Genomic DNA, 288,358 nt, shown 5'->3' with positions numbered 1-288,358 from the left:
TAACTTGCATGACTATACAAACTGAAAAACAATATATTCCCTAGGTAAGAAAGTGGATAGAAAACAAAATGAAGAAAGACAAATAATGGAAGCCCTATACAGATTTCTGTGATGGTGGTGAAAGAAAGCTATCATTGTCACTTCCAGAATGAACTCAAGTGATAAAACAAACACAACACACACACACACACACACACACAAAACAACAACAACAACCAAACATATTTTTACTTTCATCATGAGATCAAGACATATTACACTGTATACTGCCATAACCATCCAAAAGGATTTCACTTCTCTTTCCTAGGCACTTGGGCGGGGGGGGGGGGGGGGGGGGGGGGGGGGGGGGGAGGAATGTTACATTCAGACTGCCCGTGATAGAGTACACCATTCACCATTTTCTTTATACACACATGGGATATGCAGAGAGCAAGTAGGTGAACAAGTTATATTCTCATGCATTGTATGGTACCCTCCTCATAAAAACTATTCCTACCCCACCCCCACCCCACCCATCCCACCCCACACTGCACTCTATTTCTCTGCCATCATGCGGCTCCCCTCCCCCATCAGGAAGTATCAAAAGTATCAAACTTATGAATTGATAACACCTGCACAAACAACCAAAGGAATGGGACAGTGGGTGCATTGAGAGGTGGGTGGTAGAAGTGGGTTTCTGTCACAGACTCCAGCATACTGACACAACTAGTAATTCAAGTTAATAAACTTGACTGCCTCACCGACCTGTGGTCACTCTTTTCATAATGTCCACTGTCCCGAGGCGATCATAACCTGTTACCAATGCCTGATGCACCATTACCGTTACTTCTCACGCAACATCCCATTGAACATGACTAACTGATGACTAATCTTGCATACAGTCCCAGTAAAAATTCTAAAAAGTTGGTCCGTTAATCCAATCAGAGAGATTTTCTTTCTTTTGTGAAATGTGGTTACAAAATTACAGAGTGTGCACCATCTGACTATAATCCCTGCCTGACTCCACAAAAAAAGAAAGAAAGAAAGAAAGAAAGAAAGAAACAAGCAAACAAACAAACCAACAACAATATCTCCTGTCATCTACACTATATGTTACATCCCATGAGAGCTGGTAATATAGTGGGTAGAAAAAAAAGAGAGGAAATATAGGAGACTCAATGTCCAAACCATGGACCTAACTACACATTCTAAAACAGGGGAGGATCCAGGAATTTCGTAAAGGGGGTCGCAAAGAATATTTCTGGTGCTACTTCCAGGTTCCAACTCAATCTTTTCTTATTTCTTTTGTTTTAACAAACAAATAAAGAGGGGGCGCGCGCCCAGTGCACCCTCCTCTGGATCTGCACTGTAGAACTTACAAGTGAAAACATTCAGAAATCAAATCCCAAGTCATCAGCATATTATGGTGCTATTTTGATAATAGGGCAGCAAAGTTACAATTACTCATAAACAGATACTAATTGCAACTTTCTCAGCACAAGGCTGAGTTATATAACCAATTACAAAATCCTTCATCCCTGCCATCCTTCTAACCAAAGAATTTCCTGTTTTTCTGGCTTTCTTTTTTTTCCATAATTGATACATGCACTCTGAATATGATTTGTCGAGTTTGTGAGGATATTGCTAAAATACCTCTTCACATAAAGTGGTCCTACAGTTTTATCAAAATAAATTCTTGTTTGACTGATTATGTAATTTAAGAGAGCATGATTCCAAATTCTAATCAGCAGTGCATATACCCACAAACAAACAGCTAATCAGATGTATATACCCTCAAATGGTAAATCAGATGCAATTAACCACGCAGGAATCAGTTTTTCTCACTGTATACATGTATTGTTGCCAAATCTCTTGCTGAGGAAGCAGCACTTTGATGAATGACTATAGGGGCACTGTTGTACACAAAACATTTGCAACTTGAATAAAAATGAATGGAAGAGGAGAAATTTGCTGACAGAAGTGGTGAACGATGTCATGCTCTTCTTTTGCCAGTGTGAGAGTTTTGGCCTGGTCTCTGGTGAATTGTTGGCCGATGGAATTGTGCGAAGGCGGCAAAGGACTCTGTCAGAAGTTAGAACCCCTGAAGCTACGACATGAAACAATGTCTCACAGCAGAGGGTTCCTTGTCCTCCGTGTCAGTGACCTCTTGTGAAATCAATTACAGCTCCCTTGTTTCTAGCGGGCGACTACAATGGGGTTTGTTCACACCTAATTTTCTAGTCTGCTGGCATGGCGGCATGGCAGTATCGCGGATTCATTCGCATCATGCTAGCGTCCAAGGCAAAGACAATGCACAGGAATTCTGAGGGGGTAACATCCGAGGGGCTAACATCCTACAATGTACATTTTAGCTGGCTGAATAATACAAGCAGTTGCTACAGGCATTGAGGTGTAAACACAATAAACTTTTCATGTGAGTTACAATATATGCTTCGCGTTCAGTCATGCTACTCTATGACTTCTATGTTTACAAATCCACAGGGCAAGCAAACGAAGCACCTTGTCTTAGGATATGGAGACCTTGCGACTGTCTGAAACATATGAAAGGAGAGGCAATAAGCTACCCAAGGAAGTATTGCTTGTGTGTGCAGTACTGCACAAACAGGCCTAAAAATGTACACGGCAAACTTTGAACTCAATCCATACCAAATTAAGGCAAGGCTGTCATCAAAGTTTTGTCCTGAGAGGGTTGTATTGTGATACTACGCATATGTGGTAAAAATGGTTGGTGGCAAAGACATTTCCCCTTTTGTGCAGACTAACTGGTATGTACTTATAAAACAATGAAACCACCCTTTAAAGGGATTACATGGTTTTGGTTAAGATGGGGCTTCAGGTTTTTCACTTTTTTTTTTGTGAGATGAGAAACTATCTATGAAATATGAAAGATTATACAATTCTAAAAAGGAATTCAAAATTGATTTGATGAAAATCAGTTTTGAAATGGCTGAAATATCCAAGAACAAAGTGGTCCTGATAAAAGTTGGGCCCAAACGACTTTGTTTTTGGATATCTCAGCGATTTCAAATCTGTATTTTCATCAAACCTAAACTGTGATTTTCTTTTAGAACTGCAGGTTCTTTCATATTTCAGGATTACTCCCTCATGGGATCTCACAAAAAAAAGTAAAAAAGAAAAGGAAGCCCCACCTCAACCAAAACTATACCATCCCTTTAACACTCCACTATTCAATGACCGCCGTCAGATGTGAGAGAAGTCTGTATGCCTAGTCTCAGTTAACATTTATATCTTAAAACAACTATTAATAACAGCTGAAGGAGACTGATGTAGTGCAACAAACAGCGTCTTGATGGTCAGCTGACGAACAGAAGTGTCTGGCGGCCTAATACGTTGTTCCATCTCTTTATAAGGGACATAAGAAGCAGTCTACAAACACTAAATCACTCTGGGTCTCTCCCTTTTTAGCAGTTCAGTTAGTTATGGCAGGAGATCAGCCAAAAAGAAAGAAAGAAATGAAAAACAAACGAACAGGAATGAAAAAAAATGAAGTTGATGGCATTTGAATGTTCATAACTTCCCCACAGGAGAGCATCAAATTGGTGCCTTGCATACCTTGAGATGGGCTTTGAAGTTGCATAATCTTGTCTGACCATGAGAATACACCCATATACCGGTAAATACTCAAGATAGACCTCCTTTTCATTGTTATTGTCTCTTTGATTCTTTTTGTTTCATTCGGGAGTACTAAGAACATTGTATAGAAGATTTGTAAAAGAAAACGAAGAGAGAAACGGGTAAACGTCAATGATCATTTTAGTGTGCAAGCCCCTGAAAGCCAGCAGTGTGTCTGCTATGTTTTCTCAGTTTAGGCCACACAAGATTCGAACCAATTAGTGTTTCCTTTTAGCAGTTCAACATTTCATCAAGTCTGCCAAAACAAACAGATCATGTACGATGTTTGGAATAAATCCACAAGACACCTACATGTATGTTTTCTGTTTCGTCCTTGTCTGTCACTATCAGCTGGCATTGAAAAGCATAGAGTCTTCTTTCAATGTCTCATCTCCCCCTCCCCCCCCCTCCCCCCCCCCCCCCCAAACCCCTTTTCCCACCCCTATACCCCTCACTGACCCAGATTTAATCAGCAGTGGTGTGATACGTTCACATCATTACCGGATAAACGGGGCCAGCAGCAACAAAGTCTATTTTCTCTCACAATAGAAAGTGGCCCAATTAGAGATGGGTCTCAAAGTTGGCCCTCTTTTAATATACCCCAGAGAGAGAAGAGAACCAGCTTTATTCTCCCTGTGTTGACAAAACTCGCTACATTTTCAGATTTGAGAGTGGACTATGGACAAGGCATTGGTTTGTTGTTGGCCACCTGTTTAGAGACATACAGTGCTATGGATGTCCCATATGTAGTTATATCAATTTCACCTAATATTTTCTTACTGACTCTTTCTTCGACAAATTGATATAATGTTTTGAAAAGACAGCAACATGTTTGCATAAGATTCAGGGTTCGAAATTGGCGATGGTCCGCTGGCCATTGGCCACCCAAAATCACGTCGGACTAGCTAAAAATCATAAAATTCTGAAGTTACTAGTCCGTCTGGCTAGCCAAAATATTGTTTCAGTGTCAAAATTGATTCTAAGTAGTCCGCCTGGCTAGTTAAAAAAAAAAAGTTAAGTGCGACCCCTGAGATTGCTCAAGCTCTGCCATGTTTTCTTAAATGATGGTATTAACACAATTCGATCCTTTCACATAAACAATTTACATGCAGTGTTTTACAATTTATTCTGGTATGGGAAAAAATTTCTTCCACTACAGATAATACAAGAACAATACAGAAAAAAAAAGATACATTCGGCTCATTGGTACTACTTATGTACCATCAGTAAGAAATGACTTATTTGTGGCTAATTATGAGCTTGAGAGAAAAAAAAAATAGAGAGAGACAAGAGAAGAACTCTGAGAGTGCAGATCTCCACCAAGCAGCTCATTTCCACCACTGATGTTGTTCTTCCATAGAGATCAGTGATTTTCAGTCATACATGCACGCTGAATTTTGCCCACTTTCCCAATAAAGAAGCCTTTTGTTTACGTCATCAGCTTCCAGTCGCGCGGCACGTCGCCTGAGCAGAGCACTCACTTTAGTGCATGTAGTGCAAACCTCAAATACGTGCAGCTTGAACTCCAAAGTTCCTTGACCCTTCCTGCCAAAATATCAAAAAATCCTTCATAAAATCCATAGAAATTCCCAGATCACTACAAAAATTCATCATCTGTTCCTTACGAGTGTCATTCTCAACCTTTCATCTCAAAGTTTCATCCAGATCTGTTCACAACTTTTTGAGTGCAAGAAGACAAACAAACTAACAAACAATTGCCAATGAAAACAAATCCTCCTTCCTTGGAGGAGGTAGTTAGATATAGAAAAAAAAAGTTATTAGAAATCATAAATGATAATATGCATAGAGTAAAACATTGACTGATGCAACTTCCTTTTATTGCCCCAACCCTGTGATTGCCAAAAGCTGATTTATCATGCAAAAGAGTATAAGCAAACCTGAGACATTGCTCCTGGTAAGATTAGAGATACTTTATTCACCATGTGATTGCTTTTTTTTTTTCTTCTTCTTTTTTAGTACATTCCAAGTGACAAGAAGCTTTGCAGGTTTCCTTCTTAAATCACCTCTCGATCAATTCTCATGACTAGGAAAAATGCACATTTTCATGAACAACTTCCTACTTTACAGACAAACTTTAATTTTGCACAGCACTCTGCTACGCAATCTCATTCTTGGAAAACTAACCCTATCTTTCTTTTCAATAGCAGCACATTTTAGGTTTGCCAATTACAAAACTGCACCTCACCTTTTCCCTAGAAAGTACAACATTACAAGAAACTAGATGAGAAATAATTAGTGCACGTGATTACCCCTCTCCCAACCCCAACCCTCCCCCCTTCCAAATTTTCCGGCATCATGGTGACATTGACACCAATGTCAAAGCAATCACGGCCCTACGCGGAGGCACCTGCTGCACCGCGGATCGAATGTCAAGCCAATACTCATAAAGCCCTTTCACGCAGCATAATCACGGGAAACACATGGGGCTTGCCTTAAATGTACCTTATCCAGTGTGGCATACAAAATAAATCTGGAAAAAACCCTGACTCTGTAACCTCTTTTCAGCCACTGCTATGAAATATGTTCGCATTGCTTGTCATCAAACCAGCACATACAAACTTCTATTCTGCCTTATAGATTTACCTGTAGGTTCCTTCACATTTTCATGTAATAGGCCTGTTTCGTTATGTATTCTAATGCATGCTTGTGCCACTCACATGCATTTTACATGTGCAGGAGTTACTCATTTTCAAGCACTTCTCAAGATTCATCTGTGCAGGTAGAATATTTAAACCTGTTCCTGGAGAGTTAGGAAAGCCTTGTGTAAATTTTTGAGTGCGCTCGCAGGAGGTTAAGAATATTTTTGTGAAGGAAGGATGCCTAAACTGTAGAAAATATCATGTAACTAGCTTTTTCAAATCACCATATTCCACCATTCTTTATAAGCCAAGGATACACTTTGAGCCATTCCATACTTTTAGATGAAGTGTACCTCATGCATGTCATCTGATCTCGGATATAGCCCACTGGTTACTCTGTACTTTCTGTATCAGTTGTTGGTGTAAAAATGCTGTACATATTTAAACATTTGTTACCTCCAGAATATTTTTGCTGTATAACAAATTAACCACTTCTGTAGCAAAGTTCCCCCAGGAATAGATGGGTTAAAGTGATTGCACCAGATGGGTGGGAGTTGTTTTCTATGCTTCTGAGGAGGTGCATTTTCATCGGGGCAATATCAAGCCATGTGGTTTATGGGATTCAGCGAGGGATTTGCCTCGAGCTGGGAAACACCTTGCCACACTGAGCATCCAACCATGCTGTACTTGAACTCTCAGCATGAATGGCGAGAAATCTTCGGGCGAAAAACATCATTTCTGATCGCGGCATCGAACATGAAGTCGTGAGCGAGCCATGCTAACAGCATGGTGTACAGTGAAGTCAATGTGTTGATCACCTGCAACTGACAGAGAAGTGTATGGAGAATTCTACAGGTGGCAATCAAGCACAGTTTGAAATCACTTCGTGCCAAACATACCAATTTCCCAGAGGGTGCCACTTTAATAATACAAAAATTTGTTTACAGTACATGTACTTTCTTATTTAGCACATGACCCAAATGGCTCCAGCACATCTTCACAGATATGCAACAGAAAAAAAAAAATACCCTATATCATGCAAAGGAAATTCAAAATATGTTTGTTTCATTTTTTCCAGAGGGGGTTCAGATTGGAATGAATGTGCTTTGTATGCTTGGAGTGCTGTCGGCACAGAAAAACCCATACGTGTTGTAGACACTTTTCAAAGTCCCTGGTACAGAAAGGGCTCCTGGCATCCTCATGAAATAGTCACAACTACAAGAGCTGCTTCATGGCTGATCGATGCTCCTGACCCAATGGAACACATTGCCCTGAAGTGTTGGTAATGTGAGAGTTTCTATATTGCAATAATTACTGAGCGATTCTGTCTTATGTTTAATACCTACATATCGTCGCTGGAGCGACAAGACCTCGTTTCTACGAAATGTCAAATGTTCAGGAGAGCCAAAAAACATGGTGGCCAAAGCACTGTGGTGAATGGGATAGCCTTTCCTTTGACATGCCGTGGTGGCTTCACTTTTGGAGTAAGACAGTTGGGATTTGGACAGGACATCACTTAACCCATTATTTGACCATTAATCCAAAAAGTCATTTTCACCAAATTTGCAGATACAAGGTCTTGTCACCCCAGCGACGATATATAAAAGAGTATGCATAGACAGCTGACAAGAGACATGAATACAGTATCTTAAAGCCGCATACTTCAGAAGATATCTGTACTGAAAATGTTTTTTTAACATCTATTCCATCTACAGTACACATCATTATCATTGATCAAAAGTTATAGGGAAAATCCAATCCAAAAATAAACAAACTCCACAAGAAAGAGGAGAAAAAAAATCCCTACAGAATGCTCCAAAAATGACAAAAATCGATTGAGAAATACGGAAGATACAATGTATGACATTTTGAAATTTCACATTTTGAGGGAAAACAGTTCTTGACCAGTTCTAATGAATACTTAAATATGATGTCATATGCCCTCACAACTTTACATGTCTGATATATACATATTATATGAAATTTGGAGAAATTATCATTTTCAGCTAATACACGTGTAGCCCAGATGGCTACTAGCACATAAGATAAAGAAAAGAATAGAAGAGGATAGAAAGTTAAAGAAAACAGAAGCATTACAGTTGTTTTCCAAGTCACCCAGGTGACGTCAATATGAATCAGTCTTTTCCCCTTCTTGGAGTTTTTGAAACTCTTTATTTTGCTTCCAGCTAGACTTCCTTTTTTGTTTTGTCAATTCTCCTCTCCCAAGAAAAGTTATTGGTCCTAGGAATTTATGAGTTTGGCATTGGCTATACTTTCTCCAGCTAGTGGTCAGTTCCCCGGCACTCTCCATCCCCAAAGCCCCAATCCAAATTATGGGAATGACGTGTTTTTGCCCTCTGATCCCTAAAACATGAATGACCCTCGCTGGTCTAGAAGGTCGTTCTCCAGCAGAACTTCTCCTTTATTTTGATGTACTTTAGTGCAGTAGGTCAGACAGGAATTCCAAAGACAAATTCAGGGACAACAACCCAGAAAAATGATGACGAACACGTTGGACGTCATAAGGACACTATCTTTCATTTGGTTTATTATTTTGTTATCCAAGAAACAATAAAGTCTTGACCAGTAGTTACAGAGAAGAAGGAGATAAAGAAACTAAAAGACAGTGGGCGAATTAATCAGAAATTGAGATGAATCAGAGAAAACGGAGTTCCACAGAAACGAATGGGAGGAGCTAATGGAACAACTGACCAATAAGAAATTAATTTCCAGTGAAGATCACACCCCAAAATAGGATTTAGCCAATGAAATACTTTTAGGGAAAGGATACCAATAGTAAATTTGTTATAAAAGACCAAGTTTGAGCAAGTAGGAGGAGTGAGGAGAGGAAGCATGGAGAGCATCATGGGAGCGGCTTCACACTATAGTGAAGCAAAGGCTGCAGAATACTTTGGAACTTTGAGGTACTTTGAATAGTTGGAGACCACAGAGATAGAGTCAGGAGATCCCCCTTTCCTTGTACATCATGCCCCCCCCCCCCCCATATTAATCAACTAAACTCTATCAACGCTGCGAATGTAACGAGGATCTTGGTTGAACTGCCCAAGAGTTAACGGGTTACGCGAGTAACTGGTGGACAACGACAAGTTGAGAAACTATACGCCACGACAAGACACAACTTTGGTTTACACCAATGTGGGGTGTAATGAACTCCAAATAGTCGACTGGTACGTGTCATCAGAGATGTTGAAGCGTCCTGTCAGGTTGCCTTAACGTGGACGGCAATGGTGACGAACTGTTTAAGGAAGCAGTGAAAGCAGACCGGTTAACAGACGCCCCAGCCCTTGGACGAGCTCGATCGACATGCAGGCGAGAACCTCACCCTGCGACCATGCCGACGTCGAGATAAGTGGCCACACCCATTAACATCATTATATCCCTACTAACAAAACCCCTCCCCTTCCCTTAAGAAGTGTTAAAGAAGTAAAGGTCTCCACAGGTGTAGAAGAGTTAAGCGATGTGATGTGTTCAATTGTATTGTAAGAAAAGAAATTTATTTGTAATCAAGTATCTATGTTTCAGACCTAAGAGAAGGCAGGTCGGTGAATAAATATGCTGTGAGCAGCATTGACGTTATCCCTGTAAATTTTATCCTTCTCCCGCATTTTATATTCACTGTTGTTGTGAAGCAATATTGATGCCTTTTCCGATTTTTGGATTTTTTTTTAATGATTGATGTCTATGTGATTAGCTAACCCCCGACCAGTACAGAGAGAAGCTAACAGACCAGACCAAAATTTATCCGCCTCTGTACAACATTGGTCGGCCCCTTGAGACGAAAAGGGGTGTGGGGGTTGCACACGTAAATGCTTTATTCCTATACCACAATACACCAGAGTTACCATCTGGTTTTTTGTTTTGTTTTTTTTATTTTGGGTGGTTTTAAGGCAAGTTTTATATTCATACAGCTGTAGTATGAGATTTTTGTTATTCTGTATGTGAAGTGAACAAGAAATTATAAGAGCATGACATCACATCAACCTGCTGATTTGAATATCCATGACGACTGGTCAAGAAGTGTTTCCTTTTTTAAATTGAAATTTCAAAATATCATAACATACTTGCTTATTTCTAATCCCATATTTAACATTTTTGCACTGCTTTGTCTGCAGGGATGTTTTTCTCTTTCATATGAAATTGATAAAATTTTGGAGTGGATTTCTCCTTTAATTCAAATTCTGTCCTCTTTGCACTTACAACAAATAGCGTCAAATGTATTTACAACGAATAGCATCAAAATATCTTCCATCACGTATGTTTGAACCAACTAGTGTAGGCCCTGAATCCACTCACATGGCACAAAATAGAAATGGATGAGGTTAGCATATTTGTTTAGATGAACTCTCTGTGTAAAGTTTGATTGGGTAAATGAAATGAAAAAAAAAAAGATGAAGAGTTGGCTGAAAAGCAGCACACAGAGTAAAAAGATACAAATTCTGCAAAATTACCACCATCTGCCAATCCATCCTGTTGTCACAAAAATTACAGTCAAGTTTGCTGGACTTGGCACAAGCACAAGTTTACAAACTGTAGCAAAGTCAGGATCCATCCCCCACGGAATCGACAAATCATACATTTTCTTCAGGCTTTCGACTATAACAGAAGAAAAAGAAGCCAGCATCTTTCCTTCCCTTTTTTTCCTCCTTTGTAGGAATCAAGATAAAACCCATGAATTTGCTATCAAGGGGTGAGGAGAAACTGTCTGACAAAAATGACGAATAAAGAGTTTGACTCATGTGTCATCTTTGAAATCTCGTGGCTTGTTGGACGCACAACCAACGCAAGGAAGAATGTTGATTGTCATCCAGCTTTACACTTTCAGACATATACATGATTGTACAGCCATGAAAAGAGGATGGTGATGTATTAGCCTCACATGGCACACTAAACTGGCCACAGAAGTCTATAAAAATGAAGACCCTATGCCACACAGTCAAAGAAAGGATTCATTCTCCTCAGATGTAGTGGCCCTCAAAAAACATTTTCACATGTTTTTAGTACGTGTACATGCATAATGAGAGAATTCACTGAAGAGCAGCATTCTGGCAGCCCACATCGTGATATGTGACTCGATGGGTGTGTCTACCAGTGCTTGTGGTGTACCCCTCAATCCTGCGGTACTAGACGTGACCGATGTGACCCGAATATTAAAGGAAATGTGTCAATAATGCGGCTGCAACAATCTGGAGGGACCCCCCCAAAAAAAAATAAAAAATAAAAAAAATAATAAAATAAAATATCTGAGCCTGTAGGGTTTGGACTAGAGGTCTAATCACGAAACCACAATTTTATAAGGGATGCAGACTTCACAGAATCGGAACAACAAAGTGTACACAGTATGATTAAAGCAGACATCCAGGCGTAACTCTGTATATCTCACAAACACTCTTGCAATCACTGACCTAATTCCCTTGCCTCTCGAACCCTGTCTTACGGCAAAGCCTGATGATGGAAGGATGGGCCATCCCTTTCCTCGCACCACTCGTACTTGATTATGGCTTGATATGATGTCAAATTTCAGCCTCTCACCTTACTGTATAACCTTTGACCTTCGAGCTCAAAGGCCACATAATCATATCAGTTAATTTGTGTGTATACACAGATGTTGAGATTAATGTGTCATGAGAACAAAAAGCAATTATGCAAGGACTCATGAGTCAAGCAAGGAATACCTAAGGAATTATGTTGGTACCACCATGTAGTACAAACAAAGATATACAACATTCTGTGATGTACTCTGTAAGGTGCTTTGCCTGTTCCTGGACAGCTCATGCTAAATCAATTTGCACTACAAGCAAGGATACCAGTAATGATTATAAATTATATCTTATTTTGTGTGACAAATGATGTTTCCTACACAGGATGTGCTATTAAGTGCTGTGAATAAATCACAGGTCTCATATATGCAAGATGTAAAATAGTATAATAAAAAATGTATGATAATCTTTGATATCCAATACATGACTTTTCACAGCCTCAACTAAACAAACTGTTGGGTGAATTTTGAAAGAAGTATCTCTCTTGGCTTTGGGAAGAAGTACAAACTTTCAGTTGTACTACAACAATGTGTAAAATGACAAATGATCTACATATGAATGTATGTTAGTGTTGTGATATGACTGCATCTCGATTGAGGACATCAACAGCAAAGAATCTGAAAACACGTGAGAATTTTCTGTGGACGGATTGCTGTAACCTTTAATAACAGCCTCAAAAGTAGTCTCATGGGATGAGGGCTGTAGTTGTGGATTGATTACTAAACATCATAAGATGAGTTGGGTAAAAAAAAAAATAATGTGTGCAAATAATGTTATCAAAACATTACAACAAGAAAACGAGGACATACACCCCAACCCTACTGGTAGTTGGGGTGGAGGCCCCTCGAGACGCATCTACCCACAATTGCTGGGTAATCCAGGAAATCTCCGAGCACTTGACTTTCAATAGAGGAAGTACCTAATAGACACACGGGAGGGTCTTTCAAACTGGAAGTAGGTCTTAGCAACCAAAGAAGACTTGGGGTGGAGCAAGTCTGTGTGAGCAGTAGCACAAGCCATTGGGATAGGCTGGACAATCACAGACTGACCATGTAAGCAGGCAAATTCATATGTTACAAAATATTGGATTTTTTTCCCCAACAAAGACAAGTATCATAAGCATGCAATAAATTGATGGATTTTATGCACAAATGGAGATGTTTGCTATGAAACCTAATCCATCCCAGTGATTTGGCACATGCAATGTACATGTATACTCCAGTTGGAGCTACGAAGATATATCAATGTTATGCCATATGACAATATTGTTATGTCAGTTGTCATTGTCTCGAAGAAAATGCCATGGATAATGTGGTGATGAAAGTCCTCATTTCCTGTTTTGCACATCACGGATACAAGAAGCCTTGCATATTGTGATTTAAACACACTGCACAACAGTGTAACCATGAGCGCATGAACTCTGAGATTTTCATCATGGGCATACTACACAATAGCATTTAAATCAAGAAATTATTGTACTGTATCAACTTCACACACACAAAGAAATAGGGGCATCAATGATACTGTAAAAGTGAATATTTTCATGCGGCTAATTTTTCGCGCTCAGTCACGTAAGAAAGGTTTCACATATTTTTAATTCCGTGGAATCAAGACATCAACTACTGGAACATATGGCAAGTAAGAATATTTTCTTTTGGTTCTGGTTGCACGAAATGCGTTAAAATTACCACTTTTACAGTATGATGTCATTTCATGACCACTGTATCAAAACTCTTCAGTGAAAACATAGCTCAACTACAGGACACAAACCAAACATTATTATTCATCTGCATTACCAGGCACCTACAAAAAATTACCTATCTACTCCTGGTTTATCACGTGGGAAAAAGTGGATATTAATCATTTTGTCTGAGAATGTAAAATGTCCGCAGGTATCAGCTAGAATTTGATATCAGGACCCAGTGTTTTAGTGTCTAAGCGTCTTTTCTGCTATACAATGCTGGTCATACCACATGAGTATGCAGTAGTAGTAGAGTGAGTCTGAACATGGTCTGACACTTTCTACATCTGATGTGAAACAAGTTCAAACAGTTCAATAACATCTGAAAGAAAAACAACAAACAATTATAGTGTTCAGATAACCTGGGAGTGACAAGTTATGTCGGTTTGGAAGACGTAAAAAAAAAAGAAGGCAAATAAAGAAGAAACTGTATTGCTCACGATGATTCAGACGTCATGGTCATCGCTTGCAAAATAACCTTACCTCTACCAAAAAAGTTTGATGCAATAAATTGTTTTCATCCTTAAAGTGTCATTCTGGATTCAAAGTTTGTCCTCATTCCTTCATGTAAATCACATAACTAATCATTTCTAGATGAATCAATAAAGAGGGCAAAATCACGAAATGACTGGAAATCAGACAGTGTGATTATCATTACTCAAATATCAAGCCATGCAATTATCGCTGCAAAACTATCAAAACTTAGGGGGAAACAACATTCACTATCCATGTAACATTACACTGGCTAAGTTTTTAAGAAATGGGAAATCACCTCAAAGGCAACTACACTTTTAGAAAAATATATCAGTCAAGTGAACAGAAAAAAAGGTAAGAAATAACCTTTGAAATGCACCATGTGAAAGATGAAATGGAAAAATGACTTGCTGAAGCAAAATGACCGATGGTCGTAGAAGTTTCCCTACCCAGCTACCATCATCTTTGACCTGTATCCACAATCTGATGAATGGCAGGTGCTTTCAAATCAATAGACTCTGGTTCATGCACATTGATATTTCAGTGATGTAACAGTGTATATGGTAGAAGTTTACATAGGAAACCAGACATCAAAAGGCCCAGGCATAACACTCCCCCCCCCCACCCCCCCCCCCCCTCCATCCAGCCCATCATGAAGGCACTTTGCCAGTGTCACTCACAGTCGGCGTGATGGGCAGTCCCATCCATGACTGTCACCACTGACCACTGATGACAAATCGCTGGGGAAATGACATAAGTGGGGCTAGGAGGGACAATGAAGGACTCGAGACGCTGGACAGGCTGCGCCAATCAACCCACGCATCCTATCTCTCACTGTACATTCCCCTTCTGCCTTTCATAATTGGAGATTGCATAAACCTCCTTTGAACAGGAAAACCTGATCACAGGAGAGGGATGCAAATAATAGGCCATGGCAGAGTCTCACAACAGTTTTCCACAGCATGGTTGGAAGGTCGTAGCTGCATGAGAACAGTGACCTGGATCTTTCGACAAAGTGACCACTCCTATCATTTCAACATGAGGCTCCTGTGACAGGGTATCAAATGATACACTGAGAGTACAAAGCTGGAAGGCGCACCTAAAGTGCTCACTAATCATGTAAAGTCATATTCATGCAAGCTTTTAAACATTTCAGATTTTAGAAAACTTTAAAGAGAAATAAACCTATTTTACTGCTATATGTACATGCTCCTTCCAATCCCTGAGCATCAGATAAGTGCTCTGTTCCTGACTCCGATATTTGATTCTGCCATCAATAAGAAAATTCACTGTTTTTGCTTTGATAAATGCATTTGAATTAAAACAATGCTCATTGCAATTTGTATTTCCTGAACACTCAAGTAGCAGGTGTCTCTTCAAATAGTATATAGTACAATCAGCAGAGAAGAGAAAATGTGACCGTGCATCACAAAACTAACGAAAAGTCACACACCCTGATGTGACGCGAGGACTCAAAATAGGTGAAACGGGTCAACCCAGTCAATCTTTATTTTTTCAGATTATCTTAAAACGCAATTCTTCTTCTACATCATTCCAAAGTTGGGATCATAGAATGAATGTGAAATTGTGTCATTTTTTTTTGGCAGTTGTTTTTAGATTTGTTTTTCTTTTTAGAACAGTGTGATTAGATGTTTTTAGAGGCCCTTTTTTATTTCTTACAAACCTGTTACATCCTCTTTCCTATCAACTCTTTTAACTTCTGTAAATATGATTCTACTGCATTGAAAGTTAGTAGTGATTAGCCTTGAATAGAATGTGTTGATAGAGCGAGCTTAATTGCAGCTTACTCTGATAATCCCTCCATCATTGTTGCTATGGAGTCATACATCCTGTTTTTTGTCCCATTCATTGCACAGACACAGCTTCTTATTAAGAATAGGTGCTTGAAGAGACCCTTTACTTTTAAAAGGTCTTCCCGAGTGTGTATTTTCTTGCCGTCACTGTATATAGTCTAGGGAAGTCCATTTGTATTGACTTTGAATAAATCAATTTAAAGGCATTCTTTATCATTGGGAGCAGTGATTCAAAAAATGTTAGAGTTATCACATTTGATGCATACAGGTCAGTTGTATCAGAAAACACCCTACCATTAAAAAAAAAATTGCAATACAGCCTGAAATATAAGGAGATATCACTATTTCAAACCACAACTGTAGATGATTTATTCTAAAAAAAAATTATCACAACTATTGTTCACGTTTTGTATATTTAACTACACACTTAACATTGTTATACTGTTTAACATTTTTACATTAGTTGTTTCTCTACCTCACTCACATTTTAGAATTATTTTGAAGCACCAAAGCTGGTTTTGTTTCATAGATCTGCAAATGGTAAATAATGCCTTTAAAGCTTAGAGTCTGCTCTTTCAGAATCTGCCCTTAACTAAAAATCCATGACCGGTGACTTTTGATGGTTTTGAGGTACAGGGTCACAGAATACAAAGCGTATGTCTTTCCAGAAAGAGCTATCAACCTCTACTGAACAAAAATCATCACAGTGCACAGTAGGGAACAAAAAATATCATACACAACTTTTGAAGGGGAAAAAAAAGTATGTTTCAAAACTGGGACAATTGCACAATCACGCATGCCATATGAAATGTCAGAGAACATATTTCTCATTTTTAAATATAAGAAACATGCATCCTTATTTTTTTTTAAAAGAGGAAACATGATAATTACCACAAAAATTATACTAGTTGCAAACTCTAAAGTGTGACCGAGGAATCTAATGCTGCTTGAAGTCAAAACCACACTGGTCTGAACTACAACTTCCTGTGTGAGGACTCACAGCTGATTCAATCCCGAACAGAAGTTTTGCGGCAGGGGTCACGTACGTCTTTCCACCAACCGTCACAAAACAAAGTCCCTCCCCGGCCACCGATTCAAACAGGCCTGCTCTATAAATACCAAGAGGGGGGCAGGCTGCTGTTTGCATGATCATCGATCCATGAGTCTAGGGCTTAAGGTGAAGGCCATTCATAATGCCAATTGTACAAGGTCTGCGGGAGGGGGGCAACTTTGACGCAATACCGATACACCATCACAACATCTGGCCTGTACTGGGAGACGTCTGTGCATGATCATGATAACTTTACAAGCGTTCTTCAATAGGATGAAGGAAGTAAAGGCTTACGATACCAACTTGATACATGGGGCAAACACCTTCCTTTTAGAAGTTGATCACTGCATGAGACTAGCAGGTTTCCACCATCTGGGTCACACATGCGGAACGTACAAGCTATTGTCAGTGGTTTTTTTTTAGGTGTTGGTGTTTTCTTTTTCTTCTTCTTCTTCTTATCATGCTTGGCTATAAACTAAAAAGCAACTGGAACAGAGCATTTGGAAAACTGTTTTCACTTGCATACTTGAGCAATGGCTCCACCAGCAGTATGGATTTGTATGATTTAAAGGACAAGCCCACCTTCACATACTGTAAAACATGATATATTCGCGGCATGAAATTTTCGCGAATTGGAACCGACAGCCTTTTTCATGGCATGAAATTTTCGCGAAGTGCCACTGGCGTTCAATGCATGTAGTGTAGACAAAAACTTTCGCGTGCATTTTAATTTCGCGAATTTTGGCACTCGCGAAATTCGCGAAATTAAAATGCACGCGAAAATTCCTCGTTTTACAGTACATGTGGATTGAGTGAATGCAGCAACATTTAGTAGAACACATCAGTGAAAGTTTGGGGAAAATCGGACAATCCGTTCAAAAGTTATGAATTTTCAAAGTATCTGCGTAGTCACTGCTGGATGAGAAGACTACTACAGTGTATGATGTCATATGCGTACAACCATATAAAGAAAATAAAAGGAGAATTTCACAAAACTTTACTTTTTGAATAAAGTGCACATTTCTTCGACTTGTTAGTGACATTAAAGGGTAATATTATTCCTCGTGCCTTCTGAAAGAGAGAAGTCAAGTGTTCTTTTGCTATGCGAGAAAAGTGAAAATACGTTGAATTTTCGTTATTGTTTCTTTATATCGTTGAACTCATGTGACATCACAAGCTGTAGTCTTTTCATCTAGCCTTGAGTGAGCAGAAACTTCAAAAATTTGTAACTTTTGAACGGATTGTCTGATTTTCCTCAAACTCTCAATGATGTGTTCTACTAATATTGCTGCATTCATTCAGCCCACATGTCTATGAAGGTGAATTTGTCCTTTAAAGAAATCCTTTCCATGAGTTAAAAAAAAAAAATGTAGTCTGGATAAAGACTAATCCTGAGCGAGTGTATGAAAGTTGCTGCCCGACACTGATATATTATTCCGTCCAAATCAAATGATACTGTGGTATGGAGAACAATAACCTTCCCATTCATGCGCAAAGGGGGAACGGCTACAATCCATGCACGTGAGTGGCAAGTGGTGTGTCATTCTGTTTTAATAGACTATCGCACATATGCATGTTGCATGGATCAAAGGAATCATACCGCCAGACAGAAGGGGTTGTTGGGGTAAGGTCAGGGTCATGTCCGGGTTGTGTCAGGAAAATGTCAGGGTACTTTGACATGTACGTATCCTAGCTGGGGCTAGGTAACTGGCTAAGGTGGAATTTGGAAGAAGGTAAAAGGGGAAATTTTCGCACATTTTTGTGCAACCAGAAACTAGCACAAAAATAAAAGCACAAGAATATTTTTGCTTGCCGTTTTCCATGTTCCAGTAGTTGATGTCTTGATTCTGCAGAATTAAAAACATACAAAACTCTCCTTGCCCGGCAGAGCGCGAAAAATTAGTCACGCGAAAATATCCACTTTTACAGTAGCACAACAACATCTGAGTAACATCCCAGCAACATTTCGCTGGGACTGTAGAAAGGGATTGCCTGGATGCTGTCGTGGTAATTCTGGGGTCTGTTAAAACAGGACTTGATTATACATTGTACTCTGGACTAGTCTAGAATTTCTTTATTGTTCACACTACTCTCTCTCTCCATTTTCAGTTTCACACTGCATCGGTCTTTTCATTACATGAAGAAAACTGTGTCTTCTATGATACTTCTGTCATGTTTGATCCAATCAGATGTTCTTTATCTTTAATGTCACTTTTCAAAAAATTCCACACTAAGAGTGGAGTAGATTGGCAATCCTGTCATTACACAGACATGTATTAAACCTCTACCAACTAAACCATCAGATCATCTTAAAGAGATTGCAGTTTTATCGCTCTCAAGAGGAGGGATACTGAACTCTAGATGCTACACAAACCAGAAGCGATGCCATGGCAACAGCTTTCAGCTAATACCTCACACTCCTTTCTTGTAAAATGTGTGCCTGATTTCTACAAGCCTTCACTGATGTGTGACCGTTGCACTGGTACACCTGCTGACACCAAGCTGCAGCATCTACAGCACATGCTTGTCTATTTGGTTTGATCACCCAGACATATATAGAGCGAGCTCATAACCGGTGGCACAGGTGTTGGGAGTTCTAGAGTTTGATTCTGGCATTATGGAGCATCCATTGAGAATTCATTCTCCTAGGAAGGGAAATGACATCAATGTGACAAGGAGCCCAGTTATGAGCTGAAACTGTATCTTTGCGATATATTCACTACTCTGTGTTCCAACAAATCAACCTACATGGACTGAATAATTGGACCTGTGTCATACATGCACCTGTGCCTTAAAGGAACTGTACAGTACTGGTTGAGGTGGGGATTCATGTTTTGAACATTCTTAAGTGAGATAATGAGAAACCTCTTATGAGATATGAAAGAGCATGTAATTTTAAGAAGGATTCAACGTTTATTTGATGAAAATTGGTTTTCAAATGGATGAGATATCCAAAAAAGTGATAATAATAAAAGGCGACAGGCCACAACTTTATTAGGATCTCTTTGTTTCACATTGTTTTTGGATCTCTCAGCCATTTCAAAACTGATTTTCATCAAATAAACTTTTGATACCCCTTAGAATTGCATGCTCTTTGACATCTCATAGAGTGGTTTCTGAATATCTCGCAAAACGTTAAAAGCTAAATCCTCACCTCGACCAGAACTGTACACACCCTTTAAACCAACAACTTGCCACGAACCAACAATTATATCTGTCTCATATTATCCACTTTGATGCTGCCCACAGTGAAGCTCCTCATATTTCAGTGAACTATAATTACGTAATGTGTTATACCCACACTTGCGCTTTGACAGAACAACGTGCAGTGACCCTATGATTGTGTCTGGATTATATCCACCTGCAGCTGTCCTTTGACGGAACAACCTGAAGTAAACCTATAAGTGTGTCTAGGTGGCACGGACACCTTACGCTTTGACAGTACATGTACATCCTGCAGTGAAACCACAGTTGAATCAGTATATCGGTATGCAATAAATACACCTGTCCTCAAAGAAAGCAATCTGCAATATGACTGTGCACAAAAGGGCAGAAGTTTTCTGTGGCAACCTGTAGCAAACTATTAGAAAAAACAACAACAAACAAACAGATGACAAAAAATCCCACTCTTTATATTCACATTGACATTCATTACAAGATTAGCATCAAAATTCATGCTTTATGTTTTTGAAGAAGATCAAGCACAATACTAGATATGCAAAATTTGATGACAAAATGTGGACATTAATTAACTTGTTTGCACAAAAACTTTAAAAAATCCTGGTGTTTTTGCTTTTGTTATTGCTTGTTTGCTTGTTGTTTTTTTTTCCAATAGGAAACAATTACCCCCCCCCCCCCCATATGTGCATGAAATCATTCTGGAGTCAAATAAACATCCATCAGGGAATTTGGCAGAATAGAAAACTGATCCATAAGCTTTGCTGATTCGGGACTGGATGGAAGATTGAAGTCATGGAAAAGCTTTGCATGTCTTCACAAAAGAGTAGAATCAGTTGCTATCACATCAGACAAGGTCATGATAATACCACTGCTCCACAACTCTTTTTTTCCTTTGTACATAGGAACTGCCTGTTTTGCAAATACAAGTTACAATGCTGTTATAGGCACCTGTCTTGGCAAGACCTCAAATTGATCTGCCAGTGTTGGATACTCAAATTTCATATGGAAAACCACGAGGAGAAAAAAATGAATAATCATTTAAAAATGCACTTTTACTTCATTCTTAGGATGAAAATATTTGATTTTAGTTTGTTTTTTGTTCTCACATCGGCAAGAACCACATTTTGCTTAAAGTACTGATACATGATATAACAGAGGAAAAAAAATGCACACACACACACACACACACACACACCCACCACATTTTAGTATCTCCTTGGCATTTTATGACGTTTCTCCTCTTAAGTATGATCAGCACTAAAATCTTATATTTGATTGACATTTTTGTCTTTCATATTTCTGTTGATTGAGCAAGTTTATGTGTCTACTACATGTCTAGAATTTTCAGTATCTTGGTATATTATTTGGAAATGAAAATGAATAAACTGTTCTGGACAAAAAATACATTATTCTTCAATTAATGGAAGGGAGAGAGATTTGAATTGTTTTCATTTTTTCTTTTACTTCTTGTTTATGTTTGGGGGTTGTCCTGTTTTATTTTGTTGATTTGTTTTGTTTTGTTATGTTCTAGGCTAGACTCTAAGGCCAAAATCCAAAAAGCTGGTTTAAATTTAAACCATGGTTTATGCAAAATTCTGCTGCATAAATACGCTTGACAGATTGCATACACCAACAGACATCCAGTAACAAACGCGCATTAATATGTGCATATTAAAAGGGTACGTTTGTATGCCTACATGTATGTCACGCTGTAATATCTGCTTATTTTAGTCCATGGTATAAATTTAAACCACCTTCGTGATACAACCCCACCTCTTGGTATACAGCAGGAGAGTTCACCCCTTCAGAAGTTGTGACCACACGGTTGAGGTTCCTAGCTAAATTTGCGATACTAAAACTCCCTCCCAAAAGGGATCCCCCACACTTTTCCTGGCTGTGAGAGAAATGTGCGTCTTAACCCCGCAAAATTGTCGCATCCCCAGGAGAGCCAAAAGACTTCCTTGTTTATCCTGTCACTTACTACCTTTCAGTCCTCATTTCACATCAACCACCAGAGCTCGGAAGACAGCCAAATAGCTGGCTACGAGTGACCTCGTGACCTGGATTGATACTACAGTTTGCAGTGTGTGATCCTCTGCAGACCGAACATCACACTGATGCACACTATAATACTGCAACCCATATATTCTTGTAAAATTGGAGAATTGGAAGAATTGGAAGAACAGGAAAATGGTTTATATAAAGCATGCAAAGAAAAACTTCTAAAGAATCACTAATTTCACTGTAAACACATATCTTCTAAAATTCTTTTTCTCCATTGAAAATTAATCACTTCGAATCCAACTCATCTACACTGTGCTGTTATTCTTCTGAATATGTGGTATCACACATCGTTCTTTTTTTCCTTTACATTTAGAATCTGTCTTTCTATCCATATTTCTTTTCTTTTTTTTTCTGGTATCAAAAACCATGGTGATATATTGGTACCATTCTCATTGGCAAAATAAATGTACCATGGTAATAAATACTGTGGTAATTCACGTGGTACCAATGTTTCTCATTCATGAAACACTATCATGGTATTTCTGCCCAAAAGTACTCCTCTCTGAGGTTAGCTCTGCACACGCACATATCTCCTATTAGAAAAAGACAGGAAGTGTGTCGGGTCAAATGAGAAATGCAGCACTGTACAGTCAGTGGCATTTTGCCACAAAATTCACACTCAATCTCACATTCCTATTTGGTATAAAGTCAGAATTACCACCCTGAATACCGTGATATCACGACATAAATTTTGCGGGGTATTTGCACCTTGTACAAGTGATGTACTTTCAATTACTGATTTCTGGGCATATACATGTGAATGCGACTATTGTCAAGAAGTGTCTTGATACCTAATGTCACCTCCAGGGTAAAGGACATGGAGTAGACTTATTAAAGGGGGATCTTTCCCACAAATGACCCATCACAAAGTGCTGCAGACAAAATGAAAATAAAACAACGTGTAAGTGCAGTTGCAGCTTGAAGGCCATTCAGCACTTATGGTAATGCTCTTGCCGTCTACACTGAAATTCACATGGATTTCCTGAAAATGGTTCTGAGACTGAAGAGCAGTCAAAACTCAGGATGTGCAAGCAGCAACATGAACATCTCAGACACGAATGTCTGCACACACACACACACACACAAAAAAAAAAAAAAAGAAGCTCCTCAACCATTTCTGTGTTCTTCATAGCAATGCATACGTAATCATGCTTCATACTGTGTAGTTAAGTTCGGTGCAGGGTTTGCTCATCTACACCTAGTAATTTAGATCATTTCACATTCGAGCTGCTTTGAGAAGGAGAAAGACCATATCTATGTGCTGAAACAAGCCCACATGTACAACAGTAGTCGCCACAGACACAAAAATAAACACACTTCAATATCTGAGCTAGGTTATGCGTACAAATGTTGGATAGATTCTGGTTTTGATGTGGATATTTAGTTTTGCACAAAATTGCATTCCCTGCCCTGGGAATGATTCCTGCTGAATAGAATAAAATGTAACCATATATACATTTGTCACTTCCATGTTTGACTACGGGTAATCGAAAAACGTAAAGAAAATTCAGAAGAAAACAAACAAACTGCTTTTGATTGAAGGAGAATGATAAAGCTGATAAAATATAATCATCAGTTACCTCCATGCACATCTGACAATCAGAGTTGAAGCTAAATTTTACTGCTGTTTGCAGGCTGTAGTAGAAAACTTGAAATCTATACTGCAAAGATAATAACATTGCATCTAATAGCAAGATTTGATCTTGTTGTTATACTGAAGATAAATAGTGTTCCCTATGGAATCCTTTCATGCAAGCTCCTCCAGTAGGACTACAAGTGTAAGCCTTAGGGTGTAGGCAAGGGGCCCATCCCTTACCTGACAGTGTGAAGACTCCGCCCCCAAGGTGAGCATCCTCCACTGTGCCTGATGTGGGCTGGCTGAGCTCGTCACTAGAGGGCGCTGTGTTAACTACCACCAAGGTCGTCTCAGCCTCGGCTCCACCGACCATGTCTGCACTGGATACATTCTGAAAACCATTAAAAAAAAAGAAACAACACTCCATCAAATGATAAAGTGACACCAGGATATAAAACAAAAAATGGCAAAAGAATGAGAGAAAGAAAAGAAAAAGTATTCTATTAATGAGTCCTCCACGATAACTTCTAGAGTGAATCATTAAATATCCAATTCTTCCCACTTAGCCTCACTTCCTGAATAACAAAAACACATGTTTTCTTTGGAAATAATGTAATTAGGCTGGGCTTTATGACAAGATGAACGGCGATTAGGCAGTCTCACGGAAGCCTCGTCTCGACTCTAGATTCAGAGGCTGACAATCATAGCTTTCAACAGCTCGGAGGTACAACACCCTTGTGCCAGCCAGTGGGTGTTATTCTCCGGAGGGTTTCATTCTAATCCAGCTTGCCACTAATGTAGAGCTTGATTTATCATAAAGCTTGCATTTCATAAAGGCAAGCTAGCAATGACTCCAGCCCATTCTTCCTCTCTGTATTATATCTAGGTGTAGCAAAAATAATTCAACATAGAAATGGCACTACTGTGTACCAGTAATACAAAATCAGATTTTGGCAAAAATGTGTCATAGAAAGCAAGATACTATAAAGTTAAGTATAAAAACAATGATGTCATGAGCCCAAGTATACCTGAGGTCAGCATTAAAAGAGCAAAGGGAAAATTAGCAATGTTTACTTGTCAGAGGCAATTGTACTGGTAGGCCTACGCTGAAAAAAAAATACATAGAGTCAACCTTGCTTAAGTCAACCTCGCATAAATCGAACAATCACCTAAGTCGAAGATATAAATTTCAAGTCCTCTTCTCTTTATATTCTATTGATTTTAATCCCTTATAAGTCAAATTTTCTCAAAGTCAAAGCTATTTCTTTAGTCCAAATAGATTTGATTTGGCAAGGTTGACTGTATATGCGCTGTAGATGAAATGCCACACAATGGGTAGATTTCAATTACAAGGGTGAAACACATCATTCAGAAACTTGAGGTACGAGATTCATTAAAATTGGACAGACATACAGTATGAAAGATAACAACTTCAAATAAATGTTTTAAGTTCTGACACATAGTGGTATCCATCAATCTTATTTGTATGTGATTGATATTGTGTTTGTGTCACTTAATCTTGAATTGCTATGTACACTGTACTACAATAAGATCCCATGCAGTGCTCAAAGTTGGTGTACTCTTCTAGAAATCGCTGCAACATAACATGCAGAATCTGTTTTCCTGTTGTACCGTTGTAAAGTGGAGCAAAGGGGACGTAGAAGAAGAAAGATATTACGGGTGAGTGGAAAGATTGAATTTGGCAATATTCCTGCAATAGTTCAACCTCTGTGATGATAGATCCCATTTCAGTCAATTACAGGCGGCTCCCGCTGCGACCGTTTGTTGCATTACAGTGTAATGATAATCTCACGTTGGTTGCTCTGATAACATGCTGGTAGTAGGGATGTTAATTACGGAATCCTCCACTGGCCACACGCAGTATTTCTAAATCTTTTTTGGAATATTTTCCCTATTTTCTCCAGCTAAACATTCTGTCACATCGCAGCTCCCCCCGACTCTGCCAGCATATCGAAAACATCCGGAGATACAAAATTGAAAGCACGCCTCGGGTTTCCCCCAGGGACCAGTGAGCCAGCCCCTCAAACTGAGTAAAGATGGATCTGGACAAAAAAAAAAAACACTTTTACAGAGCTTGCCAATCTTAGGCAGATCTTGTAATCCCTCAACCACAGATGTCACGACGTGGCACCTCAAATCTTGACGATTCCTTTCTGTAATCCCTGCGAAATTTACCGTACTGGGCAGAAAAGGGAGGCTGCAAGTCATTATCAATGAAATCTCATTCAACCACTACATACATGTATGTCATCACTTCTTACACTGAAAGGAAAATACAGCAAGGAATCACTGCACCACAGCCTAAACCACTCTGCATACATTCCAGAGAGTGGACAGCTCATGAGCTCCCCTACGTTTTTTCCTCCTCGTAGAAAACAACAAAAACAAACAAACAAAACAAACAGAATACAGCATAAAAACAAAGCAAAGGAATCCATGCAAAAACTTGACCATACAAATGCAGTCTACATATTTTGCATGGTTGAGAATATTAAAGTGTTTTGTGTTTATTTGATTTTTTTTTTTTTGAGGGGGGTGTTAGAAGGGTATTTTTTGTGTTTGTTTGATTTTTTGCTGGTTTGTTTGTTTGTTCGTTTGTTTTTTGTTTGTCTTTTTTATTTGCTTTGAATGTGCTAAAAACTGTATTTGTTCATATTCTGGTTTGCAAAGCCTCAACACACTTCTTTCATTCAATATACGCTGCACTGATTAAATTCACACTACTTCATCAACTTCATGAAATACTGCCAAGATTTTGACACCCACTGACAAATCAGCCAAGCCATGGCTCATTAACGACTAAATTCCATGCTGGCAGTAAGATTAAACTGATCTACTTTAAAAACTTTTCTCGTGTTCCAAGATTTGCACATTACATGTACATTATAGACCTACACTATACAGTAAGCCTACTTCTTCTCACTGTTGCTTCATCACCTGTTGCATATGGAGGGACTAAGACTTCAAACCACTCTTTTCATCTTTTGCTTTAAAAGTGCAAGTGAAAAGAAGACTTATATAACGCATATCCGGCGCTGCATCTCTTTCAGCAATTAATCATTTGAATAGTGCAAAGAATATCCAGCTGTCAAACTGCAGATAGCTCCTGAAACTTCTTGAAAGAAGAACCAAAACAAAACAACAACAATTGTGTGATTCTTCCCTCTTCGATGATGCAAGTAATGCATGCAGGTTTAATACTGCAGCACTATTCAACAGGTGGTTCTATTTTCTTTCAGTGTTACGGTTATGGATATGACTCCTCTCTCTATCTCTCTCTCTCATTCCAAAGGTCTCAAACTCCCCCAAACTACAGTATCTACAGATGGTACACTACATTGTACTTGGTACCATAATACAGCAGGAATCAAGATCTCTGTTCAAATTATTATCATTACTGGCAGTTAAGAGCCTACAAATCATGTATGAATTTTCTTTAATTTTCTGAAATTGTTACAAGGTTCATAGATAATTGCAAATGATGGTAACTCCCTGCAGTAAACGCACATCCACAAGGAAAGACAAAGGTCACACTTTGGGAGGGTAATGTGATATTTTCATCCATAGTAGATGAAGAGAGTCACTAGATCCTGTGTACTCTATACCTGCAAATGTGTGTGACCCGCTACAACAAAAGGATCCAAAAGTTGGGGGAGGACATTTTTCTGAAAATAACATGACATTATTCCCTTACTTAACTATTCCGTTTTAATTTTGTATATGACACCACTCATAAAAGTACTTTTGCGGAGATATTGATGATTTTATGAGACCATGTCGAGTGATCTAGGAAATCAATGTTTCGAGAAAACTGCCTTCAAAGTTTTCTTGTTGGCGCAATCGTGATCAAGTGGAGGTAAGACACTTTTCACCTCTTGACAATGAGTCTGCTCATAGGAACATCCGCGATGTTCATTCAAGCTTAGCGCCAGTGAACTACATAGGACCAATCAGTAACCAAGATGCCATGCACTCATCAATAAGATTGCTCCCTCGTTGCTAGGGGCAGAGTCTATTTGCGGCACGAAATCCAAATCTTTGGACACATTTCTGTTCCGTTGAAAGTCAGAAAATCATGGCCCAGAAAAAACGCCAATTTCTTGCCTTTCCTTTGATCATTTAGCTTCAAAATTTTGGCAGATGATACATAATACATTAGACATTAGATACATGCATCAAGCAATTACACAGCAGGGCAGGGATACAATCCCCTAACGCAAAAGTCCAGAGTTTCTGATATCCCCATGGCACGGAGCATCTTCCGCAGCTGCTGAGCATCAAGCAAACCTACATTAGCTGCAACTGGATGTGAATGTCTGACCTTCCACAACCAGTCCCAGGGCCATATGCCATTTCAAATCCTTCTCAACAAACATCAATTTCACCGCTATTTATCACTGAGAACTTGATACAATAAATTCACATCTCTTCATCACCATTTGTGAATCGTGACGGCATGAAATTTCTTGATAGTGATAAAAATGGAAAAAGAAAAATGATTGTAAAGTCTTGTTTATCCTGGCTAACCTTTTTAGTATTAGCACCACTCTACCAGAGGATCATTCTGAAATACAGAAAGCAGGCCCATAACTAGGAATGGGTTTAGAAAAAAGAAAAGAAAAAGAAAACATATCCACATATCCGACATATCCATAAATTATTTGCATACTGAAGCACATGGCTGAGGTGTCTGACTTCACCTTATTTCATTTCATTTCATTTATGAGGCTGTTAACAAATTAAAATCGTAATATACATCTACACACGAGACAAAATTTGAAAACCCATACAGAAAATAAAATTTTAGAAACCAATGAAATTTTTATCAAAGTTGCAGAATACAATTCAAATGACTCTAGGGTATGTCAAACTTACATTTGAAAATTAAGATGATGTGTGGGGGAACTCACAGAAAATCAAATGTTTATTGGGGTATGTTCTCAGATAAAAAAAAGTTGGCAAACACACACACACACATACACACAACAAATGTGCATGCATAAACCATAAATCACTTGTATCTATAGTATCAGCATTATTCTGGCGTCATCCAGTAACAAGTAAAACACCTTGGTAAAGAAGGAAATTGTAGTGAACACATTGGGCAGGATTTGAGCTTGACGCCTCTTGTTTAAAAATGGAATTTAATGCCTTGTTCACTGAGCTTGAGTGAAACTTTAACTAGACTGTCACTGCATGCAAAAGTAATTGTCTCATGATTTCCTTAAAGTTCCCTCCTCTCCCATCTGTGCCCCTTCTTTCTCTCAAAGCATTGTCCCTTCTCTGTCTCCACTGATGTCGTCACAATTGTCCCTAAAGCCCCATTTTAATGAGTCCTTGTTACCATGACAACGTCCAGTTAACCTTTTTTTTTTCAATGCCTGTTAAAAGAGTCCCCGCAAAATGTTGCTCAGATGCTGTCACAATAACTTTTGCTAAATTCTACCCTAGCCAGCTACATTGTGTAAGCTAGGGTAATTTCAGCGACATTACCCTTACATTACCCTGACATTTCCCAGGTAACCCTTCTGTAAGAATGCAACTGTGGTAATTGCACACAGAGAATGATTGACACTCCACACCTTGATCACATGCGTGGATTATAACCACTGGTCTCCATAATCAACTTATAGACTAGTAGACTTCAATTGGTATCAACTGGTACACAATGAGAATTAAACTGGTATCAACTGGTACCAGTAAGACTTCAACTGGCAGAAACCGTTATCAACTGGTACAGTGATACTATAACTGGTATCACAACTGGCCACTAGTAGACTTTTACTGGTTTCAACTGGTAAGCAGTGCAGCGTCAACTAATATAAACTTGTACCAGTATGATTAAACTCATATCAACTGGTACCAGTACGTCTTCAACTGGTATCAACTGGTTTCAATTAGAATTGCTTGTTTAGTTACTGGAAAGTTGGAGTTGCCTTCTGGTTTCAACTGGTACAAGTTGAAACCAGTTAAGACCAGTTTAAATGCTTCCTGGTTTCTCCTGGTTTCTACTGTTTTTTTGACCTGGGTATGTAGTTGAGATCAGTGTAACCATGTTTTGTGTACAGACACGCAGCGCTGGCCAGTGGCCGAGGTAGTCGCATCAGTTGACATACACATCCCCATCACAGAAACCTAGTGACTACTTGGAGAAGATTTTCGGTGCACGTCTCTTAAAACGATTCCCCTCGCTCTCCCCTGCGGCTTTATTGCCCAGGGCAAGAAATTTTGTTCTCCTGACGTTATCTTGACGTTGCTGCGGTAGGGTCTGTCAGATGATACTTTTCTCTCCCACTCTCTCTCCTCCCCCATCCACTCCTTGTCCCCTTTCTTTCTCTTCTGACATATACCCCTTCTGCATCTGTCTAGAAATCTAAATGTAACCGTATCTATTTCTGGAAGGCAAAGCTCTCATGTGCTTTGGTGCATTAACCTGCCCATTGCATTTTTCCATCTTTTGCCTCCTTTTTGGAACTGGGGGAAAGAAGGCAGAAAAAAAAATGGTGAACACTCTGCAATGTCTGCCTTGTCAAATTTAGAATGTGATGCTGCTTGAGTGTGGCATATACTTGGGTCACTTTCAAGTTTATCCTAACCGACTCCAGATTGCCCACAGGTGAATTCCCAATGAGCTCCGCCCCCATCTTTCTTTGGGGGTACATGAAAAGAACTCTTCTCACGCACATGCATACACACTCATAAATGCACACACACACACGCACACACACACACGTACACGCACACGCCCACACACAAGCACACTCACACATGCACGCACACTGCCACCTTCAGAAAAAAGGAAAAAAGAAGAAGAAAAAGAGGCTAAAGACAGGACTGCTGCCAACTATGTTCTGCAGCTGTAAGCATGTCTGAATGCCAAGGCGACTGATGGCGCATAAATAATAACTTCCTGCCAGCCAGCCCTTTTACACACTCTCCCAGCACCAACTGTACACGAGCCTTTCTGTCCTCAAAATGATGATGCCTGGCGCCTCCAAACCAGGGAGTGGATCACTTCCTCAATGGACACACCGTCCATCACCTGCACATCCTCCTGAGTGCAATCCTTCACTTCCTCATGGTAATTTACACCTTTTAGAACACTACTACCTGGTCACAGCTATTAACACGCAGCGATCCCAGTTTCCAGCAAACCTGCTGTAAGTTTCAGGATGCCATTTTTTTTTTTTACTGGTCAAAGTGTGGCTCGGCCTGCCATCTGATATGGCAACAAAAAAGAAAGAAAGAAAGAAAGAAAGAAAACATACTCAGATCCTTGAATCCCCTTTAGTTTCCTGTGTTCTTATTTCAGAATCTTCCACACTCTACTTTAAAAGGATCAAAACAAACATATAAGTCAATAATGTGAATTCACAGAGGAAAAGAGGATCAGATCTGAGAATGCTTGGATTAATATGATTTAATGAGGAGTATCATAGTATAAAATGTTGATGTGGGGGAAAAACAGTTGTACAAGTTGATAGAAAATCATGCTGTGATTAAATCAAAGTCTTTTGAAGGGGGAGAAAAAGAAAACATATTGGCAAGGTCTCTGACAGCAGCTATGGACTGGTCATATGGAGAACATGATCATTATAATGATACACAGAGGTTATGGTAAATGCAATGTGGCAATTGTGACTTGGGATACTCACCGAAGAATGTGGAAAACTAAACACCATCAAGGAACATAAGGCACTAGTTGGTCAGTATTTAAACATTTGCACTCAATCCACTGACAGAAAGACAGAAAAACATGCATACACATTGGTCTTGGAGAGAGTAGAAGTGACTAAACTTGAATTTCGCTGAAGAAAAGCAGGTGAGCAAATGTTTCACAGATATCGACTCTAGCCATAGGTCTACAACTGGATAACAACAAATCTTTCTCACTTTGTACAAAGCATTAAATAACAATTCTTATCTTGTTATTAAAGTATCAGCTGTGTCATGTACATTGTAGCTAACAGGTACAAATGTAAATCTCTTACTCTATGAAGAATGAAAATATTGCAAACAAAGGTTTGTGGGTTTTTTTTTGCTTTTGTTTTGTTGTTTGTTGTTGTTGTTGTTGTGTTTTTTTTTTTTTTTTAGATAGAGCAGGAGATTCTGTTAGAGACGTCAATATCATCTAATACAGGTTGCCATTCCTGGCACTCGATGTTACGCACACCAGAAGCGTGGGCAGTCACTTCACATGTGACACCTGTCAGTCACAACGGCATGAATGTGTTCACTAGACCGTGACAGCTAAATAGGGTACCAGCAGTGTGGGGAGAAAATTGGTCACATCCTGTATTTGGGCTGGGGGCAGCACGAAACAAGCGAGGGAGCCCCGGGGTTGGAGAGAGACCCTCTTCCGGAAACCCTGCCCACTCCCTTGGGAGGCATGACAGTGGTGCGTCGTCGTCGGAGATTCGGTCTTGAAATTGCCCAGCTGAATTCGTCCCCTCCCCCCATCCCCATCCAATACCCTGTGTTCCCGATCATCCTTAATCCTTTTTTTTTGGAAATGACAGATTTTGAAATATATATGTGGTAAACCTGAGACTCGGGGAAAAGAATAAGAAAATTGTTGCGGATTATGACTGACTGCTTGACGACATAGCAGTCTGGTTGCTGATTTTTTTGAAAACCAAAAGGACACCAAAACATCATTTCACCATTTACAGAAACAAATTTGTTTATAGCGTTATGGATATTCTGGCATCCTTCAAATGTTTATGCTTTCGCTTTGCAGTGCATGACACACTACACAATGAACTCTTATAAGCACCCTTCTACGTACTGCAAGTACCCCTCCATGCTAAGCATAATTAATTAGGTGTAGAGTGATAATATCTCTCACATCCTTTTCTTCAATCAAAGATGCTACATGGGGAAAAAAAAAAGATGAATACTGTAAAACCTGAAAAACTCACTGCATGAGACTTAAACGAATTGGGGACTGGCATTTGATGTATTGTGTATATAGACAAAAACATTCACATCCATTTTACTTTAATTCAAGAATCTTAGCTCCTCACGAAATTTGTGAAAGTTTCATACACACAAACATTTCTGGTTTTGAAATAAGATACATTGACAACTTTTAATGCTGCCATTTTATATGTATTATCCACATTCACTTGAAGTGAGTTAATGCCCTTCTTGCTCTGTGGCGATATTTCAAATCCATTGCTGCTCAGGGTAATACCATGAAGGTAATACCCCCTGATTACGGAGACTGACTGACTTCATATGGCAGGGGCAAGACATCTAGAGGGTGGCAATCCGTAGCATCCACTTATCTCTCATTCCGTCTGGGCTTGGGTTATGTGGCATCACTGGGGCACAAACCTTACCCCTTCAAGAAGACATTACCTCAACTTGAAACTTACAAAAGTTGAGGGTAATATAACTCCCCCTGCTTTCTGAAAGAGGTACATAAAGTCAAATGCTTGTTCATTATACTAGAAAAATTGAAAATATGCAGTATTCTCTGCATATTTTCTTACATACAAATTGTATAGATCTTTTCATCCAGAGATGGCAGCACCAAAACTTTAAACATTCACCTCATTTGAACAGATTTTCTAATTTTCCTACGACTTGGCAGATGTGTGTCCACAATTAAAATTCCTGCATTCTCTAATTTCACATGCTGTAAAAGTGGATATTTTCGCGCAACTAATTTTTCGCGGTTGGCCTTGTAAGAAGACTTTCGCGTGTTTTTAATTCCGTGGAATCAAGACATTAAGTACTGGAACATGTGGCATGCAAAGATATTTGTATGCTTTTATTTTCGCGCTTGCTTCTCGTTGCGCGAAATGCGCGAAAATTTCAACACCGCGAAAATTTCCACTTTTACAGTATTTGGATTTCTCAGTAATTCTCCTTTAAGAAATTTCACACACAGCATGTTTCTTCCCTGACCTATATACATCTTCTAGATTTGCATAAAAATGAATGGGGTGAAAGCGAGGACTGTCCTTCAGACTTAATTGTGACAGGATCCCTACTAGCCTTTGCCAAGGCCCTGTTGCTGTATAGTGGTCAGCAAGTGGGGGCAAACGAAGCAACCACAGCTGAGTGCGACAGTGTGAGGACCTTCGGCTGGGTTTGCTTCCCTTGCGTGTTATGGCCATCATACAGCAAGAGGCCTTGTCAAAGGCTAGTTCCCTACAGGCACAGGCCACGCACACCCTTCATATAGCACCACACATGCTCCAACCACCAACAGCGGTCAGGTGTAGACTAACTAAAATAATGCAGGTGCAAAGTAGGAACAATAAGTACCAGTCATCTCTCAGCTCATTTGTGAACACAGATCAAGGTAGTTAATGCAGGATGCAGCAGATTAGCCACACATGACGACTGAAATATGAATCCTTATGTACCAGTGAAAGCTTTGAGGTGCCTAGCTGATAAATTCTGTTAGGGGGATTCGATCATTCATCAGATCACCCTGCTCGAAAAAAAATATCACAAAAATATTATAAAATATTTTAAAATCACCCAAAAATATGTCTTTACGATATTTTTGTATTTAAAAATATACTGAAAATACAGGAAAAATACCTCAAAAATATATTTTTGAAAATATATTTTTTTCTTCTACGCAATACGAACACCGAGCAGAAGCGTCTAACAACTTAGTTTCTAGATCTAACTTCTAGAAGTTCTTCTTCTGCTGCTGCTGCTTCTTCTTCTTCTTCTTCCTCCTCCTCCTTTTCTTCTTCTTCCTCTTCTTGTTCTTCTTTTTCTCTGCGCCTCCTTCTAAGTTCTATGTTCTTGGTAGGGACCTAAATCTCTTTGCCTTCTACTTCTACTTTTACGTGAATACTCAGCAACGTCCAAAACTGGATATACAGGGTGTATTACGCTGAGGTGTAACTTCAGTGCATGTGAAGACGGTACTTACAATACTTTCTGACAATTTCATGTCCATGTCTCTCCTTTCCCCCTACCTACCATTGTAAAGACAGAAATACAAGTGCATTACATGAAATAAGTCATGGAAAAACTTGCAAAATCTCTGTAACAGAGATATCTTTTTTCTCCGTTAAGTACATGTCAAAGTCACCTCTATCATGGTCACAGCAAGCCATAGGTAGTATCCTTGGCTGCTGCAATGGTACAACCCACAATACATAGGCATGTTGCATGCAACAGTTGTTGAACGGTGACAGTCTGTTTGGGGGGGCTTGGATATAGTTAGTTCCATATATATCATCCTCTAGTAAAAATTAAAAAAAAAAATAACATCCCTGTCCATATGCACTCTATTCTGAACTCAGATCATTATTGTCGGGGATGATGGGTAGTCAGTTTGTGAGTGCTGTTGCCATTGGCAACCCCCAACAAACAAGTGTCAAAACTCCTTTGCCGTAATTCCTCGCAAACCTGTTGAGATTACAGGTGGTGGTCGACTGAGAAGCAAATTCTGGAGTGAGGTGAAGTCTTGCGCAAAGAGACAAGTCTATGTCAGATTAAACTTTCAGTCATGTGTTGCTCTGAAATGGAACATGAATATTTTAACAGTTGCTACTTCTGAATTTTCTTCGTCATAATTCTAAAAAGATAACAAAAGACTCACCCATTCTCCATGTCGTCGGGTGCCCGTGCATTGGCCGCTAACGCAATACAATTTGTATTGCGTTAGCGGCCAATGCACGGGCACCCGACGATGTGATCGAAGAATAGACAATGGTTTCCTAACAGCTGTTTGAACTTACCACCACACTTTCCAATTTACTAACTATACCCAGGGTGTGACAATTATAACAGCTGTCACATTGGTATGTAGTCTTTGGTATGTGTGTTTTGAAAAAAAGAAGAAGAAAAGAACATGATCAACAACACATTGATAAAATAAGACAGCTCTCTGGAAGTGACTATTTCCATTGATGTCAACTTCATAGTATACAATAGACAATATCTCATCTCCAGAGTATTTTCAGTGTAGATGGCAGCCGACAAGTAGAGTATGAATGTCACATTTTGACTGAAGCTATTAGCAAAAAAAAAAAAAAACAATTAAAAACAAGAGACCCGGGGGTCTTACGCTCACCTGAGTATCGCAAGTTCACCTTTCACGTAGTCACTAATCTAAATATTCACACCTCTACCAAAATTTGACCAGGCATTCTCAAGTAGAAGATGAAAATGTACAATAAGGGCCAAATTTTTTTAAGATTCCTTAATTTGGGGGGACTGCGGGCCCCCTGGGACCCCGTGGATAAGGCATGGTGCCCATTTCGATAAAATGAGATCCTAACCCCCTAGGGATGCTACCTGCCAAGTTTGGTAAAAATCCATCAAGATGAAAATGTACAATTTAGCCCCCCCCCCCCCCCTGCCCCCAAGAGGGGCACCCCTGGATGTGCTATGAACAAACTTGAAACTACAGTCATCAATGTACTAAACTCATAGTATTATCTTAGCTTTATCACTTCTGGTTCTAACGTCAATTACCATATGGTCGCCATTGCGGTAAGGTCGCCAGACATTCACATCGCATGTAACGCGTGCCGCGATCGGAGATGACCTTGGGCGACGGATTTTCATCACTCTCAAAATACATTCGTAATTCACCTTTTTCCTCCGTAAAAACTCAAATAATTGTAATCAAAATATATTTTACCATATGTAAGAGGTATTCAAACCATTTTTAATGCGAGGATGTTTTTGATTTAGAATGGATTTCAGGTTGCAGACTAAGGGAGGTTTTCAAACGCGGTGACGGACGATGCATCCTTCATTGAAGTGTGTGTATAAACACACACACTAATACTATGTGGTAGGGTATGGGCGGCGAACTAATTCAGTGCCGACATTAGTTCGCCCACCCGGAAGTGCATAGGAATTACACACAAGTGGCGACCATACCGTAATTGACGTTAGAGAAAATTTCAAAGATTCCTTAATTTTGGGAGGTTTGGGCCCCTTGAGGCCCTCTAGGTGGGACACGGTGCCCATTTGAACAAATGGAGATCCTAACCCACTAGGGATGCTACATGCCAAGTTTGGTGAAAATCGGTCATGGGGTTCTCAAGAAGAAGATTAACATGTACAATTTAGGCCCCATTAGGACCCCTCCTCTGGGTTCCATGGGGGGGGGGGGGCACCCCTGATTCCGCCACGAACAAACTTGAAACTACAGTCATCAATGAACTAACTCATGGTATTAACTAGGTTCTATCACTTCTGGTTCTAGGGATGAAGTTTTTAAAGATTCCTTAATTTTTTTTTTTTTTTTTTTTTTTTTTGGGGGGGGGGTGGTTTGGGCCCAATGCCCCCCTCCCCCCCCCACCCAGTGGGGCATGGTGCCCATTTTATAACAAATTGAGATCCTAACCCCAAGGGATGCTACCTGCTAAGTTTTGAAAAAAAATCAGTCATGGGGTTCTCAAGAAGAAGATTAACATACTAATTTAGGCCCCATTAGGACTGCATTTCTGAGCTGCTGCTGATTTCTGTTGTGTGTTCCTTAACATACAAACTGACTGCTCTTCTGAAAATGCTCTTCCATCGATTCAGTGAGTGGGACTAAAGGCCCACAAAGTTTAAAATTTCCTTCCCCAAATGAGGAGCAAAGAAGCAAATCCTTAGGTCAAGCCTTGATACTGCAAACTACATACAAGATGCGTGCTCTAAAGTCAAGCAAGGATTTTGACTGGATGTGTGGGTTTCCCATTGTAGAGATGATTTGGGCCAACTGACAGCATTAATGTCATATGCAGCATTTAGATTGAGAACAGCCATGTTGACACATGTCGTTTAAAAGAACTTCACAAGTTGGTCCTTCATTGTCTCTTACCCTCTCTTTTGTGATTTTAACTAATAGATGTTGCTAAAAAATCAGCAAACAAAGCCAATCAGCTGACAAAGAGGTTTTTAGATTTGCACGATAACGCCTATTATACGTCACTGCATTGCACACATGAGCCAAGTCCTGACAGCCCCCTCGTTGCCTCCCTGATCACAACTCCAGTGTACAGCAGAGCATGCCTAGAATTATGTATCCTAGCAAGAATCAGGACACCTTGTGTGTCATCTGCAATTATATATCTGTGAACATTTTCCTGTCACAAGCTGAAATCCAACCACTCTTTCATCACGCTAACTCAACAATTTGTTGTTGTTGTTGTTGTTGTTTCCTTTTCTTTTTGTTGTTCGAACAGCATCGGGTACCAGAATGTGTAGCATTTTAGTTTTTATTGTGTGGAATGAGTCATGCTTGCATGCAAAGCCTGATTGAAGTTGGGACCTGTTCAGCAGCTTTAAATGAAGATGCACTGATTTCATCAGACTTGCCAAGGGGTTGGCATCAAACTTCCCAAACATAACTGTATTGCACAATTCTGCCGAGAGTACATCCTACCTTACAAATTGTTTATGCCTATTGTTATTCACTGCTTCTCACCATTGCTTTTCAGCTCCAAATGTTGTACGGAATAAAACGACATTGAGATGATAATCCTCTGAGAGTATAACATGTAATTACCCAAAAAGAAAGACTATGTATAGAAACAGAAGCCCCCAACTCCCGCTCCTCCCCCCCCCCTAAATAAAAAGCAGAAGGAAAATCTTTATACCACATACTCCAGCATTTCTTACATTTGATTTGAAAAAATGGACAAACCAAATTGTTGCAGCAAATAGTGGCTTAACCCTAAAAGGGCCGGGCTTTTTTGGCTATGCTAAGACCGGGGGAGGGGGGCGGATTCCACCCCCCCCCCCCGAGATCTCGGCCATTGGGGGTGCAATCGCGATCAAATTTTGCATGCGTGAGACCCACGTCATAATCTACAAGATTGTGTCATAAGATTTTTTGAAACAATCAATTTCTAATTTTAATTAATTAATTATGCAAATTAAGCTCAAGATCCTATTTTAGCCTAATCAAAAGCATTGAGAGTCTAATTTTTGATCTGTAAATCTGTTTTAGCATATTCAACAATTGTAAATCACAAAAACTTCCAAAACTCATTTCAATTCTTATGTATTTTATTGTTTTCAGAATTTCTTATGTAGTTCTATGTTTTTCAACTTTTGTTTTTTCCTTCTTTGTTTATTGGAAATTGTCACTGACCACTTTTCTACCATAACTACTTGTAGCATAAAATTAATCAATGAAAGTGATTAATTGTAAAAATAATCAGGTTTTTATGACTTTCATGACAGAGCACTGTTTTCCATAGGAAATGTACACAAAATCACAAAATTGTGCCCATTTTGGGGCGACATTCCGTTACAAAAATGGGCGTGCCTTCTTGCGTTACAGAATTACAGCGCGAAACGTCGAGGGGGGGTGGATTCCGCCCCCCCCCCCGGCCCTTTTCGGGTTAAGACAAGATGGGAAAGAGTGCACCTTCAAGCACAACATCAATAATTACTTGGTTCAACGGGACTTCCCGTAGCACTTCTTTTGGCCTACTTTCAGACAAAACGCTAACCCAGTTTAGAGAACAAAGGAAGTGGTTATTCTCGGGATGCACAAATGATCGTGTATGTTACTAAACATTCTGCATTATTTATAGTTCCTGGTCGTTAATCACTTGCCAACTGCTGGGGGAATATTGACAGCACTCGGGCTGCTGGCTATGCATCTGTCATGGAGCTGGCTCGCCCAAGGGCTAGGCCACAGGCTGCTGGTTGTCAAAAGTGAAGGCAGACCACATGGGGTGTCCAAATCACGACAGTGTCACGAACATCTTTCATGCATGCTACCAAAATATCATGCAAATGTCAGCATCTCTACCCCCACCCCCCTTTTAATCTAATCTCCAACTCTCATTTGTGATATGACAGTGATCATCATCATGTGGTCTTCATCTAATGCTTTCTTCTCAACATATTTTAAACAAAAACAAAATGATATTTAAGTATGGATTAAACACATACAATTTTTTTTTTATTATTCTCTCTTTCTATTCCCAAATATACCTCCATATCTCACGGCGCAATCCTCTACTTCAAATCTGTTTCTATCCACCTGCATGGATTTCTGTCTCACTATGATCGCTTCACTGTCGCTCTTTATTAAAACACACAAATCAACATGAAACGCTATTACCAGCGTGCTATTTCTGCATCCGCACACTTGCCCTTGATTCACAGAGTACAATGTATACGGCGCATCCGTAACACGCAGCTCAAGTTTCAGTTTGTTACCCTCTAGAGACAAACTGAAGAAACTTAGAACCTCAACCTTCGCCCCTCTAGAGGGAGACAAACTGAAGAAAATTTAAACCTCAGCCTTCACCCCTCTACTTAATACTCTCTTGCATTTATTGTCCGCCTTGGACGACTTAACATTACAATGTCAAATTTCGGGGCTTGGGTGTTTGTTCCAAGTGCATCGTGTCACTGCCAGCAACCAGGGATAGCCTGGTGGTAGTGTCGCTGCCCAGAAAGTAGTAGATGACAGATTTGAGCCCCGTGGTTCTTTTTTACCGATATAATTGTTAAATTGCAGATCAGCAGTCCAATCTTACAAATTTCATTTGTTAGAGGGAGACAAACTGAAGAAGATTCAAACCTCAACCTTCAACCTTCTCCTTTTAAAATACTCTCTTGCAAAATAGATGTTGTCCATTGATATCTTAATGTTGCTGCAGTTCTTTATTTCTGTCAAGTTTTTTTCTTTATTCATTTGATTATTTCTTGCAGTTCTCAACAAAGCTGCAGTGTGGTATCCTAACAGAAAGCATGGCTTTGCTTTCATACCTGCCCTGAAAGAGGAAAGTGATACATGACTGCTGTCATCATGCATGTGTTCTTGAGAGTTGACACATTGTGGCTGCTTTCACACCTGACATGATCGGATGGAAATAATCCGCAGATACCGCAAAACTCCACTGAAGACCTTTGAGTCACACATCGTGAGCAGGAGTACCAACTGATACCAGTACCTCTTATTCCAGTCTCAACCCATCTTTAAAGATCGATATGTCTTTCCATATACCACTGGGATTAAAGGATGTCTATGCTGGCCTCAGATTTCTAGGTACCGGTAGCACTAGATCCTATCCAGTCAGCTAACCGCCGTACACACAATGTACAACAAGAATAAAATTGCAGACAGTCGAGTCGAACGTTGCACTCTTGTCTTTATTGAATTATCCTTCTTGCTGTGCATGCGCAAGCCCAAGTGCGTGTGCGCATGTATGTGATGAACGAACGGTAAAACTGCAAATGAAACAATGAATGATACACTGTATGAATATATCAAACATACATTTCTTTGGATCACAATAAATTGAATGTATATGGATATAATGCTCCATTAACACACAAAAAGGTTTGCTTCTTCTGAACAAACAATAGTACATTGTCTTGTACTGCATCATTATACATACACATTTTGCAAGTAGCCATGCATGTATTCACTACACATTATGAAATGACAGCTTCGGAATGTCATTATCCATCCACTGTTACACTATAGCAATGTTAATCATACACCTTGTGCACTGTTGCAATATCAACAAGAAAAATATTGTTTAAAGGCTGTAATATACATGTAAAGACCCTATACCAGACTTACAGACTTGTGATCTTCCAAGCCTAGAAGCTTAACCCCTCTGGACGCATTCCGATTGCGATCCTGTCCCAAGCTGTGAAATAATACAGTAAGTTGCAAAGGATTGTATGGAAAATGCAAATAACTTACAACACACATTATATACCTACATGTGTGGCACTACGCTTGCCTTCGTACATTTAAGAAAGGTAAATTATACTTTCCCTAAAGCCAGAGCTGCTTAAGATGCCTTAATAATGTACACTTCATATCACCTAAAAATATAAAAATATTTCAGCCTGTACGCTACCATACATCAAACCACATATTTATGAAAATGTAATACGTAAAGCACGTATGTCAAAGCACAAAAACACAAAAGACAGTCTTTTATTCATCCTGACGTCCAAGTGCATTATTTAGGCTGAAACTGTCCACACAGCAAAATTATCACTAATCTTCATCATTACTGATATCGAATCCAACCTCATATCTACTTTTAAATCTTCACCTGGAAGTCCTACTCAACAAACTGAGTTGCTCAACTGTATAAATCAAACTCTATCTTTACAGAAGTTGTGAATTAACTCTGAATGTATTACCACCATATAAATCAAATTCTGAATACTGCTCTACACATCATATCAGCTCATGGCCAAGTGATAACACAAAGAGCCAATGCGAATCTACGACGCTACAACTACAGTAACTCTACACGCAACGTACAATGCACAATGCGAAGCTGTCAATCCTACGCTATATCAATATGCACCGTACATAACCTACACTAGCGTCACTTACGCTAGACCGTTCATGATATCCGGACACACAAAAGGCATTTAAATTCTCTTTTATCAAGAACTGTGAACAACATAATAATCGTAAACTTACGCAGAACCATCAGATGCAAGACTTCCATCCGGGATTCTGTGATTATCGTGTGATAATCTTACACATTTTCTGCATTTTGGCTAGACTCACGAACGAGCAAACCGTCGGTTCGTGCGCCATCTTTCTAGCCCATTATGGAAGGCCGAAAATCACACTACTATATATTGCGCGCGCGCATACATTTAACACACAATCATCGCTATGTTTGATGCGCTAACACTAGCCTACGTATGAAAAGCCGAAATTGCAAAAACAAATTCAGCGCGAACAGCACAATGTCCCTGTAACTATAATGGTGAAGCAATAGTGTGACCACAGCCTGTCCTCACTCACACCCCCCCCCCCACATGTTTGGTTTCGGGATTATGACAAAAAGTGGCAAGTTTTGGGTGAAACCTGCGGATTGTTGTAGTGTGGCTCATACCTACACTCAACATGATACTGTGCATAGGAGTTTTACAGTCATCTGCACAAGTTCAAATCCACAGTACTTATCAATATCATACTTTGATATTGATGACTGAAACTAACACTTGACATTTCCTAACCCATGGTATGTCAATCACATGGCTATCACTACCGGTAACAGCTTTAACATTTGGAGGTAGTACTAGTCCAAAGATGGTTTATTGGTGTCTATTTCATATGTACCTTGAGACCATACTGCATGGCCCTTGTATGCATTTGATTTCTGACACTCATTGCAAGTGTTAGCCTAAGAATACAAAAATACCTAAAACAAGCAAAATAAAACAAAAATGGATCAGAATCTCTCAAATGATGTGCCTCAAATAAAAGTTTTTTTACGTAAGATTTGTTGGCTGAAAACAAAGCGAACGGTAAACTTACAGGTAAGATTTGCATTGTTTCTATCACTCTTGCTATCAAAGTTTTCTTCTTTTTTTTAAGTAATGCGAAGGGGACTTCACTGAACCACTTGTAGTGTTTCCCTGTGATGTGGATTCTTCCACTTGGGAATTATGTGACTGTACATAACAAGCAATATCTCACAAATTGATGAAGCATATTGGATAACAACAGTAGCAACAGTGAGAATTGTGCTGCTGCTTCAGTTTCCATGGCAACAAAGACCAAGCACACTTTCTGCTCTATATGAGTGTTGCTACAAACAGATGGTGATAAGAATTTGGTGCTAAGTGTGATCCATCCCTACCCTCTGTTAGTTGGCATCAACAATACACTGATTAGCCCTTGACATTATCACAGAGTCACGCAAAGAGCAGAGCGTGTGAGTTTACAGACATGTACAATCACTTACATGCAGCATTTAAAAAAAGAACAACACAAGGTAAGACAAGAAACAACCTCCCCTCCCCCCCCCCCCCATTTCATTTTGTTTTATTTTGTTTTGGGTTTTATTTTGTCTTGGGTTGTTGTTGTTTTTTTCCCCCTTTTGCTTGAATCAGTGTTGGCTGCAGACAGGGAATTGGGCCAATTCTACATGAGTTTAGCTTGCCGAATCATGGGATGGTACACATAAGAGGCACTTCATAATGCCACCAGGGGCGGGTGTCAATGTGAAAGCTGTAGTTCCATCTGCTGTTGCCCTTTTAAGGGTTAACAGATTATTAAAGCATTAAGACACTGACACGCACCTTTACTGTCTTATAGCCACATGTTTTGTAATCTCTTACTATTTTGGGGCATCCCTTAATTAAAAAGAACTGGAATTATCACTGAAGGTGATTAATACCCCCGCCCCTAGTGTTGCTTTATAGTATGTGATGTCATGATGGCAATGACGTTAATACCAAGTTTGTGCATTTGTCAAATTGGAAACAGAATAATCTTAGTTTTACTGTATAATTACAGAGTTGACACGGAGTATAAAACTTACAGCAAATGGAAACATGCTTTCCCCCAGCAGCACTACACTTAAAGACCATCATAGACACCAAATTTGACTTTCATAGCTTGAATAGTTTATTTTGATACAAAAATGAGTGGTTACCATGGCAACACATTTTCCTTAAACTTACACATTGGTATCTTGCAAAACTACACTTCTAGATCATTATACATACTAAATTTGACTTTAATTGCTTGAATGATGGAAAAGTGATTTGATCTGCAAGGTTTTGGTAAAATTGTGGCTACCATGGCAACGGTTTGTGTGACGAACGCAAAAATTATGCGTTCCACATCTATACCTCAGGGCCATAATGCCTACCAAATTTGGTTTCAATTGCTTGAAAACTGTGGAAGAAGTTCACTCCACAGGATTAAAAAAAAAAATGTGGTTACCATGGCAACGCATTGTCCGATACAAATACAAGGGACATTTTGCAAAACTACACTTAAAGAGCATCATACACACCGAATTTCACCTTCATAGATTAAATGGTTCAATTTGATACAAAAATGAGAGGTTGCCATGGCAACACATTTTTCTTATATTTAACACATTGGTGTCTTGCATAACTACACCTCCCGATCATCATACATACTAAATTTGACCTTAATTACTTGAATGATGTGGAAGTTATTTAATCTACAAGGTTTTGGTAAAATTATGGTTACCATGGCAACGCTTTGTCCGACAAACACAAAAATTATGTGTTCCACATCTATGCCTCAAGGCCATAATGCCTACCAAATTTGATTTCAATTGCTTCAAAACTGTGGAAGTTGTTCACTCCACAAGATTTTGAAGAAAACATGCGGTTACCATGGCAATGCTTTGTCAAGTACAAACACAAAGAGTGTCTTGCATAACTACACCTATAGATCATCATAGGTACCAATTTTGAAATTGATCGCTACTATGGAAGTTATTCAATCCACAAGGTTTTGGTAAAATTATGGTTACCATGGCAACACATTGTCCGACAAACACAAAAAAACACGTCATGCACATCTATACCTCAATATCATCATTTACCCCAAGTTTCATTTAAATTCCTTCAAAACTGTAGGAGGAGTTCGCGACGCAAGATTTTGCATTTGACCGACCGACCGACCGCCCGACCAACATCACGGTGATTCCTATATACCCCCTTCACACTACATTGTATGTGTGGCGGGGGTATGATAAAGCTTGAAAGGAACAACATACAATGCTTGGAAAAAACTTATAACATGCAACTTCTAATTCTCACTATTACTCTCATTACTGATGCAATTCAACAAAAATTTTAGATATTTTGGCATGTGTACGTACTCTAGAAAGTGAATAGGGCCTAAATGACTGAATGACAAAATGTGTAAAATGAATAATCAAATACAGCTGTAAATAAACAAATCAATAGTTTCAATAAAGGTCGATTTAATCAATAGACCTGTTTAAAGGAGCAAAATGCATATACATTACAACAGAATTGAGATATGATAAAAGATATAACATTAATAAAAAATGAAAATGAGATTCTTTCCAAACCCTGCTCACTGTTGACAGTGTATCTCTAGTTGACAAACTTTTGGGAAATTTTTGTTTCCAAAGTGCTATCTGTACACAGAAGAAGAAGAAAAAAAAAAGGCAAAGGGACACTTTAGTACTAAAACATGGTCATCATTAAAGGCACTATCCAAACAGATTTGATACTAAAACATGGTCATCATTAAAGGCACTATCCAAACAGATTTGATACTAAAACATGGTCATCATTAAAGGCACTATCCAAACAGATTTGATACTAAAACATGGTCATCATTAAAGGCACTATCCAAACAGAAACTACAAAAACCCCAGATGACATCTATTAAAGAGTCAACAAAAATTAGACTGGACTTGTGTGACATCAGAGGCACACATTCACATTGAACTTTGTGTCTGCTCACACATTGTTGTGTCCCCAAGAGACTGCTGGAATAAACAGGAGAATACAAAAACAAAAACAACGAGGCTGTCTGATTGAGGACAGTCAGTAGGAGTAGAGATGTGCACAAACAAGTCTAGTGAACTTCAAAGGGCATAATGTCAGTCAGTCGTAACAGGGAGGTCGTTGCAGTGTCCATCAATGCGCCACTGCTGCCATGCAATGGATTTTTACAAGAATCTCCATACATAATACCCAAATCCATGGTACCCAGTTCTATGCATGCGTGTAGACTTCACTCGCTACTGGCTTTATAGTGGACCATCGGACCAATATCAACACTTTGATGCGTTGAACGTCGGGTATCATCAGTTTTTCGGTACTTTTATAGCACACTGTTTGTTATGCCAACCTGCAAATAACTGAGATGATAGACGCTGTGTGTCACACGCACCAAGCAAGTCTGCATGTATTCAAATACATGTCCTCACCTTAAGCTGAGAAACAGACAGCAGTATATGCAAAGACTGTGTGCATTTTTGCTCTTTTTCTGACAATATCGTCAGTTGAGAATGATAGGGACGTTAAGTTGTCACAAAACCCATAGTGTTCAAGATGACTTAACGCCCTTCTCATTGTCAACAGACGATATGCAAACAGTGAATGGTCAGAAGTGTGAACGCAAGGTACAAGATTTTGCTAGAGGTGAAAAATGTGATGTCACATTCATCTGGGCATCGCCTTGTTGAAGAGAGTGTCTCATTGAACGTAAAATCTTGTTTCAGTGGACATTTATGGGCCATTTCTCGATACTTGTCTCATGAATACAACATCATGGACATTAACCAGTATTGTCAAAGACCTGAGTATATGTATGTTACAACTTCTCCTCAAGACGAGGCAAAAAGAAAGTGTGCAAGTCAGCAGACGAACCTAATCTAAGCTGATGCCAGTAATGAAGATGGTCAGTGATGCCATTGTGTGCAATCTATAACCCCTTGACAGGGCTTGGTTCTCTTTGGCATACCAGGTAAATGTGGGAGAGTGAGAGGAAAAAACTCTCACCTGTTGCGGCAGGACGGCATCTGTGCCAATCAGCTGCGCCTGGCGTCCTATGGGGTGCTCCTCCACGACGTTCACCTGTGACTGGCCAATCTCGGGTGTCATGTGATCAGTGGTGCCTTGCAGGTCATCACTGCTGTGCACATTGCTTGCTGTCTCCCCTGAAAGCTCTGTGTCTTGAAGGAAAAGAATACAAAATATCCACAGTCCAATTTCCTAGTGTGACAGAAGTCATGGATACATGTGTAGATACATTATTCTCTTTTGGGCCATGGACCTAATAACAAACTACTATGCATTCCCTTTACTTGTTTGAGTCAAAGCTTTTAGTTTATCTTTAAAAAAAAGTCATTGTTGTGTCTAGGCAAGCCCAAGATTTATGGGCACAGGGAACAAAGTATGTAGTAGAGAAATATGGTAAAATCTAACGATGAAATGGGTGCAATCATTTTAATACAGATATTGGTCCTAGTACTCCCATTGGCAATATAGTGTTTCTACAGTGTGTTCTTAGTTGCAGACAAACAACAAAACAAAGGATACATTTTGTAACTTTTTTTTTTTTTGCATATAGGAGAGCTCAATTTATCACTGTGGCATGAATAGAACACATTCTTCACATTTAAAAGTGTTCCATAAGTCTTAAAACCTTTACATGTGTCATCAGTTTAGACACATTCAAAACGCGATATAATATGAATGAAAGTTTACCATAACACAGAAAAAGCCTTCTCACTCACATTTTAAAACTCTCTTCTCATTATTTATTCATCTAAATTGTTTATCTGTATATATTATACATACATGGATGCATATTAATAACAGAAGGCACCAAATCATTTGCCTTGATCAATTATCAAAAGATGATTTTCATCCAAAAGAAATTGAGGGGATGCAGATGAAGGGATACATTACATATTTCTCCTTCTTTCCTCTCAATTAAGACATTAAAAGCCAAATGAAAAATTTCCCTCACATTTTTTTTTTATTACATATTACTTGTATACAGTGCATGCTGTGTTTCGAAAAACCAATCATGATTAAGCGGTCGTATAGTTTTGGTTGAGAGCTAACTTCAGGTTTCTATCATTTTTTGGTGAGATGATGAGAAACTTCTTATAAAATACGGAAGAGCATGTAATTCCAAGTAGAATTCAGCGTTTATTTGATGAAAATTGGTTTTGAAATGGTTGAGATATCCAAAAAGAGCAGTCCTAATAAAAGGTGGGACCCACCTTTTATTACGATCGCTTTGTTTTACTTTGTTTTTGGATGTTTCAGCCATTTCAAAACCGATTTCCACCAAATGAACTTTGAATTCCTTTTAGAATAGTATGCTCTGAGAAGAATTTACATCAGTCTATGCTCTGTACTATTTCATAAGTGGTTTCTTGGTATCTCGCAAAAAAGCTAAAAGCCCACAACTCATCTCCACCAATACAATACCATCTCTTTAAAGTCGTCACTTCGTATTTCAAAAGAAAATCATCAGATGACCAATGCCATACAATGAAGAGCAACGCATCTTTGGAGAAGCAAAATTTCAGTTGGAAGTACTGTATCCCTTAAAAGATTTAGTGGAACTCGTCACTTGTTCATAACAATGTCATGGCCATTGATAAGTTAGTCACTGTCACACGAGGAAAGTTGAATTAATGAACATTTCATCACTTCCGTGTACTATTGTTAAGTTGGAGGGTGATTCAGAGAACACTTGAAGGCCCACTTCATATTTCTCCCCCCAGCGCCTCAGAAAAAGGTTCTTGACAAACAAAAGTATCAGTAGCGTTTATGACCTCATAACTTACATGAAAATGTGTTGCTTCCTCTGTCACCTCTCATCCCTCCCCCACAATTCATATGAAATTTATTATAATGCCCCTCCCTCCCATAGCCTCTTATCCCCTCTACTCTCACTCCCCCACCCCATCCCATGCCCCTGCATACTACGGTAACTAAAACATCTTTTACTTTTCTTTTAGGGTGGGGATGGAAGTGTGAGGTTGTTGTTTTTGTTTATTTGTTTTTGGTTTCGCAAGCAATAGCAAAGGAGGAATATTTGAATGCAAACAAATAATTCTCTGTACAAAAATGGACTTCTGTATACCTTGTAACTGATGTTGAGAGTTTAATCTAAATCCCATAAATTCAAATCTTTCATGCTCCTAACTCGAACCCCCCCCCCCCCCCCCAAATGCAATCTCTTTACTTGGCAATTCTGCTTGTGAATGACTGAGAACCTGATCAGAATACTCTTGTAGTACCATTTGCATAGCAGTTGTCCCCCGCAAACTGACCTGGATCACTAATGGTCAGTGACAGGGTAGCATTCTCTGCCTGTTCCCTTGGTTCGCGTAAACAAATATTCAGTGCAGACAACCTCTTTCTCAGCAGCAAGCGATAACCCCCAGCAAACAAATGGTTGACAGTAGAGTCAAATATTTGAGACACTGACAGACCATATCTGTCAATAGTTACACAAGTAAATCCTACGGCTTTTGACTCTGACAGAAGATTTATTTTTGCCATCTTCTGATGTGAATGCAAATCTTGGTTTTCAAAGTTCTTGGAATATGCTCACTGGCTAGAATGAAAACATCTTTGATTGATTTAGAAAGAGTTGAAACACACAAACAAGTTGCTATGTACAATGAATACTGTATTTGTCACTTCCAATGTTGGGCCTGACATTATGAGTCACTTGTTATCTCAGCAGCACTCATCAATTATTATGACAAAAATGTCCTCTCTTTTCAATATAAGTTTTCTTCCACATCTACAGTATAATGCTTTCCACACATTTTGCTCTCTGTTTTCTACCTTTCTCCAGATGTTCACATCCGTTGTCACATATTGATAGTTTTCTGGAAATTTGTCTCTAGATTATGAGCATCTCCAAGCAAGGCGTGTTGCCCCAATAAAAGTAAATCTTGTTGATGGCTGTGCCACCAGTAGAACTGAAGATTATTTTGAATTGATCAAAATTTACATGCTAGGCAAAAGTAAAACCTATGTACTTGTACTTTATTGCGCAAAATTCACACCAGCAGTTTAAATATAGACCATGGATTATGCACATTTAGAACACACAATTGCGTGTGACACATCACCCAAGGTGCTACAGTGTACGTACATATGAATGTAAGCACTTGCCCGATTGCTCAGGTCAATTGAAAAATCAAAGTCGTGTAAGTGTTTTGGAACAATGAGAAAAAATGCTTGCCTGAATTGGGCAGGCAAAAAGTTTTGAAATCACTTTCTTTTTCACTCCCCCCCCCCCCCCCCCCCCCCCCCCCCCACAAACCATGGAGCTACAACGGATCAAACCAAGTTTGTGAGTCCAATATGTTTAAGAGTTCGAATCAACATGTATTAATTGTTTACTCCAATGATTGTGTTTTATTAAGCCCTTTACTTACAAGATGTTTTAAACATTTTCTTACAGTTTGGGACTTCCTTTCGGGCAACTGTTTTGCAACAATTTTAAAATCTGCTTGCCCAAATGGCAAGTGGTCTAAAAAGAAAAAAAAAAGTTATGTAGCACCCTGTGGATCACCTACATTTGTATGCCAATACACATCTAATGCACAAGCTGACAAGCATATTCTGCACTTGTTTTGGATCATAAATGGAGTACATTTAGACCATGGTATTGATAAAAAATACCCTGGTAAATCTGAGGTTTTTGTAAACAACATTGCATTCAAACTGCCAAAATGTACACAGTATTCTTGGTGTACTGCCCGACAGCCCCTATGACACCGAGAAGAAAAAACTGAATTCTTTCTACAGCTGTGTGAACTTACTACAGCCTAGCTTTCCAATACTAGTGCCACAAGAGCTGTTTTGCCCAGTGGCACACCTTTACCGATAGGCAAATGCTGACTCGTGATTGGCCAGTAGTGAGCTAGTGTGGTGACTCCAGTCACCAATCCCATGGCAGAGCATGTTCTTTCACGGCATGCAGTATGTGCCAAAACAGAGTTTGGCATGGTATACTTTGGCACATTAAACTGATTTACACTAGCAAATCCAATATCATTCTGTTGGCTAATCTCCAATGTGTAGCATAAGGGTGATCGCCACGGAAACCACTTTAGGGCATGTCTTTTTTCTCTCCCAGTCTATTTTCTCTTCTGTCTTTTTAGATCTAACACTCAAAATGTAACTTGGTTCTGTCAAAGACTTACATCAAGTTAGCAATTACATGCTCAGCATTACTGTATAGGACAGAAACCTACAACTGGACATACAGGACTGTACTGTACTGGGTGTTGTGTACAGTGTGTATGTAAGAAAAGATTTTATGACTTCGAACCCCCAGCACATCACCAGCATATTTGTTGGTTTGTTTGTTTTTGAAAAACTCTTTAAATGTAGTCACTGTAAAGTGGCCAAATCTACCCATGGATTTTCGACAGAAATCTCTGCTAGCCCACAGCAGGTTTGGTTCAGTGGTGTCCTCAAATGCCAAAAGAGTTGGTGGCTAAAAGAGTTGAATTTTGGTACCATTACCTCAGAGAGTATTGATAATTATAAACTGTACTCACTTATTTATTGCAACACTGCAATGTCTACAAAAAGTTGTGGGTCTATGTTCAAATTTTTGAGGGAATGCAAGAAATTAGAAACAATTGTAGATACCTCTCAATACTTTTTTTCTTCATCTTTTGGCATATCAAATCTAATAGCAAGTAAGCAAAGGTACAAGAATTTTGAGAGTTGCTACACCTTATACCTGCATGTACAGTGTTTAAGAACATTGTAAAACCACAAACATTCATGGCAAAAATCTTTCGCAATTCGTTCCTGACATTCAAAGCATTGTGTAGACAAGAACTCTAGCATGCATTTTACCTTCACGAAACTTAGTTCCTTGTGAAATTCATGAAAGTTTCATGCACGCAAAGATTTTGGGTTTTACAGAAACCCATAATTCATGTGGATGACACACTTGACAAGATGCTTCCATTTGCTTGTGTATTTACCCAAGAGAATTCTCACTCATCCAGAAGGAAGTTCTTGTGACTCACACAGTGTGCGTGAAATGAATTTAATCCACACTGCACGCACCACGTAATTCGAGATCCCAACCACTGCAAAACGTATCCACACTGGCAGAAATAATTTATAGTTCCCAGTGGGACCTTAAAGAGGGAAAATGAGTAATTGTAATGTCTCCATTTTGGGGCCGAATATTGTAATTTCTTCAGGGACAAAAGACATTCACGAAGGCAGTGATAAAAAGTGCATTCACTCCCCCTCTTCAGATTGAGGAGGGAGAAAAAAAAATTGGGATGGAGAGGGGGATAGTTAAGGGAAGTGTGGGGGCAGAGGTGCTCCTCTGATCTGTGCCCTAAATCTGAATTGACTTGTGATGCAGAAGCTTTCTCATGAGAGAAGTCATATTTTAGGTGGAGGAGAATGGCAGCATTAGAGACTTTCATGAATAAACTCTTTTTGGACATTACCTTTGATCTGAGAGAGTAGTTTGGCATACAGGAATCTAGCCTGGCACATTATGTAACAAAGCTAATGGTAGTCCATCACTTAAATGCTACAGAAGCGAAACACAAGAATCATACATGTAAAGCAACACTTCAGGTATTATTCCCATGGATATACAAATATGATGTACATATGAAATCCATTACATCACAATTCCAATAAAAGGTTAAACAACATTTTTGTTATGACCAATTATGTCCAAACTCATTCCTTTTTTTTCTCTTCAAAAAGAAGAGCAAAATGTATACACTTTAACATATATAGCAATGAAACAAGGTTTGCAATAGCCAAACCACACCACTGTGATCAAAGATCATAAACTCGATATTTACCCTTTGACATCCCCTAATTCTACCCGTTTCCGTATAAATGCCTCTAAGAATCTGAAATGCATTCCGTGAAACAGAAGTGGGATATCGATTTCAGCAGACAAAAGAACATTTCAAATGAGGTTGGGAAGCGCTCAAATCCCCCGTGATAGCATTGTTCACACCTACGTCACTTGGATTGCTCCCAATACGTGAGAGGATGATGATGCATCATGGGATGATTCCCGATTGTCACGGGAGCACGGGAAAGATGAGTCTCTTGCGGTATCTTTGGGTCACTGTTGATATCATCATACTCTCCCCGTCCTAAGACAATGACTTGCAATTACGCGCTTGCCAAAATTCGTGTATGCCGCTCTCATCAAGACTATTTCTGGCTGTCTTGTAATCTGTAATTGATACAGAATGTGATAAGCTTGTGAATCCCCCCATAGATATGTGACACATTCACAGTGATTACGCTGCGATCCAGGTTACCACGGCAACACTTCCCTCAACCCAATCAGATTTACTTCTAGTACATTCAAGGGTATTGATTTTTTTTTTCTTCTTTTCCTGACTATTTAAAAAAAAATTAAACATGCAACAGTTAGAGAGTAATGCAAGTCTAGACAACAAACTAAAAATAGCTGTCCTTTAATCTCCTCACATGACTCTTGGATATTTCGATGAATTTATGTCTAATTTCATTTGTTGACTGCCACATGAAAGTAACTCATCAATGTCACATTCTACTATAGGAAAAAAAAAAACTAAAGCAATATGTGTAGAGTAATCATCCTTGTTTGCAACAGGGTGCCTATTTGTGGCAGAGGCTGTTTCATTCATTGATGAAAAGGCCCAATCAGGTGCAGGAGTACCCTCACTTCCCATAACACTTGCAAGTAACTCCTGCTTTTCTTCTATAGTGGGACTAAGCACACTTGATACTCAGCAAGTGTTTTCATTGATGAATGAAACTGCCTTTGCAGCAAATAGGCACTCTGTCCCAAACAGGGATGATTGCTCTGTGTTATTCTTCATTTCATCACAAACAACAACCACATGGAGATAAAACCAGAGAATGCACTGTGACTTCATAGATTTAATGATCTTCCTGATTTTTTACTTATGTATGCATGCACCATCAAATTCCTCTTCAAAGAGATGACATTCCAATATTTCTCATGCTTGGTTGGTTCCTGATGATGGGTTACAAAGATCTGGGACTTTTCCTCCTTCCACATGCACAAAATGTGCCTACTGACATGTGTACGTACAAAAGTACATACAACAGGTGTGGTGTATTAGTACACTTCCAAAATATTCACATGCCCAATGTTTTTCATTTCTTTTGTACGAGGAAGGGAGGCAAGCTGATATTGTGGATAGAAAATCTGCTTCAGGCGTGGAAGGTCCAAGGTTCAAATGCACAGACACCTACTCATCACAGTATTGAATCTTTTTATCAATGCAGGTATCACACAGAGGAGATAGTACTTTAGAAATACCGGTAATCCCTAAGACAGAACATTGAACTGGGGTTCCTAACACTTATGCTGCGTTTACTCTGAGCACGGCACGGGCAAAGGGCTTGGTTTTTGCTATGGTGCACCAAAAGGAACCATGTCTGGTTCTGTTTTTTTTTTTTTTAATAATAATAAATATCAGTAATTCGGTACGAAATCACCCATGATGTTATTCTTATGTCAAAATCAAGAGCATCAAAATCAAGAGGAGAAGATTAATTTTGCAACAAAATTATTAGCAGGGAAGTGATATTACAACAGAACCATACATGGTCCCTTTTGGCGCACCATAGCAAAAATCCTGGCCTGTTGCCGCTACCATGCTCGGTGTGAATGCAGCATTACACCTGAAAATTGGGGGGGGGGGGGGGGGGGGGGGGGCGTGGTTTCATGTTTAATTGGCAATTAAAGGCACAGTTTACCTTTGGGACCAGTGATTTCAAAAATATTCAAAATATCACATTTGATGCATACGTTTAGGTCTGTTGTGTCACAAAACATCCTACCATATAAAATTTTTGCAATAAAGCCTAAAATATAAGGAGATATCAGTGTTTTTCGCAATAAACCGTAACTGTAGACGGTTTAGTCTGGAAACATTCTTATTATAACTATTGTTTACATTTTGTGTATTCAACAACACTTAACATCGATTATACAGATTCAAATTTTTACAGTGGTTGTTTCTATCCCTGACTCACATTTTAGACTTATTTTAAAGCACTAATGCTGGATTTTTGTTTCATCTGCAAATGGTAAATTATGCCTTTAATTCAAAAGTACTGAATGTATGATTATGAACTTCTCTGTGTGGATTCAGCTTGAGTTACTTAAACTAGAATTATCACTGAAGGTGATTAATAATACCCCCACTCCAGCAGCTCAGATTCCTATAAAAAAGAATTTAACCAGGGTTTGATACACAGAAGATTTGACTATAATAGCTTTAATGCTTCAGTTTCATATAAAAACTGTGTGAGTACCATGGCAGTGCCTTTTTTTCTGAAACCAACACAATAAGACATGGTGTCTTGCATATCTACACCTATAGACCATACATACTAAATTTGACCTACAAGTTTGTACATGTACATACTGTGGGAGTAGTTTGCTCCACAAGGTTTTGGTAAAATTGTGGTTACCATGGCAATGCTTTCTCTGACAAACACAAAAAACACATTGGCACATCCACACCTCAATGTCATCATGTACCCTAAGTTTCATCTGAACTGCTTCAAAACTGTAGAAGGAGTTTGCGACGCAAGGTTTGGGGTATAATGAGGGTACACAGGAATCAGCGGAATATATAGGAATTGGCATGCTCTCTCATGCACTAAGTATACTGAATTATAGAGCGTGGCAAATATTATTTTATCCTGAGTGCTATTTTGTTTCACCAAGGATGCAGCCAAGGTAAAATAGAACTACACATATATGAAGGATAATTCAGAATTGGGAGTTATACATAGCAAGGTACGCTTTGCCCCACATACTTCCCCCTCCCCCCCCCCCCCCCCCCCACCCCCATGCCCCATATACATGTATCACTGCATAGACAATTTTAAAGCAAAGGCGTGCTGTAAAGTGTTCTGGCAGGGCATGGTCATCCCAACATTTTCACACAATCATATGATGCAATCTAATTCATCACAACACATACTATACTTGGCCTATTTATCATAATGTAATATAGTGTACAATACAAGGTAGGGCAGTTAAGTATCAGTATGATGATAGACATACACGTGTATCTTGCATTTTCTAAATGACAAACATTAATTAGTCACGGTAGTAAATTGACACAAAAGATCGCGAAGCTATTGATGTAAAATGTGAGACTAATTCCCATTCTTATGGATGGATAAGCCTCCCTCACACTGTGCCAAACCATGTTCACAAAATTTGTGGGAGTAAGTAGAGAATAAAAAAAAAAAATGAAAATAACAAACATGGAAAAAACTTTCAGTCTGGAAAACAAGATTCACAATTTTCATCTTATCATGAGTAATAAAGATACATTGTATCATTCACTGTGAAACGAACAAAATGCCACAGCACATGCTGGTCAAAATTTACACTACACCTTCTCCAGTGGACAGTGACTGACAGACATGCGATAGTTATCTGTCACACACAGGTCAGCCACAAAACATGTCCCCTGCCAGCCAGCAAAGCCTAGCCAAGACTGAACCGAAGGGAGGCATAGATAACAAGGAAGGACATTGACTTCCAAAGCCTACCTGTCGCTGCCTGCTGGATGCCGGCACACATGTCTGTCTCATCGTGGCCAAGCGAGGGCTCTGTTTGACTGAGGTCTCTTCGGGTTATGATGATCTGTTTGGTGCTACCATCACCCCCTGAGCTGTCTCCCTCTGGCCCCTGAAGTGGCAAATAACACAGAGTGAGGGGATGTGTGAAGCTCCAAGTACAATTTTCATCTCACTGATTGACAGATTGCCCTACATGGATGTAAACAAGCAACAATTATTTAGTGTATGTTTTGTTGTGTTTCTTTTAATACTAGATATGATTAAATATTCATGGTCATACATATTTGGGTTGGGCTCCAACCAACTACATCTATCTCCTTATTACCGAGACAGGTGCAAGAATTCATTCATTCAAATGTTCATGTACTCAAAAGTAATACCACTCTTTTGCATATATATAAATCACAGTGCTAACACAAATAATCAAAAGCAATAAAACGAATATAAAGGATGTGCTACAGCATTGAAGCATGGCTTTGTGTGCTTGATACCCTTCATATGATCACATTACATTCTTATCTGTGGCTTTGCAGTCAACCAACAACTTTAATAAATTCCTGGGAATGTAATGTCATGTTCTCTCAATGCCTTGTATTAACCCTGCAGGGGACATATTACAATTGACATACATGACCGGTTTGTATGAACTCGTAACAGCAGGACTCAAAATTTACCAGTTCTTCTGAACCTACACACAAATTAGTGACACGTCTGATACTGTAAAACCGTACATTTTTGCATGCATGAAACATCGGCCAATTTTGTGAGGAGCCAAGATTCATGAAAGTAAAATGCAAAGAAAAGTTTTTGTTTACACAATGCATTGAATGCTAGTACAATGCCGTACACCATGAAGGTATACTGCTAGTAAACGTACCAGAAGTGCTCACTCACTTGTTGTTTTTGTAATGATGCATGTTTTATAGTGCACATTTAGTTTTGGTGTGTGTTTTATAATAAACATCAGTGTGTGTTTAATAAATGCCTGTGTTACTAGTACATACAGTATACCGGTAATTCTTTCATGGTCGGCAATTTGCGAAAATTTCATGCCGCAAAAACTGCAGAAGGCTCCAGGTTGGGAAAGTTTGATATCGCAAAAGTCTCTGGTTTCACAGTAGCTTTGTCAAGTGAGTGAAATCTATTTTCAAACAGCTAGGTAAAAGAAGCAGGAAGGCTTTCTTCAACACACTTGGACAAGAGAGGGAGACATACCTGAACAGTGGTGACCTGGATGATGATATGATTGTCTTCATGGACGGTGGTGATGCCCTGTCCAGTCAGGTAGGTCCCAGCAGTGGACAGACCAGCCAGGGCTGACTGAGGCAGCATCAGTGACTGAAGACCAGAGTGTTCTGAAGAGTCCAGATTACCTGTTCAAAACAAAGGCATCATGCGCAAAGGATGAATAATTCAATCACTGTATGGGTTACTGGACCCAATTAGGGTAATGCTTACAACAGAGAAGTTTGAAAAATAAGTAAATAGATAAATAAATGACTTTGAACAAACACATGGAAGAAGAGAGCAACTGAATCATGAATCACGGTCATCATCACCATCACCATCACCACCATGGATCATTGTCAACATCAAATTGGGCGGAGCAAGACTCACCCGACGCATTTCCAATCTGGATGGGCACCTGGACCATGACGGTGCTGGCACCATTCTTGAGCTGGCTAGCCTGGGAGAGGTCTAGGGTGGACGGCTTGGGGTCGGCTGGTGCCATGCACCTCTCTTCTCTCTCTTGCTTCCTTGTCTGCATCAACTTCAGATGTTCCAGTAAGGCTGGACAGGGAGTGATTTTCCAAGAATACAATGCAGGCTGTCAATTGTATGCCAGCACTATCATCATCAATATTATCATTGGTATCATGTTTTCATATACACTCATAGAGACTAATGTGTGGCATTATGCATTTCTAAGAAAAGAATAGTGTTATTATTATCATTATTAACATTATCATCATTATCATCAGTAGTAGTAGTAGTAGTAGTAGTACCGTTATCACTGCTATTATCATTACTGCATAATATTTACTGTTACTGTTGTGTACATGTACCTCAACATACAATGACTATAACCACAGAATTAAAAACATTTACTCACAAGAATGTTAACAATGTGTGATAATGAGCCAGGGAAATAGGGAAATATGAGTTTTCAAAGAGTTAAACACACAGGCAGCTTTAACTGTTTGTGTGCCACATTAGCAACCCTGACACAGTCATCACCTTGCCAACTTCCCATACTTTGCTCAAACACACGACCTCATTAAAACCGATCCAGGGAATAATTTTCCTGGTATCGCATTGCAATTTGCTATGCACTTTTACACCACTGCTAGACAAACTATCTTTCGTGTAGCAGTTTTCTTCCATAGAAATGTACAGGATACCATGTGAAATATTGTTCATCAGCTGAAATTGCTAATCAAATCTGAGTTGGAAAATTATTCCCTGCGATCAATAAATAACAAAATTCCATATACATTGAAAGCTTTATAGCTGTCATAGCTTTGTCATAAAATTTACATAACAGCAAAGCTTGCACTTTTCTCTACAACTTTAGTAGAGGTGGGAAACTTGTTCCATCCCTTTGTTGCTGCAACAGCAAAGCCAAAAAATCCACTTAACTTCAAGTTCAAGGTGAGACAGGCAATATGGATGTGCACTGCAGAAAAGATTTTTACTCTTGATAGGTGATATTAATGGCAAAACATAGTCCTCATATGCCAGCAGAACTGTTGATTATTGTTCTAAAATGTACACGCATGCATGTGCGAATAATGCTGTAAAAACATGATTTGGGTAAAGACGACAAGGCAAAATATTAGCGAGAAAGGTTCAGCGAAAGTCCATAATCTCAAGGCTTACCCCATGGTGGTTACTATCTAATTTTTCATAATCAATTATCAGTAATCAACAAAGCGGGCCACAGTAATACTCATCCATCTTCTGTGCTAGAGTGAATCACATGCAGCTTGTTGGAAAGTACAATTGCAATGGCACGGTCGATTACAACATTACACTCTAATGTCCCACAATGCTGAACACAGGGTTAATGGGGCTAGCTCTTCTGGAATAAAATTTGAGTACTACAATCGAATTACTCTACACTATTGATCTCAAAACACTCCAAAACGACTCATCATCCTGGAAAATTATGTCAGCCATGTAAGTTTCTTGGTAGTCCCTTTTGATGTACTGAAAGTAAATTCCAAGTGATGGAAGATTAATTTTTAGCCCTTCCGAGAATTATATTTTGGCTTTAAACTAAAACTAAAACTTCATGGTTTATCAAGAAGGATTTACTGACAAACCAAAACACCTTAAATACAAGCCTCTCGTCAAAAGGAAGCTAATGATTGGACTTGTTCCATGCCATGGCATGATGTGATATACAAGTCAAAGAGAATATAATGGACCCATGAGAGTCCATTCATTTCTTGCACCTCTGAATTTCTTGATACAGATCAGTAATGTATCATTCACATGCAGTAAATTCTTCTAGGCTTGAGGGGCAAATAGTGCTGTCCTTGGGCATAAAATAAAAGTATTATAACCAGATGAAGACTAGTCCTGACTAAACTCGGGTAGGTTTTTAATTGTCATGGGAAATGTGTGTTTGAGCAAAATTAGCTTATTCTCATTAATGGGTTAACGGTCTTTTGTATATAAAATGAATTCACGCTATGGATAATTTGATACATTCATGATTGACTGATGAGTTTCTCTTCTCTCCCCTAAAGGGACCATCACAGTTCTCCTCTAAAGTGGAAAATCAAGCAGAGTGGTGGATTACCACTTGGGTATTCAGTACTGTATTATCATTTACACTACTCAAAACCAAAATATGAGTGAAGATGTTGTGATATGGCAGTGAATAAAACACCATTTGGAACTTACCATAGTCAAGGGGATGATCATATGTCACAGGCTTAATATTACATGGTGGTGAAATTTAACGCATCTGGGACATTTTTATACCTCGCCACTTCCACCTCACCTCTGTGACAAAAACCATCACATCACAAGAGACTCTTTTTTTTTTTTTGAAAACCAACTAAACTCTCTTTTTGTCACATGTCAACAATGAGGTAAACTGTAGGTATTAAAGTTTTCGAAGGAAAAGTGGATGTCACGACTGCGTCCTCTTACATTTCAGTGGTAGCAACTCGTAGCCAGAGACCTGCCTCTTGAGGCTCCACCATTTGGAGCGGAGCCACTGCGGTGAGCGCACACTCTTCCAGTTCTTGGCCAGCCGGTCCCAGTCTAGCTCACTCTCGGCATTCGCTTCCGACTCACCTATCCTGCAGGTTCAACAGTTGAGCACAGCATGAAGTTAATTTACTATTGTACCAAGCTGATGTGGTGATCAAATATACTCAAGGGACAACCAAGCACAAAAGGAATTGAAGATGACAATTGGAATGAGGTACAACGACTCTCCACTGTGCATTCAAAGAAGGAGTAATCAAATTGTAATCCTGGAATGTAATGTTACAGGATAGTAACTTGTTCAAGCAAATTGTAATATTATTTTTTTCTTGTGGGGGGGGGGGGGGGGGGGAGTGGGGCTATCTACATGTACAGCCACTTTTAATACACAATATTATGACATCATGCATTTTGGTCAAAGCTTACTGTCTGCTCAGTTACTTTAATATACAACCATCTCTCCTTTGATTACCTGCTGTACACTGGTATCTATCATGTTAAAAAAAAATGTCTTGTACATGAGAGGAGATTGATTTTCTTTCCATCATAAGCTACTGGTAACGTGATACATGAGAAACAGATGAATATTATCACTATTTATCTCACTACTATCATAATGTCAATTATTACCACCTCCCTCATATCTTTGATCAGTTTCATGATCACCACCATCATTTGCAACAGTGACATCATCCTCTCTGTTACAATATTTGTTGTGGCAAACACAAACAAAGGGAAAGAAATCTTATGGTCGCTATAATCTGACCTATTGATCAGTGTGATGTCATCGACAAGGCTCCACTCAGCCCCACCAGTCTGCTTCCAATTGAGGTAGTTCAGCCACTTGGCTCGGCACTGCTTCTCCGTCCTCGTGCCCACGCGGTCGGCCACCTGGGACCAGGAGATACCCGTGGTGACACTCTCCCCCGGCTGGGCTCCGGACAGGGTGAAGACGGCATCGGTCAGCAGGTTCTCCTCCTGTAGCAGCCATTTTCCTGCACAGAGTTAGGCCGGAGGAAGGCAGCAGATCAGAGGGGGTTACATATTGAATTCATTGCAACTCTCTCTCATTGATATCCTTGTTTGAAAACAAGTGCCACTAGAAGGCTATCTTGTCACACTCGTAAAGCATAGACATCATTACTCTCTTCTATCCCATATTCAAAAAGACAGTGAATTTATATGGCATTTCACAAAAGTATCATTACAAGTTTACATGCAGGACATTTTGACTTTACAGCCCTAAAAACAGATGGACCTGCACAGTCACATTTCTCAATGTCAATTGCAACCTACAAATACATGTATGTATTGATTCTCAAGGCTGTTGGATGCAAACAAAGTGAATTACTTTCATTTTATATCAGGAGCCAGTACTGGATGAAATAAGCAAGCAGATTTCTGGACAAAGGGTACAAAGAAATCATGTGGAAAAGCCACATTCTAAACAAATAAAACATATAAATAAAATATTACAACCCCAGGTAGTATTGTTAGCATTTCTGTCTTTAAGTATAGTTCATATCGTAAGTAATGACCTAAAACATGACAATCTGTACATTACTAGGGTTTATAGAAATAAATAATCATACATGTGTATAAAGTAAAATGATTTCTCAAACATTTGTGTAAATATGTCTACAAATTCTTTTCAAATTAAATTATATTTATACCTCTGTTGCAGGAATCCTTCAACAGTCTGAACTTGTCCTTGACGGATGATGCACTTCTCCCCAGCTCAGAACCAATCAGGGCCCAATCATTGCCATGCCGGGCACGTAATCTGTGGGCCAAATCCAAGTCAGGTGAGAAATGAAAATCTGATAGGTGTGCATGCACTGTTACTTGGTATTAGTGAGACAGTGTACATGTTTGGTCAAACACATCAGAATACATTTAATCTCGAGATACAGTCAACATTGCTTTAGTCGACCTCGTACAAGTCAGGAAATCACCTAAGTCGAAGGTCTTTTCAAGTCATCTTCTCTTTATATTCTATTGATTTTAATCCCTCATACAATTGTAAATCATAGTTTCTCTAAGTCGAAGCTGTTTTTTAGTCCACTTTAGATTCGACTTAAGCAAGGTTGACTGTATGCTATTTTTAGGGCAGGTACTGTAAAACGAGGAATTTTCGTGTGCATTTTAATTTCGCGAATTTCGTGAGCGCCAAGATTCGCGAAATTAAAATGCACGCAAAAGTTCTTGTCTACACTATATGCATTGAATGCCAGTGGCAGTTTGCGAAAATTTCATGCCGCAAAAAAGGCCGTCGGCTCCAATTCGCGAAAAATTCATGCCGCGTATATATCATGTTTTACAGTATGCCTGCAGTAATTAACTTATTCTTTAAAAAAAAATGTTGTGTCTTAGCTCAGATAGTTGTCCAATGAGTGATGACAATTTGGAACAACATGTTCTGAAATGCTGTGAAATGCTGTGTCTTCTCATTTAATAATCTCTTGGTGCTGCTTGTCATGTCATAGATAAGCAGCAGTACCTCTAGGTTTCCTTTGAACTTTTGTAAGCAGAACTCTACCAATCACACAATGTTTGATTCTAGGCATTTCTTGTCAAAGATATTTACCAGAGAATCAGTTGAAAAGAAAGCATGGTACAGTGTATCTCAACCACCTAAAGGAAACCTCACGAATTAATTCTTCTGGGTTGTAATTTAAATTTTCATTCTGATATTTTTTTTTCCTGAAGAAAATCAGGGTGTTGTTCCTGTAGCAAACCTAATTCAACATCCACATCTCAACTATCGACAGACAATGTACGGCAATCAAAACTCTCACGTAAAATGTGCTCATCAACAACCCTGGAGGTTGGATATATAAAACATTAAATAAATAACATTTACCTGACAAAGTAAATATATTGTACATGAGACAGCTAGGCAATGCTACTTACTCTTTCAGTTTCTTGATATCCTCTGCTGAATACCTGCAAATGTGTGACAATTTAAACCACACACATACACGTAGAAACAAAAAATTATAAATGACATCGTTACTGAAGTATCAAATCAAACAGGAAACAGCCTGACAGGTACAGTACTTGGATTAGAATGCAAATACTCTTTTGTCAAACAACCCAGTCTTGCTGTCTTGAAAGGGTTTCAAATGCTGAACTTTGTAAGAGTTGTTCCACAGTGCTCCAAGGTATTTTGAAGCCAATATCTGATGGACTCTATGATCACCATGAGAAATACATTGTACACTGTAATTTCTTCACTGAATACTTCATTGACATCTGTTCTCACATGTGTTTGATGTGATTGGTTTCTTGTCTTTTGACAAGCAAACCATATGTACAAAATCAGCGGAAGTTGTGTCAAAATGCAAAGAAAATGTCAGAGAGAAAAAAAAGTGGTCATTAACATGGACAAGAAAGCCATAGCTACTACAAACCAGCAGGAAAAAAACAAACAAAAAAACACATGGCAGAGGGGTGTTGAATGTAAGGTGGGTGTTGAGCTTTGTGGAAAATTATGTGACTTAAACTGTTCTTCACCAGTAGCAAGTCCCTTATTTCCTCTACATATTAAGATGAGATTGAGATCGTCAAAATAAGCTTCACATGACCACTACATCAAGGTTTCTAATAAGAATGTCATAACTTATTACTACCACATTACCTTCCCACATGATTTCTGTGATCATACATGCGTATGACTCTGCGGTAAACAGCAAACAGAGGGCGCTGCAGGCCCTGGGCTATGCTGCGGTAGAAATTCTTGCGGTTGTCCTTGCTGTTGTTGAAGATGACTTCAGTGGGATCACTGAGCTTGTGAACCTGTTCAGGTTGAGATGAAATGATAATGGTATAAACATATCTATTTAACCCTTTCTGTGTTAGGGACTTTTGACTGTGTGTACAGTGCTATCGAGTTTTCTGTGCCAATCTTCACTAAAAGCACACTATGGGTTAAGCAATGTGAGCTGCTATGAGATTTTGTAGAGCTGCAGTGTACATAATCACACATTCAGCATATCAAGGGAATCACAGCTGACTGATGGGCAGCTGGGGGAGGTAAGAGCAGCAGTACTGGTGCAAAACCTCCAAGGACATGATAATATTCAAAATCCACACAAAAGTTCAGGTATTGTTAATCATGGCCATTTTTAAAAATAAGTTACAGTCCTATTTGCATTAAAGGTAGCAGCTGCAACAACAACAGAATGGATTACAAGGTCACAAGAGAAACTGCACAGTATACAATTAGTTACTTCCTCTTGTCACAGCTGCGAATGTAATGTCTTCTAACCTTTAGAACCAGTGCCATGGGAATCAACCCAAAGATCTAAGTACAGGCCTGTATGTTCTTTGTCTTTCTGTGAACACAACCAATAATACCAGCAACTTGGCATTCCAGGATATTAATGTGCCGAGTGTCAAACTGCAGGCCGGAGCTTACCCTGAGATAGTCTTCAATGTTTCTCTCGAGCAGATCAATTTCATCCCTGGACCACATTCCCTGCTTCCATTTGTGACCTATGAAGATGGTACAACGTACGTCAATACATTTGTGACATCACATCAGCTTCTGAATCAGTTTAATCTTTATCTATACTGAAGGCCTACATTTGGTTGACACAACTTGGTTTTATTTGTAGTTTGTGAAGATGGTAATTGCAACAATATACAAGAGCGTCTTAAATGAGCAGAAAGCAATTCTTTCCTTTTCCCTCATTAGCTTGATATAAACATCAAGTAATTGCTTGAATTTATACTTTTAAAAATCCAGTCTGATAAAGATGCTGGTAATTACAATCCAATCAATTATGCTTATGAATACATGCATGTTCTAGATAGTGAATTTAATTAAACTTGGGTGATTATTCTAAAGGAAATACACTGTATGTTTAGATTGGACAAAATTATTTCAGTGATAGCATGTACTGTACATGATTACCACAAATACTTTCAGAAAAGGATGGTATGCACTGATCTCAAAGCAAAAAAAGAAAAAAAGAAAAGAAAATAGACAGAGTTTTAATCATCTATGCACATACATGTACAACAGGAACCCCAAAGATGTGATATTTGATAAATCTACAATGTGACAATTTTTACACCTAGGTATGCATTGTACATTGATGCAAAAGCTTGTGCACATTGTTTTTCAAATGAAAAAACAAAACAAAACACAAAAAACATAAAGAAGAAAACAACTCTGCATTCTGTAGGTAAGTGTGTGTACACACTGCACATGCATGTTGTCTGCTGCTATGTCTACCGGTATGCCTGCGCATGTGAGCATGATGTCTGTATAAGATTCTAATAGGTCTGTGTATGCATTGACTGTGCTGGCAAGATTCAGCAAGCTTGAAGTACTATTGATACGATAACGGAAGGAATGATCCTCAGCACAGCTGTTTACTCACCTTGTTCCGAGAGGGAGTCTTTGGAATACTTGGTGGTGAACCATGACTGGGTCACAGGGTCATATGGCTGTCATAACAACATAACAAAAATATACAATTATAACAGACACAGTAGGTACAATGTACTGTTTAGTATTCAACGTTGCGGTGGCTCAATTATAGAAATTGTCAAACTTTGCGGACTGAGCAGTTTAATGATAGCCCAGTGCATAAACAAAGACATATGACATATGGCATAAACATATGAAATTAAATTAAATAAAATTTACTACACATTATTAACAAATATAGTACAAATCACAAAATAGCATTTAAAAAAAAAAACACTCTAGATTATATCTGAATATACAAAAGTTGGTAAAAAGAACCAGCAATAGCAGGCAGGCTGAGGAATTATGCTGCGACCAATATCAAGAATACATGAAAAATTACATGTTGTTATATGTTGTACTACCACAGTAATACATGTGTACACCAATTTTTGGGTACTATGACAACTGTCTATGAAAAACACTCTGTATGGTTAAAGATTTTCACCCTTTTGAAGCATTTGCCATTCACTTCTAACCCTATAGTTTTTCATAGCTCTAAATTTGCACACTATCACATTTTTCATCTTTGAAATGTTGTTCAACAGTGCCTTTGATTGAGGGGTGTACATTTAACAGTAGGCAGCAAAAAAGACAGCTTCACTTTCCAATTTACAATGGAGATCCATCATTTCCTTAGCAAAACAAAAAGATCAATTTACATTGTGTTCTAGTTAGGCAATGGCTTCTGAATGTATTTCAGAAGCCATGAAAACAAAAACAAAAACAAAAAACGAAAATGAAATATTAAAGTGGTTACAAGCAAAGTTTACGATTATCTTTACATTGGAAACATCTTAATTTACTGCAGCAGCTATTTTTACATTTGGCTGATTAGTCTAATATGCCCTTATTGCCCATTTAATTCAGATTACAAAACTTTTATACAGTAGATCACCAATGCTTGTTCTCAACTTATGGGTAGAAAAAGGATAATGCACAGGTGGATAACCAACACTACAAGATGACAGAAGCATTAAAAGAAGACAAGTTCAACAGTTGAAAGTGTTTTCTTTTGTTTTGCTTTGTTTGTTTGTTTGTTGGTTGGTTGTTGTTTTTTCCCCTACCAGAGAAGCATCATGGGTGTGATCATCTTCAGTGACATCCATCAGACCAGGGCCACCACCAGTGGAACTGCTGGTAGGGGTTTCCCCGAGCTCCAGACTCTTGCCAATCACCCCTACAAAGGGTGACCAAAAAACAAAATTGCTCAGCATGTGTGACTGCCCTGCTCAAAACCCACAAAAAGAAGGCCAAAATAATTTTTCACTCTTCTACACAATTTAAAAGAGTAAACTCTAAGCTCTAAAATGAGTAATATACCAAGTATAACTTTAACCTACAATTAGACCATCTCAACCCATACAAAAAGTGACTGAAATATGACAGAGTTAGGAGGTGCGGTGAATAGAGAAAGGGAGAAAAGAGTATGTAAAGATAAGAGTCACTCAGATGTACTGTGCAGAAGTATCAATGAAAACATGTTTTATTTCCATGTGAAAAAAAAAATGGTCCAGAAAAACTACTTTTATTCCAATTTTGGTTTTGTTTTAAGTTGCCAAATTTTGACAGTAGGTAAAGATTGCTCTCCCATGTTATAGAGACACAACAAATTTGAGTTAACCGACCCAATTGACATATTTCAATCCATTATGGTACAGAGAGTCCTACTCTGCAACTTTTTGTGGGTTTTGAGTTCGGTGGTCATTACAATCTACCACTAGAAGCAACCTGCTTGGCACATAGATCATAACTTAAACTGTCATATCAGGGGTTGCAAGACAGTTACAATCACACACATTAATAACTCTAAAGCATTGCACAGATTGCAATAATTGAGGGGTAGATTATACACTCAGCAAAAAAAGAAAGTAAACACTTTTTCAAGGTCAACATTTTCATAGAAGAATTTTATGAAAATCAATGTATTATATACCATACTAAAGGTAATTTAATTGGCTATCAAGCTCACAGGGTAATTAAAAAGAAAACTTAATGCATGAGTTAGCACATTAATTTTTTTCCCTCTAAGGCGCAAAATCAAAAATTGCAAAAATTGACATGTTCTTTTTCATTTGCAAATGCCCTTCACGATAACATTGTCAACAAAAGACCACTTTAAAGACAAAGAGAGACATGAATGAAATAGCAAAAATAAGTTTTTCTTCTCTTTATCTCTTTATTACCTCTAAAAAAAGTGGGAAACTAAAGGGGAAAAATAAGAATTTTCTGTCAAGTCAAACTTCAAATGACATAGGGAATAAAAAGCATAAAGATGGTTGAATGAGCAGAATTTCTTTATTTATTTCTTTTAAACTAGTGATTTAAACTCCTTGTGACAATTTCAAGAACCAAACATCATTTACAAGTTCCTAATTTTGAAAAAAACCCTCAAATTTGTTCAATTTTTATTAATTATTACTTCTTCTTTTATCTCATTTGAATTTAGACTTGACATAAGATGCTTTATTTTCCTCCATTACTTTTTGCCTTCATTGGTCTTTTAGGCTTTAAAGATATCATAGAGATCAAAGGTTTGTTTTTGCAACTTAATTCATGTTTCTTCTTGTGTGAAATTTGTTGTTTGTTCTTATTGTTCTATGGAAGAGCACATACGCATGAATGACAACTTGTTCAGTTTTGCAATTTTTACTTTCGTGCCCCTGAAGAGAAAAACAATGGTGTTCACTCATGCGTTAAGTTTCCCTTTTTGTTGACCTACCAGGTTGATAGCCAATTAAATTACCTTCAATATGGTGTATAATACATTAGCTTTCAGCCAAATAATCTATGAGAAATCTAAACTTTAAAAAGTGTTTACTTTCTTTTTTTGCTGAGTGTAGATGCCTATGAAACCCTGGTTCCATAGTTTTGGCAAATCCACATCAAATTCTGTTTCCTTCATAAATTTTGGAAACTTTGGGGAAATAATGCCTGTTTTCTAGCGTGAACCCCCTGACATCTCCCAAAACTGCACTTCTACAGAATTCATCCTGTGGGTTGTACCTTCCAAACACACACACACACACACACACACACACACAAGTAGTTGGCATATGAGCACAGTATGTTCTATATTGACAAAGGATATCAGGGCCCTGTTTTATGAAGAGTTATAATAAAATTGATACTGTACTGTAAAACGAGGAATGCTCACGTGCATTTTAATTTCCTGAATTTCACGAGCGCCAAGATCCGCAAAATTAAAATGCACGCAAACATTCTTGTCTACACTATATGTATGCATTGAATGCCAGTGGCAATTAGCGAAAATTTCATGCCACGAAAGAGGCCATCAGCTCCAAATTTACTGCCGCAATTATAACATGTTTTACAGTACTTAGTTGATTTCTATCATGAGTCTATGGCAGCCTGTGTGGTGAGGGAATTTGTAATCGATTATATCTTTTGAGAAAACGGGGCCCTGATGATTCATGGATGATCACTCACCATCACCAGCTGCCACATCCTCCACGGGAAGCACCACCAGGCAAGCTTGGCTCTCCTCATCCTCAGCCTCACTGGACACGCCCACGTGGTGCACATCAGAGACCCCCATGTCCATTCCAGGGGTGGCTGGCAGAAGACTAACCTCACCGGGCACCTCGTCTGGGTCAATGATCTCTATCTTCAGCACATCTTTTACATCCATACCTATTAAAGGTCAGAAGGGGATACGGTTAAAGATTTATCACGTTGTGGTCAAGAATAATATTGCTTCTGTATCCCTACAGATATTACTGTATTTTGTAGGACCATGATCATGCATAAGACCATAGTTCAGACTTTTCATGAGATGAAGCATCAGTACCGGTTGGCTAATCTGTTAATGTTTTGTAATCAATTCAAATCAAGTATTAAAAGAACCAATACACAGATTTTAAAATCTGAGATAGTACTGTATGTTCTTTCATATAGCTATAGAAACAGGCAATGACTTGGCTCAAGGATGCTTACAACTTCTAAATGCAGAAGATGTTCACTGTAGTGCTGACAATTAAAAAATGGCAAGGAGAATATCTTTGTTCACAAAGTTCCAATTCATTGTGCAAAATTCATATGCTTGGATGCCACAACCCTTGCAGTAGTACACTGTATGTACCTTAAACATGAGAATACAAAGTTTACACTTTTCCCCAGGACTGTACTTCTGTATAGTATACATCCTATTCTGAAGTTAAAACCATGGACTTAAGAAAACATGTTATGTTACTTGTTTATAGTATATAATTGGTATATAATTGTTGTAGTAATATAATAAAAGAGACATAAATTGTTATTCTTGACAGGAAATGCCTTTGAGTAGTGAATGACACATTTCATATAAGACTACAGTATCTAGGCCTACTGGAAGCAGTCTGAGAAGAAAAAAAAAAGATGTTTGAAGAAATGACCTCCATTCTTATTGATGCTTTTCATATGAAAGTAAAAGACTACGGTACATGGGACACTTCATCATGATTATGTAGGTCTACGTTTAACACTTGTACAATGAAACATTATAGATTTTAATTGGTCTCACAAATTTGTATTTAATGTTCAATTGCTGGTTATATACTGCAGAAAGGATAACTACAAATTGTAGTATGACCACTAAAAAACTTGCAACAGTAAGTGAATCATGCTATTCAAAGACTGAATACTTTCATTGTACCTTATTATTACGGTACCCTACAACATACAACAAGATATATACGTGTATCTTTCTTTGTGCAATAATCATTACTTCCACTATACTGTCACTGTACATAAAATTGTACATTGTATCTATGTGTAAAACATTTCAATGCTTTTAATTCAGATAAAAAACTCAGTCTGCTTTGATTAGGAGTTTAATTTTTTTTTTTCAATATGTCGACCCTTATGTAGGCCCCATACTCAGTACAGACTGTAATGTAGGGCCTACATCCAAGCTGAACATCTATTACAATGTGTATTTCATTCTAAAGATTAAACCAATTTGAGTTTTTTTGAGATGAAGTAAAGTCCAGATCTAGATACACAGTCCATTTCCTCTACATGAAACTCTAGATGTCCACACAATTCATTTCTACACTGATTTCAATCCTTCAGCAATAATACACATCACTGCCATTGGTTCTACTAGCATTTTGTAGCTACAGTGTATGTCATTTTTACGGTACATTATAGCGCCACATATTCACAGTACTGGTTGAGGCGAAGAATCAGCTTGTAACGTTTTGCGAGGTACATTGTATTTAGAAAGCACTCTATGAAATGTTAAAGAGCATACAATTCTAAGGGGAATCAAAAGTTTATTTGTTGAAATGACTGAGGTACCTTTGTATCTAAAAACAAGGAAAAACGAGCAGATCCTTTGTATACGGAGGGGATCCGTGAAGCCAGACGCAGTCTCCGCGGAACATTCCCCGACGGACAGATACAGACCGATCTCTCGGTAAAATCCTAATTAAAGTTTGGCCTGTCAATTTTATTACGATCGCTTTTTAGGATATCTCAGACATTTCACGGCCAATTTTCATCAAATAAACATTATTATGAATCCTTCTTGAAATTAGACACTCTTTCATATTCTACACAAGATTCCTCATTATCTCACCAGAAAATGTTATAAACCTGAATCCTCACCTCAACCAGTACTTTGGCCTTGTAAATGTAAAGTTGTACAATGTAGCTTTGCCTTTATTGTTTTGCATGCCACTCTGCTTTCATCCTCTATTCAGGTCTATCTAGTGACATAAAGTCAATTACCATTGGTTGGTACTAGCTATTATCTATCTACTTGAATCAATTTCTGAAAATACTGCACAATGGCGGGGCAGAGTCAGAGATACAATTGTAACAGTTAGATCCATCTCTCGAGTAACAATAGAGAGCTCTTGACCTAGTTGACTCCTAAAGATCTGGTCGTCGGGGATATGTTCTTATACGGAGGAGAGCTGATAAAGTCAAAAATTGATAAAAGACTCCTCCTGACAGGCGGATTTTTCTGTCTACGCTAGAGCAAGCTCGAGTGGATCCCGTGGGGGTGGACTGGACACAGCAGTAAGCTGTTTACATACACACTCATGCATGGCATCATGCACTAGCACACTAGCAACTCTGATCACCAGTCGCACTTAAGTCCTTCTTCACTTAAAAGGGTGTGTACAGTTCTGGTCGAGGTGAGGATTTAGCTTTTAACATTTTGCGAGATATTCAGAAACCACTCCATGAGATGTCAAAGAGCAGGCAATTCCATACCATGGGGTATCAAAAGTTTATTTGATGAAAATCGGTTTTGAAGTGGCCGAGATATCCAAAACAACATGAAACAAAGAGATCTTAATAAAGTTGTGGCCTGTCGCCTTTTATTATTATCACTTTTTTGGATATCTCAGCCATTTGAAAACCAATTTTCATTAAATAAACATTGAATCCTTCTTAAAATCACATGCTCTTTCATATTTCATAAAAGGTTTCTCATTATCTCACTTAGGAATGTAAAAAACATGAATCCCCACCTCAACCAGTATGGAGGTGTATCCTATTACCGAACGATTTTTATTTAATTTCTCCAGACGGGCAACATTATGCTTCAAGTTAGCTAAAGATCTCCCAGAAGATAATTAAAATTCTGATAAATTTAGCTGTATCAGTATTATTTGAAAACTAAGCCACGCACTTTACTAAATCTGTATTTCAAATAACCCTTCCACAAAAACCGTGTCTTTTTACCGACGCAAATCGTATTGTATTTACCGAACATGCCCCCTCTGTATGGGGAAATTTAGGCATTGCATTTTCGGTCAATGTTATTAACGCAGAATAACAAACATCAACATTTCAGCGATTTTTACTAAAATTTTCTGTTTTTTTGCTGCAGTTTAGCAATTTTCTGCACCGGCCTCCCTTGGGAGATAACAGCGCGTGCGTAGTGCAATGGATGCGTGCGTATACGAGTTGTTTTAACGGGCTTCCATTGAAAATGTACGCGTTCGGTAATAGGATACTGTTCGGTAATAGGATACATGCCTATACTGTACAGCCCCTTCAAGAACGGCTTTGTGAAACACCCCCTGTAGTGTAACGTTACATTTATCCCAAATCATCGCTGTGGCCTCTGGGACACTGAATTATCAAGACAGTAGAATTAGCGAGAGAGTAAATTTACGGATTAATGAACAATTAAAGACACAGTGTTCACACAGATCTAAAGCTACACCAAGAAAAGCTATGGCTAGTTTAAGTTACTAGTCTAGTACGATGTAGATCTTTGCTTCATGCTGCTGCCCGAGCTGCCTAGCGCCTCTACTCAGTCAGTCTCACGTTCTCGCTCCTGCTGTTGTTTGCCAATGCGCTTGTGTCTGCCAGTCGGTACACATGTGCAGCGCACATTTCCTTGTTTACAGTCCGGGAACTTCGGCGACCAAAAAGCCAGGATGCTACTTGTAGATGCCAGGATGTTGCGAGCCCTCCGCCGCGAGAATACGAAATGCGTTGCCGTGTTCATCTCTTGAAAGCACCATGAACATTACAAATCCAAGGCAAATAAACCCTTTAGTCAATATACGTAGGTGGATTTTAAGCTCTCCGAACATCATTTAAAGTGTTTCTTACCTTTATATTCTTGTGAAAATTCTGTCAATGTGATCGGTACAGAAGTGGTCAGACGACAATTCAATATGGCTACAGTCAATAATGGGTGTGCTAAATGCGCACGCCCTCTGTCATGTTCCGTTTAGAATATACCACTGCTACGAGCACGGACTTATTGCGCTAAGAGTGTAAGTGACTATATCAAATACTGACATAGGGCCTAAATGCTATATGAGTGATTCAGAAGCAAGCACAATCAGACCAAATTGTGTTCCATACCGACCCTTCCCCCTCTCCCGCTCGCGTTTTTTTTTTAAGACGGCACAGATTGGGGCATGGCGCGTGTTAAACCTATGGGAAAAACGTTGGGTTAGGGTTTTTGGTTATGGTTATGGTTAGGGTTAGGGTTGGGGTTAGGGTTAGGGTTAGGGTTAGGGTTAGAGTTTGATGGTTAGGGTTAGGATTAGGATTAGGGTTAGGTTTAGGGATAGGGTCCCCGATAGATTTTTAGTTTCCCCAATCTGTGCCGTCTAAAAAAAACACGCCTCCCGCTCTTATTTCGGTTACAGCTCGTTATTCCGAAGGTTCCTTATTCCGAAGGCTCTTAAATAGTCCGAAGATTCGTTATTCGGTTCATTAGGCTACGGAATTCCGAATTTCATTTTCGGATTAACGAATCTCCGGTATAATGAACCTTCGAAATAATACCACAAATGTTCGGATTAACGAACCCTTTTTCATTTTCGGACTAACGAACCTCTAGGTATCGGGAATTTGTATGTTTCGGATTAACGAACCTTCGGAATAACGAACAGCACCCGTCCCCTTGTTTCTGACAGCCGCCTGTGTGTCTTCAACTTAAAAAAAAAATTGAAGCAAAATAAATAAAAAACAAACATAGCCTAAGTGCAACTCAGACACTTCTTTTTGTTTTTGTTTTGCTTTGTTTTGTTTTGTTTTTTGGTGGGGTATAGGCCCAATATCGTTACACAATAAAAACACTTTTTTTTTCAATCACTCTAGGCCCTAATTCAGTTTGTGTCTGTTTGTTTTTTAATCTTAAACGAATAACCGACATACCGTCTTATTTACTCTCCTGAATAAAAAAAATCCAGATATAATAGAATTCCACTCAAAATTTGCACCATATTTTATTGCATTTCAATTTTATCAACTATAGAAACGTCACTATAATGGTCGCTGGTATGCCCCAACTATATTGCACATGGTTCTCCCAATACGCGAAGAACGTCTGTGCAAATGCGAGACAACAGTTTCACATATAATTGGCCACAAAAAAAAGAACTGTTTTTTTTTTATTCCTTTACAGTATAGGTTTCAGTGCAGACGGATATCTAAATTGTGAGGGCAAGTTAAGTATTGGACATCATGGCCCACAATTCGTCAAATAATCATTAAGTGATAACATTATGCATTTTCATGACAACACTTTGAGCAGTATCAAAGTATATGGGCAAAATTTTGATATTTTGACATTTTCACTTGCAGAGGCCTATATACCCCGACATTATCTCAATGATCTTTCCCTACAGAATAGCTGTTGTGCAGTTTGAGTAGTAGCCTGTATGCCTAGCTTGATTAAGTTCATGTATTGAGTAAGAGTCCAAGATAATTATTATGGAGAAAAGTGTAATTTTGTCATCTATAACGATAATAATACAATTTTGGCATTTTAATCTGACCTGTGACCCTTGATCACAGTGACCCCATGACCCCAAATCACTAAAGAATTATTGTCAGGCCTATGCATCGAACTGCACTAAGTTTCATTAAGATGATTTGAGCCATTTCCGACTCATAATGGAAGGAAAAAAAGGGAAATTTTTATAGCATTTTCACTTGACTTATATAGTTGCCCTTTGACCCCATGACCCAAAATCTTCACTAGAGAATCTTTTCTTGATTTGGTAATACTTTCAGGCATTGCGTGGGGGAAATAGTGAAATTTAAAGAATTTGACCTTGACCTTTGACCTTGAGCATATGTGTACTCAAAATGTGATCGGCACAACTAAATTCTTTCATTAATACACACATTACGTTTTTATAAAGTTTTAGTAGGATACCTTAAACAGTTTTAGAGTCACGCGGTTCTCAAAATTGATTAGGCGATGTCCAAGGCGGACGGACAGACGGACAATCCGAAAACACAATGCCTCCAAGGACACTTCGTGGCGGGAAGCATTAGAAGCTATGTAAAAAGAGCTCTTTCGTTTGCGGATGGGGGATATGGATAGGGTCTATACCCCACCCTATACTAGTTGGCACCCCCCCCCCCCCAAAAAAAAAAAAAAAAAAAAAAATCCTGCGTATGTAGGCCTATAATGACCATTAATCTACCCCTCCGACTTGTTCCACTCCGCTCGATCGCTTTACTCCCTCAGAAAGGTCCACCACTAGAAGTGTCGATTAGACCACAGGGTTTGGGGCTGCAGCCTCCCCCCCCCCCCACCCCCCCCCCCCACCCACCCACCCACACACAAACACGTTTTGGGTCTGAAAGGGAAAAGCATCGGTCAAAAAAAGAGAACAACATAATATATATACATCAATGAGGACTGCAGTACATTTCGAGATTTAAGGTCACATCAAACGAATAATACATTCTGAACACATGAAGAAGAGCACCTCATGGTATAATCATATAAGAACCTAGTACAGAACAGAAACGTTTTGAAAGCTGTTTTATTTACTGAGGTGTCATATTCATAATCATAAGAATAACGCTTGTCTTTAAGACCATGCATGCATGGAGTGCAAAACGACTGAATCAAAGAGACAATAGCTACTGTGTGTGTCTGTGTGTTTTCTTTTTGGTTTTTTTTTTGTTTTTTTGAAGGGATGGATAGCTTTGGATGGGATGGGACCTCAGGTTTCTAACCTTTACATGATCACTTTTTTTGAAGGTAATGAGAAACTTCTTAATGAAAATATGAAAGAGTATATAATTCTAAGATGTATTCAAAGTTCATTTGATGATGAAAATTGGTTTGGAAATGGATGGTTGAGATATGCAAAACGAAGTGATCCTTGGAAAATGAGAGGTAGGACCCACCTTTTATTAGGATCGCTTTGTTTGTTTGCTTGCTTTTTGGACATTTCAGTAATTCCAGTTTAAAATCAATTTTCATCAAATAAAATTTGAATTCCTCGTATAGAGCTGTATACTCAACATTTCATAAAGTGGTTTCTAAGGATATTGCAATAAAAAAATAATAAAATGAGCTGAATCCTCATCTCAGTCAATATACCATCCTTTTAATCAAATTTCTGTTCCACATTCCCAAATTTATAGTCGTTGCTTTATGGTCTTGATCAATAATATCTTAATTGTTCATGTGTATCGTTATCAAAAGCTGTCGCTATTTTGGTAACATTTCGAGGCAGTAAACAGGGCATAGTGTCCAAAAATAAGCGAAATTTGCTATCAGGATGGTTATAATTATGCACTATACTATAATGTGACAAGGTAACTGTTCGGACGGTGTTTGCAAAGACAATGACAAAAGACCGTGCCAGATTTCATAGGTTTGCCAATATCCGGTGTGTGAATTGCGCAATCGAACGACTCACACCTGAAAAAAACTTGTCAATATAGGAACGAAACAAAACAAAAATGACAAAAAATAACTCCCCTGTTAACAAAGCATAGGGCATGCAACGTCAACAGAGAAAGATAAAATGGGAAAGAGACGTGGTCGGAGACGTGGTAAAAAGCGCAAAATTCACGAGGTGGGACCCGAAACTGACGTGAGAGAGCCGCAGCCTTCAGAATTTAAACATTTTGGTGGATTCAAGTTCATCAAGTCCCTCAACAGCAGGGCACCACTATAAGTAACACGATATCCGTGCTTGGAACGTTTAGCAACACACGTACTGCTGACGATCGGGCTGCAGCTGGTACGTGTTCTGTTGATACAGAAAAAGGGGGAGAAGGAGGAGGAGGAGGAGGAGGAGGAGGAGGAAGTTTCGTCACTCAGGGAAACGACAAGAAGGCTGTTGTGATACTCCAGCAAAGCGCGTTCTCTGCAGCATCCGATGGTCTCAAGAAATTGATGACGTCACCAATACAATGCTCATCCGTACTATGCAAAATGATGTTTACGGAACCTACCAATGCTACCCGAGCACGACGCATCCAGGTAAAGAATATCGAGACGCATGATTATTATTATTTTTTTTTTGTCTGTATATTACTTCCGTATGTGTAGGCCTACAAGCCTAAATTTATAGAAATTTGTGAAGCCATGCATAATAATTGCAGTTCATTATTTTGGTCTGTCGTGATCATGTGGAAAAGTCACTGGCTGTAAAAAGGTCATTGGTTTTTGTAGACAAAAAAACAAAACAAAACACAAAACAAAACAAAACAATAAAACAGGTCCGATTACCATTCTACAGTGACGGATCCAGGGAGGACCGCATCGGGCGCACACCCCCCCCCCCTTTATTTTTTATTTTTTAAAACAAAAGAAATAAAAGGAAACACATGAGGGGAGGGGTGCGCGCGCCCTAGTAGGGCAGATATGTAGCAAAAATTGGTCGAAATGCTCACATCCGGCGGAAAGTATGAAATTTTGCATATAGGGGTATTTTGGGGCGCTGATTTCAAATATTGCCGGATCCAAGAGATCTGACCACGGGGTCGGCCGCCATTTTGAATTCCAATATGGCCGCCATCACAAAACAAATTCAAAGATCCCTATCTTCAGTTCTGAATGACCTGTGGCACCAAAATTTGGTACACATGAGCGTTTTGACACATTGCATTTGATGACAGATTGATTTGGAGTGTCTGACAAACATCAAATGACCGCCATTTTGAATTCCAATATGGCCGCCTCGACGAAATATTCAAAATCCCTATCTCGATTTCTAAGTGGTGAGTGACCCTGAAATTAGGCGTAAACAAGTATTTTAACATACTGAGTTAAAATATTAACTGATGTGATGCGTCTGACAAACGCAATGCCTGCTACTTTGAATTCCAATGTGGCTACGAAGACAAACATCACGACTAACAATAACATTCACGGGCATGTCAAAAAGTGCAGCAAAAAGGAAGCATAATGCATCTTTCACTGACGTCACAATGTAAATACAGCAGCGCGCACTCTATCAGTGACAAACGCGCGCTCAATCAGGTAGCCTAATTTACAAACCCGAGATAGAGATTTTCAACACTCCAACATGGCAAATATGTATACAAATTCAAATTGGCTGCCGTGCAGCTTGTCGGACATATCAAATAAGTCTGTTATTGAAGTCATCATAACACCATGCTTTTATATATCAAATTCCAATGGCTAATGTCATTCAGAACTGAAGATAGGGATCTTTGACGGCGGCCATATTGGAATTCAAAATGGCGGCCGACCCCGTGGCCAGATCTCTTGGATCCGGCAATTTTTGAAATCAGCGCCTCAAAATACCCCTATATGCAAAATTTCATACTTTCCGCCGGATGTGAGCATCTTTTTCACATATCTGTCCCACTACCCCCTTTCATTTTGTAAACGCGCCCCTCTTTACGGAATTCTTGGATCCGTCCCTATTCTAGGGGCCGCCTCGGCATATTCAGGTTTTGATCTTCTCCATTGCTCTCCTGTGGATAGTGACAATAGTGACTTCGACGTTCAGCAGCACTTTCTACTTATTTCATTAGTATATTATAGTATTTATTTTTACACGCAAGTACTCTTATGAATAATGTTTCATAACAGACTTTTAGAGTGGGATCGAAGAGCTGGTTCGATGAAAAAAATGGACAACTTGCAGCTATGGTTTTGGCTGGGATGGGGGGGGGGGGGACCCCCACCCCCTCCACCACCACCACCACCACCACCGTAGATCTGCCACTGTGAAGGAGAAATATGCGCTCAACATCAATATTATTTGTGGCTCTTTTTGTTAGGTGCAAAGATCGTGATCATCTGTCCTGCCACCGAGCTTCACGTTGAGAGGTATGGCTCCTGTTATGGCGTTCAAGATACACGCTTGGTTGTCGAAACGTGCCGCCACTACAAGAACATCGTTCTTCCATGCCTCTCAGAAAATCAGTTACAGGTTCAGGTACACGTTGTATAATACAGATAGCGCGCAGGTCCACCCGTGCGTTCTTCTTAGGTACTGTATGTATGGAATACGATGATTTCATGATACGGAAATAAGACAAACAAACAAAACACCTTTCCGTGCTCTCCTAAGGGCGCTTCATGAAAAATACATGTACAAAACTTAACAAATAAGCACATACCTGGTTAGGAACGCAATTTTCCTTTTTATATAGATTGCAGTTATATCCCTCAATATGAGAGAAACAAATACGTTTGGATTTGAATGTTTCTATGATATAAATGACAGCTGACGTATTTCATATCAGTATAGTTTATTCCAAAGTTTTTAAATAAATTGATCTTCAAGTGTATTCTTTTTAATGTCTTGCATATTAACATTTCCTTTTGTGAATAATAGTTTGTAATTTGCGTAACAAATTTGCATCCACTAACGTTTTATCTATTTCTTCGTCTATATGCCTTATACATCCAGTTCATGTATAATTCATAGAAACGCATGTTATTCAATTAGTATATCTATTCTGCATCACGCATGTAGGAGGTGGAAAAAGTGAACATAGCCTATGAAACGCATGAAAGGCAAAACGTGAAAATGCTACCCTTTCCTCCCCCACCCCCTCCACCAGAAATGATTCACTCTCTCACTCTGTTTATACATGTCTAATAATAACTTCCGGATTTTCAATATTACAGAACTCAAATAAGGAAAAAGATAGAACAAAAGCAACAAAGAAATATTGGGGAAAACACACGACACACAAAAATTTAATGTTAGACAAAATATTCTGTATAATTTTCCGATAATAATTACCCCCCCCCCCCCCCCCCACACACACACCTATTGATTGGATTTACAATTTAACATCCTCGGTAAAAAGGGTCGAAGTCGATCGAATTGTCTTCGACGGGACGATAAGACTGGCTTTTCTACAAAAAGATTCTAAATAAGGATGTAGATAGAACAAAAGCAACAAAAAAGTATTAGCGAAAACACACACACACAGTTTGTCATGACACATCAAAATTTGGTGTTAGATAAAAATTATATTCTAATTTTCCCATTATTATAATAATGCCCCTCCACCTCATTTAGTGGATTTACAACATCCTCGAGAAAAAGGCAGAAGTCGATCGAATCGTCTTCGACGATCAGGACGAAAAGACTGGCTTCGTCATGCTGCCCGATATGAAGTCACACAGGAAAGGGGAGGGGAAATTCTCCCTCATCGCCATCGTCTACCGACGCGACATCCGCTGCCTCCGTGACTTGGACAAGTCGCATCTTCCACTCTTGACTAACATCATGAAGAAAGGCATGGTAAGGAGCCTTTGATGTAATATCGACTTATTTTGTGACCTTTGTGTACTCGTACATATTAACAGTCTAGGCTCTATTCTGATCTATTTCCAAGGTGTTGTGTGTATGATGTGTTAATGTATGTCATCATTATAGCATTATTGTTGTTGTTATCTTAAATCATGATCCTTTTTCTTCCTTTAGCCGTTTAGTCTTATTTCACGCATTCACTGCTTACTACAAATTCTGCACATGCAGTCAATCTAATATCGTGTATAAATTATATAACCAAATAGTAATGTGATCAAGTAAATAGATAAATGAATAGACAATAAAAATGATGATGATGATGACAATACAAATAGTATAATAATGATAATGATAATAATTATAATAGTGTTAAAATGTTCCTTTCAGCCCGTCTTTGAGAGAAGGAGGTCAGAAAAATCGAGAAGAGACTTATATCGCTCCTGCTTTCGTCTGGATCGAAAAACTTCGCAAAATCTTCCGCTCGAGTTTGCATTTCTCTCGCTCTGGCTAGCAGAGACTCCAAATCATCCGCTTTCGACGAGAGATCTCCCGCCGAAAAAGCCCATTTTTGCAGAATATCCCGTTCTCCCGCTTGAGATTTCATTTCTCCCGCTTGAAATGATTTCTTACTTAATTTTATTGTATGTTGAAAAATAAGCCTTAAATAGCGCGAGAGAGCATCTAGAAGTAGAACCCTAGACCGCAAGGGACTTTGCGCTCGTGATGTGCGCTTTGCGCACATCAAGTTGGAGACTCCCGTTTGCTAGGGGTTTCAGGCGGGAGAATCTCCAGATCAGAAGGTGCTTGGGGTTGGAGTCTCTGGGCTAGGCCTATACATTATGTGCCTCGTGAGCTCCCGCATGCTATATTGTGCGTATATAAACTGTTAAGCCTTTTTGTCATATATGCCTATGGTAAAAGAAACATAGAAGAAGATACATAGCTGGAGATTGCACCAGCTAGAGAGCATACTGCATCATTATAGGCACCTTCTTTGACTTGATAGTTTCTGATCAAAACTATCATGGCCAGAGGTGACTCCAAAATATGTAGTAGGCCTACTTTCTCCTGATATGAGGGGCGCAGCCCCGATGAAGTGAATAATATTTTCAGGCACGGATCGAGGCCTGTAGTTTAAACGAAAAACTCGATCAGGCAGTATTGTTTTATATTGTGGATCCAAAACTATTCAAACAGAAGAAGTGAAAATGTAAGGCAAGTAGTCGTGTGGTGGACGCGATGTTGTGGCGGGATCATTATTATAATTACCGTACGAAGCAACGAACGATGTCAGAATTGCTTTGTTAATACATGTAGTATTATGTCACAGTTGTTTTTATTGTTACATTTCACAAAGTGACGGTACGAAGCAGTGCGCGATGTCTCAATCGCTGTGCTGTGATAGCTCGTGGAGACATTTTATTGACTGATAATAATGTTTGATTATTATGGTCTGATTTTATGGCAGTTGTCTGGGGCAAGTTATTTTTCAATAGGGTCCCATTTTCCTCTTCTTTTTTTTTTCCTTTTTAAAACAACGCCTGTGGTGTCACAATAGTTTTGGTAGAAATTATACATTTCACGAGTGACAGTAGGCCTATATATACGAAGCAGCAAGCGCTGTCAGAATTGCTTGGAATGTCACAGTTGCATGCTTTGCGACATTATTTCATAAACATGACATAAAATTATGTAGTGTGCCCCCCCCCCCCCCCCCCCACAAAAAAAGGTACAATCGAATTTCTGCATTAATAACTTTCAAAACAGCTTACTTATAAAAATAATCTATTTCCGGGTATGAAATCATAACTTGTGACATACATCTTGTAGAAAATCTCAATCAATTTGGTTCAGTGGTCACAGAGAAACAATGTGAATCTCCGTTATGCATTTGTGAGTCATTTTTTTTTCTAAGTTTAGCACTGGGATGCTCTTGGCATCCACATGAAGTAAAATATTTTGCTCACAAATGACAGGGCAACAAGCTAATAAATCTAAATTCTGTGCATAACATTATATAAACATGTAAATATATAAAAAGGCTTAATATAAATATTGTTTTATGATCATCTTGATAAAAAAAATAGAAAAAAGAGAAGACAGAAAGCACACAATCAAAAAAGAGCTTAATCAAATCTTTTATGAGTTAAAAGTTTGATTTCTTTCTTTAATCATTCATTTATACACCCTACCAACGGTTGCAAAAAAATCCGTAATTTTCTTCTTGACGTATTCATTACTCGTGATGTTAAGTTGAAAATGAATAGAAACAAGCAGTCCCTTTTTTTTAATGAACAACTTTGCATTTGTAAGGTGCGAACACACATGAACAATGCGTCTCTTGATTACGAAACTTGGAGGGAAGGGCTCGGACTTTTGACATGCACTACAAAGATCCTCTTTTATCCGTGACCATTGACGCAAATTGAATGGGGGCCTTCTGCAAGATAAAGTTACAGTTTCATACCGTTAAATTTCATTGTGATCAAATAACTAAGTTATAATTGCAGAAAGTCCGATTGTTGGGTTTTGTTTTTTTTTTTGACATTCGGTATACATTGCTCGGAAATGTCGTCATACAAAGCGACGTCATTTTGCAAACAGAAAGATATGGAGTGTTATAAGCATGCGAACATTCTGAAGTAGCTTGAAATACCTGTAATCACGTGAAGCTCTTGCAACCAATATCCAATCACCGAAGAATAAATTTTTGATCCAAAATATTTTAGCCATATGACCCCGCCCGGCTGTAAAGGAGATGTCACGCCTCGCGCTCGTGATGAATGCGCTTCGCGCACATGGTTCGCATGTTTCCGTAATCAGAGTCTCCCGTTTACTAAGGTAAGGCGTCCCGTGTCCCGCGAGATTAATCTCCCGTTGAAGATCGTAGATGCTTGGTGTGAAGCCCTGGGGTGTGATGAAGTCTCTGCTAGAGGAGTAATGCGGTCAGGTGACCAGAAAGTTGCCTTAAAACTTCTGGACTCTGCCTTTAATACAGATAACGCAATCCTCGAGAGCGGCAATTTTCTTTCGTTGTACAACCTATCTAAGTTTATAAAGATATGTGGATAATAATATTGTTAGAAGTGAATTTTCATTTAGTTGTATATAACAAGAGTTTTGTTTTGTGTTCATCATAACGGGAGTGCACTACTGTACGTAGATTGCCGGTTGTGAAGTGTGAACTGTGATTAACAAATTAACTTTTTTTTCCTTTGAATCTTCTTTTGTGTAGAGACATATCTAGATATAATCTAACTATACATAGCCCAGTCGCTGTATAGCGACAGGGTTCGCACAGCGTATTAACAGCGTCTGGTCGGGCTTTGACCTTGAGGTGAACTTCATATATGGTAAAATGTGAAACTTTGTATGACCCCTCTTCCCTCAAAGTTTGATTGCAAATGAAGCCCAGCGAGTAAAGAGTTATTGAAGTTTTTGTAGCGTTACGGACACAATGACGGACAGACGGATGACGGACGGACAGACGCCACAGGCGATCTCTAATTAGTCTCCCCTCCCCTCTGGTGGGCTCGACAAAAATCCCTGCCTGGCAACTTTTTGTTGGTTTTGTGATGCAAGGTCACATATAAAATAATTTCAAATTTGTTCTGGTACAGTGTGAGGTGTGTGTAGTAGAGTAGCTCTGGTATTCACTGTTCACATGCATTCACTGCCAGACGCAATCCCTCCAGAAAATTCACCGTTCATCCCATTTTTCTGCTCATTTACACCCTTTAAGTGTACCTTTTGCACTCTATCCATGTCAACAGAACTGCATCAGAGACAAGTTTTGCGTCCCCCTCGACATGCAGAATGTCTTCTTCCACTATCCCCCAACCTACTACCACCTCCACGTTCACTTTGAAAGTGCTGGGCCGCAGGAGGGCACAACAAAGGGGTCCTTGATGAAACGGGCACACCCTCTAGCGTCGGTCATCAGGAACATCGAGAAATGGCCGTCGTACTACCAGGACTGTGCCCTGCCTTACCCACTCCGAGTGGACGATGCACTACTGGCAAGATTTGAGGAAGAAGAGATGACCAGCGATGCAGAGATGACCAGTGATGCAAAACGGAGGAAGCTGACGGCATGATTGGACAGCTGCTTCAAGATAGAAGGATTTTTTAAAGTTCTCTGTGCATCTGTAGTTCAGATGAGCATATCTTGATCTTGTGTGCTGCCTACCTGATGAAATGTATCAGATTTTTTTTTTTTTTTTTTGATGGTACACCTGTGCAAATCAAAATATCGTCTGTTCAGAATGAGAGGGGCGTTAAGTTGCCTTGAGCACTAAGGCCCGAACTCAGGAAGGTGGTACAAATGAAACCATGGTTTAAACCATGGACAAAAACCATGGAGCACCAAGTGTCGCATGGAATATTTCGTTACGAAATTGGTTATTGTTGACAAAATCATTTTGTTAACGAAATGGTCATTTTGACAACAATACCGGTAACCAATTTCGTAACGAAATATTCTATGTGACACATGGCGCTCCATGGTTTTTGTCCATGGTTTGAACCATGGTTTCATTTGTACCACCTTCGTGAATTCAGGCCTATGGGTTTAGTGGCAACTTAATGCCCTTATCATTCTCAACCGACGATATTGACTTGAAAACCAAAGACATTAAGATATAGCACATTTTAGAGTAACAGGAGAATGAGGCCTCCCTTCCATATTGAATGCAGTGAATGGAAATCATGTAAAACAACGTTATTTAGATTCTGGATTCAATATAAGGTACTGTAAAAGACGATATATTCACGGCATAAAACTTTCACGGAATTGGAGCCGATGGCCTTTTTCGCGGCATGAAATTTTTAACTAATTACCTCTATCTTTCAATGCATATACATGTACTTTCCTGCGCATTTCAATTTGGCGAATCTCGGCTCTCACGAAATTCACGAAATTAAAATGCACACAAACATGCCTCATTTTACAGTACGTTGTATACTGGTAGATACATGTAGTGCAGGTTCATGGCACATCTTGTCATTCAGTAAACAATTCAAGTGAATAACCATGTAATCTTGAATGTAATCTTGAATGTACCTTGTATTACTTATTGAGCACAGGGAGTGAGCAAAAATATTAATCCTAACATACTGGCCAACATAATTCTTTTAATGCAACTTGTTTTATAAATGGTCTTCAGTAGCATTTTTGTTGTTGTTGTTGCTTTTTTATATTTAAAGTAATTTTACTTGAATGAGCTACAGTAGAAAGTGAAAACACAATTACAGGAAAAATGGTTATTCAAGGATATGATAGAACAGTAAAATCTTGTCAAAATTTTAAGTTTATAATTTCTTTAGGGGATCAATGTTTTACAAGTATTGTTTTTCTTCAGTGGGTGCATGCAACATTTACAAAGCATTGTAATACAGTGTATTTAGACTATAAACACGAGGGATACTATGGCGTATGTCTACTGCAAATCAACGTTGCATTGGCAAAATAATGTCTCAACAATCATTATGTGTACTTCATTTGATTTCAGTTGAAATATTAAATAAAGTTTACAGAGATTTCCAAATGGGTATGCTTACTGCCTTTTACGAGTAGTCTATACTAGGTTATTCAGGTTGTGGATGCCTATTACAACATTCTCACATCATGTGCCTATTACAGTATAAAAATCATGATTATCAAGATGGCTACTCATATTTGCTGTGAATACTAGATACATGTAACGCTGTAAACTGAGATGGTGTGTGTGAACAATGTTTTGTAAAATGATGTCAAGTTAATCTGATGTCCACCGATTCTCTACAAGGTTTAAAAGTTCTTAACTGCTTTACCTGTATGCATTGCAGCCAATATTTTACTGCACTGTGCAGGCTCATAAATATTCACTTCTTTAATTAATGACAATCACACTCATGTAACAACCAAAGCATTTCAATGCATGTCTTTTGCATATATGTTTTTATTTCAAGCATACAATATCTTGTGGAAACAGAGCCCATAATTATTAGCTACACACTTGTAATCAGAGGCCAACCCTACGTATATATTCATGGGAATATAACCCAGGATCAAGTGCATTATCCCCCAAAGTAAAGAAGTCAAAGCAAAACAGCAATGGGAGAGTTTTGGTATTAAACTTGTTAGAAAACAACATATATTATGAAAGTTTCCAAGTAAACTACAACTCATGAAAGAGAGTTTCATGGAGAAACAAGATTCCTGATTGCCATTATGGATATCTTTCCAATGAAAGACTTTCAAACATACACATTTGTATGAAAACACAATCATGCAAGCCATGGAATTTCTATTCCATACGGTCTGGATTACGGACCGATTCCATGTACACTGAGCATTTTGTATGCACATTCAAAATAAAGAACTGTACATGTGCCTTGGGTTATATTAATAACATCAGAGGAGTTCGATTCTTCTTGCCATTTGATGCAAGATTGAAAAGCATGTTTGCATATAAAGAGTTTTATAAAGAGTTTTATCGCAAAACCAGCTAACTCCATTCTTGTTAAGCTGAGATATTTGTGATTAAAGCTGCTACGAAACAAGGAAAATAATAAAAAAATACAGGATATTTTAAATCATAACATCCAGAATATTCCTTGTTATGTCACAAGTGAGGTGTTACTGGAAAGGTTTAATTTTGCTCTATCTGCTGATGGACTTACTTTGAAATTTTAAAAATGGCACTTACATTGTAGCTTATTTTGTTTGTTTTCAACCAGAAAATGTTGGCACTCTTCCCACATCAGGAATAAAATAAGTTTGAATGAACCTTCTCATCAAGGTGTGAGTTCTCTTTCCTTTTCATCTTCTGTGCAAACAAACACTGTACAGTTGTGATATAAGCATTTTACGTGGGGGAAAAAAAATCATGTTTTATGCATGGAATTTCCATCCATTACTGATCAATACTTGTTTTGCTTTGTTTTGTCTTGTTTTTTAAAAGCAAAGTGCTTCACTACGTAGGCACTGAAGAAGCAATGTAATACTTGATGTGAAGTCAAGTGAATGGTTATATCAGTGGGTTTGAAAAAAACAAACAAACACACACATACATACAAAACCCCACCAAAATGCAGCCATCATGTAGAAGCACAAGCCTTTACCTCCCCAAATATTTGTGGAAGGTCGTTGTACCATGCATTGAATCTTGCAGGAATTCCAATATCTGAAAGCCCAAAGAGTACACATGTATAGTAGATTTTACAAAAAGAAGAAGAGAGAAATGCAAATTACTCTTGTTTATCCCTTTTTGTTTCTTTTTTGTTTTGCAATGGTTAGTTGTTGCTGAACATATGTGTTTATGCTTTATACAAGTATCAGGCTATATTCGTGCTACGTAGTTCTACCTATCTTTTTTATGACAAAGTCTATTCCCATTCAAGTAGCAATGTTATGAGCGACATAATTTGTGTGTTAGATCAATGGTGATGTAAAATGTAAGGCAAAATGGAAAAATGAAACAACAAAAACACGCTTTCATAATGACTATGAAGATACAGCAAAACCTTATTCTAATAATATGTGACCCGCTACAACAAAAGAATCCGAAAGTCGAGGGAGGTAGATTTTCTGAAAATGACATTATATTACACATGTATTTCCTTACTCTTCCACTTTAATTTCATGTAAACACGAGTCACAAGGTACTGAGTTGCGGAAATATTGATGGTTTTATGAGACCATGCCGAGTGGTCTAGGAAATCAGCGTTTTGAGAATACTGCCTTCAAAGTTTTCTTTCCGACGCAATCATGATCAAGGGGAGGTAAAACAGTTTTCAACTCTTGACAATAGAAGGTCTGCTCATACAAGCCTCCATGATGTTCATTCAAGCTTAGTGCCAGCGGTCTACGCACAAACCAATCATGAACCAGGATGCCATGCATTGACCAATACGATCACTCCCTCATTGCTAGGGGTGGAGTTTATCTGTGGCGCTAAATCCAAATCTTCAGACACCATTGAAAATTCTGAAAATCGTGGCCCAGAACTCCCTAATTTCTTGCCATTCCTCTGATCATTACACTTCAAAATTTCGGCAGATAATAGATGAAACATTAGTCAACAACATTTTGTCCAAAACACAAATTTAATTGTTTTGACCAATTTTGATGATCTAATTTCAAACTCGCTTTTCTCGGCTCAGCCGTCAGCGATTTTCTGATCCTTTTGTAATGGCGGGTCACATAAAAAAGTCTGTGTACAAGTTGCAGCCATCATTATGCCTGAGATTATCAGCACCTCTGATCATAGATGAAACCAATAGTGGCACAGTCTGTAATCAACTGTGAGTACAGACACATACTTCTTTAACATAACATTTTTAACACACTTTGTATAAAGACCACCTGATTAAGGACCAATAGATCAAAGCTGGACAACTTTCAACACAGTAAATTGATCTGTTGATGACAGAACGTTTCTTCTGCTAAATTATAATGATAATAACAATAATGATCATAACAATATAAACAGAAAATAGATACAATACATAGAGTTGCATTTCTTTAAAAAAAAGAACAAAAAAAAATGATAAAACACATTTTTTGGCATTGAGAATTTGGGCACGAGTGTTGCATGAGTTTCAGCATAACCTTCTAGAATGTTCAACACACACACACACATATACATATTGCCAAAGTGTACAAGAACAGACATACAAAGTAATGCAATATACAGTTGTACAACTTGGTATTCTGTGATTTGATAAATTTTGAAGACTGCACCTGAATACGATGAAGTGCCTGCATTTCACTGTGACAAAAGAAGAGCACGCTTCCATGATACGAAAGACATTTAACAATGAAAATCACGTCGAAATACATTGCCTAAAGAAAATACACGGTAAAACATCTCAAAAACTGTAACTCAATAACAAAAGGCGTCAATCATAAGCAACGCCAGTCACCATCTGGTACACCCCCCTTCACTGCTGATGCCATATGAAGGTACCATATCCTATTCTCAGATAATTAATATCCTCCATTGGTACATCCTCTATGACTGCTGGTGCCAAAGGCAGGTATTGCACCTTCATCTTCGGTACAGGATCTCATCCATTGGTGCTTGAGGCAGGCACCGTGCCCTTGATTGGTAGGAACTCATCCATAGGTGGTTCAGTTCTCCATCCCGGGTATGTCTTCTCCAAACTTGCTAATGTGCGCTGCTCTCTTCGCTGGGATGAGAACCTGCATGAATAGCAATGGTGCAATGGAGTTCTCAACTCACACATTCATCTGCACATTCATCTATCCTTCAGCAAAAGTAATGAGTGACTGCAATATGCCACCAGAGTACTGGAATACACATGCAACTTGCAGATTCTACTCTGTCAAAGTATGAACACAATATCAAAGAACAATGTGAACTTTCTAATTATGCCGTAATTGAAGGATTTCAGCTTTGCAGCCAAAGTGTTAGAAGAAAATACATTCTTTGATTGTGACTGCCAACAGAGCTGTTTGTAAGTTCTTGACAATATGATTGTTGGTTGATGCCGAGTTGTCTCTCAGATCTCTTTAATACTGCAACACTTAACTTGGCATCTAGCAATCCCAGGTCTTGAAGATCTGGGGAAGCTGAATGCTTAAGAAACATTGCACCAAAGTGACAAGATCATAGAACAGTGACTGGATTTGATATTTTGTACATTTTACAGTATGCCATAGGACTCAAGCTGGCTCAAGCTGGTTGGGATTGTCCCTCATATACCAAAAATGTCAACAAATTATTATTGACATCATACATGGTGTAAAACCATTCAATATCCCTTCAAAACATTCAGTGCATACAGTACCTGACAAATGAAATTTTGCAAACAAGAATAAAAATGGGATAAATGTTCCAAAAGTTTATGATTTTCTTTTCTTCCTCAGACAGCAAATGATCCATGTCAACACGAAAGAAACCCTTGTGTGAGCTGGATGACATGATACGTACCACATGGTGTACGTAGGATTCGCAGCCATAGCACCACACAGAGAGATCGGCATAGCTCAGGACCATGTGGTGGTCAGTTGCCAGTCCATGCATCAGCATGTGTTCATTCACATAGCGCCCACAGTACACCTGATGGATGTTGGAGGGGAGAGGCAGGTAAGAAAAAAAAAAAGACAATGTGTGGGAAATAAACATTCCTGAATGGCAGCAGCACTACTTTGCAAGCCTGCTTGATGCATATTTCCCACCTTCTTATCATTCCCTAGCAGGCCTTGCACTTTAATATACATTGTATGGGCCAGGGCAAGAGCTGTGAATGGCATTTTCTCCCATGGTTTGGTAATAAAAGCTAGAAATAGCCAGGTTCCGGAATAGATTTTTCCCCCCATAAACGGATGGTATAGCTTTCGTTGAGAAGGGGGATTTAGATGTTAACTTTTTGTAAGATAATTAGAAACCACTTATGAAACATCAAAGAGCATGTAATTCTAAAAGGAATCAAAAGTTTATGCGATGAAAATGGGTTTTGAAATGGCTGAGATATAAAAACAAACAAACAAAAACCAAAGTAAAACAAAGTGGCCCTGATAACTGGTACATGTAGGTCCCATCATTCATTATGACCTCTTTGTTTTTGGATTTCTCCGTCATTTCAAATCTAACTTTCATCAAATAAACTTTGAATTCCTCTTAGAATTTTAGGTTCTTTTATCTTTCATCAGAGGTACCTCAATTCTAATTATCTCACAAAAATGTTGGAAATCTGGAGCCCCATCTCGACCAATATTATGTCATCCTTTTTTACAGGACATCAGGCTTCAGACTACTGACATTTAATTCTTCAAGACAAATTAAAAGTGACCATAAATTGTCTGCTGTAAAACTTAACTATGTGGTCCAAAATTTGTACACAATGAGGAAATGAGAGAGAATCAATGGCCATGAATGGTATGACACGGAGTTTATGCAGTTTAGACAGATTGCATTACATTACGTACAGTATGTGGGCGGAAGTAAATATAGGGCTGAGCTAAGCTTCGCCTCTTGAATCTTGTTTTGTAGGTCGAGGCTTTCATACAGGGAGCGGCACCACGAATCAAGCAAATCAAGATTTGTAAAACACCTCAAGACATCGATTTGCTAGTCAAGATTCTAGAATCATGATGGCATTGAATTAATTTCACACACAAGAAATATCTCAATTTTAATAATGTTTCTTCTATTACTTTATACGCCACATATTTCGCGAGTCTAAATTTTCGTGAATTGGGAATTCTCAACAATTTCACGAGTGTTTAAATTCGCGTTCGTGGAGTCCTGTACTGAACGGAGAACTGTACACACATACATCACATTCACATCAGGATCAGAGTCAATATTTTAGCGTGTCTTTAATTTCGCAAATACAATGTAGCACCTGACTCGTGAAATTCACGAAAATAAAAATATTGCGAAATATTTGGCATATACAGTAAATGGAGATTATAACTGTGATTAAAGTAAAATTTTCTACCATCTGAATGGGATTGGGGGTTAGTGCATATCCCTATGAAATGATTTTTTTTTTACCTTGTAGCAAAAGAGACACACCCAATTCTCCTTATCATCACCACAGTCCCCACAGGGCTCGCGTGCGTCAAGTCCAGTGAAGGGCATGGGTTGAACGTCGGTAGACAGATGTGGGCACCAGGTTAGTGGAATGACTGCATGCATCTCAACCTGGCAATAACAACAACAAAACGGTCAAGAATAAAAGGGACTTAAAAGAATTTAAAGGAACAATTTATCAGAATAATGTGAAGTGTGAAAGCAAAAAAAAAAAGTAAGAAAAAATCTGACTGCTAGCACAACTTAGGGTTAAACCCCCCCCCCCAAAAAAAACATCATTTGTCAGCCAACTTTCAACACCTTTATGACGGTAATAATCATAAGAATGGTTACATCAAAATGCAAGGTGCTTGCAGTAGTATAAATAAATCATCTTTGTTTCTCACGTCAACAGTTATGCTGAAGTTTTACAAGGCAAGCTCATCATTATATAAGGGAAAACAATCCCTCTTCCCCAGATCACTTCATCACACCACTACACCACTTTGCTCTTGTCTGTGCCCCCGCCTAGACCCTTTCTAAGTGCTTGTACCAACGTTTATAATCTGTGTTACCTCTGAACCAAACGTTTCAGCCAGGCTACTCAGGATGTTGTCCTTCCCATCTTCACGTCCTGCCTCCATCGGTCCTGGGTCACTCAACCCACATGCACCAAGAGCCTCATCATCATTTTCTGTCATGCAAACATAGCACATAATACATTGTATATTACAGTACACTAGTGCACTCCCGCTACAACGAACATGGCTATAAAAAAAATTTTGGTTACAACGAAGTAAAAATTCAGGCTCCAACATCATTCACTCTGTGTGTTTTCATAATTGCTTATTTGTTTATTTCGATATAACAAAAGAAAACTGCCGGTCCCGAGGACTTCGCTATAACGGGAGTCCACTGTAGCAACACGACAGACAAGGGCGGAACAGCATGTCATAACTACCTCATGTTGTTTAAATATCATTGTAAATGTGGTTATTATGAGGGGCATTCCGTGAGTGACGGGGAACCCCAAAGGATACTATACAGTGCATGGCCTGAGGAGGTTGTACAGATATGCTGGAAGAGGAAGTAGAGCTCTCTTCACTAAAAAATAGAATATAACAAATACAATATGTATATACACATGTTCATGTAATTGCTGTTATTTGTCTGTTATTATACAAATGATGCACAGGATAAAATGGGTCGAAAATTCGAAAACTAACATCATTTTTCAGCGTTTTTCACGTACCTTTGTGGGTCAAGACGTCTGAAGATGTTCGTCCCAAACTTTTACGCACGTCGCACTCGCGGAAGTCCCGCACATATACTATAAGTATAATGGGGGGTTGGGTTTCCGGACACCCGCATGAAAACTTACTTATTTTACATAGAATATGCACCCTTTACCTTAAAGACTTGATATAGACTCCTCATATAGGCCTACTAGACAACGTACTCTGAAAACGGCGTGAGAATTAACCTGCTAAATCGTTGGATTTGCTCTTCAAAGTGACTCCATGTACGCGTCCGGTCCCATAACGCTTGGTCTACTGTACTGTACAAAGTGTACGTATAGTACAGTATACGTACGTACGCATAGTACAGTATACGTACGTACGCCTCATATGTTATGCACAAGGGAAGACAGGCCGGCCGGCCGGCAGCCCGAACTAGAAGTTGTTTACAGGATTGACAGCGCGTACGCGTATGCATGCAATTCATCAAAGGAGCCGCCGCGCGCACAGACGATCGGCAATCTACCATAGGATTACAGGCAGTGCAGTTGTACTGAAGTAAAGGAAGGAGGTGTGTCTCATTTCAGCGCTTCCTATTGGCTACATTCTTGAACCCATTTTATAAATTATGGTATTGATGAAAGTACCCCCAAAATACTCTGGTCTTTCTTCATTTTACTGAATTACTACGTATCATACAAGCATTTTATGTTACTTGGAATTTGTTCATACTTACTGAAGTATAGGACTCACCCAATTAATACATGTACTACTGAACTGCATGTAATTAAGGCTGGTAGCCAAAAAGGCAACAAACAAAATTTAAAGTTTCCAGCATCACCGTAACTCCGGTCCTCACTCTGATTGTAAATATATAAAAAAAAAAACAGTTTTTCTTGTTTCACTGCTTTCTTTCAAAACATTTTTGTTTGTTTGTTTGTTTGTTTGTTTTGTTTTGTTTTGTTTTGTTTTGTTTTGTTTTGTTTTTTTTTTGGGGGGGGAGGGAATCTCCTCCTACAACTAAAGCTGTGGAAAGACAGATGAACAATGAAAAAAAAAAAGAGAGAGAACAAAAAATTGTAAAGTCAAACATACTGTCATCCTGTTCTTGGAGAATTCCTTCCTTGTCCCGTTCACCCCCTCCAGCCGCTGCACCTGTCACACTCATCTTGGACAGCCCTTCTGCGATGTCTGCCACGCCCCTTTCTACTCCATCTTCGTCTCTTTTTCCTATGCCGGATGCACCACCATCTCCATCAATACCCTCTGTGGAGGTCACCTCTGCCACTCCACCTGGGCTCCCCTCGTTGATGGGCCTATTAACATTAGATAAAGATTAGCAAACAAAACAGAATACTCATAAAGTGTGACACAGAATGATTGATACATTAGGTTAATAGCACCAGTAAACAAATACGGGAGGGAAGTTGATATAACAATGAGGTCAAGGAAGGGGTCAGGATAAAGCAATTTTCTCACTAGAGCCATTTTGTTGTTATATGTAATAAGTGCAAAATCAAATGCACTGCACAAACAATATCAATATGTTTGTTTGGGACAATACATGTAGGTCCTATGTAACATAATGCAAGCACTGAAACTGCAAAACGCTTTACTTAGAGTACAATTGTATACGTATGTATTGCAACTGATTGGCCCTACATCGACTTCTATATTAAAGCACTGAATTGATCAGTGTTTAGTAGTAGCCAGTACGGTGATAAAAAATCATGGGCGTACATACTTGTGCAGGATTCGAACCTACGACTTCCTGATCACCGGACAGGCGTCATCTCCACTAGAGGTCGTAGGTTCGAATCCTGCTCGAGTATGTATGCCCATGATTTTTTATTATGGCTACTAAGTACTAAAACACTGATCAATTTAGTGCTGATTTACGTCAATGTAGGGCCAATCAGTTGCAATGAAGACATCTCGACGGAAGAATTTCATGAATTTGAAAGTATGCATGCATATAACCTTCCAGATGTATTGTTGGTTTTTGTTTACCAATGAAGCAGTTTTTCCCTCCACTCGATGTTGTAAATTCCTATTAAACTGTGAGGTTTTTTTGGTGTTTTTTGTGGGTTTTTTAAAAAATGAACAGCAATCCTCAGAGGTGATCAGGTCAACTTGGGTGTATACTCTAAAGTAATTCACTTAAAGTTTGGTGGTTGGGCATTCTACATTGTACAAAACATAGTACTGTTGCAATTGTGTGATCAGGCACTATCCAGGAATTAAAGCAAAGTCCAGAACATGCACGAGTATAGTCAATACCCTAATCAGTTTATGGAATGATTATGGCCTGAGGCTGTATTGGGTCATAACATGAAACTCCACACTACAAGATTTCAGTCGGTCATGCATACTGTATGTTACCATGAGCATCATATTGTTCATGCCAACAGCAATGTTGGGGAAGGTGATTTGTGTAATGAGCATGTGGGATATGAGACATTTTAACATAATATAAACAATGCAATTTTCTCTTCCAGAAAAGGTTCAATTAGTTTCATTTTTTTTTTTTATAGAAGATATGAGATTCAGTTTGTAAGAGCAATTACTCCAATACAGCACATGTTACAGCAAAATACACTGACTTCATATGAAAGAAAATTGGAGCCACATGATTTCCATGTCACATTCGATATCTCTGTAAATCAGTCATATATTATTTCCATGTACATGTATAAACTAAAGGCCCTGAACGAATCACATCATTCAGAATTACCATCTACAGTATATACATCGCACCTTCATGCAGAAAACCTACATTGTTGGTAACTTATTGAGCTTCACGACACACACTCAAAAAACAAAACAAAACAAATATAACTGGCTACCATGAGAGCTGCTTGAGCCAACATGTTTTTCTTGTTTCATCTATACACAAAAAGCAGCTACGAATTATATGTATTTTTTCCATGAAACTTCTTTAAACTTCCAATAAATGTTTACAAACTTTCATTTATCTTACAGAATAATGGTCTCATAGATCATGCCAAACTGTTAGCTCTGAGATAAATTTCTTTACATGATTTTTCACATTGCCTATAAACATCGGGGTTACCTTATTACAACAGTTCCATGAATTTAAAACACACAGATTTTGTACTCGTTATTCAAGGAAATGCACACGTTCTAAGAGGCCAGATCAATCCACACAGTGCAGCTCAACCATAAACTGAATTTTCTATTCAAGACCTTTGATGATAATCTGTGAAAGAGAGCTAAACCCTTTAAAACAACAGGAAGCATGAGCTCTTCAAAAAAGAAGTTGAAAAAAAAAGGACAAAGCAATGTAAATATTTGGCTGAGGGAGCAAAAGAAAAGAGATTTAAACAGAGACTCCAACCCAAAGCACCTTCTGATCTGGAGATTTTCCCGCCTGAAACCCCTAGCAAACGGGAGACTCCAACTGCATGTGTGCGAAGCGCGAAGTTCCTAGGGTTCTACAATGCTCTCTGACCGTGCTAACTAAGGCTTATTTTTTCAACATACGATAGAAATAAGTAAGAAATCCTTTCCAACGGGAGACAAAGAGCCAGGGCGGGAGAAATTAAATCTCAAACGGGAGAACGGGAGATTTTGCAAAAATGGGTTTTTGGCGGGAGATCTCCCGTCGAAAACGGAGAGTTGGAGTCTCTGTTTAAACACATGCACAACAGGCCTAGAGGATCTTCCAGAAACACAGTGCCACAATCTGGGTGCCAAAGTAAGATTTTGGGCCTAACCTTGTTTTACCGTCTACCCGATGTTTTTTGATGATTTTACCCTATTTCGATGGTGCTGAATCCGAATCTGGATGATGCAACTCTTGCATCCTTGAGGGTCTTGAGATATTCAAAATGGCTGCCAAAATGGCCGCCAAAATCTGAAATTTCTATACATTTCCTTATACATAAAGGGTGAAAAATAGGATGCAAAAATGTAGTTTTACCGCATTTCCAGGGTGCTTAATCCGAATCTGGATAATGCAACTATTGCATATTTGAGGATTCTAAAATATTCAAGATGGCCGCCAAAAATGGAAATTCCCATATATTTCCTTTGAAACAGTGAAAGATATGCAAAATCAATAATCTTATCCTATTTCAAGGATGGTGAATCTGAATCTGGACAAAAGAACTCTTGCATCCCTGAGGTTTTTGAGATATCCAAAATGGCTGCCAAAATCTGAAATTCTAATATTTAGTATTTCCAAATCTGGTTTATGCAACTCTTGTATCAATGAAGAATTTTTCGTATCCAGGATGGCCACCAAAAATGTATGACCAATTTAAATATTTCCTTATTAATGGTGAATTTTATTTTGTGAGTCTACGCAAGAACTCACAGTGAGAGCCCGCTCAACGCGCGCACAGTCATATCGCTTAATCAATACAAAAAATATGGTTTTACCCTATTTCGAGGGAGCTGAATCCGAATCTGGTTGATTAATTCTTGAATTCTTGAAATTTTGGAAATATAAAAGATTTTGTATATATCAAATCGGCCGCCATCTTGAATATTTCAAAAAAATTCAATGAAGCAAGACTTGCATCAACCAGATTTGGATTCAGCAGGTTTTTGGTGGCCATTTTGGATATATCTCAAAAATGTGTGGGATGTGAGATTCATTTTGTCCAGATTCAGATTCAGCACCTCAAAATAGGGTAAAACCATCCAATTATTTTCAATTTTGTTCCATTTATATGAAATACTTGTAGGTTTTTGGGGGCCATTATGGATATCTCAAAAACATGTGGGATGTGAGAGTTCTTTTGTCCAGATTCAGATTCAGCACCCTCAAAATATGGTAACAACATCACTTTTTCACAGTTTTGACTGTTTCAAAGGAAATATATGAGAATTTCCCTTTTTGGTGGCCATCTTGAATATTCTAAAATCCTCAAGAATCCGATAATTGCATCATCCAGAATTCAGATTCAACACCCTGGAAATGCAGATAAACTGCATTTTTACATCAAATTTTTTCACCTTTTGTAAGGAAATATATTGGGATTTCATATTTTGGCAGCCATTTTGGCGGCCATTTGGAATATCTCAAAACCCTCAAGGATGCAAGAGTTGCATCATCCAGATTCAGATTCAGCACCATCAAAATAGGGTAAAACCATCAAAAAACATCGGGCAAACGGTAAAACAAGGTTCAGCCTATGGCACCCAGACTACAAACTATGCTGCCATTCAACTCTGTCCTACAGCTTGAAACACACACCCCATAGCTTCCATAGTGCACAATAAAAGAAGATCTTTCTCCCACACTCCCTCTAGCAGATCAAGTACTTAAGAGGTTCAATGATTCTACAGATTCAATCCTTACAGATTTCACATCTTCCAAGAATCTACAACCACTGGTTTTTGCCTCAAAAGTACAAAGCAAATGAGTATAAAAGATTAAAGGAGAAAAGTAGGCATGTAAGCAGGTGCCACTCTGAATAATTCATGCCAACTTTCACAGGGTGTGACAACATACAGCTTGTAAATTTACCGATGCGTTGGACAGGATTTAGAACATTAACATTTCATAGCATCGCTGTAATCTACTTGGCAGTCTTTTCTGATGGATCTCAAAATATCTGTGGTACATGGTGACGTCACAGACAATGTAAAAAGCTCCAAGCACTCAAGGCATACACTGAACAAGTATAATTTTCTACTCCATTTTAGCAGAGCCTTTATTATTGCAACAACATTCAGGCAATTTAAGTTTGAGATGCAGGGTCATAGATATAAAAACAAACAAACATGAATGAATGAGATGTGCCATTAAATGTATGACCATGCCACACATGGAGCATCTGCCGTAAACTGCATGCACACTCAAACAATTTGTAACTGCTCAATGCAGAATTTAACAAAATTGTAACACAGTGTAGAAACTTCACCTTAATCTACTTGGAAAATGCCGAGATGGCTGGAGAAACGCCTGTGAACAAACATCTTGGCCATCGCTCTAATTGTGCCATAATCTAACAAAATCTTGCTCAGCGGAAATGAAGCGCAAGCGTGCCAGAGCCTACCTTGGGCAACAGAAATCTGATAGTTAGCAAGGCTGTGACATACATCCACAGTTCTCCATTCCTCAGAGGGATGTTCAAAGTATTGGATTTATTCTGCGATAGATTAGAGGCTCATTTATTCTGCTATTCAACTATCACTTCAGGGTGCACGAGTCTTGAATTTGCCCACAGAGTCCATTAAAGACAACCTTGTACTGTCCCAAAGCTCAAACATGCCTGCAGGTATTATTTTTCACACCCTACAGTAGGTGAAGCATATACAAACCATGAACATGTAATAATAGTCCTTTACTGTTATTTTTGTATTGCATAAATTCACAAAGCCTAAATAAAATATTGATGTGTTACATTTTGCACAAGTGCCACATAAAAAATACATGTGTAGCATACAGGCACAGCAAAATTCAATGTCCTCAAATATTCTGTGTTGATGTATCATTACCATCTGCCTTTAAACACAGTGACCAGTTAGCCCTTGCAGGCAACTTGTCTCTTTCTTTCTCTCTTTTTCTTTTCTTTTCTTTTCTTTTCTGTTCTGTTCTTTTCTGTTCTTCTTTCTAGTTAGCACAGATGTCATTCACTTGCTGAAGAAACATGGTTCATGGAAATTGTGTTGTTGGATTCACACACTTCCATAAAAATGCTAACTCTTGATTACAAACTTAACTCCATTATGTTGTGATGCAGAAAGTATATTTTTATTCTTTTTTTTTTATCATTCAGGACACCATAGACAGCAATGTTGCTCCGTTACTTGAAACCTGGAATGCTTTTGTCCACATCAACTGCAATAGTGCTCCATTCCCCATCCACACTTTTTTGTTGTGTACATTTTTATTACCCCCCTCCTGAGAACTTGACTGAAAAAAAAGAAAAGAATAAGCTCTCGATCACATTATCATAATTTGACACTGTTGCTTTATAGGGAAATGCCTGAGAATCTGTGACAGAGATGATGCACACAACTTCAAGGATGACCACATATCAGAGATGTTCATGAATACCTGTAACATACAATAGTATGCATGGATTAAAATGAACAAGACTGACAAGCAAATGTGGGAATGATATTGACATAATAACCAGTAAACAGCTGATGTTTATTATATCTGCACAGAGTTCTAACCGCTTCGACAGCAATTCAAGTGTCTTGAATGACAGTGGATTTCAGTGGCAGTATTTTTATGGCTCTTGTTTCATGAACACTGAACTCTCACTGAACACACAGGAAATATAACAACATCTAGTGGTTAATGATAGGGGTACAATATTCATAGAGCAAATCTAAGTACGTGTAGTTTCTCCATGGCACTTAAAAGACTTTGGCACTTCGGCCTCATCTGATCTGAGATAACATGACTGCTCCTATTCCTTATTTAGTTATCAAAGAAAAGACTTTCATCTGCGAGAAAGTGTGGTCCATTCATGTTTGGATGAAGACTACCTTCAGTCTTCAAAAGAGATGTCAATCCATTTCAGTTGTCAGCACATATTAACAAGTTACCATCTAACTCAGATAGCTACGCTGCATGATTTCTACAGCAAAAGGTTGCTATCACCCTAGCATATTCTTGAATTGTTTGCTGGGCCGGAAAGTAAATATCCCTTCTATCTATTCCATCTCCAGTGGGCACAGGTTATGAGGAATTCCCCTCACTTCTCAAAACAACAACTAACACAAGGCCAAACTTTCCCCGGACTGCAACAACATGAGGTATACTGAGACAGCGTGACGGAAAAGGCTAGAGCGACTGTACATTGGGGGAATGAATCAATAAAGAGTGCATTGCTCCTCACAATTTTTTCCTCCCTTTGAACTGCTCTCTTGGTCACCGAGGCTGAATAAGAAAAGCGGTCCAGGTATCCGGTGGCAACGATGCATGGACAGTTATGAGCTGGGGAGCATGCCAACTACAGTTGTATCTCTGAGTTCATCAATCTCAAGATTTGAAACAGAGATCGCTTCTCCTATTTTTCTCCCTTTGTTTGTCTGTTTGTTTGTTCGTTTGTTTGTTTGATGTTTTTTGTTGTCAATGGTGAACAAGAAAGATAATAGATACGATGCATGTGTCTGTCTGTTTGTTTGTTTGTTTGTTTTTGTCTTTCACTGTAGTGACTAGGCTTTATTTTGCAGCAGCATTTCTGCTCTTATCAAAGTAGATGTGTTCTCTCAAACCAGATATCAAAAGTTTGTCATCTACTAGATTGAAAACCTATTCCCTGCTCCCCCCCCCCCCATATGATGATCTTCAGAACTAAAAAAAGAAAAAGAAAATCTAGATTAGCACAATCTTTTAGTATCTTCTCTCTTTTTTTGGTCTTATCCTAATTGATAATACTAAATAACACAAAACATCCATCTCCAGTTTCTGTACTCTGAAAGCAGATTACATTTTGATTAGAAAATCTTTACACATCCCAGGTTCCCTTAAACAAAAAGAAATACAAGAGTAAAAAAAAGATGAAGTAACAAGAACAAAATACAGAAGCCATAAAACCTCATTTATGCATGCATGAGGGCATACCTTCAGCATACTGTCAGACACTTCTTGAATTTGAACCAATGCTGACTTTGTTGCACGGTTATGGAGTATGGTACATTAGAATGATTGTTCATTGATCACTGTCAAAGCATCCTTTCACCCTCTTGTGAAATGTACGACAGAGACTAAATTTCTCCATGGAATAGGTCACCCCCCCCCCACATCACACACACACACACACACAACCAAAGAAGAAATAGGAATCGGTAAAAGATGAATCCCCCCTTTTTTTTACAGCCAAACAAACATGGCCAATATAATTTTCTAAGAGTGATGTTAATATGTATATAAAGCCTAATCAGACAAGGATTTCAGGAACAGTACCTACATTGAAGAGGCTACCTTGGATAAAAAGATCATGTGTGCAGAAACTTTGCTGTAATACTGCATAGGCCACATACACTGTATTTAGCGAGTCTAAATTTCTGTAAATTGGACTTCCTGACGATTTCGCGAGTGGTTAAATTTGCAATCATGGAGTACTGTACTGAATGGGGAAATGTAGACATGTGCATCACATTTACATTGGGATCAAAATCACAATTTTCGTGTGTCTTTAATTTCGCCAATAGCACCTGACTCGCAAAATTTGGGTAAATAAAAACCTTGTGAAATATTTGCCATATACAGTAGTCTAGACACAGGCTTGGCAATGTTTACAAATAAGCCTCAAAACCAATTCACACTGTCAAGACCCCATCTGGGTTTTCCTAAGAAATGAACCACAACCATTGGTTACTCTTAAGAAAAGGGAAATTGAAGAAAATACTGACAGAGTTTATATGGATGAGGAAACAGAATAATTACCAATTTTACATTTCCATATGTCAGAACATAGATATGTATGGTACAGTGTATGTGTAGAAAGGCAGGGATAGCATTAAGCACATACATTGCACATTGTGGCTGCACACTCTCATACTTCATTACTTAAACTGTATGCATGCATGTGAACCAATTCAGCATGGTACAGTGAAACAAAACTAAAGAGAAAAAGAAATGTCATTCATATTTGTCAATTGAGCTGGAAAAAAAAAGGAAAAGAAATGAACAGTAATGCACCATAATTTAACATAATTTTACAATTCACTTGTTGCATAGTAGCACAAATAACACTTGTAGAATGTCCACATGCTCATGTCAGCGAGTGATTTAATTGAAAGCAAATCATGTTGAATGAAAATGTCTATGGAAACTTGATTTCTGCTTTATCCACAAACAAAGAAATACATTACATGCAGCAGTTTTACTCAGTGATGTCCTAAATGCATCGACCTTTACTGCAGTTGTCTCATTCGCTCTGGAAAGAGAGGAAACTTGACAATATCCACACACTATGCACACATCTGCAACTTTATAGCGTACTGCACGAGGCTGCTCCCAGGCAGCCAATCAGCAGGCATCATAAATTCAGGGGGTGTGGCCTCACTCAAACTGATCTGATGGCACAAACAACACAATCTGGACACACACAATCACACACATATGTAAACACAGGTGTGCAGAGAAGTACAAAAGCAACACGGGTTTGATAATGGCTTCACTGACACTCTTGTGGAAAATGACCCCAGCAAGTCGGTTCAGATCTTAGTTAGCTAGCTTGTGGGTGATACAGGAAACAGCATTGAGCTAAACACCTCGCTTCCACTGAAATAATGGTGTCTGATCTTTTGCTGAGTTCATTATCTTTGCAACGGCATGTGACTTGGGACAAGGCATGTAAAGTAAGTAAGACCAGATTTACTAGTATTTCAAATACTATTTATATGCCATGTATATTTAGTGAGTCTAATTTTTTGTGAATTGGGACTTCCCAACAATTTCACAGGTCGATAAATTTGCGATTGTGCAATACAGTACTGAATGGAGAAATATATGCATGCATGTCACATTCATATCGGGATTTGCGCATGTTTGAATTCATGAACAGCACCCAACTTGCAAAATTCACGAAAACAAAAACCTCACTAAATATTTGGTGTATACAGTAATAAAATTGTCTCATTCTTTTTTTTTGTAACTCCTGTAAAATAGTGACATCAATCTACGATCAAAGCATACTAACTGTATACATAGAGTAACACTGACATTGCAGATTCTTCTGTTTTAAAATAGCACTTGACTTCTTTTCTTTGTGATACTGAGGAAACTTGGCTGTTATTACTGTGTCTTTTCAAGTTGCTCCAACACAAATCAAACAAGAAATATTGTGCAAACAATGTATGGTACATTTTGCAGTATCTTTATCATTCATAAATTGTGCATTCTAATTGTGTCTGAAATTCGCAAAATTCACAACTCATTGAAGTACTGCTTCTTGTAACACAATATTTTACTGGACACCATCTCGGGGGGGGGGGGGGGGGGGGAATCACACAATACTCTCCTGGAAACAGATAAACACTTATTTCCCATTTCTTCACTGTGGTTTTCAATCACAATAATTTTTACAGTGTTCTTTCTTCAATTTGAAATTCTGAAAATAGACATAATGCATCCACGTTGAAGCCAATGTCAAAATTTTGAGCCTGTATTGCTTTAGTGGAAATATTTCTGCTTCTTTTGTTTCTGAAAGTAAATGAAGAACTTCCAAGCTATCTTTTCAAAGATATTACACACAAACACATACACATAGATGAAACGGGAGGGAAATAGAACTGAGCAATTTTATAGCACAGAGAGAAATCCAAGTACTGGTAATATGTGTTACCAACTCTCAGTTATGGTAATTTAATTGGTTGTGAATGTAAGGATATATTAGTAATTTTGGATGCCGATGGTAACCTGGCACATTGAGTATTTCAATAGAAACTAGAAATGTCGCTAAGGTGACTGGTATGCCTCTGCCATAATGCATGATTCTCCTAATAGGTCTATAGTACATGTGGACAATGTGTAATTATATTTTCACAAAATTGGCAAAATATTAAAATGACAAGTTTGTCACAAATGTGTTGAATGTTCACCTTCCTTGACCTAGGTTTAATTGGATGAATAGGAGAGCATGTATTACGGGATTTAAGGACTTTAAAATGACTTTGTCCATTCATAAGTTTATGCATTGAGTAATTTTCAAGGTATGGAAAAAAAGTGCAATTTCTGTATTGAAAAGTACATTGTTACCATTTTCATCTGGCCTTTGACTCTAAAATTCATAGGATAATCACTGTCAGGCAGAACATGCATGAATATGTAGAAAGTTTCAAAATAACTCGAGCCACCTATGAGATATGGAGGAAAAAGTTAGTTCAGCACTTTCCCTTGATCTTTAACCTTTTGACCTTTAAGGCCAAAAAAAAAACGAAAAAAAAAAACGAAAAAAAAAAGTTTCCAGAGAATCTCTATTAGATTATACATGCATACACCAAGTGTAAAAAAAAAAAATCCTGCTGGTATCGCATAAATATGAGGGAAACAGTAAAATGTTGAAGTGTTGCCCTTGACCTTTGACCCCACGAACCCTAAATTCTCTAGATAATCACTGCCAGTCAGTATATGTATATATACTATGTTCCATGAAGATACAAGTACCTTGAACAATTTCTAAGTTAGGGGGTAAAAAGTGAAGTTTTGATATTGTTACTTGACCTTTTACCTCATGACCCCAAACTTTCACCAGAGAATCTTAATTGGGTAATACATTTATACATTAAGTTTTAAGAAAATATCTTCAGGCATTGCATAGATATGGTGGAAATAGTGAAATTTTACGTATTTGACCTTGACCTTTTGACCTTTGACCTTGAGCACCCAAAAGTTGATAGGCACAACTTCACCCCCTAATACACATACATGCCAAGTTTCATTATGATACCTCAAAAGGTTTTTTAGTTACGCTGTCCACAAAATTCATTGCGGACGGACGGACGGATGGACGGACAACCCGAAAACATAATGCCTCCAGCACCACTTCGTGGCGGAGGCATAAAAAGGGATTTTTTTCCAAAAATTAGTGAAAACATTCCTGGAGTCACGACACAAAAGGCTGGATAATCTAGGACTGTATGATTAGAATCAATGAGGTTTTGTTTATTTGTTTTTCTTTTCTTGTTTTTTACTATGTAGTATAAGATCCAGCTGAAGATTCTATTATCTAAAAGTCAAAAGTTTGAATACTGCCAGCAGGTTCACATAGAACTTGGATACTTTGCAAAAAGCTTAATGCACCTGAATCTAAAGTCATTGTTTAAACAAAAAAGTAGTATTCAAGGAATAACTGCATTAAAAAAAGAAAGAAAAAGAAATATATTACCCTTAGGAACACCAAACAACTCTATGATCTGGAATATATACAGTGTATATCATGGCACAGTTAGTTTTTATGCATAGCACAGGGACAACACACAGGCAACTCTTATATATGTATTCATGCTATCGGCACTGCATATATCTGTAATACACTTGTACATGTACTGTATCTCTACTCTGCTATAAAGAAAGCATAATGGTTCAATTTCTCGTAATTGGTGATTCAGTTGCAGAAAATATACTCACATGCAATATTTTTCCCTATTACTACTTTTTTTTTCAACTTGTGATTGACTGTCAAATTTGTATCATTCTCTATGGAAGCAAAGTGTTTAATTGAAAATTCCAATTGTAAATAAGATGCAAGTAGTGTATACTGTTTCCATACACCAAGCAAGTCATAAAGTGCTACAAAATGGACAGAAAGAGAGGGAAAGAGAGAGATAGAGAGAGAGGTGGTGGGGGGGGGGGGGGGGGTGTCAGAGAGAAAGAGAACGAATGATGACGTCTTTTACACTTTGTGCCGAGCATGAAATGCACAAGTGGTGATGAATAATTCACTACTGCCAATCAATGCTACTGCTATCTAACACAATACATGGCAATGTTTGCTGCGCCACATCAGGGCAGCATAGAATCGACTGACAGATATGGTACGATTCCTCTCACACTCAGATGATAATTCTAGCATTCTCTTCTCCCAAGCACAGCCTCTCAAATAACCAGAGCCTATGTTAAAGAAACACAGAAGAGAGAATATGACTGAGAAGAAGACACCAAAGAATTTAATGTGGGAAATGGATATTTCCAAGGTGAAAGGGGACATTTCAGGGATGTCAGGTTGTGCATTACCCCAAAATCTAATACAGACGTAAGATATAACTTTGCCCCTAAATTGTTCCAAACACATGATCTATTAGATTTAATATAAAGAAAATATATATATATATATATATAGAAAACTACACCATTTCTAGACTTGTTGGTAAAGGCATGTTATTTGGACAAAGAAAAATGTGACAGTTTGGTATTTAAAACAGTGTTCAACAGAATTTTAGGGTTGTCCTTTTCTTTTCAATTCAATATCAGGCCATTCAGTATAAAACGAACCAATTTTCAATGAACTTAAATTTATCATTTGACCATCATGTTAAAATTGTTTGGACATAGATGTCCCCCTCCTGCATTTATATACATTTACCTAATATGTTCATTTTGGTAAAAACAGATTGCATGGTTGAAGCAATTTGGGGGCAAGGTTATCTCTCAGTAAAGTGTACTATCAAAATAGATCATATTGTAAGGGGGTGAGGTACTGCACATTGGAAACAGAAAATAACACAGCATCCCTGAAATGTATCCCTTTTACTGTGAAAATACCAAAATGAATGTCTTAGGCAAAATATTCAGATAGATAGGGTCGAGAATGAGACAGATGAAGAAAGAGAGAGAGAGAGAGAGAGAGAGAGAGAGAGAATGGAGAATGGGAAATGAATTTGTTCGTCATGATCCAGTATTCTTAAAGGACAAGTTCACCTTCATAGACATGTGGGTTTTATGAATGCAGCAATATTAGTAGAACACATCAGAGAGCGTTTTAGGAAAATCGGACAATCCGTTCAAAAGTTATGAATTTTTGAAGTTTCTGCTCAGTCACGGCGGGACTAGAAGACTACTATAGCTTGTGATGTCACATGTGTACAATGATATAAAGAAAGGATAAAGAAAACTACACATATTTTCACTTTTCTCGCTTAACAAACGAACACTCGACTTCTCTCTTTCAAAAGGCAGGGGGAATAATATTACCCCTAACAGTAACATCAGTAATCAGTAACAAGTTGAAGAAATGTGCATTTCATTCAAAAAGTAAAGTTTTGTGAAATTCTCTTTTTATTTCCTTATATCGTTGTACGCATGTGACATCATACACTGTAGCAGTCTTCTCATCCAGCAGTGACTGCGCAGATACTTAAAAAATCAATAACTTTTCAACGGATTGTCCGAGTTTCCCCGAACTTTCACTGATATGTTCCAGTAATATTGTTGAATTCACTCAATCCACATGTATACAGTAGGAAGGTGAACCTGTCCTTTAATGTATTTCCCCTAATGTTCCTCACCCTAATCCCACATAACTGGGAATCTCTTTCAGCAGCATCTAGAAACCAGCCCTGCTAGCTTTGCTGATACTGCTAATAAATGTAAATTGTTGCTAAGGTAAACAAATTCACCAGTGGATGATTTACACATTTTCTGCAAATAAGACTAATTTTGATTTATATGATGTCTCTGAGGGTAGGATTTCCAGGATGGCTTTAATAAATGCTACATTAGGCACATTTTACATTGTTTAAATTGGTTTTGTGCCTCCACTCTCTCTTCTGAAGACATTGTTTTCAACAGCATGATTAAATAAGCAAGGCATTTAAAGTGGACACTACAGTTGTATGTTTAAAACTATATTGACAACTAGATGGTGAAAGTGCTTTCAGAGTACAATTCTAGACCATGTTCCACTTTAGATTTTCACTTACAGGGTAAAATAGCCAAACAAAATGATAAAGATTTCATGCATAATCAGACCTAAAGCACACACACTCGTACACAAAACAAATCATGAAATATAGTTTCTCATGTTTCCATTAACAAAGCAATGCGTAAGATATTTTCTGTTAGTCTAATGGAATACAATGTACACTGTAATTTTGCTTTTGTTGTTGAATCACTTATACTTTCTGATCATAGTTTGAATGCAATGTGCTATGCCAGTGGAGAGTACATTGTAAAGTATGATGAGCTTTATTTCTTGCCCAAGGTACAAAAAAAGAAGAAAAGATAAATGAATCAATGGTCACTTATTCTTCGCAACTCAAATAATCTCAAGGCAAACAAGAAGTGCATTTTCTGTCAAGTAAACTTAAAACAAAACTCAATGTACATACAAGAGATAATTCACGTGTCTTTCCAGAATTAGAAGCTAAATTCTGGCCTTTCTTGAAAACTAGAAACTTTTTTTTTCATGAACTGCTCTAGAGAGGAAGATTTGTTGAATTCAGACTTTCTGAAACACATTTATCATTAGTCCAGTCAAAATACGACAAAAAGTGGGTTAACCCACAACTAATTGCAACAGAAACGATTCCACTTGCATTTGACCCGGAAGAGCTATCAAAATAACATATTAAAAGTTCCCTAAAATTCGAGTGGTGGATCAGTGTCTAATTTGCATAAATTCAAAATGGCCGCCATACAACCTGTTTATGCCTATATCTCGAGATACGTAACCAATAGAAAGTAAATTCCGGTGTCTAAACCTATGTTTTTTAGGTCAAGGAATACAATTATGTTATCTGTAGCAACTTTCAAGCATCCCTTTATATAGTTTTTGCATATATTTGCATATAATTACATGCAAAATGGCCGCCATATTGCCTGTGCAAGCCCGTATCTTCGTATACCATTAATGTAGTACACTCAGGAATAAGTCGCTATATATCTGGACATAAAACCCACAAAAAATATATTCTGGTGTCTAAACCTATGTTTTTTAGGTCAGGGAATACAATTATGATATTAGCAGTAACTTTCAAGCTTCCCTTTATACATTTTTTGGAATATATTTGCATTCAATAAATGCAAAATGGCCGCCATAATTCCTCTACAGGCTTATATCTCTATCTGTAAAAGGTACCCAGTGGTGGTGTCTATGGTCTCAATTTACTGCTGAAAGTCACTGTTGTAGAAAACGTTCCAATCAGGAATAATTACCTATATTTCACTAAAAATTTGCATATATTTATACATAAATCTATTCAAATTAAGAGTAGCTTATATCCATAAGCTACTCTACAAAAGCTTCGTGAGTTTGGACATTTGTTTAGAGAATGTTCTTGTCATATCAGGATACCATGTCACTCACTCACTTTCTGAATAAAAGACCCAGGGGTCCAGCCCTCACTCGAGTATCTCAAGTTCACCTTCCATGCATTCTTACAGACTATTACTTGGGAGAGAGGAAATTGGAAGACTTTGGGAAGGGCCATTTCTACAAGCCTTTAGGGACCTCCATGGCCCAGGGAGGCATGATGTTCATATATTCATGACACTAGCGATAAATGCACCTACAGTACTAAGTTTGTTGAAAATTTGACCATATGTTTTCAAAAAGAGGATCAAAAATCAAAAGTGGCCCCCAATAACTGGTCCCAGCCCCAAGGCATCCGCACCTATAGGTAATATTTAAGGTGCCTTTGGGCATCCTGTGGCCTGGGGTGGAGGGGGGGGGGGGGGTTGGGGTAGATGGTACCCGTGATATATGTATATATATATATATATATATATATATATATATATATATATATACATACGAAGTATGGTGGCAATGCATTTCAGTTCAACAGTGCTATTTATTCCGACCAAATTTTCGACGGATACATTCATCTTCCTCAGGATCGACAATGACAATTGTGAAGAAAGACGAATGTTTGCGTCGAAAATTTGGTCTGACTAAATAGCACTGTTGGACTGAAATGCATTACCACCCTGATTCGTCATCTTTCTGTACTGGTACCAACACATTGATTACAAGTATCATTATATATATATATATATATATATATATATATATATATATATATATATACTGACATCAAAGGACTTAACCACAACATGGCGGGGCGGTGCAAGGACAGTAAATCTATTGACAGCAAGTCTTGCATATATAGACGTGGCTGGTGTTGGGTAGCACCCCTTTAATCATCGAGCTTTCAGGCGAAAAGCCCTTCTTCAGGATTGTGTTGGTGCTGAGTGTGGTCTTGTAGTGTTGTCTGTACACAGACAACACTACAAGACCACACTCGATGATTAAAGGGGTGCTACCCAACACCAGCCACGTCTATATGTGCAAGATTTGCTGTCTATATATATATATATATATATATATATATATATATATATATATATATATATATATATATATAATGTGTAATATTTCGAAAATAAGTTAAACTGTGAAAGTAAACTTAAATCTATATGCAATCTCCAAGATATTCAACTTTGTACATTATACCTAGCTCTGTTACACTTGGTTCTACTTTTGTGTGTGTGTGTGTGTGTGAGGGTGTGTGTGTGTGACGGGAGTTTTTTTTTTATAATAGATTCCTTAATTTCGGGGTTCTGGGACCTTTCGGAATATGGTGTCTATTTGAACACCTTGAAAGCCTATCATCCTTGGGATGCTACTTGCCTAGTTTGTTGAAAATCTGTCATTACATGGGTTTTTTTTAAAGAGAACCTAGCTGGAAATGGTTTTTGAAAATGTATGCATGACCGACGACCGGACAGTAGAATATAAATGATGGCTATTTGCAATATTAGCTTGAATCTTTTTTGCTGTCTTGAACCTTTGGCTAAGATGAGTTTAAAATCTAATGGATCAAAGTCACTTGATTTCAAGAAAACTTTCGTTTCCTGTACATCATTTTCATTTTCTAGCTTGTGATAATACAGATACTAAGGTATGTAATGTGATCTCTCAAAATAGAAACACGAGTATACAAAACTATAGCTTACACTCACAGTGTTTTATGTGTTTACCACAAATTCTGGACTAGGATGGTGTGAAATTGCAGTTGATTAATTTAAAGCAAACAGGATCTCGGCTCCATTTCATACTGAAGCGTGGTAAGTCTCACGTTTGTTGTAAACTGTGTCGATGTCTTTCGAGAATGCTTCTTATTCCTAGTCACCAATTAGAACAGCATAATCTCACTCCTCACATATTTTAGAAATACAACATTACAAGTGTCTGATATATAATGGCCCGCATCTGACACTGGTATGGGTTGTGTGCAGTCAAATCTGCTTGCCCTGCAACTATACACTGCCAGTTGCTAACATCCTGTCTTGCAGTTGCATCAGACTTTCTTCAGGAGTTCCTTAATAGCTGCAGCTTTTTCTGTAGTGATCAGAACATATTTTTGATTAAACATCTTCCTAAAATCGTCCCAATTCCAATGATTGTATGTCATTTCCCTTCCACTGTTTAACTTGAAGAAAAGCTGGAGGGAAGGGACCTTTTGGAAGGGTTAGGAACAGAAAATGATGTTATGTATTTTGTTTTTTATCTGACTTAAGACTGCTTTTTCGCCAGCAAAATTGAATTCAGCCTTCATGCTGCTCGCATTTCTGAAAAACAACAACTGTGTGTTGGTGAAAATGTTATTAGTGCGAAGCCTCAATGCAATAGGAAACATTTCTTTTAATAAAGCTGCAGATACAACATGAAAAATGGTGAAAGTAAGACGTATAAGAATTTATATGTGTTGTATGAGCTTGAAGCCAATGAGAAGGATGCTGTTTGTATTGATCGACTGATGAATCCAGAGTACTAGTAATAGAAATGTCAAGGCATTTCCTTTTTTTTTCTTTTTCTTTGTATCTGGCTGTAAATCACAATGTTTTACATTTTCAGTGAGTCACTGGGTGAAACCGTGCAAAAATATGACAAAATCCACTTCCATACAAATTATCACGGTCATATGTTGCTCATTGATAAACATGCCTTTACCAAAAGTTTTGCAACAAAGGACACAAGTATCAACTAAACATGGATGTAAATCATCGTAGGTAAGAAAAAAGATGTTTGAAAAAAAAAAACCTGCTGAATGATTTAAGACCAATTTTTGTGTACCGTAAGCACACTTTGAAAGCTATATGAGATATGTCCAAACTCATTAAACTTTTGTAGAGTAGCTTATGGATAATCATGAACTTGATGACATGCCCCCCCCCCCCCCCCCCTTGGCAAAAAAAAAAAGAGAGAGAAGAAATAAAGAATTGCAACATAGACACAAGTAATAAGCAGTAAACATGAGGGCAAATTACAAAACATAATACATTAGATATCATGCAATCATGAAATATTTTAACGATTCCTACTACATAATTTTAGACTTTAATATTTGTGTACCTATTGAGCACACTTTGGAAGATAAGTTGAATCTACAGTTAATAAAGATATGTTCTATTCGATGCTACTTACAGTTGTTCTCTGTTTTGAGGCTGTATCTCAAGAAAATGTGAGTACAATGTAATACAATACTTTTAATAAATGCAAGAATATACACACTAGGTGAAGGATAATCATCAAGGTTTTAAATGGTATAACAATTTTCCCTTGATATCTTGGATGAGACATTACAGTACAATCAACCTTCTGCAGCTTGTATTCGTATATCTGAAATCATATTCACGGTAGTAATTTGAATAGATTTATGTATAAATATATACAAATTTTTAGTGAAATATAGGTAACTATTGCTGAGTGGAACGTATTCTACATCAGTGATTCTCAGTAGTAAAATTAAGACCACAGACACCATCACTAGGTACCTTTTACAGATAGAAATATAAGCCTGTAGTGGCACTACGGCGGTCATTTTGCATTTAATTGAATGGAAATATATGCAAAAAATGTATAAAGGGAAGTTTGAAAGTTACTGCTTATATCATAATTGTATTCCCTGACCTAAAAAACATCTATAGGTTTAGACACCAGAATTTATTTTCTGCGGTTTTATGTCCAGATATATAGCGACTTATTCCTGAGTGTACTACATTAATGATATACGAAGATACGGGCTTGCGCAGGCAATATGGCGGCCATTTTGCATGTAATTATATGCAAATATATGCAAAAACTATATAAAAGGATGTTTGAAAGTTGCTATACATAACATATTTTTATTCCTTGACCTAAAAAACATAGGATTAGACACCGGAATTTACTTTCTGTGGGTTACATATCCCCAGATATAGGCATAAATAGGTTGTATGGCGGCCATTTTGAATTTATGCAAATTAGACACTGATCCACCACTCGAATTTTAGGGAACTTTTAATATGTTATTTTGATAGCTCTTCCGGGTCAAATGCAAGTGGAATCGTTTCTGTTGCAATTAGTTGTGGGTCATTTCATATTTTGACTGGACTACATCAGACGTCCAAACTTCTTGTTGCATTTAAGTGACAGACTATGTTGCTGAAAAAGAAAAAAAAAGTGCAAAACAAAACCAGAATAATAACAATGGATCATTTAACCTCGGTGCTGTCATCTGCGATTAGCACAACTGAAGATTGATAATCCATCTCTTTCTAAATTTCTGTAAGTACTGTTTTACTTTTTGCTTTCAGCGAGTAATCTGAATGGAATATTGTTTTGACTTACACAAGTAGGTGCCTGCTCTGGAAAGGGAAACACACTTCCATACAAAACAGAATACAAAAAAGCAAAAGGAATGGAAGAAGGAAGAACATGCTCTTGCACCTGCACTCTCATTCATCATCATCAAAACTCCTGGGAAGAAGAAAGCTGAGTTTTCTAGAAAGCCCCCAAAAGAGTCATTCCTTGGTGCTTGCCTACTTTAAGCTCTGGAAAGGAACAAACTCATGACCAGCAAAACCAGAAGGAACAAACACACCTACATGGACCCCTTTACAATTCTTCATGCGTCATCCAATTCCTTGCCTCTTTCCTTCTGAGAAAAAAAAAAGGGGGAGGGGACAGAATTATGTTGTAACAACAGAAAGGCACAACTTGATACCCCGTCAACAAGTCGACGACAGCACAAAAAAGGCTTTTGAAATCACAAGGAAATGCTTTCATCTCACTGCTGCAGGCAGGCATTAGTGTCGTCCGCAGAGGAAGCTGCGGAAAGCAGTTTTGGAGATCGGAGGTGTGATTAATAAGAAAAGGCACTGGCATCATTTACGGCTGCCTGCAACCCAGATTGAGTCGGTGGCTTGGCGCCGCTTCACACCTGTCTACTTTTAATGTGCACAGGGATCAAAACAACTAAATGTATGTTTGATGTCGGAAATGGAGATTATACAAAGAAAATGAGAAAAAACACTAAAAGATGACTGGGATGAAAAAACAAAAGCACTTCTTTTCGGTGAGCATGATTATGCTTGATTGTTATCTCCAGTTTGTTTTCCTGTCGAAAAATCTAAACAAAGAACATAGCAAAGCATCATGGAAAATACTGTACATGCTCATTCCTTGCAAATATCACCTAAGGTAATTTTCACTACTCGATCATGACACTTGAGGCATTTTTGGACAGCTGTTTAACTCACATCAAATGTCTAGAATAACCAACGAGGTACAGTAGGGTTAGTACCTCCTTGGAATGACAAATAAACTCAAACTTTGATGGCTTCAACCCATAAGTGCCTCTCCTGAAGCAGTCTAGCTATTTCATATTCCCTGAACTTCCTTAACTTAATTTCAATCATTTGAAATAAATGACTTGCAATGTGACAAAAACAATCATTTGGATCATATTTGTTCTCGGTCTGGTATGGCAAATTTCACCTGTTTTTAATTCCCTGCTATAAAAACATCAGATAGTATACAAATATACTTGGCCTTGAGAGTTTCTTGTTAAAACTATGGGCAGAGGTGACACCAAACTAGTACTATTCACTGAGGGGCGCAGCCCCGAAGTGAATAGTACTAGTTTGGAGTCACCGAGGCCCATAGTTTTAACAAGAAACTCGAAACTAGGCAAAGTATATTTGTTTTATATTTTGGATCAAAAATTTGAATAAAAAGTGAAAATCATTATATAGGCTTAGCCGCACTGCGGCTGCAGCGCAGCGCCTGCAATACGCAACAGTGCGAGACATCGGAAATTGAGAAACGTTGCCCGTCGCATGTATCCAAGCGCTCGTATGGCCGCTGCAAACCTGAACACTAGAATTCGGGACCGGATACGGACGCGGGTACACTTGATTGTAAAGAAGGGTGATTGTGACATCATTTTGCAAATAGTATACTATTTGCAAAATGTCGTCATAAAAGTGACGTCATTTTGCAAATAGTACTTCATGGAGTGTCAAACACACCAACACTCTAAAATAGTTCAAAATACCTATAATCACGTGAAGCTCTTTTAACCAATCCATGGATGACAAATTTTTGATCCAAAATATAATACAGTATAACACATCAATTCCATTTTTCCCCGGTTTCTGGTCACACACACAAAAAATTGAAAATTTCCTCTTCTACGTATACATGTTACCTTTAATACAAGGATCTTTTTTTTTTTTAAATCTTAGTTTCAATTGCTGCATGAATCAATTATCACTTTTCTAAATCCTCTTGTAAATTACAGCAATTTCAAGCTTTGTTTCAAGCTTTTAAACGTTTCTGCTTCGATATTCTTTCCTTTCTAAATTCCTTTTTTCTTTTCAGTATTGTTAATGTGAAGAAAAAAAAATTACTGGTATACAATGTACAGTAGTTTGGCTCAGTACTTCTTGGCTTAAGCACAATACTGAGCTTAACAATACCTTGTTTTATTTGACTGCTCTTTTCACAACTTTTGGAATGAGAGATAGATAGATAGATAGATAGATAGATAGAGAGAGAGAAAGAGAGAGAGATAGAGAGAGAGAGAGAGAAAGAGAGAGAGAGAGAGAGAGAGAGAGAGAGAGAGAGAGAGAGGTGCAATATAAAACACATGTTGGCTTTTCCAGCACTTGTGCAAATCTACCTGCATCCATCTGTTAAGTTATTTCCATCAATATTCCGAGGCAATTTGACAAAACATGTGTGGTCATTTTTTGAAAAATCCTGTTAGTCTGAGGTCAGGACAAAAGGAGTTCTTATAATGCAACCACGGGCGGAGTAATATCAAAAAAAAAACAGCTTGGATAGCAATATGAATTTCCAGCTGATCTTGTGGTTAGTGGTTTATCCTACTGTAGGTTTGGCACTTCCTAACAATAATATCTTTCACATCTGAAAGTCAATATATTTCAATTTTCTTAGCCCCCTGCTGCAATTATGAGCGGCGCAGCAAATAATTTATCAGGAAATGGAGGGGAGGAGAAAAAACACAACACAATTAGTTGTCAGGTGTCAGGAAGAATGAATAAAGGAACTACATGACTCTGTATGCCTCATACAAACTGTTAGTGTCAAAATGGACAAATTTGACCCTGAAAACAGACAAATTACCAAATGCATAGTATAAAGACATACAGAATGTGTACATAGTATACAATTAGTCAACTGAGATTGTTTAGGGGTCAACTTGATAACAGAAAACTAATTTCATTTCACACAAGCCCACGACGCTTTGATCTGTGGGAATGTTTCTTGGAGCCTAAAAAATTGTGTTTTGTTTTGTTTCACATTGAGTAGCAATCTTGCCCTTGATGTCTTACATGTAAGTACAATGTAACTAGTTTATATGCTTAGTTTAAAAATACATTGTAAAAAAGACTTACACAATTTGTAAATGATATGATGAGCAATACTGGTCCACCATTGTGTTATTTCAAGATACTGGTGATATTTTGGTGTTTCAATTTTTTTCCCCGTTGTTTTCATCATTATGATTGACCCAGCAGGAGCACGGCAAGTTTTAGTTTTTCTTTGGAACAGCCCTCAGATAGAATTTGTTGTAAAGAAGACTCTCCGAGAACGATATCATTCAATGTAGCTCAAAATACTCTGCTCAACACATTTCCATGAAAAAAACAACATCCTTACTGAAATATAAATTGATGTATCCTACGGATGCCCTAGATTCTCCGCTGTTCAACAGATAGCATTCATACACTGGGCCTCTGTGCCATTTGCAGCACAAAGGAATTACTCAGTGTGACGCATTGCTACAAGCCGAGTCCTGTTTTCCCCCCTGAATGTCCCTGAATTAGGAGACTTTAACCGAATCTCACATCTAAGAACGACATCAGCCTGAAAGCCTACTCAAATTTGTGAGGGTGTTAGATTTCATTTGTACCTGAGCATTCTGGTTTCCATATACAGAGTAAAATGCCCAGTTGCAGGTGGGAAGACCTGTCAGTAATTACTACTGAACATGGAGGTATGGCATTTGTGATTACTTTTAACTTTATAAAACCACAGTTTGTTTTAATACCACTTTCATAGAGGATAATGACCTGTATATATTATGCAATTAACAACACATGCAACAGCTAGAGATTTCATAACTGTAAATACAGTAGTCTTGTCATTAGCCTCCCCTTCTCCCATGTTTGTAACATCATAGCTTGATCACTGTAATATCAGATATTTGTGTCACAATACACAAATGCAAATCCAGGATATTATACAAATTATAACACACTGATTCAGCTCACATAACCAACTAACTACATGTATACTATCATAAGGTGGCCAACATGCGCCATGAAACAACAGCTTACATTACCAAGCGGCAAAGCACTATGCATATTGGACACTTTTTCACTGTAACTCAGTCTACAGATGGAAACTAAAAAAATTAAAGAAATGAAAACGAAACTTTTAAGTGAGACCCACAAGGTTTCCACTGGGAATTGGTTAATATTTCAAAAAGGGATGGGGACTCAGAGAGGGAAGGCTTTTGACGTTTAAATATATTATTCAATATGTGATTAAGTTAATGGCCACTGGTGCATTACCACTTGAAAGGCCATTGTTTAGAGCATTATTTAATGTCCGTAGATAGGGTCAGTAAATGTAAATATGGATGACTCTTCCTCCATCTACAGTGTATGACGATGGTGAGCAATTAACTAGAGCACTCGCAATCGAGCACATGTATCCCCTGAACCCGTCTCCAATATCCCATCTGGATTACTTTTTAGGCCAGAATGTTGTATAATATGGCAACTGTCGCAGGACACAATAAAATCCGACGAGAAATGAGGCTAGGAGTATATATAGCACATACAGCGACTCCAACCCCAAGCACCTTCTGGGCAATCCCGCGGTTAGTAACGTTACATTTAAAGAAATTTAGATATTTATTTTTACTGCTAAATCACTATTTATTCATTTCAACTCAAAATCATGTTAAAACATGTTCATCCTCCCCAGGTCTATGATATAGAAAAGAATGAGTACAATCCAATAAATATTAGAATTGCTATGGCAACTAAAAGGGCAGGTTAGTAACGTTACGAAAAAAGGACATGACAAAAAAAATCAATGTCTTGTAACAAAAAGTGTGCAAAATTTCAAGTTACTTCAAACAAAGTGTTGCATTAATTTCAATTATTGCATCACGACAAATGTTCACGCAAATATTTTTAGCAGTTCGACCGATAATTCATTAGCTAGACCCCCAAATGCATGGTTAGTAACGTTACGGTTAGTAACGTTACATTTGTCCGGAGTAATTCCACAGGTCATTTCACCCTTCTGTAATTGACAAAATGTCACATGACTTCTGGAGTATTTAAATATATTCATCTTTTACCTTTTAGCAAAAATTTGAGGAAAAAATTTCAAAGCAACCCACTGTAATTTGCATTTAAGTGAATTTCAGCATCCCCAGTCCCACATGTACATTTTAAATGATGGTTTTAGATCTCGCAAAATCAATAAATACGAAAAATAAAATCTACTGAATTTGAAAGACCTTAGTGATTGGTGAACATCCATGGCATTAGTTGATACCTAAATTAAAGAGTAAGATAAAGAGGCACATTTCTTTTATCCATGTCATGTCCACCTAACTGCGGAATTGCCCAATTCTGATCTGGAGATTCTCCCGCCCGAAACCCCTAGCAAACGGGAGACTCCAAGTTGATGTGTGAGAAGCGCAAAGTTCCTAGGATTCTAGATGTTCTCTGGTGCTATCTAAGGCTTATTTTTTCAACATACGATAGAAATAAGTAAGAAATCCTTTCCACCGGGAGACACAGAGCCAGGGCGGGAGAAATCAAATCTCAAATGGGAGAACGGGAGATTGTGCAAAAATGGGCTTTCGGCGGGAGATCTCCCGTCGAAAACGGGAGAGTTGGAGTCTCTGCACATACAAGGAATATGACATGTCATCCTATAAAAGTTTGAACAATGAGAGCTCTGGCAATGAAAACTTTTGTTACCTCCCAGGTCGAAATTCCCATAGAAACCAGTAGAAACCAGTAGAGACCTTCTACTGGTTTCTAATGGTTTCCGGATTTGAGTGGTTTCTATGGGAATTTCCAGAGGGTTCCAGTAGGATTCCCATAGAGACCATTAGATTCAACTGGTCAAAAGACCAGAACAAACCAATAAAAACCAGTAGAGTCTACTGGTTTTCAAATGGAGTGTTAAATTCAAAGTTAGACCAGTAGAATCCAGAAGAAATCAGTACTGTTTAATGGTTTCAAGTGGAGAGGGAAACCTGTAGAGAACAGTACAAACCAGAAGAGTCGACTGGTTTCAAAACTGGGTTGAAAAAAGACAAGTCAGACCAGTAGAAACCAATACAAACCAGCATTTTTTTTAATACATGTTAAGACATTACTTGTCAACCAGTAAAAACCAACAGGTACCCGTGCAGCCTACTGGTTTGAAGATGGCTTTAAAAGAAGGGAAAACCAGTATGAACCAGTACACACCAGTCACTTTTCTGCATGTATAAACAAGAATTAAATCAAACCAGTAGAAACCAACAGGTACCAGTAGTAATGGCTGGAAGAGGGTCATACAATTGTGATGAAGTAATACCAGCATAAACCAATAGAAACCAGAATATTCTACTGGCTTAAAATGGGGGTGTCGAAATATCAAGTCACACCAGTGGTAACCAGTACAAACCAGTCAATCTCCTACACATGTAGAAACAAATAAGTCAAACCAGTAGAAACCAACAGGTACCTGTAAAAGTCTACTGGTTTGAAGAGGGTTGTAGAAGTGTGAAGTTATACCAGTAGAAACCGACAGAAACCAGTAGATTCCACTGGCTTGAAATGGGGTGTCAAAATATTAAGTCAAACCAGTGGTAACCAGTACAAACCAGTCAATCTCCTATACATGTAATTAAAAACAAATAAGTCAAACCAGTAGAAACCAACAGGTACCTGTAGATAGTCTACCGTACTGGTTTGAAGAGGGTTGTAGAAGTGTGAAGTTATACCAGTAGAAACCGACAGAAACCAGTAGTTTCCACTGGCTTGAAATGGGGTGTCAAAATATTAAGTCAAACCAGTGGTAACCAGTACAAACCAGTCAATCTCCTATCACATGTAAAACAAATAAGTCAAACCAGTAGAAACCAACAGGTACCTGTAGATAGTCTACTGGTTTGAAGAGGGTTGTAGAAGTGTGAAGTTATACCAGTAGAAACCGACAGAAACCAGTAGATTCCACTGGCTTGAAATAGGGTGTCAAAATATTAAGTCAAACCAGTGGTAACCAGTACAAACCAGTCAATCTCCTATACATGTAAAAACAAATAAGTCAAACCAGTAGAAACCAGCAGGTACCTGTAGATAGTCTACTGGTTTGAAGAGGGTTGTAGAAGTGTGAAGTTATACCAGTAGAAACCGACAGAAACCAGTAGTTTCCACTGGCTTGAAATGGGGTGTCAAAATATTAAGTCAAACCAGCTAGTGGTAACCAGTACAAACCAGTCAATCTCCTATACATGGAAAAACAAATAAGTCAAACCAGTAGAAACCAACAGGTACCTGTAGATAGTCTACTGGTTTGAAGAGGATTAGTAGAAGTGTGAAGTTATACCAGTAGAAACTGACAGAAACCAGTAGATTCCACTAGCTTAAAATGAGGTGTCGAAATATCATGTTCAACCAGTGGTAACCAGTACAAACCATTCATCTCCTATACATGTAAAAACAAACAAGTCAAACCAGTAGAAACCAACAGGTACCTGTAGATAGTCTACTGGTTTGAAGAGAGTTGTAGAAGTGTGGAGTTATACCAGTAGAAACCGACAGAAATCAGTAGATTCCACTGGCTTGAAATGGGATCTGTAAAAATATCAAGTCAAACCAGCGGAAACCAACGAGTACCTGTGGAGTCTACTGCTTTGAAGAGGGTTGTAAAATTGTGAAGTAATACCAGTAGAAACCGACAGAAATCAGTAGATTGTACAGGTTTAAAATGGGGTGTCAAAATACTTCTAACAAGTCAAACCAGTAGAAACCAACCGAGTGCCTGCAGAAACCAATAGAAACCGGTGGATTCTACTGGAAGTTGTCAAACAACAGAACGTCGTTACAATGTACAACTTTTATGGAAAATTTTGTTAATTTTGTTATCATGGGGATATTAACAATTGCAAAAAAAAAATGTAAGTTATATATTTTGAAATAAAATTATACTTATGTAATTGTTATAACCTAATTGTCTTTAAACTCGTTATGCTCATCAATAAATCCCTGGGTCTCAAACGGCAACATGACGTCATACTACCGCGCAGCTAGCCGTTATGCAAACGAGCTACTTTTGGCGGGCAGCGCAATCCGCCGTCCGCTCCTCAGCCCTGCGCTGGCTGGCTGGCCGGCCGGCCGCCACCGCATTCATATTTGAGCTGTACGTCGTACTGCGCTGTAGTACACACATCAACGCACCCATCGCAATCCGTTCAACTCTGTCATCTAGCAGCCAATTATACCGAGAAAACTCCACTTACGATTGCATTTGTGTTTCGGAATGAGAATCTTCAATGAGCTCAGGAATCTAAGGTTTAGTTAGCGGTAAACATTGACGTTTTATTTCATTTGAGAGTGACTTTGATGTCGAGTTTGCTTCCAGGCCGTATTCAACCATAGCTGATCATACTAGATGACGATCGGAATCGAAGCCGTACGTTTGAACGCTACGGTTTTTTCGGTGTACTAGTACGCCCTACGGTATGTTTCAGAAATGTCGTACACCATACTGCATGTATGTTCAAACGATTTGAAATGTGCGAGCTAGTGACATCGTGAAAATTGACGAAACAATCCACTGTGAATCCAAACTGTATCTGTGGTACTACCGTTGTGGTGGTGGTACGTGTCGGAGACTGACAATGCCCGATAATGGACTGTGAGACACTGGAACAGCTACAGCCACCAGTACGCAGTAGGTTCACCGATATGCATAGCCATGCTGTACTCGTCTGCAGTGCAAGTGTATGAGGAACCCGACTGAGACAAACCGAGCACCAGTGTTGGCCAGTTAGTGAGTGTTTTGCCGTAGACCTCTTGTTAGCCTAGATTTAAAGTATTATTAACGCTAACTACAAAGTTGGATTTAAGTTAGCTCTTTATCACTCAATGTGTGCCATGATGGAAACATTCTGTTTGCCACATTAGACACCAACAAAATAGTCATGATTTGAGAATACATGTACATTCAGTTTTTCTCATCTACATGTATTTAACTTGTAGATTTATGTTGAATCGTATTTTGGACATGCAGTGAGCAAAGTTGTAGAAAAAAATGCCAAGCTTTGCTTTCATGTGTGTGTGTAAATTGTATGACAAATCTGTGACCATTCGCATACAAAAAGCCAGTATATAACAACAGTTCGTAGGGAACACCGCTTGCTAGTCAATCACCAAGTAAAATACAGGCTATAACGGTTACCCGGTACATTGTAAGTGAGAGAAATGGAATTGCCAGAAACACTGTCTACCCTGTGCTAGTGATTTATCGATCGGTGGGGGCGGGTTTGTGCATTGAGCAGAATATGTGAAGTTAACTATAACATGCCCTTGACAGAGTCAGGCGTGGAAACGTACATTTGTAACATATGTTGTACATACATGTATGTATAAAGAGTTCAAACTGAAACACTAGTTGACCATAATGATATGATTGTTGAATGTTGATCTCCACTGAAGAAGAAAAATGTGCTGATTTTTTAAACAAATGTTCTCAATTTGGCAAGATTTACGTACAACGTGTAGTACAATATATCATTTTAACATCAAACATTGAAAATTGATTGATTACTCAAAATTCTCTTTCTGTTTGTTTTATCTTTAAGTATTAGGAGACGAAGACTAGAAGAAGCCAGCTAAGGTTGACTTGCGGAGCTACGTTATGCCACGTACCTGGTATTTTGACTGCCACGAGTGGGCCCTACATCTTCCCTTGCCTTCTTCAGAGAATGATGACCTCACTGAGAGTTTGGGCCTTCAGCATTTTGAAATCGTCATACAAGCACCAGATGGGCCCAACCAGGGAGGCCTGGCCAAATATTTGCTCTTACAAAAAGTGTATGTTGTCAGCTTGTCATTTCAGGAAAATTTCAAGATATTTTCACACTAGTGAAAGAATTTATGTGAGCGAAAGAAATGTAAAACTGAGAGAACCATCATATTCAGCCAGACTCATCATCATCAGTGCAGAGATTTGTTAGCGACAATGTACTTTAAAGATTGACTGGAGGAAAAGGAGTGTCACTATGTCCTGTGTTATTCCATCACTGGTGACAGCTTAAATGAGGAAATACTTGAACAGTACCGTAATGTACAATGTACAAGTTTAGTACATATATGTATGTCAGAACCAGATGACTGGGCTTGGTCGATCTTCTGTGCTACAGTGTATCTTTACATTCATGATGGGTACAAGTATAAACTGCAAGAAAGTCAGCATATACTTAGTTCATGTACAGTATTTTATCATTTTGCACAAGAGAGTTGCTGTGCTGGTAGAGGAGGGGAAGATTCCTGCGCTGTACTGATGGCAAAGGATTAGGTGAGGACTAACTTGGGCAATAACACAGTATAGCTGTACTTGCTATCGGATAAAAAGACTAACGGGTGTGAGCCTGAAGTGCAAAACCTTCCGCGTCCATGCTGTGTTGTTTGTGCTCAAAGTTGTGTAATTGAATCATGCAACGGTGTACATTGTATTTTTTCTTTTTTATTTTAAATGGTCAAATGGGTAATGTTCAGTTTGATGCATTTTCTTTCTTTTTTTTAAATTAAATTAGTGTAACCTGGCAACTTACAGACCTGCCAGTTTGCAAATGATAATGGATGATTTTATCAGGTCCCAGGTGAAGACTCTTGACTTATTGTGAAAAATCTATGACTACTATTAGACATTAAACCTCACAGATTGTGCATACCACTTTCCAGCTGACAGAACAAGGACCTATTATAAAAAGAAACTTGCCCAACCAAATGCTGTGTGCAGCAAAGGGACAGGGCTGTGTATAATTACAATATAGTAAGAAAGGTGATATACACTCAAACAAGGTAATTACAGGTGAATCGTGGTATTTAGGTCCTTGACATAATGAGGTTCTCTTATGTTTTTGAAAGGCTGTTAACTAACATAAAATGAGCTGCCAAGCATGCGTGAGCATTTTGGTAATTGAAATCTATTCTGTAAACTTACATTCAGATGTGACTATGAATTTGTTTATTTGTTTATTTTCCTCTTCTTTTTTTTTTTACTCATTGCCTCTTACCTACAATATCCAATCCCATTTTGGTGCCGCTTTTTTTAACACTATCTATGATCGATGCTGTTAGTGTTATCTATGTATGTACAGTAGATGTATGTACATACCTGGATGATGCCAGCAAGACAGCATGGTTTATTTTACATACATAATTATGAATATCTATTCTTTGCCAACCACCAATGCTGTATTTTGTTTTGTCAAGTGAAGTTTTGTTTGTCATGCCATCAGTTTAATATCTTTATTATTAAGTTTGTTTGTGTACGTATGAGTTTTGCATCCTTTCAGATGAACATTTTCTATGATTAGGGTAATCATCTTTATGTTATTGCTTTAACAAACAAATGGGGCATATGGAAAGTGGTCAATGACAGGAATGTAAACCTTGTATTTTTGATGTAATACAAATTTACATGTTTTGGTTTTTTTTTTTTTCAAATACCTGTCGAGGCCTTATTTGTCTTTCAAAAACAAAAATTCCTGTCACATAATCAGTTGAACGAATTTGTTAACTGAAATAGAAATTCTTTGGCTTGGCAAAACAACATGGTGAAAAAAAAAGTAATCTGAATAATGAATACTTTGAAATGTAATGTACTCATGTAATATGATTATCATCCATTGACCTGTAATAAAATTTCCTCAACTTAAGACTGTATTTACTCCAGACTTGCAGTGTGTGATAGAAGTCTCATGTTTTGATCAATGTATGCATACAAATGCAGTGTGAATTTGTGTGGCATGTGTTGTGTACATGTATGCATTCTTAATTTTGAACATTCAGGTACTGTATGTCTCATTCAGTCGAAAATTGGTTAGTACTGTACATTAGTTGATGTCTGGTGGCACCATTACAAATAGGTTTTTTGTTTGTTTGTTTGTTTTTGCTGATTTGAAGAAGAATTTGTACTACTAGTGCACATCCATTATATTGGACATGGTTCTATGGAAACTTTTTTGCAATGTATCAAAAAAGTAAAAAATCAGGTCCTTAGATTACCTGTATTTACAACTGTACTACATTTACAATGTTCTTTCTTGCATTGTTGAGCCGTAACAACATTTTAATGTAACAAAAAGAAAACTGTCGGTCCTGAAGATGTCGTTATAATAGGAGTCACTTGAAGTGCAAGTTCTTCTTCCAAATGCATTGGTACATGCTGTTACTGGTTCAGTAGGAATTTCTTCTGGTTTCTACTGGGGCCAGTACAACATCTACTGGTATTCTGTTGGTTTCTTCTGGTTTCAGTAAGGCATCTACTGGTATTCTTCTGGTTCCAGTAGAAATTCCTACTGGTTTCTACTGGTTCCAGTAAGAAATCCTGCTGGTTTCTACTGGTTCCAGTAAGAAATCCTGCTGGTTTCTACTGGTTCCAGAAGAAATCCTGCTGGTTTCTACTGGTTCCAGTAAGAAATCCTGCTGGTTTCTACTGGTTCCAGTAGGAAATCATGCTGGTTTCTACTGGTTCCAGTAAGAAATTCAGTTGGTTTCTACTGGTTCCAGAAAGAAATCCTTCTGGTTTCTACTGGTTCCAGTAAGAAATCCTGCTGGTTTCTACTGGTTTTGTTAAGGCACCACAGAAAAACCTGATAGAGAGATATCTTCGTCGCGACGATGTCGCATTGTGCATGTTTGATGATTTGCATATGAACAGGCGTCACGTGCATATGAATAAGCAACCGTGCATATGAATACACGTACTTTCTATTCATACCTTTGTTTATTCGTCCCGACGATAAGCGACGATAGAGAAAGGATTCCCTTTCACTAATCGTCGCTCTTCGTCCCGACTTACTAGCTATTTTCAAAGTTCGGCTTCTATTGTGCCTTGCGTTTCTTTTGTTAAAAACGTCGCATATCGTTCCCGACGAATCATTGTTCAACCGTCGGGAGACGTTCTGACTATATGGCTTCGTTTCAATGCCGTTCGTGTTCAAGTTTATGTTTTGTTCAGCTTTACTTGTCACAGCATAAAGCCTGTTATCCGTGTGATCTAAAATGTCGCATATCGTCCCGACGAATTACCATTACTGTACCACCGAAATTCCGTCTCTGTTCCATCGTCGAGCAACGTCCAAAACGCGTGGCTACAGCTAATCCGCTGGGTGATATGATTCGCAATGCCGAGTACGATAATGAATGGGAAGTTTTGTGTTTTCATGAGAAAAAGAAAAAGTATTCTCGCTGCTATAGATAATTGTGAATAACAGGCTGACTTTCTGTCTTTTGTGCAAATGGTAGTTACGGCGATGTGAAAGGAGACTTGACCGCAGTCGATAGACATTGAATTTGTATTATCTTGTCTTTACGCGTAGGAAACACGGCGGAGAGATTTTGTCCGGTTTACAAACGAAGACTTGACCATCGTTGCAAAACTTATTTGATGGTCGCCGTTCGTTGTCAAACTCCGACAACTTCTGTCATATTTTTTTGCTGTAGAATACATTGATTTTTTTTTGTTATTTGACACAACATTGAATCAAATATTTGTATTTTAACAACGTGTTTACCTACTTATTCTGTTGCGGCATTTACTTCAACTGGTCGTCGGTCTTCGCGTGGTTGTAATCATTGTTAACATTTATGTCGTCTTGTAAAATTTTAGAGCGGGCGGAGAGATTCTGTCCAGCGTTCAAACGGGAATTCGACTGCAGAACTTGTTTCAGCTGTCAATCCCTGCTGACTGTTCTCATTGTTTGTTATGCTAAAAAAGGGATATTGATTTCATGTTGTCAACATACCAAAAATGTCAGCTGCATTCGCCTTTTAACCTTACTGTAAAGGCGGATTTTTTTTTCACCCACTTTGCGCAACCAGAAACTAGCGCAAAAAGAAAATTATGCGAATGTTTTCACTTGCCATTATGTTTCAGGAGATGATGTCTTGGTTTCGGTAAAATACGAAACTCTCTTTCACGGCCAAGTGCGAAGAATTGGTTACTAAGATGGTTGATGGTAGCTACGACGACTTGTAAGGAAACTTGACTGTTATCGAATTAATTGTTAAGCTTCAGGTGGAGAGATTTTGTCCGACTTCCAAACGGGAACTAGACTAACATTCTTATACTTATTTCAGCTGGTTGTCTTTCTTTGTTAAACTCCGTTGACTTCTGTCATTTTTGTAGCTCCATAGAATACATTGATTTCTGTGTTCTTTGACACATCATTGAATCAAATCTGTGTATTTTAATACCAGGATTACCTTTTTACTTTGTTGCGGCATTTACTTCAACTGGTCGTCGGCCTTCGTCATGGTTGCAATATAATTGTTAAAATTTATGTCGTCCTGTAAAATTTTAGAGCGGGAGGAGAGATTCCGTCCAGTTTTCGAACGGGAATTCGACTGAAGAACTTGTTTCAGCTGTCCATCCCGCTTTTGTCGATCCCTGTTAACTGTTCTTATTGTTTTTTTATTCTTAGAAAAAGAAACAAAACAAAGAAAAAAATTGATTTCATGTTGTCAACATACCATAGAATGTCATCTGCGTTCGCCTTTTAACTTTACTCTAAAGGCGGATTTTTTTTTTTCGCCCACTTTCCGCAACCAGAAACTAGCACCAAAGGAAAATTATGCAAATGTTTTCACTTGCCATTATGTTTCGGGAGATGATGTCTTCGGGAACACACACACACACATACAAAATAAACCACACACACACACACACACAGACACACGCGGAACTCTTTTTTTCACGGCCGAGTGCGAAGAATTGGTCGCTATAAGCCCCTTTTACACTTTCACGGATTGCATCACGGATGACCATGGATCGTCGGTCTGGGATCATCCGTACTATTTCCGGCATGACCGTGTTGACTTCGTGAAGTCATCCGACATTATCCTTGATCATCCGGCATGTCCGCCGAAAAAAAAAAAAAAATGAGCTTGCTTAATTTTTCATCCCGGACATCACGGATGGAAATCAATACAAACTCTTCCTTGTCGGCACCGTCTACTCCGTGTTGCATCCGTATTCCTTCCTTGTAGGCACCGGCTACTCCGTGTTGCCTCCGTGAAGACATCGGAACGTCCGTATTAGCATTGGCTCCATCCGGGATGAGAAATTCGTGTATATTTTGCCAATACAAGCTCAGAAAGTCAATGAAATTTGCTCACATCTTCACCCATCAGTACAGCCAATCGACTCCTCTAGTAGGTTTATATCGCATGAGAATCTTCAAGTGACCCACACACATCTTCTTGCTGTTTTTTTTTTTTTTTTTGGGGGGGGGGGTTGATTTGTCTTAGTTTGTTTTGCTTTGTTTATGTTGTTATGTTCCCGCAAAATGACATTTTGCAACAAAGAGATATGCCTTTATGATGTCGACAAGCAGATGCGTATGTAATCTGCTGTAGATTTTCTGGTGTGCTTGTTACATATTACTTAGCTCTGGAAGCATGTCGCCCAAGAATGATAAAGTATCAAAAGAAAAAGCAAATGTAATGTGTCAACTTTTTGGGGATATCCGCGTAAACACCGCGAAGGGACCCAGTTGCATCCGTGCTCTTCCTTGATATCCGTGTTAGCTCCGTATCGTTTCCGCTGTGGTCCGCGTTCATTCCTTGTCTGTCCGTGTAGGCACCGTACTTGTCCTTGTAGCTTCCGTACTTGTCCGTGTAGACAACCAGTTGGGACTGTATTCACACCGGCATTGAAAGGAAAATCGATATTTTGCATGCCGGAACACCACGGATGACGATCCGTGGTCATCCGTGAAGCAATCCGTGAAAGTGTAAAAAGGGGCTTGTGATGATATTAAAAGATGGTAGCTACGAGTTGTAAGGAAACTTGACTGTTAGTGATATAATATTGTTTGGCATCAGGTGGTGAGATTTTGTCCGACTTCCAAACGGGAACTAGACTAACATTCTAATACTTATTTCAGCTGGTCGTCGTTCTTTGTCAAACTCCGTTAACTTCTGTCATTTTTGTTGCTGTAGAATACATTGATATTTGTGTTCTTTGACACACCATTGAATCAAATCTTTGTATTTTAACACCGGGTTTGCCTTTTTATTCTGTTGCGGCATTTACTTCAACTGGTCGTCGGCCTTCGTGATGGTTGTAATATAATTGCTAAAATCTATGTCGTCCTGTAATACTTAAGAGCTGGAGGAGAGATTCTGTCCAGCTTTCAAACGGGAATTCGACTGCAGAACTTGTTTCAGCTGTCCTTTTCCGGCTGAGTGCGAAGAAATGGTCGCCAAGAAGGTTGATGGTAGCTACGACGAGTTGTAAAGAAACTTGACTGTTATTGATATAACAATATATTGTTAAGCTTCAGGTGGAGAGATTTCTCCGATTTCCAATGGTTTGTTTCATTTAACATATTAAAGATATTTTCTTTCAGTTACATGCATTCTTTCAAACGTTGGGGTAAGTTTACAATTATGAATGAGTATCTTATGCTTTGAATTGCACCATGTGCCCATTTCTATGCAAGAGCCAAATTTTCCTTTTCTTGAACTTGTTGGACACCTCAGTGTCTATATAGAATAGTTATTTCAGGCTAGAGAGGCGCATCAATTTTGAACTTTGTGTTTGAAAGGCTATTGTCATCTTAAAGACGACTTATAATGTCGCTCAAATCGACTGAATGGAGCAAGCCCTCTTACGATGCATGCTCGGATCTACAAAGACTTTATGGTCTAGTGCTCCGACATACCCAACAAAGAGACGGGACGAAAAGCATCGGTGTCTGTTTTCTCTGTTCTGTCCTCACCCTTTCCTCTATTCTTCTATCATCCCTCCTCTTCCATGATATCCCCGCCTATCATATAGGCTAACACTAGAGGCGCCTGCCCCCGGGAAAGGCCGAGACTTCACCGGCGTCGGCGGGCGGGTCCTCTACCTGCTTGCCGACGGGAACGGCGTAACCCTGCATGTCGGTGCAGGAGTATAGGCAGGCGATATCTTTTCTTAAAACGTGTCCCCTTTCTTTCTCTGTAAATATCTCGTTTGTAAATATATATATATATATATATATATATATATATATATATATATATATATATACGTTATTATTATTATTATTATTATTATTATTATTATTATTATTATTATTATTAGATTTTGTAAATAATTAGAAGTATAGTGTAGGTTTTTATAATTGAATTTAAGTGTATATTTAAATTGAATATATTTTTTGGAGTAAATTGCCCACCCGGCACACCCGGCACACCCGGCAGAGAGCTCCACAAAACTAAAAGAACAACATCAGCATCGGTGGTACACAGGATGTGGTTGCTTAGGCGACGCTTTCTATTGTCGGGATGGGGATGATGATGTAGGCGACGCTTTCTATTGTCCGGATGGGGATGAAGAAGGTTCTTTTATAACGTGAAACGTTCAGCGTAGCAAACTTAATCTCCTGAAAGTAGATAGCGGGAGTCCATTCAAAAAGAAACTGCCGCGTACTGTTGACGTGCTTGTACATTATACGAAAAAGCTATTCTTGCTTGTTGTGATGACTACACGCTGGCACAGCGGTATTCACACTGTTGCTGATCACTTGATGATCTGACAATTAACCTACATGTTGCATAATATTTTAAATGGGCCATTGGAAGTTTGACGGAAATTTGTATACATTGCTAACCATTCTCCTTTCGTCCGTGTATATGAATTCGTCAACATAGAATGAAATTTGAAGATTTGGCGCCTAATATATTTGAACCGAATTTTGGAATATGCTTCAGGTTCTCTTCCTGCAGATGTTAATCCCACAATGTCGATCAAATTATAAGACAGTTAATCTTTCTGAAGCGGTGGACACACAAAATTGTCATGTCAGTGATCATCCTAAGAATGATGTGTAAAGAAGACGAAGTTTAACCTTGCCTTTGGTTTTGTATTGTTTTACCGCTTAAGTTGCAACATGCGAACACAAGGTTTTACTGTAAAACGAGGAATAATTGCGTGCATGATAATTTTGCAAATTTCCCGAGAACCAAGAGATTAGCATGCAAGTGGAAGTTCTTGCCTACACTATATGCATTGAATGCCAGCGACAATAAGCATAATTATTATTTATGCCACGGATACTTTAATGATATTAAGAATCGCAAATCTTCAGTATTGCAGGGATGAACCATAAAAATCAAGCATAATCATGACTGTTTTATGCCAAATAACATTGTTTTTTTTTTTTTTTTTTGTTTGGGTGTTTTTTGGTTTTCCTCTTTTTTTTTTTTTTTCTTTTTTTTTTTTTTGGGGGGGGGGGGGGGGGGCGAGGGCGCCGTGGCACGGTGGATATTTAAGCTTCACGACTCCCAGTCGAAGGACCCGAGTTCAATTCCCTCCCCGCAGCGATTACGTCCTATTCCGTCCTATAGCAACTCTATATACGATAATAATGTCAGGCGGGCCCTCTTATAGCTAGAGCACTGATAGCATTGAAGAGGCTACTCTAAATAGAGAAGACTTTTTTGCAATTATCATCATTGTTATCGTTATTGTTATTATTATGATTATTGCGGGGTTGTTGTTGTTTTGTTTTTTTTTTTTTTGGGGGGGGGAGGGTACTATTGCTACAATATCATTAGTCTTGCATGAATGCGGTTAGGATATGTTCTACCTCCTATCTCTTTGTAACATTCATCTATCATCTTCACAACAAATTTCAAGACATCATTATGTTTGTGTCATGGTACTGTAAAAGTGGATATTTTCGCGCGACTAATTTTTCGCGTTTGGCCGGGTAAGAAGAGATTCGCGTGTTTTTAATTCCGCGGAATAAAGACATCACGCACAGGAACATACAGCAAGCAAAAAATATTCACGTGCTTTTATTTTCACGCTAGTTTCTGGTTGCGCGAAATTCGCGAAAATTTCAACACCGCGAAAATTTCCACTTTTACAGGTAGTAACTAGTTAGTAGGGATATTCATTTCACTTTGAAATACTGCGATAGTAATTGACATAATCAGACAATGATTATTTTTTTTTTTGTATGACAGGAAGGGCTCATCGTGAATCCAAAACCCAAAGAGAAGTGCGATTTGAAATGGCTGAGATATAGGTGCCCGCCTTTTACAAGGATCGCTATGTTTCACTTTGTTTCTGGATATCTCTACCATTTCAGAACCGATCTTCACCAAATGAAATTTGATTTCCTGTCAGAATTGTATGCTCTTTAATATTTCTTTCTTTTCAAAGTACGTTGTATCTGTAAAAAGGCTAATAGCTGAATCCTCATCTCAACCAATTATACTATTTCATGCTTAACACCTTGAATATGCTTCTCTGCCCCTCGAAAAAAAAAAAAATGCGGACAGTTTATCAGCATGTAGCACATTGATTTGATGAAACTGCAATACTGAGGCTGTACTTTTTTACATGTTTAGATTAGTTTCTTTTTGATAGCAGCGGAATAGTGTGCAATGAAAGCCGACTTATGGATGTTATCATAATAAGTTATCGAGTCTTATACGATACACTGTTACCTGTAATCTTTAATTATAATTTTGCGATTTTCGTCTTTTACGTTAACTTTCAGTATATATATTATGTATCAAAATGGACATGCGCCATTTTAGATATTGAATAGAGTTATTCTTGACTTTAGATATCAAATAGAGTTATTCTTGACAACGGTTTGTTACATTAAACATATTCAAAGTGCTTTTTTCAGTACCATGCATTCTATCAAATGTCTAGTAAGTTTACAACTAAGAATTAGTATGCTTAGAATTGCACCATTGGCCCATTTTTATGCAAGAGCCAAATTTCCCTCTTTTTTGTACGCGGTGGACACCTCAGTGTCTATATAGAATATGAGAATGATAGTTATTTCAGGCTAGAGGGGCGCATCAATTTTGAACTTTGTGTTTGAAAGGCTATTGTCATCTTAAAGACGACTAATGATGTCGCTCAAATCGACTGGAGCAAGCCCTCTTATGATTCATGCTCGGATCTATAAAGACTTTATGGTCTAGACATTCCCAGTAGTATACGCGAAAGAGACGGGACGAAAAGCATCGGTGGTACACAGGATGTGGTTGCTTAGGCGACGCTTTCTATTGTCGGGATGGGGATGAAGAAGGTTCTTTTATTATGTGAAACGTTAAGCGCGTGGTCATCTTAATCTCCTGAAAGTAGCTAGTACAATATAGGAGTCCATTCAAAAAGAAACTGCCGCGTACCATTGAATTGTATATCAGAGAGGCTTACAACCTGTTTCTTTTCTCGGACGAAACGCTAAAGCAGTCCTGCTTAGCGACGGCGTTCACGCTCCATCTCACGCACTACCATGAGAAGGAATAGCGATACCACGCATGATACATGAAAACATGTTTAAAAGGCGAGAAAACTAATGAAGTTTAAAGTTGACTTCTCCTTCCTCTTTCAATGAAAACAGAATAATTGAATAGATCTATTGAAGCGGATTGTCACTGCTGCGAACGATCGCCATAGCATCGTTAGTCTTGCGAGCAAATCGAAATCCTAATACTTTTATTTTTGCCTGATAATATGAGTAGTAACCCTTTAAAGGACTCGTAAATTCGACGTTTCAAACAGTATAGTAAAACAATGAAATGTATTTCAAAAACATTTGGATGCGTTGGGTGTTAGCATTTAATAGCATCCATCTGCATTTTATTTTCCGTCCGTATTGCACACAGAAACGCAAGCAAACATTATACTGTGAATACGCTGTAAAGCATCGTATCATTATTAAAAGTGTATTCATTCTTCTTTTATTTTCAGCCTGCTTGAAGTAGTAGTCAAACCATGTGATCAGTTAGGCAGCCTATGTATAAAGATAGTCGTTACTCAATATTCGTTTGATTTGTTACTGTGTGGTTACGATTACGAACGATGGTTATGAGTCCGAAACACTCGTTCATATTGAACTATATACATGTATAAAGGTCAAAGCTGTTTCGATAGTATAGCTCGGTACGAGTTCAAAACGCAATCGAAATCATCAGAATGCTATCATAGGCGGAAATTATAGCTGTGGAAAACTTGTATTAAATATAGGTCAATAAAGATTGCCATATCCAATCTCCGTAAAAAGTTTTGATTCATGCCATCCTCTGAGCATTTTGAGATATTTTGCTTGTGTTTTGATTATGTTACGATTTAGGTTTGAACTATGAAAATTGAAAGGTGTGGTTACCTCAACGATGTCGCAGTTCCATTAACCATGATGGGTAAAGGGAATTCATGACTTTATAAGACTAATCCTTGCTAAATTGAAGATCAATTCTTTAAACCATCACTTATGTCTTGTAAATAGATACGTCTGTAATCATAACCAAAATGCCTTAGGAGACAAAAATCATCAAACGTTTATAAGCGTCATCCGACAAATTTACAATTGACAATGCAAATGTATGATTGCCCCATTTGCATGTAGCTGTAAGCTATCTTTACGTTGAAGTTAACTTCCCTCCTTGAGAAAAAGAAAAAAAGTCGGGTTTCGCTAGAGGTACTTATTAGGAAACGGTATAAAAACAATTATCAAGAGATAACCTATACAAACATGAAACAAACGCATATTCTGTTCGTTATATGCATGGATCTGTTTATTTGTTTGTTTGGTCAGTATTTTAATGGCATTGATCTTGGTTTTTTTTAATGGCATCGGTCTTGGTCGGGGGAAAGATAACAAAAAAAAAAATGTATCACTCTGTTATCAGATCAGGATGATTGCGAGAAGGGTGTACATGTATTCCCGCCTTTTTTTATACAGGCAAACAATAAAAGCTTTGTATGCTATTATAAAAGCCTGGAGGCAAAAGGCAGTTTCAACGTTCAACTTATAGTAACCATAGTTTATCCAGGGCTCGACACTAACGGTGGCCCGGTGGCCCGGGGCCATCAAAAACGCACATCGGGCCACCAAAATTTCAGAAATGAAGACTTTGGTGGCCTGATCGGGCCACCAAAAAAGGACGGATGTTTACCTGTGGGCCACCAAAAATAAGAGTTAGTGTGGAGCCCTGGTTTATAGGACATAAAGTAAGTTAGCGTCTCACTGACTGTGGTTCTTTTGTTTTGGCAAAACATGAACACAAAGGGGGTCTGATTTTTTTTTTGTACATAGTACTTGTAGCAGACATTTATGCAGATTCTCCAACAGCATCGCTCCATTACGTCACTTCCTGCTATCAATGGCGAAGAAAGGATGATGGCTGCTTGATTATCCATTCCTTGAGATTGCAGGAAGCTCACCTTTCTTGTGTGTGTGTTTCGTTGTGTGTGGTTCTGTGGTACTCAGTTACAAGGCGTGAAGGTCCGAGTCTTTTCATTCTGATTACACATTTCAATACAGGCAACTGATTCGAGTTTCGCAAAGCTGTTGAGGCAAATTCTTTGCACACTTGACCTCTGAACTGTCAGGTACACGTACTACACGAAAAAACATTCTTATTTAACAAACACATTTTGTGTAGCGACAAAGCTTTCTGTCATTTTCTCAAATAGGCCCTACTTCTAAAAGTGCTCTGATGAAGAGATTTCACAAAGAGAACACGAGTTAAAAATGGGCATCAGTTATTGTTCCGATTTCTCTCCCTGCCGGCAATAACTTATTCAATAAGTGTTTGGACTGGGAAGAGTACACATATATTCATTTGGCGAATTAGCGAATGAATTATTACACGAATTGTCTTTGCGAAAAGGAAATTAACCTTGTATATCTCCAAAGATAAACTTTGAACAGCCTGTCACATAGTAGGGAACAGCTGATTATTATCATTATTTGAATGAATTATCTATTGATGAAGCCAATAACCTTTGTAAATGTACACACGGAGAGCTGTCGTAAGTTCGCTATTTTGTGTTTTAGCTGTTATAAAATATCTCACATTATATATATATATATATATATATATATATATATATATATACATATCGTACTTTGTGTCTACACTTTTCAAACGCCATTGTGCGTCATGCCAATCACCACTTCATGAAATGTGGTGCGTGTATATCGCCGATCAGAGTCTTGCTCAGCTCATCAGTATTGCGCAATTCTAAAGCCCTCGCCGCCGCACGCTCTATGCCTTTTGTCTTCAATGGGGTCAAGAGCAATGCTCATTAGCATCTTATGCTCTACAACGGAAGCGGAGTCTCGATCGGGCCAGCCTTTTGTCAAGGCCCTCTTGCTGTATGGTGAAGAAAGCCCAAATGTAGCTGAGTGGGGTTGCGCGCTGGCGCGGTCGGCTGGGCTCGCTTCGCTCGCCCATTACAGCGAGAGGGCCTTGACAAAAGGCTACGATCGGGCAAGAACAATAGGTGCAAAGCGCACCGTAAAGTCGATGGTTGGAAAAAAAAAATGTAACGGAAAAAAAATATGTCTCAAAGCAACCGTGATTTGGGACACTTTTACTAATTTTTCACACTGAAATTTTCTGAACAGATAAATAAAACACCAAGGAATCATTATCCGTCATTAAATAACTTCCCTATTTGACCCGAGTAGTGCATCCCCTTCATCTCTGGCTCATTACTGGAAAACTCCACGTGCGACATAGTACTCATTGTGAGAGAGCGCCACACCGAATAGACGTCACCTAATAGGTTGCAGCGTGAAAAGCTTAAACTTCTTTAGACGAGCATGGGATCATTTTCTTTCTTTCTTTCTTCCTTTCTTTCTTTCTTTCTTTCTGTCTGTCTGTCTTCTGTCTTTTTCTTTCTTTCTTTCTTTCTTTCTTTCTTTCTACATATGTAAAATAAAGAGAATATGTGCGGAATCAAACACAAAATCCTTACGTTTTGTTTTCCCGTTACCCGACTATTGCAATAATGTCGAAAGATAACTTTACAACGAGAAATGACAGTGTTTGAGACAGAAAAAACAACAACAAAAAACGGGAAATAAAGATTTGTTGGATTTTTTTTTTCATCACTGGGTAATACTGTTCCGTAGAATCTTTGGTTAGAGGGATTTAGCATTGCGTGCTGGCCAACGCGGCTCTAGCTGGAAGTCAGGGGATCGCGGTGATCGAACAGCAATTACTCGTTTACCTTCCTGTATATCAAAACATCCTTTGAACTACTGCGTATTGAAAGTAACGTGTAAAGGATGGAGAAAAAGACAGTTTGTTTTGAACAAAACAAGCACAAGTGTGATGATGGCACAATACCAATATACACACTGTCTCGAATAAAGAGAATCAGGCGCTAGTGTAGGGCCTATTTTCATACCCATGAGGACTTATCAAATTAAACAAGTACCAACTTGCACCAAAATGACGAGAACGCTAAATAGAATTTCCGATCACCTTCGTAAATTTGAACCGAACCCGTTATCGCGAATTACGGCAAATTGCATGACATCGATCAAAACAACTCGTGACTATATCTGTTCGATCTGAAATTGAAATTAGCCTCCTACACTCTTAAAAAGAAAAGGGTAAATCAACATTTAAAAGGGCTGAGGAGTGACAACGTTTTTAAGGTAATGTTGCATTCACCCTACCTATCCAGCTGAATCCAACGTTAGATGTGCTAGATACAGCTAGAAAAAGGGTGAATACAACATTTTGAAAACGCTGTCGCTCCTCGCCCCTTTTAAAACGCTGTTTTACCCTTTTCTTTTTAAGAGTGTAATGCTACGTGTTTTGGTTGAGCAACCGCCTCGGCAGACCAACGGACATTATGCGCAATATGTAATCATACAGCCAACTTCGCTTTCAGATTGTGTACGTGGCGGTCGTCGCAAAGCGAATAACTTTGGAGCTGTATTTCTTCATTTATTTATCTATCTTTTTATGGCATTCAGTTACATATATATACCATCCATTCAATCCTAGATTGGAACTACTTTCTCGATGTTTTCCTCTCTATCTGTCTTTCGGTATATGCAATGCTGAATTTCGTGTAGGATATTTTCTGCTATTACTTTTCGAACAAGAATCCGCCTTAGGGCTGGGTTCCACTGCCGATCAAATCTGCATGTTATGATCTATAGTCCGACAGAGTGTTAAAAAATATCGTGTATAGGAGGAAGCCAAAACCAATGTCGATCAAGGTAGATCGATCACATCCAGATCGATTCCGATCGCGTCCTTGTCGAGAGAGATTTGATTGGCAGTGGGAATCCATCGTTTCCATACTTGACTTCATGTATAGTTGCTATTACAGGGCCTACAGTTCGGGACATAAAGTCAAACTTTCGTTTTATAGGCCTATACTGATGGTATTACGCGTGCATTGATACATAATAAAAGCATTTCCTTCCTTTGTACGTTAGCGTGGGGACGATTAGTGAAGTTCACCACGATAATAATGAAAGGCTTGACCGTCCAAGGAACAATGAAAGCAGTGTCCAGCTGTCTTGAAAGACACCATCCTGGCGGAACAATACAAGAAGAATCGAATAAGACACGCTGATTCAACAACACACACAACGAGACTCGTTTTAGACACAGCTCGCAGTGGGTGCGCTCGCTTGTGAGTTGGGGTATCCCTCTTGCCAACTAGCTAAGAAATCATGTAAGCCATTTTAATAGTGTAAAATTTGTATGAATTTTACATACTAATTTTGGTGCAAACACCACACATCACGAACAGCTTCTTAGTGTAACTGATTAGGCCTATGATAACACAAGCAGTTGTATGGGCATAGTATTCGCGCTGTTACGTCACTGATAGGCAATCACGGGACGGATACACTGATTTGGTCTATCAACAAACATCAATTAGAAAAGCTATCTTTTTCGATTCTCTGATTAGATAGAATGATGTGGAATCGGGTTCTTTAGTGTGATCACTGTAAAGGTAAGATTATATGCCTAACTAAGACTTGACTCATTTCAAAAGAGCGCGTACCCTTATGTGATCCCCAAAATTCATAAAGAAAGGGGGAATGGAGTAGGGGATATAATAGGCTTTACCAAACATGCCAAATGGAGCAGCATCGCGCTGTCGACGATGCTTTTAACACATGTCCGAAATCATTAATTTTCCTTCAAAATATATGCAGCTGAGAGTGATCAATTTCACTAACATAAAAGTCTTAATCTCATTTCGTTCTGTCCCTTCTTTTTCATTAATAGAAACCATAATGATGAACGAGGATTCAAATCCTTAGGTTGTGGCATTTCTATTGCGTTTGACGGTTAAATTGCGGTATTGTGAAGGTTTCCAATAACAGGACACATAATTCGCTGTAATTTAGATCAGCTGTAGAACGCGGGCATCCAATATTGATCATTATTTAAAGAAATATTTGTGAAAGATCGTGAAGATATCTTACGATACTCAAATTTACATAATCATACTACCAAATACCCAACGTCGAAGAGCTCTGCAAACTTCATAGTTGTGTTGATGATATTAAACGACAATTGACTGAAAAAAAAAATCATATCAATGAGATACTTCAACAGACTAAATAGAGAAATCACAGGCCTGCTTCTTAACTCTTTATGTGCCATGGTGGAAACACCCTGTGTGCCACGTTATTCTGAGACACGAAGGTAGTCATGCTTTGAGAAAGAATTCTGTTTTTCCAATTTGTATAACTTCTACAAATTTCTGTTAAGATGGGCGTAATAGTAGGCAAAATTAAGGAGGAATGCCAAGCTTTGTTTCGATATAAATTGTATGCCGACTCTATTTTCAATTTTTTTTTTTTTTTTTTTTGTAATGACCAGTTGCTACATTACTATAAAGGCATGACTTTTGCACATTAAACCGTGACAGAAACATAGAATGTACGAGTAAATCTAGTTGGGAACATCGCTTGATAGTCGTTCACCACATAGAATGCAAGTATGTTAGTATGAGAGGAACAAAAGCACGAGAAACGCTTTCATTAGGTGCGTCTTCACCAGCTCGAGCTTGCGGGATAACCTGCTATTCCTGATCCGAAGAATTTGCCCGATCAGAAAATTCCTCTCAAATTTCGCTCCAAAAGACCCTAGCAGCGCGCTATTCCGATCGGAAAATAAACCCCCGATATCTTGGGATTTCTTGAAAGATAAGGGCTTTTTACACTTATGTTTCTTAACCCCGGACTTTCTCTGACCCAGGACTATCGTTAGTCCCGTACCAATTTTTTCAGCTTTTTACACTCGCCAATTAGTCCCGTACTATCTCTTGTCCGGGGCTAAGGAGAAAACTGACCTTTTTACACTCGTATTTCTTAGCCCCGGACTTTCCAAACCACATGAATATTCATAATTACGCTGTGTACTGTACACGTACACGCACGCACCGGCAGCACTTGATTACCTCGTTTCTGATTGGTCAGTGAGGGTCGGACTTCGTCTCCGTCGCTTAGCCCAGGATTATTTTTTCGTTCTGTTTACACTCACTTGCTTGGCACCGCAATTGCTGTGCTAGCACCGCAATTACGGTGCTAACCCCTGCTATTTTGCAGGGCCAGATAGTACCGTACTATCGGTGGGGCTAGCCCACTTTGGCAAAAACGAGTGTAAACAGAAAGTGGGCTAAGGATAGTCCCGTACCAACGGTGGGGCTAAAGCCCCCCCCCCCCCCCTTAGCCCCACCGTTGGTCCGGGGCTAAGCAAAAGTTTACAAGTGTAAAAAGCCCTATAGCCAGCTAACTCTCGCTATAGCGTGCTAACACATTCCAGCTCACTTCGGGCTGACTTCTCTGATCTCCCAATTGCGCGCTATATTTCAAGCTCGAGCTGATGAAGACCCACCTATTGTGCCGCGGGATTAGCAGTAATTAGCGGTTTATTGATCCGTCTTGGCGGCTTTGTTTGTTTAGCAGAATATGCGAAGTTGGCACGCCGTCGACTGAGTCGGAGGTGCGAACGTGGCACATAAAGAGTTAAAGAGTTAGTATTGATATTATACACTCGATTTATTTAGTGCTCCACTGTGAATCGAGCGTAAAAATACAGTTTTGGTTATTGCTGAAAGCAAAACAGAAGAACACTTCGAATCGCAGCGTTTATGATTATATCATTATGCTTTACTTTAATGTAGCTTGTAGATACATGCATAGTACTTCCCGTGTCCGAGGCACTCGGATAGAGGTCATGAACTTCATGTCCAGTTTCACCATTTTTAGTATGTCAGTGTAGTTCATTCTTTTAATGCTAGATTTCATCAGCCCCCCCCCCCCCCCATGCTGAGTCTGATATATCAATTCCCGCCTTCACGATGTGCAAAATAGCGCGTTATTGAACATGCTCCAATACTCGAGGTTTTTTTTTTCCAACTTCTCAGACAAAAGAGCGTGCACGCGAGGATTGTACACTTTTTGGTCCAGACGCTCCAGCCACCCTCGGAAAGTTGAGGGTTTTTTTTTTTGCAACCGTTCACACGTACAGAAAATAACCCGCTTATTGCCAATCGATGAAACTATTGTTCTTGTGCCTCACAGTGGTGTGGAGAGCACGCTGTTGTTAATGATGAGAATAAAAGAACTCAATCAAGTTTCTAAACCCGACCGTTCGAGTACTGCCGGGGCAAATACCGCGCTCATTCAGAAATATCAGCAAGATTTCTGAGGTTATGCATCGCGCTACTGGTTCGAACTAATTTTCTGTTGTGTGTGTGTGTGTGTGTGTGTGTGTGTGTGTGTGTGTCCACATGTGCAAAAGACTGGAGTTTGCTAAAGGGTAACAAAAATTGAGTTCTGTAACATGCTAATTTGTGTACGTGTGAACCCCCTATTACAGGTATGTTGTAAGACTTTTGTTGGACTTTCCTACAAAAGGAGGTTTGATTCTAGCCTGCTCGCTTGCTGTGTTCTATCATTTATTTTGCAGTAACGTGTCTGTTTGTATTGCTGGTATGCCATACGGAATATTGTACCATGATTCCACCTTCCTGCATGGGGACCGTTTCATGAAACTTTTTGTCAGTGATTTACACTGACAACTGTTAAAAGCTACTGAAATCCTTGCGTCTGATTGGCTGATGGCAAATTTGTCGGTGAAAACCTCCGACGAACTCGTTGATGAAACGCCCCCCCCCCCCCCCCCCCCCCCCCCCTGTTGATCTACTTTGCGATTCGTTTGCTTTGTATACGCCCTTGAACGGGTGGCGGTTTTTTTCCTCTCTCTCTCTCTCTCTCTCTCTCTCTCTCTCATGTCATGATGATGATAGTCGTGTATTGAATGTTATAGGATATGACTATAAAACTGATCTGAATAGCAATGGTGATGACAATTACTACTGCTGGCATAGTGACAGCTAAATGAACAGATGTTTCCTTGTTCTGATTTCACCTCTCCCTCATTTCTCACTCTTGTTTGCCCCCTCCCATGAATGATAAAAAACAACAACAACAACAACACAACAACAACAACAACAACAACAACAACAATGGCCACGACAAATCATATCAGAGGAAATAATGGCAGAAGAAAAAAACTGACAACCCTTCTAGTGTAAATTTCTGCGAAAACAGGTGGCCCCCCCCAAAAAAAAAAAATGCGCGCACTGCAACTATTTCAGGTTATAAGCAGTCTGTAAACCGACCGAACGGCATAATTCTATTAAAATGTCGCCTTATCTTGGCTTCTTTAACAGTAAAAAAACCACACGTTGAACAGTATTGGTGTATTACACATTAATGTTAACACTAAAACAAAACAAAGGGGTTATTCGTCGCTTCATACTTACAATCAAATCACGTGTCAAAAAAAAATAATGATGATATAAAAAAGGTCCCGAATGCCGAAGAAAATATCGCTTTCCTAGATGCCGCTGCAACAAGCTGAAGTTTATAGTGTAAGAGCTATACCTACCCAATTACACAACAGTAGGCCTACATAATATCATGGCAACATATATTGAAACTTCTTTCGATCTCACACTCATAAAATCTGCGTACCACTGCGTGTGAAAATTAGAATGAACATCACGGACATATCAACTGAGAAGTTCCTCTACATACTTCTTCCCGACTTGGCGATCATCAAACAGTAAAAGACGTGACTATTAATTTATTTGTATCGAATGTAAACTGTTTACTGTAAACGAAAAAAAAAAAAACTATACGGAGTGCCTCCTCCGTTTATTGTCTTTGCCGTAACCATGGACCTACTACGAAACCAAACAAGAAGCACGCATGGACGGCGCGTTTCATTGAACTTGATAACCACGTGTTTCGCACTTCGGCACATATTGCACTGCGCGAAACGTAGCGATTACCGTACTTGTGGCGGACATACTGACTTTGGTCAAGGAATGAAAATGGAATACATTAAGAAAAATATTATGATATTGAAATACCGACATCATGAAAATGTTTGGAAACAACGAATGATTATGGAGTATAGAAATGAAAATGCCAAACAAAGATTTTCATTCGCTCATAGGGAAGCTCTCTAGAAGAGATGAAAGCATATCCCCTCGTATGGCAGTATAAGTTTCCCCAACAAGCTGAGGTTAGTGAGGTGTACACCAGGGCTCGACACTAACGGTGGCTCGGTGGACCGGGGCCACCAAAAACGCACGTCGGGCCACCAAAAAAAAGTCGGATGTTTGCCTTTACTTTTGGAAATGGACAGTGGTAACAGTCGACTCCGTATAAGATGCTAAAATAAATGTCAGATGTTGTTTTTATTTTTGGAAATGAATAACGGTAATATTCGACTCCGTACGGTACTAAAATAAATGTCGGATGTTTGCTTATACCAAGGATGCTTATACTTTTCGATTTGAATAACGGTAAGATTCAGCTCCGTACGGTGCTAAAATTAATGTCAGAAATTCGATTTTGCGTTCGGAAATGAATAACAGTAATATTCTACTCCGTACGGTGATTAAATAAATATCGCATGTTTGCTTTGACGTTCGGAAATGACTACTAATGATATACAACTCCGTACGATGATAAAATAAATGCCGGGTATTTGCTTGTGCGTTCGAAAGTAAATAGCAATAACATTCAGCTCTGAAAGATGTTAATATAAGTGTCGGAAATTTGCTTTGACGTTCGGAAATGAATAACAATGATATTGAACTCCGTACGTTGATAAAATAAATGCCGGATGTTTTCTTTCAAGCTCTGAATTTGTGGAAAGATAATAATGTACGTTCATCACTTTTTTTTTCATGATTCATTCAAGAATTTCGGGAGTCTGACAGCCATCGGATCTCGTTACGATGTTTTTGTATTGTTTACAGACAAGTATGGCAAACATGAGAGCAAGGCTTCATAGAAGATGAATTACCCTGGTGGCAATCATTGAACGACAATTTCAATTCAATGGGCAATCGTCGGGACCACTCACGATGTTAGAAAAAATAAACACCTCAGCATCGAGCAATTTCTATTATTGAATGAGCAATCGTCGGGACGATGTGCGACGTTTCAAACTCATACCAAACGGTGATTTAAGTTCAAAGGGCAAGCCTAGGGACGATGCGCGACGCTTTAACAATTACTAAACGCGTCTCTGACCAGTGATTCAAGTTGAATGGACAATCGTCGGGACGATAAGTGCGACGTTTGAACAATTATGGATTAACAAACTCGCCACGGAACGGTGATTTAAATTCAATGGTCAATCGTCGGGACGATGAGCGACGCGAAACCATCACCAAAACCTTTACAAAACGGTTAGTCAAGTTGAATACGCAGTCGTCGGGGACGATGTGCGACGTTTGAACAATCACTGAAACGCTTCGCCGATCGACAAAAGACCTCCTTAATTGATTAGTCGCGACGAAAAGAGACGACTTCGTTCCGACTCGTCGGAACCATCTTTTGTTGATATTTATAATGAGCCAAAAAGAGCGCAGTAATGAGCACATGAGGCCCAAAATTTGGATCGTCGGGGACGATTGGCGACGATCTTTTGTCTCATATCGTCGCGACGAAGATATCTCCCTAACACAGTTTTTCTGTTGTGCCTAAGATTTCTACTGGTTTTGTTGAGATTTCTACTGGTTTTGTTGAGATTTCTACTGGTTCCAGTAGAAAAATCCTGCTGGTTTCTACTGGTTTTCTACTGGTTTTGTTAAGATTTCTACTGGTTTTGTTGAGATTTCTACTGGTTTTGTTGAGATTTCTACTGGTTCCAGAAAGAAATCCTTCTGGTTTCTACTGGTTCCAGTAAGAAATCCTGCTGGTTTCTACTGGTTTTGTTAAGATTTCTACTGGTTTTGTTGAGATTTCTACTGGTTTTGTTGAGATTTCTACTGGTTCCAGTAGAAAAATCCTGCTGGTTTCTACTGGTTATCTACTGGTTTTGTTAAGATTTCTACTGGTTTTGTTGAGATTTCTACTGGTTTTGTTGAGATTTCTACTGGTTCCAGTAAAAAAATCCTGCTGGTTTCTACTGGTTTTCTACTGGTTTTGTTAAGATTTCTACTGGTTTTGTTGAGATTTCTACTGGTTTCATTGAGAGTTTTCATTGGTCTTCACTGGATTCTACTGGTTTAAATCAAGCATTTCTACTGGTTTCTACTGGTTCCAATAAGAATTCTTACTGGTCTGCTACTGGTTCCAGTACAAATTTCCTACTGGTTTTCTACTGGTTTTATTTCACTTTCCATATTGAAACCAGTAGAAAATCGGTCTCCACTGAACCCGTACAAACCAGTAGAATTCTACTGGTTTTAGCTCTACTGGTTTCTATGGGAATTTCGACCTGGGCTAGAATAACTCCCCATAAACCTCCATAGCAAGGTTGAATAAAATCCGACAAGAAATGTGGCTTACAGAGCATATACAAGAAATGTGACATGGCCTCCAAGACAAGAAGACAACGAAGGCAACATTACTTAGCAACACCTACGCACTTTACTCTTGATGACAGCTCAACTTCGGTAATCTTCGTGATGATACTGCCGATCACCGTTAGCATTGATACGAAGATTACCGAAGTTGAGCTGTCATCAAGAGTAAAGTGCGTAGGCGTTGCTAAGTAACGTTGCCTTCGTTGTCTTCTCTGCGCATTGCGCAGTTTGTAGTAATGCCAGGGTGCGTGCATATGTGCTTGTTATTACGACATCACAAAAGAAGTTTGCTAAAGCTGTCATCCCCCTCAGCCGAATCATGAGCCGAACTGTGATCGGACCACTGACTACAGTGGATCGGACTTCTTCGGACTCGGGGAAGTGGGCCAGAGCGGAAGCGCTAAAGAGGAGTCGATAGCGTAGGTCTCTATAGGAAACTTGCGCCATGCGCCCGCGTACGCATTTGACTAAAACACCGGGACCATGCACCTTTAACATTCAGAAAATGTTCCCAAACCCTCTGATATACAAGTACATGTATATGTAACTAAACTGGGAATAGTACATACTGAAGTATATTACACTGTGATACCTCAACAGCATTTTCTCTTCATAAATTTATTAAATAATTCAACCACCTCCCTGTTTCAAATGCTTTATTGATCAAGGAATTTGAGAGTGGGCTCATGTTTTCCAGTTTCATGAAAAAAGAAAACTGAACAAATCTAAACCTCTTTTTTGTTATTATACTCCCTAACATAGATGAATACAGTGTTATTATCGCGACATGAGACTTTGGTGAATTGGAGCCAATGGTCTTTTATCTGCATGAAACTCCGCAAATTGCCACAGGCATTAAATGCACTGTTTAGAATTGCGCACATTTTGACTTTGCAAATCTTGGTTCCTAGCAAAACAAGGAAAAGTAGAAATTACGCGGTGCGTAATATATGTCCCCGCCGGAAGTAGCATTTTGTAACAAAATGTGCAATATAGGTAAAAAATCAAGGTCAAAGGTCAAAGAAGTCAAAGGTCAAAATTCTGTGTAGAAGTTTTGAAGCCCTCACCTAGTGCCATCACATAAAGCAAATGGAATCGAAATTGGGTTAGAAATGGCGAAGGAGTAGCATTTTGTAGCCAATGTACAATATAGGTCAAAAATCAAGGTCAAAGGTCAAAGAAGACAAAGGTCAAAATTCTGTGTAGAAGTTTTGAAGCCCTCACCTAGTGCTATCACATAAAGCAAACGGAATTGAAATCGGGTTAGAAATGGCGAAGGAGTAGCATTTTGTAGCAAAATGCAGAATATAGGTCAAAAATCAAGGTCAAAGGTCAAAGAAGTCAAAGGTCAAAATTCTGTGTAGAAGTTTTGAAGCCCTCAACTAGTGCCATCATATAAAGCAAACGGAATCGAAATCGGGTTAGAAATGGCGAAGGAGTAGCATTTTGTAGCAAAATGTACAATATAGGTCAAAAATCAAGGTCAAAGGTCAAAGAAGTCAAAGGTCAAAATTCTGTGTAGAAGTTTTGAAGCCCTCACCTAGTGCCATCACTTAAAGCAAACGGAATCGAAATCGGGTTAGAAATGGCGAAGGAGTAGCATTTTGTAGCAAATGTACAATATAGGTCAAAGGTCAAGGTCAAAGGTCACAACTGAAATTCTGTGTAGAAGTTTTAAAGCTCCCATGTAGTGCTATCATATAAAGCAAACAGAATCAAAATTGGCTCATAAATGACAGAGAAGTAGCAAATTGAACATTTTGATCACACACGGACGCACACACGGACGGACGCACGGACGCACGGACGCACAGACACACACACGTACGGAGCCCGTTTCATAGTCCCCTGCTCGAACTCATTCGGCGGGGACAATTATCCGCAAAATGAAATTCAGCTTTTATGTCTTGAAAATAATTTTTTTTCAGAAGGCTCCTATTCTAATATCGACGAGTAGGTCCTGAGGGATCCTCTCTCCAAATTTGGTGCGTTTATCTGCCCTGTAACAGTAATTTCACAAAGCGGCCCAACTATGACAGATTGAAGCAGCAACAACAAAAATATTGAACGTCAAGAGGCAATTATGCAAGACTTGCTGCTACTCCTCCAAGTATAATAGTGTAATATAACAACAAATACCGAGCACTGTCTGTACTTTGTGTGTTGAGTTCATCACAAATACAAAACGCCATTGGTCCTACTGATATTTTCCACAAATCTTGCTTTCCAACGCTGCAGTTTTGAATTGTATCCACAAATTGGGACAGATTTACTCCTGCTATCAAAGCCCACATATATTGACTGTGTGGGATAAGGTAACACTAAACTACTTATGAGCAAGCTATCATAAGGCTGACAGGTTTATGTCCCCTCCAAAGGACTACACAACAGGGAGTAATTAACTGCCTTTCCCGAGACCACAGTGGTCAATGCCAGCAGGTGGATCTACACTCCTAAGAGTCACAACATGCTTGAGCAGGGAGATTTTAGAATATGACAAGAAGTAACTCTGTACAAATTGGTAATTCATCATTCTTTCTTGGGGTGGGGGGAGGGGAGGGGATCACAAAGCAAAAGGCAACACCTCAGTTTATTATGATTCTCTATACACACAGGCTTGATGGAAAGTCACAAAAAGGAATCACTCTCTGCTTGGCTGCATTGAATCACATTATTCCACCCACTCCATCCAGAAAATATTTATTCTGGTGGTCGAAATGCAAACTTCATAGCAAACTCATTATATGAGTCTAAATTTTCTCCAACAATCAACCAAATGATGTACCAACCTGAGCTATAACTGCACACCCACAATGCATTCAATAATTCATAGGGTTGACCATTTCTTTTTAGGGCATATTTTTTTTTTTTTTAATGTAGGCTGTCAAATTAATTCTAGCTACATACTTTTACAGGTCAAGTTTTTCTTTGACTTTTTACTGCCCATCAGCATGATCAATGCATTCTCTTATGTATTGTAAGACATTATATCATATTGCGCATGATTCTACTGAAAGTAGATTCACTTTGCCTTTGTACCTTGGCTCTGCAAGCAATTTCAACACTAGCAATTACAGTGTTCGTTACGCTCACAATATCAAATTGTTGTCTCATCTCAAATTCAAGGCAAATGAACAGATAGTACTATTCCCTGTGATCACATGCAAATCTTCATTGGCTTCATTTATATGTGATATAGGGATGAATGAACCAAATTGTACTAAATCACATTTCACACCTTTTATTTCAAAAAGCGCAAATAATCTGTTTCCTAACAATAATATTAAGGGTTTTGGGGTTTACTCTTTTCAGTTCAACTTACAGCAATTGCTTTAATCTCAAAAACATGCATTTTTCACTCTGTTTTAACGATATTCTTAATCAAGTATTGGCTGCAATCCAGTGCATGTGCTCTACGAATTGAAGATTTCAGTTATGTACATGTATTTGTTGTTGTCTTTTCCAATCATTTCCTCCCTCTTTTACAGCTGAGCTCTCAGAAACTGCATCAACATCGCTGACATGACGCCATTTTGCAGGGTTAGTCTTTGAAGTCATTTGACACCTGATTAAGTTAAAGAATGACTACTTCCACCTACTCCTTCTTCAGTCAATAGTCCCATGCATGATGTCTGCGATTAGCCAATCAACTATAACCGAGCTGGCCTACAACACCTTCACCTGGCCTAGCAATGACTCCCTAATTACAGACCAATCAACTCCGGTCAGTGGACATAGTATGACGGTGGTCAGTTACCCCAGGTATGTCCAAATTGTAGCGCTCATTGTTGGTATTCCCATTATTTTCCTGGGAGCGTTTGGAAATCTGGTCACAATCTTTGCCGTAGCAAAGAGCAAACTCCTCAGATCCAACAGCATGAATCTCTTTGTGGTCAGCCTCAGCGTTTCAGACATCTTATATTGCTCTACAATCCTGCCTGTTCTGATGACTGTCTACGCAGAGAACGCGTGGATTCTGGGACCGGGGTACTGCAAGGTGTACGCAACATTCCTGTTCACATTTGTCGGAGCGACGCTCATGTGCCTCGCTGCCATCTCCCTGAGCAGATACATGAAGATGCGCCATGCCGCCGTCTACAATCGCTACTTCACAAAGTATGGTTTCATCAGCGGGCTCATCATCATTGCATGGCTTCTTCCAGTCATGTTCCTCTTCCCTGCCATCACGGGACTCTGGGGAGGCATCGGGTACGAGCCACGAACTTTGACCTGCACCTTCCTGCGGGACAACACCGGCTACAACCGCTTCTTCATGGTGTCTGCCCTCATCCTACCGACTGCCTTCATTGTCACCTTCTACCTGCTCATCTTCTGCATGGTCCAGGCCAATCATCGGCGCATCCACCGCCACAACATGCAGCTGCCAGCGACCACCGCGGCCTCCGGTGAGGCCGGCAGCCAGCGGCAGGTGCAGAAACCAAATGCGCGGGAGGACCTCTCCTTCACACGCATGATGATTGCCATCTTCGTCGCCTTCATCCTGTGCTACTTCCCCTACATACTGACCAACCTGGTGGACCCGGATGTGACCATGCTGGAGCTGCATTTCTTCGCCGGGATGTGCTGCTGGTTCAGCAGCTGCCTCAACCCCATGCTCTATGTGCACATGAACCGGCAATTCCGCCGGGCCTTCAGCAATCTGGCCCTCTGGCGCACTGAGAGCACTCAGTCCCACAACCCTGCCGTGTGACTGTGACAACTGCATCTGCCCACACACACACAACTCTGCACAGCCTTCCTCAGCACAGCTCTATGGCGGGGTCTCTGAGGTTTGGAGTTTAACTTGTGTTACCAGTACAAAAGCTGTCCTGAACTTATTGGTCTTGCTAGAGAAGTAAAAAGTTTTATCTTCTTTTTTCTTCAGTACTCAATGTCATCAGAGAAATGATGGTATCATAAATTTATTTCATGTCATATTACATCAATGCACTCGTGATCAGAGATTATCTCTGTTTTTTTCACTGTGTAAGTGTGTTTTGGCTACGAAATCATGATCTTCATACTTTTAAGCACATAATGTATGACTTCCATCCTACGCACACCCACGTGAACTCTTATTCTTAAGTAAAAAGTTTTATAATGAGCTGTGACAAATAATGGTGAGCTCATGGTGACTTTCAGATGCACCTACATTTAACTTAACATACAATGTAATATGTGTGAACATGTCAATTCAATGCAAGAGGATAGATAAATTGAAAAAAAAAAATGATGCATTCAGTACTGTGTAAACCAAGATAAAATGTATCTGCAAGAACCATGCTGTGTCAGACAGCTATATTTTAAAGCACATATTATGCTGTCACCATATGCTACTGTTGTACATAAATAAGTACACGTACAATGTATTATCCTTAAATTGCCCTGCAAGACAGCATCAAGATACAGACTTTGGTATCATTGCAGAGTGACTATTTGCACTTTTTGAGTTCACTGCATGAATACAGAAATATCAAATTCTGACTTTGCCTGAAACACAATAAATTGATAGTGGTGTCCTAGCTTGACTAGTCATAAATTTTGGATAATTCACATCCACCTGTCAACTGTTAACAAATATCGTTGCTATAAGTTTTCTTTGTGTGAAACGGATCGTTAGAATTTGACCTCTAATTCCAGAACACTTGATCATTCCTGGATGAGTTGAAGAGATAAATGTATCATTCAATATTTCCTCAGTTATGGCATACGAAGTATAATATGAAATTTGACCTGAACATTAAACAGGGCCTGCATTCCATTGTAAAAATATATTCTCCTTCCATTCTATTCCAAAAACATATACAAAGCTTGACAGTAAAAAGTGTATCTTACATTCTAATAATGTTATGTCAAAGCCTTGGATTTGTACAATTAACCCTAACCTCTGAACCATGAAATCTCATTAGTTTTTTTTTTCTACTCATCTCAATGATTACTGTATTTTCCCTCTCACACTTCACAAAGGTTGAAACCTTGTGTCAAGCTACCAAGCTTGTGTGCTAATGACGAGTTCAGACACGTGTATAAACAACAGTCTGAAGCCAGCATGTCTTACACCTATTGAAGAGGGATTGATTTTCCTCCAGCAAGCGTCAAAACAACTGGTGATCAGTTCTTGTGCTGAATCATTGAAATTCCGATAAGTATAGTACATCAGAACTGATCACCAGTCGTTCTTAAGTCAGTAGTAACTTTAAGAACAGCTTTATGAAACACCCCAAGTATAGATATGCCAAGAGCTATATTTCCTCATTCTCCGCTGGGCTCTCACATTTCATTTCCCACAAGACTTCCTCAGCAAAATGAATCACTCCATCAAAGTGCACTGTTCCTAATGATAGATTATCACGAACACGTTGAGGATAGGAACGGAACGAACACCTTTCAGTGCAGAGGAAGAAATAGCCATTCATTCTTCATTCAATGTTTCCATCTTGTTATCAGTTATTGTCAATCCATGCCAATCCAACAAGCAAGCAATTCATGTGAACTCCACCAACCATGCAATCAACCTGTCTATATGTGTACGAGTGTGTCTACTGTATCTGACGGAAAAGAGGCAGAGAGAGAGAGAGAGAGATGGTGTGCACATCACGAGGAAAAAAAAGGCGACACTTACTTGGTCTCTGCACCAGTTTCTTTCTCCGAGCCAGATTCCTCCTTGACCTCCTCAGTGTATATCATGGTCTCAAGAATGTCCACTGGAGCATGTCAGATACAAGAAAAATGACACAGGCATAAGACTCTTATCCATTTCCATCTTTCCCCTGAATCATAAAGCAGTACAGTACCAATCACTTAAGAAAAAAGGAGCAGCTTCTTATTCAAAATTACACTAAAAAGCTGAATGAATAAATTATGCAACTCACATCATGCTGTGAAAGTGGAAATTTTTGTGCAATTCGGGAAAGAATTTCATGAATTTGTATAATTAGGCAGTACCCATCTACACACTACAAGGATTAGAACCAACACTGACTGCCGGTTGGAAGCTTGGTGGTCTAGTAGATAAGACCCTTGTCCGGAGATCAGGATGTCATACAACACTGTAGGTTCATATCCTGCCCGAGTATGTATGCCCATGATTTCTTTTGTCATGGCTAGGACTCAAACACTGATCAATGCAGTGTTTATTTACGTTGATGTAGGGCAATTTGTTAATCAATTGCAATAAAAAACAACTCAACAAAAGAATTTCATTAATTTGAACAACAGATGTTTCTATATCATTGGGCAAACACAGAAATTGTAGAAGTTTACAGAGACCGTTAGCACTGACCTTGACACGACTGTACAAAAAAAAAAATCATATTGGTAAGTCGTTCGCTAAGATTACTTCTACCCACTCTGTTCATGAAAAGCCCCTTTGAATTGAACTACAATCATGCTAATAAACACGTTTCACGGCAACCACACAAACAGTTTCATTACCTGAAGCGAACCTGAGCCATGTTACTCCAAACAATGTTTATCAAATCCTGTTTGGCCCATTTCTGTCCAGGAGTATGGTCTTATCAAGTTTTATTTGATTGTGGGTGTACAGTACCAGTGTAAATGGTTTAAATCATGACACATCCAAGAAGGTGGAGCATAGCTTGACCTAAAACTCATCTCTATTCTTGTTTTAACATATAGGTACATATACCTTCTCTTGCATGTAAGCATATTGAGACTTGCACATTTACAATTGTATTGACTGGCGGTGCAGTTCGCAATCAAACTTTGCCTTCCTTTTGAAAAGGTCAAAGATATATATGCCTACTTGTACTTTTCTTTTACTGAATGCTTCAGATATAACTTACTGATTGGGAACAGAAATTCAAAAATTATTTCACAACATGTGGGTGCTGACATAAAATCAGTAACTAATGGAAAAGACTCCAAAAAGGAAAAGAAACAGAAATCATGGAGAGGGTGGAATAAAACAAACAAGCAGAGAACAAATGTAGCACAAAAACAAATAGGAACAAGAGTGACATGGTAGGGATTTCCTTGGTAACATACATGTACCTTCATTCTTCATGGATGTCCAGAAGCTTTCATGAGCTTTGGCAGCATCGTAGATTGCCTGCATGCCACACTGAGCTGGTATACCGGGTGTAATGTCTGGACAGGGGTCTCCCAGCATAACACGGGTGCACATCGCCATGGAAACGGAGATGGAATGCAAATTGTAGCCGCCCTGTCAACAGACAGACATTTCCATTCATTCTACGTCCTCAAGATGACTTTTGTATAAAGGTAAGAGTCTACTCAAGACATACAATTCAATTGAATTACCTCTAGCAGCAAATACACATTCATATCCTGATACCAAGGTAGTCCATAATAATCCTACAGGCAAACACATCAATATTTTTGTAAGCACAAATTCCCGCCTCCCTTACCACACACAAAACACACACACATATACACATTCTCTTCTTTCTAAAGTTCAACCTTACCTCCAGGACAGTAATGACACGTCCATTTGCCAGATTGCAGAGCATGTGCGTCATGTGGCCATAGCCCTCTGGTGATACCATGCATCCACCCTGCGGAGGAATTACCAGTAAATATCTGGGTCAGTGGATAGGGAACCAGTATCATGTTGAGTACATCTAAGTTAGATGTGAATGCTCAACATCCAATTCGGCATGATAATGTTTAACCCGTCGAGGACGAGTCCTGAGTGTCGGTGGGAAATGCATGTTGGAGGAAAATCAGCCTGTCCTCAACGGGTTAAAGCGCAACTCCTTCATCTTCATCGCAATCTCACAGAAGCTGCTCAGTTCTTTTTTTTCCCTCTATGAAACACAAAGTTGCAACTGTTGGACAAATTGCCCATCATTGATCTTGATACACACTGATCATTCATTGTTCTTCTAGTTAGTCGCCATGAAGCCGATGATTCTTATCAGGGCTACTACTAAAGGGGGAGGGGAGGAGGAAGAAAGAGGAGGAAGTGGACGAGGAGAAGGAGGAGGAGAAGGAGGAGGAGGAAGAAGAAGAAGATGAGGAGAAGAAGAGGATATTCTCACCAGTGGATCACCCTTGGCTGCATCAAATCCAGCTGAGATGAAAACAAGCTCTGGCTGGAACTGAAAGGATAAACCAATAAATATGCAATTACAAGAAATTTGAATAAAAAACAATAACAACAAACAAAGAGCCATTATGAATATCCTACAACAGGAAGAGCTACATGTTATTACATACATTTCAAATTGAAGTGAATCTTGTGTGTTTTTCTATGAAAAATCAGAGTTTTTAAGGTATGACACAAATTAGAGGAAAGAGTTACATATCTGAATAATCTCTGTTGATGACAGAAATTGATTCGAAATATATTTTCGGCAAATCAGGCCAGAATTCAATTAAACATACACATAATCAGAAAATGTACATGGCAAGAAATACCATACAATCTGTACTAGCATAACTTCAAGAAAAACACTTCAAATCTTTCATTATATATAAATCATAGATTCTTAAGATTTGAGCACTGAAAAAGAGATCCATATCTACCAAAAAACAACCAGAGTGATGAATGCCAAATTTGTTTTAGAATGAAATGGAAAGGGGGCAATGTCATGCATTCACTCCCTTAACCCTAAAAAGACTGGGCTATTTTGGTAGCTCGAAAGACTGGGGGGGGGGGGCCTAAAGGGCCCCCCCTTAAGATCTCGGCCGTGGATCGCGCGATCGCCGCGGAAATTTGCACAATGGTAGTGTGCGATGTAATCTACAAGATCGTATATTTCAATTTTCCAAAATAGTCTTCTTTTATTTTATGTTGATTAATTATGCTAATTTATGCAAGAAATCAGACTTTTTTATCTTAATCAGTAAATAAAGCTCCAAAAGTGCTCATTTTTGGTCTAGATATTCTTTGTTGCATTCTTAGCAAATGTACTTGAAAAAAAATTCGGTATCAAAATTAATTTCTTATTTATTTTATTGTTTTATGAATTTCTTATGTATTTCTTTGTTTTTTCGACCTTTTGTTTTTGTTGTTTTTTTCAGTAAAATTTGTGGCAGACCCTTTTTGAAGCATAATACTACTAAAACAAATTGATTTTAGCCATTGAGAGTAAAAATAAGCATATTTATATGAACCATGTGATAAAACTCAATTTGTATTGACTTTGTACACAAAATCACATTTTTGAGCCATTTTCGGTCTCACGTGCATGTACAAAAAGTTATGTAACTTCAGAACCGTACCCCCGGGCATCACAAATTTGGTGTCAAAATGTGCGGGAAACTCGAAAGAAAAAAGTCATAGAGCATCGCGGCGAGAGCATTGCGTGTTGCTGAGTAATCGCGCGAAATGTCGAGGGGGGGGCCTTTTAGGCCCCCCCCAGTCTTTTTAGGGTTAAGAAGACCTCAGTTCAGAGAGCAGAGCATATTATGCAAAATGATGCCTGATGGCATACACAATGCATTACCTGGACCTCAGCAGTACCATTTGCCGCTTACCTCGTACGCCAGTGGCATGATGACGTGATGGAATGCAGCCAGATACTCAGCATCACCCATTCCTCCTCTCTGTCCCTGTAACCATGGCAACGTAGGGAGTCACATCACAGGTCACAACCATCATAAAGGACAAGACATGATACGAGTGTAGTAACAGTCCTATTATTATCATTATATCAAGGGTGCTCTTCTCAGTGTTTATGCCCTTCCACCAGAAGGCCCTGCTATCACTATCAATGACCTGGATGCAAGGTTCTCTGTGCAAATCTGGGTCAAGATAGCGAATCTTGAGTAAGATGTGTCGTTCACAAATGTACCTGAGTGGCAGGACTCTGGACAGTGGAGCTAGACGTTAAAATTTCACACATACAAAACCAATGGGCTTCCATGGGCGCCTCACCACGGTATTCACAACAATGTCATTTAAAAGTAATTGTAATACAAAGGGACAAGATTTCTGAAAAACAGCCACTATTTCCCCTCTGGCCAGCATCCTTCGGATCTACATTGCCTTGCTGTACAGAGGTTATATACTGTTGACAGTGTGAACCTGCTTTACAGAGTTCTTTATAAACTAAAATGCAGTTAATGCTCGTGAAGACTCTTCATTTTTCTTTTTACAATCACTTTTTGACGTCACCATGTGTTCAAGGAGACATTGTTTTAATACACTAAAGTCTACTACAAGATTCATTTGGAAGCTATTTTCACTTCATGGAAAAAAAATAAAATAAAGAACAGTATTGATAAAAGCAGGCATAATCCCGCAAAAGGACATAAACACAGGCATTAGCAATGTTACAAAAACACATGTACAGTGTTTTGAGACTCAACTTGCTATTGGTCAGTATTGACCTAGTTGACTTCTAACAATGTGATGGCTCTACCACTGCATTTAGTCCCACATCATTTGCTAAGTTGTTAGAGAGATAAAGGTTGTAGTTTTACAACCAAAGTGTGTACCAACTACCGCTCCCAGGTCACAAAATAACACTCACCGTATTCCAGCCAATGTTCACGTTGTATCCCCTTCCTCTGCCCTTCCCGACACGGTCTGCCGCCCCCTCGGGACCAGGCGGGTAGAATGCGCCGTGTTCATGGCGATGGAGGGAGATGTACAGCACAGATGGGTCCTCTTCAAGTATCCTCTGTGTGCCATTGCCGTGGTGAACGTCCCAGTCCACTATCAATACCCTGAAGAATGACAATTAGCCACACTATTCCAGCAAATATCTTCTCTATAATGGATTAATGACTTTGTAACAAAAAAAACCATCAAAACTCACAATCAGACTGACAAAATCTCATCAGTGATTATCAGATACATGAATGTGAAATCAAATTTACATTAACATAAAAGTTCTATCTCCTTCTGACGATATATGGACACGGAGATAAAATACAGGGCAAGTAAGTAAAAGCTACCTAGATCTGCAATGTTAACAGAAATGCCACCCATGCATGAATGCCACCAAAACTTGGACAAAACAGTTAATACAAACAATAATAAGTCAAGACCGATACTACTTGAAGGTTATATAGTTGGCCATCTTTTAAAGTATGTATGTACAATTGAAAATTCCTTGATGTTCTGGAAGTGACAAGATGGTGTTTCTCCTTGCATCTTTACTGTGATCATAATTTCATATTCCTTCAGACATACTGACCTCTTGACCCCATACTTGTTCTGAGCGTATCTGGAGGCAATGGCGACATTGTTGAAGAAGCAGAATCCTGCAATCACTGCACTATCAGCATGGTGGCCAGGAGGCCTTATGAAAAAATAAAACAAACAAACAAAGAGAAAGCAAAAATTCAGAACAAAAGAACGCACACACATGAGGGAGTAAAAGAAAGTAATCACAATCTACACAGCTTTTTGATGGCTTCATTAACCTAATACACATTGTGAAAAATATTTGAGACTTGTGCGATATCAACATATGTGCAAGAAAATGTAATACGTGACAAATTGAAGTGTGGGAGGTTTCTGTGAAGGCAATGTCCTGCAAGATTAAACAGCAGAGACACCCTTTGTAGTCTTAGCAGTACTGCTCCCAAATCTGAGGCTTTCAATATGAATATAAGAAATATCCACACGATGATATGAAGTGCACACGCTTCTGCTGTGAAGTACTTCACCAAGAAGTGTTATTGAAAACTATTGGTAGAAACTGAGTGCAAAGCAAGCATAAGAGTACCATAGATTCACGCATCACGAGGACAATATTGGTCAAACCATTAAAGTTACATAATAGTAAAAGCGGTTCCAGTGAAGCTGCTTGTGTAAGCTAATCATATGGTTTAAGTATTTAGCATAAGAAATAACCAAAAAAAAAAAACTCAAAACTTTTTGTCATACTACAGGGTAGAGAGAGACAACAAACTGGGGAAGGAATTGATATTCTGAATGCTATCAATGTGCATATGAAAGAAGAAGTAAATCAACAACTACAAAAACTAATAACACCAAAGGACAAGGACACTAAGAGTTTTAGTTTTCCAGTGATTCCATTGAACACTACACCATCTTATGTCATTCTGGTTCTGTTTCCCATTTTGAGAGATACAAGAGAGCTTATGAAATGTCTTGGAGGTGCTTTCCGAAACTAAGTATGAGTTTAGATCACCTACAGTTTCAATGACATTCATGTCTATGTCAAAGCATTTATTAATGGCAATGCAAAAACTGCGCAATATCAACTGGACATTTTCCCATGGTTATCAAAATCTTTGTAACTGGAGTAGCTTACCTTACGATACCAACTGCATTCAACACCTGTGACAGTGACAAGAAAAAAACTCTGACATGAGTAAATACACCAAAATGCCACCACACACAAGATTTCACTTCAAGAGTTCACTTCAAGGAGCCTGTCCATTTGAAATACAAATAAAACCCTTCATACATTCACTGTCAAGCGTCACGAGAAACAAGTTAACCCGTTGAGGACGAGTCCCGAGTATGCTCGCGCAGGTGTTTATGAGAAGTCCGTGTTGTAGCAAAATCAAACCGTCCTCAATGGGTTAATGGAGGAAGGCCTCGAAGGCAAATTGAAACAGCTATAATGCAGTCTAGATCACCAGGAGTGATTCAGATAGAAATTCAACATAAAAGGTGAAACATACATGTAGTTCTCAGGAGGTTGCAGAAACCATTGTTTTTGCTCTAAAATGGACACATGCGCATAAGAAATTTATGAAAATTTCAGTTAGGTAAAGACGAATGAATGAAGTATTACCCGAAGAAGTACGTTGACAGTATTGCAACCTGTGAGAATATCTGATTGTAGTTGCTACATAATATTGTTTTGATTACAAATTGGGCTTTTGCAGTAGGTCTTGTCAAGCAAAAGTGAATAGCACGCAGCATGTTAGGGAATACTACTGCTCGGGCACAATCGTTTTTTGTGCACATCACATTTTAACCTACCCACTACAAAAAATGAAAGTCTGAAGGCCATATGCAGTATATACTTCAATCACAGATATATACACAGTTGTATATATATTTTTTTCTTGTAATACACGTATGTCTCTCCTGTCTCCTTATCAGGCCTACAAGAAGAAAAAAGGAAAAAAAAAAGACTTCATGCACTCCTAATCCCGAAAGTTTCCATGATAGCTGCATATGAAATATTCCCTTTACAATTCTAATTCATACCTATAACCTACAACAATTTTTAAAAAAATAATTACTCCAATCAAAATGCATCAAGGTGTGACATTCTGTAACAAATAACTTCAATGGCTTCAATAACAACAATGAAAAAAAAAATCTCGAAAATGACAAGAATTCCATGGTCACATGTTTTAGTTGTTGTTGTTGTTTTGTTATTTCATGTCAATCCGGGACCTACTTGATTTGTCAAGACAGCATCCACAAGGTTGAGAACACAGCCTGCTGCAATCGATGCACAAAGATAGGTATCCTGGAGTGAAAACATATTAACAGGAGAAGAAAAGAAAACAACAAATGATTTGCATTTCTCAGTGAATTCCAATGAAGAAACTGAACATATTTCTCCATCGCTTGTCAACAAGCACGATACTGAGCATAAATGATTGAGAAATTGAAAGCAATAGTGTACTTCAAATACATGAGAATGTACACACAAACATGCATATCCACATATTATAGAGTTTTAGAGGAGTAGCCATGACTGTATGAAATACCACAAGAAATTTAGTGGAAAATGACAGGCACTGATATATGAAACTACCTATAATCATAATCGAGCAATCTAAAACTCAAGACAGTTCATGCAGAGAACTGACATCCACTGAACAGGTGTAATACATGTAGGTGCTCTGAGCACAACTTGCTGGCAACATATGCAACCACAGTGGGAAGACTAAATGGAAGATGTGGAGGAGGAGGAGGAGGAGGAGAAAAAGGAGGTGGAAGAAGAACAGGAGAAGGAGGAGGCAGAGGAAGAGGAGGAGATGGAGGAGGTGGAAGAGGCAAGGGGGAAGAAGATAAAAGAGGAAGAGGAGGAGAAGGAGAAGGAAGAGAAGGTGGAGGAGGAGGAGTAGAAGGATAAGAGGAGGAGGATTGAGGAGGAGGAGAAGGATGAGAGGAGGAGGACCGAGGAGGACCGAGGAGGATTGGGGAGAAGGGGGAGGAGGAGGGGGAGGAGAAGGGGAAGTAGGAGGAGGAACAGGAAGAGGAGGAACAGGATGAGGAGGAGGAAGAGGAGGTACAGGATGAAGTGAAGAGGAAGAGAGGGAGGAGGAGGAGGGAGGAGGAAGAGGAGGAGGAGAATCACGGAGGAGGAGAAGGAGGATCGAGGAGGAGGATCGAGGAGGAGGAGGAAGATTGGGGAGGAGGGGGAGGAGGAGGGGGAGGAGAAGGGGAAGGAGGAGGAGGAAGAGGGGGAACAGGATGAGGTGAAGAGGAAGAGAGGGAGGAGGAGGAGGAGGAGGAGGAAAAAGAGGAGGAGGAGGAAAAAGAGGAGGAAGAGGAGGAGGAAGAGGAGGAAAAAGAGGAGGAAGAGAAGGAGGAGGAGAACTTACGGGATGGAGATAAACATCTCTACTGTATTTGGATACATTGTGTTTGTGCTGTATGTCAATCAGTTCTCTAGCTGTGTGCTTGCTGGTCATCTTCACATTGTCAATCAGGATATCTCTGTGAGGAGAGACAAGATGAAACTGTGCATCCACCGTTCATCTCTGGACCAAGATTTCAACTACAGTTGCACTACATTGTATGCCCTCTTCTTAAGCAAGGCCCTATTGCTCCATAAATGTACAATATTCAAGTGTCTACAGCAATTAATGGTTATCAAAGTTAATACCAAAATAGACATTGTATCGACACCAAGGAAGAGCAATGGCAGGCAAGAGATTTCATCAATTTAGGGTTCATAAGGAAACTGAAAACCATTCAAAATCATTAAGTCATTGATAATTGCAAATTTCCAGCAAGGAGATGCCAGGAGATTGGCAGACTGAGGCACTTGTCTTTCTGATAAGTTTCAACAATTATTCTCATTATGCATTTGTGATATATTTTGACTGCTATCCAATTTGAATGCAATACATTTCAACCCTTTTTGAGAGGTCGGCGCCCTTGAAGTAAATGTATGGTTTCTAATATATTTCTCTCTTTTCAGAGAGGATCTTTCATTGATATGATCTTGAACATGTCAATATCTTGGTCAGCTATGTTCAAGTATGTGCCAATGGAAGTTAAGTGTATAATATGAATCAGTGCCCTATTCCTACGCATTTGTATTCATGCAACCAAAGGCCTCTCCAATTCTCTTCAGAATAATACGTACACCTACATTCAAACTCAAGGGTATTTCGGGATGCGATAGTTCATTACCAAGATTGATATCCTTGTTTATCTATTCCTTGACTTCAGCTTGCACAAATAATCCTGCTGTGACGTGAATGAGCTCACGCAAATGTGTTGCCAGATGGGATATTGAATTGATAAAAGCAGAGTGAATATCATAATGTTTACTTACAAGTGACATGTCCGAAGTTCCTCATCTGTCACCTTTCTCGACTGTGAGGGAAATAGAGGAGTGGAAAACATTTGAAATAAAAAGGACGAAGCAATATTTCTTTCCTACTGCATTCTTGTTTTTTACCAGCATCACGGTCTTTGTGATTAATACTCTGCTTACCGGGTATTCTAATTTGTTCATAACAGTTATAGATTAAATCTACAAAAGCAAATCTAACAGCTGCAATGTGTTTTTCAAGGAGAGAGCACTGGCTACATTGAAGGATATTAATGGTGTAGCAGCAATAATAGGCAAAGAAACCGACATTTCCAGCTTCGCAGACTTCATGATGCTGTATCATCAGCCCTTCAGTGGCTTCACGGGGTGGAACTTATTTCAATGGCTTCATGAACAAGAGACTGTGATAAGCTCCATCCTAATGGGCATCTGTATATTAGGCAATAACTTTAGCAGTTATTGTTTGCCTAGCTTAATTTAGACCATTGAGCAAAGGGTCCAGGGCCAAGATACCTGGACCAGACTACTAGCTTACCTTGAGCCTATGGCACCTGGCCACAAGACCATGCTCCTGGTGCTTGGCATAGATCCTGGATATCCTCTCAGGACGCTCTGGATGGTTGCTGTATTGGAGAGCCAGCCCAAATGAAATAGATCTCTGACTCCCATCCACAGCTTCTTACAATCAGGAAATCCCCATAAAGAATGGTTAGTAATGGTGACAGCAAGAGCTGGACTGAAATCACATTTCTAACATTCATTTAAATCTAGGTGTTCTATCCTTCTGTCCACAAAAGTATAGGTAGGACATAACACTCTGGTACATGTGAAAGCATACGTGCAATTGAAAAAAAGATAATTTTTGCTGCATCAGAACCATCAAAAGATCACACCTCTTACACATATTACTCTATCTCATTATCTATGGTCATCTTGTGATCAGATTCTACGATCAATACCCAAATTTCTTACATGTTAATTTGATTTGATTTCATTTTATTATTCCTTGTACAATGTACTACACCGTTTTACAATTCCTTATTTTCAACAATATCACAAAAACATTATAATACATACACATATGGTATCACACAGTATGGTTATTCCATAAATCTTTAAGATGTGCATTCCACATAATTATATACATCTCATCTGTAATATACTGTACATGCATTCAAATTTCCCTACAGAACAGCTGCCGACAATGAGCAAAGAGCTTGATTTCTGTTAACTGATGATACATAGCATTAATACAGTAAAACAAGGGGGTCCAACATGATGCTCATGGAAGAGAGGGAGAAGGAAAGAGAAAGAGAGAGAGAGAGAGAGAGAGAGATAGAGAGGTTAGAGGGGTGGTAGAAACTTTGAAACCTCCTGATACTAGTCTTTTTGGATCAACTCGGCATGCATACCTACGTACAAACATTTTTGCAGTGCGCGTAGCGTAGCGCGCGAGCAACACAATCCATCCATGCCATGCCAGCTCAATCGACAAAATGGCTGCTTCCAGTAGTGACCATGGTGAAATGGCTGACAACTATTCCCGTTTTGACCTTTCAAATGTGGCAGAATTGTTTGAATTCAACAAAGGAAATAACAGCAGAAACTCACAGAAGCAGATCAGGTACAGACTTTTTTGTGTGTTTCATAATTTTTGTAAGGAAATAAAAGCCGATTTTGATAATAATCTGGACATTGAAGCTGTTGAAGCCCTCAGGCCCAGGCCTACACTACCTTCTCTCCCAATTCTACACTGGCTGGAGCATGGAATCACACGGTGAATACATCTGTGATGTACTAGAGTGGACGTACAGCACGCTACATCCGAGAAAGACATTATCGCTCTTCTTTATGTTTGTTTGAATAGTGAGGTGCTAGGGAGTGATATAAAACAAATCTGTACAATGTCCTTCTTGGCTCTGGGAAATTAACTGTACCTTAGACAAGCCTCAGGGATGGTAAATTTGATATAAATTTACCCTCGAGAAAGTTACTAGTCATGCCTCTTCATTAACTCACACAAGCTTTTGCTGGACTCTCAAAAGGTATTGTATATATTTGTATACCATACAAGATGTCACTGCACATCATTACAGCAATTCGAAAGTACCAGTAAACACTTCAATTTAAAGCACAAAAACACAAACATATAGGCCCGAATTCACGAAGGTGGTACAAATGAAACCATGGTTTAAACCATGGACAAAAACCATGGAGCGCCAAGTGTCGCATGGAATATTTCGTTACGAAATCAGTCATTTCGTCGATGAAATGATTATTTTGTAACGAAATGGCAACATTTTGTAACTAAATGAACATTTCGTCCACGAATTGATAATTTCGTTAACAAAACTACCAATTTCATAACGAAATATTCTGTGCGACACTTGGCGCTCCATGGTTTTTGTCCATGGTTTAAACCACGGTTTCATTTGTACCACCTTTGTGAATTTGGGCCGTAAAGTCTACGTTGCCTCTTAGTATTACATCACAAAAAGGCCGGTGGCCTTGGCAGACGGGTCACCACGCCAGTATATGGGCAGCTATGAACTATTATGTTGGGTAATATCCTGCTATGGCTAGAAACAGGGCAATCTCCTCATGTTGGCATTTTCCTCTATGATAACAAATTCCCACTTCATCATAACCCCACACTGCTGGGTCTCTAAGAGCATGTGAACAACTTATAACTGACTGTTCATTTGATCATTCATTTTACATTGTACCTGATCATATCTGGCTTTGAACATGAAATAAGTAAAAATTACTTTCAAACATACAATGTATCTGTATATTGGCCAATATATATATGCAAATATCTTTAATCAGGACACTTACAATGCTTTGTGCAGCTTCATCTGCTCATCATACACCAGGCCAGTTCTGCATATGAGAAATTCAACAAGATCATGTGCTGCTACCACTGCGTGCGCCAATGTTGCAAGTACAAGGAACGATAAGTACTCCGTTGCTAAAGTATGACATTCAGGACTGCTCTTTGGCATGGCACACAAAGTACACTCATAAATACGAACAGATGACTGGGAGTATAATCATATCCTGAATAAGGTTCTTAACTCTTGATATACGGATACAGATTCAAATCAAACCCTTGTGTAAATTCTGTAGATTTCAGCCACTGCTGTGAAAGTGGTAATTTTCAGCCGAGTATGATTGCGCTGAGCTGGGTAAGATGAACTTTAATACATAAAGTGGAGTTTTGCAAGTCACAAATTTGTGGTTTACAGCATTTCATTTTTCAAAATCTGCCCAGATGGGAAAGTAACACACGTCAAAACCCTCTGCTGACATTTACACACAGTAAAATGCATTAGAGATAAGATTAATCTTTGACAAAACAAATGAATTGAAATAAATCAACACTTTATTTTGTATAGAAAGAGTAATATATACTAACACGTATCTCTTTAGGGTCTTTATTTTCCTTTTTTTATTTCCATGTGTGTGTCTGGAAGTGTTTAGCTAGAATTGAAATATCCTATGACGATGTGGTCTTTACCAGATCTTCATTTTCCCGTTGTATCCAGCTACTACACAATTGTATCTAAAGCTATGCAAGCACTGCCCTCTACATCTAATTCTCAAAGAGAGAGAAGGAGTATTTGCCCTGTACCTGTGAGGGGGTCTGGAGAGTGCGAGCTCCTTCTGAAGCCTGTCCCCTACTGCCCTCACTTCTGCTGTGGGGTCTGCAGCTCCGTTGCCTTCCCCACCCTGGGAAGGCTGGTCGTCGGGTGTGGTGCTGCTAACAGCTTCATTCTGGATCGGCTTCTTGCTTTCCAAGGGTTTAACTGTAGGGACAGAGAATTTCTATCACATGTTACATCTTGGCTTTTACACTTGTCATATTAACCATTAATGTAAGCTGTTGATATCGTTTGTTATTGTGATTAGGCCAAGTAAAAAAAGATAGTAGTTTCTCGTCCGGGTTTTTTGAGCAAGGCGATGAGGGAGGTCCTTACTATTTGATATCTTACTATTTTTTCGAGGATTGTCAAAATGAAAGTAATATGTGTTTCTCGTCGGGTAATTCTGAGAAAAGTAACGAGAAAGGGCTTTACTATTTTCTATATCCAATTTATGAAATGAAATATCACTCTGGTACATGTAGCTGTGTTCTGAGAGACCTGGGGGGCATTTCATGAAGAATTTTGGTCGGATATTTTTCTGACAAACTGTTACAAGCTATTGAAATCCTTGCATCAGGGGGGCATTTCATGAAGCGTTTTGTCAGATATTTCGTCTGACAAAATTTAAAAGCTACTGAAATCCTTGCATCTGATTGGCTGGGAGCAAATTTGTCCGACAAGTTGTCGGACAAAAATGCTTCATGAAATGCCCCCCAGGTCCCACGTGTATGTCTTGCCTGCACTCTGTGCATTTTCAAACAGATTATGTACCATACTTGAAATGAAACTTCATGCATGCAGAAATACATTTTTCCTTGACATCTGTAGTGGAAAGAAAAAGCAAATTTTGCTCTTTCTTTCCACTACAGATGTCAAGGAAAAATGACCATCTTAATACTGGTATTTAGTGTTGTAATGGCATTTCTGATACCAGTGTACTTGCAATTCTGATGTACTGTGCTATTTAGAATCAGGTATAAAACATGTCTTTCAACAAAGAATGTACGACTGAAATAAATTCCACGATATTCAAAACACTGCTTTATTCATCATTGGTGTTTGTGACTTTTTGTGTCCACACAGCTGGTATGTATCTGCATTTCTTCACAGTACAATTGTAACACATTTAACTGGAAACTGTTGTACAATTGCAGATGGATGTCAAAATGATACTGATATGGCATTATAGCATTAAACATTTAAAGATGTTTCTTCATGTTCTAAAAAGACATTTGAAAATCACTCATCATTTGGATGATGAATGATTGTATACCACACTACACAGATGATACGACTCACGGCCGTGTCCGTGAATTTACATCGTAAAGAAAAGTATCCCGCAGAAATACGAGACAAACCAGAATCCGTGGAAAAGTTATTTATTTTGTAGATACACCCATTTGATAATTCTACATTTGCTGGAAAAGCGCACTCATTTTCTCTTCAAAATAGAACAATAAATCGCCGTCAGCGATGCAACATTACAGAGCAGAGTGTACGGGCTTCTACACATTCGAATGTGTTCATGCTTGCGTGCAGACAGCTGACAGACCAGGGGATGGTACCGGTGACCGACCCTGGACAGCTACAGACACGCACACTTTGCCAATACGGTGTGGCACGGCCACTGCACCGGCACCGTACCTTCCGACACTGCACACACATGCACATACAATGTAGTCACAATGACATGAAAATGTAAACAAACTCGATCAATCCTCACAAGCATTTGTACAGTACAATTCATCCGCTTGAAATACGAGAAACGGGGAAAAATACGAACAATGCGCGAAATATGCATGGAATATCAGCGATTGATCGCAAAAAAAAATGTTGCCGCTATCGCGTTCACGACGTACCGAGTGCGCTGTACATCACAGCTAGCCCAGGCCCACGCCGGCGCCCATCCAACTACAGTTCGACTGCTTTGTGGGTCATTCCTTCTTGCCGAGCTCGCAGTGTGAAATGCATGCGTTATACTAACTGCGACCAGCAGCCCCAACGTACAACGTACAGTGTTGGGGCTGCGCCGTTTTGGCATCGATATTTTAATGTTGTACCAAACGGGTGCCGTTCCGGCGCTGTATTTCCTTAATTTTTCAACAAAAACTACTGGGAATACTTACATGGGTCGACTAAACCTAAATGATTCACATCGGCGACTGTTTGATGCATTTCATTGCTTATGATGCAGAAAATGCTGTCTTATAAGGCAAATATCTTCAGCTCACCGATGCTCACTAAAACTCACAATCACTTGCACATGCGCACACAATGCATTCAGTGCAGTGCATTGACAGCTGTATTACTCGCTACATGATGCATATTCACCGTGCGATGATGCATTATTCATATCCTTTTGCGTCCGTAACGTTGACGTCATTGTTTACGCATGCGTAGATGCGTACTGATGGATATACACGTTCAAAATAGCAGCAAAGCTCTCCACTAGGGCAGACCGCCTACTCCTAAAAAATATGGAAAATTATGCAGTTTCCAGATAAATTGGTGAGAAGGACCAGGCAATGGGGTAGTGTATATTTCATTTCATATTGTCACTGTGTTTATGATGGACATTTAGCCATGGTTTATTTGTGAAGTTGCCGTATATGTGGCAATAGGGAGTTGATCGTGATTCTCACTTGAACGAAACTGCGGGGTAGCCGCCAGGACCCCGCCGCAGAGCGGCGGGTCTCCGGGGCTAGCGTTATACATACCAGAAGCTACAGCTGTACTACAGCTAAGTAGAGGACGCAAGGCGTAATTAGAAATGAGACATCACGATTGGTAGGTGAATTGTCGATTTTCTTTTCGGCGGCCGAAAAAATAGTAAATATCAAAAAAGTCGATGCGGCAACTGAAAATCGATGCGGGCGGGGAGCGGGCTGGGACGAGAATTATGAATTTCTTGGTATTTTCAGCGCCATTTTGAAAATAGTAAATAGTAAAAAAATTGATGCGGCGGCCAAAATCGATGCGCGCGAGGACGAGAAACTGGTTTCTTTTTTTACTTGGCCTTACATGTTCTTTCAAGAATAGGTTCTTGCTCCTATCATCTAGTTTCCTGTGGGATAAAGCATTGCATCATACTACAGTATTAGTATTTCTATTCCACATTTGGTCTTTCCTAGTTTTCTGGTGAAACCGTCAAGAAACAACATGTCCTTTTTCAAAGTTTCAAGTTTAAATTAAGTCTCCCATGGATGTATGACTAAACTTTACTTATGACAATATAAGCACAACAGTAAAGCAGAATCGTTAGTATTTGCTAAAACTATTAAAAAATTGTTTGGATAAACATACCTTTTGTAGAACAAACACAAAGAAAGCATTTTTTTTAAACTGTTTATCTCTGATACAACGGATCCGAGTTGTGAAGGGGAAGGGGACAGCAGGCATGGAAATTGCATGAGCATCACTCTTACTAGCTACCAGACCATTGACAGAACTCACTGGTTTGATGTGTATTTTGCACATATTTTGACAAGATACTATAGCACAAACTGACACAATTTTGCATGAACGGGTATCCACTTCACATTAACGGATAGTTTTCAAACTCTGCTTTACCTTGGCACTGAAAGCAGTTCCAATACGGCTGGAGAGCCTTGATTACATTCAGCATGGTCTCACTAGCACTATGACACACACAAAAAATAAACAAACAAAAAAAAAGAGGGAAAGAAGACTCGTTAATGCATCTTTGCAGCATTAATGTAATGCTGTTCCAAAGCACTTCTGATTTAAAAATATGGAGTAATGATGACCAGTTTGATCACTGAAACCCTTTCTGTGCTTTGAGTGCTGATTGGCACAGACAACACATAGCATAGCACACACTGTCCAAAGTCCCTGCCTATTAAGATTAGATTGTTCAAATTCATCTCGGCAAGTGCCAGTGGCTGCCACACAGTTGCACACTATTTTGAGTACCAAGCAGGACAAGTTTACTCAAGATGCTTCCAACTCCGAAAGTGTATGATAGTCCCTTTTGTTCAGAAAGCTCAAAAATTATTGCAACCTGGGAAAATGCATGTAATGACTCTCCTTGACTGGTGTCTTGATAACAAATGAAAAATAGGCAGGGATATAAGGTGCAGGACTGGAAGCCTTCAACATCCCAATATTCATCCTACTCCTATTATCACCATCATAATCACCACCAGCTATCATTTTCACAATTCACCTGTGGTGTGAATGGCACAGAACTGCCCATGATGCTAATGCATATACATTACTGTATGCAGGGCTAGACACTAACTTTTTTCTATCTTTTTTTCTGGGGGCCCCCAAAAAATATGTATTGGCCCCCCCCAAAAAAAAAAAACAACAAACAAACAAACAAACAAAAGTAACAATCCATTTTGAATCGTAGATGCCAAATCAGGCAACCAAAAGATAAATTTGGTGGCCCGAAATAAATTTTCAGTGGTCCCCGGGCCACCAGGCCACCGCTACTGTCGAGCTCTGATATATGTTTGGGACACAAAATCTGCTCCTGCGACAATTAGTCTGGTCTCATTTTTTCAAAGGACTTGGGTTTAGAGTTGTGATTGGGTTTTAGGTTTAGTTTGACATGAGGATTAGGATTACGGAATAGGGTTATGTTTTGTTTGTGGGTAGAATTTATGCTGGGCTTCGCTTCCAGATATTTCATGGGAGCAACTGTCGCAGGAGCACGTCATCGAACCATGCGTATGAGTCCTACAAAAATCTGCAAAAAACACAGGTCAGTCTATCTTTTTTGTACTTTCTGTTTTGGTTTCTATGTTCTTGTATTTGCAGAGCTTTTTTTGTGATGCATATCCATTAAACAATGAACAAGGATGTAATATTACAGGAGGCAGACCATCATAAACATCTCAGAAATCATATTTCTTCCATTATCATGCCAAAATGACAAAAGAAGACTGAACTGAAATTACAAACTAAAGAAGAATTGACTGTTGTATGCGAGGAAAGCGGAGGGAGAACTCTCTGGGTCACTCCTGCTCTCACCTATCACAGACACCCTTCAGTGGGGGCAAAGCTGGGCATTCATCCCCCAGCAGGGCCTCCACACACCAGGCCATAGATTCCCCCAGGGAGTCGAGACAGTAGCCACCCTCCTGGCCGAGCACCACACGCCCCTCGGCTAGACTCATCAGTTCGCGGGTCAGGTGGGCGAAGCAGGCCGGACTGACTGCCATCTCACCCTGTGTGGTCACCAGTAATTGAAAGAAGACTTTGATAATCAAATATCACACTACAGTGCATGCAAATGAAAACAAGAGATTAACCTAGCAAATTCTGCATGAACCCCTATATTTCCTCTGCATCTAAACTGTGATCTACTCTTGCTACATGGTTGAAATACGAAAGTACAGATAAATTCTTATAGACTCTAATACACGGTGACCTACAAAAAGTATAAGCTTACAGCTGATAAAGCTATTGTACAACATGAAGACCAACTTCTATAGGGCAGGCATTCTTTGAAATGAAAAATTATTACACTTTCAATTTGTATGATACATACATTTGATAGTTTTCTTCTCTTTTAGGATTTCTCTGCATCTCCAATACAAATACATCCTGGTCTGTAACTTACCTCGTTGTATTTACCAGGTCAACAGCAAATATGTTGTTTCGCACAAAAGGATTTAGGAATGCATGGCTAGTTACAGAATTTGTTAGGATACCACAAACAAAACATTCCCAAAGCGCAATGAAATATAACCTTGCCTGCAGTTTTACTGCTAGCAAAGAAACTATGAACATCAGCTGCAATTATATTTTTCACAACACTAACACACAGTGAAGCTAGAATGGGGATGATTACAATGTAAACACTTGACAGAATCTGGAACATAGAAAATTTGGGGACTTTTACAGGATCACAACATCCCATCTTGATTGCTTAGCTTTTCATTAATCTGTGCTGTGATATTTGCCACATCTACACACTAATCAAATATCAGGAAAGCTTGGGATTTTTTGAATGTGCACGTGCTATTACACAGAAAATATATAACCAAATAACCTGAATGATTTAAGACAAAAAAGAAAGAAATATACAGACAAAAAAAAAATCAGTCTTCATCATACCTTGGGATCATTGATGGCACTATCAAAACCAGCACTGACCAGAATGAGCTGAGGGTTGAACTGTACAGGGCAAAGTAACAGAAGCATCACATATCACCTAGTGTATATGAACTTCTAAACACCAGTTGAACAAGATATTTGTGATTGACCCATTTTGTCCTGCGTTGTAAGGTTGCCAACATTCTTACATCAAAACCACGGAGGTTCTATAAGCCAGCTTGGGGGAAGCACTGTTAGGTTACATGCATCTCCATAGGCAGCAGTATCTAAAATCAAGGAGGCTCTCATATTTTCCTAGGATGTAATGAAATTGCTAAGTTTTTAGGCAGCCTCCTGAAAAATCACGCAGACTTAGAAACTCCAATGTTAGTTGTTTTTTTTTTCTCTCTCTCTCTTTATTTCTGTCTAATCCATAGTTCTTTTTCATAGCATGGGGGTGATAATCTGAGAACAAAATTGTTTTTCATCTGTCTTTACCCTCACAAATTATGGACAACTTTAACTAGTATCCACATGCACATTTAATGTCTGGACTACAATGTTTGCCAAACTACATATGGACAGTTTGAATTTGCATCACAACAAGCTACCAACACTTTTTTTTTTTCTCTCCTGGCTACGAACCATCTTGATTTCACATATACCTAATAATTATCATACTTCTTCTGTCATTGGAACATATTGATAGAACAGGGATAAAGACATGACAACAACAATCAATAACTTTATCCTGGATAGAAACACTGTATAGAGATCTTGAAAACTACAGTAATTGAAAAGAGAACTTTTTTTTCAAATCAACATGATCATGAAAAAAAAAAAGACATCAAAGTGAAGACAAAAATAAAACATCACAGTGAAATATTGAATGACACACATTCTGGATAATAGAAAGTCTTAAACATCCATTGTTCTGTTGCTCTGCTTGACAGTCTGATTTTCAAAATATCTCTGAATTGCTCATAGCATGCTTGGAGATATCATCAACCAACAGATAAATAGGTAATACACAGCATTTGACCAAGATATTTGGGCTACGCTGTCCCCAAATCTGAATACTGTAAAGCAAGAAATTTTTCATGGTATGAAATTTTCAGGGAATAAAACCAACAGTCTTTTTTGTTAGATGAAAACTTCGCAACTTGCTACTGGCATTGAATGCATACAGATTGGACAAGAACTTCATTGTGCATGTCGATTTCAATTTCTGGTTTTACGATAGCTTGTGTCAAGGCAGTGACACCAGTATACTACAACAGCTTGATAACCCTCACCAAGAAGCTGTCATGATACAAAAGAGTTTCATTCAAAGGTAATATTGCATATATGAGAGGGAAGCAAAATGTGGGCAGATCTCTCACCTCATGAGCAAGAGGCAGCAGCAGGTTGTGGAAGACGGCCAGAAACTCGGCATCACCCATCCCCGTCTGTGTGGGAAGAAAAAGTACTAGGTAAAAACTATTAAAAGCTTTCAGCAACTATCATAAAACAGCACCCCGCAACTGCTTGGTCTATGGGTCTTTAACATACACAAGCTCTAGAGGGAAAAGAAAAAAAAAGTTGGTCTTTATAGACAGGTGGCTGTTAAAGCAGGTTTGACTGTTCATAGAACAGGGCACCATTTCATGAAAGTTGCCAGCCCTGACAAGTTCTCAGTTACTGACAATCACCATGGCAACAGTCAGACACCAGAGCTTCGCAGCCAGTCAAAACAGAGGATTTTACTGAAGTTGTCAGAGATTGACAACCTGTCAGGGCTGACAACTTTCATGAAAAGGTGCCCAGAGCTAACCTTGTTCCAGGGAACATTAACGTTGTACCCCTTCCCAGCTCCCAGGCCGATGTGATCATAGTTGGACTCTTCCAGGTGCGGCCAAAAGTCCATGTTCTCATAGCGATGCATGGAGAAATAGACCACGCTGGGAAATCAGGTTGAACCATGTACATGTAAGTTGGAATACACTGTTGGCAGCTATCAATGGTTAATCCATTTGGATGGTACAATTGCATATGCAGATTGGAACACAATCTTTTCAATTTTTAAGTTTAGCAAATAATGTCCAGCACATCTGAAAAAATTCAGAAAAAACACAATGAAGGTACATCAATAGACAAAACTTTTGCACACAGGTATTAATTCTTCCCACTAGGCATTTTAGTGCATTTCACTCGTTTACATTCTAACAAATGAATAGTGTTTCTGAAACATATTAGAATAAGATCTGTCAAAAATATTCATATGGGCAATTCCGCGGTTAGTAACGTTACATTTTAGGGACATTGTCATGATTTAGATTAGACTCATTTCTCTATCTGTGGATGTGAAGTCTCATTAATGTCACCAGAGATCATTCTAGTGTAGACCTAGAACAGAGCAAAGAATGAAATCATTTCATGAATTATTTTAGAAGAAAGGTCTGCTTTTAATGCCGGTTAGTAACGTTACAAAAAAAGGACATTAAAAAATGATGAGCATCTTTGAACAAAAAGTTTGCTAAAACTGGTATAGCTTGAAATATATCAACACTTATTTTTCATTTCTAGCTTTAAGGGCAATATCTACCCCAAATATCCTTTCTCATTATAACTTTGTTTGAAAATTATGTACAAAAATCATGGTTAGTAACGTTACGGTTAGTAACGTTACGGTTTGTCCAGTGATTACAGAATTGTGTGTTAACTCAAATCATTACATGTTTCCCCATGAGAATGCAAAGTTAAAGCTAAGAAACATCAGATAAGACATTAAACTCTTATTTCAATCATCAAACTCATGCAGTAGAGTACCATTGTACTTGTACATGTTCAAAAAGACTAGAAAAAAAGTTTGCATAAATTACAAACTAAAAAAAAGTACCACTTTTAAAGACTGGGTCAAGTGATATCCACAGTTTTATAACTTTGCCAATCACTGTTCATCATGACTCACAGTAATTCACAAAAGTAGCCTGTTTTATTGAGCAAAACAGTTAATGTGTTCCTTATCAAGAGTACCTTTAATAAAGGGGAAAGAAATCAAAGAGCAAAAACTAATGTACCGGTATAAAAATTGTAGTATGTACAGTGTATGGCCAATTGTGGTGTGCGTAGTCATTGCATAATAGGAATCCAGCATAATGCAATGTTTTATATTATTGTGAAAGTAGTTTGTAAGTCATATGACATTAACTCAAATAATACAGTGTATTAGTTGAATTCATGTTTATTCAAGTCTAGAGACTTGTATTTTTTTATCTTTTAGACCAGTGGGAATGTCTAATCTCTGCATTGTTCTGAAAACAAAAGTCTGTTCGCTGTACCTGAAGCGTAATTAACCCCGACAAACCATTCTATGATAATTTCAAATTTGGACAGAAAATTTGAAGTGATGGCCTCAATTGTTTTTAACACTACTTTCCACACAAAATACTCTGCTGGCCCACAGATTCCATCAATTGCCCCTTCGAAGTGGCAAAAAAAAAAATAACTCAATGTGCACCTTGTGAGCCTTCTGTAGTGATGCGAATGCTGTAGACCCCCCCCCCCCCCAACATTTCCCACCACGATTTCGCAACGCGCAAAGATTTTGCCGCATCGTCTCATGACTTTTTTCATTGAAGTCTCCCGCATATTTTGAGACCAAATTTGCGACGTCCGGGTACACCGTTCTGCAGTTATGTAATGTTTTACATAAATGCATGTCGACCTGAAAACAGCTCAAATTCATGATATCGTGTGCAAATCCAATGCAAATTGTGTTTTTTCGTTAATTTGATATTAATTACATTGTTTCAACCTTTGACCAGTGAAATTAATCAATTGTAATGTAGAGAAGCTTGAAAAAGTGCCTGCAACAAATTTTGGCAAAAAAACCAATAGAAAACAAAAGGTAAAAAAACACTAAAATACATAAGAAATTAACAAAACAATAAAAAACAAAAGAAACTGATTTTGATTTTGCTATTTTTTTTTGCAAGAAAATTGTTTGATGTGTCTTGAGGAACTCTTACACTAAAATTTAGCAATCCTTCAGTCTTTTTTATGGAGTTAGAGGTGAAAATATGATTTCATGCGTAAATTTGCATAATTAATTTACTATAAAAAAAAAGCCAATATCTTTTTACTGCATGACACGTAATCTTGTAGTTGACATCTGGCTCTATCATCAGGCAAAATTTTGCCAGACCAGGACCTGTCCATTGGAGTCTTATTCACTTATTTCATGGTTAGTAACGTTACAATACACACAGGCTGTGGTTAGTAACGTTACGTGGTTAGTAACGTTACACATTTTGACTGCTGTTATTTCTAACTTCTATAATGATTAATAATACTTATTTTTATATTTCAGTTAGTCATTGGACACAGCAGGAAAAATTGAAATATTATCATTCATAGACACCTTATACTCTCTGGAGGTAAATAATTTCACTTTTTGGTTAGTAACGTTACATGACTGTCCGATGGTTGGGGAAATGCACACATGTTTGCATTTTGAAGACATGTAAGTTGATTTTACTTAATCTATCCATGAAAGCACTGCATTGCCTCTATGAATTCAATATTTGTGGCTAGAAAATGGCATTTAACTTGACTAGCTATCTTCTTTGCCATTATGGAGATTTTGCTGATGAAATTCAATCTGAAAGATTACTTGTTCAAAATTGGTGAATTCAATACCTAAAACTATCAAGATACCCTGAAAAATAGTTTTTCCTGAGTTATCAATGTGTTCTTTCTGAAGTCAAACACAAAAATCAAGGAAAAAACCAAATTGAAATTTTATGGTCATGTCCCTCTAACTGCGGAATTGCCCATATTCTTTTTTCTAGGTCAGTTTGGTGAAGCATACAATTCATAAAAAGTTTTTAAAGGGACAAATATTCCACATAAATACTATCAGGGGCATGACACAGAGTCAGACATGGTGACTTTTCCTGCATTAATGTCAGCAATCTTTGCATCAGGGTAAGCAGAAGACTCATTAATGTCTCTTAACAGATGAACGAGTGCAACCAGTGAATGTCTTTCTTGAGCTGGTGTTACAGCATATTAAAAAATTGTCTCCCTAACCTGGGGTCATCTTCAAAGAAGTACTGGGTTCCCTGGCCATGATGTACATCCCAGTCAACAATCAGAACCCTGGAAAAAGGATATGAAAAATGATGTGTCACTCAAATTCATGAAATTCTTGCCTCGAGATGCTTTCATTGCAATTGATTGACAAATTGCCCTGCATCAACATAAATAAGCACTGAATTGATCAGTGTTTTAGTAGTAGCCATGATAAATAATCATGGGCGTACATACTTGAGCAGGACTCGAACCCATGACCTCCTGATCACCAGACAGCCGTCATCTCCACTCTGACTAGTGGAGATGATTCATTCAAATCTTTTTTCATACGACACAAATAACTACAATACTTGTCTTGTCGTCACTATCACTTCCTTTATCACTTGCCTATAAAGTTTTACTGTTATCCCTGCTGAGCATGAAAAGTGGAGAAGACACTCAATGTCCTACCAATTAGTTTTGGAAATTGCAGTAAAATTAAACATACAGAATGGGAGAAGTTTCACCTAAGTCAGACGTAAAAGATATTCAACAAATACAAGAGGGAGTCATATCATCTCCACACAATTCACCCCCTGAATTTTCAAGTTTGATCAATTTGTACATGTCTTATTCTAATACACCTGCTCCCAAGTCTATCCATTTCCTTTTTTCTATGAACAAATAACTAGAACATTGGATGACATTTTATTTCAAAGCCTGCAAGGCACAACAAAATGAAAAGGAAAAGAAAAACGGATTGGGCTCACCTATCAACTCCCCACTTTGTTCTGGCTTGCTTTGCTGCAAGGGACACACTGTTCAGGATCGAGTACCCATTTGCTCGGTCACGTTGTGCGTGATGGCCAGATAATCTGCAACATACAGAGTTGTACAGAAGAAACAAATAAACACAAAACAGCCAACGGAATAAGTCTATAGATCGTGTTCTAATGGTTAACCAAACAACTTGCTTGTACACATAATTGGCAAGTGACTCTGCTTAAAGGATGTGTACAGTTCTGGTCGAGGTGAAGATTTAGCTTTTAACGTTTTGTGAGATATTCAGAAACCACTCTATGAGATGTCAAAGAGCATGCAGTTCTAAGGGGTATCAAAAGTTTATTCCATGAAAATCGGTTTTGAAATGGCTGAGATATCCAAAAACAAGGTGAAACAAAGAGATACTAATAAAGTTGGGGCATGTCGCCTTTTATTATTAGCACTTTTTTGGATTTCTCAGCCATTTGAAAACCAATTTTCATCACATAAATGTTGAATCCTTCTTAAAATTAAATGCTCTTTCATATTTCATAAGAGGCTTTTCATTATCTCACTTAGGAATGTTCAAAACATGAATCCCTACCTCAACCAGTACTGTACAGTCCCTTTAAAGATGTAACATTTCACTGGAATGGAGTATTTCTGACTAAAAAGAACAACAACCCAAACATATCATAGTAATTTCATCCTCTGTTTACCTACATTATGTACACAGTGGACTTTGTACTTCTCAATGAAAGAAGAGTTCTGTTCATCTTGTTCACCACAATCAAAGGGGTCCTTGATCAGATTTGATAGTTCAGCTGACTCCAACAAAGGCTATCACAACCAAAAGGATTTGTTTTGTTTTTCTTTTTTGACTGAACAACAACAAAGTACGAGAATAATGTAAGCCACTGGGATGTCAATTGAAAATTACTACATGTCTTCAGACCAAAAAACTGACAATGAAAGTAAAAATTTCATCCCAATATTGTGCTTGTTTTATTCTCCCATGAGGTATCATCAAATAAATTTCTCATTCACAATCAGAGATAATTCAAAAAAATCATCTGAGTTTATTCTGGACTATCCTGCCACCTAATTGCCAGAGCAAAGAAAAAGGACAAGACAAGACATGACAATAAATGTGAAGTATAATGGCCAGTAATATCAATTACAGTATTGCACTTGGTACCACTACTTGCTCTGGTTTTTATAACATACAAGGTTTTCCTTTACCTGACAACTGCACATCCATTTCTGAGCTGTGAGTAAATAAAGCAATGGAGTAATTGAATCATCGAATTGTCAATTGACACCATCTCAAAGTATGACAGCATGGAGATTATTGTATTGTCTGTTATAGTCAAAGAAACATATTTGACTTATCAAAAGCTCAATGCAATTACAGAAAATTATATTTCTTTAGTGACATTTCTACAGGGATCTGCAAAAGAAAACAGTAAAATACTGCACTGAGAATACCAACCCAAAGCAAAAGGTTGATTTGTCCCCCCCCCCCCCCCGTGCAGCCACTGTTAACATTGTGTAATCAAGTGATATAAGGGCCTCGATAGATCATGTGAATCCTGTGCACACACTGTACTAGATTAGTTCAAGATAAGCTTGCATTTTATATTAATTTGTAAGCTTGTTGAATTTTACAAATTGTCCAGCTAAGAACACAAGTTTAATTTGAAAATGTGTTTGCTTTCACAAGCAATTCAAAGGTACGTACGGTACATGTAAATTTCATACTATTACTGTCATACAAGAGTTCTACAACATACATTGTAGTTTCTACTGCATGCATAACAAAATTAAACCTGCATAAATTACAAAGGCTGTACAGACCTATTAGGTTCGGGCACCGTTGTTTATGTTGATTTCTATATTTTTTTATAGGGGGGGGGGGGTGGCGGGTGGGGGCTTCAGAGTGTCTAACAATAGTTATGCAATGCAACGGACTTATTACTTTAACCACTGAATCATCATTTCTTCTTATTTTGGAAGCTTCCCAGTTATGGTTGACATAAGCTACAGTGTTTTGAAATCCAGCTGGTCCATATTATTCCCCCAGACAACTAAGTGCATACCAAAACAGGCCCAAGCCAATAAATTTTGGATTCTAAATGGTCAACAGCCAAACACATTTCCTTTTTTCCACTTCTACCAAGATCAAGATGTGTTGTGTGTAAAATCCAGACGTGTTGTGTTTAAAGTGTACAAGACAAGGACTCATGTATTGAAAAGCAACAGTGCAATTTGTACATACTTCTCCTTTCACAACTTTCTCTGTAAGATTCAAGAGTCCTCCAGCGACCAAACGGACCACTTCAAAACTTTCCTAAAAAAGAAATAGTGGGAGCACAAAACATGGTATATATAAAAAGTACAGTTCTGGCTCTTTGCACATGCAATGAAACAACCTACAGAACTCCTAAAGTGTTGTTACTGTTCCTGCTACTACTCTATAAGCCAGTTCCAAATTAGCTCATGTGCACATGGGTACAAATGACCTTTCTTAATTCTCAGTTGATTGGGCACTTAACTAGTTTTCAAAGTGACAAAATGCATAAACTTTGATACCCGACCTAACAATTTATGGAATTCATTAATCTTGTTCAAACAATGGATGAACTTTTGTATCTAGACCAGGTGACCAAAATGGTTCATCAATTAACACTGGGGAAAGCATCCATTTCATTATTTTGCACTAAATGTACTAACAATCTTTTTCTATTGATATTGCCAAACACCATTTTTGCTGTCAGGTGGTTGTGCTGACAAGCACCATTTATACGGGTTACTTGAACAATCATTACATCCTAAATGCTTATCTTGGTTAATTTAAAAACAAACATGCCCTGTTGGTACACATGACTTTTTTCTGCTATGTGCAAAGTGGAACCTCAAATTGGCTTACAGGAAAAACCTACTTAATTCCAAATTCCTTTCATAATACCATAAAAGTCAATTTATGTGTTTGAATATGGAAGCTTGTAACTTGTTTGCGATTCTTGAAGATACAGTTCTGCAAACCTTAACATTGTATCTCACTCACAAGTCAAACAAACAATTTAGATGTTGACTTAGTTTTCAAAATATCAAAGCATAACCAGTTTATGATACTGCAAGTCAGATTTCATATCTCTAAGGGTCACCATCTGCAAACACCACTAGCATTCTGCAAACACTATTGAGATTGTACACAAACAAGTTGCCAATAAGAAAGTTTGCTATGCACACACAAAGACAAGCAAACCTGCAAAAACTTAATGTGTGAATGTACAATGTAAATGAATCTTCCTGTATACCTGCACAGTATCTAAGGCAATCAGATTTGCACATAAAGCATAAAACAATAAACCTCATATGTTATTCTATTTTCTTACATGCTTTTGAATAATTTTTTTCTTTTCCCAACTAATAAAATCAAACCTCATCAAATTCATCCTATGCCTAACCTAAAAAGAAATCAGCAAATCAGTCCAGCTCTACTTATAACAGGTTAGCCAGCAGCTTTAAATGTACAATATGTATCTTGCCCTTCACAGTCAGCATGGTTGATTGTTCTAAATCACAATATTTAACCCTTTGCCACAAAGGAATAATTGTAGAATGCAGATCTCCTTTGACACACACATGAAGATCACTGAAGCAAGGCATTTGGTATGAAGACTTCCCCCATTCATACAATGTACCAAGGAATGCAAACATTTCATCTGCTTGCGTCACGTTCAACTTACATTGCACAAAAACACAGAATCGTAGCTCTCTGCAAGTGTCTGGAGTTCATCTGCTGGAAGGGAACTGATCGTCTTCAGTGTTTGCAGATACTCCTCGCTGAAATCACACGGTAAGTGGGGAAAAACAAACAAACAAAAGAGATATGTGGGTGCGATACACTGTGAATATATTTTTGACTTTGCCTGAGTGAGATTTGACAAAAGAAAGCATGTGACAGCCACCCAGATCAGACCAGTCTTTAAGGACCAGGTACAATGTACATTATTATACAAATAATGCAGAGGGGAGAATGCATCAGTGAAGATGCAATGCACTCTAGGCATATTCAGTGTGGTGCAACAGGCACAACATATTGTGAATACCTCAGAGTCCACTGCATCTCCACTGTTATAACAAACTTAAACGTGTGCATTATTTGGTTTATAAAATGGGTCTATGTTACTATCTTTGGTATGATATCAGCTGATAAAACTTTGTTTTTCAATACAATTGTGCCGCTCTTCGATCAGTCGTACCATTGGCCAGACTTTCTATACATCTTTCTGTCACAACCATTTCAAATCTTACAATGTAAAATACACAGAGCATTTACAGCATCTTAGACAGATATCTGTCACTTTTGTTTGCTAGTTTGTTGTTTCTGCTAGATATTCATCCTTAAAGGGTTCTAAACTAAAAGTGGATTCAATGAAAGTTTCAGAGCTTGATAGTAGCTCTGGATTTACCTGTGAAGACTTAAAATTTCCTCATCTGTGATTGGCCTGGTCTGCGGGAAGAGAAGCAAAAATCATAGGTGACAAAAGCTTGAAAAATCTGATCTTGAAGTTTTACAACAGTTGATGGCATGAAGCTAAAGAGTGTGTTGCAAAATACCATGCTGCTTAGATCCAGGTACTTCTGGCTTTGAATATCATATTGACCCAAAATACAGTGGCAAAAGAAAATTTTCCCATTATATCAATTTACCATCAGTGTTATTTACCGTCAGTGTTGACAAAACTGCTGCAAAGACATGCACTTCTAGATTTTATAACCAAAATCAAGATTTTTTTAAAATTTTAACCCCCAAACTTTCACTTGTGATCATCTACCTGCCCCCCCTTTTTTTTAGACTGAACACTTGATGTGTGTAAAATGCTAGATATATAAACTTTCAACTTGTTGTATCTTCATTAACAGACAGTAGAAACTACTTTGACATTAAGTGGTCACACGCATATCAAGAGGATATAGAGATATTGTCTACTATGTGTGAACTAAAGGGACGGGAGGACCCTAATCTTACTGGCACTTGGATGCATCTTTCCACAAGTCCTCTCGCCTCCAGCCTCTCCATACAGACTGTCAGTCTTTCTGGGCATTCTGACTCCCCATGCTTGCTACAGTAGCAGACACAAAACAGAACAAATATGGACAAAAATATTTACACTGTAAACGAGCTATTGAAAAATTGTTATACTGTAAAAGTGGATATTTCTGTGGTGAGGAAATTTTTGCACATTATGAAACTAGCATTTAAACATAAAAGCCAAATATTTTGGCTTGTTATGTAATACTCCTTCATATTTTTTTTTTTAACGAAAAGAAACAACAAGTGAAATTCATCTTGACTGGAGCAAGCGCAAAATTTTAACATGCATGGAAATATCCCCTTTTGCAGGATTTGTGTTTGACTTCAAAGCCACTTGAACTTTGAGTGAATATGTGAAACCAGGACACATGGCCTCATTGAGCTGATTCATACGTGACACACTACACGTTTGTACATGACAAGGCTTTGGGTTGATCACAGTACACGTATGTTTAAACCCATTGTATGCAAATAGAGGAACATGCACTGTAATGACACACTTTCATAGACATATAGTTTATTTGGTAAAAATTGATTTTGAAATAGCTGAGATATCCAAAAACAAAGTGATCCAAATAAACGGTGGGTCCCACCTTCCACCTTCCACTTTTTTTTAAATTTATTTTGAGATAACTCAGCCACTTAGGAACCAATTTTCATCAAATAATCTTTTAATTCCTCTTATGTAATTGGATGCTATACAAAAGAGATATCTAATTATCTCGCAAAAAGTTGAAATCTGATTCCCAATCTCAACCAAAGCTACATCGTATACAATCCCTTTAAAGGAGCACATCATATACAATCCCTTTAAAGGGAATGTACAGTACTGGTTGAGGTGGGGATTCATGTTTTGAACATTCCTATTAAGTGAGGTAATGAAAAGCCTCTTATGAAATATGAAAGAGCATGTAATTTTAAGAAGGATTCAACATTTATTTGATGAAAATTGGTTTTCAAATGGCTGAGATATCCAAGAGTGCTAATAATAAAAGGCGACATGCCACAACTTTATTAGGATCTCTTTGTTTCACCTTGTTTTTGGATATCTCAGCCATTTCAAAACTGATTTTCATCAAATAAACTTTTGATACCCCTTAGAACTGCATGCTCTTTGACATCTTATATCTAGAGTGGTTTCTGAATATCTCACAAAACGTTAAAAGCTAAATCCTCACCTCGACCAGAACTGCACACATCCTTTAAAGTGAAAACCATAATATGTCAGGAAAAGGGGAAGGTCACAGAGCTCTTCAGTTTATAGCACTGTGCATTCATAACTTCCTTCCTAGCTAACAGAGTGCAACAGCATGATATATGAAAGATGACTCTTAGAAAAAGCAACTGAACCTAAATGTAGCATGGTGATCAGTAAGCAAGTTGTCATCTGAACACCTGCTGAATGGAAATGAGGGTTCATTTCTCGCAACAAGCAACTGACCTTCCAATGGGACAGCGATGGCGCTTAATGCTCTCATCATATACCAGACCTGTCCTGCAAAGGTTAATGAAATTGTTTGATGATTAGGACCCTGGTAGACTAGTACTGTACAAGCTGAAATTTTCATGGTAGTTTTATTTTCGCGAATCGCTTTTGAGCTGCGAAAATAACAACATGAGAAAATAACAACGCGCGAATAAGTACACTTTGTAAGTTCAGTTAGACCCTCACAACCGTGAAATTAACAACACACGAAAATGCCCTCCAAGTAGCAATTCGCGAAAATATCTGTACGCGAAGATTTCAGCTCGTACAGTATTTCAAACACACTTGAATAGAATAGATACCTACAGTAGAAACACAAAAGTTGCCCTGACAACCACAGACCAGCTTGCTCCTGACAGTCACCAGATTTAGCAAAAACTGATGCATGTGCATACATTACAAGTCAAATCCCCACTACTGAGGCAGAATTAGAGCAAACAAGTTGTGAAAGTTGACTGCGTTATCAGACCCTGGAATTGATCAGGTACCTCGTATGGCCTACCACAGTAGTCAAAAAGTCTGTATTTACAGGAAGATGCATTCATGCAAAAAACACAAAAACAAAATCAAAACAAAACAAAAAAACAAAAACAAAGACTACAATAGTACATAATACAAGTGATATACTGGCTGGGAATGGTAGTAAAGCAGGTATCAAAACTAGTGTACAGTACTGAAAGCACACAGTACTTGCTACATTGGCTTTGAAAACCTACAATGCGGTACAAATGCTAAAATTGTGTGAAGACAAAATGAGCTAATTGTGCACATTGGAAGGTCCTTTGAATCCAAGTGGTTATTTCTGAGGGCAGTAGGGAAGGCTGGATCCTGCCTCTTTTTGCTATTTAAATTGTTGCACTGTATTTTTGGCAACATTGTCTTGCAACTGAGGAAATAATGTGGTATACGTGAAGCCAAGAAAGAACAATTACTGGTACACTTGTGGAGTACATGATGTACAGATTTCATGGTATACTATTGTGATTAACTTTCTTACCCTTTCGGTAGCTCTGCTGGAGTCTGATCAAGTATCTGGATAAAATATAATAATGAAGAGAGGAGTACCATTCAATTAATGTACTATTAAGTATGTACAGTGTTTTTAGTGCAGAGAACATCACTTGCACTGCACAATTTACATGTAGAAGCATGGGCTTATCGTTGTTAGTGGTACAGGTACACGTATACTGAGACACAATTACACCTGGGGGGCGTTTCATCAACGAGTTCGTCGGAGGTTTTCACCGACAAACTTGCTATCATCCAATCAGACGCAAGGATTTCAGTAGCTTTTAACAGTTGTCGGTGTAAATCACCGACAAAAAGTTTCATGAAACACCCCCCAGGGCTGCACTCTCACCGTTTTTTTTTTACTGGTCGGACCTGTCTGTCGGACCAGTACATGTACACTGTAGGTACCCAGTTTTTTCCATATTTTACTGGTCTGTTCCTGGAAAGGTTACTGGTCTGACAGTCATTTTTACTGGTCAGGGACTGTCGGACCAGTGCTAGTATGCAACATTGATAACACCATCAAAAACATCTAAATCATGTACACTGTAAATTACACAACATTTTCACAAGATAGACCATGAACGAGGAGAAAATGACGATGCTCAATAAAGAAGAGGCTTATTTCGAATGTTTAAATCATGAGTTATCATGATTACTAAATTGATTCACTCATGAAACTTCATGTCATTTAGATCTATTAAATGCAAGATGCATCCTGAATACCATAGAATATTCACTTTGCAAAACTTTTTGCAACAGTTGAAGGGAAAGACTTCTGTCTGTCACACATTCCCTGCATTCTGACTTATATGCAAATTCATGTTTTCATGAGTTTAATCAGGGAAACCCACGTAGATGGAAAATTTGTGGGGAGTATGAGATCACTCACACAGAAATAAAGTTAATTCTTTTAACCTGAACTGATGCAGCCTTATTATTGTTTGGGCTGTTACAGAAAACATGTGCTTTTGGTTAAAATTACCAAACATTATAGTATTTTATGCATACATGTTCCTTGGATAATTGCTATAAATTTGTATTACAAAAGCTTACAAGTGGAGAGCATACTTCCAGTTTTATTTGTGAACAATAGTTTAGTCAATTCAATTCAGTTCTTTGACAAAACAACACTTTTGCAATATCACTCTGACAACATAGGGGAATAAGAATTGATATTGTAGCAATTCATCATCAGAACATAAAGATACATGGCAAAACTTGATGTATAACCCCATGGTAAATGTGGGCATGACACTAAACAATTAGATGTCAGGCAATGTTCATGCGAGGCTCATCACTAGGAAGGTGAAGGAGACGGAAGGGGGAAGATTTATTATAGGAAAGCTATTGTGGAAACAGTATTAGATCAAACTTTTTGTGTGTTTAAAATAGTAGTTACCCGATCTAATGCCTATCATGGGCACAAGCTTGGTGATCCAATCATTCAATTAAATCACATTCCACACCCACAGCAGTATGTCTGACTTTCTCGTTTCAGCTTAAAAGTACTGTTTACATCTTTGGGAGCAGTCACTTAAAAAATGTTAGAGTTATCACATGTGATGCATTTGTGTACGAGTAGGTCAGTTGCATCACAAAACATCCTACAATGTAAAAATATTGCAATAAGGCCTAAAATAAAAGGAGATATCACTATTTTTCTCACTCAACCGCAACGGCAGACCGTTCAGTCTGGAGACAATTCTATAACAAAGTTCCTATTGTCCACATTTTGTATATTCAACAATACTTAACATTGGTTTACACTTTTAATGCTGGTTTTTTCCATCCCATTGTAGAATTATTTTGAAGCACTAAAGCTGGGTTTTTGTTTCATCTGCAAATGGTAAATAATGCATTTGAGAGTGTCCAAGCTACAGGTGTACACAGTAATGAATACATGCAATGTAGCAAGAAAATTTGAATGTGACCTCTTACCCCTTCTCTCGAAGGAAAGTAGTAAACATTCCAAAATATGCCAGTCAAGTCTGTAATTTCCATCTTGAAGGAAGTGACTACCTCACACAACTCTGCAGCAAATTTTCTGTACAATGTGCACATCTCAGTGCAGAGATAAGGATTTTATACTTCATTTCTGTACACAATGAACTTGCACTTTGTCCCCCTGCACGGCTCATCATTATTAACTGATCCAAAGAACTAGCCCTGGGGGTGAAATGTCTACAATATCCAGGCACGCCACTTTTCAAAAAGGTGAACTATTGGGATCATATATCTGATAAGATAGAGAAACATTTACTGCAACAGTGGAAAGGCTCTGGATCATACACAAATCAGACTATTAAAGGATCAGTGTCTGAACATTCAGTGGCTGAAAGGTACACTGCAGTGTGACCCATCCTAAATGTAAGGTCCATTTAAGTCTATACAACCTAGCTAAAAATCATACAGGTGACTCCCAACAAAGTCCTTGGGACCAGCAGTTACATGTAATTAGCATTAATCTACACTAGGATGATCATGTTTTCTGTAATATCATAAAAACATTACTCATTCATTTAACAATTTCTTACATTAGATATAATTCCAAGACAGCTCATAAAATGTCAGGGGAATTCACACACATGCTTGGACCTCTGAGCAGAGCAGTATTCACTAGAAAATAATTCAAAAGTGGGTGCCACAGATAGATACCGGTAGTACAACCCTCAAATCTTAAATGCTTGTAATATTGTCACCCCTGGCTATCTAAATTCTCTAGATTTAAACAGAGATACCAGTGCTTACAGATGAAACAAAGGCTCAGACAGTTAGTTGTGGATGATTTGACTCTTACCTGGGAATTTGCACGTGGAATGAAGGAGTAATACAGACATGGCACTTTGGCATCTGGATCCATTCTAATTATCCTTTCCATATCTTTTGATCAGGTCTTCCAAATTGCAATTTCACAACTTTATTAAAAGCGTACTGCAAGGTACAGCTGCTGTGCTGATTCAGCCTGTCACACAAGACGACTCTGATAACATGTATGTTATCAGAGTTTGATGATAGTACAACGTTTAGAGTGCCTGCTAACTACCCCTGCTAACTTGCCCTTGTCACACAACATTTCCTGTGAACTTTATAAATAGATCTATCTAGTATATATGGCAAGAGAGCTAAAAAAAGAAAAAACACCAGTTGTTTTGTTTTTGTGGTTTGTTCTTTTTACGCCCTCTTGGCTCTTGGTATGCTGGTGTTGAAACTTGTTTACTATCTATTCTTACGTACGAATTTTGCCATCGATCTGTATTTGCAAATCCTATAAATTCATGGAAATGAAACAGCTAGCACAGGACTATGATATCTGTGAAACAAGATAGAATGTTTGATCAATGGGAAGGTATTTATAGGTCTTATGTGGATTCTACGCACAATTTTCATCTGTTCAAAGAGCATTCTAATGATATGGTGTACAAAAATGAATGTTCCATGCTGATCATTATTATATTGTGTAAATTAACAGGTTCACTGCATGACCAATAATCAAGCATTTGCCATATGCTCACAAGTACTGTAGCTCAGATGAGCTACAAACCCAGACAAATGAAGGCCGCCTTTAATACTAGAGCGTGATGCCTCTGACATCCTCTGCATAAAACATAAAAAGCATAAAACATGGTTCTTCCCCCTTTCCTTTAAAACATCTTGAATTTGTTAGGCAGATGACAAATTAATAATGGATTTCTATGAAGGACTACAGGGGAAAAAATCCCGCCCCTATACTTCTGCACTCTTTGGACAGTATCTGGTGTACACACAGTGCCCAACGATGTTGAAACATAATGCCTCTGGCACCACTTTGTGGCGGAGGCATAAAAAACAAAACACAAAAAAACAAAAAACGCTTTCCTCAAATAGGGTTTGCTAACTGCACCAGAAGGAATGTGAACATCTTCATCCCTCACATCTAGATTCCTGTATTATCATGATTATTTTAAAAAATAATCATATTTGGAAAGATGATCAGGTCTGAAAAGTTAAGTACCAGAAGCTTCACTCCATGAACACCATATACAGGTATTTTTCCAAAATTGTAAATGTACTTCTTTTTGTTTCTGACTTGACAAGACATACAGCGCCTACCACTAATACAAATAACTAATACAAATAGGTAGAGTGAAATTTGCGTTGTGATTGGTTGGATAGCATCACGTGATTGTGGGAAAATTTTGGTCTAGTGGCACAACTTTGCCACTATACTGAACGTTTACAGCGCATGCCTACGCTTTGTATGTACGCAGAGATTCGCGCAGGGAGGGACGTTGTAGGACAAGGTCAAGCATTTCAACGTATGCGCGCGTAGAGCACTGGACGCAGAATGTAGGAGATTATACACGAGTCTGCTCTGTGATGTGCAATACGCATATGCGGCTGTACTAGCATCACATGCTGTGTACGTAAACTAGCTACAGTAGGTTGCGGTTAACTCTAGCTGCATGCAAGAAATCAGTGCCGCCGGTACGGCGAGTCTTATGTTAGATCTAAATTAGGGCCTAGACCTACAGAAAATACATGTAGATCGATGGACCTATTTACTATTACAATTAGTGCATGTTCTATTGATGCACCAGTACTGGACTATAGAACTCCAAATACTAAATTATCCCTCGTGCAAGTCTATTCATCTCGGCCTGCGGCCTCGGTGAAACAAAACAGCGCTCGGGATAATTTAGTATTTCTCGTTCTCTAATCCAGTATAGTGCATGATAGAGCATGCACTATTTGTATAATGTACGTATCAAGTTTTTGGAGTTTCCTGTATCCAGCAAAATAAATCATCTTCTCCTTGTACTTTTTACATTATACTTGTTATATTTCTCGGATGGATGGTGCAGTAAATGATTGTGCATTGCATTACCATTGCCATTACAGTAGATAACTACCACAATCATTTGGTGCATTCAAGAAGTCTAGTCTTTTTATGTCATCACAAAAAGATGCAACCTCTCATTGAAGTCAAACTGCTGTGACCCACATACAGGCACATATATTTTTCTAATCTTCTTCTTCACTTTTCATTTTAAAGTTGAGCAAGTTCATTCAAAGTTGTCATTCTTGTTTTCAGTCTTCACTGCAGTGCTTTGTAGTACACCAAAACCCTTCATACCCTTCAACTAAAAGTACCTACATGTAACACTCAAAAGAGATGAAATTCTGCACATCTTATCCAGAACTTAAACTGCGCCCTCTACTGTTTGTACATGACTTTGAACTACAGTGTACAAACGCTGGTGTGTCAAACAAGTGTCAAAATGCATACAATGTGTATCTGCCTTGCTGACTCTGGTTCAAAGTTGAATGAGACACATTTGCTACTGAAGTAAATATGGCATTATGGACAATATACACATGTACAACTGTATCACACATATCAAGCAACATGATACAATAATTATCGATAAAGCAGAAAGTGTAGTGTTATTATTATCCTATTTGTTTGTATTTCCTTTTCCAGGTGCAGAGCCAATTTAGCGAACTTCAATTGCTAATTTTGCAGATGGGAATATTTCTGTACATGTTTTAGTATCTTTCCAAATATTTTGAATGTTCAATCTTTGAACAAGTTTAAAAGAGCTTTACAAAGGAAAATTTCTGCAATGGCTAATTCCACTTCTGAATTAAAATTTCATGAAAAAGAATAAAATTTCATGACAAAGATAAAAATTTAAAACCATGTATGCCTCGCTCACCATGCCAGCCATCTTGACTGTGATTTCACCATCCTGCTTAGCAACTTTCTCCCTGCCTTTCCTTTTGGCTGCTTGCAGTGCAGCCCGTTGCTCACTGCGAGAGGATTTCTTAGCTTTCCTACCACCACTGCTACTACCGCCACTCCTCTGGAATATAAAAACAAAAAAACCAAAACAGTGCACAAAAACAGCAAACCACTGTTACTTGTTTCCATAGGATGAAGAAAAATTACAAATTCAGACAAAATAATGAGTTTTGGTTCTGAAACAGTTTCTATACATTTTGCTCTTGATGATGACTCCTACACGTACACTTAAGCACTACGAAACATCAAGCTTCACTGTTCAACTTTTAAGTTTCACTCCATGGGTCATAGACAATTTCACAGTGCTCATACAAGACAAAATAAACAAAATCAAAACAAAACACAGGAAAAATCACACAAGCTGAATAAAATTACAGCCAAAACATAGTTCTCAGAAGGGCTCAAAATTCACCTTCAATCACTTGGACTTTCCTTCCAATACATCAAAGGGGTCTATCATTTATCACCAAGAAATCTACCTCGCTGACGCGATTTGCCAGGATGTGGAGTTGTTTTGGAGTGTTTCGAGATCAAAAGTGTAGAATAATTTCAACATAGTACAAAACTTTTTATTCCAGAAGAGCCCTCCCTTAATTGTATTACCAGGTAACCCCATGTTAAGCATTATGAGCATTATGGGAAGGTACAGTGTAGAGAGTTATGTGATAATCAATCGTGCCCTTGTATGGCATTTTCCAAAAAAAAAAAAAAATGCACACAATTTTAAACTCGAGTGCAGAAAATTGATTGATGTCTCTGCAGCCTGGTTTGTCGATTAATTGTTAAAATAAACAAACAAATTACCTGACAACCAAGATGGGGTAAGCTCTGAGATTGTTGACTTTCAGTGAACATTTTATTTCGGAAGTCTCGAAAGAGACTACGATGCATAAAGAGTAATAATAGGAGAGCCCGCACGCGCGTCCAGCAATACGTTCGCGTTCGTTCCAGCCGACAGGAGGTTCTCCTGCATAGCTCCGCGGTTTGAAATTTTTCCATAAATTAATCGCCGGAATTTTCCTTCTCGCGAGAAAATTTTGCTTCGCCGGTCATCCGGAACCTACTGAGAAGTGTTTTGACGCATCTTTCGAGCCTAAACGTTACGTTGGTTCGATAAATATGAGCTCGAAAGAGCAGCACGATCCATCCTTCGCTTTACGTGCTACACGTGGACAGGAGGTCTGTGCCACGAAGTCAGAGTTACCACCACCAGCGCCTCCCTCCGGCGATGCCGGTACGGCGCACGTACAGAAGAATGTGAGCATCGGAAAGGCTCAAGATTCAGGGAAGAAGACGATGAAGAAAATTCCCAAAAAAGCTCCTCATACGGTATCGAAAGCCCCTTCCGAGGATCGGGCGTCTACCTCCGGGGACGTTAGTTCTCGTCTAGACAAACTTGAAAATCTCCTCGCCGAAGTGGTGAAACACCTTCCCCAATCGCATGATAAAACCACTAGCCGTGCCGCTGTGGTACATACAGGCGCGTCTACATCGAAATCTACAGCGGAGGAATTTTCCCGCTTGCCTACTAACGTCCGCCATTTTGTTGGGGACGATTTTGATACGTCTACGTCTGAAGACGCAGAGCGTGATGGACCGTTCGATTTTGACGAAGGGGTGGAAGAGGTTCCCCCTGCTGCACAGCTACCACAGTTGGCAGCCAAGTATGCTATCCCCCTCGGGATTGGGGAGGCAGTTGACGAGGAAATTGCAAAATCGGTGAACTACTTTATTGGCAACAAACTAGAAGATAAAGCCATCGAGGAAACGGTTGAAAAATACCCCCCACCGAGCAACTGCCCCCACCTCGATACACCTAAAGTGAACGCTCCCATTTGGGAACACTTGCAGTCCGTCACGCGTAATCGTGATTTGAAACTACAGCGAGTGCAGAAATGTCTGACTCGCGGTATTGGGGCTCTTCTTCGCTCTCTCGACGCGCGAGATATCTCCGAGTCTCAGCAAGACGCACTTGCTCTATTGAGTAATGCGCACTTTGAACTGAATTGCGTGCGGAAGGAGCTGATTAAGCCGCCGGACATCAACTCGGAGACGGCCCTTCAACAGCGGAGCTCGCCGGCAGGCTCGCGATGCGGGCTGGACGGGCTCGCGTAGCGCTGCAGCCTCACGCTTCGTGCATGGAACGGCAAATCGTCCTTTTTTAGACCAGCGCTACCAGGGGAAGTCGCGACCTCCCCCACAGCAACGGCCACAGAGCAGAGCTCATCCACTGGCCAGAAGCAAGACTCCCCACAACAAGTAACCCAACAGCCCGCCTCTGAAGAGGTAGGAGATATAGATTCAACATATTGCTCATTTGACATGTCAGTAACTGACCATGATGCATTTCTACCTTATCTAGAAGAACGGTATTCTAGATCTACTCCTCAATTTACTAGATCTATAGAATCTAGACCTACCACTTCATGTGTAAATGACCATCCAGTTGGAGGTCGACTGAGACTTCATGCATGTAATTGGGAGAAGTTAACTTCAGATCCCACAATACTACAAGCTGTGAATGGCTATAAACTTGAACTCAAGCCTGAATGTTTTCCACCTGAAAGGGTTAATCCTTTGGTTCAGTTCAAAGTAAAGAATGAAGATTTGGCCAATATCCAAGCTGAAATTGATTCACTGGCAGCCAAGAATGTTATTGAACCTTGTTCACATGAAGTGGGGGAGTTCATCTCGAACATTTTTACCCGCCCTAAGAAGAATGGCAGCCTTCGGGTCATTCTTGACCTCTCAGAGTTGAACAAAAGCCTAGTCTATCAGCATTTCAAAATGGATTCCATCCATACAGCAACGCAATTTATTACACCAGATTGCTTGCTAGCCTCAGTCGACCTTCAGGATGCTTACTATTCAGTACCAGTTGATCCGCAGGATAGGAAATACCTGCGATTTGTGTGGCAGGGCAAACTTTGGCAATATTGCGCACTGCCAAACGGGCTTAGTACAGCACCGCGTTTGTTCACAAAGCTTCTCAAACCGGTTTTTGCTCATCTGAGAAGAGCACGTCACATAGTAGTGGGATACCTTGATGATACTATCATTATTGGGAAGAGTGAGGCTAGCACTCAAAGAGCAGTCGATGCTACGACTGATCTCCTCGAAGACTTGGGGTTTCTTGTCCATCAGACTAAATCAGTGTTAAAACCCACTAAAGAAATCACCTTTTTGGGATTTGTCCTTAACTCTGTGAACATGACAGTTACTCTTCCTGAATCTAAGAAGGAAGATATCACTGCTGAGTGCACAAGTCTGTTGCATGCCACAGAATCCTCTATCCGAGAAGTGGCTAGAGTAATAGGGAAACTGATTGCTACCTTTCCTGCAGCCCAATATGGGCCCCTCTACTACAAAATCTTGGAAAAAGAGAAGATTTTGGCATTGAAGGCCAATAAAGGTCATTTTGATAGGAAAATGAGCTTGTCTAGTAGAGCCAAACAGGAACTTAAGTGGTGGATTGATCACATACAGTACACCTCTAATCCTATCGACAGACCCAGGCATACAATAGAATTGCGCACTGATGCGAGTGGGTCTGGTTGGGGAGCAACAGACATGTGCACAAACATAGGGGGACGATGGAATGAAGTGGAAAGAGAAAAGGCTGTTAACAATGAGATAAATTATCTAGAAACCCTTGCAGCAGGATTGGCATTGAAGTCCTTTTGCTCTAACCTGAGAAATGTTCATGTTCTCATTAGAATGGATAATACAACTGCAGTCTCATATATCAACAATATGGGGGGGCTTCAGATCCCAGGAATGCAACAATTTGGCACATGATATTTGGGAATGGTGTATTGAAAGACAGATTTGGATCACAGCCGCCTACTTGCCAGGACGGCTCAATACCACAGCAGACTTCATGTCAAGGAAGTTTAATGATCGAACAGAGTGGATGCTTAACAAAACCCAATTTACTGAAGTGGTAGAACATTTCGGCCTCCCTGAAATCGATCTTTTCGCTTCCAGACTTAATGCACAGCTACCCAGGTATATCACTTGGCAGCCTGATCCTTCGGCAGAGAATGTAGATGCATTTACAGTGGATTGGGGTCCATTATGGTTCTATGCTTTCCCTCCCTTCTGCCTTATCCCTAAATGTCTGCAAAAGATAAGGGCAGATAAAGCCACAGGGTGGTTAATAGTACCAAACTGGCCTACACAATCATGGTTCCCAGCACTTCAGGACATGCTGACTGAAAAACCACTTGTCCTATGTAGACATGCACAACTTCTTGTTCAACCTGTGTCTTTTATGCCCCACCCCTTACACAAACATTTGGATTTGCTCTGTTGCAGGCTTTCAGCCAACCCTTCAGGTCGCAGGGATTGAGTGCAGGGACCGTCAAGGTCATCGTAGCTTCTTGGAGGAAATCTACACGACAGCAATATCATAGCTTCATCAGCAAATGGAAAGTTTTCTGCACTGCCAACAACATTAACTATCTCCAGACCTCATCGGAATGGGCACTAGAATTTCTTTCAGACTTGTTCCATAAGGGAGCCAGCTACGGTACTATAAACTCTGCTAGAAGTGCACTGGCTTCTTTTCTGACACTCACAGACAGTTCGTTTTCCATAAGCACTCATCCTCTAATAACTAGATTTGTGAAGGGAGTCTTTCACTTACGACCCCCCAGACCACGCTACACGGAGGTGTGGGACGTTAGAACTGTCCTCAACTATCTGAGGAGGAAATCACCTGCAGGTGAATTGGGTTTGAAAGAGCTAACGTTGAAAGTGACAATGTTATTAGCGCTTCTCTCAGCACAGCGGGTGCAGACATTGAATGCTTTGAGAATAGACAAGATGACATTCAAAGACAACTCTGTCAATTTCGTCATTGATGACTTGTTAAAGCACCACAGACCTGGTAATACAGGCCAAGTCGTTAGCCTAAGAGCGTACCCTCCAGACAGACGAGTTTGCATTGTACGATACCTTCGAGAGTATCTGAGAAGGACTCAGATCATTAGGAAGGACCAAAAGTATCTGTTAATAAGTTTTTATAAACCGTATCACAGGGTTTCTACCCAAACTTTGTCACGATGGATTAAGACAGTTATGACAGAAGCTGGGATTGACACCAGCTTGTTCTCGGCACACTCCACGAGAGCAGCCTCAGCGTCTGCTGCCCAGAGGAAAGATCTGCCTGTACATGAGATTTTGGCACAGGCAGGCTGGAGTAACGAGAAGACATTTCAAACATATTACGCGAAACCCCTCAGGAATGAGAATAGGGGTTTCAGCCATGCAGTATTATCATAAAAGGTAAAGCCATACATTGTACCCCTTGTGGTAATTATGGTCATTGGCACAGTTCTGTGTGGCCAAAAAATGTGACTACCAGCTTCAAAGTCTCCTATTATTACTCTTTATGCATCGTAGTCTCTTTCGAGACTTCCGAAATAAAATAGAAAATTTAAATGAGAACTTACCTGTTTGAAATTTAAATTGTATTTTATGAGGAAGGCGAAGGAAGAGACTACAGTCCCTCCTCTCCCACCCTTCTTCTTAATCTCAGGTAGTTCTCAATAGCAGTAGGATGACTGCTGGTATTGGTATTCACATTTTTCAGAGCTACTAATATTGCTGGACGCGCGTGCGGGCTCTCCTATTATTACTCTTTATGCATCGTAGTCTCTTCCTTCGCCTTCCTCATAAAATACAATTTAAATTTCAAACAGGTAAGTTCTCATTTAAATTTTCTATTTTGGCTCATATCTCACATTTTCATCGTTAACCAACTGAAATCATTTTATTACAGTGTTATTTTACACATCTCTTATGCACATTGCATGTTTTAGAGCAAGAATAGACGGTTCTGCAAGCATTCGAAAAGTATGTTTCCGCTTTAAAGTGGGAGCAGCATGTAGATTTTAACTAACTACATAACAATAGAAGTTATAAGTGTGACATCCAAATACAAGCAAAATCTTTATGGTGAAGACCTATAGAAATTTTTGTACAGTCTCAGGTTTATCCACATTTTACTACCTGAGCAAAGTTGACTGTTTCCTCATAAGTTCTTATTTTGTGATGGGTACACTGCAAACTGATAAGTTTTTACCAGAAATATGGATACTGATTTGGGTAGAAGATATTTTCCTACACAAGTTAATGACATGCCCATCAAAACTGTATTTCAAGACAGGAACATGTCTTGAGCATACAGTACCTTAAAAACTTTCTAGAGGCCAGTCACTTTTTTACCTGTGAATTTTTGGGTTTCACTGACCCCTTGGGAGTCACAGAAGGGGACTTTCCCTCTTGCTTCTTTTGTGTTGCTGATCCACTCTCTATTGGAGGCACCCAGTCACCACTCTTCTTGGCTCTCTCAGCCATCTCTCATGTTCAGATCTGTTAGATAAAAAGAAGAGAACTTCTTCATCAGTCAGACTACTTTGTAGATTTTTTTCCTTTTTTTTTTGGGGGGGGGGTGGAGTAGGGATCCTCTAGATCAATGATTACAGACATTTTAATTCAAACTGTCTAAACAATCCATTGTAGCACACAGCATACTGAGATTCCTATCATATGTTAGATGGCCCACAGCATGGATCTATGCTCTAGCTACTCCAAATTTAAGCTTGTCAGCATGTTTATCCAGGGGAGTCTGGTTCCGCATTTCTGTTCATATACCTCTTCATGAGTATACTCTAAGCATTTGGGGCATGGAGCCAGTCTTGTCATAGCCTTTTGTTAAGGCCCTCTCTCGCTCCAAGGGCAAGCAAAGCAAGCCCAGGCTGGGCTCTCTTCACCATAAAGCGAGAGGGCCTTGACAAAAGGCTAGTCTTGTCAGAGACGTCAGAGACGTCTTGTCAGAGACGTCAGAGGCGTAAATATTCATAAATGAATGATACACGCCAAAAAATCAAAATAACAACAACAACAACAACAGAGTCTAATACCCTTACCAAGAAACAGGCTGAAGCTCTCAGACCAGAGATGGAGCACTGAAAGGCTACCTGTAGCCTAGAGAACTTGGCTTTAAGAATACATTTAATATTCAGTGGTTATTCTTGAAACAGACATAATAAATTGACATGGAAGCTTTTGCCATAGATTAATTCATTTTTAATTAGCTGATGATTGCTTGAATTTCATCAAATCAAAGGTACTAAAAAATGTAAGCTCTTATTAGTCTACAATTCCCATTCACACCCACAGTAAAAAGAGCAGATGAGTAGGGAAAAAGGAATTTAAATGGAAACAACATAGCAGTAGGACCATCTACATCCTCAAAACAAAAAGACTTCCTTGCTTTCGTATGTACAAATTATGTATGTCCCCCCCCCCCCCCCCCACTTATTTTACCAGGTAGGTCTACCACTCTACACTACCCTACCTAGCTATACATAGCCCAGGCGCTGTATTTAAAATAGCGCCATGCTTTGCACAGCATCTGGTCGGGCTAACCCTACCTCAAGTTCTAAGCTTACATATTATATGGATGCATGCTGCCCCCCCCCCCCCCCCCCCCTTGTGGAATATGCCTGCACGCGACATCTGCATGTTTAAAATCTAACAAGGGTAGGGTATATTGGGTATTGGTAGCAGTGATTTTAAAAATGTTTGAGTTATTACATGTGATGCATATGTGTAGGTCAGTTGTATACACAACATCCTAATCATTTCCTATTCCTACCATATAAAAATTTTGCAATACAGCCTAAAATATAAGGAGATATCACCATTATTCTCACTAAACCATAACTGAAGACAGGTCAGTCTAGAGTAGAGACAATTTTATCATGTAATTAACATTCACATTTTGTATATTTAACAATACTTAACATTAATTACACCAATTAACTCTTTTAACTTACACTGGTTGTTACTATCCCTAACTCACATTTTATAACTATTTTGAAGCACTAAATCTGGGTTTTTGTATTATCTGCAAATGGTAAATAATGCTTTAAAAGTGCATGACTGTCCACAAATGGTAAGTCTTTCCCTCTAAACAAGCATTAAGCAAGCATGCAGGTAGCTTGACCGAAAGAGTGGTCTGTATCTGGTCGTCGGGGATAATGATCCGCGGAGACTGCGTCTGGCTTCACGGATCTACAGAGTGATAACGTCAATAAAAATAAAAGACTCCTCCCGACAGATGGATCTTTCTGTCTAGCACGTAGCCTACAGTTCATCTTCGTGAAAAGCCAAAGGAGAACAGTTGTAGCAGTCTAGTCTACAGTGTATACATGTGCCACAGAAATCTCACAGCATATACATTAGACTAAGACTGATCAAGTTCTCTGTACAATACAAAGTCAATGATGGTCATGGTGATGGTTATGGACTCAACAACATGATCGAATCATGGGGAATACTGTGTATTGAACCATCCATCCATGATCTACATGTAACATATAACGAGGAAAACGACTCGGTCCCGACCATCTCGTTATATCGAGTTTCCACTGTAGTAATACAATTACAAACAATGTTTGAAACAATATTACTGAAATATCACTGATGAACATACAAAAGCCAAGGCAAAAGGATCATCAATGTGATCAAGGAAGCTGGAGGCGGTGGGACAGTCACTGCTGTCATCACTCATGTCACCTCCTCCGAGCTCCGGACCCATATTCACACCCATGCCTTAAGTTATATCATTAAATGAGGTTCAGAAGTCGTGTTCTACAGAGCTGAGACAGACATGCAGATGTACACTCTACGACTATAAATACCGGTACTAGACAGTGAAGGGGTAAAAGCCAGACGTAGTCAAGAGATGCAGATAAGACAAATGAACAGCCAGCCCAAGCGCGAATATACTAGGACTGTAGACAGAAAGATCCGTCTGTCCGGAGGACTCTTTTTATATTTTGCCATTAACGCTGTCCTCCGTATACGGAGGGGATCCGTGAAGCCAGACGCAGTCTCCGCGGAACATTCCCCGACGGACAGATACAGACCGATCTTTCGGTCAACTAGGACTGTAACTGAATGAATCAATGATGTGTATAGCCAGGTCAGTTCGGGAAACCCACTCACAAGGGGGGCCCCTCCTTATAAGTAACCCGTCCCCCTTATAAGTAACCCCGTCCCCCTTATAAGTAACCCCCGGGGCACCCCTTATAAGAAGTCTCCACGCTTTTTTGCAATGCAACGCGAAAATGAAAGGACTGCGGCAATTCGCTTGATTATGTCCATAAAGCTTCACAAGTTTCCTAGTTACTCACGAAATTTGAGCAAAATCGGTTTGAGGCATCATATCTAAAATCATGGATTTAAATGCGATGTCAAACGACCCATGCGAATGCTGAAATGCGAGCGATTACTGGCGTGAGTGTCGCCAGGCGCGGCGGCGCGGCAATGCTTGAGTGCAGACGTGGCGATGCTCAGCCGAACTGAGGTGCCCGCACCTCGTCAGGGGCCCGAATACCGTCACCCCGCTTAAAATCGTTTTGAGCGCACTAAACAAAGATGTATGCCCGGGACTGTGTTCTGTACGCTTGAAACTTGGCAGGACTACCAAAACCAAGCAAATTGTGGTGAAAACCGAACAGTTTTTCGCGAAAATCTGAAATTTTAATAGGGCTATAGGAATACGTGTTATATGTCACCCGCACGTATCTTTTACGTGTATGTCTATAATGGGCACATCACGGTCACCCGCACACGTCTTTTACGTGCTAAGTCTATGGGAGAGCGGGTGACGAGTTGTAGGCCCCTTCCTTATCGCGCAACTTTTTCGCATCGTTCGCCTTTGACGACGATAGCTGCAAATTTTCAATATCGATCAGTGAACTTGTAGTTGTGATTCCATTGGGATTTTCAGCATTTTTCCTGTATGTGAGTTAGATTTCAAAGAATTTCAGTGGCGAAATGTGATTCAATTATGGGCAAACATTAACTATGACGAGGTGCGGGTCACCCAAGTATACTACTACTAGAGCGCACCGAGGTTTAACTGCCACCAACCCCAACGCTTGGCTCCCCCGGCCCCGGGGTTTATCCATGACTACGAGCTCCATTATGGTACATCCATGTACAGTATACAGTACCGTGAAACGTTGAGACTGTACAACCAGTTACCACGGCATAAGAACTTCTGAATGATTGATTAATAAAATAATCAAGAACTCACCAACAACGAATGGGGTAAATTTGACTGCTTCCTTTGAGGGAAAGGAGCAAGAATCGGATCACTCGACCAACCTATGCTGTGACAAGTGTAAGTGACAAATGACGTTTCATTCGGTGTCGTGATACGGAAACAAATTTCGCGCCGCACAGTTCCACTGTACACAGCCAAATCGCCCTCGGCCTTGTGTGTGCATGCTACATTGTAGATGCTGAATGTAGCGATCACCACGGGATCACAAGACCTTACTGCACACGGTACGGACGGACGTACAAAATGTACGTGGACTACAGAGTTTGTGATCGATCACGTTCTTTGAGTGCGTGGTGCATGTGGATGCACGCACCATCACCAACATTAGTGGGGTGGCTTAGTGAAATTATCGTGACACGGCGGACAAAAGCATGATTTTTTCACCAAAGGTACTTCATGATGTACCTTCTCAAAAAATAGGGTGCTCCAAGAAAATTGATGCTGGGAAGGAGGTTAGAGGTCAAAGGTCAATGACCTTTATTTGTGAAATAGGTTTTTTGGCTATTTCTCAGGTCAGGAATATCCAATCTGGATAAAACTTGGCAGGAAGAATATTGAGAACAAGTAAAATATTTTGATTGAATTTGGGGTGAAATTTCCAAAGGTCAAAGGTCAAAGGTCAATGAACTTTTTCTAAAAATCATGTTTTTGTTTATTTCTCCAGGTAGGAAGATTCAATTTTCACAAAATTTGATATGAACGTTGTATAGAAGGTACCAAGAGTATAAACCAGGGGTCAAATATAATTGTTGATTTGTGCGTTGCCATGGCAACCCAAAACTAGGGTTTTTAATTGAAGTTAGTTACAGGAGGCTATTTTCCAGTTTGGAAGAGATTCCATTTGAATAGGTACAACTGATCAACGGGATGTATAGAGGTTTGAAATACTTTTCATTAGTGTTAAGTGGTATGTTGCCATGGCAACTACATATATAGATTTTGGTTAAACTTAAAGGAGACTTCAGAACTTATGAATTTGAAGAGATTTCCATCAGGGTTGGTATTATTGATCAACAAAAAAGTCGCCAGACAAAGATTTGTCACCTTTATAGCATGTGGGTTGAGTGAATGCAGCAACAATAGTAGAACACATCAGTGAGAGTTTGAGGAAAATTGGACAATCCGTTCTAAAGTTATGAATTTTTGAAGTTTCTGCTCATGCAGTCGAGGCTGGATGAGAAGACTACTATACCTTGTAATATCACATGTGTACAACGATATAAAGAATGAATAAAGAAAATTCAACATAAATTATTTTCGCTTACAAAAGGATACTCGACTTCTCTTTCAGAAGGCAGGGGGAATAATATTACCCTTGACATACGTCACTAGCAAGTCAAAGAAACTATGTGAACTTTATTCAAAAAGTATGGTTTTGTGAAATTCTCATTTCATTTTCCTTAGAATGTGCGCATGTGACATCATACACTGTGGTAGTCTTTTCATCCAGCCGCGACTGTGCAGATACCTTAAAAAATCATAACTTTTGAACGGATTGTACGATTTTTTCCAAGCTTTCTGTGATGTGTCCTACTAATATTGTTGTATTCACTGAATCCACGTGCGCATGAAGGTGGACTTGTCCTTTAAGGACAGATTCTGAAAGAGCAGACTGTAAGCTTTAAAATGATGTATCACACAATTCAAAGGGATTCCCCTAACCTATCTAAATAATAATACCGGTACTGGAAAGAAAGCACACACTCTGGATAAGTATGAACTGAGAAAAGAGGCTGCATTGTCTATTTTAGCGTTTAATCTTTACCAAGCTGTCTCATGTCATTATGTTCATCTTTTCTTCCCCCCTCCAATTTTCATTTGAGTTTGTCATTATTAATTTTTGATGATAAGAACGATGCCACAAGGCATTGTTTCTTAAAAATGCTTCAACTGCTCCTTCAGGTCCAAAATCTACATCAATATATATTATTTTCCTGATCTCCTCAACATTTTCCAAAAATAAAGCATACACCTTTTATGCATTGAGTCCTCCTTTTTGTGGATAATTAAAGGCAAAAACCCAAAATTAGTGCTTGAAAATTATTCTTAAGTGTGAGTTACGGATAGAAAGAACCTCTGTAAAAAAAAATGAATCTGTATAATCAATGTTAAGTATTGTTAATAACACAAAATGTGAACAATATTTCTATGATAACATGTTTCCAGACTAAACCGTCCGCATTTATGCTTTAATGAGAAAAATACTGATATCTCTTTATATGTTTGCTTTGATTGCAAAAACTGTATATGGTAGGATGTCTTGTGATACAACAGGGGGGCATTTCATGAAGCAGTTTGGTCAGATATTTTTCTGACAAACTGTTACAAACTACAGAAATCCTTGCATCTGATTGGCAGAGAGCAAATTTGTCCGACAACTTGTCGGACAAAATGCTTCATGAAATGCCCCCAGACCTACACATATTATGCATAAAATGTGATATCCTGAACATTTTTTTCAAGTCACTCTCCCAAAAGTGTATATATAGGACCTTTAAGTTTTTCTTGTGTTTGTTCCTGGCAGATTACTAGTACACAAATGCTCCAATCCATGATGACCTAACGGAAATTAAGGAAATTAAAATGAATATACTGAAAACCAAAACTACAGATACTAATAACTTACTTCATTCTTCTCTCCCCACCCCACCCCTTCTTTTTGGTTTCTTGATATACTAGTAGATCTACCTGACTTTGATAATTGTCATTATGTAACATCATCTTCAATTGACAAGGCGATAAAACTTAACAATCATTTCATTATGCTGCTGGACTAATGGGGTTAGTTGAACTATATTGTTTTTAATGTGCTATACTTTTTCCTCCTATCAATCACATGTATTTTTGGGTGGAATGTATTTTGACATAAAGCATCATAGAATCAACCGCCTTTGGGGTCGGGAATTTTGTCATATCATATTGTGATTTAGATTCTGCTCTATGCCGATTTTGTTTTATTTCTATCAACTTTTTAAACTTCCCCATAGACTTTGTTCACCAGCCAACTACATCCCACCCTCTTTGGATAATGTGAACCAATCAAACATTGCTTTTACTTTTTAATAACATGTCTATACATAGCTATCAGACCAAAAATATTCAAACCGCTTTAAGTCTTTATGAGTGAAATTACAAATATCAATATATCTTTAAAAATATTCAAATTGTCTAAATTCAACTTTATCTATGAAAGCAGACTTTTAACTTTTTTAAACATTTGAATAACCCCCATAAGAAATAAGAAACATATAAAGAGGGGAGGTGCGGACTATAAAAATTGCTTACGGGAACCAGGTAATCCCTGCGCTAAACCTATGGAATTCACACAATCTTGGAGGAAACGGGTTAAATTTGTTAGGAAATATGTAGGGCAATACCCAAAACCTTAAGTTCTCAATGGAATATGCAGCTCTTCTACTGGTAAACTAGTAGTTCTGGGAGAAAAAATGAACTGTGACATAGTCCTACACCTGGCTCAGTCATTGCCCAAGATTTAAAGTATCTGAGCCAGAGTCACATGTCACTCTTTGCCATTTCTCTACAGGAGGTAGACAGTACTAAAAAAATCCTTTACAAGAAATTATATGAAATTATTCAATGAAAAGGTGCTTAAGAAAACTGGACTATTCCAACACACCTCCCTCAGGTCTGCAACACAGACTAACCACCTGTTACCATAGGAAAACCAGTAAAAATGGTGTATTACTGTAAACATGCACATAATATGTCGTATTATGGGTCTGAATTTTAAGACTAGCAACCATGTACATTGCATTGCATTGTACAGAAACCTGGCGAATGCCCTGTGTATAGTCTTTGAATTCAGACATTATTGTTATGTACAAATTAAGGGCATTTTCTCATTTTTTCTGTTAGCGGATTTCTTGGAGCACCCCCTAATTTTGATCCTCATATATATACCAATGTCTGAGGAAAAAATGACACTTTTGTCCGGCGTGTCACGATTATCAGTATATTTGTCACTAAGCCACCCCACTACATTGAGTGCCCGAGAATCCAAAGTGGTGGTGGTGGGTGATGTGAGGTGGAGGTGGGCGGCAAAGACCCTGCGTGGTGGTGGTGATGGTAGTGGTGGTGGTGGTGGTGGTGGTCGTCGTCGTCATCGTACTCCAGACAGTGCTGGTGCAGCCGCTTTGTCGTTGTTTTTCTCCCTGATATGATGGACCAAACATGTGTACGCGCATACAATATACGCATGCATGATGAGGTGTGTGTGTGTGTGTGTGTGTCGGGGGAGGGGGGTGCGCGGTGCTGCAGTCAGACCACCCCACCCCCCTCTCCATTTTGCATCCCTAATACTTTTACTCTGGTAATTTACGGCAGACCAATACACTGTACTATAATATTCTTTCATCATTTATATAAACGCATGCATGTATTTCAATACAGGGAGCGCTGGAGGCCTGTGATTTCATCACCTCCACTGTTGAAATGAGAACATTTAGTGTATAGGCCTACAGTTACCCAGTAAAGACAAAGGTGACCATGTACCTCCTACTGCTTATAGATCAGCACGAACAATCTGTAAAAAAACTCGGACTGACACGAGGATCTTCTGAATTGTAGATACCAGATCTGGGTAGATGCCAATGCTCAAACAATCAGGTATTGATATCTTTGTTGCTGAATGTTTTAATCTTTGTTTCATATTGTTTCATATTTTTGCCAAATAAATGAAAATGAAATCTCTAGGCCCTCAGGCTAGTGTACATAAACTATCTATAAAAATACACACTACACCATTAGACCAACAGTATACTGTATAGGGCATATAGGCTGAGATCATCTGCATGATCAATAAAAACCTGAAAAAGGCCTTTACTAGATCATGACGATTATACATGTATGAGGCCCTCATATTCCTTATAGTGGCGAATCAGAGGGGGCGCACCAGGCGCGCGCCCCTCCCACTTTTGGGTTAAAACACAAGAAACAAAAAGAAAAAATGGGGGGTGCGTGCGCCCCCTTTAATAATTTTGCAAAGGCACCTCCCATTTACAGAATTGTAGTGGATCCGCCCCTGCTTTAACATGATTAGACGAGGCAAACTAAAGAAAAAGAAGTGCAATACGGTATACATTGTATCTTTAGTCGGAAGCAATAAATGTGACAGGCAAATACGTGACAAGAGTCACTGTCAAACTCGTAATGTCATAATATTAATGTACTAGTAGTCACGCTTACAACGGAATACAACGCAACACAGCGAAAATATTGCACATAATACAATAGTATGCTTTCGGAGAGTCGATCGGAGGTCTATTCGATCTTCCTATCCAGGGGGATGATAAATTAATCATAATAATAATAATAAGTACAGCATTTGTAATGCGCCTTCGATCTAGTATCCTATTCTGAGGCGCAGAGGGACGTAATTATGAAAAGAATAGCATACATCGTTTTAGTCATAATTTGTACCTAAGAAGGTTGAAAAAGAAGAAAGACATAGGTCTGCCGTTCAATTTGCAATTCTTCAGTCATTGTTGTCATCAATAATATTGTGAACATCGGGCATATTTTATAAATTAGAAGAGGTATGACTTTTTTGACATGAAAGTATTAAATTTCGATATCAATGCCGCACGTACACTGGTCATACTTCAGTCAGCAATTGTAAAACCACTGTAATACAATTCGCACAAATTGTTTTGAGTTTTAAGTTTGATCTTTATATTGAAGCATATGTTTTTGCCAACAATCGCAAGGGGAAAACAAAGTTTTAGCTACTTTTATGACATATTTCTGTTTCCATGCGTGGCCTTGAATGGTATACATAGACATAGGCTAGAGGGCAGTAGTAGCGCATGGTTCGGATGCTGCCTTCCTCTTTCCGAAACATGTGCCCACCTTCACAGTTGATCGAGCAAATTTGATCGATAAAAGTTTGTTTAATCGATTACAATAGGCGTACAATTTAGGCTCCTTAACAAAAGTCAAGTTGTAAAGAAATACTCATTGCTATTCAAATACTATCAAACGACTGTACGATTTTGCTGGCGCAGGCGTCCATCATCATACAGCGCTACTGTATTTGGTTCTCAGCACCAGCACAAATCTTCGGATTGAAATTTCGGTTTCTTGAAGAATTCACCATACCATTTCGCATGCAGGTGAGACTCTCACGTTCAGCTCACCTTTATACTGCTCTTACTCACTGTGCAGCCGCTTGAAATGCAACTGTTCTGACCTAGTGTACCTGCGGAGTGATCTCTGAAATACAAACAAGGTTCGTGCGGACCGTACCGGGTCTTGATTCATGCATGTTTACACTTTTCTTGCATTCACTTTCACAGATCATTTAATGTCTATTTATTTTCCTCTTTTCTGTTTCTTTGAGCTAGCTAAACAGCTAGTGAGCTACGAAACGTCGGCAACTGCCGGAGTCGTACCGTTAACATTATCAACGACATGTTAAGGGGAACTATGGAACTTAAATTAATGCTGTCAAAGACAGTAAAACGGGGGAAGCAGAGCAGAACTTCGCGACTTTGTTGATGACGTGGATATGATGCCTGCAACCAGTGTGAATGTGTGAAGGGGTACCACGGCCACGGGCGCCAGCGGCGCGATGCCTGCGCCTGTGCCGAGCTACATGTAGCTGAGCTCACTCGCCCTCGATCCCCGACGTCCGCCGCTCCGCGCCGCCTCCTAGCTCCTCGATCCTCCAGCTCCCCTGCCGTAAGCCCCGCTCACAACTTTGCGGTTTTAGCTTCGCATAGCTGCGTTTAAAGCAGCCTTATTTTAAAGACATGTGACAATTATTGTCAAGTACTCATACTTCAGCAAAAAAAGAAAAAAGAAAAAAACTAGAAAAGCACTCCGAGAGCGCAGACCTCCGCCAAGCAGTTACTTTCCATCGGCATCAATGATCTTGCTTTTCCATATGGAGATCAGTGATTTTCACCCACTGAAAAATTGCCCGAGATCCCCAATATAGAAGCCTTTGTTACGTGATAAACCTTCAGATGCACGGCGCGCCTCGCCCTACCAGAAACTAGAGCATGCACTTCAGTGCGCGCATGCAAACCTCAAATACGCCCAACCTGAACTCCTAAGTTCATTGACCCTATTATACCTGCCAAAATATCAAAAATCCTTCATAAATTCCCTAAAAATTCTTGCATCATTACCAAAAGTTAATCGCTTGGTACTTGTGTCATTCTCAACCTTTCCTGCAAGTTTCATCCCAATCCGTTCAATACTTTTTGAGTTATTTTACACACAGACAAATGAACGAACAAACCAACGATAACGAAAACATAACCTCATCCCTTGGCAGAGGTAAAAAAGGTGCTGAAACTTCTTGAATGATGGTCACCACAGCCAAACAAGACACAAATTAAGATTCACCTTTTTATATGGCTTGCAATATGTGAAAGGGGAAATCTTGACTGCACTTCAGATCTGTGTGACAAAAGTTGTGAATAGGACAGACATACAGCAAACTTTATCTCCTGTATAGAATCATAGTCAATAATTTCTTTCTTCCATGTCCAGCTCCTTTTGTGCTTTATTTAGTACCCAAGATTACTGCACGCTTTTAGTTTGTCCTTCCATGGGAGATATCATTATCTAAAACTGTTTCTAGGGACAAGAGTAGTTTTGTAAATTTTAAGCTGAAAATATTTTCGCAAGGGTTTAATTTTTGCGAATTTGACGAATCTCTGTTGGACCACGAATTTAATAACGTGGAAATGTTGCCCATGCGCTGGTGTGAAAGTGCACTATACAACAACTTCGTGCCAATTTGCAATTTAACAACATCTCGCCATATATATGTCCATGACCTCATTTGCGAAAATATCTGTACGCGAAAAATAACAGCTTATACAGTAATCATTCCTATTCGCAACGGGCGCCGATTAGCGGCAGGGGTCATTTTGAACATTTGTTGGCCAAGGCCCAACCAGGTGCAGTGCGAGAGTCCTCTCACTTCCCATATTAAACACTTTACAATACAAGTACAGTAACTCCTGCTTTTGTTCTAAAGTGGGACTATTTTTGATTACCAGAGCAAACTTGGCTTAGGAGTTCTTCAGCTATCTTACAATGTACGGTAATATGAATAAAACTGCCTCTGCAGCAAATAGGCACCCTGTCACAATATTTAAAAATTCCTGGCCGAAGTGTAGGATGTAAGACATACTGAAATGATCTTTGAGCAAATCACTTCAAATCAGAAGTTAAAAGTTACTAAATATAACATTTTTAGAAGCATGTATAGAGGGAATGTATGGTAGTATGATATGGTCAGATTAGTGGAAAAATGATACAAGTTCATATGAAACGAAAATAGTGAAATACCAAGGCCAAAAGTCACACACACACACACCCACTTGCACGTGCATGTTTATCTCTACTGTAAAAGTGGATATTTTTGCGCGACCAATTTTTCATGTTTGGCCTGGTAAGAAGAGTTTCGCGTGCTTTCAATTCTGCAGAATCAGGACAGTAAGTTCAGGAGCATACACTGGCGTGCTAAGATATTTTGCGTGCTTTTATTTTTACACTAGTTTCTGGTAGCAAGCACAAAATGCGCAAAAATTTCCATTTGTACAGTACTTCAGCTTGGAGTATCCATGAGAAATTTAGATATTTTTTTTAAGAAGAAAGAAATTAAGAAATTAATTAGAAGCTTGAAATGAGAGGATGGGGACTGATGAATCGAGGTCAAAGGTGAAAAAAGGGCCCAACGACAGGTACTGTACGAGCTGAAATTTTCGCGGTGGTTTTATTTTCGCGAATTTTGCGAATCGCGTTTGAATTGCAAAAATAACGCGCGAATAACTAAGTTCAGTTAGACCCTAGCACCCGCGAAATTAACAACACGCAAAAATGTCCTCCAAGTAGCAATGCGCGAAAATATCTAAGCAAAATTTTCAGCTCGTACAGGTACAGTAATCAGTGATAGAATTGCAAATCAACAAAAGGCATGCAAGTAGTGTTGGAAATAACAAACGTCTGCCATATACAGAACCTTAAAGTACAGTGTATAACTACATGTATGCGAGTAGAAGAATACAATGGAAAAAAAAATGCAATATCATGCATTCTTAGAGCTAGCTAGTCACACTAACAGAAAGATTCAATGTAAGTCTTTATCTTTATATGTGACTATGCATCACAAAACCAAAAAAAAGAGAAAAAAGTTGCATGCCAAAAGTTTACGTGAGGACTCAAAATAGATGAAATGGGTGAACCTAGTTAATTTGTAGTTTTTGTTATTTGGAGGAGCAATCTGTCTTTGACATAATTCCTATTATTCAGTTTGGGATCATAAAACATATGGAAAAGTTGTGGTTTTTATATTTAACACTTATTTGTTGAAGTGTAATTACAGTAGGTTGTCTCGGAGGCCCTGTTTCATTTCTTAGACTGCTTGGAAAGTGTGTAGTATTTATCATGAATAGATGTTAATAGAGTGCAAAATGTCTGTGTAATCTGATATTTCCTTCTTTGTGATTGTCCTAGATTTTACATCCCATTTTTCCCATTCCTTGCTAAAAGCACAGTTTGATAAGATTAATCACTTGAATACACCCCAAACTTCAAAGCCTCCTTTCTCAGTAAACACTTTTCCAGGGTGTGTAGGTTCTTTCCATTATTAACCCATTGAGGACGAGTCCCAAATATACTCAGGCAGGGGTCTATGGGAAACACATGTTGTAGCCAAATCAGCCTGTCCTCAACGGGTTGTAAGTTACTGTATATATTATGGGTAATTCCATTAAAAAGGGTCCCACTAGTTAAATGCCCCTTCTATTTGCTTCATATTGTCATTGCTTAAAACTTACATACCCTAAATCAATTTTACTTCTGAATACTCTTATTCAGGTACACTATTAAAGTATCTTCCTTTTCAAAGTAAAATATAGAAATTGCTTCTTCAAAGTTCCACATGAATTTTGACAAAAAGTACAAAATCACAACTGTTTGGGCAAAATTGTGTGACATTTTACTGTAACACCAGTTAGACAGATTTACAGCATGTTCGTGGATTAAACTCTATTTTAAGGGGTCAAAAATGATAAAAGACGAGCAAATTTTGAACACTTTAAATATAATTCACGCATCAATTGATACATATTTGTGCACGTAAATCCCAAGAAAGACGTTTCACGTGTAAGTTTTGGTGTCCCCATAATTGCTTACATGAGAAATCTTAATTTATGAGTGTGGAATCCATATTAAGGGCCAGTGTTGAACTGTTTGTTGTTATTTTGTTAGCAATCACATAGTTTAAAAGATTTCAAGAGAAAATTGGGGTAAAATAAATAAATATGAAAAAAAGACCAAATTATAATTTTCACACATGTGGCTTTGGTGTCCCCCTAAATATTACGTCAGGGCACAGTGATAGCTAATTTTTTGTGTCTTATCACAACAATAATTGCTCCTCATTGGCATATTTACAATGTAGCTGTGGTTTCTTTATAACAGGTATAAAAGATTGACCACTTTATCAATTTGAAGAAAAAAAAAATGCAAAAATGATATTTGGTGTCCCCCTTACACGAGAAACATTGAAGAATCTTTTTCCTGGCCAAAAATAGGGGTTGTGTCATTTTTTCAATAGTATAGCTAATTTCTTACTTCAAAATAATCACTTCTATTGAAACAAAAATAGAACTAGTTTGAAATATGTGGTAAGATGCCAAAATGGATGGTTCACCGTGTAAGGGGGACGCCAATGGTGACCCCTTTACATGGTGAACCAGTTTTTCCCCATACACTGCAATTTGGTATGCTGACTTCCTTGAATTTCAGTTTAGAATGTTAATTTTCAGTCAGTTTCAAGGGACTTACTCAATATGAATGCTCTTTAGTTATGTTTTTAAGTTATGTTGAACAAAAATCTGATTTTCTGATTTTATTGGCAAAATAGGTATGTCACAAAGTGGGTCCCTATTTTATGGAATTACCCATGTGCCAAATAATTTGTGATTTTTTTATTTTCGCGAATTTCACGAGTCGGGTGCTATTTGCAAAATTAAAGATACGGGTAATAAAAAGTTTTGGTACCTCAAAAGTTTCCCTGAATTTCCTTGTCTTAGTTTGTGTTTCAGGTTAAAGTACCTTTCATATAACTAACACTGTGAGACTTACTCGCCCCAAAGTGCTCTCATGTCTTAGTAATCATGCAATTAACTGCGACCAGCAGCCCCATACGCATAGCGTAATGGGGCTTCGCATTGTAGCATTCAGGATCATGACAGATTTAGTATCGCGGGTGAATATCAACTTAAAATCCAAAAATTTCTTCAATTTGAAGACTTACCAATTAAGTTGAAGTATTGAAAACAGGCTTTGGGCAACGTTTGGTTCTGCCAATAGTCCCTTTCTGTTCAAATTGATGACTGAATGTGACTCAGTCGAGAGGACCTTGGGAGAGCTACATACACTGAATACTACAGCCAGTGCATGCGAACACATCACATGTGCACAAATATCAAATCCATGAATGGATATGTTTGTGTGTGCATGCGCTCGCCGTAGTATTCAGTGTATGTAGCTCTCCCAAGGTCCTCTCGACCGAGTCACATTCAGTCATCAATTCGAACAGAAAGGGACTATTGGCAGAACCAATCGTTGTCCGAAGCCTGTTTTCAATACTTCAACTTAATTGGTAAGTCTTCAAATTGAAGAAATTTTTGGATTTTAAGTTGACATTTACCTGCGATACTAAATCTGTCATGATCCTGAATGCTACAATGCGAAGCCCCATTACGCTATGCGTATGGGGCTGCTGGTCGCAGTTAGCTATGCGTATGGGGCTGCACGCTGCTGGTCGCAGTTGTCAATGCAATAATGGTTTCGTACAATACTACCTCGCCGCCGTACGGTGCGGCGGCGGCTCTGGTACGAAACTATTATTGCATGATTACTAAGACATGAGAGCGCTTTGGGGCGAGTAAGTCTCACAGACAATGTACTTTAACCTGAAACACAAACTAAGACAAGGAAATTCAGGGAAACTTTTGAGGTACCGAAACTTTATATTATCTTTTAAAAGACATGCGAAAATATTGACTCGTTGTGAATGTTACATACGCGTGTACATTTCTCAGTTCAGTACAGGACCCCACGATCACGAATTTAACCACTCGTAAAATCGTCGGGAATTCCCGATTCACAAAAATTTAGACTCGCGAAATATATTTCATACAAAATATATAGTAGGTTAGGAGAGTCCATTTGTATTGAGTTACATCATTTTGAAGCTTGAAACCAGCTAATTTGCCATGTGTGTAACTCAAAATCCATGCAGGGATGCCAAGTTCAAAAAAATTGTATGAGTGAGATTTTCATGACTCGGCATCTCAGCATGCGAATGTGCGTGCGAGCGAGGGTGTGAGAGGGGTCTTTTTTCCCCCTGTGGCCCGAGTCCCACGGTAAGGAGCTTTTTCAATTTTTAGCTCTTAATGGTGCGATCAGGTGCATACTTGGGTGACTATAAGACAAAAGGGAAATATACCGTCATTTGCAACTATCACTTTAGCCTAATCTTTTGAGCTATGCTCATTATTATAGGCCCAAGTTGCAGACTTTGCCTGATGCGTGAGAAAAATGGGTGCCATGCGTGAGATCGTGAGATGGCCCCTAAATGCTTTAGTCTCACGCAGAATGCGTGAGACTTGGTAGCTCTGTCCATGTCTGGCGACTTTTTGGTGGTTTGTGATGTAGGGTTACGTTTGATCTTTATACAATGTAGTGTGTATGTACATGACTGTGTGAGATAATTATTGGTACATCATTTAGTATAAATCTTGATCTTTCAGTAATTTTCATTGTTTTAGAATACAACTGTATGAGTAGTCCATGAAACAGACCTGTGGTTCCCCTCCCCTCCCCCCCCCCCCCACACACATGTATACAAACTGATGTGGTAGGCCACTTGAGGATCAAAGTGCAAGCTGATATGTAGGACAAACTCCTTAAGGATGCATTTAATCATGGCTTCATTTTCATCCATCCACCTGAAATCATATTCATCACAGTCATAATGCATGATTGACTAATTTTTGTCGAGCCCACTGGAGGTGTGGGGAGAGTAAGGGATCGCCTGCGGCGTCTGTCCGTCCGTCGTCTGTCCGTAACGCTACAAAAACTTGAATAACTCTCTACTGAGGATTTCAATTTCAATCAAACTTGGAGGGAAGAGTGGTTATACACCCGGCGTTCAGACGATCCCCCTCTTCGTGGGGAGAGCGTAGAGAGATTGTATCTTTTTTACGATTGACCGTCCACACGTGTCTTGATATCCCCCGTTCACGGCTAGGCACCGTATGCGCGTACAAAATGGCATTTTGAGCATGCGCACTTAGGAGGAAAACAGCTGCATGAGCTGCGCGCTCTGTCCCCCACCAGAATTTGTTGCCGGGCTCGACAAGCTTTCCGGGGAACAGGGGAATGTCCCACCGAGCGTCCACACGATGGGATTGCCGGGGGATGTCCTGGCAAACGGGAGATTCCCCTTGCAGCGGGGGATCGTCTGAATGCAGGGACAAAGTTACACATTCTACCAAACATGAAGGGCACCTCAACGTCAAAGGTCACAGGCAGAGGTCAATGAACTTTAGGGCCCAATGTTAGGTTTTTAGGGCGCGTTTCGTTTATGGCTTGTAACTTTTGATGTATCTGTCTGTTTGTGACCAAACTTAGATGGTAGATGTCTCTTGGGAAGTTGAAGGTTACCACAAGGTCAAAGGTCACAGACAGGGGTCAACAAACTTTTAGGGCCCAATGTTAAGTTTTTATGGCATGTTTTGATTATGGCTCATAACTTTTGATCCCTTTGTCCATTTGTGACCAAACTTGGATGGTAGATGTCCCTTGGGGATCCGAGATGAAGGTCATCACAAAGTCAAAGGTCACAGACAGGGGTCAACGAACTTTTAGGGCCCAATGTTAAGTTTTTATGGCGCGTTTTGATTATGGCTCATAACTTTTGATCCCTTCGTCCATTTGTGACCAAACTTGGATGGTAGATGTCCCTTGGGGAGGTGAAGGTCATCACAAGGTCAAAAGTCACAGACAGGGGTCAACGAACTTTTAGGGCCCAATGTTAAGTTTTTGGGGCGCGTTCCGATTGTGGCTCATATCTTCTGATCCCTTTGTCCGTTTGTGACCAAACTTGGATGGTAGATGTCCCTTGGGGAGGTGAAGGTCATCACAAGGTCAAAGGTCACAAAAAGGGGTTAACAAACTTTTAGGGCCCAATGTTAAGTTTTTAGGGGGCGTTTCGATTGTGGCCCATAATTTTTTATCCCTAAGTCCGTTTGTGACCAAACTTGGATGGTAGATGTCCCTTGGGGAATTAAAGGTCATCACAAGGTCAAAGGTCACAGAAAAGGGTCAACAAATTTTTAGGGCCCATTAAGTTTTTATGGTGCGTTTCGATTATGGCTCATAACTTTTGATCCCTTTGTCCGTTTGTGACCAAACTTGGATGGTAAATGTCCCTTGGGGAGTTGAAGGTCACCACAAGGTCAAAAGTCATAGGCGGGTCAATGAACTTCTGGGAGTTAGAAAAATATTGATTTCTTGTACGCGAATGGGCGAGACACAATTTGGCACTTGCCTTGTTTTTTGTATTGATTACAGGTGTCAGGTGTATGATTTTTGTTCATCTTTTGAAGCCTGTGTCGATGTGATCTTGCAAATTGTAACTACTATGGGCATTTTGATCATACATGTAACACATACATTGTACATACCAGCATGTTTTACATCAAATCAGATATCATGTTACAGTTTTTTCCAATTAATGGTGAACTTGATATGTACCATCTCTCTCCGTCTCCTGTGAAAGCATCTGGTGTTCAATTAAAAATTGATGATCATTGACCTGGGAATGATTTGCTTATTGTAATCGTCTCCTCTTCCGGTGTTTGCCAGGCTTCGCTGAACTTTGGCCGGTCGATGCAAACAAATCAGCAGAAAGGTAGAATGGGCTCACTGCTGCGTCATGTGACCTTCAAGACAGCCGCCTTTGGATTCACCTCGCTGCTTATTGCTGCCGTCATTTTCTTCTTCTACCCCTCGGAGAAGTCGGACTCGCGTGCCCTGCTCAGCAGAGTCGCAGCCAAGGACCAGAGGCCTGGTGATAATAGTCTCCCTGCAGGAGTGAAAAGTGGAGTGGAGGTAAACTGACTATCTAGGTCACTCACTTACTGGTCATTCTGTTTCACCTACTGGTGTTTTAAAGGGACTCTACAGTACTGGTTGAGGTGAGGATTCAGCTTGTAAGGTTTTGCGAGATATTCAGAAACCACTGTATGATTCAAATGTTAAAGAGCGTGCAATTATAACAGGAATCAAAAGTTTATTTGATGAAAATCTGTTTTGAAATGACTGTGAGATATATATAAACAACAAGGTAAAACAAAGAGATCCTAATAAAAGTCGTGGCCTGCCAATTTATTAGGATTGCTTTTTTGGGTATGTCAGCCATTCCAAGACCAATTTTCATCAAATAAACGTTGAATTCTTCTTGAAATTGCATGCTCATTCATATCTGCATAGAGAGGTTTCTGATTATCTCACAAAAAAATATTATAAATTTGATGCTAGGTCTCGACCAAAACTATACGATCCCTTTAACTCACAATGAATAGCAGGCTAGACGCATTAGTAACTTTTTTAAAACCTAATACTTCAAGCAAGTTTGCTAACTCAGAAACAAGCTAAATGTAGTTAACATTGAATTCAGCTCTGAAATGTAACTTTTCGCTTTTAGATTGTTGAAACTATGATGAAAGCTGTAGTCTCTTAGGATTTCTCATTATAAATTTATTTTGGATTTGGGTATAATATTACAGTAATTTCCGATATCTAGACATTCTATTGTGGTGACAACCAGTGGGGTTTGGATCTGTTGTGGTCTTTTTGCAAATCACATTTAAGAAATAAAAGATAAAAAAGAATAAAAAAACTAAGAGAAATGTTAAAGTTTGGAAATGTAAGTTTATGTGATGAATAGTATGGTGTGCATGTGAGAATGCATCAACAGCATACTCATTGGAATACTACAAGCTTGTTACATTTTTCTGTAATATTTGTCAGACTCAAATACATTAACTGTTATTGGCATACTGTATGTGCTGTAAAAAGGGATTGCTACTGGTTATCTCTGTAAAACAGAGGTCACTTCATGAATTACATGTAGGGGAAAAATGATACAAGAAATTTTTCCAGATCTATGCATTCAACAATTAGCCGGTACATTGTATGCATATTGTATGCATCCTGCATTTGAACACACTGTGTATGATACACATTGTACAGTGATTATGAACTTTGACCTCCCACGTTTACACTGTATGGTCCAGGGTACTGTATTCTGTTCAAAGTCCAGACTCACTTGTGGGTGTGATACATGTACCAGTACAAGTTGTGCCTGGGAAAATTTTGTAAAGAGTACAACCTGTATTAAAGTGGGTGTACATGTACATTTAATAGAGAACCAGGCTACATGTTCAACACGGTAAGATTCATTCTGCCCAATTCAAAATGTTTTATGATCATTTTTGAGTGGTTTGAGAAACTTACTGCATTATCTTAGCCATAGATGTGCATGTAGCTTGATTACATGTACTGTATGTTGTACTTGTACGTGTACATTGGAACTAGTAACCAGCATGTTGGTGCCCATGCAGGGCACTGAATATTTTGAAGTGTGTGTATTTTACAGCTGGTAAAGAAGGAAATTATTGAAATGTATGTCATGTGCGTGACATGATATAATGCAAACAAATGGCTGGTACATGTATCTTGGGACTGTAATGTGTATGTGTGTTGGGGGGGGGGGGGGATGGGGAAAGTAAGATTAATATACAATTACTGGTATGTTTACTGTGTGCCACTGTGTGCCACTTGGCAATTTTATCTTCAGAAGCTGTTTTTCAAACATCGTTTGGACAATATACATAGATAAAACAGGTACTGGGTACTTTGTATATGTACTTGTCCATAGTGTATACGTGTAGAACTTGAATGAGTTGTACTCTTACTGTATATACTTACAATCAAATATGGCTTGGGTTGATTCTAGTCTTTTTGCAAGGAGTATAATTGGCATTGTTTCCTGACTTGAAAGACAACTGTTCTGTCATGATATGCAAGAGTATTTTATCATTTGCAAATCTGAGTTATTAGCAAATCTGTAGAAAGTTGTTCACACATTGAATGCATTACATTTTCCAAACATTACCTCTCTGCAGGAACAAGTGGAATCTACTCAGCAGTGCCAGCGCATAGACCTCAGTGGAACCATGACTTGGGAAGAAATCAAGGCGGAGGCTCTCCAGAACACCAAGCTGACCATGAAGAAGCAGGTCCTGCCAGAATTTGACCACGTCAATGTCCACTACAGAGAGGTATGGACATATGACCCCATGTAACTGCCTGAGAGATGCTAGCAAGTACAGATTTCTGATACACATTGTAGTATGTTTTCTCTTCAGAAAGTAAGTATGTGATCTACCATTGTATAGCTTTAATAGTAGAAATACATATAATTTTGAAGTTTTGCAACAAAACATAACTTTTCCCCAGAATTACTTAAATATATATGGAGGGCTTAAAAATGATTTGCAATCTCAAGAGGGTGGCAAACTTACTGTATCATTCCCACTTGAATAAGTTTGATTCTGTCAAAGGAAACCCTATGAGATGAAGTTTCCTTTATATTTCTGTGTTTGAGTACTTAATGACAAACTTTTACTTTCAAGACAATAATTTTAGGTATTGGGAGAACCTAGTATGTTTTCAGCAGTTTGCCGCATAGCTGCACATTTCCAAGATGGAATACAGACACAGTTATTACTGTGTAGTATACCATTCTGAGCTAGAATGTACATGTATTCATCTGCTTGTGATTGGAGTTGAAAGGCCACACACAAAATTTTACTGGCTAAAAAGAAACAATACAAATGTTTTGCATTGCATGTACCTTTGCTGAGCTGTGAAACTGCAAGATTTACTGTTAGATTAAGTTTCATCATTCTTATTATTTTTTTGTTTCTTTGTTGTTTTTTTTGCAGGTAACAATTTTAATATTTTGCAAGTTTAATATTTCCAGTGCTTTGTGATTGGTTGTGAGAGCAACTTCCAGACTCCCAATTTGGTGGATTGAGTGAGTGAGTGAGTGAGAGAGAGAAAAAAGAAGAAGGAGAAGAAGAAAGAATGAAAGAAAGAACAAAAGCGGGAGAAATTTAGTGGCATATGCATAGAGTTTTAGGGTATTTTAGGTTTAAGGTTTAAACACATAGCTTTGCTGAAATCACTGTGTTGTGTTGAAGCTATTCAACCTCAAAATTCTCAGTCATCTTACATCGGACGTGCATGGGATAACAAAAATTTAAATAAATCGGTCAAGATTGATCCATTTTATACCAGGGATTACTGGAACTTTATTTGCAGTAGGCAAATCTTGTAGGGTTCAAAAGAGGTTGAAGAATTATGCATTTGATTTTATTATGAATATGAATAAGTGTAACATCTATCAGCTAAGAATGTTCTCTGATGAATTGTGGAACACCTGGTAAAACTCTGTTGAGAGTGGTGTAGAATGATAAATGCTGACGGTGTGTGTCATGCAATTTGCTGTGTTCAGGTACTTCCGGCGTCAGAGCCCAAAGGGAGGTTGCTCTTCCTACATGGGATGAGGTTCAGCTCACTGACATGGCAAGATCTGGGTACTCTACACTACATGGCTTGCCACGGCTACCGGGCTGTCGCTATCGATCTTCCAGGTAAGCCCCACTGTGTGACCTCGCAGAAAAAGAGAATAAAAAATAGTGTCGCTGGAGGCATTATGTTTTTGTGTTGTCCATCTGTCCTTCGTCCATAATCTATTTATGGATAGTTATAATTAAAAAAACGTTTATGAGGTGTGCTAGTTGTACCAAAAAAAAAAGCTGCTGAAAACTGCTTATCCAATAGTGGCAAGCCAAGTGAGTAAAATGGAGTCAACAGGGACAGTCAGGGACAGGCTAGGGACACAGAACAAAGAAACAAAAGGACAGGGTAGGAGGTCATGGGCAAGGAGCCCAACAGGTCAAGGGAGGGGGATTAGAGTAGGAGGGTGGACAGACAAAAGCCAGAGGAGGGTCAGTAATGATCCTGAGGACCAGGGGGCAACCATTGAAGGAAAAGGATGAATAGTAGGCAACATCAAACAAGAAAAGGAACAACAAAGGAATAAAGAAAGGAAAAGAGTGAAAGAGCAACGGCAAGGGGGGGGGGGGGGGGGGGGGGGCTGAGAAAACAACAAGCCCTAATAAGGTATACCAAGAGGAGGCAACAAAATGAAGGTGAGAGTCAACCAACAAATACAAGTTATCAAACATATCAAAGTATATACTACACTCAATATTGATAATGAAAATAGCAATAATGATAATGAGGTAAGCTACTGAAACATGGCATGTATACAACTTGTATGTATGAATGGACTAAGATGTGCATATCAACATTTGAGAGGGCACATGCTCGATGTCAAAGGTCAAAGGTCAAGATCGATTGCTAAAAATTTCACTATTTCCCCAATATCTATGCAATGCCTATAGGTATTGTCTTCAAACTTATTGTATGGGACATGTATTACACTGTACCTGATAGAGATTCTCTCGAGAAAGTTTCTGGCCATGTGGTCAAAGGTCAAATGTCTTTTAAGTGAAAATGCCAAAATTTCACTTTTTTCTCCATATCTTGGAAATGGTTCAAGGTATCTTTATGGAACTTAGTACATATGCATGTACTGCCTGATATTGATTCCCTTGAGCATTTCAGGGTCAACGGTCAAGGGTCATGGGTCAAGATCATCTCCTCAAAATTTTACTCTTTCCCTCATATCTATGCAATGCCTGAAGGTATTTTCTTGAAACTTAGTGTATACATGTTTGACCCAATAGAGACTCTCTGGAAAAGTTTTTGGCCAAAAGGTCAAAGGTCGAAAGGTCAAAGGCCATTTGAAAATGTTAAATTTCACTTCCTCCAGACATGTACTGTAAAAGTGGTTTCTTTCGCGTACAGAAACTTTCGCGGTTTCCATCGGTGCAGACTTTTTCGCGTGTGTTTAAATTCGCGGTCGGTAATGATAGCGTTGTACAAGCGACGAGTTCAAAACATTTTCGCGTGATGTTTAATTCGCGGATCAACCTCAAAGCGCGAAAAGCGCGAAAATAAAACCACCGCGAAAAAAAACACTTTTACAGGATTTCGGAAGGGGCTCAAGGTATAAATTTAGTATGTATATTTATGCATGTACTGCTGGACAGTGATTTTCTTGGGAATTTGCTGTTGAAATTACACTTGTTTTCCTGTACCTTGGAGACTGCTCAGTGCATAAACTTATAAAAAGGTCAAAGGTCAAGTAAAAATCCTCAAATCCATAAATAACTGCCCTCTTAATGTAGTCATTCATCCAATTTAATCTAATTTAGTTCAAGGAAAGTGAGCACTCAACACATTTGTGACAAACGTGTCATTTTAGTGTTTTACCGATTATGTGAATCTGTTGTCACACATTGTCAAGATGTACTATAGACCCACTGGGAGAACCATGCATTATGACGGAGGCATACCATTCGCTCTCATGTCTAGTTTTTTTTTTTTTTTGAATTGCTTTTTCATTGTTAGTAGTATCTAGTTGAACATAAACTTCTTGTATTGTTTGTTTTTAGTTGAAAATTGCAGCATTAGATTATGCTTTTGTTCTGCTTTTGACAAAAGCTGTAAATTGACATGTCTCAGACTTACTGTACAGTGTTGTGCCAGACCAACACAAATACCTATCTTGGGGGGAGGGGTAAACAGTGGCACTTGGCAATCTTGAAGTAGTAGCACAGTACTAGTGTAACAAAACAAAATACCTGCTGAATGTAGCAGAGTGGCCTGCTCTCTCTTATTTTGCAGGAGGCTCAGGGGGTCTTGTCTTGTGAGATGCATATTGACAGATGCGGATGCTAGGACGACGCTTGCATGAACCGTTCTCCTCTCTCCCTGCGTTGTGTTGCAAAGTAGCTTTAGATTTCGTGAAGATGCAATAGCGCCTCCATACATGTATGCTGTTCATCATAATGACATCAAGAACATTTAGCTCTCTTGGTCATGAATTGGAGCTTACGGTAGGATGGCCCAGAACTGTTAGTAAAATCTGAGAAGATTCAAGATCAATTTTGATAGAAGCGGTCTTGTGCATGCGCAGAACAGTTTTGTTTTGTTTTTGTTGTTTTTTTTCTCTTAACATCTTCATTGCAAATCTAAAGCTCCTCAGTGGCTGCAATGGAAGAGGAGGATTGATTGTGAGTTTGTTTTTGCCTCCTCCCCAATCACACAGGCTACGGGGACACGCCCAAGGCAGACATAGCCTCTGTGCCCTTCATGAAGAAGGTGATGGAGGGGTTGGATATGGATGACGCAGTGATCTGTAGTCCTTCCATGAGCGGCACCTACTCCGTCCCGTTCCTCAAAGAGCACCCAACTCTCTTCAAGGGCTACGTCCCTGTGGCTCCAGTGGGCACCAACAAGCTGAGTGAAAAGGAGTATGCTGCCATCCCAGTGAGTGATTCTAGGATACCTTACCCTTTTTCAGAGTTTTCAAAATGAATGCTATCTAGAGGAAATGAAATCTTCACTGTTCATTGCACTTGTCAAATGAGAAACAAATGAGTGTACTGTAAAAGTGGAAATTTTCGCGGTGTTGAAATTTTCGCGCATTTTGCGCAACCAGAAACTACCGCGAAAATAAAAACATGCAAATATTTTTGCTAGCCACATGTTCCTGTGCGTGATGTCTTGATTCCGCAGAATTAAAAACACACGAAACTCTTCTTACCCGCCCAAGCGCGAAAAATTAGTCGCGCGAAAATATCCACTTTTACAGTATATGGGTTAGTCATGGAATCATACAGAGCTTTGAAAGGATATGAAACCTAGAAGAGAGATATTACAATTAAATCATGCATGTATGATTTCAAAGCACAGAGATGCATTTGTCCATATCCCCCAGATTTTGTCAACACTATGGAGAAAAGTTTAATAAATACAAATATAATTGAAACTTGGCTCACATGTGCTACATGAAGTATTGACATTGTTGAATGTTTGGCATTCCTCATGTGCAAAGGTCAAAGGTCACTGAACTTTTGCCAAAGAAATATGATTTTCCAATGTGATATTTGATTTAATTTGGTTGGGAGGATGTAAGTATACAATTTGAAATGGGAATTAAAGTGAAAGGTCAGAGGTTACTGACTTTAGTTTAACCCTTAAAAGACTGGGGGGGGGGGGGGGCTTTTTGGGCCCCCCTCGACATTTTTCATGATTGATCTGTAACCTATAAATCTCCCGCCGAGACATTTTAAGACTTTTTTTTTTTAAAGTCTTGCGCAACTTTTGAGACCAAATTTCGCGACGCCTGGATATGCAGTTCTAAAGTTACACAATATTTTATTTTGTAAGTGCATGTCAGACCCGAAATTGCTAAAAACGTGATTTCATGTACAAAGCCAATGCAAATTCTGTTTCTGACCAAAATACATAAATGTATCACTATTTTTGCTTTTACTGATCAAAATCAATTAATTTCATGTTGTTTATGATCAGAATAGTGTTGCCAATGATTTCCATTGAAAAATAAAAAACAAACATTAAAAAACAATGAAATACATAAGAAATTTCAAAAACAATAAAATACATTACAAAAAAAGTGATAACACTGTTTTTTTAATGTACATTCAATAAGAATCCTACAAAGAGTACCTAAGCCAAAAATTAGCAGTTTTGGACCTTTTTATTATAGATTTACATCCCATTTTTTTAATTTCATGTGTAAATTAACATACTTAATTCATTAAAAAAATAGATTTGAATAATTGTGAAGTGATTACCTATTCAGTTTTGTAGATTACCTTGTGGGCGGGTGGCGCACATGCCAATTTTCCTTGCGATCACGCAGTCAACGGCCAAGATCTTGGGGGGCCCAATGAGCCACCCCAGTCCTGTGAGGCATCAAAATAGCCCAATCTTTTTAGGATTAACCCTAATCAGGCTGGGCTTTTTTGGCTATGCTTAAACCGGAGGGGGCAGATTTCGTCCCCCTGATATATTGGCCATCAGTGATGCGATCCGGGCAAAATTTGTCATGTGTAACACCCTCATTGTAATCTACAAAATTGCGTCTTCAGATTTTATTAGAAATGATCAATTTCAAATTTTGTTTAATCAGTTATGCAAATTTAAGCCCAAGATGTAATATTTTAGCCTAATCAAAAGCATTGAGAGTCAAATTTTTTAGTTTGTATATGTTTTAAATATATTCAACAATTGTAGATCATAAAAACTTCCAAAAGTCATTTGAATTCTTATGCATTTTATTGTTTTCAGAATTTCTTATGTCAAGCAATGACTGTAGCTAAGGAGGTCAGATGAAAACATGATTTGTTTGATTGATAGAAATTTTATGAAATTTGGCAAGCACAACACCCATGTCATAATCTACAAGATTGTGTCTTGAAACTTTTTTGCAGTTATCAATTTCTAATTTTCGTTAATTGAATATGCAAATTGAGCCCAAGTCCTTATCTTTTAGCCAGTTAAATATTAATTAAAAGCATAGAGAGTCTAATATTTGGTTTGTATATGTTTTAACATAACAATTGTACATCATAAAAACTTCCAGAAGTAGTTTCAATTCTTGTGTCTTTTATCGTTTATTATGTGTATTTCTCTGTTTCTTCGACTTTTGTTTTTGTTTTTGTTTTTTTTGTTTTCATTGGAAATTGTCACTGTTCGTGTATCAACCATAATTAGTCTTGAATGAGTCAAACCCACCCTACTTGTAGGAGACTACTGGTTTGAGGCCAACTGTTACTAGCTAATCACTTTCTGCTTTTCCCGTTTGAAATTTGCAGGTCCAGACCCTCATCACATATGGCGAGACTGACGAAAGCCTTGGAGTTACTTCACTGAAGATGCTGAAACATCTTCCCAATAACCAGGTCCTGGAACTGAAGGGAGCTGGACATGCTGCCTACCTGGACAAGCCCCTGGAATTTCACCAAGCTCTCCTGGAGTTCTGTGACAAAGTTTACAGCTAGATATGATTTCGCCCACATGGCTGGGAGAACGAACAGCAATAGACAGATAAAGATTGTGACCTTGAACTATTTGAAATGCTCCTATTTTTGTAATTTTCTCCATGGTGGAGATCAGAACAGACCATCCTGTACTTGCCAAGATGGCTCTCAAGAAACATGAATTGCAGAGTGCTTCAGGTAGCTGTGGTAGTTTTTGTCCTGAATTCACAAAGGTAGTTTAAATCAAATCAACGGTCTAAATTTGGTGTTGGACTCTATACTCTGGTCCAAAAATAGGTGTACTTCGCACATGCGCGTGTTGCCATGCATTTAGTTTTGGGTGTCTGAGGGCATACATGAAATGTCAAGCACATACATGTGAATCCAAACTTACAACTGTACATATCTATGGCCAGTATGTACCTTACCTTTGTGAATTCTGGCCCAACGTGTATGATCATGGGGACTTGAAAAAGCTGCTTCTCTACAGGATGGAAGTTCTAGTTTTCTGTATTTCGTCTTGGCAGCAGTGGGGCATATCTACTCTGACACACAGTAGTAGGTAGCAGAGGGGTCAAAGATGCTATGAGCAACTGTGTCATCATTTGTGAAGGAGAGTTCCTCGAGACCTTGCTGTACATGTCGTCTGATCACTGCCATCCTTCCCATTCATGTTTAATAGATGCTTTGTGAACTACTTTTCCTTCTGTGCCCTGTCCATTTAGGCATAAGTTGACCCCACCAGGTTGCATGGGCAACACGGAAAGCAGTGCTATGAGTTAAATAGCAATACAGCCTAAGCCTATATACTGTCAAGATTTACATTTTATACCCAGTGTTGTGATAATCACAAGAGAAAGATCGAGCCGTGTGTTTCTTTTATGTAAGGTGTCGCCCTGTTCATATTGTAGGGTGTCTTTTTTTTAGTTTGATTTTTAAAATTTGATTGGGTGGTTAAAAAAACAAAACAAAACAAATCACCCACTTATACTTTTGAATCAAAACTAGATACTTAATATGTGAATATTGCTTCCTTTATTACAACACTTTGTGTAATGCATAAATGTTTTGTTATTGTTTTTAATCTGAAATTAACAGAGGATAATCTGCAAGGATTCTTCCTTTTTTCCATTTGTGACACATATAATGATTAAATGATAAGACACTAGCAATTATATACCCCCCATCATTTAATTTCTTTGAGGTTTGTGCAACAGACTTCCTCATATATACACGTATGATTTATAGTTTGCCACTATGGTGTCAGTCTCAACAGATGTCCTCGGGAAGTGTTAAATTTATCTGTGGTTAACATACATGTAAGTAAAAGCTTAGCCTTTTGGCAAGGCCTCGTGGCTGAAAAAGAGACTAACTGCGAGAGCACGGGTGAACGCGAGGCCTTTTGAAACCTGACATGAATTTCGTATTTTGAGCCTTGTTTCTCGCGGATTCTGCTACCAAAAAGGGTAGCGGCCAATCAGCGACCACATTGCTCACCACGCGGTCGCATCTAATGAATAGGCATAAGTATGCATGTCGGCGGTTCGCTCATCCATAGCTGCCTGCATTGCCAGCGCAGTGTTGACACGTCCTCATTAGCATACCAACTGTGATCTGACTCGTGAATATATGAATAATTCATATTCACCTTCATCGGGAGGCGGTAGGGAAAAAAACCCAGGTTTCAAAAGGCCTCGTGGCTCCGCCGCTCCGTCTCGTGTTCACCCATTTCTCGCAGTGCTCGATGTGACGAGTTAGTCTCAATCTTCAGCCACGAGGCCTTGTCAAAAGGCTAGTAAAAGCTAGGTACTGTGACAATGTTTTCAGTGTGTAATGATTGCCTACATGTATATGTATATATGTATGTTTGTTGTAGATTTTCCAAAAAAAAATAAATAAAAGGAATATACTTGAATGTATTTGATTCTACATTCGCTGGCACATATTGTACAGTCAACCTTGCTTTTAAAGTCGACCTCGCACGAGTCAAATAATCTCCCAAATGTTGAAGGTATTTTCAAGTGCTCTTCTCTTTATATTCGATTGATTTCAATCCCTCGTAAGTCGAAGCTATTTCTTCAGTCCAAATACAATGTAGATTGAACTTAGGCAAGGTCAACTGTACTTTCATAATGTTTTGAGAGTCCTGTCTTACATCTTTATTCAGTCAAATGGAGGCATGGACATCTAACATTCAGTGAAATCATTGTGTGCCAACTGCTGATCTACAGCATGTGGACTGTTGGATTTGTGGCACTTCAAATCAACCCAAGATTTCACTTTTTGACATGGATGCATATATGAGATTCACTCTAAGTGAGGTAAATGTTGGTTTAGAGTTGATGTAAATGGAGTGAAATGGGAAGACCAGAAGGTGTGTACACTGTCCCCATATGAAGAGCTGAATTGTCTCCCATCAAAGAGAGGTCTTTCAAGATCATTTTTATGTTGTATTCTTACTGTGAAATGTTTACTTACTGATGTAAATACTTTGTTCATGCCTGATATGGTAAAACCTGCATTCCCATTGAAGTTTTTCTTTAATATATCAGAAAGAAAAACTGTTGGCTATAGCACATGGGCAAGAGGAGTCCAGAGGAGTTTTTTTTAATCATTTTTTTTTACTTTTACACATCTCCTCTGAGGGGATTCCGAGAAGCCAGACATAGTATCCGCGGAACATATCCCCGACAACAAGATACAAGCCGATCTTTCGGTGAAATGGGCAAAGAGCCCAGAGAACATCATTGATATTCTCATTTTGTATTTTGTGAACAGTGTATTTTGTCAACATTATGATAAATCTTTTTGAAATCATGTAAACCTCGTAAATTTTTTTAATGTCTTTTAGTGAGTTATGTAGTTCCAATCTGTGTTTGTGCTTTGTGTTCTACAAAGCGAGCAATTACCAGCTGTAAATTGCCACTACTGTGTGTCCAGCATACTTAACGTGAAACTGGAGTATTGTGTAGGACTTTCCATGTCTGTTTAGTTTTACTCATGTTCATTCCTTTTTTGCCTTTTCGTATGTAACAGTAGTATATTGACCTGTGTAAATTGGCTCTATTCATGATAAAGCACATTGCGCATGATATTAGGATGATGTACAATGCATGATGCTGAAATTATATAGGGTGACTTGTTTTGTTCTAGATATGAGGACTTTCAGTATATACTTCATATTACTTTCTGATGTGTGGTATTTGGTTTTGTGATATCATATTACTTTCAATAATTGCTGGTTTGTGATATCATTGCATCATTGTAGTGCCCTGTACTTTTCATTTATTTATTTATTTTCAGGAGAAACCTGTAGTGTGACATCACACAATATTGATCCCAAAGACAAGCTCTGCAATTATCAAGTGTCAAATATTCACTTGCTTTTCTACAAAACTACTCAAAAAAAAAAATTTAAGAAATCCCTTTTTCTTTTCTTTTTGTCGCTGCCTGAGATAATTTGTGAAGAAACACAAAGAAAATAAGGTGACTTGGTGATATTTTTTTAATCCAGGAGATTTACTCTAGCAAGTGACTTCAGAGTTGCACCACTAAAACATTTTTTTTTAAACACAGTCTGCATATGTCCCCTAACATTCTATAGGCTTTGAACTTATGTCGGTCTTTAATACTTCATAGAAACTTCGTAAAAATTCTGCTGCTTTTGTTCACTTCTACTGATGCAAGATTTCATGTGGTATACATTCTCTATAAAATAGATACACGGAGAATTAATGATGTTATTGCAATAATGTATTCGCCATATTATGTCTGTTTACCTTACACTAATCCCAACAGAACCTGAAGTCATGCATATTACGTGTCAAAATGTGATATATACAGTTACACATATAGCATATAGGTTGTAGTGATGTTACACATTTCATGAGAAATTGTGTCGAGTTGACTTGTTTTGAATGTATATAAATGAGGATGTTCACCAGTTGTCGGAAGGAGCTAATAAGGTGCCAAAAGCAGCTAATGAAGAAAAAAAAAAAAAGATGTACACCACAGTTAATTCACCATTGTATTTTGTGACATTTGGTATTTTCCTCTGGACATGTAGTAACTAGCTGTTCAGTCTACCTGTATATCTGCATTTCAATACCAGAAATCCAGTTTGTGTTTGTGTTGCTATGGGGCAAGCCTTGAGCAAGGTTTCTGGGAATCAGGAACAACCCTTGTTGTGAAGGTTTGCATAAAACTGTAAATCTATTAGTTACATAGTCTCCAGGGCCCCGTTTTATCAAAAGATAAAATCGATTTTAAATTTCCTTACCACACAGGCTACCATAGACTTACATTTGAAATCAACTATATAATCAATTTTAACTCTTCATAAAACAGGGCCCTGGTCTGTCAGACTAGGACCTCATTTTCCAGGGCACTTTAGGAGAGCACTCCAGGGAGTGCTCCTTATTAAACCCCTCTAAGCTCTGTATGAACAGACAATTGCACCCTGCCAAGAGTGCTCTAAAGTTAATGCACCACCTGAGGCTAGGTTCAGGAGCACTCTTGAGACACTCTTAACACGGTATAAACAGACTACAACATTTAGACCGCTGCGGAAGTGACATGTGGTGAGCGAGTGCTGTGCATACTGTTTATGTGCAAGAAGTTTCTGCGCACTGGAAAGTCGCCACAACATTTATGCTCCTCTCAGCCACTTCGCGTGTGGTCACGGTGAGTGGGAAATTTCTGTATACAAACAGACTCAGAGGGGCATATTCAAGTCAAAGCACTTCAGGAGTGCTCCTGGGCCCAACTTTGTGTTTGGATCTGGTATGAGTGTTGTGAATACAGTATAGTTTGATTGTCAAAGATTGTGCAAGATCTTCTTTTTCAAGTCAATATTCTCACACGAGTATAATGTGAAATGTTTTTGGTCTCATAATGAAATAGAGGCATTCTTTAATTGTTTTGTTTTGTCAATGGTTTCTCGAACCATCAGGCTGCTCATGGTGGATGTTTTGTTACAATGATCAGATTTTTGTATATTTTGTTTGGAAATGTGGTTACAATATATTTTCATTCTATCTGTAGCGTAATGAGCTATTAGATACAGTGAAATGAAGGCAGAAAATTAACAGTGTGGCTATAAAGGTCATCTTGCAATGAAAGTGCAAAGAATGTCTCAAAGTGCTTTGACTCTTGTCAACTAATTATTCTCAATCTTATCTTTCATATACGGTGACACAACATTTGCTCCTGAGACAATTGCTCTTATTTTCTCCAAGGACGTGGGGTTTGAATTGGGGATGTGGTAGGGTTTTAGATTAGTTTGATGTGAGGATTAGGATAAGGGTTAGGGTTATGTTTGTGAGTAGAATTTATGTTTGGCCTAGTAGAGTGCAGATATTTCATGCGAGCAAAATTGTTGTAGGAGCAAATGTCATGGAACCTTATATACAACTTGTATTGCATATTATGCTCAGCTACCCTCATTCGAACCATACATGTACATCAATCAACTACAATAGCAGTGACAACGCCAACTACAATAGCAGTGACAACGCCAACAACAATGGCAGTAACTAACCAAAATTTTACAGATATATAATGAACGCCAGCAAGAAAACATGAATGGACATGCCGTTTGCTGTAATGACATGGCTTTCCATCCTTCAGTCATCCAGAATATTTATGAGCACTATATCATGTGGGCATGAAAGAAGTAGAATGATGATTCGATCAATAAATTTTGTCATGATTCCACTACGTGATTGGCAGCAAAGGTACAGGTATGTGGGCAATTTCTGGCCCTGCTGTAAAAAGTTTTTAAGAGTGTAGTGATATTTTTCAATTCAGTAAAGACATAATGGGAAGGAAAAGTAAAGGAGATTCTTTGCTACATGAGGACTGCTTTACCTGTTGAAGACAAGCTGACTTTGCTATAGGCCTAACACTCATTATCCATAAACACCTGCCCAAGCATACTCGGGACTAGTCTTATGGGTTAATACAGCACAAGTGACAAGACTAGAATACACTCTCCCTTGTGTGTACACTATTACAAATCAAGTTCCATGTACAACTCTTTGTAATGCTATTGATGCTATTATGATGGCCTTCAACCATTCCAATATTACAAATGAAGAGGTGACCCAGTCATTTTATGAATAAAAAGAAGCTTTTATTTCTACAATTCCATTCCATGGAGCTTTGTGAACAACATATGACATAAAAACACTGAAAGGATTGTACTGTAAGGATTTCCAACTTAACACGATACATGAATCTCTTCATCCAGTGCCCAAATCTCAGAGTATGTGTATAAAGAACAAAATATTCAGTAGGTACTTTGATAGAAACATTGAGCACTAAAATCTATGAGGTTTTATTCTTTTTTCATTTTCACAACATTATTATGCAAACATACCACACAAAAAAAAATGCTTCACTGCACCTACAGATACAGGCATACATAGATGTCAGATATTGCACATATATTGCCAAGGGGAAATTTATGATTTTTCAGCAGTTGAGCACGGAAGATGGTTGAATTAACACAGTATGTTTCTGTCCCACAATGGCCTGTGTTGTGCTCATCAAGTGCAAAATTGAAATCAGGAAGTAACTGAAGATATTTTGGCAGAATGCTTGGCATACTGCAGGCATGGTGCAGATGCCTACAGCAGGAATTCTAGGTAGAATTTTTTTTTTAAAAGTTTTAAAGGTGGTGATGGAGCTGTGCCTCCATTAACCCGTTGAATGAAGACACGCTAATTTTGCTACAACATGCACATCCCACAGACACATGGACAAGTATACTCGGACTAGTCTTGTGAGGGTATACTCTTGGCTCTAGGGAGTTTCTGATGTACTTCAGAATTACACACCAATTGTCCATCCCGGCGTGTTACTACAGTGGACTCCCCTTATAACGAAGTTCTCGGGACCGGCAGTTTTCTTTTCGTTATATTGAAATATTGTTATAACCGAACAAATAAACAATAAAAATACATAAAGTGAATAACGTTACGGCCCCAATTTTTACTTCGTTATAACTGTAATTTCGTTATAACCGTGTTCCTCATAACGGGAATGCACTGCACCATGGGTGTATGCAAGGGGGGGGGGGGCGTGAGGGCTCCCATTAAACTATAGTATACTCCTGCCTTTGTGGAGTTCATGATGTACCCAAGAAGCACATTATATTACATACCGAGTGCTTAAAGCTTCAGGGCAGATTAAATTCCAAATGCGATTGGTAAATTCCTGTCCTATGCAGACAATATACACCCCACCGATCACAATAACAAGATAGCAATATTACTGTAGGTTGTTAGGTCTCTTGAATTTATTTGATCACTCGCATGAAATTTACACACTGCAATACTTGGTATGCAGTGGTGGATCCAGGGGGAGCACACCGGGCGCTGCCCCCCCCCTTTATTTTTGTTCAAACAGAAGAAATAAATAGAAAAAAATGGGGGAGGGGTGCGTGTGCCCCCTTTAATCTTTACAGAATTACTGGATTTGCCCCTGGTATGTGAAAGTCCTTTCACTGATCTGTAGTTATCACTGCAGCCAAGAAGAGAAGAAATTTGCTTTTGTAACGTACATGTAGGTTGAAATACCTTTCATTTATATCAAATCAATTTCACGGCTTTTTTTTTGGGGGGGGGCATCCTTTCCATTTCAGACAGTAAAAGAAAAAAGAAAAATGAACAGCAAGTTGGCAATGAAGCAGTCACAGTCATATCTTCATATTTTACTTATCATACTTCCTTTTATTTTTTCTCGTGGAGTTGTGACTCCATGTGGATCAGAATGGATTGAAAGCCCTTTTCTTGTTGGTGTAAGCAGTCAATAAGCATTGTGGTCTTTCTGCTGTTAACAGTATTAATGTACTGTTGTGTGACATCTCAACAATTCGTCGCCATGTAAACTAGTTCTATACAACCTCATGCAGCCCCAATTATCTGTGAACACAATGGTTGCTAACCATGCTTTTACCCGGTTCTCACTCATTGCCCGAAGCATTGTAGAAGGATCTCATTTGGAACCAGTACAAAGCCACATGTACATCACATGTATGACAAAAGAGTGACATGATCACTTTGGTACTCTATGACCCATAAAATGCGTTGATGGACAGGAGACTACCGGAGCAAATGCCTCACCATCAGTTCCACCTGTATAATGCCACGAGTATATTCCACAAATTGATAAACATAGGGACACTTTTGCTCGTGGTTGAATATGTGATCAACAATCACACAGTTGGAATGAGACTAAATTATGATCCTTTTTCAAGAGTAACATTGTTGATCTCCCACCTTAGAGAAGATATTACATTTTTTTTAGGCAATACAGTCACAAGCTGCTAAGTTTGCAAACACCAAACACCCTGCAAACTTTGTACACATACAATGTACATGTGCATCAAATCATACCATGTATATAGTAAAAGAAACTCCCAAAAGGCCTCTGTCCTGTGAACACACCATTTCAACTTCTACAACCGTTGATGGTCACTATGGGAACCACTGATGTCATGACCGATAACTCCACTTTTTTGATTTACTGTTCCTACTTTCCAAATTTTAACTGAGCAGTTCAAATACTCGTTCATGATGTGATCTGCAACAAAACTTTCGCCACTTATAAACCAAGAAAAATGAGCATTTGGTGTCCTGCACAGATGAATCAATTACTAAGAGTTGAAGGAGAAACGAAAAAAAAACAACTGCTTGACAAAAATTTTGATCCCATCATTTGATTCGCTCAAAGTTAATCATAATTCATGATGCTCTGCAACACTATAAAGAGCTCAAGATAATGTGAATACATGGAGACTTACATCACTGTCCTATGGCAAATTTTGCTTCCGCCACAAATGGGGTGAGGCAGCATAAAATCTCTGTTCATGAGTTTTCATCACTGTTGGAATCTCTGAGGGATGTAGGCGTTGCTGAAAGCGTTATTTTTTAATATTGATACTTGGAAGTCACCCACTGAACATTCAGTTTCAGCGGGTCGTAGATGTATCGCTTGAAATCCAGGCTGATCCCGATTGGCTGATGCTCGACATGTGACTCCTTGGCCTGGCCTTGCCCTTCACTCTCTTCCTCTGGAGGGTGGGGTGAAGTCGGTCCATGGGTGGTACAAAGGGAAATGGTGCACAATTAGTGTTGACCTTTTTATAGTATATCAGGCTCAAACAAGAATAACAACTTAATGACAAAAATAACAACTTAATGCTGTATGTCAGTAATATAGATTTTCATGATCTTTTAAATCATAAAAATAAGAAATTAGCAAGGCTTTACATCTTGTTTCAAACAATTTCTTATCACTGCTAAACTAGCTTATTATTCAATTTTACACTGAGCTCTTAACTTAGATGTGCGCATTCTGACACCACACCATCAGGTTTATTCCTGTTGTGAATCTGCCTCTGAGAGGTGAATGATCACATGGATGAAATTCTACTGCAACAGTAATTACCAGTGCAAACCTGTATTTATGCGACAGATGGAATGGCCTGCACACAATGGAACTGAATAGAAATAATTTTGTTTATGCCTACAATGCACGATGACCTTGTCTTCACTTGTTCACCAACACTACCTTGAACTGGATGGACATGCTCTACTATTTGTGGCCGTACATCACAAAACAAAAAACAAAAAGTCACACCCCTTGATTTTACGCGAGGACTCAAAAAAAGGTGAAATGGGTCAACCAAGTCAATATGTGACCCTGCACCTCAAAACAAACAAAAAGTCGCCAGACATGAATTTTTAGTTAAGACCATATTCTGAAAGAGCAGACTTTAAGCTTTAAAATGATGTATAACTCAAATCAAATGGACTCTCCTAACCTGTGTAGATATTGGAAAGAAAGCACAAACTCAGGAAAAGTGTGAACTGAGAAAAGAGGCTCTGAAGTACAGTGTCTATTCAAGCGCATAATCTTTACCAAACGGTGCTGGCTGTGTGATGAATGGGACAAAAAACAGGAAGTAAACCACCAGAGTAACAACAATGAAGGGATTATCAGATTAAACTGAAATTAAGCATGCCTCATTGACACATTCTGTTCATAATTAATGCCAACTTACAAAGCAGTAGCAGTATCCTTTCAAAAGTTATTAGAGTTGAAAGTGAAGAGCGTGGACAAGGTTTTTCAGAAATGAAAAAGGGATTCTAAAGATACACCTAATCACACTATTCTACCAAAAATGTTCGAGATAAACTGCTAAAAAACACACTTTCCTGCCCGTTTTATGATACCAAATTTTAGCATAATGTAAAAGAAGACCCGCTCTTTCAGAAAATATGAACAAGGAAAAGTAGAAATTACGCGGTGCGTAAAATATGTCCCCGCCGGAAGTAGCATTTAGTAGCAAAATGTACAATATAGGTCAAAAATCAAGGTCAAAGGTCAAAGAAGTCAAAGGTCAAAAAATTGTGTAGAAGCTTTGAAGCCCTCACCTAGTGCCATCACAAAAAGCAAACGGAATCGAAATCGGGTTAGAAATGGCGAAGGAGTAGCATTTTGTAGCCAATGTACAATATAGGTCAAAAATTAAGGTCAAAGGTCAAAGAAGTCAAAGGTCAAAATTCTGTGTAGAAGTTTTGAAGCCCTCACCTATATAGTGCCATCACATAAAGCAAATGGAATCGAAATCGGGTTACAAATGGCGAAAGAGTAGCATTTTGTAGCAAAATGTACAATATAGGTCAAAAATCAAGGTCAAAGGTCAAAGAAGTCAAAGGTCAAAATTTTGTGTAGAAGTTTTGAAGCCCTCACCTAGTGCCATCACATAAAGCAAATGGAATCGAAATCGGGTTACAAATGGCGAAAGAGTAGCATTTTGTAGCAAAATGTACAATATAGGTCAAAAATCAAGGTCAAAGGTCAAAGAAGTCAAAGGTCAAAATTCTGTGTAGAAATTTTGAAGCCCTCATCTAGTGCCATCACATAAAGCAAACGGAAGTGAAATTGGGTTAGAAATGGCAAAGGAGTAGCATTTTGTAGCAAAATGTACAATGCAGGTCAGAAATCAAGGTCAAAGGTCAAAGAAGTCAAAGGTCAAAATTCTGTGTAGAAGTTTTGAAGCCCTCACCTAGTGCCATCACCAAAAGCAAACGGAATCGAAATCGGGTTAGAAATGGCGAAGGAGTAGCATTTTTTAGCAAAATGTACAATATAGGTCAAAAATCAAGGTCAAAGGTCAAAGAAGTCAAATTTCAAAATTCTGTGTAGAAGTTTTAAAGCCCTCACTTAGTGCCATCACATAAAGCAAACGGAATCGAAATCGGGTTAGAAATGGCGAAGGAGTAGCATTTTGTAGCCAATGTACAATATAGGTCAAAAATCAAGGTCAAAGGTCAAAGAAATCAAAGGTCAAAATTCTGTGTAGAAGTTTTGAAGCCCTCACCTAGTGCCAACACATAAAGCAAACGGAATCGAAATCAGGTTAGAAATGGCGAAGGAGTAGCATTTTTTAGCAAAATGTACAATATAGGTCAAAGGTCAAGGTCAAAGGTCACAACTGAAATTCTGTGCAGAAGTTTCAAAGCTCCTATGTAGTGCTATCATATAAAGCAAACAGAATCAAAATTGGCTCACAAATGACAGAGAAGAAGCAAATTGAACATTTTGATCACACACGGACGCACAGACAGACGGACGGACGGACGGACAGACGGACGGATGGACAGACGGACGGACGGACACACGGACACACACACGTACGGAGCCCGTTTCATAGTCCCCTGCTCGAACTCGTTCGGCGGGGACAGAAAGTCAAGTTAGGTTGGCTAGGTTGACCCATTTCACTTATTTTCAGTCCTTACGCAAAATCAGTGTGTGCGACTTTATGTTCGTTTTGAGGTGCACGGTCACATATTGAGTTTGTCATATTTTCTGAAAGAGTTATCCTTCTTCTACATTATACATTGATGGGAAAGTGTGTTTTCAGCAGTTTTTCTACAACATTTCTATGGGGAAGAATAGAATGATTGGGTATGTCTTACTTTAGAGTCCCCTTTTTATTTCTTGAAATCCTTCACACACTCATCATTTTCAAGTCTAATAACTTTTGAAAGGATAACACTACTGCTTTGAAAGTTGGCATTAATCATGGACAGAATATGTTAATAAAACATGCTCAACTTCAGCTTAATGTGATAATCCATTCATTGTTGTTGCTCTGGTGGTATGCATCCTGTCTTTTGTCCCTTTCATTGCACAGCTAGCATGGCTTGGTAAAGATTAGGCGCTTGAATAGACCACGTACTTCAGAGCTTCTTTTCTCAGTTCACACTTTTCCAGAGTGTGTGCTTTCTTTCTAGCATTTGGATAGGTTAGGGGAGTCCATTTGATTTGAGTTATTCATCATTTCAAAGCTTAGAGTCTGCTCTTTATAAATCTGCCCTTAATTAAAAATCCATATCTGACGACTTCTTGTTGGTTTTGTGATGCATGGTCACATTTGATACATACAGCAAGTACAGTCCTTTGAAGACAGAATGACTAGAATCATGAACTCACTTGCTTTTGCACCCTTCTTGCCTTTCTGCTTTCCTCCCATGGCTTTGAGTATCTGAACTGTGTCCTCCTTCAGTCCCTCTGTGCAGACAAACACATGGCAAAGATAGAACAGTGAGGGCAGTATCCACACACACTTACACTTTGACATGTACATATGTAATGTAATACAAAGTTTGTCAATAGTTACTCATAGAAACAGCCAATATAATGGGCTGTGACCTCAACAATTTCACAAAAATGTGCATAAAACAGGATCCCCAGCTTTCACTGCAGTTCAAAGTAAGGAAAGATGCTATTAATTGTAAAATGTAGTTAACCACAAAAGACCGTGTTCTTCATACATACATCCATATCATACACAAAAACATGCACATACATTTTCATGAGGCTTTCTAATAACAAACTACATGTACTTTGTATTGCACTAATTTTATTCCTTGACAATGAGCAACAAATGAAAGGGGGCAGAAAAATGTACATTTGTCCTGTGAAGTGTTGTATGTTTTTTTCTCTTGGCAACTTTTGCAGGAGTCCCTGTATACTCTACTATTTACAGATGGGAGTTAAACAAAATTAAGACACTCATGAATTGAATTAAACAATAGAAACAAACACCATTTATAGAAGTTGGTGTAAAGATGATGGACAAAATAAAACTGAATGCTAGCTATAATTCACAAAGGCAGTCTACATGATAAAATGTAGTCCATGGATTATGCAAACATTATCAGCGCAAATGACAGATTGCGTACACCAATAGACATCAAAATTTAATAATGAATGGGCACTGATATGTGCATGTGAAAGGAATGCCTACTGCACACTTGTTTCAGTCCTTGGATTATTTATATCTAAACCGCGGATGCGATTAAAACTATGTTTTCAATGTGAATTGGCTGATGTGTTTTCACAGAACTTCCAGCGTATGAAATATCCTTGTGGCTCACCTCTGATGTGGACACTAAACTTGCCGCTTTGTCCAAACCCCCTCTCGATGAAGCCGAGCTCCCCGGTAGAGAGGTAGACCACCAGCCCGATGAATCTCTCCAGGTTAGTCTCCTTCTTAAACATGGACCGCCCGATGATGTGATGCTCATCGGTCATCTGAATTGAGGACAGACCCTCATCATCATCATCATCACTCGTTAATAACAAATATGTTACAGCTACAGTTCCCCCACTTTCAAAGTTCCACATTTTTTTCAACTACAGATGTGTATGACTTCCTTATTTGCATTAAGTAATTTACTGAGACCTATAATCCAGTTATTTTCTCAATTCTTGAGAACATCAAGTACTCATTAGTCTTTCAAGGTGACAGATTTTGATAATTTTCAAATAATGTCAGTGCTGCAGAAGCAGAAATTTTCGGCTTAATAATCATTTGTGCTCCGCTGCGTTTGGTATATTTTGTGTGTTTTTAACTCTGCAGAAACAAAATATGAATTAGTAGTAGTACTAGGCCTACAAAGAGGAAGCAAAAATATTTGCATGCTTTTATTTTTGCGATAGATGCACATTGCGCGAACTGTGCAAAAATTTTCACACCGTGAAATTTTCACTTTTACAGTACCCTGAAAGGTGATGGCTGTGAACTTAAAACATGTGGTCAGGAACAAGTTGGCAACATTGTATTGAAACATATTACAACTTATATCTATATAACACAATCATATATGTGTATAAGAGCTTGATATTACACTGTAATTTTCATCTCAGTGTATTTGGTTGTTAAGTTGGGTGCTTGTCCACACATTCCTGCACTCACCCTGTCTACTACTCCTCCCTTGGACTTTAACTTGTAGATCTTCAGCTTTGGCAAGACTGTTTCTGCATAATTCTGGAAGAGAAAAATAAAGACTTTACAGCCAAATAGCACAAATTTACTTTTCAGTTGGATTGCAGCAACAGCTGTCGGCAGATTACAACGGAGATGATGTCAGATATTACTACACTGAACTCATTTCTACTGTGGAAGGGCATCATATAACTTGCAGTACAAGTCAGAGTAATTTTAGATTTGTTCAAGTGACTTTTCATGAACTGCTCAAAGACTAATAGCATAAGTGAGAAAAAAAATCGACCTATCTTATGAGTGAAAACTTAAATATTGCAAACTGGAATGTTGTTGAGAACGCAGCCTGCAGCTGACACATTCCTTTCTGAATAAAAAATGTTGAAGATTGATATAGTTGTAGAGAAAATGTGAAATACATGTATGAACATAAATTAAAAAAAAATAAGGAGCACTGCAATATAGTGATAAATGCCCACAGAGCTTGTCAGATTTCATCTTCTTTTTGAACAATTACATATCAATTATTTGTCCAGTCGTGAATGAAAACATAAGTTTAACATATTCAGTAACTCCATCAGTTCCTATCATCAGTTAATTGATTGATGGGCCTACTACATAAATGGAGAAAGGTCACTGCAACAAATGGCCTTGCAAAACACACATATTCAAATTTCTAATGTCAATTCCACCAGGGTTTTTTTTTAACTCAACATTCTCCATCATGTTTGGAACAATCTAGAAATATACCACATGTACACAAAGGCAGCTCTTTCTCACCGTCTGCAAAGGCTTTACTGCTTAACCCATTGAGGATGGGCTAATTTTGCTGCAATACACATTTCCCAAAGACACTTGCCCCCAGTATATTCCGGACTCCTCCTCAACGGGGGTTAATCTTCAAGAACCAGCCTCTACCCATCATGATCCATACTTCCAGTGGAGTAAAAATTATTTCCTTAATGATTGCAGAGCAGTGTAAACTAAGATTTCTATTTCTTCCTTTTGTTTTCTGTCATTGACAGCATTCTCCTAAAAAGATGTATTCATCAGTCACACACAGAAGAGGAGCAAGTATAATTTTACAGAAGTATAATTGCACTCATAACTGGTATAAAGCTATACTGTGTAGATATCGGCCTCTTACCTTGTCTGTCATGGCGTGCAGGAGTTTACCATGGAATGCTAGTCGGCAGCTGTTGGCATGTGAGGGCAGTGTTAAGAAACGTTGAGGCAAATACATGAACCTACTGTAAAAGCTGTTATTTTCAGGAGGGTTTCATTTTGTGTGAGTGCCCTCTTACTCTTGGAATAAATACATGTAGAACATGAAGCACAATAGTTTGAGAGACTGGTGTCATGAGAACACACATAAAAAAGTAGAACCATCTTTTCCTATCGTTCAAGTGTCTTTACTATCAATGAATCCCATTTTACCCCTCCTCTTTTACAAAACCAACTGAAAAAAAAAGTAATTCTGAAGCCTGCAAATGTTACATAATAATCTTCAAACTGCATGTCAACTCTTTACTGCTCACAAGCGTGAAGTTGGAAACATAAGCAAAGTCAAACTACATATGAACCACTTGCGATATTTGACTGAGGCAATCATATGTCTATCATTTATTCTTCCTTTCGTTCATTCATGTTTTTTTTTTCCTTTTGGTATAAAAGGAATTCTGGATAAATATGATGTCTGGTCAAACAAATGTCAAATCAGAGTCTGTTATTTTCAGACTAGAGGGAGGTTATCCCGTGTCATTGAGGATATGAATGTCAGTGTCCAGCTTGGAGCCAATGATGAGACAATTCCTGGGGCAGGCCACCGGCTTTTCCAGCTCCAGGAGAGCCCACTGCTGGTTAGGCAGCTCCGGCCTCTCTTCCCCATCCTTCTCCTCATCTGCCCGGCTGCCGCATGCCGCTCCCGGAACGTTCTCCTTGTTGGAACCCCGCTCACCTGGGTCTGACGCCAACAGCTCTTCCTGGTACGTGTACTCAACGTCGAAATCAATGCCTGAATGCAAATGAGAAGGAGAAAGACCCTGTAGCTTTTGCCAAAGGTTGTAGTGATTGCATGAGAAGCAAGCAGAGGGTACGTCACTCTGGACTAGCAAAGTCCTAGCAATAGAGCCTTTGGAGGTCTGTCCAAACTATGCCTTTGAATTATTGAATTGTGCCAACAGCGAGTGTTTGGCAGTATAATTTACAATCAACCAGCAGAGCTCTGATTTGCTCAAAGAAGCTAAAATAATGCATATATACATTTTGCACCAGTGGCCTAGAATGTGTTGGTCAAAGTGACTGACTGCATTATTCAACAGGAGTGGTGCATGGCCTTCATGCTGATCTCCATTTGTTGACAATCTTTACAGCATTTAATAGTGTCTTTGAAAAAGGCGAAGAGAAAGGTAGCAGAGATTGGACTTGAAAGTGAGGCAGATTAGCACTGGTAGCACGCGCACACACAAAGGTGGTGTACAAAAAAAAAATTGTCATAGAATTGCTTTTCATAAAGTATTATTTTGATATGAGTATATACCTACATGTACATGTACTTCTGTATTACATCAGTACTTAAGGCTAGACTGCATAAACTATATTGCAGAAAAATGTGCAGAATTCAGGTCTTATCATTTATAAGTAATCCTACAATGATTCATGTGCAGGGATATTGGGTTCATATGGGTTTAAAATGCACAATGCAGAAAAAAAAATCTAGACTCTACTATTTACCTGTTGCTTCATCATGTGACTTGTACTTGTGACCAGGGGCAGGACCAAAGAATGACACTTTGCCCATTACTGTCTCATGGCCCATGGTAACTGTGACAGATTTAATATGATGTCAAATATAACACTGTGACATTAAAAGTAGCTGAGTTCCATTGCCTAAACTATGCCAACTCTACAACAAATAGGCCTAATGGTAAATCTGCAATCAATCATAATATTTCTCCATGAAGAATACATAGAGCGTAACAAACTGAAATAGAATAAAATATATCTGTTTCGACATGTGATCATAGTGATATTCCTGATGTACTTAATTCAAGGTACATTGCTGGATGTCCCCACATCTCTGTGACATGTATATATTATAGGCCTACACTCTAGAAAAATACGTTCAACTTTGCACCTTTTATATACCAGTGTCACACTGGAGCACCCTCACCAGTGCACCAATGCAACTTTGTATTTTTCAGACCAGTGTCACAATAATGGGAGCCAACAAACCCAAGAAATGAGAAAAGGATTATCAATTATTTCAGAGTTACCATTAATTGTGAAGTTACCACAGTTTTATGTGACAGGGCCCAGGTTAGTGTCAACAACTCAGAAACAAACAAAAAACACCGCAATTATCAACTGCATGCAAATCCCACGCATGCCACATGGATTACATTTACATAACTATCTTCTGCAGAACAGATGATCTGTTATAATGTTGTACTATTTTGGAACATACAAGGCTTCAGTTGTCATATACAATTTTCTACAATGTTAGAATCACCACTTCCAAACATTTTTGAGAAGAACATTACAATGGATATCAGCAGATACTTATATTTAGTTACAATCAGAACTAACAATTATACACCATATCATGGTATATCAAATGTGAGAGAGGGAAAATGATGCAAACACTACTTCCACTACACATTTGCCATCATGATCTTAGCAATATCAAATACATTGCAGATGAATGATTAAGTCTAAAAAATTATAAATATATTCTAAAAATTCATATATATATACTGCCCTTTGTAAAGAAGTAAAAGCCAAGACAAAACAAACGAAAAAAACAAAAACACCACCTCACCATGAAATTTGGACTTGTTGAGACATGTGCCTTTGAAGTACTGAATCCTTTGAACAGAAACAATGGCAGCTGAAATAGGAACAACATGCAGAATGAAAATAACATGAAACGATTTCAGCATATCTGAAGACCTCTTTACTGTAAACAAATTGTATCCAATACAAGTGAGGAAAACTTCACCACCAGAACTTTTTGTAAACTGGTAATTGCTACATTGCATATGGACATCTTTCAGAGATGTGTACAAGGTATACCCATGTTTCTAAACTGGCTTCTATTATCAAAACACACACACACACACACACACACACACAAAAACAAAAAAAAAATTATTCTGGCCATGACTGTTTACTAATAATAATTTAACCTCTTCAATCTTGAAATCAATCATTCAATTAATCAATGTTTCAAATCAGGTTCATCCTCCATTTCAAATTTTCATGCACAATACGCACAATCTTCAATAGGTGCATTTTTCATGTGATTTTTCTACTTTTCCAAGTAGGCAGCCACAGTATAACATAACTGCTAATCTATCATAACTGCAATAACAGTGACCATTCTTGTTTGCAAAAGAGGAAGCTGACATAGAAAGCACACAGAAATCTGAAATGAATCCAAACCAAACCTGTTGTAGTGATCACACCTAAACATGGTCATCAGATTACACTCTACACTATTAATCTGTTTCACATCATCAAAAACAGTTTCACAACATAACCAAAGTGTCATATACTCTCAAGAGAACTTGTGTGGATTACATCCTTCATATTAAACTGCTTTCCCTGTATCTAGTATCATAAGCCACTCCCAAATGCTTGACACACACGCTCAAAAAGCAGTTTGATAGCAGGGGCAGATCCAGGAATTCTGTAAAGGGGAGGCGCTTTTACAAAATTAAAGTGGGGCAAATTTTTTTTAAACAAAAAATAAAGAGGGGACACACACCCAGTGCACCCCCGTCTGGATCTGCCACTGGATAGTACTTTCTGAAACACAATAGCATCAGTGCCGTATCATTAAAAAAAGAATGCAAGAAATGAGTCACAAGTAAATGACCTTTTGTCAATAAACAATTACCAGGTACCTACTGAAAAATACAACAACAACAAAAATTGTGACACCACATGTAGAGTACCAACACTTCACAGATTTCCCATGGAATTCCTGCCTTTTTTCCTATCTTTCAGCACACACACAGTGCATATACAAGTGTATGATGGGGGGGGGGGGAGGGGTGAGTTGTTAAATGGGACAGAACATAAAGTCCACATTTCTTGTTAAAACACTCATTCATACAGTCAAAACATGGCATGAGAAGTTTCTACTGACATTTTGTTCGTAGAGTGGTCTCAAGACCGATTCTGAGAGCGAGACTTAAAAATTTCACGAAATGCGAAAATAATCGAAATTGATGTCAATGACTGGATAACTGCTACAAGAGCTATTCCTATTCTCGGAGCAGCTTCATCTTACCATGGATGATGGGGAGAATCCCTGGGGTGCACACCAGCCCCCTCTCCAGCAGTTTGGGGTCAAACTGGGTCACACACAGGGCCACTCTGTCCCCCTGACTGGCAGTGCTGACGCTTTTGCGAAACATTTGCATAGACTTGACCTTTCTCGTAATCTGCAACGACGGAACCTCCACCGTCTGAGAGTTCAAACATTGAAGGAAAAAACAACAACCAAAAACCATGCATAACAATTACTCTGGTCAATTGACAAACTCCACTAGCACTTTAAAGGGATGGTATAGTATGGGTTGAGGTGAAGATTCAGCTTTGAACTTTTTTCAAAATATTTAGAAAACACTTTATGAAATGGTAAAGGGCATACACTACTGAGAAAAATTCATAGTTTACTTGATAAAAATCGGTTTTTGCAATGGCCGAGATCTTCAAAAACAAAACAAAGTGATCCTAATAAAAGAAGGGTCCCAGCTTTTATTGTGATTGCTTTCCTATACATATCTTAGCATTTCAAAACCAATTTTCTAAAAATAATCTTTATATTCCTATTTCAACTATAGTGTATGCTCTTTCATGTTTGATGGATGATCACATTGCTCAGCAGGTAGATGCTTTCTCAAAAAATGAAAGCAACATCAAAACATTCGAAATGATCTCAACTGCACTGCTGCCGACTTGGTTCATCCTAGTTGAAGAAAGCAAGCCCATAATTGATATCAATGCAATTAAAAATTCTTGTCGCATTCTTAACGAAGTTGAGGTGAGGTGTACAACAGCCAGACTCAAACTCACATTGTTAATGGCCACGGTCCCATTCAGAACGGTGCCGGTCATCACAGTCCCTTGACCCCTGATGGCAAAGCAGTGGTCAACAGCGCAGAGGAATGGACCGCTGGTGTCTCGCTGAGGAACATACGTCTGTCGTTTGATTTCCTGCAAGTTCCAATGAAATGGAAAATAATGTGATTTACATGTACTTTCACATGACTTTGGCATGTCATTAAGGGGGATAAACTGTGAAGTATAAAGTCCCTTATTTTTCCAGTCTGTAATAAGCTGAAAGTAAAATGACAGGGACATAAAAAAGCATAATATCCCGCTTTATTAATGGTAAGAATGCATCTTCACAGCATACAAAATTACCATTATCCACACACATAAAAAAGATGGAAAGGTTTCATCTTCAACCATGAATCCATTTGAAATGGAATAAGCACTTCAACTGCAATTGTTTCAAACAGTAAGTTTGTAATGCCCACATGCAAATGTAGTCACCTTAAAATTGTTTTTGATGTATATTCCAAAGAATGTTGGTTTGTGGTTTAGTGATCAACAACAGGAAACATTTTTGGTTCATGCAGTATACTGTGATTACCAGAATGAGTTATCAATCTCTTTCACATGTTAATCATTTATACTACCGGTACCTCCATTGAGGTTTTCAAAATACAATTAATTGTCAATGTCTGTTTATTTAGTGTCGTTATTTGTAAAGTGTGTTATAGAAACTTTATGTAATTGACGCTACGTAAGTTCTTCACATTATAACATTTATTATCATTATACCTGGCCACACAGCCACATGTATGCCTCTCGCATTATTAGCATTCCTACTGCTAAAACATCAATAAATTAATGCAAGGACTGAAATCTGAGGCATGATGCAAATACCATCAGATAGACTCTGCGATACTGTAAAACGAGAAATGTTCGCATGCATTTTAATTTCGCGAATTTCGCGAGCGCGAAGATTCGCGAAATTAAAATGCACGCGAAAGTTCTTGTCTACACTATATGCATTGAATACCAGTTCCAGTTCGCGAAAATTTCATGCCGCAAGAAAGGTCGTCGGCTCCAATTCGCGAAAAATTCATGCCGCGAATATATCATGTTTTACAGTATTGTAAGCTCTGGACTACTCTGTATGGTATCTTGGTACAAGTTTAAATCATAGACCGTCACAGGATGTACATTGTACAAAGTTGTATGAATATTGTATTATGCATCCTGCATTTGAACACACTGTGTACGATATGTACAGCATGTACATTGTACACTGTAAAGTGATTATGAACCTTGACCTCCCACGTTTACACTGTACCTGTATGCTCCAGGGTACTGTATTCTGTTCAAAGTCCAGACTCACTTGTGGGTGTGATACATGCACTGGTCAGTACAAGTTGTGCCTGGGAAAATTTTGTAAAGATTCTGAAACTTTGTACACAGTTTAATCATACTATAGAAGTTACATAATACTTGGACATTTATAACAAATACACTTGTATATTTAAAGAAAACCTGGAAGGATTTATTCCGTACAATATTCCCCAAGTACCATAGAGGATTTCAACACGAACCACTTCTTTGGTTGCCATATCCAAACTCTTTGGAAGAGCGGCTTAGAGCATGGACCATCAAAGCCATAGTGGAATGCCAAACATAGAGCACTTTACTCACATTTTCAAATTATGAATGTTTCCTGAGGTAATAGTGAACAAGCTATTATATCCTGTACCTTCCAAAGACTCTTCAATACTTTGGAAACCAGTTTGCATACATCAGTTGTTGCTATGTCAGGCAAATATCGGGCAAGCTTTCAGGTTATCAAGAAGAACCATTCTCAAAAAGGGATATATGCATAAAATTTGAATATGTATACACTCATAGTATATCATGAACTATTGGAACGTTGTAGATCCTATGCATTAATGTGCACAAACAGCGAAGAGATTCCACTCTTTCTATGACACCTCCTTGTTCATAAAATGTTACAACAAATTAACTTGGCCTTGCCGACGAAGAACATAAATAAAAGAAAGAAGTCAAAGGAACTAACTGACACTACAAGCAAAGTAACTGCTTAATCTACTACGATGGTGACCTCAAAACAAATGACAATATACCAAAAAACAAAGAAATCTGAAGATAGATAGAAAAGCTAAAAAGAGAGGGGAAAAATGAAGGGAAAGAAAATTTGCATACAGGTGGTATAGTCTGTAAGATTATGTATCGTGTCATGTGTGCGTGTGTGTGTGTGTGCTTGCGTGTCAAAAGTTCGCGAGCGCGCTCATGTATGTCATATGCACTACTCTAAAAGAAAGAGATATATATAGAAAAATCGCTACAGAACTTTCCAAAAATTAGATAAGAAATAAGGAAGATATGACTTTCTGAAATTTCATATTTCTTCGGAAAACATTTCTTGACCAGTCCTTATGAATATTCAAAAATGAGCGAGTTATAATGATACCATGCCCCTCATTGTTCATGTATGTTGTATTTGAAATTCGGGATAAAAATCTTATTTGTAGCCAATACAGGTAAAAGCATCATTCCAATACCAAAATACATCATTTGTTTGTTTGTTTGTTTGTTGTTTGTTTGTTTGTTTGTTTGTTTTGGTGGTTTTAAGTCAAGTTTTATATCCATACAGTTGAAATACAAGATTCTATTTCTGTGTATGAAATGAATATGACTGAACTGTGAGAGCATGGCATCATTAACTTGCTGACTGGCATAATGACTGGTCAGGAAGTATTCCCCCCCCCCCCCAAAAAAAAAAAAAAGAAAAAGAAAAAGAAAAAAAAAAAGAGGAAATTTCAGAATGTCATAACTTCCATATCACTTATCCGAATTTGATAATTCTTGCACTATTCTGCGGGGATTTTGTTTCTTTCTTATGAAATTGACAAAGTTTTGTTGGAGTGGATTTCTTCTTTTAACAAGCATTTCTGTTGCTGTGGTTACTAATGTTGTTGCTATAGATTTTACCTTCTCTTTCACTCTGTCCTACGCGTTCCTCGCTTGAAAACCATCTGATTCAACCTACATCACGAGCATGACACGTTCACAAAAGATTTCAAGGGATCATGCTGTGTTTTTACTAACCCCGGGACGCTCCGTATACACAGTTACACACTGTGGGAGCGTCCTGAGTCAATAGAGTGCTATATCGGTAAGCTTGAAAAACATACACAGTCTGTCACAGACTTTCGCACCTCCGTAGGTTTCGAATATCACGAGGAAAAAACGTACTTTTATAGTATACATAAGATTCTTATCTAATTAATACCCTTCGTTCACCTTGTTCTTGTTCACATTGGTCCAATGATCTTGAAAAAACGTTTTTTCACGGCCATATACGGGTCCGTAGTCCTAGCTCCCCATCCCATTCACCATTTTCGAAATCAGTATGCAGTACACTGCGCACGTAAATATTCATGTGCTGGCGGAGTCGCAATGCGTTTAGCCTTCTGACAAGGCGTGCGCGCGCGCACCCACCCAGAAAGCAACGCAATATACAGCGAGAGGGGTTTGCCAACAGTATGATAAGGCCTTGCCACAAAGCTACACGACTTGATGGCCAGCGCATGCGCACAAATCTCAAATCCATTTACTGTACAAGATGTAGTTCTCCCGAGTTCCTCTCGACCGAGTCGCATTTAACTCATCAAACCGAGCAGAAAGGGACTATTACCAGAACCAAAAGTTGAACGCAGTCAGTCTTCAACATTACATCTTCACCTGTAAGTCTTCATATTGCGGAATTTTTGCGATTTCATATTGATTTTTAGGCGCTATACTTCGCCTGTCATGATCATGTCTGCTACAATGCGCAGCCCCAACACTGCGTGTTGGGGCTGGTCGCAGTTATGTTTTTACCAAGTGCCTGTGCTATTTGACACTACCATAGAAAATAGCCTTGCGCGCTGGCATTGGTTTTGGTAACAGAAAGTTGAGTGTATGGGACTGAGGCGACTCTAGATACCAGTGTAACTGGTTGGTTGTGCAGCCCTTTCTGGAACGTATAGATCTGGACCGCCCTAAACCCTTCAGCAAAATTCTTAAGACATCAAAGATTAACTCAGCATGGGAGGCAGCAGTAGTACAACTGCAGGTAGAAGAATTAGCCTTGAGCAAGATGGTGAAGGAGGTGTCGTGAAGGTAAGTTGCATCAACAAGACGTCTTATAGCCAGGTCTGTACTAACCGCAGCAGCGACCCCATACGGACAAATACGTACCGTAAAGGGCTGTTACTGTGTTACAGCGCCCCGCGACGGGGTTAGTAACTAGCATGTTGGTGCCCATATGCAGGGCACTGAATATTTTGAAGTGTGTGTATTTTACAGCTGGTAAAGAAGGAAATTATTGAAATGTATGTCATGTGCGTGACATGATATAATGCAAACAAATGGCTGGTACATGTATCTTGGGACTGTAATGTGTATGTGTGTGTGTGTGGGGGGGGGGATGGGGAAAGTAAGATTAATATACAATTACTGGTATGTTTACTGTGTGCCACTGTGTGCCACTTGGCAATTTTATCTTCAGAAGCTGTTTTTCAAACATCGTTTGGACAACATACATTGATAAAACAGGTACTGGGTACACTTGTATACGGGCAAGTCCAAGATATCGCGCACCTTTATACGTATGGGACATTCAGAGATTTCAAACCTCTGAAAAGTAATGAAGGAGCACTTGGATTTTACTGTTTATCATCAGGAGGACTGGTATCCCTGAGAAGAACATTGTGTTTAAGTTTGATGTCATTTGACCTTGGGTTAATTATTTTATTAAGAAAAATATGGCAACTTACGTATGGGACCAGAGAAAAACTAGATTTTTCAAAAAAAAGTTTGACTTGAAAGTTCTCTGAAAGTACCTTATTGATCAAGTTCTGTTTAGAAGTGAAGAAAAGTACAAAACTGAAGTATCTTACAGCAAAGTTTCATTGCAAAAGAATAAAGCATTTTTTCATGAAGTTGGTTTAATTAACGAAAGTACACCTTACGTATGGGACATGGCTCAACTTACGTATGGGACATACGTCTTTAGTGCACAAGTGTATTCATGGGAATGACTTTGAATTTTCCCATAGTGTCATATTCAGCTCCACAAATCATACTACAACATTTAACAAATGAAATAGACTGCTAAGTAGGTGCTTTCCCAGTTCAGGTACCTAACAAAAGCTAAAATAAGACAAATAAAAGTAATTACCAATTTACAATCAAATATCTTAGTTTGGATTCCGTCATGCATTAACACTGTCCTCATGATGTCTATAAATACAGATACAGTATATACTGACACTCTATTTCTAGCCCATTTGTAATACTCTGGTCAATATTTTTATGAATTGAAAAAAAAAAATGTGCGAATTCTAGCTTGTGACCTTGATGTAGCATACATGCACATGTACCATGACTAATTTGTAGTCTTGATAATTTCAACTGTAAAATCAAATGTCATGTACAGTGTAATTTACAAATACAGTTTGAAGTGGGTACTTTCAGTAGTTCTAGGCTTACCTTGCAAGTTGTCAAAGTTTTTATAGAGCTTTATAATTGTTTGAAATGCAGCACAAAACACAACAACAACAGTAATTCATTTTGCTCTGTAATCATCATGTTTTGCCATGTAAATTTTAGCTTCTGCAAAATCAATCAAATTTTAATGAAACTTTTAGACTTTAAAAGCCGTGGTAGAACAAAGAGATAGAAGAATGTATGTACCTATGCTGGCTTTTTTTTCTCAAATTGCATGGCTTCAAGTCTATGAAACCAAAGACCACAAAATTTGTGTTGATACTTTGTACATACATAATGCTTGTGTAGTGAAACAGGAAAGATTATCGTTTGTATTCAAATCTGAAGAGAAAATGTAATTCTAGATTTGAAACACTTATGTAACTCACTGATCTGAAACTTACAATTTTGACAAATTCTAATAACCTCATTTGATCATACACTACCAGATTGCAATGTATGTTGATAATTCCAAAATTATGCAAGTAAATTATGAAGTATAATTAGAATTGTATTAGTAATGTTGAAATGCAAAGTCGAAGAGGGTAGCATATTTCTCGTGGTTAGGCAGCCTTCCACACAAAAGAAATTTCAAAGAAATTCCTTTCCTTGCATATGTGTATAAATAGAGTGAGGGGAAGGTGCGAGACCATCCATTTAAAGAAGTAGCTGTGTATCAGTGTTGTCACCCCAAAGGGTGAACTTTGCACACAACAAACGTCTGCAGATCACCGATCACGCAAGTTGAAAAACACTTCGCAACACATTGATCACCAAACCTCATCAGCATTTGACCATGGCCACGTTAATTAACGTACGAGCTATACATTCGTCGCTCTCCACAAGACAGTGTGAATGACATACATGTTCATGATAAGTAATGATCAGGGGACTTAGCTCCCGTGTCTGGGCGAAATGGATAAGAAAAATGGCTTCTGTGGCAGAAGTTGTTGTTCGGGGAGGGCATTGACTTTGTAGAGGAGCCGAAGCTTCTCAAGGGAGGGACCCTCTTCGACTTTGCATTTCAACATTACTAATACAATTCTAATTATACTTCATAATTTACTTGCATAATTTTGGAATTGTATTACGTAATGTCTTATGCAAACTGTCTCAGAGGGTAGCATGTTCAAAGTGAGCCGCAGAAGCTATTTTTGCCAAACTACGATGACAATGAAATAAACAAACACGAGTATTTGTCCATTTGTTCCATTTCTTTAATGTCAAGGAAAGTAAACTTCCAGAACCAAACATACATATCAGGTCATCATTCATATGAAGTGCCGGGTGTAAGCAAGCTATTTTTCCCTTTTCTCATCTACGATAAATAATTGTCGAGTCCTTCGTGCAAATCGCCGTATGGAGCGTCATACGCAAGACACAAATCAAAGGAATGATTAAGGAATACAATCATTTCTGCTATACATCTATAAAGTTGTCCTGGGTCTATACCATTACTGCACAATTAAACGAAACCTAGAAATTTCCTACGCCTTGTAGGATGTTTAACTTGTACCCTATTAGATGCTATGTAAGCTTTACAAAGGAAATTAATCAACCATCCGAAATCGTCGGATATATCATTAGGATCACACAGAAAATAATGTGAAAGATGGCCCTATTACGTTATCAAGCCTTGTTAGGCCATCATATCTCAGGGCTCTTTGATGTTTTCAGTTTACAGAATTGAGGACCGCATTTGCGAACGTAGAGTCACTAATAGGTTTGTGGTAAAATTTCCTGAACGTCTCGGCTCGAGACCAATTTGCCGTTTTCAAGATTTCATGTAGCGAAACTCCGTGGGCCAGAGCACAACTTGTCGAGGCGCCGCGGAAACTATGGGCCTTAAAGACTGATGTATCAATGCCTGAATCCCGAAGGACTGTTTTCATCCATCGAGCTAGAGTCGCTGAAGTGATTCCTTTATGTGGTTTTATTGTTGATACAAAAAGTCTCTCATCTGTACGCAAAGACTTAGTGCGTTCCAAATACTCTCTCAGCGTATTGACTACACATAATTTAGAATTTTGACCAAATGATGAGAGCGTCAAAGTTTGGTCGGCAAAGTTTGATTTAGAAGTAGTCTTGAGTAACTCTGAAATCTTAAAAGAGGCTTTATTTTCTTCAAGATGGAGAGATGTTACAGACAAGCACATAAGCGTTTGTGTGCGTTGTGCGGAGGTTAGTGCCATTAGTGCCACCAACTTTCGGGTTAACAAAGGAAGAGTCAAGTCCTTGTTGTCGGGTAAGGAACCAATGTACTTAAGGACAGACGCAACATCCCACGTTTTTTGGTATCGTGGTTTTGGAGGGTTTGTATTAAAAATACCTTTCATAAGTCTCAAAACAAGCGGATGTTTACCCACATTATGACCATCGATAGGAGGAAAGGCCGATGAAAGAGCGGAACGATATGAGTTTAGGGTAGAGTACGATTTCCCAGTTGAGCATTGGTGAGCTAAGAAATTTACAACATCACTTATAGATGGTGAATAGGGATCAAATGATTCCTTACAACACCAGCGTAACCATTGTTGCCATGCCGACTCGTATTGCTTATTCGTTCGCTCCCGCCATGAGTGTGCGATGAGGTCGGTAGCGACTTGAGAAAGTCCGTTTGACTGCATTCTGCTGATGAGATAATCCACGCGGCCAGGCGTAGAGTTAGGTTGGGGTCGGGAAGGGGGGTCACCAGACAATCCGCTGGGAGGAGCAAGGGCGGGGCGATGACCATATTGAGTAGCGTGGGGTACCATGGTTGCGCTCGCCATATTGGCGCTATCAGGATGGCATACGGTGTTCGATCGGTTCTTAATTTCTGAAGGGTTCTGCAAATAAGACAAAATGGGGGGAAAAGGTATGGAGTTAAATTTTCCCATGAAATCGAGAAGGCGTCTATGACGTATGCATTTGGATCCGCCTTCCATGATGCATAAACTGGCAATTGGTGGGTAAATCGTGACGCAAACAAATCAATACAAGGTTGAAATGGTAGCTGTTTAATAAGAGAAGAAAAGATGCATGGCGAAAGGTGTAACTCCTTATTAAGATCTCTGCGAGATAATGAATCCGCCAACGAATTATGAATGCCCGAAATATGATGGGCAGATAACCAGTTGCTTCTCTTAACGCACCATTTCCAAATATTATTGGCTATTATGTTTAGCTGAGGTACACATCCTCCCATCTTGTTTAAGTAACTAACAGCTGTGCTGTTGTCGCACAGAACGTGAATATGTTCATTGAAGCAGTCAGTGCATAAATCAGGCAAGGCCCGTTCAACGGCCAGCAACTCGAGCTCATTGATATGTAAATTTCGATCTTCCTCTGCCCAGTGATCTTGTGAAAAGGAGTTATCTGAATGACGCAATGCACCCCAACCTTGTGTACTGGCGTCTGTCGAGATCGTGACAGATGGGTTGGGTCTATGGATGGGGGAAACAAAGGAATGCACGGGCTGTGCGAGCCACCACTGAATTTCTGCCCTGGCAGGTGGGTTAAGTATGCAAGAAGAGGCAAAGTTGTTGTTCGATTCTCGAAGTGCCTGGATTTTAGCATATTCCAACTGGCGGTAATGTAGCCTACCGAGTGGATATGCGCCGAAAATAGAAACAATAAGACCAATGAAATGCGCCAGGCTTCTAATAGTGACTTTACTATTGTTCAGGAGGGATACGGCGGAGCCGTGAAGTTTCTGTACTTTTTCAGCCGGAATGCTGTAATGCATGGATAATGAATCGATTACGAAACCTAAGTAAATAGCCGTATGTCTTGGCTGAAAGCAAGACTTTTCTTGATTTATGATAAACCCAAGGGATTCCAATAGCTCCCTTACAAAGTTTGTATGCTCAAGACTTTCCTCTTCGGAACATGAAAGAATGAGAAGGTCGTCTAAATAAATAAGGGCTCGAATTCCTTTAGCACGGATAGTTGCTATAACGGGTTTCATAACTTTGGTGAAGACCCTTGGAGCCGAGCTGAGACCGAACGGAAGACACTGAAAGCAAAAGAATTTGTCATTCCAGCTAAATGCTAAATATTTATGCTGAGATTGGTGAATTGGAATGGAAAAGTAAGCGTCTTTTAGATCAATAGACGTCAGAAAATCACCTTCAGTAATCACTTCTGAAACGAGCTTGAAAGTTTCCATTTTGAAATGTTCGTACTTGACAAAGCGGTTAAGGTTTTTCAGATTTATTACAGGTCTCAAATCTCCCGACTTTTTCGGAATGACGAAAATAGATGAAACGAATGCGCACTCCTGCTTATCAATTTCTCGTATTGCACCTTTTAAAAGCAGAGTGCGAACTTCATTGCTTATAACATCCCTTTCATTTTGGGAGAAGGGAAGAGTCCCGGGAACGAATTTGAACGTCGGGACTGCAGTGAAATCGATTCTGTAACCCGAAATGGCGTTTAAAACCCAAGAATCTGAGGTGATTTGAGACCATGCCTCTCTGAAGAACGATAACCGCCCCGCTTGAAGGGGGGGACTTACTAGTTTTTTGACTCGCCAGAAGGCTTGACGCGGGGATGAAAGTGAGTCTTTGGTGGAGGCCCCGGATGTGTGGGAGGGCGGGACACTGTGGCACTAGCAAAGCCTCGCCCCCAAGCCTGATGCTGTGCTGGACGGGTCGGGTAGCGACGCTGGGGGATGAAATATGGGTGCGTTTCCCTGAAGGGGCGTCGTCTGTCCCCAGCCGTCGCCTGACGGCTGCGGGGAGGTCTGGTCGTTTGGACCCTCTGGCCCACGTTGTAGGCGTCTGATACCTTTCTCATAGTGGCCGACAAATCGCTCCCGAACAGGGTGTCCGCGAGGGGTGTATTCCTACTACACAATCCACGGTATCGCGGCGCGATACCCCCTTTAAGATCCTCTCTCCTCCTCATGCTGAGCTCATAAACAGCGTATCCCGAGAGGGTTAGGCCGTCCAAAGCCAGACTTTTCAGTCTTTCGATATCAAGAACTTTTTCCCCCTTTGAGATGCCGTTTAGTTCCTCTAGAATCAGGCTGTAGGGCAGCGCCCCTTTTACGACTTGTCGCTGCAGCTTTTGAGTTCCCACGTCCTTTGCCCTGACGCGGCCCGGTAGCGTACTCCATATTTCCGGGTCAACTCGCGGGGCGCTTGCCGCGGGGGCATTGGAGGGCGTTTTGTATCTTTCCCCGATGCGTTCCAAAGCCGTCTTTTCGGGGGGCATGGTCATTGACTTTGTCAGCCTGTCGGCCAATTTCTCGAATAGAGGGGGACCCAGGTCTCTTCCCTCTGTGTACATTTCGCTGTCCATCTCCAAATCTACGTCCCCTCGAGGGTTGGGGGACAACGCGGAAAGCAGCGACTCCAATGGGTCGTAACGCTCTCCCGGGAGCGAAGGGGCAGCCTCGCCGCGGAGGCCTGCTGTGAGGGACGTGTCGTCCGCGAAAACACTAATGTCGTCTCCAGCCCTAGGGCTCGAGGTCATCGCGTGCTGAGCACTGCGGCTGTGTTCGCCGGAAAGCCGTGAGAGGGCATCCGAAAGCCGACGTATCTCCGCGGCCTGGCTGGCTAATTGCTCCTCGACCCCCGTCGTCGGCTTTCCGGCTCTTAAGCGTGTGTCGTTGTCGTCGGAAGAAGACATGATGAAGTCTGCCTGCACACAAAGAAATGATGGTCTCGCACCTTCCCCTCACTCTATTTATACACATATGCAAGGAAAGGAATTTCTTTGAAATTTCTTTTGTGTGGAAGGCTGCCTAACCACGAGAAATATGCTACCCTCTTCGACTTTGCATTTCGACATTACGTAATACAATTGTGTAGATGTGGGGTACAAAGTAAGTATGATTTGATGAAGGTGTCTCAGAGCACATCTGTCTCCTCAAACACAAAATAGGAAAAAAAAAATGAATTCCCTATTTTTTGTGTAGTTTGTGTTTTTAGCACTCCAACCAGAGAACCAGTATTGATATTGTGGTTCATGGTAAATGTAAACTATAGTCTTCATTTTACCGGATTTTCAGAAATCATGTTAATGACCTTGATAAAGTCATGACATATTCTGAGGGTGTGCAGTTGAAATATTAAACATCAAATCAAAATAAAAAGTATTCTCGTAGGGTTTTTCCTTTGCTATCAACTCTAGTAATGACAAAGTTACCTGCTGTCACCTCAAGTGATTTTTCTATTCAGTAAGACCTGTAATGTTGTCATTGATGAGCTCCACAAGCACAATTGTTTTGATTTCCCTTTTGAGGCTGTACAGCCTGTAGTACATGCTGAACAATGTACTGCACCTAAAATGACACTCAGAGAATCCCATTCTCTTGGACAAAGTCATTTTGTAGAGAGGTAAAGTTGAAAATGATAACTGAATTAAGAAAATATCCAATATCAAAATGTTAAAGGGAGGAATGCTAATTGAAGACCAGCTGCACAGCCTGTAATTAAAATAAGAAAATAAATGAATATTCTTTATTTTCCTTTCTTAATCATAGAATGACTCAATAATGCTGTTCTTACACTCTCCCTGAGGTCAACTGAGTAGGAGAGGCAGATATATAGACATATCCTTCAGAGTAGGTGCAAAGATAACCATTAACCAAACAAATGTAAGGACATATAGCATCCATGTCAAAAGGCGGTTTTCCCATTCACTTTGCATGTAATGTCCCATACGTAAGGCATTTGTCCCATACGTAAGCAAACTTTAATTAGTTATAAGACGAAGGACTAATTAAATTTCCACATTTAGTTTTGCTAATCTGGAGTTAAAATGAATAAATTAGAACTTCCTGAAGTATGATTGGTCAATGTTAGAAATCTTCAGAGAAAACTTAAAAAACATACTCAAATCCTTACATATGGGACACTTCGTTCTGGGAAAGTGCATAATTTGCATAATTAATGTGCTGACCTTGTCTTACCAATTGGAAATTATACTAGCTCATACAGGGGTCATGTCCATAAAGGAACTAGGTCAAGAACAAATTCAACTGATTTTATATGAATATTTTTAATTTGTCCCATATGTAAGGTTTGTTTTTACTTTATGCAAATTAAGGTCATATTTCTTGCATAAATTTGCATAATTCAATATTTTCTTTGCTGGAAATATATAATTTAACTCTTTGGCTACAATATGATATCAATAACTTTTCAATTAAATCAAGATGAATTTTGAGCATCTGAGGGGACATTATCTTGGACTTGCCCACACATGTACTTGTCCATAGTGTAGATCTACAGTACTGTATACGTGTAGAACTTGAATGAGTTGTACTCTTAGTGTATATACTTACAATCAAATATGGCTTGGGTTGATTTTAGTCTTTTTGCAAGGAGTATAATTGGCATTGTTTCCTGACTTGAAAGACAACTGTTCTGTCATGATATGCAAGAGTATTTTATCATTTGCAAATCTGAGTTATTAGCAAATCTGTAGAAAGGTGTTCACACATTGAATGCATTACATTTTCCAAACATTACCTCTCTGCAGGAACAAGTGGAATCTACTCAGCAGTGCCAGCGCATAGACCTCAGTGGAACCATGACTTGGGAAGAAATCAAGGCGGAGGCTCTCCAGAACACCAAGCTGACCATGAAGAAACAGGTCCTGCCGGAGTTTGACCACGTCAATGTCCACTACAGAGAGGTAAAAAGGAGATACTTGTATGACCCCATGTACTGACTGAGAGCCGCTAGCATAGTTAGTAGCAAGTACAGATTTCTGATACACATTGTAGTACAAGTGTATGTTTTCTCTTCAGAAACTAAGCATGTGATCTGCAATTGTACTATAGTGTAATAGAAGTACATATGTTCAGTTTTGAAGTTTTGCAACAAAAACATGGATTTTTCCCCCAGACTTAGTTCAAAATTTATGGAGAGCTTTAAAATGATTTGCAGTCTGCAGAGGGTGGAAACCTTACTGTATCATTCCCACTTGAATAAGTTTGATTCTTTCAAAGGAAACCCTATGAGATGAAGTTTACTATTTATTTCTGTGTTTGAGTACTTAATGACAAACTTTCACTTTCAAGACAATCATGTTAGGTATGGGGAGAACCTAGTATGTTTTCAGCAGTTTGCCGCATAGCTGCACATTTCCAAGATGGAATACAGACACAGTTATTACTGTGTAGTATACCATTCTGAGCTAAAATGTACATGTATTCATCCGCTTGTGATTAGAGTTGAAAGGCCACACACAAAATTTTACTGGCTAAAAAGAGACAAATTACAAATGTTTTGCATTGTACATGTACCGTTGCTGAGCTGTGTAACTGCAAGATTTACTGTTAGATTAAGTTTCATCATTCGTATTTTTTTTTTGTTTCTTTGTTGTTTTTTGCAGGGAACAATTTTAATATTTTGCAAGTTTAATATTTCCAGTGCTTTGTGATTGGTTGTGAGAGCAACTTCCAGACTCCCAATTTGGTGGATTGAAGCCCAAAACCACTATTTCGGCGCAATTGGTCAAAAATCGTGTCGCTTATGTTCCTACTCACCTAGGAGAGATAAAAAGCTCTTTCAAAATGCCCCTGTGATTTTATGTGATGCCAAGGGACATATAAACAAAAACTGAAATCATTTCGAAGGCGAAATTGTACCACTAATCCATTGGTGGAGGGTCAAGTTCGGCCAACAGGCTTAAAAGTGCATGTCGCCAACGATGATTTTTAATGTTTTCTCAACTTTGTGGGAAAATATGAGCATAAAGAGGAAGCTTATTCACGGTTTCAGAAAAGTGGCTTAAGGTTCTATGAAAACCTAACACAACTTTTTAAACTAACCATTCTTTATCAACAAAATAACTGATGGAAATGTGTCGCCAGATCCGCTGAAACATACGTTACCATCTTTGTACTGCCAACTTGGTTATGCTATTACAGTGAGTAATACACAATTGTATTGTTTTTCTGACCAAAAGGGGTGTAAGTTTATGTTAAAAGATATTTCATCACTCAGCTTCAAAAGACATGCGACTGCTAATCTCGCAAATATAGATTTTAAAAAGGTAGATTTAAGAGAAGTAACATACGTTACCATCTTTGTAAAAAGTATGAAGGTGCATGGCTGTGAATGATTGTTCTAGAGTTGAGACTAATGGAGTAGATTGTCGTCATACCCATGGGTGGCAAAAGATTCATTATTATGTTGCTAACTTATACGATTTAATCCACAAGTGTAACATACGTGATGTAACTTACGTTACCACCAAATGACAGAAAGCTTAATTACACCATCAATTACCACCTAAATGTACATTTCTCGAATCTGTGCCGTCGATTTGAGGTCATGGGATAGCTCAGCAACTTCTTTCAATGGCATCTTGAGCATTGGCAGCGCGCAAAATACCTTTACATGATGTGTTGAAAAACTGAGTAAGTATTTGATTGTTGGAAATGTGTTGTTGTTTTTCATAGAATCATGCTTTACTTCTGTTTATTGTGTCTTTATTAAGTCAGTAGATTCCACCGTAAAGATCCAGTTATTGCTTTGCTGTACAGGTTTATTCTTTTGAAATAAATCACTCAATTTATTACGTAACGTATGTTTCAAATTTTGGTAACGTAAGTTTCAAGATGTTGTCATGTTGATAACAGACAATCCACAGAAAAGCCCATTTAATTTGAGACAATTTAATTGTTGCAGTTATGATGTTGATGAGTTTCTCCGTCAAAACATATCAAATTCATATACAGCCGTATGTTCTTGTTTGTTAGGAGGATGCAGTAAAAGGGGACATAATCATAGTATCTTTGAAAAAAAAAAACGTTTGGTGGGGTTGATGTTCAACTTGGCTTTAATGATGTCATATTCCAGGTATAAACAATGAATTTAACATTGTTTTAAGAAAATTCAATGAATAGCTAATAAACTTAGGGATTACGCAGATCTCTACTTCAAAACTATTGGATCAGGTCCCTGCATTAATATAGTAACGTAAGTTTCTAGTTTTGGTAACGTAAGTTTCATCATTTCATGTCATTGAAAAAGGATATTTTAAGGAATGTGCGTGGATAAAAATAACATTTAATTGTTCTAGAACTATAGTTGAAGGAATTCCATAGGGAAATAAGTCTTTTCAATTATATTTATCTTCGGTTATCATAAATCAATATGGTGACTAACTACTACCTGACTATTTTTAACGGAGAAAATTAACTCAAATTTGTGTCGTTATATCGTTGATGATCTCAAAGTGAAGAAAAACACACTTTGAATGAAGAAAAGGTAACAAAAATACATGTGCATTAAAGAAATATAATTTTAACTATTACTGAGTATACCATCATAGATTAGGCCTACATGATAATAATGCTAATAATAATTATAGTGATGTATGTTTCAGTAAGATATATGTTTAAGACATCAACATTTTTTGTTCTTCCTTCTCGTTGAAGTTAATGCAGTTGCAATGGGGAAGAGCAGTGCTGAGATTAAAACCCCGTATATAGGGAACGTATAAGCTGCAATCAGATTGGCGAAAAATCATATCTCTAACCAAAGATTCAAGAAAAAAAAAAACATATACCCGTCGCGTAGTTGACAAAAAAAAAAAGAAGCAAAGTCACGCATCTTTTTTTTTTATTTACCCTACCAGGGTAACTATAGGGGAGGGGGTTCGAGGTCCCCCGCCCCTTTGCCAGCAGTCAAAATATAAACAAAAGGAAATAAAAAGAAAAAAAATGAATCGCAGAATCCTCCTCCCCAGTTTGAAATAAACAAATAAAAAAAAAACATGAAATTGGGCTCGTACTGGCAGCATAGAATTAAGCTGGAGCCTTTCTTTATATTTCTTCAATTTTCTTTTCTTTCTGTTTTTTTTTCTTGCTTGTCAGTCGATGAAACCCGGTAAAAGAAATGAAACAAAAGAAAAAATGGCACGGGAGCTTTTATTTTTCTCCCTGTCAGGTGATTATAACTGGAAGTAGTCGACTTTTCTAACTCTGACCCCATCCCCCACCCCATGAAAATCCTACTTACGGGCCTGCCTGTAATCATTATCAGTACCTTTGTTGTGCATGTATAGCAACTTGTCCTTTCACTTTTCTTTTGAAAGATTCAGAAACATTTTCCATGCAGGAGACAATTTCCAGATACGGCAAGAATTATTAATGCAAGACTTGTTATTCTTGTTATCGTTGTGGATTATACTGTCTTATGCATACAAAACAATGACAATCGAGTACATCATTTCACTAATGACAATTTCATTCATCCTACCCAGTATTGTGCTAATGCAACTATGTAATTTGACGTTATTTCATCGACCTCATTTGCCATAGTCAACTTAGTAAAGCGGTCATTTATTTAATTAACAAAGAGCATTTCTTGGTTCCTTCTGTCCCTATCTAATCCTTATAGCATGCAGCAGGTACTGCTTTGTTATTCAAATTCAAATTCAAATTCATGATTTTCTTCCGTCGAGATATTTTCATTGCAACTGATTGACAAATTGCCCTACATCGACGTAAATAAGCACTGAATTGATCAGTGTCTTGTAGTAGCCATGATAAAAAATTCAGGATTTGAACCTACGACCTCCTGATCACCGGACAGGCGTCATCTCCACTAGACCACCGAGCTTTCGCCCGAAAGCAAGTGTTGGTTCTAATCCTTATAGACCGATTCAATTTCGATGACCTATTCACCTACCGTCGCTAGCGGCGCTATAACGGTCGCCATAAGTGGGGGCCAACGGGGGCTTCCAGCGAGCTAGCTACCCAGCGAGTTGCACTTGCAGCTCAGCAGCCTAGCGTACCCATCGCGCATAGTTAGCCGGTCGCGGCCGCTGCGCCGCGGCCGGCGACCGCCGGCGCCGCGCTAATATTGTGATTGTTTACTCACCGTGGAAAAGTCATTCAGCGGCTTTTAATGCTTTTCTTTTGGACAAATTGAGTGATTCAGACATATTGATGTACTTTGAAAGCTTCAAAGGAAGGATCAGGAAAACACATTGTGCAGTTGTTGGGTGCATAAATAACAGAAAAAATGGAAATGGAAGCTGCACGTCAGTGTGTGAAATTCAGACATTGCTGACGCATGATAAATTAAGGCAAAATTAAAGACAATTACTAGTAAGTGAAATACAACGGTATAAAAATGCACAGATTTCGAAACAAACCATGTCTATAATAGATTCTCTATTTAGTTAGGTTATCACTGCATATTCGTAAAATATGTTGTTCATCTTAGAAGACAAGTTTAGATCAAGAATTTGATAATTCACTGATTTTTATGCCTCCGCCACGAAGTGGTGCCGGAGGCATTATGTTTTCGGGTTGTCCGTCCGTCCGTCCGTCCTTCCGTCCGTCCGTCCGTCCGTCCGTCCTTCCGTCCGTCTTTCCGTCCGTCCGTAATGAATTTTGTGGACAAGGTAACTATCAAAAGCTGTTGAGGTATCTTAATGAAACTTGGCATGTATGTGTATTAGGGGGTGAAGTTGTGCCTATCAACTTTTGGGTGCACGTGCTCAAGGTCAAAGGTCAAAAGGTCAAGGTCAAATACATAAAATTTCACTATTTCCACCATATCTATGCAATGCCTGAAGATATTTTCTTGAAACTTAGTGTATACATGTATTACCCAATTTAGATTCTCTGGTGAAAGTTTGGGTCATGAGGTCAAAGGTCAAAGGTCAAAAGGTCGAGTAAAAGTATTAAAACTTCTTTTTTTTCTCTGTAAATTGGAAAATTGTTCAAGGTATCTTCATGGAACATAGTATATATACATGTACTGACTGGCAGTGATTATCTAGAGAATGTAGGGTTCATGGGGTCAAAGGTCAGGGGTCAAAGGTCAAGTTCAACACTTCAAAATTTTACTATTTCCCTCATGTTCATGCAATGCCAGCAAGATTAGTATTTTTTTTTTTTTTACACTTGGTGTATGCATGTGTAACCTAATAGAAATTCTCTGGAGAGTTTTTTTTCTTTTTCTTTTTTATTGCCTCAAGGTCAAAAGGTCAAAGATCAAGTGAAAGTGCTGAACTAACTTTTTCTTCCATATCTCGGAAGTGGCTCAATTTATCGTGAAACCTACTGCATATCTATGCATGTTCTACCTGAAAGTGATTATCTTATGAATTTTAGGGTCTAAGGCCAGATGAACATGGTAACAATTTACTATTCAGTACAGAAATTGCACTTATTCTCCATACCGGTACCATGAAAATTACTCAATGCATAAATGTATGAATGGGTCGAAGTCAAGTTAAAGTCCTTAAATCCCCAAATACATGCTCTCCTATTCATCCAATTAAACCAAGTTCAAGGAAGGTGAACATTCAACACATTTCTGACAAACTTGTCATTTCAATATTTTGCCAGTTTTGTGAAAATGTAGTCACACATTGTCCACATGGACTATCTAGACCTATTAGGAGAATCATGCATTATGGCGGAGGCATACCAGTCGCCATAGCGACATTTCTAGATTTTTTTTAAATCCTTGGTGTCCTAACGTTACTTGCCAAAGTTAGAATACACTTCCTGGCTAGACTTTATTATTATGACAAACATTTTACAGCCTACACTACAGCTAAATAAATGTTTCAAGATGCGTTAAGTTCTTATTGTTTTCACTTCTTCAATGTTCAGCACTGAATTGACCATAGGCCTATTCAATTTTGGCCTGGAACTCTGAATTTGACTTTTGATAAAGTGATACTTATAAATATTAAACCATGGATGGTGGCAAACATCCGTTTCATAATCATACTAAGAAAGTATGATTTTAAAAAATCACTTTTGTAGATTATAATATTAGGCGTTAGCGTGATGTTATGCAAGGTTACTTTAAATAAAACAGTAGAAGTTTTGGTTGTAGACATCAAGCGACGTAGTCGTAACTTAAGTTTATATGATATACGGCCTAGAAACGCCTAGATTTATATTCCGTTTGGTTTACTTAGTGAGGCTTGCCTGAAGTTATCGACAACCGAAAATGATAGGATATAGGGTTCTAGAAGTCAATAGGTCTAGGTAGATCTAGTCTGGACTCTTGCCTAGATTTCTAGACAAGATCTAACGTTAGACAGAATACACGTGTTTTACCCTGCCGGCCCGACACTCCCGAGTAAAGGCAAAAGCCTGCCCTAAAAAGGTTAAGTTAACTGATAGCTTGCAATTTATCGCGCCATATCTAGCTCAAGATTCTTATTCATTATTTGTATTTAACTATATCAGTTAACTTGTCAACAGCCTAGGCTTATCAGCAAGACGTCTGCCTGCGCCTAGCAATAGTTCTCCCCAGCGGTTTTTATTCTCTTACACAAATGTGAATATACGTGGCTTACACGCGAGTACCCAAGTCATCGCCAAACTATAGCCAAAGAAATAGAGTCTGCAAACATTCACGGATCGTACCGATATTTACCTTGAAATTCAAGTTTTGGCTACAGCCGTATGTCATCTACCCATTCGCTCAAAGTCGGTATAAGTTGTTTAATTTTATCTATTATTATAATTAGCTACCGAAAAAAAAAAATGTTAGACTCTAGTTGTCACAAAGCCAGATGCGTCGATCGTTGCCAGCGCCAAAGATAGCTAGCTGGCCGGCTGGCGCCGGGTGGTAAAAGCACTGGCTGCCGCTGGCACCCTTGCCACGCACGCAGGGCGCTTGCCGACCGGGCCTGTTTGGCCCCCAGTTATGGCGTCGCCTTAAGAGGGCGCACTTCCATGAACAGTCGCTTGAATCGGTCTATAGCATGCAGCGGGTACTGCTTTGTTATTCAAATTCATGATTTTCTTCCGTCGAGATGTTTTCATTGCAACTGATTGACAAATTGCCCTACATCGACGTAAATAAGCACTGAATTGATCAATGTCTTGTAGTAGCCATGATAAAAAATTCATGGGCGTACATACTCGAGCAGGATTTGAACCTACGACCTCCTGATCACCGGACAGGCGTCATCTCCACTAGACCACCGAGCTTTCGCCCGAAAGCAAGTGTTGGTTCTAATCCTTATAGCATGCAGCGGGTACTGCTTTGTTATTCAAATTCATGATTTTCTTCCGTCGAGATGTTTTCATTGCAACTGATTGACAAATTGCCCTACATCGACGTAAATAAGCACTGAATTGATCAGTGTCTTGTAGTAGCCATGATAAAAAATTCATGGGCGTACATACTCGAGCAGGATTTGAACCTACGACCTCCTGATCACCGGACAGGCGTCATCTCCACTAGACCACCGAGCTTTCGCCCGAAAGCAAGTGTTGGTTCTAATCCTTATAGCATGCAGCGGGTACTGCTTTGTTATTCAAATTCATGATTTTCTTCCGTCGAGATGTTTTCATTGCAACTGATTGACAAATTGCCCTACATCGACGTAAATAAGCACTGAATTGATCAGTGTCTTGTAGTAGCCATGATAAAAAATTCATGGGCGTACATACTCGAGCAGGATTTGAACCTACGACCTCCTGATCACCGGACAGGCGTCATCTCCACTAGACCACCTAGCTTTCGCCCGAAAGCAAGTGTTGGTTCTAATCCTTATAGCATGCAGCGGGTACTGCTTTGTTATTCAAATTCATGATTTTCTTCCGTCGAGATGTTTTCATTGCAACTGATTGACAAATTGCCCTACATCGACGTAAATAAGCACTGAATTGATCAGTGTCTTGTAGTAGCCATGATAAAAAATTCATGGGCGTACATACTCGAGCAGGATTTGAACCTACGACCTCCTGATCACCGGACAGGCATCATCTCCACTAGACCACCGAGCTTTCGCCCGAAAGCAAGTGTTGGTTCTAATCCTTATAGCATGCAGCGGATACTGCTTTGTTATTCAAATTCATGATTTTCTTCCGTCGAGATGTTTTCATTGCAACTGATTGACAAATTGCCCTACATCGACGTAAATAAGCACTGAATTGATCAGTGTCTTGTAGTAGCAATGATAAAAAATTCATGGGCGTCCATACTCGAGCAGGATTTGAACCTACGACCTCCTGATCACCGGACAGGCGTCATCTCCACTAGACCACCGAGCTTTCGCCCGAAAGCAAGTGTTGGTTCTAATCCTTATAGCATGCAGCGGGTACTGCTTTGTTATTCAAATTCATGATTTTCTTCCGTCGAGATGTTTTCATTGCAACTGATTGACAAATTGCCCTACATCGACGTAAATAAGCACTGAATTGATCAGTGTCTTGTAGTAGCCATGATAAAAAATTCATGGGCGTACATACTCGAGCAGGATTTGAACCTACGACCTCCTGATCACCGGACAGGCGTCATCTCCACTAGACCACCGAGCTTTCGCCCGAAAGCAAGTGTTGGTTCTAATCCTTATAGCATGCAGCGGGTACTGCTTTGTTATTCAAATTCATGATTTTCTTCCGTCGAGATGTTTTCATTGCAACTGATTGACAAATTGCCCTACATCGACGTAAATAAGCACTGAATTGATCAATGTCTTGTAGTAGCCATGATAAAAAATTCATGGGCGTACATACTCGAGCAGGATTTGAACCTACGACCTCCTGATCACCGGACAGGCGTCATCTCCACTAGACCACCGAGCTTTCGCCCGAAAGCAAGTGTTGGTTCTAATCCTTATAGCATGCAGCGGGTACTGCTTTGTTATTCAAATTCATGATTTTCTTCCGTCGAGATATTTTCATTGCAACTGATTGACAAATTGCCCTACATCGACGTAAATAAGCACTGAATTGATCAGTGTCTTGTAGTAGCCATGATAAAAAATTCATGGGGGTACATACTCGAGCAGGATTTGAACCTACGACCTCCTGATCACCGGACAGGCGTCATCTCCACTAGACCACCGAGCTTTCGCCCGAAAGCAAGTGTTGGTTCTTATCCTTATAGCATGCAGCGGGTACTGCTTTGTTATTCAAATTCATGATTTTCTTCCGTCGAGATGTTTTCATTGCAACTGATTGACAAATTGCCCTACATCGACGTAAATAAGCACTGAATTGATCAGTGTCTTGTAGTAGCCATGATAAAAAATTCATGGGCGTACATACTCGAGCAGGATTTGAACCTACGACCTCCTGATCACCGGACAGGCGTCATCTCCACTAGACCACCGAGCTTTCGCCCGAAAGCAAGTGTTGGTTCTAATCCTTATAGCATGCAGTGGGTACTGCTTTGTTATTCAAATTCATGATTTTCTTCCGTCAAGATGTTTTCATTGCAACTGATTGACAAATTGCCCTACATCGACGTAAATAAGCACTGAATTGATCAGTGTCTTGTAGTAGCCATGATAAAAAATTCATGGGCGTACATACTCGAGCAGGATTTGAACCTATACGACCTCCTGATCACCGGACAGGCGTCATCTCCACTAGACCACCGAGCTTTTGCCCGAAAGCAAGTGTTGGTTCTAATCCTTATAGCATGCAGCGGGTACTGCTTTGTTATTCAAATTCATGATTTTCTTCCGTCGAGATGTTTTCATTGCAACTGATTGACAAATTGCCCTACATCGACGTAAATAAGCACTGAATTGATCAGTGTCTTGTAGTAGCCATGATAAAAAATTCATGGGCGTACATACTCGAGCAGGATTTGAACCTACGACCTCCTGATCACCGGACAGGCGTCATCTCCACTAGACCACCGAGCTTTCGCCCGAAAGCAAGTGTTGGTTCTAATCCTTATAGCATGCAGCGGGTACTGCTTTGTTATTCAAGAAAAAGAATCGTTTCCCTCATTTCAGTCTTGTTTCGCTGATGTGCCTTTTTCAGACGGAAATGTCTTTGAATTAATACAGATGATGAGGAGCAGCAAACCTGAGATCATGACAAATTCTATGTCAGAAGATGGGTACGGGGGAATTGTTGATTCGCACATTTTCGCACACGCATAAGGCCTTGCCTAATGGCAAGATATACCTGTTCTCTACCATTGCTGACCCTTTTTGCTCTGGAATAAGCTGCGGAAAAGTGAAATATTGAGATCACAAATGACAATCATTCTGCCAAAATGTTAGCTTTCTTTTAAGAACTGCCTGCTTCTCCCAAGCGAAATTGTTTGAGGTATGATTTCCTAACATACACCACAACTGCACATTCACTTTACTTGATTTTGGTGAGTTATTTTCTTTGTGCATATAGTTTTAGATTTCTTGAATATCCGTCTTGTTCTTCTCCCGGCTTGCTGGCGGTGAGGATCATGGGATCAAAGCAGTGAAGCATGCTCAAAATGTCTTTGCTGGCACTTTTGAGATGTACAGGTGCATGAATTAATTAACGATAGGATGAATGTCCATGTGTATTAGGTCCATGGTGTCATGCAATTTTTGCTGTGTTCAGGTACTTCCGGCGTCAGAGCCCAAAGGGAGGTTGCTCTTCCTACATGGGGCGAGTTTCAGCTCACTGACATGGCAAGATCTGGGTACTCTACACTACATGGCTTGCCACGGCTACCGGGCTGTCGCTATCGATCTTCCAGGTAAGCCCCACTGTGTGACCTCGCAGAAAAAGAGAATAAAAAATAGTGTTGCTGGAGGCATTATGTTTTCGTGTTGTCCATCTGTCCTTCGTCCATAATCTATTTTATGGAGAGTTATAATTAAAAAAACGTTTATGAGGTGTGCTAGTTGTACCAAAAAAAAAGCTGCTGAAAACTGCTTATCCAGTAGTGGCAAGCCAAGTGAGTAAAATGGAGTCAAAAGGGGCCTGAGCTTTCGATCCTAGCAGAATCTTTGTCAGAGGCAAAATGATAAACAGGCAGGGAAAGCAATCACATACATGTATGAGGACTTCACACAACAAGAACAGTCAGGGACAGGCTAGGGACACAGAACAAAGAAACAAAAGGACAGGGTAGGAGGTCATGGGCAAGGAGTCCAACAGGTCAAGGGAGGGGGATTAGAGCAGGAGGGTGGACAGACAAAAGGCAGAGGAGGGTCAGTAATGATCCTGAGGACCAGGGGGCAACCATTGAAGGAAAAGGATGAATAGGTAGGCAACATCAAACAAGAAAAGGAACAACAAAGGGATAAAGAAAGGAAAAGAGTGAAAGAGCAACAGCAAGGGGGGGGGGGGGCTGAGAAAACAACAAGCCCTAATAAGGTGTACCAAGAGGAGGCAACAAAATGAAGGTGAGAGTCAACCAACAAATACAAGTTATCAAACATATCAAAGTATATACTACACTCAATATTGATAATGAAAATAGCAATAATGATAATGAGGTAAGCTACTGAAACATGGCATGTACAATAGTTTGTATACAACTTGTATGTATGAATGGACTATTGATGTGCATATCAACATTTGAGAGGGCACATGCTCGATGTCAAAGGTCAAAGGTCAAGATCGATTGCTAAAAATTTCACTATTTCCCCAATATCTATGCAATGCCTATAGGTATTGTCTTCAAACTTATTGTATGGGACATGTATTACACTGTACCTGATAGAGATTCTCTCGAGAAAGTTTCTGGCCATGTGGTCAAAGGTCAAATGTCTTTTAAGTGAAAATGCCAAAATTTCACTTTTTTTCTCCGTATCTTGGAAATGGTTCAAGGTATCTTTATGGAACTTAGTACATATGTATGTACTGCTTGATATTGATTCCCTTGAGCATTTCGGGGTCAACGGTCAAGGGTCATAGGTCAAGATCATCTCCTCAAAATTTTACTCTTTCCCTCATATCTATGCAATGCCTGAAGGTATTTTCTTGAAACTTTAGTGTATACATGTTTGACCCAATAGAGACTCTCTGGAAAAGTTTTTGGCCAAAAGGTAAAAGGTCAAAGGCCATTTGAAAATGTTAAATTTCACTTCCTCCATACATGTACTGTAAAAGTGGTTTCTTTCGCGTACAGAAACTTTCGCGGCTTCCATCGGTGCAGACTTTTTCGTGTGTGTTTAAATTCGCTGTCGGTAATGATAGCGTTGTACAAGCGACGAGTTCAAAACATTTTCGTGTGATGTTTAATTCGCGGTATGTTTAATTCGCGGTTCAACCTCAAAGCGCGAAAAGCGCGAAAATAAAACCACCGCAAAAAAAAACCACTTTTACAGGATTTCGGAAGGGGCTCAAGGTATAAATTTAGTATGTATATTTATGCATGTACTGCTGGACAGTGATTTTCTTGGGAATTTGCTGTTGAAATTACACTTGTTTTCCTGTACCTTGGAGACTGCTCAGTGCATAAACTTATAAAAGGGTCAAAGGTCAAGTAAAAATCCTCAAATCCTTAAATAACTGCCCTCTTAATATAGTCATTCATCCAATTTAATCTAATTTAGTTCAAGGAAAGTGAGCACTCAACACATTTGTGACAAACGTGTCATTTTAGTGTTTTACCGATTATGTGAATCTGTTGTCACACATTACGTACTATAGACCCACTGGGAGAACCATGCATTATGACGGAGGCATACCATTCGCTCTCATGTCTAGTTTTTTTTTTAATTGCTTTTTCATTGTTAGTAGTATCTAGTTGAATATAAACTTCTTGTATTGTTTGTTTTTAGTTGAAAATTGCAGCATTAGATTATGCTTTTGTTCTGCTTTTGACAAAAGCTGTAAATTGACATGTCTCAGACTTACTGTACAGTGTTGTGCCAGACCAACACAAATACCTATCTTGGGGAAAGGGGTAAACAGTGGCACTTGGCAATCTTATCGCAGTGAAGTAGTAGCACAGCACTAGTGTAGCAAAACAAAATACCTGCTGAAAGTAGCAGAGTGGCCTGCTCTCTCTTTTTTTACAGGAGGCTCAGGGGGTCTTGTCCTGTGAGATGCGTAAGACAGATGCGGATGTTAGGACGACGCTTGCATGAACCGTTCTCCTCTCTCCCTGCATTGTGTTGCAAAGTAGCTTTAGATTTCGTGAAGATGCAATAGCGCCTCCATACATGTATGTTGTTCATCATAATGACATCAAGAACATTTAGCTCTCTTGGTCATGAATTTTAGCTTACGGTAGGATGGCCCAGAACTGTTAGTAAAATCTGAGAAGATTCAAGATCAATTTTGATAGAAGCGGTCTTGTGCATGCGCAGAACAGTTTTGTTTTTATTGTTTTTTTTCTCTTAACATCTTCATCGCAAATCTAAAGCTCCTCAGTGGCTGTAATGGAAGAGGAGGATTGATTGTGAGTTTGTTTTTGCCTCCTCCCCAATCACACAGGCTACGGGGACACGCCCAAGGCAGACATAGCCTCTGTGCCCTTCATGAAGAAGGTGATGGAGGGGTTGGATATGGATGACGCAGTGATCTGTAGTCCTTCCATGAGCGGCACCTACTCCGTCCCGTTCCTCAAAGAGCACCCAACTCTCTTCAAGGGCTACGTCCCTGTGGCTCCAGTGGGCACCAACAACCTGAGTGAAAAGGAGTATGCTGCCATCCCAGTGAGTGATTCTAGGATACCTTACCCTTTTTCAGAGTTTGTAAATGAATGCTATCTAGAGGAAATGAAATCTTCACTGTTCATTGCACTTGTCAAATGAGAAACAAATGAGTGTACTGTAAAAGTGGACATTTTCGCGGTGTTGAAATTTTCGCGCATTTCGCGCAACCAGAAACTACCGCCAAAATAAAAACATGCGAATATTTTTGCCAGCCATATGTTCCTGTGCGTGATGTCTTGATTCCGCGGAATTAAAAGCACGCGATACTCTTCTTACCCGCCCAAGCGCGAAAAATTAGTCGCGCGAAAATATCCACTTTTACAGTATATGGGTTAGTCATGGAATCATACAGAGCTTTGAAAGGATATGAAACCTAGAAGAGAGATATTAAAATAAAATCCATGCATGTATGATTTCATGATTTCACTGAACTTTTGCCAAAGAAATATTATTTTCCAATGTGATATTTGATTTAATTTGGTTGGGAGGATGTAAGTATACAATTTGAAATATGAATTAAAGTGAAAGGTCAGAGGTCACAGACTTTAGTTTAACCCTTAAAAGACTGGGGGGGGGGGGGGGGCTTTTTGGGCCCCCCTCGACATTTTTCATGATTGATCTGTAACCTATAAATCTTTTAAGTCTTGCGCAACTTTTGAGACCAAATTCGCAACGACTGGATACGCAGTTCTAAAGTTACGCAATATTTTGTAAGTGCATGTCAGACCCGAAATTGCTAAAAAAGTGATTTCATGTACAAAGCCAATGCAAATTCTGTTTCTGACCAAAATACATAAATGTATCATTATTTTTGCTTTTACTGATCAAAATCAATTAATTTCATGTTGTTTATGATCAGAATAGTGTCGCCAATGATTTCCATAAAAAGATAAAAAAACAAACATTCGAAAACAATGAAATACATAAGAAATTTCAAAAACAATAAAATACATTACCAAAAAAAGTGATAACACTGTTTTTTTTTTATGTACACTCAATAAGAATCCTACAAAGAGTACCTAAACCAAAAATTAGCAGTTTTGGACCTTTTATTATAGATTTACATCCTATTTTTTTTTATTTCATGTGTAAATTAACATAATTAATTCATTAAAAAAAATAGATTTGAATAATTGTGAAATAATTACCTATTCAGTTTTGTAGATTACCTTGTGGGCGGGTTGTGCACGTGCCAATTTTCCTTGCGATCACGCAGTCAACGGCCAAGATCTTGGGGGGCCCAATGAGCCCCACCGGTCCTGTGAGGCATCAAAATAGCCCAGTCTTTTTAGGATTAACCCTAATCAGGCTGGGCTTTTTTGGCTATGCTTAAACCGAAGGGGGCAGATTTCGTCCCCCTGATATATTGGCCATCAGCGATGCGATCTGGGCAAAATTTGTCACGTGTAACACCCTCATTGTAATCTACAAAATTGCGTCTTCAGATTTTTTTAGAAATGATCAATTTCAAATTTTGTTTAAGCAGTTATGCAAATTTAAGCCCAAGATGTTGTAATATTTTAGCCTAATTAAAAGCATTGAGAGTCTAATTTTTTAGTTTGTATATGTTTTAAACATATTCAACAATTGTAGATCATAAAAACTTCCAAAAGTCATTTGAATTCTTATGCATTTTATTGTTTTCAGAATTTCTTATGTCAAGCAATGACTAGCTAAGGTGGTTAATTCAATTCAATTCAAAGTTTATTTCTTTTTTCGACAAAACATATAAGTTACACTTCTTTTGACAACAGAGAATAAGGTAAACAGAACCTTGTGAAAACATGATGAAAACATGATTTGTTTGATGGATAGAAATTGTATGAAATTTGGCAAGCACAACACCCATGTCATAATCTACAAGATTGTGTCTTGAAACTTTTTTGCAGTTGTCAATTTCTAATTTTCATTAATTGATTATGCAAATTGAGCCCAAGTCCTTATTTTTTAGCCTGTTGAATATTAATTAAAGGGATCGTACAGTTCTGGCTGAGACCTAATTTCAGGTTTCTAACATTTTTAGGTGAGATAATGAGAAATCTCATATGAAATATGAAAGAGCATGTAATTCTCTGAGGAATTCAACGTTTATTTGATAAAAATTGGATTTGAAATGGCTGAGATATCCAAAAAGAGCGATTCTGATAAAGTGTGGGACCCACACTTTGTAACGATCGCTTTGTTTTACTTTGTTTTTGGATGTTTCAGTTATTCCAAACCCGATTTTCATCAAATAAACTTTGAATTCCTCTTAAAATGGTATGCTCTGTACTGTATCATAAGTGTTTTCTTGGTATCTCGCAAAAATTTAAAAGCCCAATTCTCATCTCCACCAATACTGTACTATCCCTTTAAAAGCATAGAGAGTCTAATATTTGGTTTGTATATGTTTTAACATAACAATTGTACACCATAAAAACTTCCAGAAGTAGTTGCAATTCTTGTGTCTTTTATCGTTTATTATGTGTATTATGTGTATTTCTCTGTTTCTTCGACTTTTTTTTTTTGTGTTTTTTTTTTCATTGGAAATTGTCACTGTTCGTGTATCAACCATAATTAGTGTTGAATGAATCAAACCCACCCTACTTGTAGGAGACTACTGATGTGAGGCCAACTGTTCCTAGCCAATCACTTTCTGCTTTTCCTGGAATAAAATTTGCTGCAGGTCCAGACCCTCGTCACATATGGCGAAACTGACAAAAGCCTTGGAGTGACTTCACTGAAGATGCTGAAGCATCTTCCCAATAACCAGGTACTGGAACTGAAGGGGGCCGGACATGCCGCCTACCTGAACAAGCCCCTGGAATTTCACCAAGCTCTCCTGGAGTTCTGTGACAAAGTTTACAGCTAGATATGATCTCACCTGCATGGCTGGGAGAACGAACAGCAATAGACAGATAAAGATTGTGACCTTGAACTATTTGAAATGCTCCTATTTTTGTAATTTTCTCCATGGTGGAGATCAGAACAGACCATCCTGTACTTGCCAAGATGGCTCTCAAGTAACATGAATTGCAGAGTGCTTCAGGTAGCTGTGGCAGTTTTTGGCCTGAATTCACAAAGGTAGGTTTAAATCAAATCAACGGTCTAAATTTGGTGTATGGACTCTATACTCTGGTCCAGAAATGTGTGTACTTTGCACATGCGCGTGTTGCCATGCGTTTAGTTTTGGGTGTCTGAGGGCATACATGAAATGCCAAGCACAAATATGTGAATCCAAACTTACATATCTATGGCCAGTATGTACCTTACCTTTGTGAATTCTGGCCCAACGTGTATGATCATGGGGACTTGAAAAAGCTGCTTCTCTGCAGGATGGAAGTTCTAGTTTTCTGTATTTCGTCTTGGCAGCAGTATACAAATAATGACTGCTATGAGGGGCACAGTTAAAATTATGGGCCCAAGGTGATGTGAAAACTGTAACCATGCCCGAAGTGAAGCTGAGGGCATGGTTATGGTTTTCACATCACCGAGGGCCTACGTAATTTTAACTGTGCCCCGAATATCGCGCAGTCATTATTTGTTTTATATACCGAAAATGCAGATTCTAGTCTCTTTTACAGCACTCGTAATCAATGCTGATCGACAGCGCGGCGGTCGTATCATTGGTATGTACATGAGTGATCATCTATATGTGTACAGTGTACGGAGTTGCGACTGTCTCCAAACCAGTCCGCTAGTCTCTTTTACAGCACGCTGATCGAATGCGCGGCGGTTGTATCATTGGTGCGTTCATTATGAGCGATCTATGTGTACGAGGTCGCGACTGTCTCCAAACCTATTTACTAACTGTGCCCGGGCCCCGGTCACAGTAACTCAAAAATAGGGCACAGCTATTTTCATGACTCCCCTTTTAACTAATCAGATGAGAGGATTCTAGAAATGAGGTATATAATGGGACATATCTACTCTGTGAAACACAGTAGTAGGTAGCAGAGTGGTAAAAGATGCTATGAGCAACTGTGTCATCATTTGTGAAGGAGAGTTCCTCGAGACCTTGCCATACATGTTGTCTGATCACTGCTACCCTTTCCATTCATGTTAGATGCTCTGTGAACTACTTTTCCTTCTGTGCCCTGTCCATTTAGGCATAAGTTGACCCCACCAGGTTGCATGGGCAACACGGAAAGCAGTGCTATGAGTTAAATAGCAATATAGCCTAAGCCTATATACTGTCAAGATTTACATTATATACCCAGTGTTGTGATAATCACAAGAGAAAGATCGAGCCGTGTGTTTCTTTTATGTAAGGTGTCGCCCTGTTCATATTGTAGGGTGTCTTTTTTTTAGTTTGATTTTTAAAATTTGAGTGGGTGGTTAAAAAAAACTAACGAAACAAAACACCCACTTATACTTTTGAATCAAAAATAGATACTTCATTTGTGAATATTGCTTCCTTTATTACAACACTAAAATGTATGTGTAATGCACAAATGTTTTGTTTGTTTTTTTAAATCTGAAACTAACAGAGGATAATCTGCAAGGATTCTTCCTTTTTTTCCATTTGCGACACATATGATAATTAAATGATAAGACACTAGCAATTTATGTATCATTTAATTTCTTTGAGGTTTGTGCAACATACTTCCTCATATACACGTATGGTTTATAGTTTGCCACTGTGGTGTCAGTTTCAAGAGATATCCTCAGCAAGAGTGAAATTTATCTGTGGTTAACACAAGTAAAAGCTTAGCCTTTTGGCAAGGCCTCGTGGCTGAAAAAGAGACTAACTGCGAGAGAACGGGTGAACACGAGACTGAGCGGCACAGCCGCGAGGCCTTTTGAAACCTGACATGAATTTCTTATCTTGAGCCTTGTTTCTCACTTATGCTACCAAAAAGGGTAGCGGCCAATCAGCGACCGCATTGCTCACCACGCCGTCGCATCTAATGAATACGCATAAGTATGCATGTCGGCGGCTCGCTCATCCTTAGCTGCCTGCATTGCCAGCGCAGTGTTGACACGTCCTCATTAGCATACCAACTGTGATCTGACTCATGAATATATGAATAATTCATATTCACCTTCATCGGGAGGCGGTAGGGAAAAAAACCCAGGTTTCAAAAAGCCTCATGGCTGTGCCACTCGGTCTCGCGTTCACCCGTTTCTCGCAGTGCTCGGTGTGACGAGTTAGTCTCAATCTTCAGCCACGAGGTCTTGTCAAAAGGCTAGTAAAAGCTAGGCACTGTGACAATGTTTTCAGTGTGTAATGATTGCCTATACATGTATGTTTGTAGTAGATTTTCTAAAAATAAATAAATAAAAAGAAAACACTTGACACTCACTTTCCATTCTGTAGAGTCAGAAGAGTAAGCACATGAAACATCGAACAATTTATATGATATCGTGGGATATGAAGTGTAGAAAATCTGTACTTGATAATTGTTGACGAAGCTGAAATTCTGTGTATGTAATGTACAATGTAGGCCCTATGTATTTAAAGTCACACACGTTTCATTTGGCTTTAATAGCCAGGTATACACATATGATGTGGGGATTGTGACAATTAGGGTCGAATTTCATATTTTAGAGGAAGTGAGAAAAATACTAAATTATCACAGGAAAAAGTGAGAATTTGTGATAATTTGTCAACTCCATCCACTATGATCTGAAGGTGCTTAAAGGGAAGCAGTCCTGAGATTTTCACTGTACTGATAATTAAGAAGAGTAAAAAATATAAACTTTCACCAATTTATACGCTTGGACATCAAAAATTGTCTCCGTACGCGATTTTTGAAAAATAATTCCTGCAAGCGATCGTGAAAGAGCCGGCAAAAAGATGCTACGTAGTGCATGCCACAGAACTCTTACACATAGAAGAATCACTTGCCACCCGTTTTGTCGCCGTCGCTGGACTCATTGTCACGTGACGTCCGCCATTTTGCTTAGCGGAACTTTTTTTGCATGCAAATCCCAGCAGACGCTATCCACATACTGTGACTGCATGTTGTACCGTGTTTTTCTGACGTTCCGAGACCCTGAGCGAGGCATTAAAATGCCATATTGTGCGGCTGTAAACTGCACGAATCTCTTGACAAAAGGATTTGGAAACAGGTAAGTTTGACACCAAGCCATGATGAGAAAAACAAGTGAATTAATTCCCCAAGTAACGTTACAATTAGGCGGATCAGTCGTATGTTGGCTTTCTTGTGAGCGCAGTAGCAAAGGTAGTCCCAGACACTGGATTTTGTGTTTGCCGTCGACATATCTGTTTACCACCAACTACTATGCAAAATAAAAAAGATCAAGTAGGCCTGATTTAGGCCATGGGGCTATATTACACTCTGTACGTTGTGTGTTGGGGCAAACAGCTTTGTACATGAAAAAAAGTGTAAATTTATGTAAATTTGAGCTTATGGGTTTGTAGATTTATTCTTGTCTAGCTAGTTAGAGTCACACTCACAGTACCAGTGGTGGGCCAGTGTCAGTGTCAGTGACAACACTATAGTCGTTTAGATACTAGATTGTCTAGACTGACTGTGTACTCTAGTATTAAAGTAACCCCGGGACATTGCTTTCTCAATATGCAATATTTGTCATACATGTATTTGCGAGACTTGTCTTGCCTACATATTGTTGCCACGTTAACATTTCGTACTATACCATAGTATGTTTTCGCACTCATAAGGATTTCATTTTGAATTGTGCTTGAAGCGAACAAGTGCAAGTGAAATCTTGGATTATACAGTATTGCCTTTGATATTTTTTTTACATTCTTGCCAGTGTCCATTATTCATGGTTTTATTTTGCTGCCATATTGTATGCTAAGTGATTGTACATGCATTTGCTTTAATGATATACAATACATGTAGTTGTCTTATTTGTGACACTTGTTTTGCCTACATGTACATACTTTGAGATACAGTGTAGTATGTTTTCACACTCTTTAGATTTCACTTTGAATTTCGTTTGAAGCAAACGGGTGCGTGTGAAATCTTGCATTATACAGATGTTCATGTACAATGTATTGCTTTTAGTTGATATTGTTATGCCAAGAATGCATTTGATATTCTTGCCCGACAGTGTTCATTGTTTATGGATTTTATGTTGTTGCTATATTGCATGATAGTTGATTATACAGGCATTTGCTTTCGTGATATACAACATTTGTTGTATATCTGTGATACTTGTTTTGCTTACATGTTGTTACCAAATTATGTTTTCATACTACACAGTGTATGGGATAGTTTTTGTTAAACTCATTACTAAGGATTTAATTTTGAATCATGCTGAGCTAAGTACAAGTGAAATCTTACATTTACAAATGTATTGCCTTTAATACTGTTGCCAGGAATGCCTTTGGTGTTCTTTTCAGTGTTCATAATTCGTAGATTTATATTGCCATAGTGCATGCCGATCAACACAATATAGTATGTTTTCATACTATACCATAGTGCGTTTTTACACTCATTAGGATTTTCTTTTTGAATCACGCTTCAAGCTATCAAGGGCAAGTGAAATTGTGCACTATATTGATGTATTGCCTTAGATAATCTTGCCAGACAGTGTTCATTATTGATGAATTTTATGTTGTTGCCCTATTGCATGTCCATTATAGATGTATATGCATTTGATTTTGTAATTACAATAGCTGTCACAAATTTGCGACACTGGTGGTCTTGCCTATCATTTGCATAATATGTTCCTGACGCATGTACTGCCTGTGATTATAGCCGCCGTATTAGGTATGATAATGGTACGTGTACTTCAGGCAAATGGTATATCACTGTACTGTGGTTGATTCTCAGCAATCAACTTTGACCTTGATAAATGTCAAATAAATTGTAAAAAATCAGGAAAATTAACTCTGTCCAACTTAACTTTCTGTTTTTGGTGGGAAGACAATCTTGAAAGGAGTTCATGCTTGTAATGTGTGTGTGTGTGTGAGTGTGTGAATACATATATATATATATATATATGTATATATATATATACATACATATATGTTTATATATATATATATATATATATATATATATACATATATATATATTGTAGTTGTTCCGCGTATTGGCAGTACTAGAAATAGCAATAATAAAGTCACAACAGAGGAATGCAGGGAATGCATTAATAGCCAATCTTGATTTAATGAATAATCCGAATTTTCGAGGAACCTTCCTCTTCTTCAGGGATGACACTGTCATCCCAGTCATCCCTGAAGAAGAGGAAGGTTCCTCGAAAATTCGGATTATTCATTAAATCAAGATTGGCTATTAATGCATTCCCTGCATTCCTCTGTTGTGACTTTATTATTGCTATATATATATATATAATATTGAGTACCGGGTAGTCTACATGTTGGTGCAGCAATATCATGATATCGAAAGTAAAACAGAAACCAAGTTCATGTTGATCACCAAAAATTTATTTACAGCACACAAATATTTGAGCGATTCGCTCTTTCCAAGTGTTGTTGCAAATCGCTCAAAAATTGGTGTGGTGAAATAATTTGTCGGTGATTAGCATGAACTCGATTTCTGTTTTATTTCATGTGTACAGATATACAGTGTATATATGCCTATAGGCATATTGCTTCCTATACCAATATGTGCAATAGTGGTAACTACATTGTACTACACACTACTAATGATAATGATAACAGCAGGAATATAGATAATTAAGGTGATGTTGTCTTCCAAATTTCTAATATGTTGAACGAGTGTCAGATGGGGAAGATGTATTACATGATCATATCCACAAATCATTGATTTTTACAACTGGACTGACTGGAAATTTAATTTGACCTGTTTAGTGGGAGAAAAATCAAAAGCACGAACACACATCTTCTTACAATATCATTGGAGGGGGGAAAATGCAGGACATAGGGTTGAGAGGGGTATCAGAAAAATGGCAGGACACAGACAAGGACAGGCGCGCGTCTTAGATTATTTTATACCAAAGCAGATCGCGTCTCCGAAGTCAAATAGATCTATCCGAAAGGGGAAAAAACACCTGTTTCAATACAGACAACTTTCAGGGAAGAGTGTAAAATAAATAACATAAATGAGTACATGAATCTGTGGTCAACGCTGGATTGAGAAGTACCCGTTTGACAGTTTACAAGTTCAAGTAAATATCAAGGGCTATAGCGGCTGTCATACTGTCCGATCAGTGAGTTGACCGTACCGTACTCGCGAGGAGCTGCGGAGGTACCGCTAAGCAACATGGCGGCGTGTGCACTGAGGCGTCACATCCGGGGTGCGCGGTGGCGACACCGAGCTCAGCGTGTTGTGAATGGGTGTGATTCTTCACGATCCCCCGCTGCGAGGGGAATGTCCCGTTTGCCAGGACATCCCCCGGCAATCCCATCGTGTGGACGCTCGGTGGGACATTCCCCTGTCCCCCGGCAAGCTTGTCGAGCCCGGCAACAAATTCTGGTGGGGGACAGAGCGCGCAGCTCATGCAGCTGTTTTTCTCCTAAGTGCGCATGCTCAAAATGCAATTTTGTACGCGCATACGGTGCCTAGCCGTGGTTTGTCCCCCGTTCACCGGGGGATATCAAGACATGTGTGGACGGTCGATCGTAAAAAAGATACAATCTCTCTACGCGCTCCCCGCGAAGAGGGGGATCGTCTGAACGCCGGGTAAGAGTTCTGTGGTGCATCCCTACTCACCAAGTTGACAGCCGTGCCTCTAAAAACCAATTTAAGTGTTCAAATGATTAGTTACAATTTTATCATATAATGTGAAAGTTTGTGGTTTTATAATTTCAAACAAAATATTTCAAGCTTAGATATATATGCACATGCATATGCACATGCCTGCTCCGATGACCATAAATATCATTGCTCATCGATTTCAAGGCTGAAGATTGCAGGGCTAAATGTTTGCGGTATTTCTAAGAAATGTGATTATGGCTTCCTACAAGATTTTGTCAAGAAGCATGATATCATTTGTCTCAGTGAAACTAAAACCGATTTGAATTATTCTGAGTATTTTCCTGGGTATCAATATGTGACGGCCCAGAAAAGAAACGTCTCTATCCCCCTCAGTGGGACTCATGGGTTAGCAATAATTGTTTCTGAGAGATTCAAGGGCTGTTATGAAATTTTGAATCAGACTCAGTCTGATTCTATTTTGTGGATTAAACTCGACTTTTCTGGATTCTCTATTTTGATTGGCTCAGTGTATATTCCGCATGAAGGGTCAAAGTACTATACTGACGATATTTTTGACATAATCTTAAATGATTGTACGACTCTGCGGGCTAAATACGATCTCCCGTTTTTGTTGGTAGGAGACTTCAATGCCAGAACAGGGATACTTGGTGATTTTCTTACAGTGGAAGATGATATTCAAAATGAAATTGGTTTGTCATTCATATCCGAGAATATAACTGATTCTCAATCTGAACTTGAATTGCTTGGTATTTGTACTAAAAGGTTCAACAATGATCATCATGTTAATAATAACGGTCATAGATTATTAGATCTTTGCAAAAGTATGGATATACATATAGTGAATGGCAGATTCGGTGATGATTTCGGTATTGGTCGTTTAACATGTGGCAGTGCCAGTACTGTTGATTATGCTTTGGCATCTCCCGAAGTGTTCACAAAAATTGAAAATTTCTCCATCGGTACTTTTGATAAATTTCTATCAGACAAACACTGTCCGATTTCACTCGAAATTGTCAATAAATTTGCTCATGCTGTAGAAAGATCTACTGAAAATTATAATGTTTTTAGAACAGACGTAGGTAATTGTAATGATGAAAAGTCAATCAAGATCAAATGGGAGGATAAGAAAAGAAATATATTCGTTCAAAATTTTGATGATGCAGAAATACTTGCATCAATAGATTACATAGAGACACTTGCTAAAGGAAACATCTCTCAAAGTGAAATTGATAAGATCACTGGTAATCTACGTAATATCTATTTAGATGCTGCAGATGCGTGTAATATGGTTATTGAGTCTAAAACAAAGAATTTCAAGGCACGCCGAAACAAATTTCCCGCAAATTCTTGGTTTGATAAGGAATGTTCTGATGCAAGAAAAGATTTTATACGAGCAAGAAATGTCTTCCGTCGAACTAAAACTGATCACAGTGAGAATGAAATGAAACGTAAAAGTAAGCTGTACAAAAATGTTATCCGTTTAAAGAAGCAAAATCATACCTGGCAATTAAATTCAGCGTTAAGGAATTTAAAAAGTTCAAATCCGAAAGATTATTGGAAACTGATTAATAGGAAGAATAGATACTGTGAAACATCTCAAGAACTATCATCGCATGATTTTTATGATCATTTTAAAAGTTTGGGTAGTGGTAACGTACGATCTTATGATGCTGGTATTGAAGCACTGCTTCATGATATGTCAAATGAAGAATTAGACAGAGAGATTGAAATATCGGAAGTTGTCAATCAAATGAAACGACTTAAGAATAACAAGGCACCAGGCCTTGATTTGATTTTGAATGAACTTCTGAAGAATAGTTCAAAAAATCTGGTCAAGTTGATAACCAAATTGTTTAATCTTATATTTGACAGTGGCATTGTCCCAACAGATTGGGTAAACGGTTTGATAAAACCATTGTATAAAGGGAAGGGCTCACGAGATTGTGTTGACAACTACAGAGGTATTACATTATTGAGCTGTGTTGGGAAGCTATTCACGGCAGTATTAAATGATAGAGTAACTTTGTTTGTAGAATCACAATGCCTGTTAGGAGAGGAACAAGCTGGTTTTAGATGCGGATATTCAACTATGGACCATGTATTTTCATTACATGCTATTCTTGATTTTTATTTACAGAGAAGGAAAAGGGTGTATACAGCTTTTGTTGATTACAAAAAAGCATTCGATTTGGTTGATAGATCTTCACTGTGGTTGAAATTGTTTGACCATGGAATTAATGGTAAATTACTCCGGGTCGTTAAGGATATCTATAGAAAGTCAAAATCCTGCGTTTTTTATAACAATTCTAAATCAGATTTTTTTAAGAGTAACATAGGTGTAAAACAAGGTGAGAATTTATCACCAATATTATTTTCGTTGTATTTAAACGATTTTTCGTCATTTCTGTCTCAGAGATACCCTGGTATGGATTTTCTTTCGTCAGGTATCAATGAAACGTGTTCTACCGAAGAAGTGAATATGTTTGTTGATTTATTCACTTTACTATAATTTATGCAGATGATACGATTGTGTTGGCTGAAAATGCTGAGGAACTCCAGTTAGCTCTTGATGCTTTATTTGATTATTGCCAATTGTGGCATCTGACCGTTAATACTGCTAAGACTAAGATAGTTATTTTTTCCCGTGGAAAAGTTAGAACAGCTCCTACCTTTCTTTTCGGAGATGACAAAATTTGTGTCTGCGATGATTATGTTTACATAGGAACGACGTTCAATTATAATAATAATTTTAAGAAAGCTATAAACAAACAAGTAACCCAAGCCAAAAGAGCGTTGTATTCTATGAAAAGTAAAATTTTACCTCTCCTCCTTCCAATCGACGTAAAACTAGAGCTATTTGAACGTTTGATCATGCCTATTTTGCTTTACGGCAGTGAAATTTGGGGTTTTGAAGACCTCGCCCAAATTGAAACTTTCTTTTGTAGATATTGTAAGGAACTTCTTGGATTACATAAGCGAACTCCGAATTGTATGGTTTACGGAGAAATAGGTAAAGATAGATTACAAAAAACAGTGACCCTTCGGATGTTAATGTTTTGGTTTAAACTTGTTAACAGTAATATGTCAAAGAGAGCGCATATTTTGTATAATTTTCAATATGTTTTATCGGCGAGGCAAGAAAATTCGATGACATGGGTAATTAGGATAAAGGAAATATTTAACAACTTAGGTCTAACTGCAATTTGGAACAGCCAAGCAGCACATCTCACTTTAGCTGGCTTCAAAAGTTTAGTTAGTACCAGATTAAATGATATTTATAAACAAGAGTGGCATAGTAATGTAGACAAAAATTCTCAATGTTTAAATTATCGAATTTTTAAGCAGGATCTTCATTTTGAGAAGTATTTTCGACACCTTAATGATTCACAGGCAAAAATTTTATGTAAATTCCGTTGCGCTAATCATAAACTGCCAATTGTTTCTGGAAGATACAATCAGATTCCAAGAAACGAAAGATTTTGTACCCATTGTAATGAAGAGAAAATTGGTGATGAATTTCACTACCTTTTTTAGTGTAGACTCTTTAATGAACAACGAAAGAAATACTTAAAAAAATATTACTGGAAATACCCCAACACTATGAAGATGGATCAATTATTTAATTGTCAAAAGAAAACAGTCCTTTCCAATTTATCCAAGTTTTGTAATTGTATAATGACACATGTTTAGATTATTAGTATTTTTTTATCCTTTTTGCAAATACTACATGCCTTTTTTACAGGCTGTGCCTTCTTTACAATTGATTTGTAACTTATTTGTCTTTTCATTCTCTCCTCCTTTTTTCTTCCCCTCTCTAATTCTTCTTCTTCTCGTCCATATTTCCTTCCTTCTTGTTCACTTAGCGTATGAATTCATTTCCATATGTCTTCGTGTGTTTTCTTTTTTTCTGTTTCTTTTTTTTCTTTTTTTCCTGAACCAAAAGTCACTCGTATATCCTTTGTTAATTCACCAGTCTTGTGTCCTTCTCACTCTCCCTCTTCACCTCCATATATCCCTTCTTTCTCTCTCCTCTCTCTCTCTCTCTCTCGTCATATTTCCCTTTCTTTGTTTTTTTTTTCACTATATATCGTGTATATATTGTATATTTCTGTACATTTTTTTTTCTTTTCATCAATCGTATTTCATTCTTATTTTGTTTGTTATAGTTGTTTTGTACACTTTTCAGAGTTATTTGCAATT

At 38.8% G+C, this 288,358-nt stretch overlaps 8 protein-coding genes and 1 long non-coding RNA gene across 10 annotated transcripts; 4 read left to right on the top strand and 5 right to left on the bottom strand.

Annotated features, from left to right (window-relative positions):
• Positions 1-23,931: 23,931 nt before the first annotated feature.
• LOC139708243 (cyclin-D-binding Myb-like transcription factor 1) lies at positions 23,932-69,987 on the bottom strand (the record flags this gene model as incomplete). Its single annotated transcript, XM_071620212.1, has 15 exons — positions 69,719-69,987; positions 67,336-67,448; positions 66,180-66,246; positions 65,210-65,286; positions 64,430-64,587; positions 63,703-63,735; positions 62,463-62,572; positions 61,556-61,784; positions 60,747-60,881; positions 58,813-58,820; positions 58,183-58,356; positions 57,781-57,938; positions 56,536-56,674; positions 46,954-47,120; positions 23,932-24,082 (listed from the first exon to the last, which is right to left on the bottom strand). Coding segments are annotated over exons 1-15 (1,921 nt in total), but the record flags the coding sequence as incomplete, so codon positions are not given.
• A 7,948-nt stretch (positions 69,988-77,935) lies between these two features.
• Positions 77,936-85,349, top strand: LOC139708242 (m7GpppX diphosphatase-like). Its single transcript, XM_071620211.1, has 4 exons — positions 77,936-77,990; positions 79,763-79,920; positions 81,019-81,243; positions 85,026-85,349. Exons 1-4 carry the CDS (start codon positions 77,936-77,938, stop codon positions 85,347-85,349), a joined length of 762 nt encoding a protein of 253 aa, XP_071476312.1.
• Positions 85,350-90,367: 5,018 nt separating this feature from the next.
• On the bottom strand, positions 90,368-154,390 carry LOC139708241 (histone deacetylase 6-like). The gene is made up of 6 exons (XM_071620210.1): positions 154,313-154,390; positions 95,111-95,331; positions 93,353-93,471; positions 92,760-92,909; positions 91,191-91,319; positions 90,368-90,439 (listed from the first exon to the last, which is right to left on the bottom strand). The coding sequence occupies exons 1-6, from the start codon at positions 154,375-154,377 to the stop codon at positions 90,368-90,370; spliced, it is 756 nt and encodes a 251-aa protein (XP_071476311.1). The 5' UTR covers positions 154,378-154,390.
• LOC139708250 (protein trapped in endoderm-1-like) lies at positions 151,319-152,401 on the top strand. The gene has a single exon (XM_071620223.1). It carries the CDS (start codon positions 151,319-151,321, stop codon positions 152,399-152,401), a length of 1,083 nt encoding a protein of 360 aa, XP_071476324.1.
• A 5,430-nt stretch (positions 154,391-159,820) lies between the features above and the next one.
• On the bottom strand, positions 159,821-162,067 carry LOC139708249 (uncharacterized). Its single transcript, XR_011709331.1, has 3 exons — positions 162,015-162,067; positions 160,908-160,933; positions 159,821-159,926 (listed from the first exon to the last, which is right to left on the bottom strand). It is a non-coding gene; the product is annotated as an uncharacterized lncRNA (long non-coding RNA).
• A 2,061-nt stretch (positions 162,068-164,128) lies between these two features.
• LOC139708239 (histone deacetylase 6-like) lies at positions 164,129-194,021 on the bottom strand. The gene is made up of 22 exons (XM_071620209.1): positions 193,983-194,021; positions 192,963-193,109; positions 190,808-190,860; positions 189,205-189,310; positions 187,250-187,284; positions 186,208-186,261; positions 184,701-184,794; positions 184,141-184,181; positions 183,415-183,511; positions 181,941-182,012; positions 180,905-180,930; positions 179,671-179,775; positions 178,919-178,987; positions 175,659-175,785; positions 175,228-175,293; positions 173,867-173,926; positions 172,778-172,974; positions 171,350-171,417; positions 167,767-167,941; positions 166,971-167,015; positions 164,668-164,755; positions 164,129-164,173 (listed from the first exon to the last, which is right to left on the bottom strand). The coding sequence occupies exons 1-22, from the start codon at positions 194,019-194,021 to the stop codon at positions 164,129-164,131; spliced, it is 1,809 nt and encodes a 602-aa protein (XP_071476310.1).
• Positions 194,022-209,251: 15,230 nt separating this feature from the next.
• LOC139708247 (putative protein-lysine deacylase ABHD14B) lies at positions 209,252-227,528 on the top strand. 2 transcript variants are annotated; one of them, XM_071620221.1, is made up of 6 exons: positions 209,252-209,326; positions 218,115-218,360; positions 220,439-220,594; positions 221,833-221,971; positions 224,560-224,780; positions 227,135-227,528. In XM_071620221.1, the coding sequence occupies exons 1-6, from the start codon at positions 209,321-209,323 to the stop codon at positions 227,318-227,320; spliced, it is 954 nt and encodes a 317-aa protein (XP_071476322.1). In that variant the 5' UTR covers positions 209,252-209,320; the 3' UTR covers positions 227,321-227,528. The 2 variants fall into 2 exon arrangements, with proteins under 2 accessions (XP_071476322.1, XP_071476323.1); XM_071620222.1 differs by having other exon boundaries at positions 209,253-209,442; positions 227,135-227,527.
• Positions 227,529-235,808: 8,280 nt separating this feature from the next.
• On the bottom strand, positions 235,809-248,492 carry LOC139708238 (selenocysteine-specific elongation factor-like). Its single transcript, XM_071620208.1, has 11 exons — positions 248,460-248,492; positions 247,686-247,826; positions 246,898-247,075; positions 245,422-245,490; positions 244,335-244,424; positions 243,373-243,615; positions 242,749-242,807; positions 241,575-241,646; positions 240,754-240,910; positions 239,807-239,884; positions 235,809-236,375 (listed from the first exon to the last, which is right to left on the bottom strand). Exons 1-11 carry the CDS (start codon positions 248,490-248,492, stop codon positions 236,233-236,235), a joined length of 1,263 nt encoding a protein of 420 aa, XP_071476309.1. The 3' UTR covers positions 235,809-236,232.
• A 3,171-nt stretch (positions 248,493-251,663) lies between these two features.
• Positions 251,664-277,930, top strand: LOC139708229 (putative protein-lysine deacylase ABHD14B). Its single transcript, XM_071620199.1, has 5 exons — positions 251,664-251,837; positions 260,679-260,834; positions 271,486-271,624; positions 274,318-274,538; positions 277,204-277,930. The coding sequence occupies exons 1-5, from the start codon at positions 251,763-251,765 to the stop codon at positions 277,387-277,389; spliced, it is 777 nt and encodes a 258-aa protein (XP_071476300.1). The 5' UTR covers positions 251,664-251,762; the 3' UTR covers positions 277,390-277,930.
• The last annotated feature ends 10,428 nt before the right edge of the window (positions 277,931-288,358 follow it).

The sequence above is a fragment of the Diadema antillarum genome, unplaced genomic scaffold, assembly GCF_040938485.1.
Source record: "Diadema antillarum isolate AM-2024a unplaced genomic scaffold, OU_Dant_1.0 seq00001321_RagTag, whole genome shotgun sequence".
Classification (NCBI taxonomy): domain Eukaryota; kingdom Metazoa; phylum Echinodermata; class Echinoidea; order Diadematoida; family Diadematidae; genus Diadema; species Diadema antillarum.
Note: the sequence above shows the minus strand (reverse complement) of the source record. Positions and strands in the feature narration are given on the sequence as shown.

Bases quoted from the DNA above. Each gene is read 5' to 3' on its own strand.
- LOC139708242 (XM_071620211.1), top strand. From the start codon at position 77,936: ATGCAAAATGATGTTTACGGAACCTACCAATGCTACCCGAGCACGACG. The intron at 79,921-81,018 runs GTACACGTTGTA...CACCTCATTTAG, and splicing joins AAAATCAGTTACAGGTTCAG to TGGATTTACAACATCCTCGA. The intron at 81,244-85,025 runs GTAAGGAGCCTT...CCATGTCAACAG, and splicing joins ACATCATGAAGAAAGGCATG to AACTGCATCAGAGACAAGTT.
- LOC139708250 (XM_071620223.1), top strand. From the start codon at position 151,319: ATGTCTGCGATTAGCCAATCAACTATAACCGAGCTGGCCTACAACACC.
- LOC139708241 (XM_071620210.1), bottom strand. From the start codon at position 154,377: ATGATATACACTGAGGAGGTCAAGGAGGAATCTGGCTCGGAGAAAGAA. The intron at 92,910-93,352 runs GTAACACAGATT...TGTTATTGCCAG, and splicing joins CTGAAACGTTTGGTTCAGAG to GTTGAGATGCATGCAGTCAT. The intron at 90,440-91,190 runs GTACGTATCATG...CTATTCATGCAG, and splicing joins AATCCTACGTACACCATGTG to GTTCTCATCCCAGCGAAGAG.
- LOC139708239 (XM_071620209.1), bottom strand. From the start codon at position 194,021: ATGCAGGAGAACCTCCTGTCGGCTGGAACGAACGCGAAC. The intron at 182,013-183,414 runs GTAAGTTGAACG...TTTCTTTTTTAG, and splicing joins ATTCTGTGTTTTTGTGCAAT to GAAAGTTTTGAAGTGGTCCG. The intron at 171,418-172,777 runs GTGAGAGCAGGA...TGTGTGTCATAG, and splicing joins CTGAAGGGTGTCTGTGATAG to TGCTAGTGAGACCATGCTGA.
- LOC139708247 (XM_071620221.1), top strand. The intron at 221,972-224,559 runs GTAAGCCCCACT...CCAATCACACAG, and splicing joins TGTCGCTATCGATCTTCCAG to GCTACGGGGACACGCCCAAG. The intron at 224,781-227,134 runs GTGAGTGATTCT...TGAAATTTGCAG, and splicing joins AGGAGTATGCTGCCATCCCA to GTCCAGACCCTCATCACATA.
- LOC139708238 (XM_071620208.1), bottom strand. From the start codon at position 248,492: ATGCGAGAGGCATACATGTGGCTGTGTGGCCAG. The intron at 247,827-248,459 runs GTATAATGATAA...TGGAACTTGCAG, and splicing joins ACATGTGGCTGTGTGGCCAG to GAAATCAAACGACAGACGTA. The intron at 239,885-240,753 runs GTGAGCCACAAG...TTGTCTGCACAG, and splicing joins GTTTAGTGTCCACATCAGAG to AGGGACTGAAGGAGGACACA.
- LOC139708229 (XM_071620199.1), top strand. From the start codon at position 251,763: ATGGGAGGCAGCAGTAGTACAACTGCAGGTAGAAGAATTAGCCTTGAG. The intron at 251,838-260,678 runs GTAAGTTGCATC...ACCTCTCTGCAG, and splicing joins GTGAAGGAGGTGTCGTGAAG to GAACAAGTGGAATCTACTCA. The intron at 274,539-277,203 runs GTGAGTGATTCT...AATTTGCTGCAG, and splicing joins AGGAGTATGCTGCCATCCCA to GTCCAGACCCTCGTCACATA.